We start from the raw sequence: 281,575 nt of genomic DNA on the forward strand, positions 1-281,575 counted from the left end.
ATCTCTCCCCACCCTCCTGTTCACTCCATCAGTTGACACACTGATGTTCAGTCGCCAAGTCGTGTCCAACTCTTCGTGACCCCATAGACTGCAGCATGCCAGGCTTCCCTGTTCCTCACCATCTCCTAGAGTTTGCCCAAGTTCATGTCCATTAAATCGGTGATGCCATCCAACCATCTCATCCTCTGTTGCCCTCTTCTCCTTCTGCCCTCGATCATTCCCAGCATCAGGATCGTTTCAAATGAATCTGCTGTTCACATCAGGTGAGCTTCAACTTCAGCATCAGTCTTTCTAATGAGTATTCAGGATTGATTTCCTTTAAGATGGACTGGTTTGATCTCCTTGCTGTCCAAGGGATTCTCAAGAGTCTTCTCCAGCACTGTAATTCAAAACATCAATTCTTTGGCACTCTGCCTTCATTATGGTCCAGCTGTCACATCCATACATGACTATTGGAGAGACCATAGCCTTGACTATATGGACCTTTGTTGGCAAAAGGACGTCTTTGCTTTTTAACACACTGTCGAGGTCTGTCATAGCTTTCCTGCCAAGAAGCAGTCATCTTCTAACTTCATGGCCGCAGTCACCATCCACAGTGGTTCTAGAGCCCAGGAAGAGGAAATCTGTCACCGCTTCCTCCTTTTCCCCTTCTATTTGTCATGAAGTGATGGGACCAGTTGCCATAATCTTAGTTTTTTTAATATTGAGTTTTAAACCAGCTTTTTTCACTCTCCTCCTTCACCCTCATCAAGAGGCTGTTTAGTTCCTCTTCGCTTTCTGCCATTAGAGTGGTATCATCTGCATATCTGATGTTGTTGATATTTCTCCTGGCAATCTTGATTTCAGCTTGTAATTCATACAGCCCAGCGTTTTGCATGATATGTTCTGTGTATAAGCTAAATAAGCATGGTGCAATAAACAGCCTTGTATTCCTTTCTCGATCTTGAACAAGTCAGTTGTTCCATACAGGGCTCTAGCGGTTGCTTCTTGATCTGCATACAGGTTTCTCAGGAGACAGGTAAGATGGTCTGGCATTGCCATCTCTTTAAGAATTTTTCACAGTTTGTTATGATCCACACAGTCAGAGGCATTAGCCTAGTTAATGAAACAGCAGTAGATGTTTTTCTGGAATTCTCTTGCTTTGTGATCCAGTGGTTGTTGGCAATTTAATCCCTGGTTCTGCCTTTTCTAAACCCAGACTGAACATATGGATGTTCTCGGTTTACATAATGCTGATGCCTAGCTTGAAGGATTTGGAGCATAACCTTACTACCATGGGAGATGAGTGCAATTGTCTGGTGATTTGAGTAATCTTTAGTACTGCCCTTCTTGGGAACTGGGATGAGGATTGACCTTTTCCAGTTTTGTGGCCACTACTGGGTTTTCTAAATTTGCTGACATATTGAGCACAACAGTTTAATAGCATCATCTTTTAGAATTTTAAATAGCTCTGCTGGAATGTCATCACCTCCACTAGTTTTATTGTCAGCAGTGCTTCCTGAGGCTCACTTGACTTCACACTCCAGAATGTCTGTCCCTGGATAAGTGACCACAGCCTCATGGTTATCTGGGTCATTAAGATCTTTTTTGTTCAATTCTTCTGTGTATTCTTGCTCTCTTTTCTTGATGTCTTCTGCTCCTGTTACCCCTTCATGGGTCACTGTCTTGTCGTGGCGAAAGGGCTTGCATAACTCAGTGAAGCTATGAGCCATGCCATGTAGGGCCATGAGAGATGGACGGGTGATAGTGGAGGGTTCCGACGAAACGTGATCCACTGGAGGAGGGAGTGGCAAGTCACTCCAGTATGCTTGTGTGAGAACCTCCTGAACTGTATGAAAGGACGAAACGACAGGACACACTGACCTTGTTATTCCGTGCACCTGACAATCTCATCATCACACAAGCTCATCTTCGCCTCTTTTGCTGATCTCTGCTTGTGGTGCTTTCTTTGGAGATCTGCTCGTCCAGGTTCTAGCTCAAACGTAGCCTTCACTGCCCTGCCCTTCTTCTTCCTCTTATTTTTTTTTTTTTCTTCTCGACATGTGGGGTCTTAGTTCCCCAACCAGAGATCAAACCCATGCCCCATGCAGTGGAAGGGTGGAGCCCTAACGACTGGAATTCCCTGCCCTTCCAAAGGCACCCATCCAGTTCCTTTATAGCCTGACACCCTGTTTTCATTGTTGTTGTTTTGGTTTTATGCCTTTTTATTGATTCATAAACCAATATAATCAGTGCCGGGTCTTCACTGCTGTTTCCCGGCTGCTCTTCAGGTGCAGTGAGCAGGCTTCTCACTGCAGTGCTCCTCTTGTGGAGTTCATGCTCTAGAGCGCAGGCTCAGTAGTTCTGGAACTCTGGCTTAGTTGCCCCGATGCATATGGAATCTTCCCAGACCAGGGAGCAAACCTGTGTCCCCTGCATTGGCAGGTGGATTCTTAACCACTGGACCACTAGGGAAGCCCTGTTACCCTATTTTTATTACCTGTTCATTTTTCTACCTCCTCCACTAAAAGCAGGGTCCACAAGGCCAAGGACCTTGACTGTTCTCTCAGCATGCCTCCAGCACGTACCACTGAACATAGGCTGGCTAAACATTGACTGAATGAATCACTGCGTAACTGAATGGACAGAGAAGGCTTAGGTGGTTTTTTTTGTTTTGTGTTTTTTTTTTTAGGCTTAGGTTTTATGATCAAGCTAATCTGATAAAGGCCAGGGGGGACATTTAACAAAATTAGGTTGCTTTATTAACCTGATGCAGCAAGGGAGACAACACCCAGAGGAGCCAAACAAAGGAAGAGACCGGTTTATCATAGGATTAGGGAGAAGAGTGGAATTTCCGTGAAAATGAACTGAAGCCCTATTGACTCAGAGCAAACCTCATTGTGTGGAGAAGGGTTAACATTTGACTTGGGCTGAGAAGCAAATCCCTGGTCTTGTTTCCTTGGACAGCACAAAGTTAAGATCAATATAGACTATTGCATCCAGAAACCCCTTATCTGAAGCTCTGTACTGGGGTTGGTAATCCCAGCTGCTTCTCCGCGAAAAATCTGGCTTCAACCCTCGACACCAGAGAAGGATACTGTGTTCTCAAAGTTTCTGACCGTCTCTACTTTTAGAGAATAAGGTTTCTCAGCACCATCTCTGCTGGTAATTGGCAACAGAAGACTTGACAGCTTCATGTTTGATAGGAATGCCTTGCTGCCTCATCACTGGGATCTGAGGGCCGTCAAGTGCTCCAGGCTTCCCCCTGCAGGGTGACCCCAGCTCCCCCCGGCCCTGCACCCCCCTGGGCCTCCATTAGAACACCAGGCCAAGTCTCCACCCTGGCTTCCCGTCCAGACTATGGGCTGAGAGGGCCTGACCCAAGTTAGGTTCATTCTCCTCTGCCCGTGCCTGGCACAGAATACCAGTAGGCGCTCAGTCCATGCCCATCAAATCTAACTGTTGATCGGTTTTCTAAATGGGAAGAAAAAAGTGGATGAGGGGGGGAAAAAAGTGGAGGAAAGCATATCAAAATGATGGAAGCAGTTGTGAAAGAGAGATGGGAATATAGGTGATTTTTACAAATCTTTTCCAAAGTGGAAGTTTCTAAACCTGAGCCAGTATGAATATTCTGAAAAAGGAAAAGATAATGGAATTGTTGACTCTTAAGATTTAAAAAGTGAATTTTTTAAGCTGGTTTTTTTTTTCTTTTCAAATTAACAAAAACATTTTAGTTCGGTACAGTGGAAAGGTATAGTTAGCAGGATGTCCTAACTCCCTGTCGGTCACGTACCTGAGAAGGTTGTCATAGCCCTCAGCCTCCTCCTGAAGCTGGGTGGAGGGTCCTTGAGGGCCCATTGCCCAGCCACAGGATGGAATTTTACATGTTTGACTGCTTTTTGTCCTAAAACTATTTTTGGAAAATTGTCTGAGGGCCTGCCCTGACCCGCCGGGAAGAAGTAGATACGACGGTGGCCTGGGAACATTTGACACTTGCATATATCTCCGGCATTGTCTCCCATCCTCCCCACTCCCCTGGATTGTGGACATCTTTGAGTCCAAGGAGGGACTCAGTCCCTTCCTTGCCCTCACTCTGGCCTCACCAGACCAGTTCCTGAGCTTTTGTGGGAGATGGAGTGGGGATAGCGACTGGAGGAGAGGGTTTCAGGGGGAATGGTTGAGATTCCAGGGGTGGTTTTAGGAGAAAAATGTGGGGCAGTTATAATATGTGGAGCCAGTGGATGGGCAAAGAAAAACGAGAATGTGAAGAGTTACTGTTGATGCAATCACTTTGGAGAACAATTTGACGGACAGGGAAGCCTGGCGTGCTGCAGTCCATGGGGGGAGCAAAGAGTCGGATGCAACTGAGCGACTGCGCTGAACTGAGCTGAAAAGCTGAAAACGAGCACACTCTCCCGCTTCGCCATCCCATTTCTTGGAATATGCCCTAAGACCCCTCTCGTCCGTGCCTGGCGATATATCCAAGGATGTCCCCTGAAGCACTGTTTGAAATCAGGAGAAACTGGCCCCATTCTAAACGTCCATCGGGAGAGGGGAAGGATAAATATCTGCTGTTGTTGGGCAATAGCATGCTCTACAACAATGAACTGGAGAGAGAGGAACTAGCACAGAGTAGACCTCAAAACCACTGGGTGGAAATATTTAGTGAAGGAAGCAAGTTATGGAAAATCAATATGGCAAGATGCCATGCATGTATTTTTTTTAAACTAAAAAAAAAAGTAATATATGGTTTATGGATAGTTATATCTAAATATAACAACAAGGAGTGGAAGGATAAGGACCAAGCTCCATTTATCAGTCAGGAGAGGGGATAGGTTAGGTCCATGTCACTGTAACAAACACCCAAAATCTCAAGCAGCTTATAATATATACTTACAACAAGAGTATATTTCTTTTTTCTTTCTTTCTTTCTTTGTTTTTTGAGGGGCCGCACAGCTTGGCATGTAGGATCTTAGTTCCCCCACCAGGGATCACACCCCATGCCCCCTGCAGTAGAAACTGGGAGACTTGACCACAGGTCTACCAGGGACGTACCAAGAGTAAATTTCTTGCATTGGACTCCCCTGGTGGTTCAGATGGTAAAGAATCTGCCTGCAATGCAGAAGGCCTGGGTTCGATCCCTGGGTCTGGAGGATCCCTTGGAGAAGGGAAGAAGGAAAGAAGATCCCACTCCAGTATTCTTGCCTGGAGAATGCCATGGAGAGAGGAGCCTGGCAGGCGACAGTGCCTGGGGTCGCAGAGTTGGACGTGACTAAGCAGCTAACACTTACTACATGTCCATCAGGGGGCAGCGGAGAGGCTCTGTGCCACAAAGCTCTGCTAGCCCCAAGGGAAAACCAGTAATACTGGGTGGACAACCCCGCAAGTGTGAAGATGAAGACCCTTGGATAGAGTACAAAAGGGCCTCCACCTGAACTACAGTTATTATCTTAGAAAATGTGAAGCAAAAATGTGAAATTTGTTTATTGTGGAGAGAAGCTATGTGGGTGCTTTATATATTATTTGTCGGGAAGATCCCCTGGAGAAAGCAATGGCAACCCACTCCAGTACTCTTGCCTGGAAAATTCCATGGACTGAGGAGCCTGGCAGGCTACAGTTCATGGAGTCGCAAAAACTCGGACGTGACTGAGCGACTTGACCTTCGTCATGTTGTGTCTTTTAATTTTTAAACACTAGACGTGTACTTTTTTTTGTTTGATTTTTTTATCTTTTAGAAGTGTAATTTTTTAAGTGAAGGGGCAATGGAGCAATGTTAATATTGAGGGTTATATTTGTGTGTCCTTGTGGGAACCGTGTTTCAAGGTATTCAGGAGAAAGGAGTGAAAGAGTTAGGTTGTTTTTGCGTCCCCTGGATGTCAGCGGTGGCTCTCTGGGCCCTGACCTTCCACCTCGCATGTACATCTGTGTTTGCGTCCGCTCCCCACTGCAGCCAGAGCTCTCCCTGAGCTTGCCCAGCTCACCTCTGTTCCCTCAGCCCTGAACTTTCAACAGAGAAGGTGCCCGGTAAATGTTTACTGAATGACTCTGATATGCTCTGCTCATTTCTTTGTAAATATTGAGCCATTTCAGGCAGGAAGTGTGTTGTCTTCTCCCTGTGGGCATCCGCAGGTTGAAGGAATGAATGCTTGTTGAATGAATGAAAGACTGCAGTCCTTCTTCCCCAGCCCATCAGTGGGAGCAGAAAATACACAGCCCGTGCCCCCTCCACCATGAGCTTCCCAAGGGGCTGCTGAGGATGGTGCATCTGCAGCCTCTACCGCGCTTTTAGGCCTGTGCTGAAAAGCCAATCATCGCGCAGGTGGCTGTGCAAGGCATCCAGCTTCCCAGAACTCACTCCGTTTGTTTTTGTTTATTTTTCTGTCACGCCTCTTAGTTCCCTGACCAGGGATTGAACCCGTGCTCCCTGCTGTGGAAGCACAAAGTCTCAACCACTGGACCACCAAGGAAGTCCTTCACCTGGTTTTAAACAAAAAGTCCTTTCCTATCCCCTCACTCCCAGGCAAACTGGCGTGCTCGGTCACTTGACAACAGCTTCCTTCTATCTGAGCCTCATTTTTTCTCTCATTCTAATAGGAGAGAGTTGGGTCTCATTTCTACATACAACATCTAAAATTCTAGAAATGGGCTGGAAAGAGAGGTGAGTCAAAGAAGAAAGAAAGACTCAAGCTGGAATTTTCTGAGAGATCTTTTATTTTTTATAAAGAGTGTGGATGGGCACTGCCACCTTGGCCTTGGTTCTTAGTTGCTTGCAATGGTCTGAAAAAAAAAAAAGAGGGAGTAAAACCAGAATGGTCTAGTCAGGAGCACAGCTTCTAATGCCATATGGAACTGAGTTCAAGTCCCAGCCATGTCACTCATTAACTGCGTGACCCTGGGAGAGTGACTTGACCTCTCTAGCCTCAATTTTCTCATCTGTATAATGGGAGTGATCATAATACTTCATGTGGATTTTAAACACATAGGTGTCATCACGGTGCCTGGCATATGTTTAAGAGTCCATAGATGGTGACTAATGCTCTTGTCATGAACAACATTAATCCTCCCTGATCACTCATTCCCAGGTGAAGCTGGCACGGTCACTGGGGCCTGAGCTTCACCTATCACAGTGTCCATCCCATTTCATCAGTTTGCTCATCTCGTCATCTGTTCCCCACAAGCCGCACATCACTCTATCCTCCATGACAAGAAAAGACCTGGACCAGAGGAGGCATTTCCTAAACACTTGTTGAAATAAGGAAGTTCAGTAGTGTTCAGAACTCTACCCAGAAGCCCTTGAGGCTGCAGAAAACATCTTCAAGCCCCTCTGGAAGGTCCCCAAGCCCCACCCCCAACTGCCGATCTGGGATCAGGATCTGCTGTTCTCACCCAGCCCCCAGAGCCCTCTCCGCTCACCCTGCCCCGCTCACCTCATCAATCCAGTCAATGAAGGCTGAGACTCGCGTGAACACTGTGGGCTTCTTGATGGTGTTGCAGCCAAAGGCAGAAACGAAGCTGGTCACGCCGTGGACCTGCCAGGAGCCGTCTGCTGCTGGGCAGTTGAGGGGTCCTCCAGAGTCACCCTGGTACGGTGAGAGAGCCGTAGGGGCTGAGCCTCGTGTGAGCTCCAAGGATTGGTTCTGACTTTGGGGGGCTCGAGAAAGCCTTATATGGCCTGACTTCTCCGGGCCTCAGTTTGCCCCTTTGTGATGGGTGCGTGCGTGCGCGCTAAGTTGCTTCAGTCGTGTCCGACTCTTCGTAATGCTGCGGACTGTAGCCCACCAGGCTCCTCTGTCCAAGGGATTCTCCAGGCAAGAGTACTGGAGTGGGTTGCCATTTCCTTCTCCAGGGGAACTTCCTGACCCAGGGATCCAACCTCTCTTTATGCCTCCTTTGTGCCTCTCTTTATGTCTCCTGCATTGGTAGGTGGGTTCTTTACCGCTAGCACCGCCTGGGAAGCCCTTTGTGATGGGGAATGATACCTATTATGCCTATCTTATAAGATATTGTGACAGTTAAATGAGATAAGCCTACAGTCTTAGCACAATGCCTGGTAGAGAGGAAGCAAGCTAATAGTAGTTCTGATTGTTATTCCCACAGTTAGTTATTATTATTCATATTCACTTATAGTACAATGAGAGTATTGCTTAATTATGACTTCAGGACCCCAGAGCTGAAGGTGACTTTAGAGATCTCGATGCCTCTTTTCCTCGGTGTGAAGTGAAGTGAAAGTCTCTCAGTGGTGTCCAACTCTTTGCAACCCCATGGACTGTGCAGTCCATGGAATTCTCCAGGCCAGAATACTGGAGTGGGGAGCCTTTCCCTTCTCCAGGGAAATCTTCCCAACCCAGGGATTGAACCCAAGTCTCCTGCATTGCAGGCAGATTTTTTACCAGCTGAGCTACAAGGGAAGCCCAAGAATACTGGAGTGGGTAGCCTACCCCTTCTCCAGCAGACCTTTCCGACCCAGGAATCGAACTGGGGTCTCCTGCCTCGCAGGGGGATTCTTTACCAGCTGAGCTCTCAGGGAAGCCCCGTTCCCTGGTGCACTGACGGGGACTCCCGAGGACCAGGAAGGCGCAGTGATTTGCTCCGGATCAAGTCAGTGTGGCAGACCAGGGCTGTGTGTCCGGGCTGCGCTGACTTCCTCCAAATTCCGCCCGGCCTGGAGGCTGAATGGGCAAGATTCCTCCTCCGGCTCCCAGGCAGAGGGGCCCCAGGCCCTGCACACCCAGCAGAGGGGCTGCAGCCCTGCACCGCCGCGGGCGCGGGCGGGGGTGAGAGCTGACTCACGTTGCAGCCGGAGCGGATGTCCCCGCCGGCGCACACCATGGTTTTCTTCACAGTGAAGCCCCACCAGTCCCACTGGGAGCAGTGCTCATAGTCCACCACGGGCAGCAGCGCCTCCTGCAGCTTGTCTGGGAGCGGCCCGCCAGCTGTGCAGACAGAGAGCAGGGAGGGCGGGGTTGGGGTGGGGGGTTGCTGTGAGGGTGCTGAGCCTGGGCCAGGGTCTGAGTCAGAGCTGGGAGCCCCAGGATGGTGTGGGGATTACGAGGAAAGCCTGCTCCTCCAGTGTGAGGTGAAGTCTCCTCCCACCAGGTCGTGTGGTCCTGCCTGCTCTGTCTATCAGAACATCCCGGCAACGGGCAGAGAGGAGAGACCAAACACTGCCCCGCTGCACACACTCGTGCTTGGGAGGGTGAGGGGAGAAGGCGGCCGCTGGAGGAGGAACGCAAGAAAGTGCTAGGCTGCGCTGGGTGCTGCCCTCAGCCCTCGCCCCGGGCTCTGTCTTCCTGCCCACCGTCCCTTCGGCCAGTTGGAGGACTCAGCACGCACTGTAGAGACGGCCCCAGCCGCTGATGTAGCAGGGGGCTTCATTGGGCAGGATGTCGCCGGCGGGAGGGAGGCTGGCGAGCTGGACCTTGTCTCCCAGCTGGGCGCTGCGCGAGAGCTTGACGAGGGCGATGTCGTTCCTGGGGAGGAGGGAAGAGTCACCGGGAGGAGCCTGGTCCTCCAGCCAGACTAAGCTCCAGCCCCAGTTTTGCTCAGGATATTTCACCTCCGGGATGCCCCCGCCGCTCCCCTCTGGATCCCATGCATTCTTACTGCTGAGCAACTTCTGGAAGCCCCACCCCCACCCCCTCCAGCCCACAATGACCCTTGGCCTCGGTAACTGTGCTCGACTTTTACACCAGGGGTTTGTACGCTTCATCCGTGTCAGAATCAGAGGAGGGCTTCTTAATAAAAGGATGCCGGAGCCCGTTCTGGAGTTTTGGATGCAGTGGGTTTGGGAGGCCCCGAGGATTGGCCTTCCTAGTGAGTTCCCAGGTGCTGCTGCTGGCCTGGGGACCACACTTGGAGAACCAGCGCTCTCTTCATCTTCCTGCTTGTCACTCAGATCATCACATCTGGGTCTGACTTTCTCTCCGCCCACCCCAGGAGCCCCATGGAGATGGGTCCGGGTCTTGATCATCACGGTCCCCCACTCCTGCACTCGCAGGGGTTCTGCACCCCACTTTGGTCCTCTCCCGAGAAAAATGCTGAGCGAAGCCGCCCAGACACACAATTCTGCATATGCTTGAGAGGCTTAAGAAGCCTACTCTGTGTCCTCACCCAGTGATGGCCTTCTTGACCTTCAGGAAGGTCACCCTTGACACGTGGTCAAACTCAGGCCCAGAGAAAGTCGATGACTTGCCCAAGCCACACAGCGACTCAGTGCTGGAGCCTGACTCTCAGCCCAGTGCTCCTCCCTTGAGCCACAGTGCCGGGAACCCAGGAGGCTCTGGAGGAGTGTCCATTGAATGGAGGAACCTTTGGATTTGGGGTTCCTAAGTCACTCCTCTTCTGAAGCCACAGAGCCAAGTGGCCTCGGGGGAGTTCCTGCCCCTGCCTGGGCCCTGCTGTCTCCTCTGTAGGGAGAGAGGTTTGGGGTGGGTGATCCCCAGAGGCTCTCCTGGCCCCGACCTTCAGGTCCATTGCCCCTGGGAGTCTTCTCCGCATCAGTGTCCGGTCCTAGAGGGGCCCGCAGAGGAGCCCCTGGGTGTCCGGCTTGAGAGATCACTCACCCGCAGGCCACGCAGTTGGAGTTCCAGAGAGGGTGCACGAAGAGGTCCCCGGCGTTGATGGGGATCACCTGTTCAGAGCCCTCCAGCTCAGAGCGGTCATACTCGCCCAGCACCACCTGATAGGTCCGGGAGGTCCTGCCGATGGAGGTGACATTAGCCCAGGCCTGAGCGGCCTCCTCCGTCCCCTCCCACCGTCCTCCATGGCCCCAGCCCTCCTGGGTCTCACGCAGGGACAGGGGCAAGCGAGAGAACTCACGAGATGCAGTGGCCCGCGGTTACGACCCAGTCAGCGGCAATGAGGCTGCCGCCGCAGGTGTGATAAAATGCTCCATCCTTTTCATACTGCAGGGAGACCTGGTGGCAAGGGAGGGGGGCTTCTGAGTGGTCTGGGCCCCACAAGGGGGGTTGCTACCCATGGCTGTATAGGTTGTGCCCTGCACAACTCTAGAGGGCAGTAGTCACAGAGAATGGCATCCTCTGGAAAGGGGATGCCCATCCCACACACAACTGTACCTTCCACAGCTGCTTTCAAGCTACAACGGTGGAATTAAGTCACTGCAATGGAAACCACAGGGCCGACAGAGGCTAAAATGTTTCCTCTCTCCGCCTTTGCAGAACAAGCCAGAGGACACCTGATACAGGCCAATGACACCCCACAGAACTTTCTGCAATGATGGAAATGTTTGGTAGGATTCAGCCTGGTAGCCACTGGCCACGTGTGGTTATTGAGAATTTAAACTGTGGCTAGTGGACTTCCCTGGTGGTGCAGTGAATAAGAATCCGCCTGCCAATGCAGGGGACACAGGTTTGATCCCTGGTCCAGGAAGATTCCACATGCCTTGGAGCAACTAAAGCCACACAATTACTAAGCCTGCGCTCTGGAGCTCTTGAGTCACAACTATTGAACCTACATGCTGCAACAAACCCGGGCACCCTAGACCTTGTGCTCTGCAACGGAAGATGCCACCACGATAAGAAGCCCATGCATAGCAGTGAAGAGTAGTCCTTACTAGCCGCAACTCAAGAAAGCCTGCGTGCAGCAGCAAAGACCCAGCGCAATCAATCAATCCATAAAATGTGGTCAGCACTGAGCGACTGAATTTCTAATATGACTTAATTTTAATGAATTTAAGTTTAGGCCTATACAGGAAAAGAGTCTATAAAAAAGAGTGGACATGTTTCTGTATAACTGATTCACTCTCTGTATACCTGAAACTAACACCACTTTGTAAATCAACTACACTCCAATAAAAATTAAAATAAATACATAAATTTAAATAGCCACGCGTGACAAGTGGCCACTGTGTTACTGCCGTGAGCCTAGTCCTCTCTGCCTCCTTCCTCTGACCTCCACAAATGCCCTTCATCCCTTTATTGCTCTCAGACTTTATAGCCCTATTGTATAATGTGTATCCAGAGAAGGCAATGGCACCCCACTCCAGTACTCCTGCCTGGAAAATCCCATGGACGGAGGAGCCTGGTGGGCTGCAGTCCATGGGGTCGCTAAGAGTCGGGCACGACTGAGCGCCTTTACTTTCACTTTTCACTTTCATGCACTGGAGAAGGAAATGGCAACCCACTCCAGTGTTCTTGCCTGGAGAATCCCAGGGATGGGGGAGCCTGGTGTGCTGCCGTCTATGGGGTTGTGCAGAGTCAGACACGACTGAAATGACTTAGCAACAGCATAATGTGTATCGGGGAAAAAAATGTATAATTAGCTCATCAAACCCATGATTTCTTGACCAGTATTGCTAAAATGAGGCTGACGTAGGCATTTCAGTTTTTAACAGTGAATCAGTGTAAAGAAAATAGTGGCAGGCCTTCCTTGGCAGTCCAGGGGTTAAGACTCTGTGCTTCCAATGCAGGGAACGAGGCTTCGGACCCTGGCCTGGGAAATAAGACCTCACATCCCTCCGTAAACATAGCGCTGAACTTCCACCATTAACGCACTGACCCTTGGGTTAAACATTTCTCTTCCCCCAGAGTCTACTGTTAACGTACAAACAGCCCAGTGAGAATTACAGGTTAAATGGGCAAAGCTTCTGTATGAAGGCAAGTATCCAAGGGTTCCCTGGCCTTTGGGAAACTGAAGTGGATACCGGAAGCAATGCAGTGGGGTCCAGACTGGGTGCCCTGCGATCAGAGCATGGGGCGGAGAGCCTACGGTGGGAAATAGCGCAGCTGGTATTGCTCTTACCTGCCAGGGCCAGCTGTAGGGGACCGCGTCCTCACCATTGACAACTCTGGAGGAGGGGTGGGAGAAAGGCTGGCTGAAGCCCGAGGCTAGAGGAGACAGGAGAAGGGTCAATCAGTCCCAAGGTTCCCCAAAGCAAAGAGGAGGTCTGGGCCCCAGACAGGCTGTGATGTCCCACACAACTCCTTCCCGTCTCTGACCCCAGTAGCCGCGTATCAACAGTGAGCATTTGGGCAAGAGCAGGGATTTCTGGAGTCCTGGGAGTCCGGGATGGAGATGAACACGCGGCTTCCTTTCAGGGCAGGAGTAAACCTGATGCACTTAGAACAGCGCCTGGTACCCAGAGGGGGCTTGAGGAGCGATAGCTATCGCCATGAAGAGGAGCCGCTTTGGAGTGAGGCTGTCTGGATTCAAAGTGCAGCTCTGCCCCTGGTTCTAGGATGGGCCACTTTACTTCTCTGAGGGTCAGTTTCTCTATCTGCAAAATGGGAATAATAATAGTATAGACCTCATGGGGCTGCTGTGAGGATTACAGACGATAATACAAGAAAAAACCCCAAGCCTTCTGCCTGGAATATAGCAGGCATTCAGTAAGCATGACCTGTTACCATCCATTACTGCTAGTCAAGGGAGGCTGCTTGGAGAGGGCGGCCCTGAGCTGCACTGTAATACGGCAGAGGCACCAGGAAAAGGCTAGATCACAGGATATGGAATGCAGTAAGGGGAGTGTGAGGGGAGAGTTGGAGGGTTAAGCAGAGGAACAGAAATTCCAAACCCAAGCAGTCTAACCACAGAGCCCAGACTCTAACATTAGACTTTGTTTACCACCGTTTCTGTCAAGGACTCCCACCCAGGGGTTTGGGTCTCCCAGTCCTCCTCCTGAGCTGGTCCATCACCCACAGCTTCCCCTCGATTCTCTTGCTCCAGCACCGAGCTGAAAACCTCCACCGCCATCCTCAGCTCCAAGCTGAGCCCTCTCCTATGAAACCAGGCATTGCGTTCGAGAGACTCAGGGTGGGTGGTAGATTTCAAGGGATCCTGGCCCAGGGCAGCACAGGCTGGAGTCTTACCAAGGGCCACAAATAGGAGAAAACTCAGCAGCTGGATCATCATGAGCTTTGAGACGATAAGAAAGGGATTCATAGCCCAAGGCTTTAATATAGGGCAGAAGATGGGCGGGGGCACCCCCCTGGGCCCCATTCCCGGAACAGGTGGTGGAGCACCAGGTCTCCCATAGTCCAAGGCCACATCCCCACCCACCGCAGATGGGGCGGTGACCGCCAACAACAGGGTCCCGAGTGTGCTCTCCAAAGTGAGGCTGCACAGGTGGCCCGGAATGGCAAGCCGATAACAGGGGAGGGGGAAGGAAAGTTCACGTCAGAGTAAGACAGCCTCTTCCAGGAGCAAACAGGGGCTCTGGGACAGCTCACACCTGTGTTCAAATCCTGGCTTTGCCACTCCCAAGCTCTGCGTCCTTGGGCACATGGCTTACCCTCTCTGAGCTTCAGGTTTCTCATCTCTAATATGGGATTAATATTACTCTCCACCTCAATTAAAAATAAGTTTTTGTTGAGCATTCTCTCCATATCAGGATGTTCTTGGGGATGCAGCCTTGAACAAGAACGGTCCCAGCTTTCTTGGGGCTGCTTTAGTCTACTAGGGGATTTGGACGATGTCAGTTGCTCAGTCGTGTCCGACTCTGCGACATGTAGCCTGCCAGGCTCCTCTGTCCATGGAATTCTCCAGGCAAGTCTGCTTACTAGGGAAGACAATGACAAATCAGCAAAAATAAAGAAAGGCTATTTCTGTTTGTGCTGGAAGATGCTATGAAAAGAATAAGATGTAGGGGACTGAGGTGGGGATGGGAGTGACTCATTTAGGTGGGGGGCCAGAGAGAGTGACATCTGGGCTGAAGAGATAGTGTTTGATTTAAGTCCTAAAGGGCGAGTAAGCCAGCCATGGGTAGCCCTGAAGGAAAAGCTCCCCAAGCGGGGAAGGACAAGTGCAGAGGTCTGGAGGCTTGTCCAAGGACAGGAGGTCAGTGAGGCTGAAGCATCAAAGCCTAAAGCTGATTTCACACCTGATCCAGCAATTCCACTCCTCTAGCCTCTCAAAAAAATCACGCACATGTGCCCCAGGAGGCATGCCCCAAGAATGTCCCTGGCATCCCTGTCCACTTTCCTCAATAATGAAAGCCTAGGAACAACAGAAATGCCCATGAAGGCAAGTGGATGAATATGTGTAGTCTGTGTATACAATGGAATATTAAGCAGCAGTCAGAAAGAATGAATCAGCATGACATGCCACACTGCAGACAATCTCTAGGAATATAAAGCAAGAAGGAAAAGAAGGCCCCAGAAGATGAAATATTGTTTAATACTCTTTTTGGAGAATTAAAAACTACTGAAATTTAAACATATACCTTTTAAAAAATATAGATAAGTGAATAAAATTGCATAAAAAGGCAAGCAAAGGCGCAATGAACCTAGGGTTAGGAATTATGTTCATTTCAAGTCTGGGGTGAAGGCGAAGAGGATAGGTCAGATGTTTTGAGAGCTTCCAGGCTTAGCAGCAGCAGCAGCAGCAGCAGCTTTGTTTTGGTAGTTTTTGTTTTAGTTTTAGATTTTTGTTGAAGATTAATTTACATATAATAAAATTCACCGGTTTTAATTGTAAAATTTAATTTTTGACAAACACACACACAGGCAGGTAACCACCGCCACCATCATGACATGGAACATTTTCATTACCCAGCTAGAGAGCCCACACACCTAACGAAAGATCTTGCATGACACGTTGAAGATGGTGTGTTCTGCCACTGAGAAAGAAAGAAACTGAAGCACTCTGTTGTGTCTGACTGTTTATGACCCCATGGACTGTAGCCCACCAGACTCCACTGTCCATGGAATTTTCCAGGCAAGGATACTGGAGTGACCCAGTGATCGAACCTGGGTCTCCTGCACTGCAGGCAGCCTCTTAACTGTCTAAGCCACCACAGAAGCCCTAGGCAAAAAAATAAATACACACACACACAAAAAGAAATTTTCCTCCCACCTAGTCACTTTCTGTCCCCTGCCCCTACCCTCCCACCTCCACACCTGGCCCCCCTGGCAACCTGGGATCTGCTTTCTGTCTCTTTAGTCTGGCCTTTTCTAGAACCTTTACATATAAATGGAAGCATATAGTATTTATCTTATGTGTCTGGGCATCTTTCGGTTAGCATAATGCTTCTGTGAGTCACATGCGTCGTTGCGTTAGATGTGGTTTTGTAAGCGGCAACTATCTTATTTAAAACAACTATGTGTCTAATAAATAAAAGTGGCCCATGAGTGGACTAACGCTATTTGATTAACCTAATTCTGTTTCCAGAAACCCAGATTTAGAGAGAGAGAAAAAGAGAAAGAGAGAAAAAGAGGTGGTTGAAGGCTAGACCCCATGAGGTTGCAGGTCAGGCTGATAATGAGTTGGGTCTTTAATTCCAAGCATAGGGAGAAAGCCTCAGGGGCAGGAGTGGTGATTAAGTAGGAGAAGGACCTGGGATCTCACTTACACTTTCAAAAAATTTCTTTCCTGGGTACTGTATGAAGGCTTGTGGGGTGAGAGTGAAGGGAACCAGCTGGAGCTATTTCAGTTTCTTGGGCGAAGTTGGGGTATGGGAGGTGGGGTTGGGGTGGTAGAGACGGAGATGGAGAGATTTGGGTGGGATCAGGAAGTATTTTGGAGACAGAGCGATATCTGAGACCATTTCAGTGACGTGTGAAGCACAGAAAGTGAAAGCGTTAGCTGCTCGGTCATGTCTGACCCTTTATGTCTGACCCCGTGGACTGTAGCCCGCCAGGCTGCTCCGTCAATGGGATTCTCCAGGCAAGAATACTGGAGTGGATAGCCATTCCCTTCTCCAGGGGATCTTCCCGACCCAGGGATGGAGCCTGGGTCTCCTGCATGCAGGCAGAGTCTTTACCATCTGAGCCGCCAGGGAAGCCTGTGAAGCAGAGAGGCTGGCACTAAATCTGTGAACTCAGTTCACATTATTCTAATTGTAGAAAAGACTTGGCACATCCGCGTTGGCTGCTGGAAACAGCCTCCCAGCCCAGGGCCGACATTTCGCAGGGTCTCAATGCATGTTTGCAGAATAAGGCAAAGGAGCTCTGCAGACTTGACTGAGCAACACTCTCCTGTCCTCCACACCCAGCACTCCAAGGACGGCCAGATTCCTTCCTGCTGGTGTCATGGATCATGGAGAGCCATTCTTTGGGGGCTGCTACATTTCGGAAGCATGGGAGGAGGGCAACGTTTAGCTGCTTTAAACGGATCCCTCGTGATGGAATGCCAGGCATCAGCAGGCAGGGTTTCTTTCAAGGGTGCAACCCCTCCAAGCAGCCCCTACAGTGACGTCTGTGACGCCAACAGCCTGGGCCTGTGGCGAGTGTGTGGACAACAACAGAAGCAGCTGTGAAAATCCTTCAGAGCGTGATAAAAATAGCCGCGCCCTCCCTCCCCCTGTTCCCTGTGGGCCCGGGCATGCTTGTTTGCTCAGCTTTGAAGCTCACAGCCATTTCCCAGACCCTGAGCAGAGGAAGAAAGGGGGAGAAACTGAAGACATGCCCAGGGAGGAAGAAGGGCAGGTCAGAGCTTCCCGGATCCCACCATAGAGGGTCTGAAACAGACACAGCCTCAAAGATGATCTAATCCGTCTCTTCTGACAGATGGAAAAGGAAGACCCAGGGAACAGCAAGGACTGGCTCAGCACCCCTCTGCAGGGTCACTGCCTGCTCCCCGCAGGGTCACACGATAAGCCACCCCAGCCTTTATCTGGGTGGCCTTGAGTGGGTCCCAGCCTCTCTGCTGGTTCTGCAGGTGGCTGTGTGTCCACCCTGGCCCTCTGCTCTGTCCCGAGGGAGATGGACCCTCCAGGACCGCCCCATCACTAACCCTGTCGGGTCACCTTAGCCTCAAGGCCTAGCAGACACGCTGCCAGGGTGCTGCTGACTAATCCTCTGGAGTTTTCTGGCCTGGGAGCAGCTGGAGCTTTTCCCCTGGGAAGAGGGAGCTGGCAGGGAGGCTGCAGGGACCCAGGTCCACAGCAGGGCTCAGCCTAAAGCCGAGCAAGCGGCGTCCTGAACAGGAGGCACAGAGCGAACAGAGAATTCGGAGGTGTGTCTGGAGAGGGTACGAGGGGGTTGGGGGGCCTTTTCTTAGCAGCAGGGGGAGGTGTTTTCATTATTTCTAGTTTCCTACCAGGTGGGAAACTTCAGGAGGGCACAACTTTCTGATTTATCTTTGAATTCCCAGTGCCAGGAGGAGCCTGGCACGTGTACTCAAGGAAATGCACAATACGTTAAAAGAGGGAACGAAAGAATGAATGAAGCTGAAGATGCTTCAACGCCTGCTGACTCTTCCTCCCCTGACTCTCAGGAGGGGCGCCGCTGGAGGCCGGCCCCTCTGAGCGTGGTCCCATGAATGGTGGTTCTGAGGGCAGTGTTCGGAGGATGCTCATCTATGTCCTGTGGCAAACAAGCCATGAGAGAGAATGGAGCCCCTGCTGTGTTCTCTGCTGGGAGCTCAGCTCCCACCCAGAACCCTGTGGGCACCCAGTAAAGAATCAGAGGGTCAGTGGGACTGGGAAATGGGAGATTAAACAAAGTCCACAGGGATCTCTCCTGTAGGACTTCTTGGAATCTGGAAGGTGCCAATGTTCATGGGGAGTCAGACACAGGTGATCTTAATCCCAGACTCTGACGCCTCGTTGCCCAGCATCCCTCTCGGGTGGGATGGCTCAGCCTCTGAGATCAGGCAGGGGCCCTGTTGGCCCTGCAACGGCACCAAAAAGCCGCTGAGGGGACCCACGGCTGGGCTGCCACGCAGATGGCTCTTGCCCCGAGGAAGTCGCTGTCTCAGCTGGGACCCGGGGAGGTTGCTGGACAGTGGCACTGAGGAGGGGTGCGGGCCCGGGGCCTGTCTTCCTGGGGCCAACCCCTCACCACCCGCTCTGGGGGATGGTGCTGACCCAGGGGCTGGAGGTAGGCAGTCCCCTCCCTCCCCACTCTCATTCCACTGCCCTCCTGGCACGTACACATCCACAAATATTTGTCAAACACCCACTAGATTCCAGGCACTGACCCGTCACCAGGGATGCTCCTGCCAAGGAGACACAGCCGCCTGAGCCCGCAGCCAGCAGGCGGGGTGCAGCAGCAAGAACCGGGTGTCAGCCGTTCTTCTGGACCGTCTCTGCTCCTCGCCCGGCTGCATCCTGCGCCGCGGGCCAGCCTGCTGGAAGCATCCGTGGGCTCCCTGGTCCTCTGGGTTTGGTTCAGTCAGTGGAGGGTCCCAGCAGGAACCTGGGGGACGGGAAGATGGAGCGGTTGGGGCGTCTGTTCCAGGGCCTGCGTCCCTCCATCAGAGGCCGTGGCGCCTGTCGGGGGCCGTCTCCCTTCCCCACAGCTCCTTCCTCAGGGCCCCACTGACTGCCTTCTCCCTCTGCCCCTCCAGGCCTGGGGGTGGTCTCGGCTCCCCAGATGCATGCCTTGAAATGCCCCCACCATGCCTTGTTAGTTTCTCCAACCCCACCTGCACTTTTTTTAAATATCCCTCAGTTACCTCCTGGGCTTGACGCCTGTTCCCTTCCTGGACACTGACCTGGGATACACTTTTGTTTGAATATAGCAGAGAACCCAAATAATGGTGCATGAATAAGAGGGAAACATATTTTCCTCTAACCTCAAAGTCTGGGCTTCCCAGGTGGCTCCGTGGTAAAGAACCAGCCGGCCAAAGCAGAAGATGTGAGTTCGATCCCTGGGTCAAGAGGACCCCGTGGAGGAGGAAATGGCAACACACTCCAATATTCTCACCTGGGAAACACCAGGGACAGAGGGCCCTGGCGGGCTACAGCCCATGGTGCCGCAAAGAATCGGATACGACTTTGCAACTGAGCACGTGTGCATGCGGCTTCAGAGCCCCAGGCTGGCGTTGCGGTGTTGCTCTGGGAAGCCATTCGCTCTTTCTGTTTCTCAGTCCATCGCTAGGAATGCGCCTCATCTTCAAGGCATGGGTTCTGTTGTGTATTCCCCCCTCCGAATTCCCTGGTAACTCAGAAAGTAACCATATTTGGGCATTAGGGTCATTGCAGATGTAATTAGTTAAGATGAGGTCATTTGGGTGGGCCCTAATCTAATATGACTTGGATCTTTATAAAGAGCTGAAATTTAGACACAGAGAGACCCACACAGAAGAAAAACAGCCCCCTACAAGCCAGGTTTTCACGACCTGGAAAAACCCTCAGAAGGAACTTACCTTCCTGACCCCTTGATTTTAGACTTCTAGCCTCTAGACCCTTGAGAGAATACATTTCTGGTGTTTAAATGACCCAGTTTGTGGCCCCAGGAGACTAACACAGCCTGCAATGGCCTCTGCACCATACCACATTCCAGACGGAGAGAAAGGAAGGGGCAAGCTGACACGTTACTCCAGCACCCAAGCGGGAATTTGTGTCCGTCTCCTCTGACCGTGCTCGGAAACCAGCCCGTGGTCCCCCGCTAGCTGCCTGGGGGACTGGGAAACGTCCTGGCACAGGGGAAATGCCTCTTACCGGGGAAGAAAGGGAGAAGAGATACGGGGGGCAGCTGCAGGTTCCTGGCACCGAGTACCACGAATGCTTTCAGAAGCAGCAGCAGGAAACCCTGCCTAAGACAAACAGTTAGGAACTCTACCATCTCTCAGGACTTGGCTTCAAGTCTGCGAGGGGGTAGCGTGGGGGAGGTCCACCCAGGTTTGGGGTCCATCCTCTGCTGCTCCCAGGGCTCGGCCCTACACAGGCGCTGGTTTCCTCCTCTGGCTGGAAAGTCGGACGGCTGCTGCGGGTGTCAGTTCAGTCCGGGTCAAACCAGGAAACAGGAATCTCAAGTATCTGGAGCGAAGGGAACTGGTTGCGCGGGTGAGGGGAGTGCTGAGAAGACAACAGGGCTTAGAGCAAGGTCACGACTACCTTCCAGGATTGGGGACGGAGGAGTGGGGTGAGCTGGCTTGCTCAGCAGGGGCGGGTCCAGTGGGGGCCATGGAGCACGTGCCGTGGAGAAAGACCCTGGGTTTTCCCTTCTTCCCTGCCTCCCACTGGCTGAACCCGGCTGGGTGCCTGGGAAGTCAAGCCCGCAGGAGTCAGTCCCCCAGTCCCGGGCCCAACCCTGATCCAGGCAGGAATCAGCCTGAGTCTGGAGGCTTTGTGGGAGGGAATGGGAAGGGAGGGGATAGATGGGACTGGAGACCTCTGTGGGCAGGTGCCCTAGAGCCATGGGGCCCTTTCAAGGGTCTCTAACAGGAGAATAACATGGGAGTCCCCTGCGTCCAGTGGTCAGCACTTGGCACTCTCACTGCAGGGGCCCGGGTTCGATCCCTGGTCTGGGGAATTAGGATTCTGCGAGCCATGTGAAGCGCCCAAAAAAATCCCAAGGGAACAACACGATCCAACATGTTTTTAGACTCTGTCTCTGACTGCTGAGTAAAGAGGAGCAAGAATACCGTCGGGCAGATAGCTGGGGTTCCATAGAGGTTGTCCGGGTAGCCAGGGTGAGGGCAGAGAGAAGCAGGTGGGCAGAGGACAAAGGTGAGCGCTCAAGAGAGGCAAAGCCTGGAACTGACAGGGGCGTCACAGGGACGGGCACAGACATGCCAGGCCAGCCCAGCTCTGCGCCCCAGGTACACAGCCACTCCACGGGGCCTGCACACAGCAGGCACTCACTCTGCGCCACTCGTGGGTATACACACAGGCAGCCACACACACACTCAGCTGCGCTGGACCCACTGCGGCTCGTCCTCAGCTGGCTGCCAACCTGCCCTCTACATGGAAGAGCGCATCTTTCTAGAAGGCTTTTGGCAACCAGGAACAGACGACGCCGTGAAAAGAGGCTGAAATGATGATGGTTTTCTCACCTAACCAGGTGGAGAAGGCAATGGCAGCCCACTCCAGTACTCTTGCCTGGAGAATCCCAGGGACGGGGGAGCCTGGTGGGCTGCCGTCTGTGGGGTCGCACAGAGTCAGACACGACTGAAGCGACTTAGCAGCAGCAGCAGCACCTAACCAGGAGGCAGGGGTGGGGGTGGAGAGGCAGGCCAGTTGCTGGTCGGCAAATTCAGAGGCATTGTGATGCCGCTGGGGACCAGGCTCTTGCCATCTTCATGCTCTGCCAGCCTCTGCGAGGTGCTCTCTCCTCTGGGCTGCCTCCTTCACTGCCTCAGGAGCAAGATAAGGGTTTGAATGCAGGCAGTTTATTTTGGAGCTGATCCCAAGAAGCCCGTGTAGGGGAGCAGAGATGCGCAACCGAGAAGGTAAGGAAGTTAGCCTGGCACGTGTTAGCGGACAGCTGGGGTCCAAGCCACCGGGAACTCTGGGGGCCAAGGCCTCGGGGCTGTTCCACCGATGTGTGAGGGGGCTGCGAGCGTGTCTTCCCACACCCATTCCCTGAGGACTGTGGTGTGTGTGTGCACAGGGCAGGATCACTCCCACGCACATCTCCATTGTGCCCGTGGCATGGTGTGCAAGCACGTGCTTGGAACGGGCACCTTGGCTCCCCGACGTCCGCACCCCTGAGTAGACACACAGCAGAGCACACACGTGCTTGATTCCCATACACACTGGGGAGCGCACGCTTCTCCTGCTTAAAACGAGCACTTGTCTTAGTCTGCTTGGGCCGTTGTGACCTAATGCCATAGACGCAGTGGCTTAAACAACAGACATTTATAGCTGACAGTTCTGGAGGCTGCGAAGCCCAAGAACGAGCTGCCGGCAGATCCCGTGTCCTGGTTTGCTGATGCCCATCTGCTCACAAAGATCGGACACAACTTAGCGACTGAACAATAGTCCTCTCTCATGGTGGAGGGCAGAGAGCAAGAAAGCCAGCTCTCATGTCTCCTCTTACAAGGGCATCGATACCTTTCATGAGAGCCCTATTCTCTCTTGACCTGTTACCTCTCAAAGACCCCGCCTTCTCTGTCATCACACTGGGGGCCAGACTTCAACGTAAGAATTTAGGGAGACACAAACATTCAATCCATAGCAACCTCTCTCACTGCTTCATCCTCTGGTCTTTGGCTTGGGCCTTTCAATGGCTGTGGAATTAAACATGTTGGAAAAGAACCCACCCTGCGGAGCTCCTAAAGTGGAATCACTGGCAGAAGAAGCTGCAGGGCAGCTGGGGTGAAGTCGGAGAGACCAACCAGCCCCACCTGGAGTCACGAAGGAACTCTCTAGCCCAGGAGGTAATCTCTCATGTTACCAGCAGGGGGTGCACGAGAGCCATGACTGTCTCTCCAGGTTTTTTTTTTCCCAGTTGGTTGCCTGGTTTGTGTAAAAATGTGTTTGTCTCTGGTTGTTTGAGGGAGGGGATGGGTCTCAGAGTTTCCTCATGGAAGTTTGGCTGAGGGACACGAATATGGTCATCAGAGTTCTAGGGCCAGCGTCACACAGGTTCCAAGGCCCAGACACGGCACTGGTACCCAGTTCCTGTCCGATGAATGGATAGGTGGATGGATGGATGGATGGATGGATGGATGGATGATTAGGGGAATGAGAGAGAGGTGACCCAAGAGGGAAAGATTAAAAAAAAGAGAGAGAAATAAAAGGTAAGTAGAGAAGAAAAAAGGTAAAAAGAGGAGAGTTGGAAAGAAGCTGGAAAAAGAAAGTTGGACAGAAGATAGACTGGGAAAGAATGGGAAGCGCGAGAGAAACGCTAGCAAGCTGTGTGGCGGGAGAGGCGAGGGATGAAGGCAGAGCTAACTCTGCCAGTCTCGGCGCCTGGGCCTGAAGCGCCACTGTCCCTGCGTGCTGCCCACTGATGCCGCTGCAGTGCTCCCCATTTTTCTAGGCCAGGTGGGACTGGCACCTTCCTCGGGAAAGGCTCCTTGAGCCCATGGTCGGGATCGGTCCTTCTTGCCTTGTTGCTGTCGCATTTGGGACCCCTCGTCTGCTGGGCTACACAGGGGCAGTGGAGTCAGACAGACACAGAGTTGGTTTGAATTCAAACCAGTTCATTTATCCATTAACTAAGATACCTGACCTCTCTGTGCCTTGGTTCCCACAGCTGGGGTTATACCAGCAGCTCCCTCACAGAGGTTTTTTTCTGATCATCTGGGTAGGTAGGACATTTACATGGGGCTTGGCGCTGAGGGAGCAGCACTGAGGAGAAGGTGACAATCACTGTCCTTGCATTCCAGAAAGTCCCGACCTCAAATGGTCTATTTCATGGTTAAGTTGTTGCCTCGATTTGGGGTTCAGGAGAGTGTGTCATTTAAATGACAGTCAAACGTTACTGGAATCCATGTAAGCTCCTCAAAAACATTCATCTTTGCATAAATCATTTTTTAAATAATTTTGCTTATTTATTTTTGGCTGCACTGGGTCTTCGTTGCTATGTGAGGGCTTCTCTAGGTGCGGCGAGTGGGGGCTACTCTGCGTTGTGGCGCGTGGACGTCTCCTTGCAGGGGTTTCTCTCGCTGAGCACAGGCTCTAGGTGCACTTGCTTCAGGAGCTGCAGCTGGCAGGCTCTAAGCATGGACTCAGTAGTAGCGGCGCACGGCCTAGTTGCTGTGTGGCACGTGGAATCTTCCCAGGCCAGGGGTTGAACCCGTGTCCCCTGCATTGGTAGGAGGATTCTTATCCACTGTGCCACCACAGAAGTCCCATAAATCATTTTTTACACGCAAAAGAATACCTATTTCAGTGTTGCTTGAAATAGCCAAACATAATTGGAAACAAATGTATATCAACAGGAGCATGGATAAATCACGGTATATTTGTAGAAAGCAGTGCTAGGGAATGAAAATTAACTCCATCTCCATGTATCAACATGGCTAGTCCTCAAAAGCATTTCATACAGTAAGAAGGCAAATTATAGAATAATGTATTCAATATACCGTAATATATATAGCATTCAGATACAGGCAAATCAGTCATACGTGGGATAGAGATGTGTGGGGACGGGATAAACTGATAGTGAGGATCAACAGCGATCAGGCTGGTGACACCCTCCGAGCAGAGAGGGAGTAGGCTTGACCAGGGCTCAGGTAGCTTCAGCGGTATTTGTAAACAGGACTTGCTTTTTATTTTACTTATCTATTTTTTGATCGCTCCATGCGGCATTGGGGATCTCAGTTCCCCAACGAGGGTCTCCGCTGTGGACACGCGGAGTCTTAGCCACTGGACCACCAGGGAAGCTCCGAGTTGGACTTGTTTTTGAGCTCCTCGAATACGATACGAGACTGAGACCATCTCTGCTTTGATCTCCACAACAAATATGATGGAGAAACCGAGGCTCAGGGAGGCAGGGAAAGTGCCCACACTCACCCAGCCTGAGAGCAGAGCTGGGAACTGAACCCAGGTCTGCTGACCCAGCTGCCTTCCCTGCACACATAGGCCGCTTCGTGTTTACCGAGTGGCTGGCAGGGACCCAGGAGGTGCTGAGGAGCTCGCAATCAGAGCAGCTGAGCTCTGCGGGTTGGGCTAGGAGGTGGGCTCTGGCCCATCGGACTCAGGGCTCAGCCCTGGGCCTGGTAGCAGCTTGGGCCCAGACAAGGCCCAGGGGAAGTTTCCCGCCTTCCGGCCTGTTTCCTGGTGCTTTCCCAGTGGGATCAGAGGTTAGGGCTGGAGCCAGTCTTGGGCAGGGTCTGCTGCAGGAAGTGGAGGCCTCCAAACCTCCAAACTGGCTCATCTCCTGTTCCCACGGCCACACTCAACTCCCACCCCAGGGCAGGCGCGAGGGGTACACACATGTGGATGGACACCCACTGAGCTGCGCCCCAACTACAGACTCCAAACACTTTAGGGGTGGAGGTGTTCTAGAACTTGGCCTGGGGGTCATTCGGCCTGTTCTCCCTTCCTTCAAATAACTCGATAGGTACCAGGGGCCATGCTGGGCCCTGAGGACACGGGTGAGGATACAGCCCCTACCCTCCCGGGGCTCAGCGTCTGCTCAGGAGGTCAGACTTGTCTATGTAAATAGACAAGCACCCAACAGACATTCAGTACATGTTTGGACTAAGGCAGGAGACATGGGTTCAATCCCTGGTCCAGGAAGATCCCCTGGAGAAGGAAATGGCAGCCCACTCTCGTATTCTTGCCTGGGAAATTCCATGGACAGAAGAGCCTGGCGGGCTACAGCCCAGGGGGTTGCAAAGAATCGGACATGACTTGATGACTGAACAGCAACAACCAAATGAAAACGTCTAATAAAATACCAGCACTGGCAGGGCTGCTGGAGACGGGCCCCTGCGGCCCAGAGTGGGGCCTGGACTTGCTCACGTCAGAGGGTGGTCCGAGGGCGCAACTGAAGCCAGCCCCCAGGACCCCGGACTCCATCCTCTTTCTGCTGCATCCCATCCCTGCTTTTTTTTTTTTAAACTTGTAATTGTGAAATATTTCAAGCATACAGAAAAGTTTAAAGACTAGTACTTTTCCCCTTGGGAACACACCACCAAGCTTTGGCACATCCTCCCAGTGGTCTCTGGCACCTCCCTTCCCAGCCTGAATCAATCAGAGCCTCTTCTTATCTCTTGGGACATGTTTCTTTCATGGGTTTCCTGTAAGAGCTTTTTTAGAAAAGGAGCTGTAAGTTGTTTTCTGACACCCACCAACTCTGTGATTCTCGGACACCCACTGGGCACCCAACAGCTCATTTCTACCACTGCCTCCCAGGTATCTCCGTAAGCAATAGAGCATAGTTCCATAAGACTGTCCCCACTTCAGACAGCAGTGGCTAGGGCTACCCTAGTACAATTTTTGTTGCTGTTTGTTTTTTGGCTGCTCGGCTTTCAGGATCTTAATTCTCACCAGGGATCAAACTCAGGCCTCTGGCAGTGGAAGCACAGACTCATAGCCACTGAACGGAACTGCCAGGGAATTTCCTACCCCTGTATTTCTGACCTGCTGCTGCTGCTGCTAAGTCGCTTCAGTCATGTCCAACTCTGTGCGACCCCATAAATGGCAGCTCACCAGGCTCCCCCATCCCTGGGATTCTCCAGGCAAGAACACTGGAGTGGGTTGCCATTCCCTTCTCCAATGCATGAAAGTGAAAAGTCAAAGTAAAGTCGCTCAGTTGTGTCTGACTGTTAGCGACTCCATGGACTGCAGCCTACCAGGCTCCTCTGTCTGTGGGATTTTCCAGGCAAGAGTACTGGAGTGGGTTTCCATTGCCTTCTCCTATTTCTGACCTAATTGGCCATAAATTGGGAGTTCCCACCACTCCCTCCTAGGGTTTGATAATTTGCTAGACTAAGGTCCATCTAGTCAAGGCTATGGTTTTTCCTGTGGTCATGTATGGATGTGAGAGTTGGACTGTGAAGAAGGCTGAGGGCCGAAGAATTGATGCTTTTGAACTGTGGTGCTGGAGAAGACTCTTGAGAGTCCCTTGGACTTCAAAGAGATCCAATCAGTCCATTCTGAAGGAGATCAGCCCTGGGATTTCTTTGGAAGGAATGATGCTAAAGGTGAAACTCCAGTACTTTGGCCACCTGATAAGAAGAGTTGACTCACTGGAAAAGACTCTGATGCTGGGAGGGATTGGGGGCAGGAGGAGAAGGGGATGACCGAGGATGAGATGGCTGGATGGCATCACCAACTCGATGGACGTGAGCCTGAGTGAACTCCGGGAGTTGGTGATGGACAGGGAGGCCTGGCGTGCTGCGATTCATGGGGTCGCAAAGAGTCGGACACGACTGAGCGACTGAACTGACTGAACTGGGGCCTTAAAGGGATGTCAGGGGGCAACGGGGAGACTGACATGTTCATGCTACTGTGTAACAGGTAACTGATAAGGACCTCCTGCACAGCGCAGGGAATTCTACTCAGTGTTCTGTAATGGCCTATATGGGGAAAGAATATTTTTAAAAAAGAGTGGATGTGAGTGTATGTGACTGATTCACTTTGCTATACACCTGAAAGTAGCCCAACATTGTAAATCAACCGGTGATTGTGAATCAATACTCCAATAAAAGTTAATTTAAAAAATTAGAAAGGAGTTCAATGAGCTCAGAGGTGAAGACACACAGAGGGCGAGGTCCAGAAGGCTCTAAGCGCGCATGGTAAAGACTCATGGATGCCATCATTCAGAAGGACAGGCCTGGGACAGTCTTCAGAGATGACTCAGTCCCACTATCTCCTCTCCAGTGGGGCAAACTGAGGCCCACATCATTCAGCACGTGAAGAAGACAGCTCAGGGAATTTCCTGGCAATCTGGCAGTTAGGATGTGGTGCTTTTACTGCCGTGGCCCCTGGTTCAATCCCTGGTTGGGGAACTAAGATCCCATAAGGTCTGCAGCCAAAAAAATAAAATAAAATGAAAGAACACAGCTGGGCCTAGAACCTAATTTCCTCATCTGTCAATTACTGAACGGCCAGGATTTATGCCTTCCCTGGTGGCTCCGTGGTAAAGAATCCACCCGTCAGTGCAGGAGACTCAGGTTTGATCCCTGGGTTAGGAAGACCCCCTGGAGAAGGAGATGGAAGCCCACTCCAGTATTCTTGCCTGGGAAATCCCGTGGACAGAGAGCCTGGTGGGCTACAGTCCATGGGGTCACAAAAGAGTCAGACACGACTTAGCGACTAAACAACAACCTTGAGAGTTTACAACACGCCAAGGAATTAAGCTTTGGGTGCACGTATTCTTATTACCCCAGTTTCCAGATGAGGCAGTTGAGACTCAGATAAGGGAAGTAAACTTGCCCAAAGGTCTGATGTCTGGTAATAAAAAAAAAAATTTAAAAGCACAAAACAAAATCTCAGGGCCAAGTTCCTCTCTGGGAAGACAAAGGATCTGCCTCACAATGTTATTGACAGGATCTGGTCACCTAAAGCGTATTTACAGGAAGGGAGACACGGTCAGCGGCTGCTCCACACCCTATGGGGGTGGCGGGAAGAAGTGAAGCGAGGTGAAGTCGCTCAGTCGTGTCCGACTCTTTGCAACCCCATGGACTGTAAGCTACCACGCAAGAGTACTCGAGTGGGATGCCATTTCCTTTCTCCAGAGGATCTTCCCCACCCAGGGATCGAACCCAGGTCTCCCGCATTGTAGGCAGACGCTTTACCACCTGAGCCACCAGGGAAGTCAGAGCAGCGTCATGTGGAAGGTGACATCCCCCACCCACCCCAGGGAAGAATCACGGGAGCCACTTTGAAGGGTCAACCAGGAACTGGAAATGTCGACTTTGACCTCAGCAGCCCCCAAGGGGGAGGCCTGGGCGGGGGTGGGGTACCCCAAAGCAAGGCGGGGGAGGAGCTAAGATGGAAAAGGACCTCCTGAGAGCATCATGGTGGGAGTGGGCGGCCCAGGGAGACGTGAGCACGGGGTGGTGGCCGTCTCTTCCACGGCAGGCTTTTCTGTCCTGTGCCGCGTGTTGCCACCCTCTGTCACCCAGCACCTCGGGCCAGGTCTGTCACAGGCGGCTTGGGGCACGGATATGGAGGTGGTAGAGGTCACTGGGGTGGGAGCAGGGCGCAGCTCTGCTGAGGGAAGATGACAGTCACGGATGGACTTCTCTGGGGCCCAGTGGTCACGGCTCTGCTCTTCCGCTGCAGGGGGAGGGGGTTCCATCCCTGGTAGAGGAGCTGAGATCCCGCAAGCTGCACGGTGTGGTCAAAGGCAAACCAAGATGGCAGTCACGGAAGGGGGGCTGAGAATCGGTCCAAAAGCGGGGACTCAGAGTGAGGAGGGACAAGCGACCGTAGCAGCCCCCTGGGCTTCCTCGGGAATGGGGGCAGGGGGAGGCGCTGGCCTTCGCATGGCACGTGGAATGGAGGGTTGAGCTTTTGATTTGATTATTAAAGGAAAAGCTAATCACAGAAGACTGGAAGGCTTCAGTCCACCTGTTGCAGGTGGAAAACCCTTAGCCAAGCGGCTCCACTCAGGAAATGCTAAACCTGTGAGTATGGCCCCGGAGGCAGTAGGGCAGGGGGCAGGGGGCAGGCCTGGCCACGTTGCTCGGGTTCATGTCTTGGCCGCGCTTTTTTACGTGAGTTCACTCACCTCTGCCTTTCAAGCTCTTGTCTAAAAAAATGGAGATGCTATTAACATCTCCCTTGTAAGGTTGTAGTGGGGAGCAAATGGGTGAATATATGTAAAGCTCTCAGTACGGAGTAGTAGTCAGGGTTCCCCAGAGAAACAGAATCAATAAGAAATGATATATATATATTTCTGAGTCTTCTATATCTTCGTGTTTGAGCTCCTATTACAAACATACCATAAACAGATAGACTGAGTGACTTAAAAAAACATTTCTTTCTCAGAGTTATGAAGGCCAGGAAGTCTAAGATCAAGACATCTTTAGACTCAGTATCTAGTGAAAGCTCACTCCCTGGGTAACAGATGGCTGCCTCTTCACTGCATTCCCGAAGAATTCAAGGGGCAAGGAAGCTCCCTAGGGTCTCCTTTATGAGGGCACTAATCCCATTCATGAGGTCTTTACCCTCAGTGGCCTAATCACTTCAGTTCAGTTCAGTTCAGTTGCTCAGTTGTGTATGACTCTTTCTACCCCAGGGACTGCAGCACGCCAGACCTCCCTGTCCATCGCCAACTCCCAGAGTTTATTCAAACTCAAGGCCATCGTGTCTGTGATGCCATCCAACCATCTCATCCTCTGTTGTCCCCTTCTCCTCCCACCTTCAATCTTTCCCGGCATCAAGTGGCCAAAGTATCAAAATTTCAGCTTCAGCATCAGTCCTCCCAATGAATATTCAGGACTGATTTCCTTTAGGATGGACTGGTTGGATCTCCTTGCAGTCCAAGAGACTCTCAAGAGGTTTCTCCAACACCACAGTTCAAAAGCATGAATTCTTTGGGGTTCAGGCTAATCACTTCCCACCTCTAAATCCCATATGGGGATTAGGTTTCAATATACAAATTTTGGTAGGGGGCACAAACTTCTATACACACACACACACATAGCAATAAATAAAATACTATATGCTATAATATATGTTGTATACATATATGTATATATACTATATTATTTTTATATTTATATATACACACATGTTTATTTACTATTGATTATTAGCTGTTGTCTCATGCTGTTACAAAGGCTGTGAAGTCACATGATCTCCTGTCTGCAAGTTGGAGCTCCAGAAAAGCTGGTGGTTCAAAGGTCTAAGGACCAGGCAGCTGACTGTATAGATTCCAACCTAGGTCTGATGTTCTGAAGACCAGGAGCATCAAGGGCAGAAGATGGATGTCCCAGCTCAACTGGTCAGGCAGAGAGTGAATTCAACCTTTTTCTGCCTTTTTCTTCTATTCAGGCCCTCAACGGATTAGACGATGCCCAGCCGCAAGGGGAGGCCAGTTTGCTTTACTTAGTCCACCAATCCACATGCTTCTCTCATTGAGATGCATCCTTACAGACACACCCAGAGGGAATGTTTGACCAGATACACGGGCATCTCATGGCTCAGTCTAGTGGATGCATAAAATTACACACACAGAAGCTGGAACCCAGGAAAATTTCAATTTATCCAGATCATCGTTATTATGGTTTTATGGACAAGGAAACACAGGTTCAAAACAGACTTTCAAAACAGACTTCAGTTCATTTCAGTTCAGTTCAGCCACTCAGTCGTGTCCGACTCCTTGCAACCCCATGAATCACAGCACACCAGGCCTTCCTGTCCATCACCAACACCCAGAGTTCACACACACTCACGTCCATCGAGTCAGTGATGCCACCCAGCCATCTCATCCTCGGTCGTCCCATTCTCCTCCTGCCCCAAATCCCTCCCAGCATCAGAGTCTTTTCCGATGAGTCAACTCTTCTCATCAGGTAGCCAAAGAACTGGAGCTTCAGCTTTAGCATCATTCCCTCCAAAGAAATCCCAGGGCTGATCTCCTTCAGAATGGACTAGTTGGATCTCCTTGCAGTCTAAGGGACTCTCAAGAGTCTTCTCCAACACCACAGTTCAAAAGCATCAATTCTTCGGTGTTCAGCCTTCTTCACAGTCCAACTCTTACATCCATACATGACCACTGGAGAAACCATAGCCTTGACTAGACGGACCTTAGTCGGGAAAGTAATGTCTCTGCTTTTAAATATGTTATCTAGGTTGGTCCTGTTTTTAAATATGTTATCTAGGTTGGTCATAACTTTTCTTCCAAGGAGTAAGCGTCTTTTAATTTCAGGGCTACAGTCACCATCTGCAGTGATTTTGGAGCACCCCAAAATAAAGTCCGACACTGTTTCCACTGTTTCCCTATCTATTTCCCATGAAGTGATAGGACCGGATGCCATGATCTTTGTTTCTGAATGTGGAGCTTTAAGCCAACTTTTTCACTCTCCACTTTCACCTTCATCAAGAGGCTTTTTAGTTCCTCTTCACTTTCTGCCATAAGGGTGGTATCATCTGCATATCTGAGGTTATTGATATTTCTCCCGGCAATCTTGATTCCAGCTTGTGCTTCTTCCAGTCCAGTGTTTCTCATGATGTACTCTGCATATAAGTTGAATAAGCAAGGTGACAATATAAAGCCATGACGTACACCTTTTCCTATTTGGAGCCAGTCTGTTTTTCCGTGTCCAGTTCTAATTGTTGCTTCTTGACCTGCATACAGGTTTCTCAAGAGGCAGATCAGGAGGTCTGGTATTCCCAACTCTTTAAGAATTTTCCATAGCTTGTTGTGATCCATACAGTCAAAGCCTTTGGTGTAGTCAATAAAGCAAAAGTAAATGTTTTTCTAGAACTCTCTTGTTTTTTCCAACAGAACATGATCCAGCGGATGTTGGCAATTTGATTTCTGGTTCCTCTGCCTTTTCTAAAACCAGCTTGAATATCTGGGAGTTCACGGTTCACATATTGCTGAAGCCTGGCTTGGAGAATTTTGAGCATTACTTTACTAGCGTGTGAGATGAGTGCAATTGTGTGGTAGTTTGAGCATTCTTTAGCTTTGCTTTTCTTTAGGATTAGAATGAAAACAGACCTTTTCCAGTCCTGTGGCCACTGCTGAGTTTTCCAAATTTGCTGGCATATAGAGTGCAGCACTTTCACAGCATCATCTTTTAGGATTTGAAATAGCTCAACTGGAATTCCATCACCTCCACTAGCTATGTTCATAGTAATGCTTTCTAAGGCCCACTTGACTTCACATTCCAGGATGTCTGGCTCTAGGTGAGTGATCACACCATCGTGATTATCTTGGTTGTGAAGATCATTTTTGTATAGTTCTTCTGTGTATTCTTGCCACCTTTTCTTAATATCTTCTGCTTCTGTTAGGTCCATACCATTTCTGTCCTTTATCGAGCCCATCTTTGCATGAAATGTTCCCTTGATATCTCTAATTTTCTTGAAGAGATCTCTAGTCTTTCCCATTCTGTTGTTTTCCTCTATTTCTTTGCATTGATCACTGAGGAAGGCTTTCTTATCTCTCCTTGCTATTCTTTGGAACTCTGCATTGAGATGCTTATATCTTTCCTTTTCTCCTTTGCTTTTTGCTTCTCTTCTTTTCACAGCTATTTGTAATACCTTATTGCCAAACTCAGATTTAAATTGAAGAAAGTAGGGGAAACCACTGGGCCACTCAGGTATGACCTAAATCCAATCCCTTATGATTATACGTTAGAAATGACAAATAGGTTCAAGGGATTAGATTGGATAGACAGAGTGCCTGATGAACTATGGACAAAGGTTCGTGACACTGTATAGGAGACAGGGATCAAGACCATCCCCATGGGAAAAAAATGTAAAAAGGCAAAATGGCTGTCTGAGGAGGCCTTATAAATAGCTATGAAAAGAAAAGAAGCTAAATCAAAGAAGAAAAGGAAAGATATACCACTTGAATGCAGAGTTCCAAAGAATAGCAAGAAGAGATAAGAAAGCTTTCTTCAGCGATCAATGCAAAGAAATAGAGGAAAACAACAGGGGAAAGACTAGAGATCTCTTCAAGAAAATCAGAGATACTAAGGGAACATTTCACACACAGATGGGCACAGTAAAGGACAGAAATGGTCTGGACCTAACAGAAGCAGAAGATATTAAGAAGAGGTGGCAAGAATACACAGAAGAACTATACAAAAAAGACCTTCATGACCCAGATATAACCACGATGGTGTGATCACTCACCTAGAGCCAGATCCTGGAATGCAAAGTCAACCGGGCCTCAGGAAGCATCACTACGAACAAAGCTAGTGGAGGTGATGGAATTTCAGTTGATCTATTTCAAATCCTAAAAAATGATGCAGTGAAAGTGCTGCATTCAATATGTCAGCAAATTTGGAAAACTCAGCAGTGGCCATGGGACTGGAAAAGGTCAGTTTTCATTCCAATCCCAAAGAACGGCAATGCCAAAGAATGTTCAAACTACTGCACAATTGCACTCATCTCACATGCTAGTAAAGTAATGCTCAAAATTATCCAAGCCAGCCTTCAACAGTATGTGAACCGTGAACTTCCAGATGTTCAAGCTGGTTTTAGAAAAGGCAGAGGAACCAGAGATCAAATTGCCAACATCCGCTGGATCATGTTCTGTTGGAAAAAACAAGAGAGTTCTAGAAAAACATCTACTTCTGCTTTATTGACTATATCAAAGGCTTTGTATGGATCACAACAAGCTATGGAAAATTCTTAAAGAGATGGGAATACCAGACCTCCTGACCTGCCTCTTGAGAAACCTGTATGCAGGTCAAGAAGCAACAATTAGAACTGGACATGGAACAACAGACGGGTTCCAAATAAGAAAAGGAGTACGTCAAGGCTGTATACTGCCACTTTGCTTATTTAACTTCTATGCAGAGTATATCTTGAGAATGCTGGACTGGATGAAGCACAAGCTGGAATCAGAATTGCTGGGAAAAATATCAATAACCTCATATATGCAGATGACATCACCCTTATGGCAGAAAGTGAAGAAGTAAAGAGCTTCTTGATGAAAGTGAAAGAGAAGAATGAAAAAGTTGACTTAAAACTCAAGATTCAGAAAACAAAGATTATGGCATCTGGTCCCATTACTTCATGGCAAATAAATGGGGAAACAGTGGCAGACTTTATTTTTGGGGGCTCCAAAATCACTGCAGATGGTGAGTGCAGTCATGAAATTAAAAAATGCTTGCTCCTTGGAAGAAAAGTTATGACCAACCTAGACAGCATATTAAAAAGCAGAGACATTACTCTGCCAACGAAGGTCCGTCTAGTCAAGGCTATGGTTTTTCCAGTAGTCATGTATGCATGTGAGAATTGGACTGTGAAGAAAGCTGAGCATGGAAGAACTGAAGCTTTTGAACTGTGTTGTTGGAGAAGACTCTTGAGACTCCCCTGGACAGCAAGGAGATACAACCAGTCCATCTTAAATGAAATCAGTCCTGAGTGTTCACTGGAAGGACTGATGCTGAAGCTGAAACTCCAGTACTTTGGCCACGTGATTCGAAGAACTGACTCATTGAAAAGACCGTGATGTTGGGAAAGAATGAGGGAGAGAGGAGAAGGGAATGACAGAAGATGAGATGGTTGGATCTCATTGGACATGGACTCAATGGACATGAGTTTGAGTAAGCTCCAGGAGTTGATGATGGGCAGGGAGGCATGGCGTAATGCAGTCCATGGGGTGGCAAAGTGTTGGACACGACTGAGCAACTAAACTGAACTGTCGTATAAATGGCTGATGTCAAGCTGCTGCTGCTGCTGCTAAGTCGCTTCAGTCGTGTCCGACTCTGTGCGACCCCATAGACGGCAGCCCACCAGGCTCCCCCGTCCTAGCAGCGGTTTAATAACAAGTTCACCAGATTCTAGAATATTTCAAAAATGGCTTTTGAGAGCCAGTATGAGCTGGCTCCCATGTACCACCACAGCACAGTGTGCCTGCCACATGGGGATATTTCGTAAACATTAGTGACTATTGCAAGTCAGCTGAGCCAACAATGTTCACTGGGCACCTTCCTCACTCCTATTTTACAGAACAGGGGGTAGAGGTTAGGAGAAGTTCAGTACTTATCCAAGGTCACAGCACAGACCAGTTACTTGCTGTCCTCCCAGTAGAAGTGTATGTAAGGACGTATAAATAGAGGAAAACAATAGAATGGAAAAGGCTCGCGATCTCTTCAAGAAAACTGGAGCTACCAAGGGAAATACCAAGTGAAAAATGGAGATACCACGCAAAGATGAACACAATAAAGGACAGAAACAGCAAGGACCTAACAGGAGCAGAGGAGATTAAGAAGAGGTGTCAAGAACACACAGAACTATACAAAAAATGTCTTAATGACCCAGATAACCACGATGGTCTGATCACTCACTTGAGCCAGACATCCTGGAGTGTGAAGTCAAGTGGGTCTAAGGAAGCATTACTACAAACAGAGTTAGGAGAGGTACGGATTCCAGCTGAACTGTTTCAAATCCTAAAAGATGATGTTGTGAAAGTGTTGCACTCCATACGCCAGCAAATTTGGAAAAAGTTCAGTTCAGTTCAGTTGCTCAGCTGTGTCCGACTCTTTGCGACCCCATGGACTGCAGCACGCCAGGCCTCCCTGTCCATCCCCAACTCCCGGAGGTTACCCAAACTCATGCCCATCAAGTCGGTGATGCCATCAACCATCTCATTCTCTGTCGTCCCCTTCCCTTCCTGCCTTCAAACTTTCCCAGCATCAAGGTTTTTCCAATGAGTCAGCTCTTCGCATCGGATGGCCAAAGTATTAGAGTTTCAGCTTCAGCATTAGTCCCTCCAATGAATATTTAGGACTGATTTCCTTTAGGATGGACTGGTTGGATCTCTTTGCAGTCCAAGGGACTCTTAAGAGTCTTCTCCAACACCACAGTTCAAAAGCATCAATTCTTCTGCACTCAGCTTTCTTTATAGTCCAACTCTCACATGCATACATGACCACTGGAAAAACCATAGCCTTAACTAGAAGGACCTTTGTTGGCAAAGTAATGTTTCTGCTTTTTAATATGCTGTCTAGGTTGGTCATAACTTTTCTTCCAAGGAGCAAGCATCTTTTAATTTCATGACTGCACTCACCATCTGCAGTGATTTTGGAGCCCCCCAAAATAAAGCCTGCCACTGTTTCCCCATCTATTTCCCATGAAGTGATGGGACTGGATGCCATGATTTTTATTTTCTGAATGTTGTTTTAAGCCAACTTTTTCACTCTCCTCTTTCACTTTCATCAAGAGGCTCTTTAGTTCTTCTTCACTTTCTGCCATAGGGTGGTATCATCTGCATATTTGAGGTTATTAATATTTCTCCCAGCAATCTTGATTCTGGCTTGTGCTTCATCCAGCCCAGCATTTCTCATGATGTACTCTGCATATATGTTGAATAAGCAGGGTGACAATATACAGCCTTGACATACTCCTTTTCTTATTTGGAACCAGTCTGTTGTTCCATGTCCAGTTCTAACTGTTGCTTCTTGACCTGCATATAGGTTTCTGAAGAGGCAGGTCAGGTGTTCTGGTATTTCCATCTCTTTCAGAATTTTCCACAGCTTGTTGTGATCCACACAGTCAAAGGCTTTGGTGTAATCAATAAAGCTGAAATACATGTTTTCTAGGACTCTCTTACTTTTTCCAACAGAAGATGATCCAACAGGTGTTGGCAATTTGATCTCTGGTTCCTCTGCTTTTTCTAAATCCAGCTTGAACATCTGAAGTTCATGGTTCATATATTGTTGAAGCCTGGCTTGGATAATTTTGAGCATTACTAGCGTGTGAGATGAGTGCAATTGTGCAGTAGTTTGAACATTCTTTGGCATTGCCTTTGTTTGGGATTGGAATGAAAACTGATCTTTTCCAGTCTTGTGGCCACTGATGAGTTTTCCAAATTTGCTGGCATATTGAGTGCAGCACTTTTGGAAGAAGACAACTTAGCAACTGAACAACAGCAACAATATAAGCGAACATCATCTCCATTCCCTGTTAGAGGGAATTTCCCAGGGCTCATAAAGATGAGATTCCTGTCCACTCCCAGATTGGCTGCTTCTCCTTGAAAACCGTGAGGTGGCTTGGCAAGAGGGCAGTTCTTGCAGTCTGGGGCTCCTGCCAAGCCACACCTGCCCCAGCGCTCCTGAGCACAGATCTGTCCTGTCTTGTACCTGCCACACGTGGGCCTGGGGAAGTGCTGTTTTGGCGGCTGGTGAGCAGAGGGCTGATATCTTTGAGGGGGTTAGGGGATGAGGCAGGGTTGTGACTCATTATGCTTGGGTGGATGGAAGACTGCAGCTGGTAGAGGGCCAGAGCCCAGCCCAGGAGAGATTTTCAGTCTTGTGGGCATGTTGGCCCCAAGCCAGATAAAGGCTCAGGTGAGTCACAGAGCTCAGGGTTGCCAGCAGCTGGAGAAGTGTCCTCCAGGCAGGGTGGGGCAGTGGCAATAGAGCCCTGGCCCCTGCTTCCAGCTGTTCCCCTGGACTGAGGTGGACTCCCATGTGTCTGTGGCCTCCTCCATGTCTGCGGCCACCCCCTCCTTGCCCAGTGCCTGAAACAATAAGGAGACTCTCCTCCCACCGTCTGGGGGTCGGGGGCGGAGGGGGCACTCTGAGTGACAGGTGAGGGGCCAATAAGCCACCTATGGAGTAACGGGGCAGGGTCCCATGGTCGCTGGAGAAGGGGGCTGTTCCGTCCACTCCTTGGGAGTCCAGGGAAAGGAGATGCCTTTGAACTCAACCGAGTGGTGGGGAAAGGGCCTCCGATCGTCTTGGTGGGACCCGGAGGAGAGTAGGGATGTGGGGAGGGGCACTCAGGTGAAGGAGGACAGAGTGGGAGGGGCAAGGGCTTGTGAAAACTTCATGATTTGCAGTCGATTTGGCAATGCAGCTAAGGAGCCAAGGTTGGAGATAGCCCAGATGGGGCAAAGGTAGGGGCCACTGTGGCTAGAGACGGTGCAGGGAGGGGCACGATATTCTGAGACCCTGGCATCCATCCCGCAGTGCCAGGGAGGGAGAGGCAGCTGGCCTTGGCTAGAGGGTGGATGTCGGAGGCTCACTGAGAGACAGGGCTAAGCCTCCCTCCAGCCTGGGTCTTCAGGCTGGACCCCTCCCAATGCCTCTCAGCTCTCAGGGTTACTTACTGAGTCCTCATGGAGTGAGTGGGTGGCCCACCGTCTTCCTTGTTTAGTGCTCAAACCCATCGGCCTTGGGGTCCAAACCCTGGGTCTTCGTTCTGGCTGCTGGGTGAGCTTTGATTAGTCTGTTGCTTTCCCTGAGCCTCGAGGACATCATCCGGGAAGCAAAACCCCTACCTCCCAGGGGTGCTACGAGGATTAAACGGGAGGGTGGATGTGATGACCGGGATCTGACAATGTCGGGTTCGTTGGCACGTACTGAGTGCTCTACCACGTCAGTTTCTCAGGGGTGGGTCTGGGCAGGAGGTGGGGCGGGCAGCTCCTCTTCCCTCCCCTTCCCGTGTCCCCGGGCTTAGAGTCAGCTGGACCCCCGCCGGCCAAGCCTGACTCCAGGCTGGGCCCTGAGAGCCCAGGATCTGAGGACAGAACCACCCCTCCCCTCGTGGGGAAGGACACTTTTCGTCTGCTCAACCCCGTCCTGGCCTCCCAGTCTCCGCAGCTCTGAAGACCACTGTGGCCCCCAGGGGACCTCAGGATCCCCTGGAGTTCGGGAGGCCAGAGGCAGACAATCCTGATTTTACGGGACCCAGCCTGGCTTTCCGAGAAGATGGGGGACTAGCACATTCCTCCTGAAATAATTGTCCTGGAGCTATTTCCAGAGGCTCTTAGTGCCCAGGCCAGAAATGGCCAGTGATCTCGGCGCCTGGGTACCTTCAGGACAAATACACAGAGGCCCAGCCCACTTACTGGCCGTCTGCCTGCCTGCCCGGCCCCCGGCCCAGGACAGGACCAGATCTGGCTGAGGCCCCACAAGGGAATGGTTGCCATCGCTTCTCTGGCCCACTGAGTTTCCCTACACCCCTCTTCCTCCTTCTGGGGGTCCCTCTGAGCCCTCCTCCCAGCTCCCTGTTGCAGTGGCTATAACCACCCCATCCCAAAGCAAAAGGCCCTTCACTCTCAGAGGTTATGAGCCGGGGACTGTCCCAGGGAGGCTTCTGTGTGTGTGTGCTTTGTGATCTTGCAGCTAAACCCAAATTGGAGAACATTCTCCAAAACAATTTGCCTGCACTCTTCAAAGCTACTCATGTCATAAAAGATCAAGACTGAGGGACTTCCAGGCTGAAGGAAGCCAAAGAGATCTGAAAACTAAAGTCAGTGTCTGATCACATATTGGCTTCTGGACTGGGGACATAGCTGCCATAGAGACCATCAGATAAAATAATCAGTAAATTGTGGACTGCGTATTCGCTAATAGCTCTGTATCAATGTTAATTATCCTGGATACGTAAGATAACTGGATAACTGGATACATTTTGATAACTGGATACATAAGAAGGTGTCGTTGTTCTCCCAGCTTGTAGGAGATACACGCTGAAGTATTCAAGAGTAAAGGCTGCTGTTGTCTGCAACTGACTCTCAAAATAATAATAATCCACACGTGTGCGTGTGTGTGGTGCTAAATGTGACAAAAATTAATAATTAGTAGATTGGAATGAAGACTCTATGGGACTTCATTATCTTGTAAGTTTTCAGTAAGTGAATATTTTGAATGTTTTTTAAAATAGAAAGTAAGAGGGTATTTTCATTACTTGCAGGAAGGGAACAGTGGAGGCCAAGCACCAGGAGCTCTCAAAGGGGGATCTTGTTGATGCATCTGACAGATATGTACAGGATGCCCCTTATGGACCAGGGAGGGGAGGTCACAGGAGCTCTGGAAGGAATCTTTAGACTGTAGCCCACTGCATAGTAGGGACTCAACTCAGAATGGCTGACTGTGTGAGGGCCGGGCTAGAAGGGAGAAAAGCAAGTGCTGCCGTGTTCTGGGTCACTCAGAGGGACAGCTCTTTAGGGAGACTCAGCAAATGTTTGCTGACCCAACGAGAAAAGAAAATTGATGCTGACCACAGCCAACGAGAGTTATATCAGGCCCGGCAAAGAGCTCCCTGACTCTCAGCATAATTAAACACTAGAAAAACAACAGGGGACGCTGGAAAACGTCCACCCCAGCCTCACTTTAAAAATAGGCCCCATCTGTCCTGGAGAGCTTAACGCAGCACCAGCTCTAAGGCAGGAGCCTGACCAGGTTGACCCCTGGAGGCCCTCCTCACCCCAGGGTTCTGTGATTCTATGACATGGCCAGGAGTCTGGAATGGCGGCATCAGGGTATTCCCCAGTGAAGAGCAAGAGGAGGGCTAAGTCATCTACCTCCTAAAGGTAGAGGGAGCCGGGGAGAGGGCCCAGCCCGCCTGGAAGGGAGGGCCCGTGGGGGGCAGCCCACTGGCGTCTCCCCTATGTCTGGAGGACGAGCTGGGGTGGGGCTCGACAGGGGATGGAAGAAGCGAGAGTCTGGGCATTCCACGCAATTCAGACCCAAAGGACAAGGGCAGCTGAGGGGCTGTGGGCCGAGAGAGGAGCAGGCAGCTGTTTCCTGGGTGGGACAGGTTCAAATACTGCTCCGTTCTCACCAGGCAGAAGTGGAAAATTAGCATCAAGCTGGCAGTCATGGGGGACAGAAATCAGAGCCTTCCTTCTGGAAATGGGGGAGTATTGGGGACCTGGGGGACAAAGGGAATGGGGCTGGGGCTCCTGCCACCTGAGCAGGCCCCAGGACAGGAAGCAGGGTGACCTGGGCCAGAGCCTGGTCAGGCCCTAGTCCCTGTGAAGTGTCCACTATCAGACCTGGAGGAACCCCAAGAACCCTTCTTTTGTGGGGTGGATGAGATCATCTCCCTTCATCAGAGAAGATGAAGACCAAATACTGTACTCTGGAAATTTCTGTCTCACAAGTCCCACTGTAGACTTACAGCATCTCCTCGCCCCGCCCCTTGGGGTTCGTGAAGTCAAGATCAACTTAGTTACAGGGTTAGCAAGCACCCCCCCCATTCCCATCGGTGCTCCTATCCAACAGGTGAGATGAGAACTCTTCCTCAGTAGACTGCTGGTGAGGACAAAGTCACCCCCAACCACACGGCATTGTCTTTTAGGGGTCATCAGATACACTCAAGACAGTACCTTGGCCCCCACCACTCACAAGCTATGTGATCTGAGGCAGGCCACGTCAACCCTCTGTCAGATAGGAATAGAATAATAACTGCCTCCTGGATTTGTAGTTAAGACTTACAAGGAACAAGCAAAGGACTGGCAAAGAAAAAGCACATATATCGTTATCGCTTCTAAGACATTGTTCAGTAGCCGGGTGTACAGTGTAGCGGGTGATTATCTGATGTTACTCTGAAGAATGTGTGTCTTGGTGCCTCGAATTTCACCATTAGAGACTTAGTCCTTTGTCTCTGTGGTTTTCTGGAGTCCCTGCTTGAAAGGTGAATGGGAATTTCAGAATGTGGGCTACAGAGAAAGGAAAACAGAGACTGCCCCACTTTTTCTAGGGGGTCCTCTGACTTCCGTTATTCTCAGGGTCTTGCCTTCCTCCCCATCTCTTGCCCTTTGTGCTTTCTGAAGAACATGGGGCCTGCTTTCCTGTTTGAAAAAAATCCCTGGGCCTGGGAGGAAGATGGGGAGAGGAACACCTGGAAAGCCCAGTGGGAGGTGGCCGGGAGCTGACCCAGCTCTCTCCCCACCAGGTCCAGGGAACCAGCCTCTAGGTGGGATTTCAGCAGTTCTGTACCACAAAGCTTCGTCCGCCTGCCCAGGACAATGTCCGGACACCAAGCGGGCCGTCCCAGCACCGGCAGCCGCAACGTGTCCTTCATGGCCCAGACTCCAGGCTGGCCCCACGGCCCCAGCATGACCGGGGCGAGCAACCCCAAGCGCTCTCGGACGCCAAGCGGCTCCGAGGCCAGCAGCAACCATTCGGAGCCCACCAACAGCCCGGGCTCCCCCAGACTGCCGTTGAGGAGAATCTGCATGGGCCGGCCCTACAACTCCAAGTGTGTGGAGACAAGCCACCTGGCGAAGGGCCCCAAGGTGGCCAGAAAGCCCATGTGTCGCGGCAGCCCCTACTGCCTGCTCTGCACAGATCGTCCCTCGGGCCCCTCTAACCCCACCTTCCTGGATCAGCTCATCAAAGGCATCAGCTACCTCGACAGGTCCACCAATGCCTTCTACAGCAACTACCCTAAGTCCCTGAACCTGCCGAGGCTTGCAGCCAACTACCTGGAACGCGCCGCCAACTCCATCCACCTGGACCACCTGGACCACGCCTCCCCCCGCAGTTATTGTAGCCACAGCAGCAGAGCGGCCGCCTTCGACTACCCCTGCGGCAGCACCTCCGTGTTGCCGTCCGGAAGGGCTGTCAACGCTGTGCAGTATGTGGATAACTCTGCCAACACGAGCTGCTTTCCCGGGTTTCAGGGCCAGAACCTCACTCCCATCCTGCCCCAGAGGCCGGGGATAAAGCTGCCTGAGCTCCCATTGTTTAGCAACGGGATCTTTTCCTTAGGTCGCCTGCCCAAGTTCTGGGAAGCAATCCGCTCGGGCTGCAGAGCCCCGGAGCCCATCTCTAAGCCCTCCAGCTGGTGGTGACATCGACACCAACTGTGAAGAGGGCACATGTCCATCCGGTCGCGGCTGCGGATAATAAATTGTCTGTAGCAAAATGCTCCTTCCAAGCCTCCACTGGGGTAGGGGGAAGCCATTTAGATGGAGAGGATATACACTTAAGGACCTACAAGGTTGGGAAGGTCAGGGTGAACGGGTGAAGGGGGAGAGTGGTAGGCAGTGGTGGAGACCACTCACGCTAGGGGGAGAGGGATACCTCATCTAAACCCAGCTCTCAAATAGGTGGTTGCCTTTTCAAGAGAACCCAGGAATCTGGTTTTCTATATATTAGCAACAGATTTGAAAATAGCATGGTGCTGGGATTTCCCTGGTGGCCCAGTGATTAAGGAGCTTCCCTGATAGCTCCGTTGGTAAAGAATTCGCCTGCAAGGCAGGAGACCCCAGTTCAATTCCTGGGTCGGGAAGATCCCCTGGAGACACTCCAGTATTCTTGGGCTTCCCTGGTGGCTCAGCTGGTAATGAATCCACCTGCAATGCAGGAGACCTGGGTTCGATCCCTGGGTTGGGAAGATCCCCTGGAGAAGGGAACACCTACCCACTCCGTTATTCTGACCTGGAGAATCCCATCGACTCTATCGTCTGTGGGGTCATAAAGAGTCGGACACAACTGAGTGACTTTCACCAGCGGTTAAGATTCCGCCCTTCCATTGCAGAGGGCGCAGATTCGATCCCTAACTGGGGAACTAAGATCCCATATGCCGTGTGGCACCGCCAACACAAAACAAAATGCAAACAAAAATATAGTGTTCCGGAGGCTGAACAAGAGCGCTTGCAGGCTGCATGAGCGAGGCCTGCAGGTCTGAGTTTGGGGCCTCTAATCCATATGCTGAAAGCACCACCTGAAGTGAGGCTAGGAAGCTGCCCAGCCTCGGCTGAGGCTGTTCATTCCCAGCCACTCTTGACATTCTTCGTTTGTTTAAAGGATTGTTACTGACTCCCTATTCATATCCTTTGCCTTTCAGGATTGTCATGGTTTTAGCACAGCTCCACGTGAGCAGAAAGGTAGACGTAGCAAGGACGGGATGACGCTGGTAGCACGCCCTCGCAGAGTACTTACCACGTGGCAGGTGCTGTTCTCAGTGCTTTTTGTATTTTTGTTCTTTTGTGTCTTTTTTTTTTTTTTTTTGGGGGACTGAGGCATGCGGGATGAGAAATCTTAGTTCCCTGACCAGGGCTAACATCCGTGCCCCTTGCCGTGGAAGCATGGAGTCTTAACCACTGGGCCGCCAGAGAAGCCTCTATTTTTGTTCTTTTAAAGACGAGGTTTTAACGACCAGGGTCCCGGGTGGATGTAGAGAAAACCCTGATGGCGGATGTGAGACTCACTGGGACAGTCAGCCAGGGGTGGTTGCAGGTGAATGGACGGCCCTTCCTGGGGTACTCTGCAGAGAGAGGTCTGTGCAGGCCAGGTGAGGGCTGGAAGGGTCAGAATAAGGTAGTCCCCAATTTCTTGGTGGCGCTGTCTGGGAAAACGTTCTCTGGGCCACTGAGGGCTCTAAACCTTCAGAGACTCAATTGATTTGGGTGCTGAAGAATCAGCCCCCACAAGGCACCCAGTTATTCACCATCTTCCTGCATAAAGGACTCTAGAGACTGGATTCCAAACTCTCTTGGCCACCCGCCTGCCCTGAGACCTTGGGGACCTCACTTCCCCTCTCCAGGCTTCTGTTTCCCCTTCTGTAACATGAGTGGGGTTGTTCCGACGGTCTTTTAAGGGACCTCAAACTTAGATATTTCTGAGTCTCTCCTTCTAGTTCCAAGCCAGGCCTGGGGCTTCCCAAGCTGAGAATTGAGGGTGCCTCCACCCGAGAATTCAGGCTTCCTCAGTCCTGACCATCTTCCTAGGCTTCCCAGGGGCTGCTCAGGCCCCATTTCTTTGTGGCTCTGAATTTCAGTCCCAGTCCCTTCTTGTAGGAGTTGAGGGCCAATAAAAGCAACTCAGAATATGGAGTGGTCTAATCTTGAAATAATGCAGAACCCAGAGATGGACCAGGTTCCATGGCTCTTAGAGGAGGTGCTGGCTGTGGCCGAGCCCTGTGGCCAGTCAGGGAAGGCGGCAAGTGTGAATCTCCATGAGACTCACACAGTGGCCCCAGGGCAGAGGAAGCAGTGAGGCACCGAACCCCCAGCCCACTGACTTCACCTCCACTTTTGTTCCATCTCTGGAGGACCAGGAAGATCCTCCCGGGCTCCAAAGCTCAGCAGGGCAGCCGCTCTTTCCTCTGCTCTTGCACCCCTTCTCGCCCCAGGAAGAAGACTTTGGCCTTTGTCTGGTGGGTTCTCAGGCCCCCAGTAACCCATTCCCCAGGTGAACATTCACAGGAGTGCAGCACACTGGGTTCCATTTTGGTCCAGCTCAAGAGATTGGTCGGGTGTCCTGATACCTAAACGATGTGTCTGGCCACTCAAAGACTTCCCCTTCTTGCCCATATTTGCCTTAGAGTCACCTCTGATTCTCCCAGAGATGCTTGCCTTCAACACTGTCCAATTTCACCTTATCAGATTATAACGCCTTTGCCCAGGACACTGTTCTTGGGGGTCTCCAGTATCTAGCCCAGTTCTGGCTCACAAGTGGGCCTCAGTTATTATACTGGATTACAAGGCCTCGTAATTGAAAAGGCATTGGAAAAGACCCTGATGCTGGGAAAGATTGAGGGCAGGAGAAGAAGAGGACGACAGAGGATGAGATGGTTGGATGGCATCACCTACTCAATGGACGTGAATTTGAGCAAACTCTTGGAAATAGTGAAGGACAGGGAAGCCTGGCATGCAGCAGTCCATGGGGTGGCAAAGAGTCAGACACGACTGAGCAACTGAACAAGGCCTCATGCCCAATAGGTGTTCAGTACCCTTAACTATAGGTACTACTGACTCTCTAGAAAAGACCCTGATGCTGGGAAAGATTGAGGGCAGGAGGAGAAGGGGATGACAGAGGACGAGGTGGTTGGATGGCATCACCGACTCAATGGACATGAGTTTGAGTAAGCTCCAGGAGTTGGTGATGGACAGGGAGGCCTGGCATGCTGCCGTCCATGGGATCACAAAGAGTCGGACACGACTGAGAGACTGAACTGAAACTGAAAACCTTAACTATTATTACTTTCAGAATAATGACAGTGTCCCTTATAATAAGGGACACTTATACATTATTGAACATATAATTAATGTTCAATAACTGATAATATTCATCATGACAGCCAACATTTATTAAGCTCTACAATATACTCCAGGCATCGTTTCAAATGCTCTGTGTGTATTAACTCAATCATCTCATCGATCCTCCAAGGAAGAATTGCCCCTGTTGTATAGATGAGGAAGCTGAGGCATAGAGTGTTCAGGTATAAATTATTATGATGAAGATGGCTATAATCACAGAACACAGGGGCTCTTAAAAGAATGATCAACATTTTCATTATAGAGTACTATGTGCCAAGCAGGCACTCAATAATAATATTAGGTTGGCCACAAAAATTCATTCAGGTTTTTTTCCATAACATCTTACAGAAAGAAACCAAACTAATTTTGTGTCCAACTCAGTAATTATCTTCAGGATTACAACATCTTGCAAGAGCTAGGCGCTCTGCAAATGTATACAACAGGTGATCAGTGAACAAGAGATGTCAGTGCAGAGCACGGTACATAGTGGGTGTTCAAGTTTGAAGGTTCAGGATTGAGTGGTACCCAAAAGGGACAGGGTCTCTGCGCTGGCCTTACTGTTACCCAGGGTAGAAACTCAGTACTCAGGATTCTATCCCAGCAGTCACTCAGCCCAAGGCCAGAGAAAACAAGGCTCTTAGTTAGAGAAGGCCCTCTGCTCTGTGCGGCCATGCAGAGGCCACAGAGAGTGCCCCAGGTCCACTGTTCAAGCCACGCCTCTGTAGGAACCATATAAACAGGAAGTCGCATACCAGTTGCAGAACAACGCAGGAGCCTGCTGTGCTGCCCAGGTTGTGTACAGAGCAGCGTGTGTCTCCGAGGCTGAGGGTGGCCCAGGGAAGTTCTTCACACCTACAGACGTATGTCACTATCATTGAGCACCCGCACCGTAGTCAGACATGGCGCCAAGACCTAAAACATAGACTCACAGAACTCTCTTCCTTGCCAGCCTAGGTTAGTACCCATTTGACAGAGGGGGAAACTAAGGCTCAGAGAGAGAAAGTGACATGCCCAAACCCCAGCAACTGGTAAATAGCAGAGCTGGGATTCCACCCCAGGGCTCAGCCCCTCAGCATAATGCCCTTTCCATCCAAAGTACAGTTTCTTTCTTAGTATTTATTGAACAGATTCCAGGAGAAAGAGGGGGAAATCATAGCCTTCAGAGTATGCAGAAATTTAGACAAAGCAAAGATGGTATTTAACCCCTGAGGTTTGGGCTGTTCCCAGCACTGATGTTCTGAACGGGGGAGCATTCACCTGAAACTCGCTCTTCCCAGGAAACAGTAAAGGGAGGAATTTCCTGAAAGCCCACCTGCGGTCTCAGTTGCCTAACCCACTGGTCCCTGCCTCCTTTGGTAACACCGAGTATAGTTGCATGATATTAGAATTCCTTTTGTTTATTTAAAACAATCCAATGTGGCCCTTTTCAAACAGATCATCTGCTAGAATGATGCTATGCTTCTAGAAAATAAATGCATTGTGTTACCGAGATGCGTGTTGGAGAGACACACTCATCCTACTCCTAACCCTCATCCCACCCTTATCTTTCCTCATCTCTGAAGCTAACCCTCTAAGCCTTGGCCCACCCCACCCCTCATTCCTGAGGCCCACTTTATCCCTCCCTATCTCTTCTGTCTGAGCATGACTGCCGCTTGCTCTACAGAGGAAATAGGAGTGGGCAAACACCCTCCCCACCAGTTGCATCCACGTGGTCCTTTTTTAACTTGAAATATGGGGAGAGGCAGAGCCTCCAATGTGTGTTCTGCCCGAATTGGTACCACCATTTTTGGCAAACTCTTTTAACAGCCTCCTGGGCCCCTCCCAACAAGGCAGGAATTTCTCATGAACAATTGAACAAAGCCGGGAACTCAGGGAGAAGGCACAGGACATTCCAAAAGGATTTCTCTCAAGCTCCTAAAGACAACATGTGGGAACGCTGCAGAGGGCACAGAGCCCAGCAAAGAAAAGCATGAAAGAGACGGAAATCTGCCCAGTGGGAAGGGCAGTGTGGGCCAGAGGAGGGAGCAAGGGGCCAGGGTCGGGAGGCCTGAGTGGGAGGCCGGCCGCTGCCACTCATGACCCTGCACAGGTTACCCCACCTCTCTGGCCTCAGACCTGTGGTCCCTAAGCTCCTGAAGGAACTGCAGAAAGTAAACCCACAGACGTGTACGTATCTGCTTATAGCAAGGCTTTATGAGCCACGGAGACCTGGTGTTTGTGTGTGTGTTAGTCGCTTAGTCATGTCCGACTCTTGGTGACCCTGTGAGCAGCAGCCCACCAGGCTCCTCTGTCCATGAAATTCTCCAGGCAAGGATACTGGAGTGGGTTGCCATTTCCTTCTCCAGGGGATCTTCCTGATCCAGGAATCGAACCCAGGTCTCCTGCTTTGCAGGCAGATTCTTTACCATCTGAGCTACCAGGGAAGCCCTACAGAGACTAGAGACAGCCCAAATATCCCATGATAGGATAGGGTTAATGAATGATGGTGTGGTGATGAGACAAGATGTCAAATAATTATTAGAAATATTATGTGCAAAGTCAGTTCAGAGTCGCTGGCCCACAGATTGCTAACAATTACCATCTGCAATGAAGAGCTTGTACCAGATTGTAAATCTATGTGCCGCTTCCAAAACGGACGAAGTATTTCAAGAAAAAAAATAGTGTCAGCTGAGCTAAACAAAGTGCTTAACTGACATAGTCGATTTACACTGTGAGCAAGCTTCTTATCTTGTCTCAGACTGGTATTACACAGTTTGGGGACTGGCACCGGTCCACAGAGCCATTTTTAAGTAGCCCTGGTCTTGACTGACACATCGAACTGTGTTTAATGAAAATGTTAAGAGAGAAAAGCAAGACCGGAAATCTTTAGCATATGCCGATCACAGTGGGTGAAAACGCCCATATGTGTAGTGACAAAGGAAGAAAAATGAACATTTATGGAGTTCCAACTTGCAGCCCCCGCACAGACATCTAGAGCTGAAGCAGGGGTGCATGGGCAGGAATGTGAGGGGGTGTATGGAGGCCACAGGAATTCCAGCCTGGCTGGAGGGGTGTGGGGGCTCCAGGGACAAATTCAAATTACAGAGACCATTTATGGTCAGTTCAGGAGCCAGACTCTGGGGCAGTATCTGCAAGACGTGTTCTGAGAAACACCCGTCTTGCGAGATGTTGAAAGGTTTTTCCAAAAAACACGTGGGTTCCATTCTAAAATGTTGAGGAATGCTGAGTTGAGCAGAGTTGGACAGGAGGCTTTCTGGAGGCCTGCTCAGAAACCTTCCTGTGTTGGGTCCCTTGGGGTGGCCACAGTGCAGGAAAGAGAACAGAGTTCCCAAACTTCTGGACCAGGGAACCCCCTTTCCAAAGAGCATCTCAGAGGGCCAGTGATCCGTGAGGTACAGCGTGGGAACCCTCCTCTGGACCTGGGCCCCAAGGTGGAAGCTTAGCAAACAAAGCAATTGATAATGATGAAGGGTGGTGGGGAAATAATAGGAGGGAGAAAGAGGGGGTCAAACCCAAGGTGATTTTCAGAAGCCTCACACTTCTGCCTGGGCAGAGCTGAGAACAACCCAGTGGGAAGCAGAAATGGGAACAGTTCAGAATGCAGGTTCTAGAGTCAAACAGACACAAATCCTGGCTCCATCCTGTACTGACTGTGTGATACAGGCAAGCTGCTCCGTCCCTGGGGCCTCAGTTTCCTTGTCTGCAAAGGGCAGTAATAAAATATACTCACTTGCCTACAGCCTGGGACTGTAATTCAATGAGATTCAAGGCTGATCAGACTGTGAAGGGAGCTGACCTTTGCCCTGAGCACAACCAGAAAGGGGGGAATTTATGCCTTGTGCCATGCTTGAACCAACTTGTTCTCTCATTCAGGTGAAACTTTTCAAGGACCAGCTCAGCCAGGCACTGTGCTCTTCACAGGGGATACAGTTGGGAACAGGGTGGAGACCAGATAGTCATGCTCTCTGCCTTCCTTTTGTCTGTCTCTTCGTTCCTCATATTAGACGGTCTTCCAAGTGATTGCAGTTGTCAATAATGTTAAGAAGGAGAAGCATGGGGGAGGGAGGTTGTGGGAAAGCAGAGCAATCTACTCTGGGAGGTTGGGGAGGCTTCTATGGTGACATGAGGTTTGAGCTGAACCCTAAAAGAAAGTTAAAAGAAAAAGAAAGAGAGAGCAGCAGGTTGAAAGGGGGTGGGTTTTGGGTGAGAGTCACACTTACGGAGGAGAAGGAAGGACATGTGCAAAGACCACAGTGGGGGAGGCAAGCGGCTGGAGAGCTGGCCTGGACTGCATCTTCCCACCTTGCAAAGCGTCCCTCTGTCTCCATGATCTTTCGCTGCCTGCTTAGAACCGTGTCCTCCCCCATCTTCTTCCTCTTCTACACATCGTCTCCTTATCCCCTCTCTTCCATCCTCACTCCCTTTCACGCCAATTTCTAGTTCCACATTCTCACCCAGGTACACATCCTTACCCTGCCGGCATCTGCCTTCTGACACAGGGGTTGGAACACATGGGCGTGGTAGATGTTTACTTTCATTGCTGGATGGAAGGCACCACCACTAGGCCAAATGGCGCCTGTGGTCATGCTCTCAAAAGGTACCCCCTCCGGGCAGATGTAGCACCGCAATAGGCCTCCCTTGGCTGCATACACTTGTTCAGTGAACAACCCGCCCCACCGTCCACGGCAGCCCTGAATGAATAAAGGAATACAGGAGGAGTGAGAAGCTCTGAGGCATAGAAAAGATTTGGAGTGGGAGAGGAACCCAGGGGAAGCTGAGTTCTGTTGGTTTTGTAGTGACAGACGGATGAACCACGAAGTCTGTACTCCCCCATCAGATTAGAGATCCTAGATCAGACTCCCGTTTTTCAGAAGCCAAATTGTTTGGCTGCTCTCACCTCTCCAGATTCTGGTAGTCTTTCTTTATCTAAGGAACTTTCTGTGAGACTTGAGCTGTTTCCATCCCAGAGAGTGTGGCCAGGGCCCAGAGTTGTGAGTACATACGCAGTGTGATTATAGGTGCCTCCCCGGCTCAACTGGCGTCTGCAAGGCCTTGCCTTTGCTCTTCTTCAAAGCCATATGAGGAGATAGCCAGACTGTAGACAAAGCAACTTGAGAACATTTACTAAAGATACCAAGGACAGCAAAAATAAAGCAGAGCTGGCCAAATCCCTTAGTGGGAAGGAGAGGATGCAGAAAAAATAGGGGGATGACCAATCCTCCGGGAGGTGGAGTTAGCCTGGAACTTTCTCGGCAGGCCATGTTTCCTGCCCTGTAGTCAGCCCCCTTCCTGCCAGTCTAGGCAGCTTTACCATCTCTTTCCGCAGCCTTTTAGGAAGCAAGACTTATAGCTGAGATTTAGTCTTGACTGCACATCTACAAAGAGTTACTTGTTCTCCTTTTCCTTTGCTTATGAGCAAATCACCCAAGAAGCCAAGGCTTTAGGACTTAAAGGGCCCGAGGTAGGGAACAGAGACTGAGGCAGCTCACAAAATGGGATTTGTCACGGATGCTGACCCTCCACGGACCAGGCAAGGCCTTGGAAAAATCCTGCCACCGAGGCTGGCCACCTGCCAGCTCTGAAGTCATTGGAGTTTTGTAGCCTTCCTCATCAGACAGGGAGTTCCCAAGTGCAAGGCTGGACTCCCCCATCAGACTTTAGAAGTCCTTGGGGGCAGAGGTACACCCGGCCTTCAGGCTGAGAGCAACACTGGCTCCAGGGACCGCGCCTCCATCAGACTGGAGCCCCCTGAGGGCAGAGTCGTGTCTCCCTCTTCAGATTGGGAGTTCGCTCAGAAACAGCAGTAAAAGAAATGGTTACTGCTTATTTAGGGCTTACCATGTGCCACAAACTGATTTTTTTTTCTAAGTATTTAATTTTATTATTTACTTGGCTGCCCTGGACCTTAGGCGTGGCCGTGGGGTCTTAACTGTGTCGTGTGGGACCATCTTTTTGCTGCAGTGTGCCGACTCTCTAGTTGTGATTCACAGGTTTAGTTGCCCTGAAGCATGGGGGATCCTTGTTCCTCAACCAGGGATGGAACCCACATCCCCTGCATTGGAAGGCAGATTCTTAGCCACTGGACCACCAGGCAAGTAACAGGAAACAGTTCCTTTTAAAAAAATATATATTAATTCATTTGAATCCTCATAACGGCACTGTGACTCCCAAGGTCTTAACGTTATTCTTCTTGCCCAAACGATGGATTGGAGTCATGGAAAGGTTGAAAAATTTGTTCAAGACTGCACAGCAAGGCAGTACAGACAGGATTCTCCATCAGACTGAGAACAACCTGAGGACAGGGACTGTATCTTCCCTTTTCTCTTCAGCAGATTAGGGGTTCACCAAGCGCCAAGATCTGGAGAAGGAAACGGCAACCCACTCTAGTGTTCTTGCCTGGAGAATTCCATGGACAGAGGAGCCTGGCGGGCTACAGTCTATGGGGTGGCAAAGAGTCGGACATGACTGAGCGACTAACACACACACACAAGCACCAAGATCAGGGATCCCTCCTCTGTCCACCTCTACCTTCCTATCTGGACCAGAAACACTTTATTCAGTGCTGTGTCTGGCATCTGGGTTGGGGCCAGGGAGCTGGCCAGACCACTGTGGATGTCCTGTCTGCTCCTTACAGCTCTGAGCTGGTTTCCTGGATACGTCCCACAGGGTGGAGCAGAACCTAGTCTTTTGGAGATAGGCATTTATCTAGGTTGGCAGTGAGAATGCCAATATTTTCTCAACCCCCTAGGTGCCAATCAGGATGCCAGTGTTTTTTCATCTCCTGGATGGAAGGCTGGAAGTCTGCAGGCCCCTATCACAGGGAACACGCCTTCCGGAGCCAGGCCTGGTGCCACCCAGTGAGCTGGACATTTCCTTCTGTCCACAACTCACCTCAATTCTGGCTGCAAACCCAGCCACGAGTCTCTGGAGCCTAGCAACTCTCACAGGAAACAATGGAAACTTCAGGTTTCTTCTCCTCCCTCTGTCATTGCTCAAAACATTTTCCTGTGTGACACACACACTCACACATCCCAGTTTTCTCTCCACCCATCAGCCTGGGCTGCCCTGGAAATTTTCAGGCCGAGGAGCCCACGGCCTGGGGAGGCCTGGTGTCAGGGCCGTGTGTGCTGTCTGTGGGGCTGTGTCATCAGGGACTGCCGTCAGTCCCAAGCATCTGTGATTGGGGCTTTGGCAGTGTTTGTTTGTGTCTGGGCCTGGGCCGGTGTGTCTCTGGCACCAGGGCTAGGATTTCTGTGAATCAAAGTTGATCTGTGAGTGACAGGAAAATGGTGTGTCAGGGGAACCTCAGTTTCATATAGAGTGTCCTCTATAAGGCACTGTGGTTAGTGTGTGAGAAAGCATAAAAAATGCAGGTGCTGTGCACCATCTGATGCGGAGAACTGACTCACTGAAAAGACCCTGATGCTGGGAAAGACTGAAGGTGGGAGAAGGGGACGACAGAGGATGAGATGGTTGGATGGCATCATTGACTGGAAGGACATGAGTTTGAGCAAGCTCCAAGAGTTGGTGATGGACAGGGAGGCCTGGCGTGCTGCAGTCCATGGGGTCGCAAAAGAGTCAGACACAAGTGAGCGACTGAACTGAACTGAGCTGAGCATGTGAGAAATGTTGGTCTGTATGTGAACTGTGAGACCTTGAGGGGAACCCGAGCATGAAGACGGCATTTAGCTTCCTATACTGGGATTCACGTCTGTGCGGGTGTGAAAACATGACTGTGAACGTGAGCAACTGAGAGTGTGAGTTGTGTCCCATGCATCACCTGTAGAGGTGTGCCTTTTCAGGGGAGAGAAGGATCTTTTGAGTGGGTGAGGACTGTTAGTACCTGAAAGTTGGGTGACGCAGGTGAGCGTGAGCAAGCGTTCACGGACAGTGCGTTAGTGCGTGAAGTTGTGAGTGTGCAGGTGACCTCGGGAGGCCACGCTGGCTCAAGCGTGTGTGACCTGTGTAAGAAGGGCGCTGGGGTGAGCGCGTGCAGTTTTGGAAGGTGCGCGGAGTCACGTCTGCGGGGCGTGAAAGACGGCGAGAGCGGACGGATTTGGGGTCCCAGGGTCGGTGGCGGCGTGGGAGAGAGGTGTGCACGTGGAGAGAGGGCGATCCCGTGCGCAGGGCGCCGGCCCTGGTCCGATCCCTGACTCCAGGCCGGGTTTGGCGGGGAGCCGGGCTGGGCTGCAGCCCGCTCGGAATAGTGGGGGGGCCTGGGGGCCCAGACAAAGGCTCGGTTTGGCTGCGCGGCGTGCAGGGGAGAGGAGTCCTGAACCCGGGGGCGGTCCGGGGCGGGGCCTCGTCCCGGGGGCGGAGCCTCGTCCCGGGGCGCGGGCCCCTGTCCCGGGGGCGGAGCCTCATCCAGGGGGCGTGGCCTTTCCCCGGGGGCGGGGCGGGGCGGCCGCAGGGGCGGGGCTGCCGCGGGAGGGGTTCGGGCGGCTGGAGCGGGCCGCGCCGTCCGGAGGTCTCGGCAGGCTGGCTAGCGGGCGGCTGCGGGCGGACGCCGAGCGAGCTATTGAGCGAGCGGAGCGGGCCGGGCCATGGGGCGGCGGGCGGCGGGCGCGCTGCTGCTGACGCTGCTGCTGCTGCACGGACTGCTGCTCGCGGTGAGTGTGCGGGGCGGAGAGGCGGGAGGCGCCCCGGGCCCGGCTCGCCGCGCCCGCCAACTTGGCGGGGGCGCCGAGGCTGCACGGCTGGGGACTCTGGCCCAGGACGGCGGCGCCCGCCGGGGACCCCGGATTGGCACAGGCCACCGCCACCGTCCTCCGTGGCGCTCTCCCGAAGGGCCACTCAGGGCACTCCGCGAGGGTCCGGGGGCTGGCCCGGCCCTCGTGGGAGTCCAGTGGGTCGCCCGGCCACGTTGCCGAGTCTCGGAGTCGCGGTAGGCATGGCCCGGCCTTGCCATTCCTTGCGGGGGAGGTGGGCAGGCTGAGGAACTTGGAGCAGGGTGGGAACTTGGCTGGGCGAGGACACACCTTTCTGTGCCAACTTGGAACAGGGGCAGTCAGTGGTGATGGGGACTCTATCCATCCTCACGGGAACTTTTTTTTTTTCTTACCACGATGTCCGTCCCCTTGGGGAGCTGGTCACCAGGCAGGCACAAGTAAAGAACCAGTCTGGACACAACTGAGTCTTCAGCGGAACACCCACAGGCCCTGGAGTCCCACAGCTCAGGGATTGGAATCAGTCTCTGCTCTTCTCTGAGCAACTGTGTGACCTCTGAGCAAGCTGTTATCCTCTCTGAGAGCAGCCAGCATGCCTAAGGGGAACTCAAAATACGGGGCCTCAGGGTACAGGACTGGGTGGAGTAGGTGCAGAAATGCTTGTTGCTGGGCCAGTTTGTGGTGGACAGTCCGTGGATCTGTCTCCCGAGCTTTCTTTCCAGATTTTCAAGGTGTGGGGGAGGCCTGCTCCTACAGCCCCTTCCCCTGTTCTGAGCTTGGATGGGCCCAAGCTAAGGGAGAGAGTACATTTGTCCCAGAGCAGCTCTCAGGACCCAGTCAACCTGAGAAGGGCAGGGCGGGGTCATTGGGCAGGGAGCTGGTGGCAGGGGTGGTTGAGGACACATCTGGGGAGCTGGGCCTGAGTGGTGAACCCACAGAGCCAACCCAGCCTCTTTCAGGTGGTCCCCGAGCCAACCCTGTCCCCTGTTTTCAGAGCCAAGAGAGGGACTTCTCTAAGCTGGCCTGTGTTTATCCACCGACTGACTCCCTGTCCCCACCTTGCTGGCTTCCTCTCACCTCTGCCCTCCTGAGTCACTCGTTAACCCCCACCCCAAACCTGACCCCTCACCTCTCTTGCCCCACCCCACCCCCAGCACTTCTCCTCCCCCATCCCCATCTGGGCATCTTCCTTAATTTTTTGTCTCAGCCTCTCACCCCCAAACATCCATCAGGGCCCATCCAGTGGCTCCCCAGTCCTGACCTGAGGTTGCACCTCCCAACACTGACCTTTACTTTTCCAAAAAAGGAGGCACCAGCCTAGCACAAGGAATGTTCCTTTTCTGACCCTTGCCCAACTCTGCCCCCTGATCAGCGGTTCTGCTGTGACAGGAGTGGGGATGGCGGGGACTGGGGGCGGGGAGGAGCTGTTTGCTGTGAGGGGGAGGAATTTTCACAGAAACTCACGGATTGCAGCCAGTCCTCATTCACTCGTTCGCTCACTGCGTCTTCTCTAAGCATTTAAACATTGAAACATCTTTAAACATTCCATGACAGCAGGTTCAGGGTTCATTCATTCTGTAGATTCTGGCTAAGCACCTCCTGTGCACCAGTGCACCATAAACTGGGAGTTTATAAGGGTGAGCGAAAACAGGCGCTCTCTGTACTTCCCCAGAACCAAGACCGATGAACAGGCAGCTCTCTGATCCTGTGAGATTACAGTCTCCTCGGCAGCCACACGGAAGTCTTCATGGTCCCACCCAAGGCTGGGGGTCGAAGGACTTCAAAGAGCTTGGTTTCTGGAGTCTTATGATGGACTCAAGTTTGAATCTCACCTCTGCCACTTCCTAGCTGTGTGATCTGGGACAAGTTCTTTTCTCCGAGCCTCAGTGTCCACATCTGTTAAATGGGGGCAAGAAGTCTGTTGTAAACGGCAGGTTCTTATCCCTGTGCTCTAGGCAGCCTTGGGCTTCCCCTTGTCTCCTGCCCGTTCTCTCCCGGCGCCTTTCAGCTCTTGTCTGCAAGCCCTTACTGAGTGGGTGAGGGTAGGACGGGGGAGGGGGAGGTGGTCCTTAAGGAGCTCAGGACCTCACTGGGGGCAGGAGACAGAGGAAGCAGTGGTCTGTGATTAAGCGTGGGAGTAATTTCAGTTCAGAGCAGTGGGGGAGGCTTGCTGGGGGAGGGGGCCAGGCCCCGGTGACTCAGGGCCTGCCTTGGCCTGCTGACCCCCTTCCTTCCTCCTGGGGCCTTAGCCTTTCCTTTCGTGGGGCCAGCCCTGCCAAGAGACAGGATTCTTGAGGGTGATTGTGGTGTTTTCCAGCGCTCAGGAGGGAAGTCTCTGAGATACCTGTTTCCTGCCTCCGCTGGGTTGGAGGAGCCTCCCCCGCCCTCAGGGCCTGAGTTACCTCAACCCTCCCCTTGACAAAACCAGCCGCCCTGTCCTCCCCCCACTTGCTGCAGATCTGCCACCAGGAGGGGCTTGTGAGTGTGCCCTGGAGATTTCCAGAGCACGTCTGTCTGCAGAGGGAGGTGGAGGCTGGTGTGGGAGGCAGAGATGGACGGCGCCCCCTACCTCACACGTCCCAGGCCGAGCTCCTGGTGTCTGGGGCGTCCTGGCCCCCAGCTGGCTCAGCCTGGGCCTGTTCACAGGCTGAGGGCAGGCAAGTTGGGACCTGCGGGCCTGAGGCCGGCCCGGGAGACAGATGGAAGGAAGGTGGCAGGAGGTGACTGGGTTTAGGGTTTGCAGCGGTGGGGAGGGTGGTCTGGGGTTATTAGCAGGCCAGACGAAATCACAGATACTGTTCGCATTTGTCCGTGCCCTCTGTCATCCGCCAGGCATGAAGTTTCTCAACAGATCATCGCGTGTAGTCCCCTCAGTCAGGACCTCCCTACACTCCCCACATTGCTCACGTCAGAACCCAGCCCCTGACTTAATCTGGCCCCCACCCGCACCCCTCGCCTCTGCCTCTCGACTCTCTCCTTCTGCCCGCTTCGCCCTTGCTCACTCCCTCTAACCGTACCAGTCTCTGTGTCTGGACTGTTCCAGACACACTCCCACCTCAGGGCCTTTGCACCTGCTGTTCCTTCTGCCTAGAGTGCTTGTCCTGCAGATATCTGTGTGGCCCGGTGCCTTGCATCCTTCCAGTCCCTGACTACCCTGCCCTCTTCCTCGGCTCTGTTTCTCCTTGTCACTGTCCGATGTGTATCTATCTACCCGTTTACCTTCCCCACTCCCCCGGGTTAATCTTCAAAGGAGCGGAGCCTTCTGTGCCTTTGTTCACTGCTGCTGTATCCTTGACGCCTGGCCGGTAGTAAATACGCAGTAAATACATCTGTTGAATGAATTAAGCTGGAGCTACCAGTACAGCCCCCGTTTTCTAAGCAGAGAAGATTGAGGCAGAGAGAGAGATTGTGTAACTTGCTCCTCCACGGACACACACTCTACTCGTGGCCCCACGAGCCAGGCTTTGAAACCATATGCCCTGCCTGCGTCCTTGCTCGCTTGGAGCAGGCAGGCAGGCAGTAGGTGTTGATAAAACTGTCATCACTGATGTGGATAAAAGGACTCAGGTCCTAGGTGGTGCGGGGGCTTCCTCGGGCAAGGAAGAACGGGGTCTGGCTTGGGGACAGAAGCACTCGGGATGGATGTGCCGGAGTGTCCCCAGGGCCTCCTGGGGACACCTGTCCTGGCGGGAGGGAGAAAGACTTCACTCTAGGACAGTCATTTGTGGGCTTACATGTGTGTTCGTAGGTTTCTTAATTAATTTCCCCACCAGTAGTCCCTGAGACCCTATAGTTGAATTAAGCCCGTGGCCTTAAGGCCTTGAGTGGACCAGGCTGGGCCCTTCCCTGTGTGGAAAGTGAGGGGGAGAATGGCTCAGCGCCCTGCGTGGAGCTCTCACTGGGTTCCGCTGGCTGTTCCCTGGGGGGCTGACGGTGTTGGGTGAGCCCGCAGAGGCCTCAGGGCTGCCTGGCCTTGGGAGGGGAGGGAGGGTGAGGGGCCGCCCAAGATGTGGAAAGATCTGGAGCGATGATTCAGAAGCCACTTGGAGGCCAGGCATGTGGGTTCTGGACCCTCCGACCACCGGGGGCATGTGGGAAGAACTGACTCCCAGCGCTGGCCGGTTGCCCCCCACCCCAGCCCACTCGCAGCCGCGAGGGCTCAGGCTGGAGGCAGAGGGGGTGAATGTGTCCCCGTCCCCTAGCAGCCTCCCAGGGATCTGCGAAGCCCACCGCCCTTGCTTTCGGAACCCACTACTTTTGCTCCCGGGGCCCTCCCTGGCCTTCCCCTCATCTCCCTCCCGCCAGGAAGCAGGAGGTTGGGCTGAGGGTCCCGGCCCTGCTGGAATGTTGCCTTAAGCCCGGTCTTGGGCCCTTGTGGCCCCCTCCTGCTCCTAGGGCCTGGCTGGGGCTTGCTGGCCGCCCCAGCGCCCAGAGCTGGCTGACTGAAACCCAGAAGAATGTGTGGAACTCACTTCGCGGGGAGCCGCCAGCTTTGCTGCCCAGCCTGGTGGCGTCAGGTCCATGTCAATAGCGGCCTTGAGCAGGGAGTGGCGAGTGGCTGCTAGGGGTGGCTGGGCCAGGGGCACCGTCATGAAAGTCCTGGGAACAAGGCAGCTCTTTGAGGCCAGGCCGTGTGGGGCCTTCGAGTCGCAGCTGCCCCTAGAACCCACCTCCCCTCCTTTCCCTGATGCTCACCTGTGCCAGAGCTGCAGGGATCCCCAGGTCACCCCGGGTCGAGGGGACCTCTGACATCGTGAGAAGTCTTGAGGACCAGCTCCTGGCCACCTGCTGGAGCCCTGTCCCTGAGCCACGGGGGAGGGCGCCCGTTTCTCTGTTGCACTGGATTTTCGGGGATATCTGGCACACAGAGTCTGGCAGTCTATGTTGATGAATGAATGGACACTGATGTATGCAGTTCAGCATTCTGTAACCTGACATCCCTAAGTGTTAGACTCAAAATTCATTGCACAAATATCTATTGAGCATCTTCTAAGTATCTGACCCTGTACCTGCCGAGGCTACAGCAAAGAACAAGAGTCTGGTTCTCTCCCCTTGAGTAACTTGCATTGTAGCAAGTGCAGTGAGACAGAGAATTAACTATATATGGCAGGTGGGGATGTGTTTGGAAGAGAGAATACAGTAGGGAAGAGGACAGAGAGTGATCTGCAGATGAGGCTGTGATTCCGAAGGTATCTAGAGGAAGGTGGGGGAGTGGTGATCACAGAGGCCCGGAGGTGTGCTGGGTGTATCTGCACGAAACACTGAGGAACTTCCCAGGTGGTGCCTGCCGGTTCCTGAGATATAAGAAACACAGGCTCGATCCCTGGGTCGGGAAGATTCCTTGGAGGCAGGCATGGCAACCCACTCTAGTATTCTTGCCTGGAGAATCCCGTGGACAGAGCAGCCTGGAGGGCTACAGTCCATAGGGTTGCAAAGAGTCGGCCACGACTGAAGCGACTTTGCACGCACTGTGAAGGCAGTGTGGGGCGTCAAGGTCAAAAGCAGGGAGGCCGCGACCCAGCCCTTCAGTGATGCCTTTTGGTGATGGGAGCTTGTAGAATCCTGAGTGTATTTTGAAAATAGGATTGACAGGATTTGCTGATGGACTGGGCTTGGGCGGGGAGGGGACAGAAAGAGGGGCCTTGGATGTCTCCGTAAGTTTTGGCTCGAGCATCGGAAAAATGGGGCTGCCATTAACCGAGATGGGAGGACTCCCTCAGGAGCAGGCTTGGGAGGAGGACGGAGACCGGCAGGAGATGGAGGGGACCATGGGGGTGGGGACAGTGTTGGACTCGCAGCCAGGGCATCTCCCTGCCCCGCTCCCAGTTGGAAACTTTGCATTGGCCTGTAGGGGCAGGGGTGGGGTTCTTGCTGAATGAAGCTACAGACACTGATCCTTGGGAACCCTCCAGCCTAAGTTCACAGCTTGAATATTTATGTGTTTAGTTAGAATTCACGGTCTTCCCCACCTGGAATGGAAGCGCCATGATGGCAGGCACTCAGTTTTGCTCACTGCAGTTTGCCTGGTGTTAGGCTGCTGGATAGTAGTAGGTGAACACTTATGAAGAAGCCAGCAGACCAAGAAGACCCAAGCTCCTTGCTAGGCTTGGGAAGGGGCTGCTCCTGGTCCCTGGACGCAGGAAGGCTCTTCTTCCTAGCTGCCGCTCTCAGCTGAGACTTGAAACGTGTAGGACAAGCCAGAGTGCCCACCTGGCCATCCTCCTTTGTCTGTGCCCTTGCTGGACTCAGAGCCCCTTTCTCTGGGCGACATGGTCAAGGGAAATGTGTGGGCTCAGGGCATCCTGCCTTCGAGTCTTGGCTCTCCCCTACCTGGCCGTGTGACCTTGGGCAGGTTCCTTCATCTTTCTGAGCCTCAGAAATAGGGATCACGATGTCTGTTTCCCAGGTGCATATGAGACCAAGCAGATGCCTACCTGGAACGTGCAAGAGTTTGACAGTTGGTGGCTGTTTTATTAGCCCAGTTCCTGCTGAGGGCACAGCCGGAGTGCTATTTGACTCAGGGTTCCCAGTGCCCAGCCTGACACATCTCCTCCTGATCACAGCTACTGCCATCTCCTGACCCAGGGCCTGCTCTGGGCTTGTTGAATGAATGACCAGGCTAAGGGATCATCCCTGCTCCCTCTGCCTGTCCTTCCCAGTCTGTGAGCCCCAGATGTAGCTGCATCTGATCGGTCACCGGCCCCCCCTTCCCCCACTGAGGCTGCAGCTGCAGGACAGAGTTCACCCTGATTGCTCCTTCCTGGAGGGGAGAAGGAGGGGGGCACGCCCCAGGGTGTGGCCTGGGAAAGGCTGGAGCCTGTGGACTCCTTGTCCCCGTCACAGATGTGTGCAGTTGGTGGGCTCTGAGTGTCAGGAGGTGTGGCCAAGTGGCTCCCGTGGGTGCAGAAAGGATGTTCCTGCATCTTAACGGGAATGGTGGAGGGGGGGCTCCCTGGGACTCCATCTCCCACCCCCACCCCCACCCCTGCCCAGACCCACTGGAGAGGGCAGGATCTTGCCCAGGGAGCCCTGGGGAATCCTGTGGCAGTTCTGTTGCGGGGGTGGTTGGGGTTGCACAACTTTCAATCTGGCTCCCCTGGCCTCTTGGAAACAGCAGGACTAAAGGGAAGCTCTCCCCACCTCCCTGAGCCTTTAGCCTTGGGCTGCTGGGTAGAGCCCTGACCCTTCTACACTGGAGGGGGTCGGGGGCGGGGGCACGTCCAGGTGTTTCATTTTTTACCATTGGCATCTTTTCCCCATCCCAGGCTGTGGGGGTGGGGAGACAGGCTAGGGCTGGGCAGGGGGCGGGGAGGGGAGGACTTGAGAGGTGGCCTAAGATGACCCCACAGATGCTCTCCTGGGGTGGGGCTGGGAATTCCCAGCTGCCTCTGGCCCCTTCCCAGCCCACCTCCGAGTGCCTGCCCCCACCTCTCTGTCCCCCCCGCCTCCCCAAACTCACCCCCAAAGAGCCAGCCTTGCCTCCCTGCCCCCGCTCCACCGCCCCAGGTCTTGGCCTCCCTTTCTCACCCCAGCTGACTCATCCATCTCCTTGTTTGGCATTTCCAGTTTTCAAATAGTTGGGAACTGGGATCATATCTCTTCTTGAATCCCTTGCTGGGCGGGATGCTCTGAAATTCTGGCCCCATAAATCGCAGCCCCAGTGGCCTTTGTCACTTAACAGCTCTTCTTCCTCTGCTGCTGTTTGCCATCCTGTGACCCTTCGGCCAGAGGAAGAGACTGATGATTTCCTGAGGACAGACCAGTCTCTGTGCCCTGGGACTTCCAGGGTGCCCTCCCCAGGGACCTCAGTCACCCAGGTCATCAGCCAGCGCACCTTCTAATTAAAGTCGCCACCCTCTCTTAGCCAAGCCTGGGCCATCTGGGACATTATCCTATATAATCCCATCCTCACAGCAGTTTTTCATCTTTTCCTAAAGCTTATTTGGCTGCACTGTGTCTTCGTTGCAGCGTGCAGGATCTAGTTCCCCAACCAGGGATCAAGCCCCGGCCCCCTGCGTTGGGAGCGCGGAGTCTCACCCGCTGGACTGCCAGCGTAGTCCCCTCGCAGCAGTCTCTTTGACGTTAGCATTATTATCTCCATTTTGCAGAAGGGAAAGTTGAGGCACCGAGAAGGGGCATGGCTGGCCCAAGTCATTTGTTTGGTACATGGCCCAGCTGGGAACACAGCCTATGTTGTGTGACTCCAGACTTGTTGCCCCTTCCCGAGTGGGTCTGGCTTGTTCTGGGGAGAGAGAGGACGATCTGGGAGGGCTGGCATAGTCACGGCAGGCTGCCTGGAGGAGGTGGACCGGACTGGCCTTGGCAGAGGGTACAGCAAGCAGCGTACCTACCATGTGGGCTTAACCAGCTCCTTCCCATTCTCAGTCTTGGGTGCCTTTTGCCCCTGGGCCTCCAGCTCGGTTTAGTGACGACATTCCACAAGGAGGTGGGTTTGACTTTCCTGGGGACTGAGACCTTTTGGAACCTGGATCCTTCTCGATTGGGTCCCAAGCTCCTTTTGAGGTCTGTAGGTTTCCCTCTGTTTGGAGTTCGGTGGGTTTTTGCTGCTCTGAGCCAACCCTGTGCCCACGTCTCTAGGGACGCAGCTGGGAGCAGAATCTATAGACAAGTCCCAAACTGTGTCGTCTGACCGTCTTTGCGCAGCAGAGGAATCAAGGATTCATCCACGCATTCACTGACTCACCCATTCATTGCCTGAAGCCTGAACGTGCGGCAGACACTGTGCTAGCGTTCCGTCTGCGTTATCAGCTTTCCTGTGCAGCTAGGATTATGCCTCCATTTCCCAGATGGGAAAAAGCTCAGAGGAGAGCAGTGACTTGCCCAAGATCACACAGCCCGGCGCAGAGGAAGGTGGGCATGGAGGCCAGCTCTGCCGGTCCTCCTGGAAGAGGTTAGCATCGTGGCCCCTACTCTCCAGCAGTTCTGGGTCGTGTTGGAGAGGTAGGGCTCACGAGTCATAATTACCCAGCACAACTCCAGTCTAGACAATAGCGGACTGTCAGGGAATAAATCAATTTGGCATGAGTTCTCTGGAAAGACTTTCTGGAGGAAGTGGCGCTTTAAGAGCAAGGAGGATTTGGCCCGTGGAGGAGGAAAGTGTTCGGGGCAGGGGGCCAGAAGCTGTCCCCATCGTCCCTGGGTTCACATTGTTGTTCAACGCGTGAGCAGGAAGGCCCTGGCCTGCTGTTGGAATCATTAACGCTGGGAAAGAATGCAAGGAAGGCACCACGATAGCTGAGGTGACATGCCTTCCAGTCCACTGCCTGTGACTGGTCAGGTCAGGAGGCAAGAGGTCAAGGCCTGGTCTTCTACTTGGTTGCCAGCCAACTACTGACCCTCTTCCCTGGATCTCACTCTTCCTACCTATAAAATGGGCTCCTTTCTTGCTTTTGGGCCACTTGCCAACTCAGAGAAAGGGGAAGTTGAGTTCTTGGAGGAAACAGTTAGCTTGTCCTCAAGACTTGGTGGTATAGCCTGGCATCTTACCAATCTCTGTCTCCCTTCACTGACTCCCTGCCCACACGTGCCGGGCCCTGGCCTAGGAGATGGAGAAGGCTCCCTGCTCCCTTAGACTTTCCTGATGCCTCTCCTGTCCTCCCTTGTGGACCTGGGGTCCCTCCTGCAGTGCTCAGCCCACATCAGTTCAGCTGTGGCTGAGCTAGGATCTAGGGACCCTGTCAATGTCTGTTTAGCCAGTGAGCACTCCACTAGGAGTCATAGGATTCCTATACTCCTGGCCCTGTCAGTGTGATCCAGGGTGAGTTGTGTAACTTCTCTGAGCCTGATTTCCCCAGATGCAACATGGGACTTTTCATTCATTCATTCACTCATTCAGCAAACATTTATGGAGTGCCAGCTGTATGCCCAGCTTTGTCTTAGGTATGACCAGTAAGCATGGTTGGAAGGAGCTTCTAGTTTGATCAGGGAGATTAGTCAATAAAGGGAGGGTCAGCCAATAAAGGGGGCTGCTTTCAAGGCAGAGTCTTCTAAGAGCTTAGGAACAGCTGTTTAGGGCCACACGACCTCTAGGAGACGTCGGGGGTCTTTGTGACTTTGTCTCTTTCCCCATTTGTTATTCTATTTATTGTCTGTTTTCCTCCAGGTAGTTTGTGGAAAGAGGGGTCCTGGGGAGACAGCCCCCACCCTCCACCCCCCACCTCCGGGCTAGGGCAGGGGAGAAGATGCAGAGAGGAGAGCAGGCTGCTTTTGCTATGAGTCTCAGCTGAGCTTATGGATGTGGGGAACAGCCAGGCTTATTTATACTGAGCCTGGTTATATTGTTTCATTTATTTTTGTCTATTTATCTGGCTGTGCCAGGTCTTGGTTGCAGCACGCAGGATCTCTTAGTTGCAGTGTGCAAACTCTTACTTGCAGCATGTGGGATCTAGTTTCCTGACCAGGGATCGAACCCAGGCCCCCTGCACCAGGAGCATGGTGTCTTAGCCACTGGACCACCAGGGAAGTGCCTGGTTATTTTGCTTCAGGAGAGATGGAAGCTGCCACTGGGGTTCAGTTTTGCGGTCCTGGGGGGTTGTGTGAGAGGAGTAGGGCTGAACCTCCTGCTTTCCACTTCCCGTCCTGTTTTCTCGACCCCAACTCTTCTGGGGAACTGAAAGGAGGCAGAGATCAGCTCAAGCCTGGATTTGATTTGAAGCAGTGGGAGGAAAAGGGCTTCCCCGGTGGCTCAGCCGGTAAAGAATCCGCCTGCAATGCAGGAGGCCTGGGTTCGATCCCCGAGTCGGGAAGATCCCCTGGAGGAGGGCATGGCAACCCACTCTGGTATTCCTGCTTGGAGAATCCCCATGCACAGAGGAGCCAGGAGGGCTACGCAGTCCATGAGGTTGCAAAGAGTCGGACACGACTGAGTGACTAAGCACCAGCACACAGTGGGAGGAAAGGGTTAAGTCGGCCTGGTTTCTCACCTCCTGGGTGGGAGGAGGTGGGGAGGGGACAAGGACTGGGATGGCTGGGGCAGGAATGTGTGATAAGATCAAAGCTTCCAGCCTGTGGGGCCTCACCTAGGTTTCACCTGAGTAGTTGAAGGGAATTCTCTGAGTGACCTCCTGGGGGAGGGGGAGTGCAGGTCCCACCCCCCACCCTGCAGTACTGCAGGAGCGGCCCCCCCCACCCCGCCGCCCCCACAGGCTTCGGGTGCTGGAAGCCCCAGGGGCCACCTTTACTTGGCACCTCCAGATATGGGGAACACCCTGCCTACCTCCCCCACCTGCTCTCTCACCCCTGGGGTTTCTGAGCAGGACTCAGAGTCTCCTTTACGTGGCCTGTTGTGCTGTGTGCTTAGTTGCTCCGTCGTGTCTGACTCTTTGCAACCCCATGGACTGTAGTCCGCCAGGCTCCTCTGTCCATGGGGATTCTCAAGTCAACAGTACTACGGTGGGTTGCCGTATCCTCCTCCAGGGGAATCTTCCCAACCCAGGGATCAAACCCAGATCTCCTGCATTGCAGGCGGATTCTTTACCATCTGAGCCACCAAGGAAGCCCATGAATACTGCAATGGGTAGCCTTTCCCTTCTCCAAGGGATCTTCCCAACCCAGGAATAGGACTGGGAAGCCCTGTGTGGCCCCCGTCAGTTAATTCTGCAGGTGAGGAACTTCCCTGGCGGTCCAGTGGTTAAGACACCTAGCTTCCACTGCAGGGGGCATGAGTTTGGTCTGGGAACTAAGATCCCACATGCTGTGCTAAGAGCACCCCCCACCCCAGCCTTGCCCCCTACCCCCCAAAAAATAATTCTGCAAGTTATGCTTTGAGACACTGTCATGAGCAGGAAGCACAGCCCTGAGTCCTGTCCTGGTTCCTTCCTTGTTGCTCTGTGACCCTAGGCTGGTGACTTAACCTCTCTAGCCTTCAGCTATCAGCTGGGAATGGTAAGAACCCTCTTTGCCAGGTTTTAGTAAAGATTAGACATCGTATAAATCATCTCCAGCCAGAACAGGCAGTTGGTGTATGACAGGAACTATTATTTTGTGAATTTTCTTTTTCTGCCTTCATGACGGCCCCTGGTACTTCGTCCTGGGTAAACTTTGGGGCTTGGTTTTGTTCAGCCTCTCCCTGCCCTTTGAAGGGGCTCCCAGCCCCAAGTCCATTGTCTCGTCCAATGCTTTCCACTGATGGATCTTCGTGATTTGGAGTAAGGAGCAGGACAAGAGGGGCTCGGAGTGAAGAGGCCCCAGATGCTCCTAAGTGCCACCCAGGCACCTGCTGGGCCCCCTGCCCTAGTGCCATCAGATTAGGTCTTTCTTATCCCAGTCACCCCTGCCCTGTCCCAGGAGCCTCAGTACCCCGGTACTGTGGCTGGGAAAGCGGCCCCAGAATTCCTCAGGTGGGAAGGGGCCTGGAGCTTCTGGCCGTGGCGGGGTGCGATGCTCTGCCCTGGTTAATGATTACTCTGTGTGTAAAGAGCGCTGGGGAGTTGGGGGAGTCGGGGGAGGCCCGCCCTCCCAGCTCCTTAACTGCTGGTTGCACCTGAGGTATGTCAGCCCTTGGGAGTCCCCTGCTTGAAGGTGGCAGCCTTGCTCTGAGGCATCTGGGGTGAAGGGAGCAGGCAGCAGGGACTCGGAATCGCAGCTTGACAGGCAGCCTCTGCCCCTGGAGTTCTAGGGACAGACTTAGGGCTCACACAGCCTGGGTGGAACGTGAGCCAGTGTATGACCGGCCCGTGGGGTTTGGCATCAGCCGGTGAGCAGGCCCCGTCCAGCATCAAAAACCCCCTTGGCTCTTCTTCACCCAGGTGCCGACCCTGCAGAGGTGTCCCGGCTAGAAGGTGGCAGACGGTTAGGGCTCTGGGGCAGCTGGGCTTGAGTTCCAGTCCCTCCTCTGCCGCCTTTGGGCTCTGTGACCCGGGACTTGTCTCTGCACCTTCCTGAGCACCCATTTCCTCATCTGAAACGAGAGAAGACGGAATCCCTACTTTGCAGGCATCAGTGGGCCAAGGCGTGGGAAGTATTGGGCTCATAATGAATACCTGGGGAAGAATGATCGCAATCCTTCTGACTATAGTTTTTATTATTAGGAAAAAGTGAAAGTTGAATCCCAGTCTTGGGTAACCAGGGCAACATTTGGCGGCTTTGGGCCAGGGAAAGGAATGGGGAGCTCCCGGGAACACACATGAGAGAGTGTCCAAGGAACATCCATGAGCGGGCTGGAAGGATGCGGAGAAGGGGGCGTCTGTCCAGGCCCGCCTCGGCCCTCCCAGCCCTCCCTCCTCCCTGGGCTGGGTCCCGAGGCTGGCGCCGGCCCAGAGTGGGGGAGGAGGGAGAATTGTTTATTTTGATAACATTGGGGCATTTTCCCCCACTGGCAGCTGCTATTTTGAGCGGTGGAGAGCAGGGACTATGGTTAAATTAGGTAATGTTGCTCCAGGAGGAATGTGTGAAGCAGTCAGGCCGCGGCTGCAGGGAGAGCGCAGTTGGTTCACTCCATATAAAATGAAACTGCAGCTTGGAAAAGAGCAGCGCGGGGCGCTTTATAAGGCGATGGAGGGGGAGGCTGCTGGAAGCTGCCGCCGGGGCAGTAGAGGCGATGGCCCAAGGCCTCTCTAGGGGGAGCCTGGGCTTATGTCCAGAGGCCTGGCTGGCCCACCAGGGGCTGGCCACGGGGCGGAGGGCCAGGGCGGGTGTGTCCTCACCCCAGGTCTCTCTCTCGCTGCCCCTGAGGCGGGGGTAGGGGGGGCTTGGGGTGGTGTGATGCATGGGAAGGATGGATCTTGAATCCTACTTCTGCCTGGAGCCCAGGTCTTCTGTGGTTGGCCATGTCTCAACCTCACTGGACCTCAGTGTCCTCGGGGTGAAATTATGGCCCCAATCCCCTAGGGAATACATCTTTAAAAGAAAAGTACAGCTAGCTTTCTTTGAGGATTGTTGTGTGCAAAGTGCTGTTCTAGTCCCCTTGTGGTCCACGTGACCCAGAGGGTGGCCCACGCCCCAGCGGCTTGGGCCTCACCTGGGAGCTTGTTGGGAATGCAGAGTCTCAGGCCCCACCCAAGCCTAATGAACCTGAGATTGGACGAGATCGGGCACGCTCAGGGTGGTATGGCCTATAGACTACTGAACCCGAATCTGTACACTAACAAGATCCCCTGCTGAGTCCCCTGCATGTTAAAGACGGAAGAAGTTCCATTTGACATGCATTGTCTCATTTTAACTTGAAAACCACCCCCATGATGTAGGAGTTCTCGTTTGACAGTTGTGGAAACTGGGAGAGATGTCCAACGTAGAAACTCTATGAGTATGGATTCTCTTTCTATTCTCCCCCTTCCCTTCTGTTGGTCTGGACTGGGCCTGGGGAGAGGAATGGGGTGTCCAAGCTCTTAGAAGGACTGGAAAATGCCAGGAGCATCCCCCGCCTTTGAGACTCAGTCCGTTCACCCATGGGGTCAGCTCTGCTCGCCCTGAGCCATCTCCTCAGGGTCACTCCACATTTCCCGTCCTCGGAGGAAGGCGAGAGCAGGGAAGGGTTCTCTGCTGTATCTGTGGCCACTGCCTGGCAGATTGGGGAGCAAGGGGGTTAGAATAAGAGCTTCCCTGGGCCTGGTTAGGGTCACCCCTTCTATCACTGGTACTTTTGGGACTGAGTCAGTCTAGCAGCAAATATTTGGAGGAACATCTATGCACCCAGTTCAGTTCAGTTCAGTCGCTCAGTCATGTCGGACTCTGCGACCCCATGGACTGCGGCACGCCAGGCCTCCCTGTCCATCACCAACTCCCGGAGTTTGTCCATCACCAACTTCCCAGCCCTGGGAAAATATCTTAAATTTCTCCCAATTCTTTAGAGCCTCCATTACACAGTGGGTGGAAAAGCATTGCTACACTTTCCTTTTTTCTAAATTAATTAACTTGTCGTTGGCTGTGCTGGGTCTTCACTGCTGTGCAGTTATCCCCTGGTTGCGGCAAGCAAGGGCTGCTCTCTAGCTGTGTAGATGGGCTTCTCATTGCAGGGGCTTCTCTCCTTGTGGAGCACAAACTCTAGAGCACGGGCTCAGTAGTTGCGGCACACGGGTTTAGTTGTGGCACACTGGTTTAGTTGCTTCGCGGCACGTGGGATCTTCCCGGACCAGGGATGGAACCCGTGGTTGGCAGGCAGATTCTTAACCCCTGGACCAGCAGGGAAGTACAGTTTAGCAGTTACCACGTGCCACGTGCTGTGCTAAGCACCTGACTTGCATCGCTCTGTTATCTGTCTAATTTCGCTTTCAGTTTCCTCCATAAAATAGGGAGAGTGATATCGATGGCATTACCCATATCATGGGGTTGTTAAGCAGAAAATATTGGTCAAGTGTCTGGCGCATACTTTTCATCAGATAGGTATAATACTCTCCCAAAGGTGAGCACTCTCGTTGCCCCCATTTTACAGTTGTACAAACTGAGATCCAGAGCAAGGAAGGGACTTGCCTGTCAGGAGCACAGATTAGGGCAGAGCCATAAGAAACTGAGCCCCCAAATTTCTAACCCACTATGTTGTTGTTACTGTTTAGTTGCTAAGTTGTGTCCACCTCTTTGCGGCCCCATTGACTGTAGCCCGCCAGGCTCCTCTGTATGGGGCTTCCTAGGCAAGAATACTGGAGTGGGTAGTCATTTCCATCTCCAGCAGATCTTCCTGACCCAGGGGTCGAACCTGGGTCTTCTGCTTTGGCAAGTAGATTCTTTACCATCTGAGCCACTAGGGAAGCCTAAGCCACTTATTCAATTCAAGTTAGTAAATATTGTTTATTATCCACTAGCCTCTGCTTGGTATTGGGAAGTGTCTAAGGGTTAAATATATATATATATATATATATACACACACATATATAGTTTATCATATATAAACATGGTGGGAGAAACTCAACCTGGTGTTTATCCCCAAAGAACTTTGGTTCTAACAAGAGAGTAGAACCATTTACTCAAGTGGCTATAATTAAGACCAAATCTCTAGCCCTCTAAGAGGTAGAAATTAAGTCCTACAGATGTATGCGGGAGAAAGATGTCTTTGTGGGGGGTCCAGGAAGACTTCAGAGTGGAGGTGGTAGTTAAGCCAGGCCTTGAAGGATGGATGAGCAGCTTAGATTGGGAGACAGAGGAACAGCATTCTGAGAGGAGGGAACAGCATACGTAGAGGCTCAGAGGCAGGAAGACGTGCTGTGTGAGAGTGTCGTCCAGGTCTCAGGAGCCTTGGGGGGCTGCGTGAGGTCTGGGCCGATGAAGTGGGAAGGCCAAGCCCAGCTGTATGTCCCTGGAGATTCCCAGCATTCTCAAAGACTTGGCTCCTCAACCACCGAGATTATTCCATCGTCATTCTGCCTTTTCTTTATGTCGAGAAATCAAAGACTTTTATAAATGCTCCGTCTGGTCAGCGTGTGATAACCGGTGCAGCTGACAGAATTCGGGCCAAAAGCAAGAGACTGATGTCTTGATTAACTGGGCAGCCTTATCGCCCACGCACATATGATTTCCGTAAGTCTGTGCCAGGGTTGACAATGACCCTGGATGGGAGCACAATGGAGGGGCCAGGCCTGGGTTCTGATTTCTTCTGTGCAGCTCACCCGCTGTGTGGTTTTAGGCAAGCCTCAGTTTCCTCCTGTGCCAAATGAAAACCACCCTCCCTTCAGGCTTGGTTTAAGGATTGGTGATGTAAATCTCTACTGCCCGATATGGTGATCGCCAGTCACGTGTAACTGTTGAAGATTTTTTTTTAATATAAGATATTCATTTATCTGGCTGTGTTGAATCTTAGTTGCGACCGCGAGATCTCCGTTGTGTCCTGCGGGATCTTTCGTTGCAGCACATGGACCCTCTAGTTGTGGCATGTGAGCTTAGTTGCTCCGCAGCAGGTGTGATCTTAGTTCCCTGACCAGGGATCGAACCTGTGCCCCCTGCATTGCAAGGCAGACTGTTAACCACTGGACCACCGGGGAAGTCCCTAAATTTCAGTTCAGTGCAGTCGCTCAGTCGTGTCCGACTCTTTGTGACCCCATGGACTGCAGCACGCCAGGCTTCCCTGTCCATCACCCACTCCTGGATCACTCACATCCATTAAGTCAGTGATGCCATCCAACCATTTCATCCTCTGTCGTCCCCTTCTCCTCCTGCCTTCAATCTTTCCCAGCATCAGGGTCTTTTCCAATGAGTCAGTTCTTCACATCAGGTGGCCAAATTTAGGTGGCCCTAAATTTAAGGCTCAATTAAAGCAAATCAAAGTTTTTCAGTGACACCAGTTTCTCAGTACACCAGTACATTGCAGGTACTCAGTAGCCACCAGGTGGCTTGTGGCAGGAAGGAATCACTGTTGCCTCTTTGGAAGCCCCAGACAGTGGAGGCTTGGGAGACCCCTGGGGCCCCTGATGGAGGCAGACAGGATTGTGCCTCTTGCCACACTGCCGTCTCCACCTTCTCCTTGGCGCTGGGGAGGTCTCACTCTCCCTTGCCCGACTTCGCACGTCATGCTGGAAAGTTCGTGACTTGGCTCCATCCAGCCCACCCTTCCCCACTCAATTTCCCACCCACTCCCCTCTGCTTAGCGCCCTGTTGAGCTGCTGGCCTCTGGCCGCTCCGCGTCCGGCCTCGGAGGTTCCCACTGCCCATGGCCGGGGTGGGTGGAGGGAGGAGGCCTCCCCTGCAGTCCCCAGCTCCCAGCGGAGGTGCCGGCTGCCTGGGCCCCTCGAGCAGGGCGGAGATGATAGTTTGTTGTGACGGGGGCAGTGGGCAGCCTGCCTGCTCTAACGCGCCTGTATCTGGGCGCCAAGCATGCTGTTTGCACTTGGCTGGGCCTCGGGGTCTGGCCTGGTGCCCGCGAGGGCTGGCCTGCTTTGGCACCCCCGGTTACCAAGGCCCGTCCTGGGCCTCTGCCTGGTCCAGGACACCAGGAGCTCTTCATGGGCTGGGTCCTGGGGGCTGAGTGGGGACAAGGCCGGGCAGGCATAGGCAGGGGGCACACTCTGGAGGAGCGTCTCTCTGGGCAGTCGAGGTCTGTACGCAGCATTCACACCTCTGGGGAGGAGCTTGGGATCAGAGGTGCCCAGAAGACTGCAAAGTCACCTCCCAGCATCGTCCTCTCCCCCTTGGCCTTCTTTTGCCCGCTCCCTCATCAGCTGGGAGGTGGACGAACAGGCATCACCGGTCCATGAGTGCTGCGGACAGGGGGGCCCCTGGCAGGAGATGAAACCTCTTTGAGATCCACGACCAGTCTGGAGGGGTCCAGTCTTCGACTGAACAGCGTGCATTCCTTTCTCCTGCTCTGTTCCTCCCCATGGAGCTTCGAGGGCAGTAACCCCTGGCCTCTTTGCTGAGAAGGAGGCTTGGAATTCTAGTTCTGCCGCTTACTCCTCCTGTGATCTTGGCACGCCTCTCTGAGTCTCCTGTTCCTTCTCTGGGGAATGGGGATAATCACACCTCACTCGCAGGGCAATCATGAGGATTAGGTAACTGGCCTCCTGAGTGTTTCCAGGACATTTGAAAGGGACTTGACAGCTGCTGCTCCCTGTGCTCAGAGAGCTCTTCTTCCGTGCACGCATGCACCAGCTCCCTTCACACATGCAGGCCACCTTCCCCGATGACCTGCAGCCTCCACCCAGCCACTCCCTGGCCCCCTCACCCTGCTAGATTTTCCCTTCCAGTACTTTCACTGTTTAACGAGCGCTAGTTTATGATCCAGCCGCTCCATAAGGGCAGAGAACATGCTTGGCTCACAGTACCTGCTCTCGTGACAATTTTTAGTTCTCGTCCCTCCTTCTTCCTTCCTGACACCCGTTGGCCCCTCTTTGTTGGACCTTTGCTGTGTGCCAGGCCCCCCCTGTGCTGACTGTCACAGCTGAGCTCTGAGAAAGCCGCAGGGTTCCCACCACGGCCTTGTCACTTCCATATCAGAGATGAGGGGTGAGAGGTGCTGCAGTCCATTACCCAAAGCCTCCCAGCTGGCACGCAGCAGAGCTGGGCCTCTGACCAGGTTAACCCTAACCCAGAGCTTACATTGTGCCACCTCCTACTTTGGGTTAACAACATCAGCGCCTTCATCTAAGCTTGGGGCCCAAAATCCATGTTTGACAGGATTGCATGGATCAGGTTTAGGGATGGTTCTCAATGTTTTGGGGGTCCCCCGTCCAGCCCTCTCTTCTCCTCCTGTGATTGGTCAGTTAAAACTATCCCAGAATGACAGGTGCCCTCTGTCTGGGGAGCCCCAGAGCCCAAGCCGAGGCCCCAGGGGTGGGGCTGGGAGCACAGTGGGCCAGGTCCTGGCTGTCTCTGGGCGTCCGAGGGCTGGTGGACAGGATGTTCCTCCCGCCCCGGGCAGCCGACATTCCTGGTCGGAGGTGGCAGGCAGCGGGAGATTTATCATTTCCGGTAACCCGGTAACCCAAGTCCCTGGGAGGTGAATTCTCCCTGCCAAGGACACACACCCCCTGGCTTGCCAGCCTGTCTTGCATTTCCTCTGCTGGGCCTGTCTGCCTGGGGCTTGGGATGGGCCGGAGGGGCCAGTTCTTAGTCCCAGGGGTTGAGACGGGGGTCTCAGGCCTTGATCACCCCACCACAAAGACCCCGCCTGTCACCGCCTTCCCAGAGTCCTCATCTGTGGGACCTGGACCCCAGCCTCGGGGAGGGGCCATCATGGGTAATGAAAGATCCCCGTGTTAGGAGCCAGGACGCCTGGGTCCTGAGTCTGCCTCGGCCATCAACTTGCAGGGAGGGTTCTTCCTCTCTTCTTCAAGCTGCCACGTCCTCTCTGAGTTACCCGGCACCACTCTCAGAACTCTACATGCGTAGAATCCAGCTGCTCCTTGTAACGCCACCGCCGAGGTGACGTCACCCAGGTGCGGTCCAGCAAGGTGGTGTGAGCTCCGGCCTCTCTAGCACCGGCGGGGCCTCCTTGATGGGCTTCCCTTCCCTCTCTGGGCGTCGGTTTCCCCCTCTGATCAGTGAGCCTGTTGGGCTCGGTGATCCGTGACAACCCAGGACCCAGGGCTCCGCTGGAGCCTTTTGTGGGTAGGTTTCCTTGAGCCCTTCCCTGGTGGCTCAGATGGGAAAGAGTCTGCCTGCAGTGTGGTGAACCCGGATTCAATCCCTGGGTCGGGAAGATCCGCCGGAGAAGGAAATGGCAGCCCACTCCAGTATTCTTGCCTGGAGAATCCCATAGACAGAGGAGCCTGGCGGGCTACAGTCCATGGGGTCGCAAAGAGTCAGACACGACTGAGCAACTTCTCTTTCTACTTTCTTCTTCCTTGAGCCCTACCTTGCCTGTGAGGGAGCAGAACAGAAGTCATTCTCTCTGGGGTTCTGAGGCGCTCACTCTTGGCGTGTAAGATCTTGGATGGGTAGGACTAGGGAGGGGCAGAAAGGCAAGAAGTTGACACTTGGTACCTGGTTAAACGCCTGACTCTGGGTTAAGCTCTAGGGTTGTCCTGCCGAGTCTTCACAGCAGGCTTGTGAGGCAGCCCTTTTTATTCCCGTTTTACAGATGAGGCATCAGAAGCTCAGAGAGGTCAAGTGACTTGCTCAGGGCTGCACAGGTAGGAAATTGCCAGGCTGGGGGTGTCCAGTCATCTCTAAGTGGTGTGAGGTGGCCTGTGGCCAGCACACATTTCCTAGGATAGCTTTGATTTATGAATCGAATAATACAAAAATAGTCTTGCCAGGGACTTCCCTGGCAGTCCAGTGGTTAAGACTCTGAGCTTCCACCACAGGAGATGTGGGTTCAATCCACGGCTGGGGAACTAAGATCCTACATGATGTGCAGTGGGCCAAAAAAAAAAAAAAAATTAGTCTTTCTGAAACACCGTGAACATGTCCTAGAATTTGAAATCCAAACTACATCTCCCAGGCTGCCTCTGACTCCCGGAAGTGGCCCAAGGATCCTTTGCTAAAATGTGCTCCCTGTTTGCTTCGGAAAATATGGTCAGCGGTAATTATGGGTGTGCAGGAGTTCAGAGGAACAAGAGCCACGTGGGCTGCAGCAGACTGGAAGGGCTTGGCACTGAGCTGGGAGTGGATCTGAGGGGGCCGAGAGGGGCCTGGGGTGCAGCCGGGCAAGGCTGAGCTTACAGGCTCCAAGAAGGCTCCCCGAAGGGCCTGCAACCCCGGCCAGTCGCCAAGAAAACCACGAGACCTCTCCTCGGACCCCCTTCCTAGCCAGCCCCTCCCATCCCCATCCCGCCAGGGTCTCTAGGGCAGCCCCGGCTCCAAGCAAGACTTGTTCAACCCACAGACCTTTGCTCCAGCCCCTCCACCCTCAGCCCAGACTTCCCCTGGCAACTGGGGAAAGGGCTACGGGGTGGGACAGCCAGGCCTGCGTCCTGGCCAGTGGGAGCAGTGGGGGCCAGGCACCCTGGGATTCAAGCCGTTGGCCACAGGGGAACTGAGATGACCCCAGCCGGCCGGCTCCCACCCCTCCTGCTTGCGGGGCCCTTGGCCCCGAGGCCCCAGCAGCTGTCAGCAGGGAAGGGTGACAGAGGAGGGCCAGAGGTGACCTCTCAGCTTGTCCCTCTCTCCCTGCTGGGCCAGGCCCAGAGCTCTTACCAGCTGTTGTCGGCAACTGCTGAGCTTTGTTCCAGAGCCAGTACTGGGCACCCCCGCCCTCTCCCAGACATCTTCCCACCGTCCTCCATGGCTGATGACCCTGGGGAGGGGCTGACCTGGGGGACGCGTTCACTTCCCTGAATTTCTTTGATTTCATCAACGACACAAAGGGGTCAAAATAAATGCTCCTATTTTCGTGGAAAAGAAAACAATCCCAGAGAGGCTAAGAGACTTGCTCGAAGCCACACAGCTACTGAATAGCTGCACTCAGCCTCCTGGCTCCCAGCTCAGTGCTAACTTTGCTGCCTTTTGGAGTGGGCGGGGAGTGCTTTTGTGCAGGATGCTAGAGACCTCAGGGTTCCTGGGCTTGAGTCCCAGCTTGGCTGCTTCGTAGTTTTAGGACCCCAGGCCAGCTTGTGAACCACTTGGAGTAGAACTCACATTTTCTTGCTTGTAAAACAATAATAGTACCTACTGCTTGGGAGTGTTTGGCAGATTAAATGAGATAATCAATGTAAAGTACTTAGCATAAGGCCTGGCATGGGCCAAGTGCCCAAAATGAGATCTGGCAGTATTATCACCAAAGAGTATCAGCCACCTGTGTATTTAGCACCGTGGGTGGTTCTGTAGGGGTTCCAGACACATTCCATAAATATTTATATCAGCCAATAAATATTTATTTGGCACCTACTGTGTGCCAGGTGCTAGGAAAAAGAGAGCAGTAACAAAGCAGAAAAGATTCCCACTCTGCTTACCTTCTCCCCCACATGGTAGCTGGGAGACACAACTTCCTTTTAACCACAGAATCCTCCAGGTACCTTTACACGTACTGGTGGTATTACCCACATTTTGCAGATGAGAAAACTGCAAAAATGCAGAAAGGGCAGACTGAGAAGATCAGTAGCTGACCAGAGGCCAGGACCCAGCTCTTCCAAGGGGCTTAGGCAGTGGCCCTCCGAGGAAGCACTTGTAGGGCACCCTCGGGGCCTTAAGGTTGGGACCCAGCCACCACAGTCTGAGCAGCAACAATTTCAGGAAGGTCTTGAGGAGGTCACGGCCTCTCGTTCCCCAGGAATGAGGCCCAGCCAGAGCTGTAAAAATACCCCCATGCAGCCCAGAATAGCCCCTATTGTCTTGGCCTGCACCTGGGGGAGTCCAGGAGACTCCTGAAGGGAGGCTGATCTTGGAGGTGGGGGAGCAGGAGGAGGTCCTCGAGCACTTCCCTATATGGTGCGGGTGGTGTTTCTGCAGAGTTTTCCACTTGGCTCCTGCGGGAAGGCCTGCCTTGTGGAAAGGGTGGAGCAGCTGCCTGGACTCTTGCGTGAGCAACGTGCAGCCAGGGGGGAGCCTGGCCGGTGGGGGACTCCCAGAGAGGGCTGGGTGCCCAAATGAAGGTGCTCCTTTGTGCCCCAGGGATGTGTGTGCTTTGGCCCACGGGGCCCCTCCGCTGTGGGCGGGCCTAGCCGGGTCCCCTGTCCGGGCCTCCTGGCACCCTCCCCTGCTCTGGCTATTTTGGGCACTGGCTGTGTTCAGGGATGGGGAGGGATGATGGGTAATCCTGCCCAGACTGAGGATGCTGGGGGTACTCCCTGGACCTCCGTTCCAGCCTCTCAAATCTTTGATCACTATAGCCTCTGCCCCTGGCCTCAGCCTCAAAGAGTTGTGGTCAGTGGATGCTGGTCCCACCATCAAGGGCAAAGAAGGGTGCCAGATGACAGATGAACCTTTACGCTCGGGGCACTCGTGGTCTCAGTGTCTGGAATAGTCGTGCTTCTTCTAAGCAACAGGTTTGTTTTCAGACCCTGGGACGCGGAATCCAAGGACTGGTCCGATTTCCTTCTTCCCACTGGCCGCTGGAAAACTGAGAACCAAATCCGTTGTCACTTTCCCAGACGTCCAGAAATGAGCGCCTGCTTTCTCGCTCTTCACTCACTCCCGTCCAGGCCCTGTCTGCTGCACCCAGGTTTTTCTTATGCACGTTGAGCTGATGTTTCTCTTGCTGTCCTGTTTACATCTTTGCAAGCTGCTTTGAGTCTTTCTGGAACAGCGTGATGGGCGAGGTATAAACAGAGAAACGATGATAATGAAGATGGTAACCCTTTGCTGGTCAGTTCCCTGAAGTCTGTGCCTTCTGACTGGTTCTGACTTTGTAATTCTCTGCGCGAGCCCCGCCCTCTGTGCTGGGGGGAGTCACAGTCCAGAATTTTAGAAATCCTAACATTTCAGGATCTCGATGTCATAAAATGACAAAGCCAGAAGGAACGTTTGGGATCATCTAAGCTGAAAACTTTTAAACTTATTATGAAGCAGTGAAACCCTTGTTTCTATCAAAATAATAGTGGTATGCTGCAGGCTAAGTCGCTTCAGTCATGTCTGACTCTTTGTGACCCTAGGGATAGTAGCCTGCCAGGCTTCTCTGTCTATGGGGAGTCTCCAGGCAAGAATACTGGAGTGGGTTGCCATGATATGGGTTAGATCCCTGGGTTGGGGAGACCCCAGTGGAGAAGGAAATGGCAGCCCACTCCAGTATTCTTGCCTGGGAAATCCCATGGACAGAGGAGCCTGGGAGTCTAAAGTCCACAGGGTCGCAAAGAGTCGGACACGACTGAAGTGACTAAGCACCTAGCACCTCCTGGGCAAAATAATAGTATTTTGATTAAATACTGTTCTATTTTTATAAATTTTATAGAATTTGTTGTTATTTTATAAATAACACAGAGCCTTCACCATGTGCTAGTACCATATGTAGCATTTTGCGCTTTTATTTAATTTTTGCAACAACCCTATGGAGGTAGATACTCAATATAAGCGATCATACTCATTTTAGAGAGGAGGAAACCCAGAGAGGTGAAGTGACTTGTATACAGCTAATCAGGGACTGCCCCAGACAGTATTAGGTAGGAGGTTAGGATATAAAAATGGGAAAAGGTGGATTTGTTATTTATTGAGGTGAGCATTGTCCCTGTCCCCCACCAAAGCCTCACCCAGTCTCTAAAGGGGCCCCTGAGTCTGGTCAGGAGAGACCGGAAAACTAGCGATCTAGGCCTTGCTGCCTCATTTGAGAAGGGAGCCTGGGGCCCAGAGAGGGAAGGGGCTTGCCCGAGACAGTGCGGTGAGCTGGAAATCCACTCTGCATCCCTCTCGGCCTGCCTGCTGCCTGGCAGACCCCCAGCCCCTCCCACCTCCCCTTGCCCCCAGCAATCCCCCAACCCCATCTCTGCACTCAGCGGCTGGGCCCTCCCTTGAACGCTCAGCTCCGTTTATCTCCGGGAGTAGGAACCTGGGACCTTCTCCTTGGTCCTAGGCCACTGGCCGTGATCAGGTGCTGGGCCACCCTCCTTGTCCCCTCTGAGGGATTCGTCCTCTGAGAGGGCAGCTGGTGGCCAGGGCGGGAAAGGGCCGCTCCTGTTTGGATTTTCTCGTATCCTCCGGCCACCAGCCAGTGGTCACCTCTGCGTTTCCTTTGTCAGCACACCTCATGGGGCCTTGGGGCTTCTCTGTCTTCAGGAGCCCCCTTTTTGAAACCCCTGTGGTGGCTTACAGCTTACCTCGGAAGCCTCCCTTGGGCAGAGCTAGTTGGCAGCTAAGCTGAGGGAAAGGAGAATGTTTGGGGTGGGTATTCCCAAAGTGTGCTCTGTGATAGTCCCATCACATCTGCATGAGAAAGGGTTCCAAACTAAGCAAGTCTGAGAAACACTCAGCAGTTGCTCCCCTCCCACTACGGCCCCTTTTCTCATCCTGGTGTTTGCGAACCTTTAGGACTTTAGGAACCAGCGAAGCTTTGTATAGCCAGCCTTTCCCAGAGGTCTTTGCACGACCTTCCCCCATACCTATTCCTGTCTAGAATTAGTGTGTGCTGGAATGGACGTTAGTCATAAAGAGAGGGGCTGGGGTCCTTCAGAAAGAAGGGGCCCTTCCTCTCATTTCCAGCTCTGTTGCTCACAGGCCTGTCTTCAACCCTGGGCTCGGCCCTGCCTGCCCGCCCCCCACCCCCCAACACGTTCCCTCTTCCAGGAAACAGATGAGGAAAGCCCTGGGGGAGGTGGGGGGAGCCGGCCTTTCTGGCCGCAGCTGTTGGGCTCCCTGTTCCAGCCTGTTTTTTCCTGTTGCCGATGCCCACGGGAGCAAGCAGGAATGGAGTCACCGAGGCCTGGCTCCCTGGCTGCCTTGCGCAAGGCCCTGGAGCCGAAGCTGGGGGCCCGCTTCCCTCTGAGACCCGCCGATTCCCTGGGATGCTGGTCTGGGCAGCGGGCAGGTCTCTCCCCGGTGACCATGGGTAGCTTCTTGTCCCCCCAGAGATGGGTCTCCTGGCTGGAAAGCTCCGGGCATCAGAGAGGGCAGGAGGAGGGAGGGCTCAGGTGGAACAGAGTTCCTACTCCGGAACCAGAGGCCTGCCTTCAAAGTCTTGGCTCTTCCAACTCTATGGCCATGGGCAAGTCACCTTTCTAAGCCTGCCTCTTGATTTGTAAATCCCATTCATTCATTAATTTAACAGAATTATTGAGCATCTATTGTATGCCGGGCACTTTTAGGGGCTGGGGATTCAGCATTGAACAAAATAGACAGATTCCCTGCCTTCATGGAGCTAACTGATGTTCTGTTGGGGGAGACAGATGGTCAACATGTACGTGTATGTACAGTTGAGGTGGTGAGGTGCTCTGAAGCAGGGTAAAGGGAGTGACAGCCAACTGTGATGGATTCTGGACCCGGGGTATAGTCAGGGTGGGTCTCTCTAAAGGTGATGCTTGAGCAAAACCAGAGGAAGAGGAGAGTATATACTTGAGGATGGTTCCCAGGCAGGGGACATAGCAAACGCAAAGGTCCTGAGGCAGGAGGGTGCTTGGTGCGTCTGAGAACTGTTGAGACAGATGTGGCAGAGAGTGGGGAGGGCCCAGTAGGAGGTGAGATGCAGAGATGTGTATAAGTGTACATGTGTGTGTGGGTGGGTCACACAGGACCTGGTTGGCCATAATCACGGCTTCTCAACCCCGCCTAATTCTTGGGCTTCCATGGTGTCTCAGAGGGTAAAGGGTCTGCCTGCAGTGCAGGAGACCCAGGTTTGACCCTTGGGTTGAGAACATCCCTTGGAGAAGGAAATGGCGACCCTCTCCAGTATTCTTGCCTGGGAAATCCCAAGGACAGAGGAGTCTGGTGGGCTACATAGTCTATGAAGTTGCAAAGAGTCAAGCACAACCGAGTGGCTAACACTTTCACTTTCTTTCACTTTTGATGAGTCGAGAGCCGTGAAAAGGCCCAACCTAGTCGGTTCAGGTTCATCGTTTATTAGTGGCATCTCATTTCATCAAAAATGCGTGCAGCACTTCCCCCATGCTTCCATAGGTCTGGAACTGTGCTATGAACTTCATTCATGAAGGCTGTGGGTTGTGGCCCCGGAAGGCATGGGCATGCCCACCCCGCTTGGTGTGGCTTTGGAGACCCACAGATGCCTCAGTGTCCGTGGCAGCAGGGCCACCCAGGAGCCAGGGAATCTGAGGACTGAGCTGGGCCATGGGCAGCAGGCAGGCACGTGGACACCACAGGCGCAGCTGGCAGCAGCAGAAGCTTGGTGGACGGCATTCAGCCCCTGGGGACCTTCTTGCTGGGCCGCCCAGCCCGGAACCTGCTCCTGTTTGGCCACTCCTCCTGCTCTGGCCCCACCTGGCACTCAGGGAGGCGGGGACGTTTCCCGGTAGCTTCCAGCTGCCTCCTTGTAAATGATGGGGAGCGCACTCAGCACCAGGGGGAAAGTGGACTCGGGGTGGAGTAGCAGGAGGAGGGAGTGGGGACTCCGGGGGGAACCGGGAGAATTAGGCTCCGCGACCCGCCCTGTGACAACAGCGCATATGGAGGTGCTGCCCTTTAGGTGGAAAGGCCCATCTCAGGCTGGTCTCCGGGATCCTCTGCCGCCTGGCTCACCGTGTCCCACTGTACCAAACGTCTTCCGGGCCCTCAGCCCACCTTTCTTCCACCCGGTGCACGCTCTGTCCCTTCTCCTTCCTGCTTAGGCACGATCACCTTCAAGCCCAGCTGAACTGTCATTTCCCCTGGGAAACCCTCCCCAGTTCCTCCCCCGCCCCGCCCCAGCTTCCGTGGGGGGACCCTCCTCTGGGCTCTCCCCAGCCCCCTTCCTTCCTCTGCAGAGGCCTCCTCTACTGTGTTGTCACAGAGCTCCGAGGCCATCTGCTTCCTCCTGTTCTCCTCAGGGTCAGCACCCAGTCGGTGCTCAGCAGGTAGAGGTCAGAGTGACTTGAACTGAACCTTAGGAGGCAGCTCTGATGGGTGATTCTTTTTCTTTTTTTTTTTTTAGCAGAGGAGGAAGCTGAGGCCACCCAGCTAGAAAGTGACCGAGGGGGCCTGGAGTCGGGGGTGCCCACCCTCTCCACCCCGCCGGTCGCCTCTCCCTGAGACTCAGGGATAGAATGTTCTTGTTCCGCTGTGGCATTCTCAGGTTCTTTTGGGCGCCCACCCCAGCTACGCTACAGGGGCCCTCAAGGCAGAGCCCAGGTCAGGTCCACTTGGAAAAGGGCCAGACAGATACGAGGCCTTCGGCCACACTTCCCCAAGCAGGTCACCCCTCCTGCTTGTGCCCCCCAGCAGCCCTGGAAGGAGAGAAGCAAAGCCGGTTCTTGCTCCCGTTTTTATCACAGATAGAGCTGAGACCTGGAGGGCTTGTCACCCGGGGCAAGGTGCCCGAGGATGGATTTCAGGGTGTGAGACTCAGTCCCCTCCTTCCCTCTGGTGAGGTTTTGCCAACGGGGAAGCCTGAGGCCCGGTGACCATCCTGGTGCATGCCAGCTGTGTCTTCCTGGGCAAGTCCTTGCTTTCCCTTTTTCGCTCTTCTTTGGATGTGGACCGTTTTTAAAGTCTTTGTTGAATTCGTTACAATATTGCTTCTGTTTTGTGTTTTGGTCTTTATGGTCACCAGGCATTTAGCTTCCTGACCAGGGATCAAACCCTCACCCCCGGCGCTGGGAGGTGGATTCTTTACCGTTGGACCACCAGGGAAGACCCCTCACTCTCTCTTTCTAAACTTTGCTTTCTTTTGTCCGATGGGCTGATTCCTCCCTCAGGCTTGTTGGGCAAGGTTGCTCATTCATTCATCCATTCACCGTGCCACTCAACCAGCAGATGGTAACTGTGTTGTCTGGTTTGAAGATGCACCAGTGATCGAGACATTCGTTCACACTGACTGAGATGGCTGCGGTTTACTAAACGGGAAGGGTGTCAGAGGGCTTGTGCAAGGCCACACGGCGAGTTCAAGTTCAGGGCAGGGCTGGAGTGAGAAGCCGCAGGCACCAGCTTCCCCTGCCCTGGCCTCTGTCGAAGGCGCTGACCGGGCCCCAGGGCTCCTTTGGGGCCCTGGCTGGAATGCTGCCTTTCTAGGTCCCCGGCCACCATGGTACCGAGGGCAGGGGTCAGAGGGAAAGGCCTGCTGGCAGCTGTGCCTCTGAGCTAGCACAGGGGCCCTGCTTTCAACCTGGATTTCTGTTGCCTGAGCTATGTGACTTTGGGCAAGTGACTTCACCTCTCTGAGTCTCTTTCCTTATTGAAGTGGGGGAGCTGCCCATGTCTTGCTTATGAGGTTGTGGGTTTGCAATAAGCCTTGTATAGACCTTCCCTCAGCTCCTGCACGGGAAAGCACTTAATGAGCGGAGGCCACTCTCCTCACTTGGCGCGTCGGTGTTCTTCCTGGCCACCTGGCTGGCGAAAGTCCTGCTGCCTTGGGAGCCCGAGTGTGGGAAGCTGGCAGGGCTCCCACGTGGCACGGGCGGTGCAGGCATGCCCGAGGAGGCTGCGGCCACCTCCTTTCCGGCCCGGCGCCCCTCTCAGCCTGCCAGGGGATTAAAGGCCTTTTGGCCTTTGTGTCGGGCCCTCCCGCCCCTGGCAGTTTGCACAACAAACTGCTGCCCTGACAGATTCCTTCCCTTTGGCCGTCTACTGCCCGGGGACAGGGTACCCGGTGGCCTGGGGGTGGGGCATGGCACCTTGGCCCCTGCGTCCGGGGCCAGGGTTGTAGCAGAGTGTGTATGTGGGGGCGGTGCTTGCATGATGGGGTTCCCAGGGAGCCCGCATCATAGCAGAATGGGAGAGGGACCTTGTCTGAGTTCGGGGCCTTCGCTGGAGATTCGAGGGGGGATTAGGGGACAGCATTTACTGGTCCCTCAGCTGTAGATGGGGGAGGGGACAGAATCTGTGCTGGCAGAAGGCAGGTGGGCAGGCGGTGGCTCGTTTGTCCCCCACCCCTCCACTGTCTCTGGATTTTGATGGAGTGAGCTCACTCCAGCCCAGATGCCTGGAGCCTTGCCCTGGGCGGCTGCAGGCTCCCTGGGGACTGTGGTGCTCAGACCTTCCTGCCCAGCTGTGGGGGGAGAGGTGGTGGTGGAGGGCTCAGCCCCAGCCTGGACCACGGAGAGAGGGGGTGGGAGGTGGGCTGGCTGCCCAAGACCTGTGAGGAATGTCGCTGGAGAAGTTCCCCCTCACCAGTCCTCCCAGAGTCAGCCTCAGAACAAGCAGGCAACTTGAACCCTCAAAGCAAGCTTCCTGCTCAGCCAGGCTCTGCCCAGCTAGCCAGCCCAGGGCCTGGGCAGAGGAGCCAGACGCCTCCCTTCATCCCAGACCTGAAGGTGACCCTACGCCTGAGCCCACATCCCCACTCCTGTGCATCCCCGATCACCTCTCAGCTCTTCACCTCTACCTTGTACCCCCTGAATGATGTTAATTCTATTGCTTATTGAGCACTTACTGTATACAAGGTACCAGGCAGAGGGCCTTACTTGCTTGATCCCGTTTACACAGATGACCCTTTCTGAGCCTCAGTTTCCTCATCTGCAAAATGGAAATAACAGTTGTACGTTCACAGTCTCTTAATCAAGACCCACGAGGTCAGCCATGTCTTGGAATTCAGAAGTCTCTGAACTCGAGAAAGGTAACATAGAGTGGTTCAGCTGGGGTGTGGTATCCTCAGTAGAGTTTGGGACAATACCCCATACAGCACATGACTGTTGCTGCAGCAAAACCTGTGACTGCTCACCCTGTGTGGAGTAAATAAGCTCTTCATAGCTTCATGTCGATTTAGGTCAGGACTCGACACCAAAAGAGCTTGCTACAAACTTATTAAAAAGGAAAAATAATCCCACTCTTGGGTTTCAGAGCTCCTCGGATTTCTCTTATCACAGATGAGGGGTAGGAGCCCCGTAATGCCAGCCACCGCTCCCCCCAACCCCGCCCCCTCCACCGCCAAACCCTGAGTTGCTGTGAAGATTAACTGAGGTGGTACAGGCAGCGTTTAGGACAAGGCCTAACACCAAGAAAGCCCTCAGTGGACAATGACCGTTCTTACTGTCATCTCTGTCCCACCAGCTTCCTACCGCTTGGATTTTAGCAGCACCAGAAACCCTTCTATACACGTGACCTCTGAGAGATCCATAGTCCTCACTTTAAAACTCCTTTTTAAACCCCCACACCTTATATCCTCTATCTGTATCAGGACCTCCCCTGGCGCCGCAAACCTCTGCCTTCGGTACCCCTCTGCCACGGCTTGGCCTTTCACTCCGCACCCTTCCCAGACATCCTTGGCTCCCTCCCTTGGTTGGCATCCTCACCCAGGCCAGGAGAGGAAGGCCCAGCCTTTGTCCCCTGTCCCCCGGGGCCTTTGAGGGACTTGGACCTGGAGCTCCATGTGTGACCGCATCTGCACTGTGGGGCCTGCCTCTGGGGGTGGTGGTCTCCCAGAAGTCCTCTGCCTGTTGGATGCTCCACCTGTCTGGTCTCACCCTGCCTGTGTTCAGCCAGTGCCTGGCCATTGGGGGGTGCACCTTGCCCACAGCTTCCCCCCCGTGAAGTTGTTCTCAGCCCTCCAGAATAGTCCTCGGCCGGTATGAGTCAGCTGCCCCCGCCCCCCCCCCCCCCCCACACACCTTCCCCTCGCCTGCAGAGTCTGGAAAATCCCCCTCTCTGCTTGACTCCTTCCTCTCTGTCCCAGGTCTGCCCTCTGGACCCCTCCTCTCAGGCCCCGCCATCCGGCTGCAATGCCCGCCTGAATTGCTGGGTTCCTCTGGGAGGAAGCAGGGCTCCCTCCAGCCGGAGACAGGCTTGGGGGCAGGAAACCTGGGCTCTATTTCTGCCTGTGACCTTGCAGCCACTGGCGGCCCTTGTTGGGACCTTAAGCACCCACTGTATGCGTCCAGGCTGCTGCCAGTTCTGGCGTCCCTGGGAGCTGATCCCGTTGGGGATGGAGGCCAGCCAACCTCTTGGCTCTGCCTGCTGCTTCTGCCCTCACGGCTGGCCTGGAGGCCCAGCTGCAGCCCCACCTCCTTTCCTGGGAAGCAGGGGCTGGGGTAGGGCGTTCCGAGGTCCTGGGTCTAAGCCTGCCAGCCAGTGGGGGCCATTCACACCAGTTCGTCCCTCTCAGGGGGTCACTGTCAGGGTCAAGTGACTCTGCGGCCAAGGAAATGCTCTGTAAACTGTGAATTGCAGTGTGGTTGAGAGGCTTTGTGGGAGTGACTCTCAGTGACTTCAGTGGGTTCGCTCCCTCCCCAGCCTTGGCTACAGAGGAGGTGTGGCACAGAGTAAGGGCTTAGATGTTGGAGCCAGACCAGCCGGGTTCAAATCCCAGCTCTGCCCACGTTCCTGACTCTGCTCACATGCCCCCGTCTCTACAGTGGGGCTGCCTGACCCCTAACCTGGGCTAACACCTACAGAATCCTTTGAGTGCCTGTCGCGTAGGAAGTGCTCAGTGAATGTTGGTTCTTTTTATTCCCCACGTAGACTCCGAACTTTCCAGGTCTGAATCCAAATTCCCTTCAGTGATCAAGTCTCAGACTCTGGGTCTCTTTCTGGAAGCTTCTTTCCGGTCTGGCAGCATCTCCCTTTCCAGATGTGAAATACAGCTGCTAAAACCTCTTGTTCTTCAGCTTTTCACAAGTGAAGTCTCTGCTTTTGCTGGCTTGTCCGTTGCTGCAGGCCCTTATCTGACCCCAAAGCCTTAGACTGTGGGGTAGGGGCTGCAAGTGGGGCAAGCTGGCATGGGACGAGCCCATTCCCCAGGCTCCCTGGGGTGGAGGGGGCTCCGGTCCAGGGCCCGACATGTTCTGGATTCTCCCCTCTCACTGCAGATGTGTGTTCCCAACATTTTTTCCAAGATGAATCTCGTGTTGCTATTTCCTGTCCAGTCCCAAGCCCCAGTGGCCTCTCCCTCCCTGCAAAAAAGCCCTGGACCTTGCTTACCACCAGGGTTTTCTTTTCCAGACAGTGGCCTGGTATCTCTGGGGTGCCAGGAATCTCTGTGCCCCAGGTGTGCCATCCACGGCCTTGTTTGCATGTGGGAGGGGGAGGGCTGGCAGTGATGCAAAGAGAGGCCTCCCCAGCTGGGGAGGATCCTGCTCCGCTAGCCTCCTCTACCCAGAGTCAGTGCCTCTGCACCAGCCCTAGCCTCACACTCCCCTTAGGCCAATCAGGGCCTGCGTAGGACCCACCCGAGGGGTAGGGAACATTGTTCTCTACCCCTAACCAGGAGAGAAGGGAGGACTTCTGATGTTGGACTGGTCTTGTGGTTCTTAACCAGTGAGTGTCAGAATGCCTGAGCAGGCATGACATTAACCCTCCCACCTGGGGTAGGGAGATGACTCAGTGTCTCTGAGGAAGAGCCCAGGAATCTATTTCTCACCAGCTCCTGGAGGTTCTAAAGCTTATTCCTGGATGCAGACCTCATGGGCATGGCCCAGAAGTCCACTGGCCACCCAGGGCAGGAATGGGCATTTGACCAAAGGGAGAGGGAAGGGAGAGAAGGAACGAGAGGAGGAATTTGCCCACGGATTGTGAGGGGAAGGGGCTTAAGACTATAGCAGGGGATAGACATGGGCAGTGCAGACCTTCCACAAGGCTTGGTGGCACTGCCAAAACAAAGATAACCCAAGGAGGGAGATACATACAGACTGCCCGGGGCTGAGTGGTACCTTCAGAGCAAAGTAATGCTCAGGAAGCAGCTGGAATGAATAGGTGATGACACTTTTGTCCATTCATTCAAGCACTTATTGAACACGGGCTGCTGAGAAAGCAGAGATGAGCTCATCACAGTCCCTGCTTTCAAGGTGCTGTCATTCCAGTGCAGGTACAGCCATTCCACGGTGAGCCCCAGACGGTCCAGAACCCAGCCTGGGGGCAGAGGAGTCATAACTAGTCCTCCCAGAAGAGAGTTTCTTTTGAGTCATCTTTATTGGGGTATAAAGTACGTGCAATAAAGCATACCCATTTTAAGTGTGCAGTTCAGTAACAGGAAGGAGACCTATTGGTTATATACCCAGGGGACCGTTATCCCAAAAGGTCTCCTGTGCCCCTTCCTGGCTGTCATTATAGGTTAGGCTGATCCCCGCCGGAGTTTCGTTGAAATGGAATCGTACAGTATAGTGTTTTCTCTGCCTTCTTTCGCTCAGCACAAAGTGTTTGAGATTCATCCCTGTTTCCAGGCCTATCGGAGTGTGTTCTGGTTTGTGACTGAGTAGTTAGAGGAGGTGGTGGTGTTTAGCTGCGTTTCGGAGGATGGATGGGAGTTAGCCAGATAAACAAGAACGGCATTCCAGCAGAGGGACCAGCGTGAGAAAAGGCCAGAGGCTCCAGGGACGTGGTCGGTGTGAAGGAGAGGGACTGACCGTGTGGTTTTTTCCTTCTCCTTGGGTGTCTCTCCTTGTCTAGCCAGTGAGGGCTGGGTTTGGTTTTCACAAGGGAGCCTATTTCCTTCTGGCTGGGCTGGGCTCCTCAGATAGGGCTGAGGCCAAGACACTCATGCCAGGCCATCTGGAACTGGACGTGTGGACCCGTGCGCTCTTGTGCTTGGAGACACCGCGGTTCCCTTAGGCTCCGCTCGGTTTATTTTCCTCTCCGTTATCTTGTAAAACTCCTTTGGAAACACCTCAGTCTGGTCTAGGGGCTTCCCAGGTGGCGCAGTGGTAAAGAATCCACCCGCCAGTACAGGAAATGTGGGTTCGATCCCTGGGTCAGGAAGATCCGCTGGAGAAGGGAATGGCTACCCACTCCAGTATTCTTGCCTGGAAATTTCCATGCACAGAGGAGCCTGGTGGGCTATATAGTCCATGGGATTGCAAAGGGTCGGACACAACTGAGAACTCAGTGTGCACACACACATACACACGATATTGTCTAAGGGGAAAGAGGCCTTCACTGCCCACACCCACCCCTGAGAAACAGGGGTCACAGCCGCTGGGGCCCTTCTGCGCCGGCCTGCTGGGTGCAGGGTCCAAGCCGCCCCTGTGTTGAACTGAGCTGCAGCTCGTGCTGGGCTCAGCGCCACCGGAGGTCACGTGGAGTTGACACCATGGTGACCTGCCCCCTTTCAGCCCAGCTGCTGGGCTCCACCCCCGCCCCTGGGCGCACAGATGAGCCGGTCAGTGTGGCCACGAGTGCCAGAGCTGATCTCCAACGTGGCTGGAATGTGTCCCCTGTGGCCTGGAGACTCAGAGGCCAGGCTGAGGCATAGACAAGTGGCCAAGATGGCTGGGGCGGGGGTGGTGGGGGGAGGCGCTGTTGGAGACCGCAGCTTCGGTTGACTCCCCCTCCATCTCTGCTTCTGTCTCCCATTTGTGCTGAACCCTGGCCGCCCTGTCACTTGCCCACACCCCTCGTCTGCACCAGCCCCGGCCACCCTCTACCTGCCTGCGTCTCCCGGCCCCCTAACTCGTGTCCTGGATATCACTTGCCTTCTCCCGAGGGAAGAGGAGCTGTCACTTACCAAAGCGGTTTTAAGGGTATTGTCAGGACTTCTCTGGTGGTCCAGTGGCTAGCACTCTGTGCGTCCACTGCTGGGGGCTCAGGTTTGATCCCTCGTCAAGGAACTAGGATCCTGCAGGCCACGCAGTGTGGCCACAAAAGAAAGAAAGAAAAAAAAAGTAGAAGTTCACTGTTTGTTTATTTGAGGATTTATTCAGTGGCTAATGAGATTTGGGGAAACTGAGTCAAAAACAGTGGTATAGCCTCAGCCTGACTGTCTTTGCCAAATCACTTCTGACTTGACCACTGGAGGGCCTTGGGGTGGGACTCTGGGTCCCCCTTTGAGAAGAGGGGCCCCGGGCTTGGCAGGAATTGGAGAGTTTGACACAGTTGTTTGGGTGGTGTCCCACAGGTGACCCACGGGCTGAGGGCGTACGACGGCTTGTCCCTGCCAGAAGATGCAGAAACAGTCACAGCTGGCCGGGCTGGCTGGAGCTACTCAGACCTTTCTGATGACGAGGACTTCCTGGCTGATGAGGCCTCCGGAGGTGAGCAGGCCGTTCTGGTGGCCGGGAGTGGAGGGGGTCAGGGTGGAGTTTGGGCACTTCCCAGCGGTCCTAAAGGAGGCCGCAAGATACTTGCCCAAGGTGGCCCCTCTAGAGATGGACTAAGAAAGATAGGGAAGCAACCTAAGTGTCCGTCAGCAGATGCCTGGATAAAGAAAATAGGGTGCATATAGGCAATGGAGTGCTGTTTAGCAGTTAGATGAAAATGACATTTCGCCCTTTGTGGCAACATGGACGGAGTTGGAGGGCGTTGTGCTAAGTGGAATAAGTCAGCTGGAGAAAGGCAGATACCGTATGATATCAATTGTCTGTGGAGTCTAAAATATACAACTAGTGAATCCAGCAAAAAAGAAACGGGCTCACAGATGTGGAGGACGAACTAGTGGTTACCAGTGGGTGTGGGGAAAGGGGCAGAGGCAATATAAGGGCAGGAGAGTAAAAGGCGCAAACTATTAGATATAAAGTAAGCTGCAAGGATAGACTGTACCACATGAGATATAGCCACTATCTTATAAGAACTGTAATGGAGTATAACCTTTGAAACTTTCGAATTATAGGAATTCCCCAGCGGTTCAGTGGTTGGGCGCTTTCGCTGCTAGGGCCTGGGTTCAGCCCCTGGTCAGGGAGCTGAGATCTTGCAGCACACACGCATCAACCCTCCCCCCAAAATTCTGAATCACTGTATTGTATACCTGTAAACTGTATGATATTGTACAGCAACTATACTTCAATTAAAAAAAAAATTTAGGGAAAAAAGAAATGGGCTAAGAGCTGTGTGCAGCCTGAGCCCTGGTCCCAGTGAGCCCAGGACCCCTCACTGACGCCTGTGTGACCCCAGGCTGGTGGCTGCTTCTCCGCACAGCCCAGGATAAGCTAGACTTAAGGGGAAGGTGGTGGGCAATGCACAGTAGAGGGTGGTTACGGCCCCTGAGACCCCCCTACTCCACTTCCTCCCATCCTCACCTAGAGGCGGGTCTGACTTGGCCCCGCCCACTCCATCCAGCCTGGACCACACCGTCATTAATGGAGGCTTCCTACAGTTTTTACAGGCAGCCCTGCCTAGGTGTGGAGGGGAGACTACAGCTGTGTTTTATTTCATGTCAGGCTTCCCTGGTGGCTCAGCTGGTAAAGAATCCGCCTGCAATGCGGGAGACCTGGCTTCGATCCCTGGGTTGGGAAGATCCCCTGGAGAAGGGAAAGGCTCCCCACTCCAGTATTCTGGCCTGGAGAATTCCACGGACTGTATAGCCCACAGGGTCACAAAGAGTTGGATACAACTGAGCAACTTTCACTTTTGCTTTTTATGCCAAGCCGCATGGCCTGTGGGATCTCAGTTCCCCGCCCAGGGATCGAACCTGAGTTCCCTGCATTAGAAGCACCCAGTCTTAACCCCTGGACCACCAGGGAAGTCCCAACAGCTATGTTTTCATGATCTTCCCCACCATGTACTGGGTGCGCAGAGCCACGCCTGACAGCCAGTAGGTACTCAACGAAGATTAGTTGTTGCTGAAAAAGTCTTTCTTCTGCTTGTAGACGCTGTGGGCAGTGGCGACCTGGGCAGCGGGGACTTCCAGATGGGTAAGTATCTGGGGACAGCACACAGACCCTGGGGAATCCCAGCCCCAGAGGCTCCATCTCCTGGGCTGAGGGCCTTGAGGCCTCCTTGCACCTGCCATGGGGACGGTCTCATCCCCACCGAGTGACAGCTGTGTGCCTGGATTGGCCGGTCCCTACGAGTTTGGGGGTGTCCGGGTTCTCTGCCTGCCTGTGTTGGGAAATGCCCAGTTCCGATGGGATTGAGTGTCAGCCGCTCAGCATCCAAAGTCAGACTCTCACCTCCCAGGGCGGCTCAGCCTTGGAGTCCTTCCCCAGAGGCCTCCTTGGGGTGACCGATGCAGAGCGGGGCAGGGATGGGTGGACCTAGGGGCTCTATGGCTCACGCATTTGGATGGGCCAGGAGCCGGGCCTGGAAGGGAATCTGACTTAGGTTGGGTCACCTACTGGGAGGCCGGGGTTCCTGGGTTGAGGGGAAAGAGGGCTGCCTTCATAGGGGGGACGGAATCAGGCCTCAGTCAGCTGCCTACTCTGCCAGCACCCCACATGCACAGCCAGAGCAGGGGCTGGCCCAGCACGGGGAGGGGGCTCAGAGTCTGTTTTCTCCCACCCTGGGATTCTGGGCAGAGAAAGAATGAGCCGGCACAAGACCCAGGGGTACCGTATGGTTCCTGCTGCCTTCTCCGGGAGTACCTGGGCACAGGGTGATCGGGGCCAAGGACGGAGCTCAGCTTGGAGGCACTGCTGGGCAGCCCCGCTGCGTCCCCAGCGCTGCCCACCCCAGCGGGTTGGGATGAGTCTGGGGTGGTGGGATCGCCTCCTTTCCACCTGGTGCCTCAGGGCCACCCAGTGCTGGAAGGTGGGGTGTCCTCACTGGGCCAATACAGACTGGAGGGTTGGCCCCTGGGTGACGCGGTCCTGCCCGTGACCTCCCAGCACTTGGAACTCAGACCCCGTCTGAAGCTGCTCCCCATGTCCGTCTCTGCAGGGCTACAGCTGCTGGGATCTGGGTGGGGCCGGAGTGTGGGTGTCAGATGGGTCCCAGGAACACAAGGCATCCCTAGAATGACCTGTGCTGACACATCCCTGGAGCTGCCTCCTGCCAAGGCTCCTGCTGGGACGCTGGTCCCATCCACCCTGTCCCTTCAGAAACATCCAGGACCCTGTCCCACGAGGCTGCCCTGAGTGGGTCTTGCTAGCCCTCCTTCCCTAAGAAGCTACAATGGGAGGGAGAAGGCAGAGGCGGGGGCAGGGTGAGCGAGAGGAGGCAGTGGTGGTGGTGGGGGCGGGGACCAAGGGCAGGGCAGGAGCCTCTCCTGGTGAGTGGGGCTCATCCATGGGAAGGTGTGGGGACTTAGGCCCTCCAGGCCCCAACGTTGGCTCCAGCCTGCTGCCCTTGAGGCAGGTCCAGGCAGCTGGCCCCAGAGGCCGCAGATAAATCTCCCAGACTCCCAGGGCCTGCTTCGGCCTTGCCCAAGGGCAGTTCCCTCCTTCCTCCGGTAAGCGAGGGCGGTCCTGACCATAAGCTGAGGCACGCCCAGATGGCGGAGCATCTGAGATGCCTCCTCCCTCTCCTCTTCCCTCGGGCAGGGGCGTGGCTCTCCTCAGCTCTGTCCCAGCCCCGTACCCCCCGAGCCCTGAATGCCAGTACCCCATCCCAGCCAGCCCCGGGCTCTGCCTCCCCCCACCTTGGGACCCTGCCCAGCTCCCCTCACCCCATTGCTTCCAGTCTTCCGACGGCCTCTGTGTCTCTCCGGCTCTTGTCTGTCCTGCAACAGCCTGTCTGGTTGTCTCTGCCGCGCCTGCCTGCCTTGCCTTGGGCTGTCTCCGTCCCGCTGTCTGTGTGTCTGTCTCATCCGCGGCTGGTCCCCTCTCTCCAACCTTTCCTCCCTCTGTCTGTTGGACAACCCATCTCCGCGTCCACGCCTCGGTCTTTCCCTCACTCCATTCCGCCTTCGTCTCATCTTTCCTCTGCTTCTCCCCACCATGCCCTCCCTGTGTCTCTGTGTCGGTCGCGTCTCCGACTCCATCTCTCAGCGTCGGCTTCACCTCTTTCTGTTTTCTGTCTCCGCCTCTGTCTCTCCCATTGGCCTCTCCCCCTCCCTGTGTCTCTGCCGCCTCCTCGCCTCCTTCTCTGCTGCTCCGCCCGGGACCCCCTCCCACGGCCGGTGTGATGACCGGGAGTCTCCTCTGTCGGCGGGGACTCGCTTCCCTTCTCCCCTCCGCCCGTCTCTCTCCCATTTCGTCCCTCCTTCCTTGTGGGTCCTCTTTTCCTCCCCAGCCCGCCGCCCCTGCCCTAGTGGGCCCCACCTGCTCCCCCGCCCCTTCCCCATGGGGCGTAGGATCTAGGCTCACGGCTTAGCGGGCCTGGGGTGCAGGTTAGGCAGGGTGGGTACAATGACCCCTCGGGGCGAAGGCCCTAGAGTCTGGAGATGACTTGGATCCACCTCAGGCCTGGCCGATCCTGGGCCCACCCAGGGAACCCTGAAGGACTATCCTGGCAGTCTGGAGCCCCAGTGAGCAGGGAGGAAATTCTGTTGAGCGGGAACTGGGTATCAAGAGTAAGTCGAGTGGGCGGCTCCAGGCCCTGGGGGTGGTCCCCACCCCCACCCGGGGTGCCAGGCTGCTCTGGGCCTTCCGCCCCTTCAGGCTTGAGTTGAGCTGTCCAGATGGGGTCAGATGAGGGCCAGCAAGGAGACAGCTGGCCAGGGCAGGCGCCACCCCCGCTACCCCCACCCCGGAGAGCACTCCCACCCCGGGCCACCCCCCAGCAGCCGCCTCGGCCCGGGTGGTCGGTTCCTGAAGCAGACGCGGCCTCACCTTGTGCCCAGGCCCTCCGCTACCTGCGCCAGGAAGGGCGCTCACACCGACCGTGCCCTGAGTCTGGGAGGAGGCGGGGGCGGGGGCAGGCTGGAGTGTCCATGCCCTTCCCAGGCCCTGGGAGAAAGGGGCTTTTGTGGAGCCTGGCCCCCTCCCGACCCAACCCCCCCCCCCGACAGTGGGCACATTCCTGGGCAGAGGCCTGGCCTCCTCGGCCCGCGCTGGGCCGTGGGGCGGAGGCCAGAGGCCGGGGTGGAGACTCTCAATGGGCCTCTGTGCCAGCTCACAAGAGGCCTCTGTGGCCGAGCTCACGGCCCTCACGCTCCAACCCATGGGGCCCTGCCCGCCTGGCCCCCGGCAGCCCTGCCCAGCCCAGCCCCGTGGTCCAGCGTGCCCTCACGGGCACCCTCCCTTGTGGGCACCCCGGCGTGCTTGCTGTCGCGTGGCTGCCATCCCCGTTCCCTGGGGGCTTGCTCAGTGAGCCGCCGAGGCGGGGGAGGGGTCCTGGCGGGGGAGGGGTCCTGGCGTGGAGTTGGGGTGCAGCGCCTGAGAGGCAGCGTGCAGGGGCAGGAGGATGGGCCCGGCTCTGCCGCCCGCCTGCGAGTCGTCTGCCACTTCTCTGCGCCCCCTTCTCCCTCAGGGGCTCCGCAGCTGTGGTCCCTCCCGCCTGGAATCCTCTTCTCCCAGCCGCACACACCCCCACCCCCCGCCCGCCCACCCAGCACTTCGCCCTCTGCCTCTGAGCATGCCCCTGGGAGGGGAGGCCTTACCCCACCCCAGCGCGCCCACTCCCCCCACCTCCTTTTTTCTTCCCCCATAGTCCAGATATTCCTCGACCATGTGTTTTATTTCCTTTCTTCTCCCCCTCCAAAGTGATCTCCGTGGGGGCAGAAATCGTCGCTTATGAAGTTCACTGCTATATCCCCTACCCCTAGAACATGGCTAGCTTATTCAGTTCAGTTCAGTTGCTCAGTTGTTTCCGACTCTTTGCGACCCCGTGGACTGCAGCATGCCAGGCCTCCCTGTCCATCACCAGCTCCCGGAGCTCGCTCAGACTCAGCCCCTCACTCAACTCATTGAGTTGGTGATGCCATCCAACCATCTCATCCTCTGTCCTCCTCTCCTCATCCCGCCTTCAATCTTTCCCAGCATCAGGATCTTTTCAAAGGAGTCAGCTCTTCGAATCAGGTGGCCAAAGTATTGGCCTAGCTTATTAAAGACCTTCAATATAGATCCGACAAAGCCACGAATGCCTCTCTCAGATGGGAAGAAAGAAAACCACGTCCATTCCTTCCGTTTGTCTTAAAGACCAGAGATAATCCAGCTAACCTTTGCTGCCCCCAGTGTGTGCCGGATGCTGTTAAAACCATTTTCTATTCCTCACCTTATTTTATCCTCACAACAGCCCTCTGGGGTGGACACTACTCTTGTCCCTGTTTTATAGATGAGGAAACCGAGGCTCAAGAGACATTAAGTAACTTTCTCAAGGCCACAGGGCAATTTTCAATTATTTTCATTAGAAGTGGCAATTTTGCTCAGAGACTGAGCTTTTAAGCACTAAGCTTAGTTTAGTTCAGTCGCCCAGTCGTGTCCGACTCTTTGCGACCCCATGAATCGCAGCACGCCAGGCCTCCCTGTCCGTCACCAACTCCCGGAGTTCACTCAGAGTCGCGTCCATCGAGTCAGTGATGCCATCCAGCCATCTCATCCTCTGTCGTCCCCTTCTCCTCCTGCCCCCAATCCCTCCCAGCATCAGAGTCTTTTCCAGTGAGTCAACTCTTCGCATGAGGTGGCCAAAGTACCGGAGTTTCAGCTTTAGCATCATTCCTTCCAAAGAAATCCCAGGGTTGATCTCCTTCAGAATGGACTGGTTGGATCTCCTTGCAGTTCAAGGGACCCTCAAGAGTCTTCTCCAACACCACAGTTCAAAAGCATCAATTCTTCGGTGCTCAGCCTTCTTCACAGTCCAACTCTCACATCCATACATGACATAGCTTTGACTAGATGGACCTTAGTCGGCAAAGTAATGTCTCTGCTTTTGAATATACTATCTAGGTTGGTCATAACTTTTCTTCCAAGGAGTAAGCTTAATTTCATGGCTGCAATCACCATCTGCAGTGATTTTGGAGCCCCCTAAAATAAAATCTGACACTGTTTCCACTGTTTCCCCATCTATTTCCCATGAAGTGATGGGACCGGATGCCATGATCTTCATTTTCTGAAGAAAACAAAGCTGAAAAGGCAGCTTTTAAGAGGCAGCTTTTAAGCTGCCTCTCCTTTAGTAATAGTTCAGGTTATATTGCCCCTACTATGTGCCAGGCCCCTACTATGTCCCACTGTGTGTGTGTGTGTGTGTGTGTGTGTACACATGTATGCTCCATTTACAACTCACATTTAAAACTTCTGTCTCATCCGGCACCATAGATGTCATGCGAGTGTGTGTTCCTCGGTTCTTTGTCTTGTCACAACAAAGATTCGGAGCGACGGACATTAAAGCCCTTGGCGCATCACAGCTCTCGGGTCTTGGACAAACCGTGTTATAGCTCTTAGGCAAATGAGTGCTACAGCTCTGTTTTATTTAGAAGATAGCAGGAGACTCCATCCTCAAAGCGTGAGGGCATGCCAACCCAAAGACTTGAAGGGAAGAGTGGAGGAGCATGTAGGGGAGGGGGAGAGAGAGAGGGAGAGAGAGAGAGAAAGAGCGCACGCACGCGGGGGAGAGAGAGAGAGAGAGAAAGCGCTTTGGCTCCTCCTTTTATATATTTTTTTCCTCCACCTGGGCCTGCCCTATGCAAATTGGGCTTAGCCAGGAGTGCTGTTTGTTGTATCTGAAGTCTTCACTCTGGTCCTCGGACCTTCCTTTGATGTTCCTTGTTATAAGCCACCGCCATTTTGGACTCCGTTTCCCTATTCTACCTACCTAACATTCCCCCCTCAAGAGGTGGGAGGCCCAGTTCTTGGGGAATAGGGGCGTCGAGGTCTTTCTGGCTACTTCCTGCTGAACTGGGGCGGCGAGGGGTATTGGGCTTCCCCCTCTTGCTAGTCTCAAGCCTCAGAGTCCTTATAGCGGTGTCCATCTAAGGGTGTGTGATATTTTCCGTGGTCGGCTGGAGTTTTATATCTTTGAACCGGCACTGCATGTTGTAGCTGGTTGACCTGGGCAGAGACAAAACAGGTTAGACAATTGACAGTACATGGAGCAATCATAAGCAGCATCAATATGGCATAACACGGACTAGTAGGGGCATTAGCCAATTTTAAATTTACATTGCCAGGATGGCTCAAGTCCCTCCTTATTCAGGGATCAGAAGATCTATCTCCTGTCTGTTTTGGAGTACAATCTCTGTCAAGCTGTGTTGGCTATTTAGAGCTATCCTGAGAAATCTTATCCCCAGAAACCAGATTTTGGGGGTGTTCATTAGAATGGCACTCATTGATAGTCCTGAATAGATGTCTGAGATCTCCCAGGGCTCACAGGTGTATTGATTTTGGGGGTGCTCATTAGAATGGCACCCACTGGTAGTCCTGAATAGGTGTCTGAGATCTCCCAGGGGCTCACTGGTGTATTGAGTGTCCTCTTCTGTTTTCTTCCATGGCTTGACTCGTGAGTAGTGAATCCAGGTGTCATGTCCTGGTACCTTGACTGCTGTAGGGGTAGAAAGTATTACAGGGTAGGGGCCCTTCCATTTGGGCTGGAGTTGAGCCTTTGGGGACCCATCTTTACAGACTTTAATAACTCATGAACATGAGATGATTTAATGTGCATTAAATGTATACAGCAGTTGCTCAGTAAACAGTAGAGGTAAGTGTATGCTCACACCAATCTGCTGTGAATTTATTCAGCCATCACATATTAGGCACCTGCAGTATGCCAGGCACTGTGCAGGCACTGGGGGTACCGGGGTAAATGAGATCTGAGGTTCCCCCCATCACATTTATCATCTAGCAGTAGAAAGATGACAGCATCTTCTGATTCCCTAGTACTTGCTCCTTGCCCGGGGCTGCATCTTCGCACACAGGGAGATGGCCTTGTAAGCATGCTATCATTTATTCCCCACTGCAACCTGGTGCAGTAAATGTAATTAATATCTGCATTTGACCAAAACGGAAACAGAAGTTCGGAGAGGTGAGGTCCGTGCCTGAGATGTGGCTGACCTCAGAACCCAGTCTCTGTGATGGTGCTCTGTAGGCCCTTGTAACCGTGTCGGAGCTATGCCACTTTGAGGGTAGAAGATACACTGATGGGAGAAACCAAGTGGCTGGAGGACCCCGGAGGAGCGGTCTCTATCAGCCAGGGTTGGGAAAGGAAGGCAGCTCAGGCAGCCTTCTTGGAGGAGGTAGGTGATGGCTGAACTAAGCCCTGAAGGATGAGTAGGCACTGGCGTGAGTTGGGGGTGGAAGGAGGAGAAACATGTCACGGTCTCTTTCGAGTAATTTCTGTACCAATATAAAGCAGGGGGTGGGGGTGGCGGGAATCCCCTGGCGGCCCAGTGGTTAGGACTCGGCACTTTCACTTCTGAGGCCCTGGTTTGATCCCTAGTTTGGGACCTAATATCCCACAAGGAGTGTGGTGCAACCAAAGGGAAAAATATTTCTCTGCCAGGCCACCTCCTCTGGAGCGTCCCCCTTGTCACTCAGCCTTCCTCTGAGCCAGGGGAGGCCTCCTCTTCTGCACCATCACTTGGGATCTGGATTGGGCCGTTTTCCCTGTTAAGCCCTTTGCTCAAGTTCGAGGCCTGGGTTTTGAGCCCTGGGCAGCCCTGCTGGGCACAGCTGTGGGCACACAGGTGTCGGCCTCAGCTGGAGGCCTCCAGGGACTTGTCTTCCTATCTCCACCCACTGGCCCAGCTGCCTGAGGGCCCCATTCTGCCAGTCTGGGCCCCTCATAGTGACACCCCCCCCCAACCCCCAACTCCTTTTTGCAGTTTATTTCCGAGCGCTGGTAAATTTCACTCACTCCATCGACTATAGCCCTCAGCTGGAGGACGCAGGCTCCGAGGAGTTCCGAGAGGTGTCGGAGGCTGTGGTAGACACGGTGAGGTGAAGGGGCTTTGGGGGGGGGCCCTGAGTGTGGCGGGGTGAAGGGTCCAGAGACTGATGGCGCCGTGTCCCTCTCCAGCTGGAGTCAGAGTACCTGAAGATCCCTGGAGACCAGGTTGTCAGCGTGGTGTTCATCAAGTGAGGGGGGCCCTGGGAGAGGGGAGCTGGTGTGGGGCGGGCGAGGACGGGGAGGAGCCCCAGGGGCGGGTGGGCAGCAGGAGGGGCCCAAGGGGCAGCCCCACTCTGGGTGGAAATTCAGACTGGTGGAGGGGTAGTTTGGACCTTCACTTGCCCCACGTCAGGTGCAGGCTGTCCAGGAGCCGGGGGAGGGAGAGTTGAAATCGGGCCTGAGCATCGGGCAGGGCCCCTGGGGCAGGAGCTGAGACCACAGGCGTCTTCCTCCCCCTTCCACCCTGCCCCCCACCCACCCCCAGGGAGCTGGACGGCTGGGTCTTTGTGGAGCTGGATGTGGGCTCGGAAGGGAATGCCGACGGGGCCCAGATTCAGGAGGTGCTGCACGGCGTCATCTCCAGCGGCTCCATCGCCTCCTACATCACCTCTCCCCAGGGATTCCAGTTCCGACGCCTGGGCACAGGTGAGCCCATCCTGGAGCCGGGGGCGACCCCCTCCGGTTTCTCAGACTCATGTGCGCCCCCTCCCTGCCTTCAGTGTCCCCACCATGGGCCCTCCTAGTTTGGCCTTTCATACTGGTAGCGACGGGGAGCTCACCACCTTATGAATCTTCCCCGTCAATTGTTGTGCAATCTTGTCTTGGGTTGAGCAACATCCGTTTCCTCCAGCGAGTACCCACGAGACCCGGTTTCTGCTTTTCTATTAACCTTTCTGCATTGACAATAGGTAGTAAATTCCTTTCTTCACACAGTGCTTTCAGGTCCAAGATACTTTTCTGTTTAATCACCAACAGTTACTCACTGAGCCCTGACTGTATGCACGCCGCTCCCATTCAGACTTCACAGTAATTCCTATGATGTAGATATTACTTCTCCTGTTTTAGAGACAAGGGCCCTGAGGCCCAGTGAGGGAAAAATGGTCGCTCCAAACCCACATACACAGAGAGAGCAAAAGCCAGGATGCAGACCAAACTCTGCGTTTGTGCTGGTTTTGCCAGAACCTGTGAGAAGCACAGCTTAAGACCACAGGAAGCTGGCCCCAGGCACGCAGCTGTTGGACGCACAGCTTGTACCTTTGAACCTTCCGTGGGGCCCAGCTTTCTTTTCATTGCACCCTCTGACTCACATTCCAGCTCCTGGAGTGTTTTCTTCTTGAGCCAAACAGTCCCAGTTCATTCCTCACGGGCTGGGAGTTCCCATCCCAGTCTGCATCTCAGTCCTCTCTCTGGACATGTCACCCTCCTCCCTGACTAAGTGGAACCCAGAACTGAACAAACTCCACACCCCTACCATGGTGTGACCCCATCAGAAAAACACAGGGTGAAACCGTCACCTCCCTTGTTCTGCACATCACACCTCAGTTAATGTGCCCACAGATCAAGTTTTTTCCTTGGCATTCCCAGGCCCAGATGAAGACGCCTGGGGATCTAGTCCTCTTCCTCCCACTTTTAAATGAGTCCTTCTGGCTAGGGAGGGTAGGATGGGGCTGGCTCAGCCCTGCGAGCCCCCAGCTCCCAGGTGGGATGGCTACTGATCACACCTTCCTTTCCAGCACAGACACCCCCGCCCCCCGCAGCCGCTGTGGCGGCCGCAGTGACACCAGGTGAGCGTGTAAAGCCAGACCCAGGCCAAGCCGGGGCACTAGAGAAGCTAATGGATGGAGGGCAAGGCAGGATGAGGGCGTGGTGGCCGGGCACAGTGCACCGGCCGCCCCTCCTCCCCTTCCTCTTCATCCTCGCTAGGCCTGGCTGGGGCCTGCCCGGGTGTGCTCTGGTGGTTGCATGGTGTGGCATGCCAGCTGTGTGTGGGGTCCGCACAGGGGATGGGTGAGGCCGCTGCCACAGAGCCCACGTCCCACGTGTGCTGTGATGCGTCCACCGTGCGTGCTCTGGGCCCTTGCTGAGCCAGAAACCAGCAGGCCTGACACAGAGCCCCAGAACCCCGTCCCAGCTCTGCAGTGCCTGTGTCCCCCCGACATCGTCCACCGACTTCCCGCCTGCCTCTCTGACGGCCCCCCTACCCCCACAGTGCCTCAGGTCCCCAGAGCCTGCACTGAGGCGGAGTTTGCCTGCCACCGCTATAACGAGTGTGTGGCCCTGGAGTACCGCTGTGACCGGAGGCCTGACTGCAGGGACATGTCTGATGAGCTCGATTGTGGTGAGGGGCTGTGTGGGCACTCGGTGGCCTCCACGTCAGCCTGGGGGGGGGGGGTGCCGGGAGAGTTTGCTGCAGGCAAGAAGGGAGGTGGGCAGGGACCCGGGAGGGGTGGTAACAGGGTCAGGGGCCTGGGGACGGGGCGGGGGGCAAGGGGAGAGGAGCCGCCCCCACGTGCCAACGCTGAGCGGGCTCTGTCCACAGAGGAGCCGATGCCCACACTCAGCTCCCAGCTGCCCCATCTGGGGGCCACTCCACCGCCGCCAGCCCAACCAGAAGCACTCCCTACCCAGCAGCGCCCAGTTACTCCAGCCCCCCAGGCCGCACTGCCCAGCCCAGGCAGGCCTGTGCCCTGTGGGCCACACGAGGCTGCGTGCCACAGCGGGCACTGCATCCCCAAAGACTATGTGTGCGACGGGCAAGAGGACTGCGCCGACGGCAGTGATGAAGCAGACTGCGGTGCGGGCCGGGCGGGGGCGCGGGGCAGGGGTCCGGTTGCTGGGGGTGGCGGAGAGGCCCCGGAGGCCTCTGGCTGAACCCTGGCCCGGTGGTCCCCCAGGTCCCACCCCGCCCTGTGAGCCCAATGAGTTCCCCTGTGGAAACGGGCACTGTGCCCTCAAACTCTGGCGCTGCGATGGCGACTTTGACTGTGAGGACCACACCGACGAGGCCGACTGCCGTGAGTGTCCGCCCCACTGGCCGCGCTCCCCGAGCCCCGACCCTTCTCCGGCGGGTCTGGGGACAGACTTGTCAGGTCCCTCTCTCTGATGCTGAGCTGACCTTTGTAGCAAACGCCGTGGCTCGATAGCCGGTGGTTAGTGTCTCTCTGTTTCTTACTGTTTGTCATGAGTGCTTGTGTGGGGGTCAGGTGAGTGGCTGCGTAGGCTTGATAAACCAGGGTCCCTTGATGATGGATTTGTGAGGCAAAGCTTCTCTTTAAGGCCCTGGAGGTTTTTCATCTAGAGCTGGTTCTGCTTCATTTGTTCCTCCATCCGCAGCTTTTCATCCACGTAACCATTCAGCCACCCACGATTTGTCCGTCGGTCCAACATCCTCTCTTCCTCCCGTCCATCTGTCCACCCACCATCCACCCATCTATTCATCTGTTGCTGAGCTGCAAAGCCCCTCATCTACCTGTCCATCCAGTGTCCTTCCTCCTGTCCACTGCACCATAAATTCCACCATAAATCCCTCTGTCCATCTATCCATCTGTCCAGCATCATTCCTCCCATCCATCTCTTCTCCATCCGTCCATCCACGCATTATCCATCTTGCCAGCTCCCCATTCCGCTAGCCATTCATGGAGCCAGCATCTTTCCCGCCTCCCGTGCATCTGTCCAGCCACCCTTCTCTCCACTGCCCACCCATCCGCCTAGTCAGTGTGATAGACACCGTGACAGTTACGTGGGTGAGCCTGGAGAGCCAGAGGCCACCCCAGGTAGCATCTTGAGTGTCCGATCCCATGAGGCTAAGCCTGGGGCCTGTTAGTCCGAGACTGAGGATAATGGAAGCCTTGCTCTGTGACCCCGGGTCACAGTCTGAGCGTGCTGATGTTCCGAATGTCCACGGGTCCAGCCTCTCCTCCTCGCCTCCCCCGCCATCCCTGCTTCACAGCAAACCCTGGAGAGAGAAGGGCAGCATCGTGCTGCAGACTGGCAGAGTTTTATGTCACTCCTCTGTGACTCCAAGCTTGCCTGACAACCCAGCCCCTTGAGAGAGAGAAGTAATTGAGGGTTTTAGTTGAAAAGTGCTTCTCGGAGGCCTCTGCAGGGCAACAGTCCAAGGAAAGCTAAGTCCTTGCTGACCGAGTGCAGAACAGAGGGCGTGAAAGGGGAGTGGCTCTGGGGGCTGGTGGGGTCTTGGGAAGAGCAGTAGGTGGGTCTTCCTGGCCTCTTCTGAGCTCTGCCTCTGTGGCTGGGTGGCCTCTGCTCCTACACCCCTCTGCCTTGTCTATCGCTGCCTGTGTATCTATCTCAAGCTCCGTCTCCCTGAAGAAGAACATCAGTTAGCATCTACTAGAGATGCCTAGCTGGGGCCCAACCCTGGGGCTGGGTCGGCTCCAGGCCTCTGACCAGCCCATGGACGGCTGTCTCAGGTCAGCTGCCACCCCGGGCCCCTTAGAGGGGTGCGGAACAGCGAGATTGGGGCTGCAGCAGGCCCTCGCTAAAGGCCTTTCCAGTAGACAGACGTGCCCAGGCAGCACCCGGTGTCCCAAGGTACTGGCTCCTGGGACCATGCCTTTGATCTTGTGCGTCTCTGGTGGCTGGATGGGGAAGGAGCCGCGTGACTGCTGTGCCGGGTGTGACTGTTTCAGGGGATACAGGTGGAGTGTGTTGGATGGATGACTGGGGACCACGACATTGTGGGCAGTGTCGTGGTGGCAGAGTCTGGGCCTGGTCAGGGGGCCTGTGTTGTCATGCAGGCAAGATGAGAACGTGATCCTAGGAACACCCAGAGAAGGTGGGCAGCCTGGGTTGGGGGCCATAAGTAGGCAAGGGCTTGGTGGGGTAGGGGTGGGTCCTCCCTGAGGGCAGTGCCCGCTGCCTACACTGCCTGACTCTGTCCCCAGCCGTCAAGCGCCCTGAGGACGTCTGTGGGCCCACCAAGTTCCGCTGCGTGTCCACAAACACCTGCATCCCGGCCAGCTTCCACTGTGACGAGGAGAGCGACTGCCCGGACCGCAGCGACGAGTTTGGCTGCAGTGAGCGGGGAGCTGGGGGGCGAGCTCTGGGCCCGGGACCCCTCCCCGCAGCCTCCCCACCCCGGCCCCTCCTCCTCCCCCCTCGGTGCCTCCCACCCCTCACTCCTGCTCGCTTCTTCCCCCAGTGCCTCCCCAGGTGGTAACCCCTCCCCAGGAGTTGATCCAGGCTTCCCGGGGCCAGACGGTGACCTTCACCTGCGTGGCCATCGGCGTCCCCACCCCTATCATCAACTGGAGACTCAACTGGGGCCACATCCCCTCACATCCCAGGTGTGGCTCTGGTCCTGGCAGCGGGCTGGGGCTGGAGGGGAGGTGTGGCCAGCCAGCCCAGCCCGACCCCTGGCTCTTGTCTCGGGGGTGCCCACCAGGGTGATGGTGACCAGTGAGGGCGGCCGCAGTACGCTGACCATCCACGGCGTGAAGGAGGCAGACCAGGGCGCCTACACCTGCGAGGCCATGAACGCCCGAGGCATGGTGTTCGGCATTCCCGACGGCGTCCTGGAGCTCATCCCACAGCGGGGTACGGCCCAGCAAGGCAGGCGGGCACCGGGTGTGGGGCGGGAGCCGGGCTTGTCCTCCAGGGACCGGCTGTAGCCTACTCCCGTGCCACCCTGCAGGTCCCTGCCCTGACGGGCACTTCTACCTGGAGCACAGTGCCTCCTGCCTACCCTGCTTCTGCTTCGGCGTCACCAACGTGTGCCAGAGCAGCCGCCGCTTCCGGGACCAGATCCGGCTGCGCTTTGACCAGCCCAACGACTTCAAGGGTGCGTTGGTGGGCGGGAGACGGGCACCGGGCTCCTGCAGGCTCAGAGGGCAGACAGTCGGGAAAGTAGCATATGCTCTGGGCAGATGGAGCCAGTCCAGGGAGGCACGCGGGGTTGCTGAAGAAATGCTGAGCCCTGTGGTAAAAGCATTTCAGGGGAAAACAAGCTCTTTTAGGAGAAGTGAAATCTACAGCTGATACCCGTCTGCATTACCTGATGAAGAGGGCGGGCCGTGGAGCCACAGTCCAGGCTCTGACTCTGACCCTCACTGCCGTGGGCCCTTGGCCAAGTTACCTGCCAAGTTACCTACCTAGTGTCTCCGTTTTCTCATCTACAAAACGAGGATAAAACATCACCCACCCAGGTTGTTATAAGGACCTGGTGCGCGTAAGCCACTCAGAATAGTGCTTTGTCCGTGGGAAGTGCCCAGCTCCCTGTTGTCACCCCCAGCATCCGCATCCTGCAGAATGGAGAGGCGCTAGTGACCCAGAGCGTAAGAGCCCAGGCTTTGGCGTATTCTTAGCCCGGAGCTGACTTCTTGATGCACCACTTACTACTGCCTGTGTGACTTTGAGACTCTTGGCTTCTTTGGGCCTGTTTTCCCAAACGTAAAGTCAGGCAGCTGGCCTCAGTTCTCTCGCACTCTGAGAGGCAGGATGGCATGAGCCTTGACTTCAGACGGACCTGGGTTCAGGCACATTTCCATTATCGCAGAAAGTTCTCTTGGATGGCTAGTGCTGCCCTAGAGATCCGGGAGGATGCTGCAGAGAGAATTCCTGTGTGTGTGGGGGTGTGTGTATGTGCGTGTGTATAGGACACAGCTGGACCCAAGGACCCATCATTACAAGAGCCGCAGTAACAGCTATTGAGTTTTTGAGCGCGCGCTTTGTGTTCCGCTCTGTTTTAAGCATTTCGTGTCAGTCTGCTCACTTTAGCTTCCTGATAACCCTGTGATGCAAGCCACTGTTGCCCCCATTTTATAGATAGAGAAACTGAGGCCTTTGCTCAGATTCACACACCTGGAGGGTGGTGGAACCAGGACTTGGGCACCCATTCTTCAGTCCACTGTAGCTTTCTACTACCCCCTGGGGCTCTTCCAGCCCTGACAGTCCACGGATCTACTGGCAAGCAAAGGCTCTGAGAAATCCTGCAGCAGAGATTCCTTGACCCTGGGGTTCCCAGATGGTCCCCCACTATCATTCGGCAGCATTGGCTTTGCCTGGAGAGTGCTTTGGGAAATGCCGCTCCAGGAATTCAGTAGGGGAAAAAAAAAAAACTTGGCTTTTATTTGACTTTGGGAGAGAGACTGACTTTCCCTCTAAATCATACTTCTCTCAGAATTTTCCGTTTCTCTGGACTACCACCCGGGTTGCTGTCGCGGGCAGGCATGTGCATGGCAGTCATCCCTCCCCTCTGCCCCCTAGGCGTGAACGTGACGATGCCCGCGCAGCCCGGCATGCCACCCGTCTCCTCCACCCAGCTGCAGATCGACACCGCTCTGCAGGAGTTCCAGCTGGTCGACCTGTCCCGACGCTTCCTGGTCCACGACTCCTTCTGGGCTCTGCCCGAGCAGTTCCTGGGCAACAAGGTGACGGGGCCACCCTGGGTAGGGAGGGGCCCAGTACCCCACACCCATGCTCGAAGCCTGCCTGTACTCCGCTCCCTCTAAAGCTGGGAGGGGGCGCCCAGTGAGCATCGCGTGTGCCCACGGCTGCCCGCCCTGACCTGCCCTGCCCCGGCCAGGTGGACTCCTACGGTGGCTCCCTGCGCTTCCGGGTGCGCTATGAGCTGGCACGCGGCACACTGGAGCCAGTGCAGCGGCCGGACGTGGTCCTTGTGGGCGCCGGCCACCGCCTGCTCTCCCGGGGCCACACGCCCTCCCAGCCGGGGGTCCCGAACCAGCGCCAGGTCCAGCTCTCTGAGGTACGTGGGGCCTGCTCCCCCGGGGGTACAGGCTGGGCAGGTGCTGACGCACGGCCTCCCCCCACACCCCGACCTTTGTTCCCCCAGGAGCACTGGGTGCATGAGTCCGGCCGGCCGGTGCAGCGGGCAGAGATGCTGCAGGTGCTGCAGAGCCTGGAGGCGGTGCTCATCCAGACGGTGTACGACCACAAGATGGCCAGCGTAGGGCTGAGTGACGTGGCCATGGACACCACCGTCACCTACGCCACCAGCCACGGCCGCGCCCACAGCGTCGAGGAGTGCAGGTGCCTGACCCAGCTGGATCAGAGACCGCAGGGGCCCTGGCAGAGGTCGGGGAGAAACCGCCAGGCTTCACGGTCCCAGCCACCGTCTTGGTTCTGTCCCCACAGATGCCCCATCGGCTATTCCGGCTTGTCCTGTGAGAGCTGTGACGCCCACTTCACCCGGGTGCCTGGGGGGCCCTACCTGGGCACCTGCTCTGGCTGCAACTGCAATGGCCACGCCAGCTCTTGTGACCCTGTGTACGGCCACTGCCTGGTGAGTCGTGCCATCTGGCACTGGATACTGGCCAGGCAAGAGCAGGGTGGGTGGTTCCAGCTGAGACTTCCCTGTGCCCGGAAGCTTAGCACAAGCCTCTAGAATGACTGCTGTGGCTGCCACACAAGTTCTCATGACCTCTGGATGCATTAACAGAAATATTATGTCCAGATAAGGGAGGTGAAAGTCCTACTCTTCACTTTGGTCCAATCAGTCACTCCTGGAGAATACGGCATAAAGCATGGCCCTAAGCAGGCCGTTCCTAACAGGAAGGAGCCTATAAATCTTACATTATTTCTTAGGAAGGGTGGAGGGAGCTGGAATTGGGAGCTGAGAGAAGGTTTAAGCAGGGAAAACAATTATCTCCCAAGTCCCCGAACAGCTATCAGGGGTAGAAGGAACCACCTACAGAGGGAGAACTGGCCGATGGGTACTGATTGGAAGAAGAATGTGGGTTTAGGTCAGTACAGAGCAGGTGTTTGGATCTGTCTATGGGACAGGCTGCCATTGGGGTGATGAACTCCCCGTCAGGATGGAGCTGATGTTCCCCTCTCTGCAAAGCTGTGGGGTAATTCCTGCATGACCGAGGACACTGATCCAGACAGCCTCAGAGCCCCACCCTCATGGAGCCCCGTCTGGTCCAGTGTGGCCCCACGTCGGGTGGCAGGGGCACAGGGCTGCTCCGCCCAACCTGAGCGCCTCCCTCCCCTTCTCCCCAGAACTGCCAGCACAACACGGAGGGACCACAGTGCAACAAATGCAAGGCGGGCTTCTTCGGGGACGCCACCAAGGCCACAGCCACTGCCTGCCGGCCCTGCCCTTGCCCATACATCGACGCCTCCCGCAGGTCAGGCCCGGCTCAGGAGGGGCAGGCGGGCGGGGAGCGCGGACAGGGGAGTGGGCCCGGGGCATCCTCTGGGCAGGGAAGCGGGAGACCGGGTTTCGGAGGCTCGCCTGGTCGATAAATTGCCCTCAGCCCCTCGACCTCTCTGGGCCTGTCTCCTGTTCCAGGCAGCGGGCCCCTCTGTCTTTCTAGTGCCCCGGTGAGTCTGCACCTCTAGAGGATGCAGACCTCGGGATTCCCCTGGCTGGTGGTCAGCGGTCCAGATTATCCGCTTCCTATGCAGGGGGCCTAGTGCAAACCCTGGCTGGGGAACTGATATCCCACATGCCTCACAGAGTGGCCAAAATAAATAAAATATCTTGAAAAAATTTTTTACAAAGGGCAGATGGGCCTCGTGGCCTGCTCTGTCCCTGTGGACAGCAGTCACTCCCAGAGCGGGTCTGTGAGCCCTGGCCCAGCCCCTCATTGCAGCCCTGCCCCACGTCCTGTCCACCTCATCCCCACAGGTTCTCGGACACCTGCTTCCTGGACACGGACGGCCAAGCCACGTGTGATGCATGTGCCCCAGGCTACACAGGCCGCCGCTGTGAGAGGTAAGCGATAGCCGGTAGGGGCCAGGAGCAGCAGGCCATAGTGGGTGGAGGGTCTGGGAACACTTGTAACCACCCTCTGTCTCCCCAAGCTGTGCCGCCGGCTACGAGGGCAACCCCATCCAGCCCAATGGGAAGTGCAGGCCCACCAGTGAGTATCGCACACACCATCTCTAGCGCCTTCCCAGGCCTCCCGCCCCCAGGACCGAGGCCCTGGTCCAGCACAAACTGCCCCTGGTCCTTGGGGAGTGCCCCACATCCCCCCCATTCTGTCCAGATTATGTCCATCTTATTCCCACCTTCCCTGCCAACACCAACTTTGCATCTGCAGACCAGCAGTTTGTGCGCTGTGATGAGCGAGGCAGCACGGGCTCCTCTGGGGAGGCCTGCCTCTGCAAGGTACGTGCGAGCTCCACCCCTCACCCCGGGTTGCCCTGGGTTCCAGCCCACAGCTGGGAGGAGGAGGAGGAAGGAGGCTGCATCCTCTCCCTGGCTCCTTGGCCAGGGGTGGTGGCCTCCACTGCAGGCTGGCTGATGGGTCTGGCTAGCTAGACTTCCCGCTCCTCATGAGAAGTGGCCCAGCATCAGGAAGGAGCAACTGGTTTGCGAGGCAGGTGACCTGGGTTCCAGGCTCAGGTCCATCCTTTGTGTGACCATCGGACCTTTGCCCTGACCATGCTTTCATCCCACGTTGACACAATGGCGTAGCTATTAGCATCACTGATTCGGAGGTGAGGAGATGGGCGCTCAGAGAAGGGAAATGGTTTGCCTGAAAGCGGCAGCCTCAGGTGTCTGCAGAACGAAGAAGCGGACAGATTTGGTAATCAAGCACTTTATTCCCATCTTCCATCCCGGAGTGGATCACCAAGCTGGTCACCCATGTCACTGTGTCAGTCATTTCCCATCCCTGAGCCTCCGTTTCCTCGCGTGAAGCATGGAAATAGTACATCCCTCTCAAGGGACTTCAAGAAATTAAATGAGGTGCTGGGTGAATAGAAACTAGCGCAGAGCATTAAACAGTCCATTAATAGTAGCAGGAGTTATTTCAACCAGGACTTCCCAGGTGGCACAGCTGATGAAGAATCCACCTGCCAGGCAGGAGACCCGGGTTCAGTTCCTGGGTCGGGAAGATCCCCTGAGGAAGGAAATGGCAACCCGCTCCAGCGTTCTTGTCTGGGAAATCCCATGGACACAGGAGCCTGGTCGGCTACTTACTGTCCATGGGGGTCACAAAAAAGTCAGACACGACTTTAATGACTGAACAACAATTATTTTCACCACGTTGCTATATTTCAAGTCTAAAATTTATTCGTGATCTCCCTGGCAACCACAGAGAAAAGAGGAAAACAATTGGTTGTATAAGCTCCATCAGTTGGGAATTCTTATTCGCATGGCGGCCTTCCCTCGTAAGCGTGCTCTTTCCAGGGCTCCCGCTGGCCTTGGGTTTTGGTCCGGAATGTGAGTAGATTAGACTGGAAGCTGCAGGGAGCACCCCCCACTCCCCCTCACCCCACCCCACCCTGCCTCCCGTGGGCCACCCTGCAGCTCCCAGCTCTGTCCCTGCAGAACAACGTGGTGGGGCGCCTTTGCAATGAGTGTGTGGCCGGCTCTTTCCACCTGAGTGCCCGCAACCCCGACGGCTGCCTCAAGTGCTTCTGCATGGGCGTCAGTCGCCAGTGCACCAGCTCCTCCTGGCGCCGTGCCCAGGTACCTAGGCGAGGGGCGGGGCTGGCCAGGCGGGCGGGCCCGCCGAGCCCAGGGATGGGTGGACCCAGGGCCAAGTGGCAAGCCACGGCCCCCATCCCGGCCTCTTCTCCCGCCTCTACCAGGTGCTGGGGGCCTCCGAGGAGCCCACTCGGTTCAGCCTGACCAACCCCACGGGCACCCACAATGTCAGCGAGGGCATCTCGTCACCCTCGCCCGGGGAACTGGTCTTCTCCTCCTTCCACAGCCTGCCACCTGGGCCCTACTTCTGGAGCCTCCCTCCACGCTTCCTGGGGGACAAGGTGGGCAGGGGCTGCCTGGGGCCTTTGAGGAAGAGGCTGTGGCCCGAGCAGCGGCAGGACCCCAGGATGGGGGCCCCAGCTGAGTGCCTTCCCCCTTGGGTCCCAGGTGACCTCCTATGGTGGAGAGCTGCGCTTTACGGTGACCCAGCGGCCCCAGCCTGGCTCCGCGCCCCTGCATGGGCAGCCGCTGGTGGTCCTGCAGGGCAATAACATCATCTTGGAGCACCACACCTCCCAGGAGCCCAGCTCCGGCCAGCCTAGCACCTTCACTGTGCCCTTCTGGGAGGTGAGCAGCTCTGGTCCCAGGAGACCTCCAGGGGGGCTCCCTGCGCCCCTCACTCAGGGGTGTCCGGATGTCAGGGACTGCAGCCCATAAGCTGTTTCTTTGGCAGCAAGCGTGGCAGCGGCCTGACGGGCAGCCGGCCACGCGGGAGCACCTGCTGATGGCATTAGCGGACATCGACAGCCTCCTGGTCCAGGCATCCCACACCCAGCGGCCAGCTGAGAGCAGGTGTCCGGGGCCAGGGCGGGAGGGCAGGAAGGGACTGGGGGTGGCTCCAGGCTCAGCGGTGCAATGCGAGGCAGGCGGACTGCCAGCTCTGCCTCTTTCCGGCTCTGCAGCCTTTTTGTGCCTCGTTTTCTCATCTGTGAAATGTAGATGGTAGGGCTTCCCAGGTGGCTCAGTGGTAAAGAACCTGCCTGCCAATGCAGGAGACGAAGGTTCAATCCCTGGATCGGGAAGCTCCCCTGCAGAAGGAAATGGCAACCTGCTCCAGTATTCTTGCCTGGGAAATCCCGTGGACAGAGGAGCCTGGCAGGCTACAGTTCATGGGGTCGCAAAAGAGTAGGACACGACTTAGCAACTAAACAACAGCAACAAAACGGAGATTATAGTACTTCCTCTGCCATGAGGCTTCTCTGAGGTGGAGTTCCCAAGGAGCAAAGCCAGAGATGGGGATTTAAGTCATTGGCAAGGAGAACCTGGGAGGAAGGGAGACAGGAGGAGGAAGTGGCCAGCAAGGGAGCGGTTTCAGATAGAGACCAGCTTGGGTCTCATCACCACAGAGCTCTGCAGAGTCATCCTGCATGAGCCAGAGGGGCCTTTGTACCCTGGGCAAGTCTGTCATTGGTCCCCCTAAGGGAGTAGGTTGGTGGGACCTCTCCTGGTGAGGAAGGCTCACTCCCTGAAGAAAGTTTCGGGTATAAGCCCTTTGCCACAGTCCTTGCAGCTGCTGAGGGATGGACACCAGGTAGAGAGAGTTGGGCGGGGCCCCAGCAGCATCGCGGCAGGGCTGCCGGGAGGATTAGCGAGGTGATCACGGGTAGGACCCCGGGGACTGCACATAGGTGCAGCGGGAGTGCTCATTCACTCCGGGGTCATGTCACCCCCAGGGTCTCCGGCATCAGCATGGACGTGGCCGTGCCTGAGGACACCGGCCAGGACCCTGCACTGGAGGTGGAGCAGTGTGCCTGCCCGCCTGGGTACCGTGGTCCGTCCTGCCAGGTGAGCCCGGGCCCCACCCACCTGTCCAGCCAGCCCCCTCCACGGTGGTGCTCTGGCTCCTCCTTTAGCTCTCCCACCTCCCCAAGCCCACCCCGGCCATCCGGCGGTCCCGACCCAGAGCAGACCCTGAGGAAGCCCCTCTGGCTGTGCCCAGGACTGTGACACAGGCTACACACGCATGCCCAGCGGCCTCTACCTGGGCACCTGTGAACGCTGCAGCTGTCACGGCCACACCGAGGTCTGCGAGCCCGAGACAGGCGCCTGCCAGGTGAGCCCCACGCCCTTTCCCTCCTACCCCAGGCGTCTGTGGCCTCCAGGGGCCCAGCCTCAGCCCCACTGTCTGCCTGCCCCAGGAATGTCAGCACCATACAGAGGGCCCCCGGTGTGAGCAGTGCCAGCCCGGGTACTACGGGGACGCCCAACGTGGGACACCACACGACTGCCAGCCGTGCCCCTGCCACGGGGCGCCCGCTGCCGGCCAGTACGTCCAGACCCTGCCTGCACCTGCCCTTCCCGAAATGTCCATTGCTCTGTCCCAGGTTCCCTTCTTCCCAGGCCCTCCTGAGAGGCAGTGGTTAAACCCTGGCCTTACCGCTTCCTCACGGTGTCACTTTGTATGAGATACACTTCCCTCTCTAGGCCTCAACTTCCTCACCTGTGAAATGGGCATAATGATGTACCCCCCCCCCCCCATTACCCTCCCAACACACACACACCTTGGCCCCTACTATGAGCCTGAGATGAAGCCACGGAACTCTTAGTGCAGACCCTGGCACATAGCTGGCTCTCAGGAGGTGTTAATTCAAGTGGCCCCTCCTCCTCACCCTCCCACCCTGGGCCCAAAGGAAGAGCTGCTGACCTTCTAACTGGAAATTCGCCCCCTACCTCCGCAGAGCCACCCACACTTGCTTTCTGGACACAGACGGCCACCCCACCTGCGATGCGTGTTCCCCAGGCCACAGCGGGCGTCACTGTGAGAGGTGAGGTGGGCGTGGGCAGAGTTGGGAGTTTGCAGGAGGGGCTGCCCCTGAAAGTGGGCTGGGCCCAGCTCTCCTGAGCAGGAGGGAGCAGAAGCCCCCAACTCTGCCTCACACAGGCCCCCAGGGGACAGTCAGCGCCCCCACGCCCACTCCCAAGAGCCTGAACGTTTCGCCTGGCATTTGAGGCCCTCAGAGATCTCGACCTGCAGTTCACCCCCACCTCCCAACACTCCCATCCCCAGTGAGGCCAAAGTCTTCCCAGAAACCCCTCATTCTTGCTGGAAGTCCTGGGTTCGAGGCCCGACCCTGCTGATCTCACTGGTTCCATGGCCTGTGGCCTGTCCCTGCCCCTCTTCTCCCCAGTACTTCTCCATCTGTGCAGTGGGTGAGGTAGGCTAATTGGTTTGTCCAGCACTCGGAGATCACTGAGTCCAGTACAGGGCCCCCAGCACAGCCCCGTGAGTCTTCCCTCCACTCACCCAGCACCTTCTCTCACCGCAGGTGTGCACCAGGTTATTACGGCAACCCCAGCCAGGGCCAGCACTGTCAAAGTGAGTAGGCTTGGGGAGGCTTTGGGGATCTGGCCGACTTGGGCATGGAGCTAGGACAGAGCCTTTGTTCTCCTTCAACAAAGGGAATGGGACTGCACCTCTCCGAACCTCGGCTTCTTTTTAAAATGGGGGTCATAAAATAAATAAATAAATAAATAAAATGGGGGTCATGAAAGGCCCACCCACCCCAGAGGGCGTCTGTGAATGTGTCTGATACCTGCACGTGGCGGGTGTTCAGAAGCAAACACTCGTTCGCTCGGGTGGAGTGTGATGCCCGGAGGGCGGCGGAAATGGGGATGCTTCATGGTAGGCTTGGGGTTCCAGCTGTGGCGGCTTCCCTCCCCCTTAGGAAGCGACGGCCAGTTGCCGGAGCAGATCGGTTGTGGCTGTGACCCCCAGGGCAGCGTCAGCGACCAGTGTGACGCTGCTGGGCAGTGCCAGTGCAAGGTCAGTCCCAACCCCTGCCCTCCACGAGGCCCCGGCTCGCAGCCAGGACGGCCGCCGGGCCTTCCCTGCTGCCCAGCCTTCGGGGCTGTCCCTGGGCCCCTGCCCCCCTGCTCGGGGCTCGAGGTGTCAGGCAGCATCCGATGGGAGCTGGGGCCTCGGCCTGGGGGCAGCAGGGGCCCCCCCGAACCCCTGGAAACGGCTGGGAAGACTGGCCTCAAAGGCTGCCAGCCGTTCAAGAGACCCATCCAGGCTCCCCACCCACCTTTCTGTGCATCCTGCAGGCCCAAGTGGAAGGCCTCACCTGCAGCCAGTGCCGGCCCCACCACTTCCACCTGAGCGCCAGCAACCCGGACGGCTGCCTGCCCTGCTTCTGCATGGGTGTCACCCAGCAGTGCGCCAGCTCCTCCTACACTCGCCAGCTGGTAAGAGCCTGGACGCGCCCTTAGCCCAGGGGGGCCTGCTGCCTGCCTCTCCTGGCTCATCACTGGTGCCAATCCCCGTTCCCATGCCTCCATCACTGCCCACGTAAGCGCAGGTCCAAGCCACCCCCGCCGCTCCCCCTCAGGCCCCCCACTGCCCCATTATTGCTCAGGTCAGCCCCTATCCCAGCCTTCCCTCCTCCCCCCAGACATGGTCTCCATCCCCTCCGTGACTTGTGTCCCAGCCCCGATTTTACCAGGCCCGCATTCTCCACTCCAGGGCCCTCCTGTGCCCCTCCCCCACCCAGGAGCCTCCCTGGGGCCCAGACTGACCTCCCATCCTTTTTCTGCCATCAGATCTCCACCCGCTTTGCCCCCGGGGACTTCCAAGGCTTTGCCCTGGTGAACCCGCAGCGAAACAGCCGCTTGACTGGAGGCTTCACCGTGGAACCCGTGCCTGAGGGCACCCAGCTCTCTTTTGGCAACTTTGCCCAGCTTGGCCACGAGTCCTTCTACTGGCAGCTCCCGGAGACGTACCAGGGAGACAAGGTGGGACGCGCTGCAGGGCCTGGCAGACCACCCTCCCCGATCGCCAGCTCTGAGCCAGGCCCTGGGCAGCAGGGATGCAGACACGAGCTGGCCTCAGAGCGGTGTGGGCCGGCGGGCAGGCGACAGCCACGTCGTGGCTGCTGCCTTTGGGAGTCAGACAGGTCTCAACCCAGCCCTGGGCTGCCTGGTGATAAACCTCAGCTCCAGGGCAGCTCGGCGGATGAGAGCTCGTTTCTGGCACATAGTAAGTGCTCGCCAGTTAATGATTATTACCTTTCGCACAGTTAGTCAACCAGCAGGTCCTGGGCGAGGCCCTGGGCAACACAAGGACAAATGAGACGCGGTTTCAGTTTCATTCATTCGCTCCTGTGGAATTCGCCCTGTGCTTGGTGTTGGGTGTTCTTATCATAGGTCATGTTTTTGAGCTCTTCTCCTGTGCTGGGTGCAGTTGTGAGCCCTTGTATCTGGTCGGCCAGAAAACTCATTTGGTTTTTCTGTAAAATGTTATGGAAAGATGTTTCGGCCAACCCAGTACAGGTCGAAAGTCACAACTTATGAGCTAAGGACAACTGCTGCCCTTTTGCATTAATGAGGAAACTGGGGTGAGAGGTTAGGGAACTTGCCTGGGCTCCTACAGCCTGAAGATGGCAATGCTGGGATGCAAACCAGCTCAGAAAAAGTGAAAGTGAAAGTCACTCAGTTGTGTCCGAGTCTTTGCGACCCCATGGACTATATAGTCGGTGGAATTCTCCAGGCCAGAAAACGGAAGTGGGTAGCCTTTCCCTTCTCCAGGGGATCTTCCCAACCCAGAGATCGAAGCCAGGTCTTCGCACTGCAGGCGGATTCTTTACCCAGCCAGCTCAGAGGCCACCCTTAAATACCGCAGTAGTCACAGGTGCTCACAGGCTTGGCTCCTGCGGAGTCATGGCCTAGTGTAGAGATGATGGGACGATGGTGAGGGAGGTGCTGTGGGGCTCAGGTTCTTGGGGTGGACTCCAGGGTGGCCACCTAAATGCGCTCCATGAGCAGTCCAGGCCACCTGGCCACACCCAGGGAAAGCGGGTCTTGGTTCAGGCGTTGCCTGCTGGTTGAAACCGGCGTTCAAGCAGATGTGTCCCCAAGCCCAGGGTCCTAGGAAAGTCAGGGACACTTAGGACAGACGGTTCTGAGGCTGCTCTGTCCCTGCTTGGACAGACTCACGGATGCTGGACTCCTCCCAGGACTGGCTTCCTTCTAGTCTCTTCTCCCTTCTCTTCCTTTCCTGGCCACGGTGTCTGCCTCCCTGCAGCTCCCAGACCTTGCTCTCTCTCTCTCTCCCTGGTCTCTCTCTAACGCCCTGTCCTGGCATTTCCCTGTGCCCCACAGAGGGAGGCATATTTTGCTCGGCTGCGACGGGCTCACCAGGTAGGCCTGCGATCTGAGTGATGTGACCATGTTGTGACCTGGGCATGATGTGTTCTTGGACACCCTCCGCCCCACATGGGGAGATGCCCGGCACTCCAGACAATGTGGGCACGCATGGGCCCAGGTGGTGCCGGATGGCCCACAGCCGGGGCAGGGCTGCACTCAAGCCCTGCGATGTCAGGAGTGAGAGCCGGGAGGGTGCTTCCCCTGTATGCTCGGGTCCCAGTGCCGCCGTCTGTGGCCAGAGTGCTGGCTGGTAGGCAGGGACACCAGCTGGCGGCCCCTGGCCCACCGGGCTACCCCAGCACCGCCTCCCAAGCAGCCTCCATCAGCCCTCTGTGTGGACAGCGCTCCTGCGGCCTGGAGTGAACCTTTGTGTGCCAGCCTGCAGAGCCGTGCATGCATCTTGCTCCCCAGCCCGGGTGGGCCTTCCTGGCCACCATGTCCATGGGGAGAGGACGCTCCCCAGGGCTCCAGCTCTGGGGCTCTGGGTGGGCGCGGGGGGGTGGTCCTGAGCTGGCCTGTGCCCTCTGCCCATCAGAACCGCACATCCCTCTCAGAGGAGCAGTTGCGGGCAGCCATGACCACTGGGAGGATCCTGGGGCCCCCACAGGGAAAGGGCCGGGCACAGCAGCTCTCACAGGTAACTGAAGGCCCGCCCGGGGAGCGGCTGCGTCCAGGGCCCCGGGGAGGAACCCAGAGAGCAGAGTTCCAAGTAGGAGCTTGGGGCTGAGCCCCTGGCCTTCCCGAGTCACTTTGCCCCAGGCCAGGCCCCAGCCTGATGCCTGGACCACTGCAGTGTTCCTTGAGAGGCATTGCCGAGCTGCGAGTGGCTTGGGCGGGTTACCATGGCCCGCCTGGAGCATGAGACCCAGGGAGCCATCTCCCTAGTACACATGGCCCTGGGCCTGCCTTCGGCCCCTCTAGCCCGAGCTTGGGCAGAGCTGTCTGCCCCCGTCTCTTGCCAGGTCACCCACTGTCTGAGCTTCTCCCCATAGCCTGGGCCCCCCCCAGTTGGCTGCACCAGCCTCTCGAGGAGCGAAAGGGCAGCAGAGACGGGAGGCGGAGCGTCAGGCGTCCACGTGTGGGAACAGAGGCCACGGGAGTGGGCAGTGGGCGGGCCCGGGGCCCCCTGGGTCCTTTCTGGCCCCCTGCTCCTCTCCTCCGTCTCCCTTCTTCTGGTCTCCCAGGTGGATGAGGCCCAAAGGCGGATGGATGCTGAAATCTGGCAGCTCCTCTCCAGCTTTGCTGCCCACCCCCCGGCCCCTCCCCAGAGACTCTCGCCCCATCCCCAGCCTGCAGCTGCTCTTCGAGCAGCTCCGCCCTCCTCCTCCTCCTCTTCCCCTTCCTCCTCCTCTGCCTTCTCTGCTTCTCTGTCTTCTGCAGTGGGCGCTCAGGTACGTGCCAAGTCACCCACCGAGGGACCCCTCCCCCAAGCACCACGTTGTACTAGACTTCAGTTGTCGCTGAACCAGCGTCACAAGTTCTGCCCGTTTCTGCACCCTACTTGGACAGATATTTATTCCAGTTGTTTTTTCTTTACACCAGTCCTGCACCAGCTCACTTATGCTAGTTTTGCATTTTTAAATCCACACCAGAATAGCCACTAAATTTTAAAAACGTTCTCTGGGGTGCCCCGTCAATCATCCTGGGGTCCACAGGGGACGCAGTGCCAGATAGGAGCAGATACCGACCCAAGCCGCGGCCAGCCCCAGACCAGCGGGGAGCAAGTGGTCCAGAGGGCAGGGCCTGGGCCTTGCTGCGGGGGCGGGGGCGGGGCGGGCCTCCCTCCCAGCTCTGTGCTCACCCGTTGCCCGCCTCTGCCGTCTTGGCCCCCTGGCCGGCTCCATCCGCTCTCACTGCCTGTCCTTCTGTCGTAGTCCTCGCTCTCCTACAAAGGCTTCCCTCTGCTTCCTGAAAGCCACTACTATTGGCAGCTGCCCAGAACCTTCCTGGGGAACAAGGTAACAAGGATTTGCAGAGGGGTGGGTGGGGTGTCATCAGATCTTGAAACATCAGAGGGCCCCTTGTCAAGACCTTTCATGGCACAGTTGGGTCAACCAAATCCCAGAGCGGAGCTCCACGCTCAGGCCCAAGCAGTCCTGAGGTTGGACTCAGCGCAGCCCTTACCCTTCAGCGAGCCACAGGCCCCTCTCTGAACCGGGAGGCAAGACACGTCTTCTTTGGTCTGCCTTTACCCTGTCCCCGGGTCACTGGCCTGGCTACCGGGCGGTATTTATTCACTCGGGAGCATGAAGTACTTACCACGTGCTGCATCGCTGTCGTTCCGTCGCTCAGTCGTGTCCGACCCTTTGCGACCCCATGGACTGCAGTGAACCAGGCTTCTTCCCTGTCCTTCACCACCTCCCAGAGCTTGCTCAAACTCACGTCCGTTGAGTTGATGATGCCATCCAACCATCTCATCCTCTGTCATCCCCTTCTCCTCCCGCCTTCGATCTTTCCCAGCATCAAGGTCTTTTCCAAAGAGTCAGTTCTTCGCATCAGGTGACCAAAGTACTGGAGCTTCAGCTTCAGCATCAGTCCTTCCAGGGAATATTCAGGACTGGTTTCCTTTAGGACTGACCGGTTGGGTCTCCTTGCTCTCCAAGGGTCTCTGTATTGTGTACCGGCTTCTCCTGCTGCAGAGTAGGGGCTCTAGAGCACGGGCTCAGCAATTGTGGTCCACTGGCTCAGTTGCCCCACAGCGTGTGGAATCTTTCCAGAGCAGGGACCGTCCCCTGCACTGGCAGGCAGACACTTAACTGCTGGACCACCGGGGAAGTTCTAGCATGCCATTTGTATTTGTATTGTTCCAAAAGTGATTTAGGGTGCCTTTTAAGAATACAGAAAATAGGCAATAAAGTAACATTCAGAGAAGAAGACAAGACAGTTTGGTCCAGGGGGAAATGAAGATAGGAAAAATCTGCTGGAACCAGCGTGGAACTAGTTCAGAGAGGAGCCAGCTAGCATTGAGGCTGTGGGCTCGGCTGACTCTGTGCTGAGTGCAGGGTTTTATGTGGCCTTTATTACTTAATCCTCATTCTACCTTTTAACATATGTGTTAATATTATTTTTATTCCCATTTCCATGAGAGGCAAGTTGGGCTCAGAGAAATTAAGTGACGTGTCCAAGGCTGTTCAAACAGTACAGCTGGACTTGAACCCCCGTATTAGACCACAGAGCCTACTCCCTTAGCTGCCCTCCTCTACAGCCTGTAGCTTGATCTTAGACATAGCAGTGAACTTGCTGGCATCCAAAGAAAATGGGAAGGCAGCTGTTTCATGGTTATCTGGTTATGCCCATAAATCCTTCCCTCAGCCTGAACTTGTGGAGAACGTCCTCAGGGCCTGTGTAGCCCAGGGCCTGGCATGTCGTCAGTAGCTGTTTATTAGATGCTCGCCATCTGGCAATGACAACCCTGTATGCAAGATAGCAAAAAAGACACAGATGTGTATAACGGACTTTTGGACTCAGAGGGAGAGGGAGCGGGTGGGCTGATTTGGGAGAATGGCATTCTAACATGTATACTATCATGTAAGAATCGAATTGCCAGTCTATGTCTGACGCAGGATGCAGCATGCTTGGGGCTGGTGCATGGGGATGACCCAGAGAGATGTTATGGGGAGGGAGGTGGGAGGGGGGTTCATGTTTGGGAACGCATGTAAGAATTAAAGATTTTAAAATTAAAAAAAAATAAAATAGATGCTCACCATCTGAATGAACACAAATGAACAAATGGACTAGGCCTGACGCAGTGTGGCGTTGATCCAGACATCTGCCCTGGAGGCAGAGAGAGAAAGGGAAGTCGTGTGGGGCAGAGCTGGGGTCTTGGCTGCTCACGCGGGAAGCCCCCAGCAGCAAACAGAGGGACTCTTCCAGTTGTGAGCAGTGGGAAGGCCAAGTCTAGTGGACTTGTCTGCAACAAAGAATCTATCAGCTCCTGCAACTACAGAACCCAAGGGTATCTGGTATCAGGCGTGGCTGGATCCAGGGACTCATTAGGACTTTATCTCACTTGGCACCATCCTCTAGCTTCCCATCTGACTAGTCAGGGGAGTTTTTCTGTTCCAGCAGAGCGGACATGCCAGGTTCACGTGTTCATGCCAGGTTCATGGAGCAGAGAAGGGAAGTGGTGGAATATGCAGACTGGCCAGGCCTGGCTCAGGTCGCCCCTGTAGAGGAGGAGCGGGCGGGCCCTCAAACCACACAGCCTGCCCGTAGGACGTAGCTTCCTCTGGAGGAAACCAGGACTGCAGTTTGCAAAAATGGGGGACATGGATTCTGAGCAAACAGAAGCCGCCTACCCAGACGGCAGGAGTTCTGAGGGGCCATCAGCCGCCCCTGCCGCCCCTGCCGTGGCTGAGAACTTGTGAGCCTTCTGCACCCTCCCGTGGTGCTCACAGTCATTACCCCTGTCTGCTTTATGAGAAATTCCATTATTGGAAGGGACTTAGAGCTTGTTTGCTGGGATCAAGAGACCGCGGGAAAGGGGGAACCTACAAGACAGAATAGAGGCTTCTCAGGGGCACGCTGCCCCCAGGTCTGAGACTGAGGGAACTGATGGTGTCCAGTCGGCTAGGTGACCACGGGCCTCTGGTTGGCTGGGGGGACAGCACAGGGGCAGAAAGGCCTTCTGAGCCTCCGCCCCTTCACCTGTTGGGTCACACAGATCCCAGAGGAGGGCAGAGTCAGGGTGCGACTGCAGGGCTTGCCTCTTGCAGGTGGCGGCCTATGGCGGGAAGCTGCGATACACCCTGTCCTACACAGCGGGGGCCCAAGGCAGCCCACTCTCTGACCCTGACGTCCAGATCACGGTGAGCACGGGGCTTCCACGCCAGGGGGGAAGAAGAGGGGCAGCAGAGGCCAGGGGGCATCCTTGATGTGTCTGCCCTTTCAGTCCAGCGCTCAGCTGGCCCGGCACCCACCCCCTGGTTAGGCCCATGTCCCCACTGCACCGTGTGTCTGGATACTACAGAGGCCGAGGCCCGGCTCCAGGGCCTGTACCTGACTCCTTAGGGCTCAGGGGCTTGGGAGATTGGGGAGATGGGAGGCTGGGACTGGGGGAGGTCCTACTGTACCCAAGAGCCCTTTGGTTCCCCTCCAATTCTGCTGGTGTCTCCCCAGGGCAACAACATCATGCTGGTAGCCTCCCAGCCAGCACTGCAGGGCCCAGAGAGGAAGAGCTACGAGGTCGTTTTCCGAGAGGTGAGAGGCACTTGGCCACACCATGTCTGACCCTCCCCAGCCTGCTTTGGAGCCCGGCTTTGACACCAGCTTCCCCTGCCTCTTATTCCACCCTGGTCCTCAGCTCACTGTCCTCAGCCAGTGCCTAGGAGGCAGGGGTTGGGGGTGGGGGTGCTGCAGGGCCAAGCCCTCACCTTCATCTGCTGTTGTCCCCCCGACCCAGGAATTCTGGCACCGGCCCGATGGGCAGCCAGCCACCCGTGAGCACCTCCTGATGGCGCTGGCTGACCTGGACGAACTCCTGGTCCGGGCTACATTCTCCTCCATGCCATTGGCGGCCAGCATCAGCGGGGTCAGCCTTGAGGTCGCCCAGCCAGGCCTCTCCGAGGGACCCCGGGCCCTGGAGGTGGAGGAATGCCGCTGCCCCCCGGGCTACGTCGGCTTGTCCTGCCAGGTGAGCGTGGCCCACCCAGCTGCCTCTGCACCAGCACAGCTGGGTCCGCAAGAGGTCAGCTGGGATTTCCACGACCTGTGAGCACCATGGGACTTCCCAAGTGGCGCTAGTGGTAAAGAACCCGCCTGTCAATGCAAGAGAGGCATGAGAGACCCAGCTTCGATCCCTGGGTCAGGAAGACCTCCTGGAGGAGGACACGGCAACCCACTCCAGTATTCTTGCCTGGAAAACCCCACGGACAGAGGAGCCTGGTGGGCTATGGTCCATAGGGTCTCAGAGTTGAACACAACTGAAGCGACTTAGCACGCACACACGTGATCACCATCGTAACTTTAATATGCTCGGCGACAGGGCATATGTTCTTCCCAACAGCGCTGAGAGAGGTATACTTGTCCCCTTTTAACAGATTATTTTTAAAAAATGAGGCTCTGAAAGGTGTGTGACTTACCCAAGGGCATGCAGCTACACCCTGCAGAGTTAAGACCCAGCTCGCCCTCTCAGGGTGCTCCCCAGAGACATGGAGACAAATGGAGACACCCAGAGTTAGCCCAAAGCAGAGCCTGGAGATGCCTCCGAGTGGTGAACAGCGTGGATGGAAGGAGGCTTCCAGGCAGGAGGACAGAATACACTGAAGTGTCCGGAGGGATGTGTGGGGACAGAGCCTGTGATGCAGAAGGGTCACCCCTGGGAAGCTGGGGGGCGCGCTTCTTCAGACCTGGAGTAATGCTTCCCCAGCAGGGACTACTGCCAAGCTGCAGAGGAATGCTGGGGTTGGGACTGGGCCCCAGGAAAATTCCTCTGCCCACCGTGACTGAGATGGATGGGGCCAGGGGAGAGACGGAGCTCGACTGGGAGGGAAGGGCGCTGGGGAGTGGAAGGGAGGACAGACGGTTGGAGGGACTCCAAGAACATCTACAGGGCTCGGCTGGAGACTGAACGCGAGGGCAGGGCCTGCGCTGACTGCTCACCCCTGAATCCGCAGGCACAGAGCAGGCAACCGCTTAACACTGGATGAGTGGGTGTGGAAGGGGGCAAGGGGGATCGCGGGAGGGGAGTGGGTCGGGCTGCGATGCCAGGTGGGCACCAGGGAGGTCAAACAAGCCAGCTTCCCCAGCCCAACTCAGGAAGTCCCGGTGAGAAGCATGCGTCCCTACAGCTTTGTACCTGTGAACGTTTGCTGTGGCCACAGGAACGTTCACATCCAAGGAGATGAGCTTCATGTCCCTTGAAGTTATGAAACAACACTTTTTTTTTTGGTGAAGCAACACATTTTGAAGGAGAACTCCCAGAGAAGGCAGAATCCTTGGTGCACATTTTCTGCAGTGAAACAAAACAGATTTATAAACATCCCTTTGAAATGGTCGGGGAGGGAGGGCCTGGAGAGATTTCAAAGAAGCGGCAGCGAATAGAAATGCATTGTTCTCAGAACCCCTGATGACTCACTTAGGATGTGTAAAAGCCTTCTTGGTCACATGGGCGCTGCCTCCTTCACCTGTGGGGCAAATGTAAGCATAGTCATAAAAGTCTTCAAGGGGTCACCCCAACTCCAGGTCTCCTGAGCCTTCCTTTTTCCGTGTAGGGGTTGTTTTGCAATAAAGACCCTGCTAGAAGAATTTTTAGGAACTAAGCCCTGGGGCTGGAGAAGGGTTCTGCATTGTTGTCGTTCACTCCCTCACTAAGTTGTGTCCAGCTCTTTGCCACCCCATCGACTGCAGCGCACCAGGCTTCCCCGGCCTTCACCATCTCCCGGAGCTTGCTCAGACTCACGTGCATCGAGTCAGTGATGCCATCCAACCATCTCATCCTCTGTCGTCCCCTTCTCCTCCTGCCCTCAATCTTTCCCACAGGGTCTTTTCCAATGAGTCAGTTTTTCGCATCAGGTGGCCAAAGTATTGGAGCTTCAGTTTCAGTACTTCCAATGAACAGTTAGGATTGATTTCCTTTAGGATTAAGGTTTGATCTCTTGGCTGTCCAAGGGACTCTCAAGAGTCTTCTCCATTAAGGATGAACTACTATTTCAGTCTATCCATGACTGGAGATGCCAGACAGGACGGGGGCAGACACTCCCAGCTCTGGAGAGGAGGGCCCCTGACGGGTGCTGGGGCAGGGAGCTGGGCCTGGACTCTGCCCTCCAAGAGCCAATGGGGTCCAAGATGACGGAGGAGAGGAGCGCTGGGTCTCCCGGCTGCGGGCGGGGCTGCCTTGGACATGGAGACCAGCGCTCCCCTCTGCCCCCAGGACTGCGCCCCCGGCTACACGCGCACCGGGAGCGGACTCTACCTCGGCCACTGCGAGCTGTGCGAATGCAACGGCCACTCAGACCTGTGCCACCCGGAGACCGGGGCCTGCTCGGTGAGATGCACGCGGGGCCAGGGCGAGGGGCCCCTTGTCTGGGGCTGGGCGGGCTATCCGGGCTGGCTGTGGGGTAGGAGGGCTTTGGTGTGTTTAGACAGACATCCAGGGGCAAAGTCACAGGGCTCATTCTATGGGGCAAAGTGCCTGGGCCAGCAGGTCTAAGGCATTGAGGGGTTGCAGACATGGTGGGGTGGACAGAGCTGTGGATTAGCATCCTTTACACAGAAAGCTTCAGAGGAGTTCCCTGGTGGTCCAGTGGTTAGGACTCCGAACTTCCACTGCAGTGGGCGTGGGCTCAGTCACTGGGCGGGGAACTGCGATCCTACAAGCCACGTGGTGCCGCCTCAGAAATCAAGAAAACGAGAGAGCGTTCAGTTCAGTTCAGTCACTCAGTCGTGTCCGACTCTTTGCGACCCCATGACTCGCAGCACGCCAGGCCTCCCTGTCAATCACCATCTCCCGGAGTTCACTCAGACTCACGTCCATCGAGTCGGTGACGCCATCCAGCCATCTCATCCTGGGTCGTCCCCTTCTCCTCCTGCCCCCAATCTCTCCCAGAATCAGAGTGTTTTCCAATGAGTCAACTCTTCGCATCAGGTGGCCAAACTACTGGAGCTTCAGTTTGAGCTTTAGCTCATTCCTTCCAAAGAAATCCCAGGGTTGATCTCCTTCAGAATGGACTGGTTGGATCTCCTTGCAGTCCAAGGGACTCTCAAGAGTCTTCTCCAACACCGCAGTTCAAAAGCATCAATTCTGCGGCGCTCAGCCTTCTTCACAGTCCAACTCTCACATCCATACATGACCACTGGAAAAACCATAGCCTTGACTAGATGGGCCTTAGTCGGCAAAGTAATGTCTCTGCTTTTGAATATACTATCTAGGTTGGTCGTAACTTTTCTTCCAAGGAGTAAGTGTCTTTTAATTTCATGGCTGCAGTCACCATCTGCAGTGATTTTTGGAGCCCCCAAAAATAAAGTCTGACACTTTCTACTGTTTCCCCATCTATTTCCCATGAAGTGATGGGACCAGATGCCATGATCTTCGTTTTCTGAATGTTGAGCTTGAAGCCAATTTTTTCGCTCTCCTCTTTCACTTTCATCAAGAGGCTTTTTAGCTCCTCTTCACTTTCTGCCATAACGGTGGTATCATCTGCATATCTGAGGTTATTGATATTTCTCCCGGCAATCTTGATTCCAGCTTGTGTTTCTTCCAGCCCAGCGTTTCTCATGATGTACTCTGCATAGAAGTTCAATAAGCAGGGTGACAATATACAGCCTTGACGTACTCCTTTTCCTATTTGGAACCAGTCTGTTGTTCCATGTCCAGTTCTAACTGTTGCCTCCTGGCCTGCATACAGATTTCTCAAGAGGCAGGTAAGGTGATCTGGTATTCCCGTCTCTTTCAGAATCTTCCACAGTGTATTGTGATCCACACAGTCAAAGGCTTTGGCATAGTCAATAAAGCATAAATAGATGTTTTTCTGGAACTCTCCTGCTTTTTCCATGATCCAGCGGATGTTGGCAATTTGATCTCTGGTTCCTCTGCCTTTTCTAAAACCAGCTTGAACATCAGGGAGTTCCCGGTTCACGTATTGCTGAAGCCTGGCTTGGAGAATTTTGAGCATTACTTTACTGGCATGTGAGATGAGTGCAATTGTGCGGTAGTTTGAGCATTCTTTTGCATTTCCTTTCTTTGGGATTGGAATGAAAACAGACCTTTTCCAGTCCTGTGGCCACTGCTGAGTTTTCCAAATTTGCTGGCATATTGAGTGCAGCACTTTCACAGTATCATCTTTCAGGATTTGAAATAGCTCAACTGGAATTCCATCACCTCCACTAGCTTTGTTCGTAGTGATGCTTTCTAAGGCCCACTTGACTTCACATTCCAAGATGTCTGGCTCGAGATTATTGATCACACCATCATGATTATCTGGGTTGTGAAGATCTTTTTTGTACAGTTCTTCCATGTATTCTTGCCACCTCTTCTTAATATCTTCTGCTTCTGTTAGGTCCATACCATTTCTGTCCTTTATCGAGCCCATCTTTGCATGAAATGTTCCCTTGGTATCTCTAATTTTCTTGAAGAGATCTCTAGTCTTTCCCATTCTGTTGTTTTCCTCGATTTCTTTGCATTGATCACTGAGGAAGGCTTTCTTATCTCTCCTTGCTATTCTTTGGAACTCTGCATTCAGATGCTTATATCTTTCCTTTTCTCCTTTGCTTTTTGCTTCTCTTCTTGTCACAGCTATTTGTAAGGCCTCCCCAGACAGCCATTTTGCTTTTTTGCATTTCTTTTCCATGGGGATGGTCTTGATCCCTGTCTCCTATGCAATGTCACGAACCTCATTCTGTAGTTCATCAGGCACTCTATCAGATCTAGGCCCTTAAATCTATTTCTCACTTCCACTGTATAATCGTAAGGGATTTGATTTAGGTCATACCTGAATGGTCTAGCGGTTTTCCCTACTTTCTTCAATTTGATTCTGGATTTGGTAATAAGGAGTTCATGATCTGAGCCACAGTCAGCTCCTGGTCTTGTTTTTGTTGACTGTATAGAGCTTCTCCATCTTTGGCTGCAAAGAATATAATCACTCTGATTTCGATGTTGACCATCTGGTGATGTCCATGTGTAGAGTCTTCTCTTGTATTGTTGGAAGAGGGTGTTTGCTATGACCAGTGCATTTTCTTGTCAAAACTCTATTAGTCTTTGCCCTGCTTCATTCCTCATTCCAAGGCCAAATTTGCCTGTTACTCCAGGTGTTTCTTGACTTCCTACTTTTGCATTCCAATCCCCTATAATGAAAAGGGCATCTTTTTTGGGTGTTAGTTCTAAAAGGTCTTGTAGGTCTTCATAAAACCGTTCAACTTCAGTTTCTTCAGTGTTACTGGTTGGGGCATAGACTTGGATAACTCTGATATTGAATGGTTTGCCTTGGAGACGAACAGAGATCACTGTCATTTTTGAGACTGCATCCAAGTACTGCATTTCAGACTCTTTTGTTGACCATGATGGCTACTTCATTTCTTCTGAGGGATTCCTGCCCACAGTAGTAGATATAATGGTCATCTGAGTTAAATTCACCCATTCCAGTCCATTTTAGTTCACTGATTCCTATCACCAGTGTGACACATGTTTTCTGTAGAAGAATCAGACTGTAGAGATAACTTAAAAACAAAGTTCAGTTCAGTTCAGTTCAGTCGCTCAGTCGTTTCTGACTCTTCCCTGAAATCCTACCATCTGGAGGTAATCACTGTCAACATTAGCCTGTGGAGTTCTTTTTTCTGGGCACATATTTACACAGATTAATATACCTTTCATTTTGCAAATAAGCCCAGGATCACTGTGTTTCATGATCAACTTTTTTTTCACTTCTTGACATCTTTCAATATTTCAATATTTTTTATACCTGAACTTTTCAGAGTGCTATATGTATAGCCCTCCAGGATATGTGGTCAAGGACCAGGTGGTTGACAAAACCACCAACTAAATATCGAATGAGCATTATGCTACATTAATTTAAAAAAATAATAAATCTCTTTGGAGGAAAACATAAAATGCACACACATTTTTAACAATTAAGTGCTTATATCCAAAACTGCCCCCATACACCCAAGTGGGTACTTTCCTATGAGATTACAGGTATTTAGATAGAAAAAATGAAAGAAATGCAATCAGTATCCTTTTTGATAGCGTTTTGGATGGAATTTCCTTTTTTAATTTTTTCGGTTCTTTTTTTCTTGGTATGTTCCCAGCATTGTGCTTTTAACCCACTGCTGAGATGAATGGAACATCCTGTAGTGAATTCATTGTGCCCCTCCCTGATTATTTCTTTAAGATAAGCTCACGAATGTGGAATTTCCAGATCAAGGGATTACCAGATCATATGATTTGGGGTAAATTTTTCCAAATAGCAAGTGGCTGACATCCTTGTGCCTTGCAGCAATGCCAGCACAACGCGGCCGGGGAGTTCTGTGAGCAGTGTGCCCCTGGCCACTACGGAGATGCCACGGCCGGAACACCTGAGGACTGCCAGCCCTGCGCCTGCCCACTGACCAACCCAGAGAACATGTGGGTGCCCTTGCTCAAGGCCCAAGGGAGTGGAGGGCATTGCACTGACTCTTGGGTGAAAGTGGGGGGAACAGGGGAGGGGGTGGGTGTTCCAGAGCCTGAGCTTCGCCTCCTACCGCAGGTTTTCCCGCACCTGTGAAAGCCTGGGAGCTGGAGGGTACCGCTGCACAGCCTGCGAATCTGGCTACACTGGCCAGTACTGTGAGCAGTAAGTTTGCTGTAGGAGGGAGGCAGGGAGCGGGGTGTGGGGTAAACTCCTAGCTGAGAGTCCTGGATGATGTTGCTCAGAAAGGTCCCTACCAGGATCAGGTCCCTCCCCTGCCCAAAACCCTGACAAGATTCCCCGGCGCCCTTGGGGCCAGCCCAAACTCCTTAGGTGGTAGCTTTATCACTCACCAGGCTCATCCCACTTCTGACACCTAACTCTGTGCTCTAGCTGGGTGTCCCTTCTTGGCTTCTTCATGTCCAGTCTTTAGCTGTGCTGTTTTGCTCTTCATGGATCGTTCTCCATCCACATACTGACCCCCACCCCCATCCTGGCTAACTCCTGTTTGGCCTTCAAGGCTCTGCTGTATTCCGTTGTTCAGTGCGTTTTTATTGAGACTCTACTGTGTGCCGTGCAGTGTAGAAGCGTGTTGGAAACAAAGCGATGAGCAAAACAGATTCAGTCCCAACCCTTATAGAGTCTCCTGACTGTAATGGAAGACAAGATAGTGGGCAATCCTGCAAATAAATAGTTACAAACAGGGATAAGTTCTCTGCTGGCTAACAGTCTGCTCCAAGGGAATAGAACAGCCCAGGAGTCTCGTCCTCTGGGAAGCATCCTGATTCTCAGGGCTGGACGAGTGCCCCTCTCCCACCATGCCCCTCCAGCCCCCATACATGTCCCTCACTTTCATTTATGTGGCTCCTTAAGAGCAAGGATTTTATCATGTTTGCTGTTGTGCATCCATAACATTGCTTAGTGTGTGTGTGTGCGCGTGTGTGCGTGTGCGTGTGTATGTGTGTGTGTGTTAGTCACTCAGTCGTGTCCAACTGTTTGTGACCCCATGGACATAAATGTTGTTGAATGAATATTTCCCTGAATCCAATCTGCTTACCTTTCGCCCCCACCCCAACCCCGGCTCCATTTTCTCAGCACAGAGGCTCTGCACTGGGGCCTTTTTGGTCTCTGAAAATCCTTCCTGAGCTCTGAGCCTCCTCACCCTGTAGTAGGCAGAGAGCTGGCTTCCCAGGTCGGCCAGGAGGCACTGGGTCCCCTGAGGCCTGGCACAGCCTGTCCTTATCCCTCCTTACAGGTGTGCCCCGGGATATGTGGGTAATCCCAATGTGCCAGGGGGGCGGTGCCTGCCGCAGGGTAAGTGGGACTGTGGTCTTGGATCAAAGGTGATGGGCATGGCAGGGGACCCGGGGCGTCTGAGAGATACTCGGTCTGGGGAGCAGGGTGGGGGCAGGGTGTGCCAGTCTTTGGGAGGGCAGGGAGATTTGGGACAGTGGTGCCTGCTGGGGGCCTCCCGCCTGAGTGGCCTCCCCTGTCCCCCTCCCAGCAGACCAAGCCCCGCTGGTGGTGCAGGTCCATCCAGCTCGGAGCGTAGTACCCCAAGGCGGCCCCCACTCCCTGCGGTGCCAGGTCAGCGGGAGCCCACCCCACTACTTCTACTGGTCTCGTGAAGATGGGCGGCCCTTGCCCAGCAGCACCCAGCAGCGACATCAAGGTACGCATGGCCCCAGGCCCCTCGGCCACCCCGGTGGACGGGGAGACATAGGCCTGTGCCTACCCTACTGAGATCCTGTAGGGACCCGCACGCAGGACTGGGTCGGCGAAGGGTTGCATCTTCACTGATGAGCCCCCGCCCCCCACCTTGCCACCAGGCTCGGAGCTGCACTTCCCCAGCGTCCAGCCCTCGGATGCTGGAGTCTACATTTGCACCTGTCGGAATCTCCATCATGCCAACACCAGCCGGGCAGAGCTACTGGTCACTGGTGAGTTCCTCGACCCCTGTCCCCAGCACTGCCTGTCCTGGGCCGGGCTGCGCACTGCAGACCCAAGCCGCTGGTGCATTCATCAGCCAGAGGGGGACAGTGGTTTCCTGGCCGAGGACGCTGGCCAGAAAGATGGGAAGAGATGATGGTGTCAACATGGTAGAACTGATACAGGCAGAACTGGCAGGGCTTGGTACCGAGAGAGAGGAAAAGTCTAGGAAGATGCCCAAGGGTCTGGATTCCAGCAGCTGGGCGCACAGGGCTCCATTTACCAAGATGAGAGAGGCTCCAACAGCAGAGGTTCTTCATTCGAGCTGCCCCCAAAAGCAGAGACTGAGACAAAGGTTTGTGTGCGTGTAGTTTATTTGGGAAATGAAATGAAACCGAGAAGAGGGCACCCAGGAAAGCGTGTGTCGTCACGGGGCACGTTACCACCTAGAGCAGGTGTTGCTGAACACAGCTGGCACGGCACCGGGGAGCTCCAGAGTAACGCCAGCTCCTTGGAGTCCCCCCACCGTGCCCCAGTGCCCACCCACTGCCCCAGGGCCAAGGGAGCTGGGGTATGCGTGCACCAGCTCCCATCAGTCACTGACTGGGGCCTGTTCCAGGAGCACTGAGGCCGCTGCATTCTGTCCCACCCTGTGGGTAGGCACAGTGACCTGAGAAACCCTCCTGCAAAGAAACACAGCTGCTGCACAATTCAGGCAGGCGGGCGCAGAAGTGACCCCGCCAGGGCGTGTGCACGGGACGCCAGGGTGTGTGCAACCCCTGCCACCAGCAGGTCCCGGGGAACCACGAGTTTGGTTTTAGCCCTGTTAAAAGTTTGAGGTGTTTGGGGAAACAGTGAAGTGTGTACATGAGGTGGGCATTCTGGAGCTGCGAATCTGGGGCTCAGGAAAGAGGCCCTGGGCAGAGAAATGAATTTGGGAACTGTGGGTACAGGGGTGGGGCAGGGTGTCACCCAGGAAAGAGCCCTGGGGAGCCCCAACTTGAGCTTGTCAGGTAGAGGAGAGAGCAAGTAGCCACAGCCTGCAGACAGGAGGAGGCTGGGGGAGGGGGTGGCTGGAAGTCAGGGGGGAAACGGCTTCCTGGAGAGAGTAGCCCCCTCGCCAGAAGCTCCCAGGAGGTCAGCTCCAAGCAGAGAAATAACCCTGAGTTGATGCTTTGACAGGAGCGGTTTGCAGTGAAGAGAAGGGGGAGAAACCGGATTGGAGTGGGGCAAAGAATGGATGGGGAGGCAACCAGTGTAGACGACTGCTTCAAGAGTCTTGCCTTTGAACAGAGGGCAAGAAGTAGGGCAGGAGCTGGGCGGGGGTTGGGGGGGCGCGTGTGGGGTCAGGGGGTCATTTTCAGATATGGAAAATTCTAGAACACATTTGTCTGTGGAGTGGGATGATCCCACGGGATGGGAGCCAGAGAGGGCATGGCTGGGAGAGGGGGTCCTCGGGAGGGGCTCCAGCACTCAGGAAGGGGAGTGGAGGGTGGGCTAGAGGTGGGGAGAAGGCTCGCCCTTCAGGGACAGGGAGGAGAGAGGTGGGGAGATTGGGGATCATGGAAAATTCCTGACTAGTCATTTCAGTTCTCTCCAGAAGCTGAGTTGAAGCCACGGAAGTGGAAGGAGGACTCTGGAGGGTGGAGAAGTTGGGAGGAGGTGTGAAATGGTTGTTTAGGAGGATAGAAACTAACACCAGAGAGAGGAGCCCTGCTGGGGTGAAGTGTGAATTGTTAAGCGCTCATATGTGGTCTGTTGATGAACCGGAGCCAAGGGGAGCTCTGTGGGATGTTCTCTGGCCACAGCCTGATGGGTGCTCGGTGCCCGCGGGGAGAAAGGAGATGATGGGTTTGAGCCAGGAGGAGGGAGGGAGGTGTCAGGGAGTGGAATGGAAGCTAAGCCAGACTGGGGTGATGGAGAGAGAGAGAGGGAAAGTGGACCCAGGACAGGGGCCTGGCCAGCACCCAGCTCCCCGGGGAAACTCCCGCCCCAACAGAGGCTCCCGGCAAACCCATCACGGTCACGGTGGAGGAGCAACGCAGCCAGAGCGTGCGTCCCGGCGCCGACGTCACCTTCATCTGCACGGCCAAGAGCAAGGTGGGCAGGGCAGGGAGTGGGCACTGGCGAGGGTCTGTCTCCTGGGGTTCCGAGCCCCACGCCCGTCTCCCTGGCCCCCCCGCCTGCAGTCTCCGGCGTATACCCTGGTGTGGACCCGCCTGCACAATGGGAAGCTGCCGAGCCGCGCCGTGGATTTCAACGGTATCCTGACCATTCGTGACGTGCAGCCCAGTGACGCGGGCACGTACGTGTGCACCGGCTCCAATATGTTCGCCATGGACCAGGGCACAGCCACGCTGCACGTGCAAGGTACACCGTTCATGCCCGTGCCCGACGCACCCAACCCTGCCCCTTCCTCCACACTCTCCAGGACCAGCGAGCGTCTCTCCATTCAGCTGACAGCTTCTGAACCGGAAGTGCGGCAGGTCCTAACCTCAGAAGAAATGGGGTTGGGGGGTTAGACAAGCAGTATCTCTGCCCTCCCGCCCTCCGTGTTCTGTAGGGAGACACTGAGTCTGGAAACAGTGGACAAACAACAAAATCACACCGGTGCTGGGATGTGAGTGGAGTGAAAGGAAAGTGAGGCTTGGGGTGGGCCTGAGGTGAGAGCTCTTCTACATGGGCTGTCAGGGACAGCCCCCTGGAGGAACTGACATCTCAGCTGAGACCTGAAGGGAAGAGAACGTGTTCAGCCAAGCAAGAGCTCACAGCGGAAGCAGCATGTGCAAGGGCCCTGAGGCAGGAGCGTGCTGTTTGAGGGAAGGCGAGGCCAGCGTGGAAGGGTGGGTGAGGAACCTGAAGATATGGGCAGAGATGAGTGCACTCAGTGAGACACAGCAGGGGATTCAGATGTTTTTGTTCTGAAAGCCACGAACAGGCCATCAGTGGGCAAGTAAAAAGATCCCATTGACATTTTTTATTTTTATTTTTTGGCCACGTGTGCAGCTTGTGGGATCTTAGTTCCCTGACCGGGAATCGAACCCACACCCTCAGCAGTGAAAGGGAAGACTCCTAACCACTGGATCGCCAAGGAAGTTCCCCCCACCCCCACCGCCAATGATATTTATGTTTTTTTTAATTTTTTTGAAGACTTTATTGAATTTGTTACAATACTGCTTCTGTTTTATGTTTGGGTGTTGGTTTTTCTGGGCCAAGAGGCATGTGGGGATCTTAGTTCCTCGACCAGGGATTGAACCCACAGCCTCAGCAGTGAAAGTGCAGAGTCCTAACCTCCGCACCACCAGGGAAATCTCTCCCACTGACTGACAATTTAGAGACTCCCTCTACCTGCTGTGTGGACAAATGGCCATGAAGGGCTGGAGTGGAAGCAAAGGGAGCAGCGAGGAGGCTGTCGGTGCGGGTCCCGCCCCTCCCTGACCCCACACGCTGTCTCCTCGCTCCTCAGCCTCGGCCGCACCGTCCGCCCCCGTGGTCTCCATCCACCCGCCGCAGCTCACAGTGCAGCCGGGCCAGATGGCCGAGTTCCGCTGCAGTGCCACGGGGCACCCCACGCCCAGCCTTGAGTGGACAGGTGAGGCCGTGGCGGGTACAACTGTCACAGCCTGGCTCTCCTGGATGTGGGGGGGGTGCCAGGGGGCGGGACGCTAGGAGGTGGACCTCAACCTCTGGGCGCACGGCGTGGGGGGGCCCAGCAATGCCCATCCCAGAGGGTACTGACCCGCCTCCCCACTGTCAGGGGGCCCTGGTGGCCAGCTCCCTCAGAAAGCCCAGGTGCATCGTGGCATCCTGCGCCTGCCAGCCGTCGAGGCCTCGGATCAAGGCCAGTACCTGTGCCGCGCGCACAGCAGCGCCGGGCAGCACGTGGCCAGGGCCGTGCTCCACGTGCACGGTGAGAGGGCCGGGCTGAGCGCAGAGGGTGAGGGGTGGCCCTGGCGGCCTTGGGGAGGTGCTCTCACAGAGCTCTGTCTTCAGGGGGCAGCGGGCCCAGGGTCCAGGTGAGCCCAGAGAGGACCCAGGTACACGAAGGCCGCACCGTCAGGCTGTACTGCAGGGCCGCGGGGGTGCCTAGTGCCACCATCACCTGGAGGAAGGAAGGGGGCAGCCTGCCCCCACAGGTGAGGGTACCTGCCCGGCCAGCTCAGCCGAGTCCCAGCACCTGCCCTCTGCCCCTCCCCTCTCCTCCTCCAGTTCCCTCCAGTTCCTAGAGGGTGCCCTGCTCAGAATTCCCGCTCTGGGCGTCCTGGCAGGGGGGCAGCTGTCAGCCTTCTGCTTTGCTGCCTGGGTGCCCACCTGGGGCCCCAATCCTGGCTCTGAGCTGGCCTGTACGCCTCTGCCTGCCCTCCCTCGCCAGCCCATGCCAGGCTGCCTTTGACCCCTTCTCCCTGTATGGCAGGCCCGCGCAGAGCGCACAGACATTGCCACGCTTCTTATCCCTGCCATCACGGCCGCCGACGCCGGCTTCTACCTCTGTGTGGCCACCAGCCCCGCGGGCACCGCCCAGGCCCGGATTCAAGTGGTCGTCCTTCCAGGTGCGGGGCCTCCAGAGGCTTGGAGCAGTCGGGAGCCGGGGCTCCCCCGAGGTTACCTCAATCCCCCACCAACCCTGCCTTCCATCTTAGGTGCCACCACCCCACCGGTCAGGATTGAGTCCTCTTCACCTTCTGTGACCGAAGGACAGACCCTGGACCTCAACTGCGTGGTGGCAGGGCTGGCCCACAGCCAGATCACATGGTACAAGCGAGGGGGCAGCCTGCCTCCCCACGCCCAGGTATGAGGGTCCCTGAGCCCTGTGGCGGGAGCCCCCGGGGAGTGGTCCATCATGCCCCCGGAGGCTCTCTGCATGAGCAGGGCCCGCCCTTATTCCCCTCTCTCTGCAGCCCCCTTTGTGGGGCAATCCCGGGTGGAGCCAGGTGCAGAGGGCGTGGTGACCAGAGCCCCGGGTTTGCAAGGATGGGAGCATCCTCGCAAACCTCTGTCCTTACCTGGCCCAGGTGCACGGCTCCCGGCTGCGTCTGCCCCAGGTTTCACCAGCCGATTCTGGAGAATATGTGTGCCGAGTGGAGAACGGTTCAGGCCCCAAGGAGGCCTCCATCATTGTCTCTGTCCTCCACAGCCGCCATCCAGGCCCCGGCTACACCCCAGGTGAGGAGCGGAGGGGCTGGGCGAGGGCTGAGCCCTCCGGCCTCCCCTGTGTTCCCGAGGATGGCGCCCGAGGCTCTCTTCGGTGCTATCCAGACAGGGAGAGGCGCTCCCGGCAGGCTCCGATGCCCTCCTTCCCCGCGAGGAGAGATGAGGGGTCTGAGGGTGGAGACAGGTTGACCTGACTTACAGAGACCCCCATGGGGAGGGTACTGTTTTCGGAATTCGGCAGTGGGCAGCAGAGTCAGGGTTGAGCTCTGAGCTGGGAGTCATGTTGACCTGGGTTCGAGTCTCGGCAGTCCTGGTTCAGCCAGCCTTGGACTGGTTACTGTGCCTCTGGGGGCCTCGGGCTCCTCATGTGTGAAATGGGGACAGCACCCCCTAGCACACTGCGAGTGCACAGCACGCACTCTTGAAGAAAGGGCTGGGGAGTGATCGCCGGCAGCCTGTGGCCCGCCCCGCCCGGGGTGCTAAAGGACTCTGGTTCCCTGAGAGCCAGAGCAGCTCCTCACGGGCCGAGGTCTAGGTGGGCAGGCAGATGGGACTGGAACGGTGGGTTGAAGGTCAGAGAAGGGAAAGAAGGGTCCAGCTGGCCCTGCCAGTGTGGTCCCAGCCCCCAGGCCTCCCATCCATCCTCCTGAGCTCAGGCCTGGTCAGACCCCAGGGCTACAGGGTAGGGAAGGGGGAGCTCAAGAGCCCTGGCCACTGACCAGCTCCTCTGCGCCCCAGCTCCAGGTGGAGCCCCAGCTCCAGGCGGTACCCAGCCTGTCCGCATCGAGCCCTCCTCCTCTCACGTGGCTGAAGGGCAGACGCTGGATCTGAACTGCGTGGTCCCCGGGCAGGCCCATGCCCAGGTCATGTGGTACAAACGTGGTGGCAGCCTCCCTGCCCGGCACCAGGTAAAACAGCCCACCGCCCCCCGCCGGCCCAGGGCCAGCCTGCAGGAGGGGCTGGACGGAGCAGCTCCAGCCCCCTCCTGACCCTCCCTGGCTGTGTTCAGACCCACGGCTCGCTGCTGCGGCTGCACCAGGTGTCCCCAGCCGACTCGGGAGAGTACGTGTGCCGTGTCGTCCTGGGCTCTGGGCCCCTTGAGACTTCCGTCCTGGTCTCCATCGAGGCCTCCGATGCCGGCACCATCCCTGGTGAGTGGACAGTCAATAACAGGCTGGCAGGGGCCCGAGGGCCTTCCCAAGGGCTCGTGACTTGTTGCTGATGTGGAGATCGGGGCTGGGAGGCCCACGCTGGGGCTGGCCACGGGGCCCAGCCCAGGCGGCCTCCGCGTTCCTGAATAACCCACCATCTTCGCATCATTGTTCCATCTGGCCTACTCACGCGCATCCCTACCCCTGCCTCTCTCCCAGCCTCAGTTATCCTCATCCCTCCCTCCCTCCCTCTTCCACACACCCCTCTGTAAGCCTGGGTTCTTGCCCTAGCCCCCTCCCAAGGCTGCTTTGCTGAGGACCTCAAGCCCAGGAGGCCTCTAACTCTAAACCCACCAGGCCGAGCCGGCTCCAGGGTGGACGGTTCTTGCTGTCTCTCCTGGGAGGCATCTATGACCTGCCCCCTCTCCCCGCAGCCCCGGGACCCGTCCCGCCCGTCAGGATCGAGTCCTCGTCCCCCACGGTGGCCGAGGGGCAGACCCTGGACCTGAACTGCGTGGTGGCGGGCCAGGCCCACGCCCCGGTCACGTGGTACAAACGTGGGGGCACCCTCCCGGCCCGGCACCAGGTACCCGGGGGCAGAAAGGTGGGAGGGGGCCAGCCAGGGCTACGCAGCAGAGGGTGCGGAGGGAGCTGAGCCCAGAGGAACAGGGTACGGGACGCCCCCCGGGCTCTGGGAAGCCCCTCACTCACACCCCTGCCCGCGTCTGTCCAGGTGCGTGGCTCCCGCTTGTACGTCTTCCAGGCCTCCCCGGTGGACGCAGGCGAGTATGTCTGCAGGGCCAGCAACGGCGTGGAGGCCTCCATCACAGTCACGGTCACCAAGACCCAGGGCACCAACTTCGCCTACCGTGAGTGGGGCCAGCCGGCCTGGGCTTGGAGGGAAAAGAGGGAAAGGCCAGGGCCGCTCCAGAGGCCTGGACTGACCGAGTGACTGTCTGCTCCCCCAGCTCCTGGTGGCACCCAGCCCATCCGCATCGAGCCCTCTTCCTCCCATGTGGCCGAAGGGCAGACCCTGGATCTAAACTGCGTGGTCCCTGGGCAGGCCCACGCCCAGGTCACGTGGCATAAGCGTGGGGGCAGCCTGCCCGCCCGGCACCAGGTACAGGACTGGAGGATGGACAGGCCGAGGAGGGGATGGGAGGGAGGCCCCTGGGGAGTGGAGGTCAGGGGTGGGAGAGCAGGAGGCTCCTCTGGAACAGAGAGGCCCTGGACCCCTCTGCACAGGTGTGTGATGCAATGCTCAGAACCCATACCCTCTGACCGGTCAGCCCAAGTGTGAGTGTGACTGCCGCTTCCCCCACCTAGTCATTTGGGCAAATCACTTAATCTCTCTGTAGCATATTTTCAGCATCTGTAAAACGGTAATGATCGTACCAACCTTACAGAGTTATCTTAAGGATGAAGTGAACTAATTTGCATGCAAAGTGCTCAGAGTTCTGGCTCACTGAAAGTTCTATGAGCTGTTATTAGTGTAATGTCATTAGCTGTTGGTATTGATATATTTTATAGAATTTAGGATGCCGCTGATTGTAAGATGCACTGTAATTGTATGTACCTCTGAGGTTAAAAAAAAACAAAGAAGAAAACCCTGCCATTTGTAATTGTAATTCGCTATTAGATGCATATCGATTTCAGAGGCATAAAAGTGTCTAGGGAATTCCCTGGCGGTCCAGTGGTTGGGACTCTGTGTTTTCACTGCCAACGGCCTGGTTCAGTCCTGGTTGGAGAGCTAGGATTCCATAGGCCACACGGTGAAACCCAAAAATAATAATAAAGCGAAAGTAATATGCGTGTTACCAGCTCCATCCTACTTTTTTAATTTTATATGTGTCCAAAGGTTGATGGAGTGTGCTGCTAGTGTTTGCTCAGTTCCCCATGGCTTCTGCTGACCACGCCTGGTCCTGGGATGAGGCAGCCGCTTCTCCACCTCTGAGCAGGATGGAGTTAAGTGTCAGTTCTCAGGCTCAGAGTGAGGCAGGGCTGCAGGTGATCGGTGCGAGGATCCCGAGAGGGCCTCCTCTGACCCCACCTCCATTCTGCCCAGACCCATGGCTCCCTCCTGAGACTGTACCAGGTGTCTCCGGCCGACTCAGGCGAGTACGTGTGCCGGGTGGTGGTCGGTTCCGTGCCCCTGGAGTCCTCTGTCCTGGTCAGGATTGAGCCTGCAGACTCTGTGCCTGGTGAGTGGTGTGGGGGTTCTGGGGGGTAGGCTCCCCACTCCAGCAAAGGCAGGACCCCAGAGACCAGCAGACCCTACCTCCACTCACACCCTCCCCTCCCCGCCTCCTCCCAGCTGGGGATTCACTCTCTGCCCTCTGTCCCCAGTGCTGGGGGTCACCCCCCCGGTCCGGATCGAGTCATCCTCCTCACACGTGGCTGAAGGACAGACCCTGGATCTGAACTGCCTGGTTTCTGGGCAGCCCCACGCCCAGGTCACGTGGCACAAGCGTGGGGGCAGCCTTCCCTCCCAGCACCAGGTAGGAGGCGGGGAGCTAAGTGGGGAGGGGGGCCTGAAGGACCCTTGAGACTGAGGAGGTTTGAGTTCGGATATTGCTCTGCCATCTCGCCTGGCCAGTCCTTTGACTTCCCCGAGCCTTAGTGTCCTCATCTGTCAAGTGGGCTCACACTGCCTAGCTCACCTGCTCCATAGTGAAAATGAAAGTGAAAGTTGCTCAATCGTGTCCGACTCTTTGCGACCCCGTGGACTTTACAGTCCGTGGAACTCTCCAGACCAGAATACTAGAGTGGGTAGCCTTTCCCTTCTCCAGGGGATCTTCCCAACCCAGGGATCGAACCCAGGTCTCCCACACTGCAGGCAGATTCTTTACCAGCTGAGCCACAAAGGAAGCCCAAGAATGCTGGAGTGGGTAGCCTATCCCTTCTCCAGCGGATCTTCCCAACCCAGGAATCGAACCAGGGTCTCCTGCATTGCAGGCAGATTCTTTACCAACTCAACCATTAAGGAATCCACTTGCTCCATCGGAGATCCACAAATGCTGATCCTCTACTTCCTCCCACTAGACCCAGTCCCAAAACCCCGTCAAAGGCGTTGAAGGGTCCTGAATGCTGGTTCTCCCCAGAAGAGCTTCCCTCAGGCTCTATCAGGCTGGGTGGGGAGGCCGGGGAAGGGAGGCTGAACTGTGAGCCCCAAGTGCAGCTCTGAACCCACCCGGCCTCCCAGGTGCATGGCTCCAGGCTGCGGCTGCCCCAGATGACGCCAGCGGACTCTGGGGAGTACGTGTGCCGCGTGGTCAGCGGCTCAGGCACCCAGGAAGCCTCAGTCCTCGTCACTATCCAGCAGCGCCGTGGCCCCATCCGCTGTGAGTGTCTCAGGGTCACAGCAAACAGGCTGGGAGGGGCCGCTCCATCTTCGCTGGCTCCCACACCCTGACTCTCCTCTCTCCCCGCTCTCAGACCAGAACGTGGTGTACCCCGTCCGCATTGAGTCCTCCTCTGAATCCCTGGCCAACGGGCGCACCCTGGACCTCAACTGCCTGGTGGCCAGCCAAGCCCCCCATACCATCACCTGGTACAAGCGTGGAGGCAGCCTCCCAAGCCGGCACCAGGTATGGAGCCAGCGAGGGGGGAGGGCCCATGCCGGGGGGGTGTGGCCGGCTCCCACGGGAACCGGGAGGAGCTCCGCAGAGCCCCCTCTGTGCTCATTCAGTCATTCAACATACAGCGAGCGTTCTTGCTGGAGGGGCCCTGGCCAGTGCTGGGGACACAGAGAGGAGTCCCACTGGCCTGCATGAATCTGTGCAGAACATTCTGTGATTCGCTTACTCCTGGCCCTTCCCCGAGAACCTGCTCCAGGCCGCGTCCCACTTCCGCCACTGAGAATTCTAAGGGGACGAGACCAGGCATGCCCTCGGGTAGCTCAAAGACTAAAAGGGGAAGGCAGGCGTGCCACGTGACAGCCCTGTAGGGGGAGTCCCCACGGAGGGCCTCGGCAGGCTTGCCGGAGGGGTGACGGCCGAGAAATAGTGCAACGGCTGGAGGCACCATGCACCCAGCCCAGAAGCTCAGAAAGGCCATTGACGGAGTTCAGGAGACCAGGGTGGGGGCAGGCCCCGCCCCGCCCCAAAGCAAGGCAGCGAGGCTGCCAGTCTGGGAGAGGTGGAGGGGCCGCGCCCCAACCCACTGATATCTGCTCCGCCTTAGATCGTGGGCTCCAGGCTTCGGATCCCCCAGGTGACACCCGCAGACTCGGGTGAGTACGTGTGTCATGTCAGTAACGGTGCCGGCTCCCAGGAGACCTCGCTCATCGTCACCATCCAGGGCGGTGACTCCTCCCACGGTGAGCACTGCCGAGGGCAGGGGGTCAGGCGAGCGGGTGCCAGGGGAGGCGGTGAGGTCCTGGCACTGGTCACTGCCGTCTGACTCCGGCTGTGTGGCCCATTCCTCTCCGTCCCCAGTGCCCAGTGTCTCCCCGCCAATCAGGATCGAGTCCTCGTCCCCCACGGTGGTCGAAGGGCAGACCCTGGATCTGAACTGCGTGGTCACTGGGCAGCCCCAGGCCACCATCACGTGGTACAAGCGTGGGGGCAGCCTTCCCGCTCGACACCAGGTATGAAGTGGAGCCCGGCCACGGGGTGGGCAGCTCGAGGACCGCCGCCAGGACAAGCGGCCCGAAGTGTTAGCTGCTGGTCCTTCCTCCTGCTGGGGCAAGACAGAGGGTGGCCTCAGCCGGTCTGATGGAGGAGGCCTGAGCCAGCCGGTGACCCCTCAGCCCCTCAACCCCCTCCATCTCTGCACCCCCAGGCCCACGGCTCCCGCCTAAGGCTGCACCAGATGTCGGTGGCAGATTCGGGCGAGTATGTGTGCCGGGCCAACAACAACATCGATGCCCTGGAGGCCTCCATTGTGGTTTCAGTCTCCCCCGGCACTGGTGGCCCCTCTGGTGAGTCCCATGAGCGACCCAGGAAGGGGGTGGGAGATGCTGGTACCTGTATTTCCTGGGGAGGAAAGGCTCTGTAGTCAGGGCGCTCAGACGAGGTGGTGGGCCAGGACGAGGGCTCCCCAGAAAGAAACCTGGGCTCACATCCTGCCAGCACCACTGAGGACCTTGAGGGAGAGACTCCCCTCTTGGCTTCAGGACCCTCGTCAGTGAAGCAGGGATATGGGTCATTTCCACCTCAGAGAGCTGTCCCGTACAGTGGCCACTAGCCACGCTTGGCCTTCATGTTTCAGTAACCAAGTTGCACTGGCTGGCAGCTGCTACTACATCAGTGGGTCTAGTGCGTGGTAAACACTCCCATCACTGCAGGAAGTCAGTGAATTCTGTGAGGCTGACATGAGTTAATAACGCACAGAAAGCGCTTAGAACAGTGCCTGGCATCCTGTAAGTGCGTAATAAGTGTCAGCTAGCGTTCCTACCTGGAGGGCAAGTGTTAGCTAGAGTTCCTCCCTGGGGGGCAGTGGCAGTTTCTGCAGTTGAGGCTTCCAAACACGACTTAGGACCAAAGCCCCGGCTCTCTGTCTCTGCGCCCCCAGGCCCCGGTGGGACCATGCCCATCAGGATCGAGTCGTCGTCTTCCCACGTGGCTGAAGGGCAGACCCTGGATCTGAACTGCGTGGTCCCCGGCCAGGCCCACGCACAGGTCACGTGGCACAGGCGTGGAGGCAGCCTCCCGGCCCACCACCAGGTGGGGGCGTGAGTGGGGTCAGGACCTAGTAGGGGGGCTGCTGGACATGGGCGCCCCGGCTTGGGGCCTGTCCCTCACACCCTGCCCAGGAAGGAGACCTGGGAGCCCCCCGTGGGACGCGGGGCCTGCCTGGGTCAGAGGCTGAACCCTGGGCCCCAGCCTCCAAGGGCTGATCCTCCACGTCACCTCACTTCTGCTTCTCTCCCACGTCATGGCCCCTCAGACCCACGGCTCACGGCTGCGGCTGCACCGGGTGTCCCCGGCCGACTCAGGCGAGTATGTGTGTCGCGTGGCCCTCGGCTCTGGGCCCCTGGAGGCCTCCGTCCTGGTCACCATTGAAGCTTCCGGCTCTGGCACCGTTGTCGTCCCCGGTGAGGATCCCTGCGGTGGGGCTGGGAGGCTGGAGGAGGGAGGAGAGGAGGGGACCAAGGTCAGGAGCGAGAGCGAACGGGTTTTGTCCCCAGGGGGCTGAGAACACGGAGCTAAGAGTCTGGCTCGTGTGGCTCGAGCCCCAGCACTCTGTCCACACTCTGCAGTGTTGCACGAGGGACTCCTGTGTGTCCCTTTCCGCATCCGTCACGTGGGGCTGGTGGAGCCCTTGCGACAATGACACGCGTTCCTTAGAAGGCTGCAACTTGTACCTCTGGGGTCAGAGAGGGTGGTTTTAAGTAGCACCCTGATAAAAATCTTTTATATCGATGGTGGTGTACTAGACAAAAAACAGCAACGCGTCAGACCTGTCATAATTGCACAGAAATCATTGCCTATAATGGGGCTGTGTATTTAAGGGTCATCTTCAGTGACTCACTTAAAGAGGAAAATGGAAAGGAATTAACCGCACAGGCAGCATGTGGCTGTGAGAGGATTCATGATAATAGTGCCCGAGCTGCTAAGTGATGACCATGATACACGCTTATTAGGTGGTGGGCCCTGGTATGTTTACACATAGGAACTCATTCCACCCTCACAGTAACCGTTTGAGGTTGGTATGATGGCTCTCTCTGTTTTACAGATGGGGAAACTGCCTCATGGAAAGGCTTTTTTGTTTGTTTGTTTGTTTGTTCGTCTAGGTTTTTTTAATAGCTTTCCAAAGGTTCCACAGCTGACAAATGGCAGGGCTGGGTCTTGGACTCAGGCAGTGTGGGCCTAGAGTCTGAGTTCTTAGCCACATAGTATGCAAGTCCGGGAAACATTAGTGATCCGTGTGGAGGGCCCCAGCCCTGAGCCCCAGCCGCCAGCGATGATGTGAGCTCAGGAGATGCTGGGCCATCGTCTAGAGAATGAGGCGCCTCTGTGCCCCTGGCTAACCCAGCTGCTCCAGGCCTCAGGGGAACGGGAAGGGGGGCAATCAGGACTGTCGTCTGCATAGCCTCTGAACACCTGGGCACCCAGGGGCGGGGGCTGAGGGTGCACAGAACCCCAGCTCACTGACTTCTTCCTGTGAGCCAGCCCCGGGCGGAGCCCCACCCATCCGCATCGAGACCTCCTCTTCCCACGTGGCCGAAGGGCAGACCCTGGATCTGAAATGTGTGGTGCCTGGCCAGGCCCATGCCCAGGTCACCTGGCACAGGCGTGGAGGCAGCCTCCCTGCTCGGCACCAGGTATGGAGTCTGGAGAAAGCAGGGTGCAGGCATCCCCTCCCTGCTCTGCCCCCTGCCCAGGAGGGAAGGTGGCCCCTGTGCATTCAAGGCTTCAGGAGTCAGGGGGTCAAGGGCAAGCTGAACATGGTTGGGCTAAACCCTTCATATCAAGGGCTGCCCAGAACCTTGGCATGAATTAGGAAATGACACCTCTTGGACTTCCCCAGCGGTTAAGACTCCAATGCAGGGGGAATGGGCTCAATCCCTGGCTGGGGAACTAAGATCCAACATGCTGCAGAGTACGGCCAAATTTTAAAAAACAAAAACAAAGAAACAGAAAAGGACACTCTTACTCAAGACACTGCTTTCTCCTGCCAGGAAAAATGTAATAGTAGACATCCTCTGCAGCGTCTAATGTCAGCAGGGGTCGCCTTTGGCAGGAGACCGCCTCCGCAGTGGCCCGTGGCAGTTCTCCTGGATGGGTGTCAGGGCTGGGCCACCAGCACCGCCCCCGCCAAGTTCACTCTCCCCACCCTGGCCAGGTCCATGGCCCGCTGCTGAGGCTGAACCACGTGTCCCCCGCCGACTCTGGCGAATACTCCTGCCAAGTGTCCAGCAGCTCAGGCACCCTGGAGGCTTCCGTCCTGGTCAACATCGAGGCTTCCAGCCCAAGTCCCATTCCTGGTGAGCGACAGGAGCTGCGGGTGGTGCTGGGACGCAGGCTTGGGGCCCCTTCCTGGCCTTGTTCCTCCTGCTCTAGCCCTTGGATCCAGGAAGGTCCCCAGCCACTGGGAACCAAGGTCTCACGTGCCACCCCGGCCCCCAGGGGACCGAGACTCTTATTAAGTCAGCGGCCCTCCAGAGTCAGCCATGCCAGCTGCTCTGAAGTAGGTGCACCTCCAAGGAGCACCAGCTGGAGCCCACTGCCCCCTGCCTTCGTCATCTGCCTGCACCCCCAGAGCCTCAGCTTTCTCACCCACCGCCCATTGTGTCCACAGCCCCAGGACTCGCCCAGCCCATCCACATCGAGGCTTCCTCCTCCCACGTGACTGAGGGGCAGACCCTCGATCTGAACTGTGTGGTCCCCGGGCAGGCCCACGCCCAGGTCACGTGGCACAAGCGCGGGGGCAGCCTGCCCGCCCGGCACCAGGTACGGGGGCCCTGGATGGGGAGGAATCCAGAGCGGGCCAGGTTGGACCTGCAGTTACCTTCTGCCTCCCCGACCTTCTCCGTACAAACCCCGGCCTGCCTGGGGACCGCAGGGGATCAAATACTTTCGTGCAAGGAGTTGTCACCAGCCGGACAGTCAAGAGACCTGGGTTCTTCTCCTGGCTCTGCTGCTGAATCATCTCCTAAGCCAGTTTCCCCCTCTACCAAGGGGATATGTTGGGCTTGTAGGCATCTGTGAACCACCCTCAGCTGGAGCTCTGAGCTCCTGAGACCCAAGGGAGAACTCTTTACACGCTGGCATGTCTGGGCTCGGGGGCTTGCCCTGTCCCGAGTGCTTTGGCATGACGGCCACCCCTCCTCGTTCTGACAGACCCACGGCTCCCGGCTACGGCTCCACCACGTCTCCCAGACTGACTCTGGAGAATACGTGTGCCGCGTGGTTGGCGGCTCAGGGTCTGAGCAGGAAGCCTCCTTCACCATCACTGTTCCACCCAGCGCAGGGTCCTCCTACCGTGAGTGAGACAAACGCCACAGGCCAGGGGAGGCGGGGAGACCCTGGAACCCACACAGCCCTGCCCAGCCCAGCCCTCTGCCCCCCAGGTCTTAGGAGCCCTGTGATCTCCATCGACCCACCCAGCAGCACCGTGCAGCAGGGCCAAGATGCCAGCTTCAAGTGCCTCATCCATGACGGGGCAGCCCCCATCAGCCTTGAGTGGAAGACTCGGAACCAGGAGCTGGAAGGTGAGCCGGACCGGGTGCAGGGGGTGCTGAAGATGGGTATGAATGCACGGTGACCACCACTGGAGGCTGGGCGGAGGTGACCCTGGGTAAAACCCTTCACCCTGGGGTCTGGGTGTCCCGATGTGGATGGGGACAGGACCGGACCCAGAAGTGTCTCCATCTTCATCGGCCGTCTGTGACCTCGTGAGCTGGATACACCCAGACCCGAGGGGTCGGGGCACGGGGCGCTGGTGAGCCTCCTGGCAGCTCCCAGGCAGGAGGACACCCTCACTGACCGTACCCTCCCTGATGCCAGACAACGTCCGCATCAGCCCCAATGGCTCCATCATCACCATCGTGGGCGCCCGGCCCAGCAACCACGGGGCCTACCGCTGCGTGGCCTCCAATGCCTACGGCGTGGCCCAGAGTGTCGTGAACCTCAGTGTGCACGGTGAGGGCCTTTGACCCCATGGGCTCTGCCTCCCCGTTTCCAGCCCCGATTCCCGCCTCTGCCCCTCGCCTCTCTCTTGGGCGTTCTCCCTCTCTGAGTCTCAGTCCCTACGTGGGTTCAGTGGGGAGACCAGTGCCCACTGGCAGCTGCTGACAAGGGGGCTGTGACAGGGCACGTGGCCAGCAGGGCCCCGCGTGTGCATCAGCCGTGTCGCTCCTCTGGACAGGGCCCCCTACGGTGTCTGTGCTCCCCGAGGGCCCTGTGCGGGTGAAGCTGGGAAAGGACGTCACCCTGGAGTGTGTCAGTGCCGGCGAGCCCCGCTCTTCTGCTCGCTGGACCCGGATCGGTGCCCCCACCCACTTGGAGCAGCGGGCGCATGGGCTTCTGGACAGCCACACGGTGTTGCAGGTGAGGCCAGGGAGGTCTCATCTCTGGATCTGAGGCCCAGTCAGAGCCCATCCTTGAGCATATACTTGGAGGAGAGAGTGGTGGGTCACCAGACGGGTGATGAATTGATGGAGAAGGGGAGGGTTAGGCAGATGATGGGTAGATTGGAAGACAGTCAGGAAGAAAGAAGGAAAGTGGAGAAAAGGGAGGGAGGAAAGAACGGATTGAAGGATGGGTGGTGGGGTGGGTCGATGGATGGATAGATGGGTGGGTAGATGGATGGATGGATGGATGGATGGATGGATGAGTGGGTGGGTAGGTAGGTGGATGGATGAGTGGGTAGATGGGTGGGTGGGTGGGTAAGTAGATGGGTGGATGGATGCATGGGTGGGTGAGTAGATGGATGGGTGGGTGGGTGAGTAGATGGATGGATGGGTGGGTGAGTGGGTGGGTGGGTGGGTGGGTGGGTTGGTAGGTAGATGGGTGGATGGGTAGGTAGATGGGTGGATGGGTAGGTAGATGGGTGGATGGATGGATGGGTGGGTGAGTAGATGGATGGATGGGTGGGTGAGTAGATGGATAGATGGATGGATGGGTGGGTGGGTGGGTAGGCAGATGGGTGGATGAGTGGGTAGATGGATGGGAGGGTAGATGGGTGGATGGTATATGGATGGATGAACAGAGGGATGGGGTGAGTGGATGGACAAGTAAATGCGTGGACTGGTGGGACATCCTGGGTGTGAGCCCTCAAGTAGCCAGTCAAATAGGAAAGCTGAAAACAGATGAACAAGTAGAGGAAAGAGTTTAAAACCAAGCCAAAGCTAGGGGCTGCCGCCAAGGTCCCCCGCTCAGGGCCTCCCTAACCAAGACCCTTGCTTCTTCCAGATTTCATCAGCTAAACCGTCAGATGCGGGCACCTACGTCTGCCTGGCTCAGAATGCACTGGGCACGGCGCAGAAGCGAGTGGAAGTGATTGTAGACACTGGTGCCGTGGCCCCAGGGGCCCCCCAGGTCCAGGTGGAAGAAGTCGAGCTGACTGTGGAAGCCGGACACACAGCCACCCTGCGCTGCTCAGCCACAGGTGCGGACGGGCGCGGGCCCACGAGGCGGGCAGAGCCGCGGGCCCGGAATTTAGACATCTTTGGAGACGCGAAGACGGTGTCATGCCCAGGGAGGGGGCAGTCACCCAGCGATGGCTGAGGGGCCCGCTTACTGGCCCCCATGAAGGAGCGAGCTCACCCAGGTCCCTTCCTGACCACGCCGCCCCCCAGCCAGTCCTGGGGGACAGCCTGTACCAACCTCTGCCGCTCCACTCCGTAGGCAGCCCCAAGCCCACAATCCACTGGTCCAAGCTGCGCTCCCCACTGCCCTGGCAGCACCGGCTGGAAGGCGACACACTCATCATCCCGCGGGTGGCCCAGCAGGACTCGGGCCAGTACATCTGCAACGCCTCCAGCCCGGCCGGGCACGCAGAAGCCACCGTCGTCCTGCACGTAGAGAGTAAGGCCCTGGCCCGCCCTCCCCAGGCTGCCTTCTCTGCACCGCGTGGAGGTCCAAGCGCCCCCCACCACCCCCAGCCAGGCTCCACATCCATCCCGGATGGAACCCCGGGAGCCCCATCTGGAGGGTCGCAGGCCCCTCAGGCCCCGGGAGCCTGCCCACCCCTAACACGCACATGCCCGCCTTGGACTTGGCCCTCCGTCATCCCAGTCCTCAGGGCTCAGTGTCCTTCGGCTTCGCCGGTCCCTTTGGCCAGTTGCTGAGGCCCAGCGCCAGCTGCTGCCCTGACCTCTTGTCTCTCCCACCCCCGGCCGCAGGCCCGCCCTATGCCACCACCGTCCCGGAGCACGCCTCGGTGCGAGCTGGGGAGGCCGTGCAGCTGCAGTGCCTGGCTCACGGGACGCCCCCGCTGACCTTCCAGTGGAGCCGCGTGGGTGGCCGCCTCCCAGCGGGGGCCACCGCCAGGGGCGAGCTGCTGCTGTTCGAGGCCGCAGCCCCCGAGGACTCGGGCCGCTACCGCTGCCAGGTCACCAACAGGGTGGGCTTGGCCGAGGCCTTCGCCCAGGTGCTCGTCCAAGGTGAGTGGCCGCGGCTCGGGCTGGGCAGGACGGGGGTCTGTTTTTCCTCCAGGTGCTCGTCTGAGCCCTTCACTTACCCCACAGCTGGCGCCTCACTTGGGGCACAAAGCCCCCCCTTGATTACTCTAGCGGGAACTCCTGCCTTTTCCCTGTTCCCCAAGGCCCGAGGCAGGCCTGCCTCCTCCAGAAAGACCCGCCTCACTCTTCTCAGCACCTGTAGCTCTCACCGCTGTGTCCCCCGCCCCGCTCCTGGACATTGACCTCACACTGCCGGAGGCTATGTTTCCATAAGTACCCCAGCCTGCCTCACCTGCCGGACTGGACAATCAGGGCAGGGCCCGAGTCCGGACCTAGCAGCTCCTGGCTTGTCCACCCACAGCACCCAGAACGGGCTGTGTAAATGCCACGGGGACCACAAAGAGTGTGTGCTGGGGCAGCACCCCAGCTGCCCGGGCTCTCAGCACGTTTCCAGGGAACCCAGCGTCTCTGTGGTCTCCTCGGGAGCCCCAGGCCAGAGTCAGCCTGGGTCCTGGGTTCAATGCCCCAGCTCCGTCTCCTGATGCCTGTGCGACCTTGGCCAAGTCAGTGGACCTCAAGTTTCATTGTTTTCATCCTGTTGGGTAGAGAGGACAAGGGTAGCACACAGGCTGACTTAGAAAGATACACCTATGTAGAGCCTGGAGCTGGTAGTAGGCGCGTGGTAAATGGTGGTAATATGCATTTGACCCACTCACCTACCGGATAGGTAGGTGCCTTCACCTGGGACCTTCCTATTTTCTGTACATTTTTGTTCACTTATTGATTTCGTTGATTGATTTCTGGCTGTGATGGGTCTTCACTGCTTTGCAAGTGCCTTCGCAAGTTGCAGCGAGTGGGGGCTTCTCTCTTGTGGTGCAGTGACTTCTCTCGTTGCGGAGCACAGGCTCTGGGGCACAGGGGCTCTGGTAGCTGTGTGGTCTGCGGGCTAAGCAGTTGCAGCTCCTGGGCTCCAGAGCGCAGGCTTCGGTAGTTGTGGTGCCCGGGCTTAGTTGCTCTGTGGCAAGTAGCATCTTCCTAGATCAGGGATCAAACCCGTTTTCCCCTGCACTGGCAGGCAGATTCCTATCCCCTGCGCCACCAGGGAAGCCCCCTCCTGTTTTAGACTAGGGTCAGAATAGCCTTTGCTGTCCTTCCTTCAAATGTCTGAATCTTTCTAAGACCGACCCCTCCCGAAGGCCGGGAGCTTGTGAAGCACAGTCCAACACGTCACAGGCTTTTTCTCTTTCATATGCATTTATTTGGCTGCGTTGGGTCTTAATTGCAGCACACAGGACCTCTCGTTGCAGCGTGCAGTCGTCTCTCTAGTCGTGACCCAGGCTCTGCAGCTGTGGCTTGCAGGCTTAGTTGTCCCATGGCATGTGGCACCTCAGTTCCCTGACCAGGGGTTGAACCTGCGTCCCTGGCCTTGGGAGGTGGATTCTTCATTACTGGACCACCAGGGAAGTCCCCACAGACCCTTATGTATGTGTTGATTAAATGATTAAACAAGTGAGCAGGTGAATGAGTCAGGTCTTTTTACCCTGGTCAGAGAGGCAAATGGGAGAAGAACGTCCTTTGAATGTTAGGTTGGGGGTTCCCGGGTCCTGGCGCAGCATCGGGGATATCACACACACACACACACTCTCACAACCTCGTACCTGTCCCCACAGGCCCCTCTGGCTCTCTCCCCGCCACACCCACACCAGCAGGATCCGCACCCACAGTCCAGGTCACGCCTCAGCTGGAGACCAAGAGCATAGGGGCCAGCGTGGAGTTCCACTGTGTCGTGCCCAGCGACCCAGGCACCCAGCTCCGCTGGTTCAAGGAAGGGGGTCCGCTGCCTCCCGGCCACAGTGTGCATGATGGGGTGCTCCGGTGAGTGGGGTGGGGCGCCCGCCCAAGGCACACAGTGGGGCTGTTAGAATCCCTGCCCTACAGGGAGGGCTGAGCGTGCAACGATGGCCTTGAGAAGTCACTTCACCTCCCTGAGCCTCAGGGCTGTCAGTCGTGCAGTGGGTTTTGCGAGACCCCAGAGCGCTTAACACAGCCCTCAGCACAGGGAAGGCCTGCAGTCCTCAGTGGCCCATGTTTGTGTTGTTGTTAAAGGCACGTTGAACAGGCTCTGGGGCCAGATACATACACGTGGCCCAGATTGCAGCTCTGCTGCTTGATAACCATGTGACCTTGAGCTCTGGACCAGAAGGTCTTGGTGTGAAATGGGTGTGGTGACATTCACCCTGTCTGCCTGTCTCCCAGGGCTCCGGGGAGACTAGAAATTTACATCCTGTGCTGATCTCTGACAGCTTTTGACTCCTACACAGTTGCCACATATTCTCAGCAATTGTTTTTATTCACGGATGTCTTATCTGTTTCTTCACAGAATCCAGAACTTGGACCAGAATTGCCAAGGAACCTATGTGTGCCAGGCCCAGGGACCATGGGGACAGGCCCAGGCCAGTGCCCAGCTGGTTGTCCAAGGTAGAAGGGTGGCTTCAGGCTTCTGCTAAAAGCAGGGGACAGAGATAAAAGGCGTAGGGACCATATTCCCCAAGAAACCCCTTGAGTGAGTAATAGTCACTCTGATGTCCAACCCTTTGCAACCGCATGGACTGTAGCCACTGGGCTCCTTTGTCCACAGAATTTTCTAGGCAAGAATACCGGAGTGGGTTGCCATTTCCTTCTGCAAAGAAACCCCTTGAATGTGTACAAATAAAGAGAATTATTTGTATCTTGCTTGCATCTGGGCTTCCCTTGTGGCCCAGCTGGTAAAGAATCCACCTGCAATGCGGGAGACCTGGGTTCAATCCCTGGGTTGGGAAGATCCCCTGGAGAAGGGAAAGGCTACCCACTCGAGTATTCTGGCCTGGAGAATCTCACGGACTATATAGTCCAGGGGGTCACAAAGAGTCGGATACGACGGAGCAACTTTCACTAGCAGAGAGTAAGGGGGCTTAATGAATCTTGCAAAGGAGTGGGGGAGAAGGAAGATGCGCGGAGTTCGTGGGTGCTTAGACAAACCAGTGAAAATGACAGCGGATGCACCCATGAGGAAGGGAATGAACGAAAGAGCTAACAAGTGAGTGTGCTGAAAAGTGGGCGCAGGAAAAGGCAAGCGCAATGATGGCAGCCTCGGCTGCAGTGTCCACCTGTCCCGGGGGCGTCTGCGGTCTCCCCGAGCCCAGGCCTCACCCCATCTACCGCCATCCTCCCCAGCTCTGCCATCCGTACTCATCAACATCCGGACCTCTGTGCAGTCCGTGGTGGTCGGCCACGCCGTGGAGTTTGAGTGCCTGGCCCTCGGGGACCCCAAGCCCCAGGTGACATGGAGCAAAGTGGGCGGGCGCCTGCGGCCCGGCATCGTGCAGAGCGGAGGCATCGTCAGGATCGCCCGCGTGGAGTTGGCCGACGCGGGGCAGTACCGCTGCACCGCCAGCAACGCCGCGGGCACCACTCAGTCCCACGTGCTGCTGCTCGTGCAAGGTGAGGGCTGGCGGGGGCTGGGGGTGCTCGGCCGTCTCCTGCCCGCCCTGCCCTCCTCCTCCTTCCCGCTCGCGCGGGGAGATTCAGCTCAGTGTGTTTAGAGAGCGGGTTTCCTAACAAGCAGGGCTTGCCTGTTGGCTCAGCTGGTAAAGAAACCACCTGCAATGCAGGAGACCCTGGTTCGATTCCTGGGTTGGGAAGATCCTCTGGAGAAGGGATAGGCTACCCACTCCAGTACTCTGGCCTGGAGAATTCCATGGACTGTATGGTCCATGGGGTCACAAAGAGTCAGACACGACTGAGCGACTTTCACTTTCACTTTTCCTAACAAGCAGGTGCAGCAGGGGATAGACGTGAGTGGTCCTCTGGGGCAGCTGGAACTTGCAGGGAAACCTGTGCCACGGGGCATCAGGAGAAAATCAGACGCGTAGTTCTCACCTGCAGGAGTGCCTGCTCTATGAGGAGGGCCTGTAGCCCAGACTGATGGCAGACAACACAGACACAAAGCAGACGTATGAGACAGTAAAACGCGAGGCTTCTGGTGGTCAGTGGTTAAGACTTCATGCTTCCACTGCCAGGCGTGGGGGTTCAGTCCACTGGTCAGGGAACTCAGATCTCACATGCCACGTGGCACGGCAAAAAAAATTAAAGATTTTTAAATTAAGACAAAGAACTGAAGCATGGGCATAGATGATGCCAGGCAGTTATAATCTGTGTGTTTTTCAAAAGCTATTCCTTTTCACCCCAGGCCGTCTGACTCACCCCGAAACTTACCCCCGCTGCCCTAGTACCCCGTTTGGTGGGTTTTCGAGGCTTGGTCTATGGAGTCAGTTGGACACGTCCCCAAGCCCTGGCTCTGCCAGGTTTCATCATTGCAACCAGGAGTGAACGGCTCCTTTCCCTCCCAGCCGCAGCGTCCTCATCTGTGAAACGGGGAGACAGTGCCTCCCTCCCAGGGGGGGTGTGAGGATTAAACGAGCCAGGCAGTGGCCATCATCAGGCTGACGCCTGCGTCCCCCTGCTTCCTCTCAGCCTTGCCCCAGATCTCCACGCCCCCTGAGGTCCGCGTGCCTGCGGGTTCTACAGCTGTCTTCCCTTGCATGGTCTCTGGCTACCCCGCTCCTGAAATCACCTGGAGCAAGGTAACTGCTGGGCAGGGGGGCGGCGGATGTGCCTGAGTGGCTGGGACCAGGTCTTCCCCGTGTCACTGTCCCCAGGACCCCCAGGCTTGGCACGGAGTCTGCGCTCTGGGTCTGAGGGTAGGGCCCCCAGGCAGGCCCCACGGAGGTGCCGGCCGCAGCCAGGGGTCACAGTGCCGGTGTGTCTGCAGCTGGACGGGAACCTGCCACCTGACAGCCGCCTAGAGAACCACATGCTGCTGCTGCCCTCGGTCCAGCCCCAGGATGCGGGCACGTATGTCTGCACCGCCACCAACCGCCAGGGCAAGGTCAAGGCCTTCGCCCAGTTGCAGGTGCCAGGTGAGACCACACATCCCCCCCCCCCCCCCGGGGAGCGGCCGCACCCTGCCCGCCGCCTGGGGGGAGTGTTGTCTTGAACTGTGCTTTCTGCCTGCAGAGCGCGTGGTGCCCTACTTCACGCAGACCCCCTACTCCTTCCTGCCACTGCCCACCATCAAGGACGCCTACAGGAAGTTTGAGATCAAGATCACCTTCCGGCCGGACTCCGCGGATGGTGAGCCGCGGGAGCGGAGCTGACGCTGGGGATCTCCACAGTCCCTGCCAGCGTGGCACCGGCCCTGGCAGCCGCTGGTCCTTGGACCCCCCTGTCCTGGGCCCCCCCTCTCTGGCTCTCTCCTCTGCCTTGCATCTCCATCCACTCCTCTGAGATGCCTGCACCCAAGCCTCCTGCCTCCAAGTCTGCCTCCTGCCCCGCCTCTGCCCCCTCCCCCCTCCTCCCCCGCCTCACCCTCTCCTCCCCCCTCTCTCTCTCTCTCTCTCTCATCTGTCTCCTCCCTCCTCTTACGGGCCTCTGCCTTGCACTGTCCAGGCCTTCTTCTCTACTCCGGTGAGTCTCTCTGCCTCCCTCTCCTTCAGGTTGATCCTCCCTCATAAGTGGACCAAGTTCAGTTCCTTTCTAGGGACTCTCAGCAAGGCTCTTCTATCTCGGTCCTGTCCTGAGAGTGAGACGCCTTGGCTGTGTGGGAGGGAGGGGCGGGCTCCCCAGCTTGGGGCAGGGGCGGTGGGGGCGGGGCGCAGACGGGGAGGCCCTCACACGGCCCTGCCCGCCAGGAATGCTGCTGTACAATGGGCAGAAGCGGATCCCAGGGAGCCCCGCCAACCTGGCCAACAGGCAACCCGACTTCATCTCCTTTGGCCTCGTGGGTGGGAGGCCCGAGTTCCGGTGAGAACCCTCACCCTCCCCGTTTACGGGGGAGGGGCGCTGGGGGACTAGACTGCAGGACTTCTGATCGGGGGCGTCCTGGAAGAAGGAGAGGTGGCTGTTATCCTCGATGACCTCTGTTCTGCCGGGGTCAGCACAGCCCACCGGCCGGTGGTGGAGGAAGCAGCCTCTGACCTGCACAAAACTGCAGCAGGAACACTCAGCGATGCTGAGAGCGACCTTCTGGGGCAAGGCTGCTGCAGGCCAGAACTCCTTCATTCATTCATTCATTCATTCAGCAGTCATTTGCTGAGTGTGTGCCGGGCACCGATAGAGAGAAACACAACGGATCAAATTCTGGCCCTTGTGGGAATGTAATGTCCCAGTTGGGGGAGACCAGTCGCAAACTAAGAAGGAAAGGAACGTGATTGCAGAGAGGGTCCTCAGACGAGCAGTGAGGCCACATGCTAGGCTGCAGGGGCCTGGAGCCAGGCACACTTGGAGCCCCAGGGGCGGCTCTGGACAAGCTCCCAGGGAAAGGGTGTAAGGGGGAGAAGGCTTGGGGAGGGGTGGGGGGGCGAGCGGGGAGGTGGGCAATGGCGTCGACCCCTTTGCCAGCCTGGGGCCCTCCCTACAGACCCCATGTCCTCTCTCTCCTGCCCTGCCCCGCCCTGCTACCCCTGCCCCACGGAGCAGGTTTGACGCAGGGTCGGGCATGGCTACCATCCGCCACCCCACGCCGCTGGCCCTGGGCCAGTTCCACACCGTGACCCTGCTGCGGAGCCTCACCCAGGGCTCCCTGATCGTGGGCAGCCTGGCACCAGTCAACGGCACCTCACAGGTGAGACCCAGCTCCGTCCCCCTAGGCCTGGCCCCTCCCCCACCTCCGCCCAGCCCGGCTGCCACTCCCGATGTTCCCTCTGCCCAGGGCAAGTTCCAGGGCTTGGACCTGAATGAGGAGCTCTACCTGGGCGGCTACCCTGACTACGGCGCCATCCCCAAGGCAGGGCTGAGCAGCGGCTTTATAGGTGAGCCCCTCTGCCCCCTGCCTGCAGCCCTGGCCAGACCTCCCCCCGGGCTGGCCGAGCCCATGGTCACCCAGGAGGACCAGGAGGACGTGGTCACCCGGGCCTCCGGGCACCCCCACCTCGGCTCATCTTGCCCCCCCGCCCCCGCCCAGGCTGTGTCCGAGAGCTGCGCATCCAAGGCGAGGAGATCGTCTTCCACGACCTCAACCTCACGGCGCATGGCATCTCCCACTGCCCCACCTGTCGGGACCGGCCCTGCCAGGTGACCCTCCAGGCCGCACCCTCCTCCCCGCTGCCCCCAGCCACTGCCCTCGGCCGTGACGGAACCCCCCTCCCCAACCCCGTGGGAAGCAGGGAAGGGCCAGGGTGTCCTTGGCCTGACTTTTGGGGGTTGCCTCGCAGAACGGGGGCCAGTGCCAGGACTCGGAGAGCAGCAGCTACGTGTGTGTGTGCCCAGCTGGCTTCACCGGGAGCCGCTGTGAGCACTCACAGGCTCTGCACTGCCACCCAGGTGGGCACCCATCCGCCCCGTCTGTGGCTGCCACCCAAGCCTCTTCCCTCTGCCCGTAGCTGCGTCTGCATATCCACCCTCAACCACCCCCTGCCCCCCCAGCAGCTGAGTACTCACCACGCTCGTAGGTCCTCCCCCAAGTACTTAGCACCTTCCTGGCTTCTGACTTCCATCACCACTTACACCAATTCCCCTCACCCCGCTCGCTGCACCCAGGCACGGCCCCTGACCCCCCATCACCGCTCCCGGGTATCTACCACCTGTTACCAGGGCACTCACCCCATCCCCTGCCTCCCATTGACTCCTCACCCCTACACCACAGTGCGGGTGGGTGCAGTCTTCCAGGAACAACACCCGGAGTCACGGGCTCACTCCGCCTTGCTGTCCCCCTGGCCTAAGTCCCTTCCCCCTCCCCCATCTCCCCATGCAGCCGTTCCGGGCTGGCTGGGCTAACCAGCCCAGGCCCCGGCTGCAGTAGGTAGGACCCTGGCATCAGGACCCCTCTCTTTCTCCCCGGACACCTCCATGTACCCCCCGCCTCACTGCCCCGTGTCCCCCTGCCCCAGAGGCCTGTGGGCCCGACGCCACGTGTGTGAACCGGCCCGACGGCCGCGGCTACACCTGCCGCTGTCACCTGGGCCGCTCGGGGATGAGGTGTGAGGAAGGTAAGCAGAGTCGGGGCCTGAGACCCCAGGGATCCCAGGGAGGACAGGGGGAGCTGGGCAGGGCACCCTGAGGCCCTGACGGATCCTGTGGAGGATGCAGTTATTCCGGAGCCTGAATTCCTTAAGCAAGGGCCCCAGAGAGGAACCCGATCTGACTGGAGACCGGCTTGCTCTGCAGCGCCAGGGGGCAGGGAGTCTCAAGGCCGCTGCTGCAGCCACTGCCCAGCGGGTCCCCAGCCTTTGGGACTAGACGGCGGGAGTGAGCAGGGGTCCTGGAGGAAGGCTGCCTGCTCGGAGCCCTCCCAGGACCCTGGGGTTCCCACTGCCCCTGCTGAGCTGTGGCTGCTGCAGGTGTGACCGTGACCACTCCCTCCCTGTCGGGCACGGACTCCTACCTGGCACTGCCCGCTCTCACCAACACACACCACGAGCTGCGCCTGGACGTGGAGTTCAAGCCGCTGGCGCCCGATGGGGTGCTGCTGTTCAGTGGAGGGAAGAGCGGGCCAGTGGAGGACTTCGTGTCCCTGGCAATGGTCGGCGGCCACCTGGAGTTCCGCTACGAGCTGGGCTCAGGTGAGTGCGGATACCAAACACAGACAGGCTGTGGGCACTGGGCTCCGTGCCCCTCTCCCCGGGCCCTCCGGGGCCCCAAGAGACAAGAGGAATAAATTCTGAAGTCAGACCAACAGGAGGTCCCTGATCTTTGCGTCCTTCTCTCCGTTTGACCCAATTCCAATCACTAGACCCCTGAGGGTTCCTCGGGGGCACAGAGAGGCTGAAGGAGGTTCTATGTCTGCTCAAATTCCCATAGGGGGCTGGGCCAGGGCAGGGGGGCCCATCCACGTGCCAACCCTGCCTGGCATCCTCCCCAGGCCTGGCTGTCCTGCGGAGCACCGAGCCGCTGGCCCTGGGCCGCTGGCACCACGCGTCCGCGGAGCGTCTCAACAAGGATGGCAGCCTGAGGGTGAACGGCGGGCGGCCCGTGTTGCGCTCCTCACCTGGCAAGAGCCAGGGCCTCAACCTGCACACCCTGCTCTACCTGGGCGGCGTGGAGCCAGCCGTGCAGCTGCCCCCGGCCGCCAACGTGAGCGCTCACTTCCACGGCTGTGTGGGTGAGGTGAGCAGACTTCCTGACCACCAACAGTGAGGGCGGGGTGGCCTTGCTTCATCTGCAGTCAGCCCCGGGTGCTGGAGACTGGACGCTTCTCCCTCTGAACCTCAGTTTCCTCCTCTGTGAAATGGGATGATTGCACCTGCTTTCAAAAGTCATCCCGAGGCGGGACTGCTGTGATGGGTGTTTCCCGGTTGCACAGCGGGCCCTGGACCCTGTTCCTCCTTCCCTGGTGGCTCAGCTGGTAAAGAATCCACCCGCAGTGCAGGAGACCTGGCTTCGATCCCTGTGTTGGAAAGATCCCCTGGAGAAGGGAAAGGCTACCCACTCCAGTATTCTGGTCTGGAGAATTCCATGGACTGTATAGTCCATGGGATCACACAGTCGGACACGACTGAGCGACTTTCACACTTTCCCTGCGCTAGTCTCCCACCTCACTGCTCAAGTCGGAGCCTGGGGTCCCCTGCTCCCCTCCGTCTGCTGGCACACCCGTGCCTCTGCCCGCTGCATTCTTCAGGTCCCTCCGTGTACCTGTGCCCACAGGTGTCAGTCAACGGAAAGCGGCTGGACCTCACCTACAGCTTCCTGGGCAGCCAGGGCGTTGGACAGTGCTACGACAGCTCGCCGTGTGAGCGCCAGCCCTGTCACCACGGCGCCACATGCATGCCCGCGGGCGAGTACGAGTTCCAGTGTCTGTGTCGAGATGGCTTCAAAGGTGGAGGAGCCCCCGGGCTGGGAGGGAGGGGGCACGGGGTGGGCAGCGCCCACTCTGGCCCCTGCCCACTCACCTTTGTGCCAACCCGCAGGAGACCTCTGTGAGCACGAGGAGAACCCTTGCCAGCTCCACGAGCCCTGTCTACACGGGGGCACCTGCCAGGGCACTCGCTGCCTCTGTCCCCCCGGCTTTTCAGGCCCACGCTGCCAACACAGTAAGTGCCCCGATTTCTCTCCGCCGTGCCTCTCGGGGCTCCAGGGGCTGGAGACAGCCCACCGACCAGAGCCTGCCTCTCCCCACAGGCTCTGGACACAGCCTGGTGGAGTCCGACTGGCATCTTGAAGGCAGCGGGGGAAACGGTATGTACTGGGCGTGAACAGCCAGAGGAGCTGAGCAGACTTGTCCTTCCCAGACTCTGGGTCTTTCAGCTCCTCTTCCAGTGACCCCACCGCCCTCTCCACTCCATCCTGGCCTCTAAATAAAACCGGTCCAGGTGAGAGGCTCCCTGAGCACAGAGACAGGATACGGAGAGATAGCCGCCTAGAGCCGGGTCCCACCCTGCGCTTGCAGGCCGGGTGAACGCGACTCCCCTCACTTCCGTCCTCTGCTCTGTATTCACGCATAAAGCAACAAAGGTGTCTGTGTGCCCATACTTGCCCTGGGGGCAGCAAGTGTACGATGAATGAGGCAGGACCCTCGTTCTCAAGGATTCCACAACTTGTTTAAAAGCAATGATAATGATTTTACTACCGTGTGTAACATAAATGGCATAGCGCAGGGGGCTCAGCTCGGTGCTCTGTGAGGACCTAGATGGGTGGGATGGTTGGGGAGGGGCGGTCCAAAGGGAAGGGATATAGGTATACATATGGTGGATTCACTTCGTTGTGCAGCAGAAACTAACATAACATTGTAAAGCAGTCACACTCCAGTTTTAAAATGTTTTTACTGAACATCATTTACGGGGCTTGTGCTACCTGATTTCTAGATACGTATCTTATTTATCACTAATACAATAGGAGAGGTGGTGGTCTAGTGGGTAAGGGCCTGGATTCAAATCCTAGCCCTGCCACTTCCTGCCTGTGTGACTTGGGTGAGTCACTTAACCTCTCTGTACCTCGGTTTCCTCATGTATTAAATAGAAAGAAGCAACATCCTTCCACAAAACTTTGGCAAAAATTTAGTGTGAGACTAAAATTCTTTACTGTATTTAAAATGCTTCAAACAATGCCTGGTCCACAGCGGACACAAAATATTATCGTTGTCGTTCAGCCCCTAAGTCCTGTTCGACTCCTTGTGACCCCATGAACTACAGCACGCCGGGCTTCGCTGCCCTTCACCATCTCCCGGAGCTTGCTCAAACTCATGTCCATTGAGACAGTGATGCCATCCAACCATCTCATCCTCTGCTGCCCGCTTCTCCTACAACCCTCAATCTTTCCCAGCATCAGGGTTGTTTCCAGTGAGTCAGCTCCTCGTATCAGGTGGCCCAAGTATTGGAGCTTCAGCTTCAGCACCCATCCCTCCAATGAATATTCAGGGTTGATTTCCTTTAAAATTGATTAGTTTGATCTCCTTGCTGTCCAAGGGATTCTCAAGAGTATGAAAAAAATGCAGAATATTAGCTTTTGTGAATTGTAGCAAAGACATAGGGTTGTGACAAGGACCCAGTTGAAAATTACATTTGTAGCTGGATGATATGAAACTTACTGCCCCATAACTGGCACATAGTAGGTGCTTGGGAACTGTTAGCTGCTCACTTCATCAGCTGGTGGAGGCCACTGATGTGTCTCCTACCCTGGTGGCTGCCAGGCCCCAGGGGCCAGCGCTGGTACAGAATGGCTTTGAGCAGGTAGGGTTGGGACTGTTATAGCCACACACACAGGGTTGGTGAGGCAGCCTTAAGGTCTGGGCTGCCATCCAGCTTCCCACTTCCTGGGCAAGTCCCTCACCCCTGAGCCTGTTTCCCTGTCTGTAAGATGGCGGGAACTCAAGGGTTCAGAACCGTTTATGTGCTACTGCCCTGGGTGCCCAGCTGTCCCAGCCTGCTCAGGCATGAGAGACTTCTGGGAATGAGGGGCTCGCAGAGCTAAAGCAGGACAAGGGACTGCCCTGGCTGCCCAGTGATTAAGAATCCTCCTTGCAATTCAGGGAATGCGGGTTTGATCCCTGGTCGCGGAACTAGCATCCCACATGTCTTGGAGCAGCTAAGCCCACAAGCTGCAACTACCAAGCCTGTGTGCTCTAGAGCCTGAGGGCCACAGGGAAGACCCATCACAGTCAAAAAAAAGAACCAGAACAGGAGCCGGCAAATCGGGATGGGTGATGGCACAGAATGAATGAAGCACATAGGATTTCAAAGGAAACCAATTATCCTGAAACAAGGTTATCAAAGGGCTTCCCTGGTGACTCAGGTGGTAACAGATCCACCCGCAGTGCAGAGGACCCGGCTTCGACCCCTGGGTCAGGAAGATCCCCTGGAGAAGGGCATGGCAACCCACTCCAGTATTCTTGTCTGGAGAGTCCCATGGACAGAGGAGCCTAGTGGGATAGAGTCTATGATATTGCAAAGAGTTGGATATGACTGAGTGACTCACCCTTTCACTTTCATCAAAACATTTACATTTTTTGCTTCTTTATTAACCATTAAATACAAGATTTAGGGTTGTTAGTCCCAACAGCTACCACCGTTGCCATAAGCATAAACCATGTTTTTAAGTGCTTGTAACCACCGCACGGGGGTGAGGAATCTCCTGCTGGTGACTGAGTCACCTTCACTGTGCCTCCTACCTGCGTAATTGAAGCAGCGGCTAAGCTTCAGGGAGAAGTGAGCGAGGCCAGAACTGCGATGTTTTCCCGGCCAAGTTCGGAGCCCCCTGAATTCTGCCCACAGCCCCCTGGGTCCCCAGGGACCGCAGGTTCAGAGCCCCTTAGGAGCAGTACAGGTGGGGGTGGAGATGGAGGTCAGGGGGGCCCGTGCGGGATGGAGGCTCCCTGGGGGTGGGCGGGGCTCCCAGCATCGCCCCCACTGCCCCTCCACAGACGCCCCCGGGCAGTACGGAGCCTACTTCTACGACAACGGCTTCCTCGCTCTCCCGGGCCGCGTCTTCTCCAGGAGGTAAGACCGGTGTTGGGAGGGTCTGTGGGCCCAGGGTGGGACTTCTGCCCCCTCACCCACTTTCTCCACTGCAGCCTCCCCGAGGTGCCTGAGACCATCGAGCTGGAGGTTCGGACCAGCACGGCCAGCGGCCTCCTGGTCTGGCAGGGCGAGGTGAGTGTGGGGCGTCCGGCCCGGGGTCTCAGGCTCCCCTGCCTCTTGATGGCCCGGGAAGTGGGAGGGAGAAAGGGGGTGGCCACAGCCGCTGGGGCCGCAGAGACACTTGTTTCCCTGGCAGGAGACGGGACAGTCCACTCGAGGCAAGGACTTCATCAGTCTTGGGCTTCAGGACGGGCACCTCGTCTTCAGGTGGGTCCTGGCCCCTCCTCTCCCTTCCCTCACCCCCCTTATCCTTCAGTGGCTTTCCATCCAGTCCCCTCCCGAGCCACGCCCCCCACTCCCCCACTCCAGTCCCACCCCCTGCTCATGCCCTCTGGGGCCTGTGTGCCTGCAGCTACCAGCTGGGCAGCGGGGAGGCCCGCCTGGTCTCCGAAGACCCCATTAACGACGGCGAGTGGCATCGTGTGACGGCGCTGCGGTAAGGGAGTCCCCCCGGCCTGGGCACTGGGGCGAGAGGCCAGAGTTCCCCTGTCATGTGGAGGGGGCAGGCATTGAGCTCTGGGGAGGCAGAATTTGAGGGCGGGGTCAGTGGGGCAATCACCACCCAGAGCACAGACTTCCAGGATGGGACAGAACTCCTGGGGGGTGGGGATGGGCACACGAGCACCCCAGGGGATGGGGGAAACCTGGGTGGGGTGCTCGGAAGCTGTTTGTGTGGGGCCAGATCTCTCACCCAGCCAGGGGTGGGGGGACAGGAAAGAACTCGGGGAGCAGGGGGTGGACCTCTCTGTTGTAAAGGGAGGGGACTCTCACGGGGCTGGGAAGGACGGGAAATAGTGGGTGAGGGCCGGACTCCCATTCCGATGCAGAGAGGGCCAGAGAGGCTCCATCCAGGTGGACGGAGAGGAGCTGGTGAGCGGCCAGTCCCCAGGCCCGAACGTGGCTGTCAACACCAAGGGCAGTGTCTACATCGGTAAGTCTTGAACGTGGGCCTCAGGGCAGGCTGGGGCCCTGCTCCTCCAGGTGCTGAGGGAGAGACTGGGGGCCCCTGCACCCCCTGAGCAGAGCTGGAGCTCCCCCTCCCGGGGCTCCTGGAGCTGATGGGCCCGCCCTCTCCCCCCACCCCCGCAGGCGGAGCCCCGGACGTGGCCGTGCTGACCGGGGGCAGGTTCTCCTCGGGCATCACGGGCTGCATCAAGAACCTGGTGCTGCACTCCGCCCGGCCCGGCGGCCCCCCCCCGCAGCCAGTGGACATGCAGCACCGTGCCCAGGCGGGGGCCAACACACGCCCCTGCCCCTCGTAGGCACTGCCCACCCCGCATGGACTCCCGGGCCACGCCCCAGCCCCGCGACGGCGACTATATTATTATTAATATTATTATTATGATGATGAGGAATATTTTGTATGAAACCGAGGCGATGCCACGCTTTGCTGCTACTGCCCTGGGCTGGACTGGAGGGTGGGCATGTCACCCCCGCCCCCCCCCACAAACACACCTGGGCAGAGCCACAGGCTGCGGGCACAGCAGGTTGAACCAGAGCCGGTGCCTCGGGGGCCACCAGAACTTGGGGTTGGGCACGGTGGCTCAGTGGGGTCAGACCTGCCTCCACCAACGGAGCCCCTCACAAGGCAGCGCTGGGCCGCCCATTTGTTCAGCCCCGGGGTGGCGGCCCTCATTTCTGCGGAGCCGACATCGGCTTCAAGCCAGGCACCTTGCCAGCCACCTTGGAGCCTCACCAGCTACCCAGAGCGGAGGGCATCAATTGGCCTTGGCCACCCTCCTCTGGGTTGGGAAGGCTCCTTAGTGCCAACTGTGGAGCAAAAGGCAGCTCACCCCTGGGCAGGCAGCCCGCCCCCCCCCCACCACCACCAGCCCACGTCCCAGCCCCGTTCCACCCCCACCAGACCAGCCGGGCCCCCGGCCCCTGGCAGCCTCCCCTTCCCACCACGCCCTCTTGGCCTGCATTGCCCCCTCCCCACCAACCCCACCAGCCCCAGGGCCCCCTTGCCCTCAAGGGGCTGCAAGGGAAACTCCACCCGACTTGTACCAGGAGCTGCTACAGGCAGAGCCCCGCACTGAGAGGGGCTCCCTGCCCGCACCAGGCCACTTCCCCCCCCACGGATCTGGAAGTGAAGGACCAGGGGACGTGGGGGGAGGAGGCCTTAGTGGTCAGAAAGAGTAAGTGCCTTGGGTGCGGGGAGCTGGGACACAGGACTGGGAGGGGCAGGGAGGGGACGTGCCCGTCCTGCCCCACCTGTGGGCGCCCGAGGGCCCGCTTGCCAGCAGCCCCCAGACGTGGGGCCGGGACGCCTGGCCTCTGTGTCCTAGGAAGGACCCTCCTGTGGTCTTTGTCTTGGTCTTTCTTAATAAACGGTGCTATCCCCGCCAGGGCTGTCATCTCCTGTGTCTTTGATTCAAGCGGGACTCTTGGTCCCTGAGGGTGGGCCAGGGTAGGGCCAAGCAGGATGGACCAGCGAGGTCCAGGGGTCAAGTGAGACAGCTTCAGGCGCATGAGGCCCCTGCTCCCTGCCCTTCACAGATCCAGCAGAGTGCCAGCTGCCGAAACAAACTGCAGAGTCAGCTGTCCTGGTGGCCTTCACCATGACCCTCTGAGGCAGGAATCATCCCATTTTCCAGACGGGCAGACTGAGTCTCGGAGGGTTGTGTGATGGGCTCAAAGGTAGACAGCCCTGTGTGAGGGGGCGGGCGCAGAACCCAGGGACCGTCTGACCCCAGAGCCCACTCTCTCTCCGATGCCCAGAGCCTCTCTAGGAATGCACTCCCTGACGCTGGAAGGCTGGCTCACTCAGCCGCAGCCCCCCAGGGACCACTTGGCCAGGACACGTGTAACAGACCGTGCAGCAGAGGCCACGGGCCCGGGCCGGGCGGGCCAGCTGGCCGGAGAAGCAGCAGCACCAGAGGAGGCCCAGGAGGAGGCCAGCAGAGGCTAGGGACAGCGAGGAGGCCAGCGCCGCCCCCTGCAGCCAGGGCCCTGCAGAAAGAGAGTCCACTCAGGCCTTGGCCCGGGCCTGCTGCCCCCTGCCCATCCCTGGAGAGGGACAAGTATGGTCTCGGTGGATGCGGCGATAGTGGATGGTTACTAAGAGCCACCTACCTTCCAGAGCTACACCCTGTCGGGCAGGGTCCCAGTGGGCAGGCGGGCTCCTCTCAGCTGCCGTCCCCAGGGGGCCTGAAGACGGGAGAGCTGGGGAGGAAGTCAGTGTCTGGGAGGCACCGTCATCCGTGTTCCCCTCCTGGCTGGGCTCTGGAGAGGGAGCTGAAGGGGGAAATAACCACCAACACACTGAGATTTGATGATTAAATTATTATGTCTCATTTAATACTCCTAAAACCTCTGAGCAAGTCTTAGTATTTTTATTTTACAGATAAAGAATGGATGGGAAAACAGTGGAAACAGTGTCAGACTTTATTTTGAGGGGCTCCAAAATCACTGCAGATGGTGACTGCAGCCATGAAATGAAAAGACACTTGCTCCTTGGAAAAGTTATGACCAACCTAGACAGCATATTAAAAAGCAGAGACATTACTTGGCCAACAAAGATCCGTCTAGTCAAGGCTATGGCTTTTCCAGTGGTCATGTATGGATGTGAGAGTTGGACTGTAAAGAAAGCTGAGCGCCAAAGAGTTGATGCTTTTGAACTGTGGTGTTGGAGAAGACTCTTGAGGGTCCCTTGGACTGCAAGGAGATCCAACCAGTCCATCCTAAAGGAAATCAGTCCTGAATATTCATTGGAAGGACTGATGCTGAAGCTGAAACTCCAATACTTTGGCCACCAGATGCGAATAACTGACTCACTGGAAAGGACCCTGATACTGGGAAAGATTGAGGGCGGGAGGAGAAGGGGACGACAGAGGATGAGATGGCTGGATGGCATCACCGACTCAAAGGACATGAGTTTGAGCAAGCTCTGGGAGTTGGTGATGGACAGGGAGGCCTGGCGTGCTGCAGGCCATGGGGTCGCAGAGAGTCAGACACGACTGAGCCCCTGAACTGAAGCACAGAGGGAGGCTGAGTCACTCTCCAGGTCACACAGCTGGAAGTGCCGGGGATGGACCTGGACTCACAGTCTAGCTCCAGGGGCTGTGGTGGGTGAATGGAGCTGCTTTTCAAGAAGGAAGCACCTGTGGCGAGCACTGTCAGTGCACCCAGCGCCGTGCTCTGCGCTCGGCTCGTCACCCACAGGATTTCACTTAGAGTTCATGACAAATCCAAAAGGCTCACTTTATCACCCTCAGTTTACAGGTAAAGAAACGGAGGCACAGGGAGGTTCATTCTTCCACTTACTGGACGAGTATTTTTTGAGCATCTGCTATACCTCAGGCATTGCTCTGGGGACTGAGGGATATGACAGTGAGAAAAACAGACAAAAATGTCTTCATGGAGGGCTTCCCTGGTGTCTCAGTGGTAAAGAATCCATCTGCCAATGCAAGACAAAAAAAAAAAAACCTGCCTGCCAGTGCAGGAGACAGAAGGGATGCCGGTTCCGTCCCCGGGTCTGGAAGGTCTGGAGGAGGGCACGGCAACCCACTCCAGGGTTCTTGCCTGGAGAATCCCATGGACAGAAGAGCCTGGTGGGCTACAGTCCATGGGGTCACAAAGAGTCAGACATGATGGAAATGAATTCAGTTCAGTTCAGTCACTCAGTCGTGTCCGACTCGTTGTGACTCCATGGACTGCAGCACGCCAGGCCTCCCTGTCCATCACCAACTCCCGGAGTTTACTCAAACTCATGTCCATGGAGTCAGTGATGCCATCCAACCATCTCATCCTCTGTCGTCCCCTTCTCCTCCCACCTTCAATCTTTCCCAGCATCAGGGTCTTTTCCAATGAGTCAGTTCTTCTTGGAAATGACAGAACGCACCCTCCCCGCCACTGAAACGCCATTTGGAAGCAGCTGGACCCGATCACCTCTGGCATCTTCGAGATCTAACGTCCTCTGGTCCTCAGCCTGGTCTGGACAGAGTCCCCGCTGCTTCCCCTTATCCTCTCCCGCCACACCCCTGCCTCCAGCTCCCATCCCAGATGCTCGGCAGGGCCCAGGCCCCACCCACCACTGACCTCTGCAGTTGGCTGGTGGCCAGGAGGCCTGGTCACTGCCATCGCCACAGTTGTCCATGCCCCAGCGATCGCACACCAGGCTCGGAGGGATGCACCTGCCGTTCCGACACAGGAAGTAGCCACCACAGGATCCTGCAGCCGAGAGGGGAGGCATGCGATGAGGACCCTGGGCACCAGGGCAGGTCTGGTCCTGCGGGGAGGGAATGTGGGACGTGTGAGCAGGAGAGGCTGTTTCCAGGCGCGTGCAGATGAGAGTATGGATGAGACAGGGGTGTAATCATAAAGATGATGAGGGTGTCAGTGGCTAAGATTTACAGAGTTCCTGTGCCAGGCCCAGCGCGGCTCACATCCCAGCTCATCGAGTTCTCACAGCAACCCTGTGGGGTCAATACTGTTATCAACCCCATTTGAGAGAGGAGAAGACTGAGGCACAGGGAGGCTAGGTCGCAAGACCAAGGCCACATAGCTTGTATCTAAGCGGCAGGGTAGGAATTCCGCCCCATGCTCATGTGAGCATGTGAGTGTGTACACACACACGTGTGCCCGGCAACCTGAACACTCCAAGCACCTCCCCCCACTCAGCACTGTACCTGCCATCAGCCCACCTGCAACTGTATGGCTTATTCCTCTCAGGTCTCTCCACTCAAAGGTCATCTTGTCCGAAGGACTGCCCTCACCCCCACACAAGAACAACACACCACCCCTCCCCTCCAGCCCTTTATCCTGACTCCAGTTCCCCTGTCGCACTTACCACCTCTGCAGAACACAGATTTGCTTGATTCTTTGTGGTCTGTCTTGCCCACTAGAACGTCAGCTCAAGTGAGGCAGGGACTTCTCTTTCACTCATGGCTGCGTGAATCCCTGGAGCCTGGAAGAGCACCTGGTGCCTGGCAGCTACTCAATACTTGTTAAATGAATGAACACAGACAGAAAAGTGGATGACTCGGTGCCCAGGTGCAGTAGACAGGTTGGCTTACACAGCACCCCATTCCGCGGAGAAAAGCTGGGTCAGGCAGTACTGACCAACACCATGGCTCAGAGCTGAGCATGGGAAACAGAGCATTCCATTCCTGGTTCTGGGAACCTACACGTAGCCCGTGTGACCAATCAGATTTGACCCTGAGGACTTTCGCTAGAACCTTAAGATCCCTGCAGTTCCCTGGCGGTCCAGTGGGTAGGACTTGGCGCTTTCACTGCAGGGGGCTCGGGTTCAGTCCCTGGTTGGGAACTGAGATCCTGCCAGCCACAGGACGGCACGGCCAACAGAGAAAAGATCCTCACTCTTTTTTTCATTGAGGTGAGAGTTATGAGAGACTGTGTTCTTGGAGTTGCAGAGTCACCTTGTTGCCAAGTAGAAAGAGGGAGCTAGAGTTGCCTGAAATGGAAGCCAAACAGATCCAAAGCAAAGGGAGAAAAATAGAGAGAACCTAGGAGGCATCACTTGAGCTCTTGGATCCATCTTTACCTGAACCAACACCTTAGTATCCCAGTTATAGGAGCCCCCCAAATTCTCCTTTGGCTTAAGCCAACTTGAATTGGGTTTCTTACATGTGCAAATGAAAGTGAATGCTCTCATACGCATAAGATGTGTAGGTGTCAGAGCAAATATCTGTGAGCGGAAACACAAACAGTAATATCATAAAAAGGGATCCAAGGGAGCCAGAGTTGCAACAGAGCTTCGCCACCTTCACCTGCTCTTCAGAGTCCAATCCTGCTAAATACAGAGCAGCTGCGCCTCACAGGAGGGCAAGGTCATGGGGGGAAAGGGAGAGAGAGAAAATAAAGAAGGGAGGGAGCGAAGGAGTTGGTTTCCGATTAGCCAGTGAGATCTTCTTGCAAAACAACATTAGGACCCTTGGCGCAGGAGCCAGAAAGGGGACTCCAAGCCCCATCAGTCATGGCCCCAGAGACACACGAGATGGCAGGGCATGCTCTCTGACCAGCTCAGGTTGAAGGGCTGTCGAGGGCCTGGCATGTCGAGGTCCAACTCCTGGTGAACCTGGGTTGGCTCTCAGAGCCGCCCCCCCCCCCCAAAAGTTCCTGCCTCCAAGTTCTCACGACCCCATATTTAATGCTCCAGTCTGGATATTTTGGCAGAGAGGGCAATGAAGCTTCTCTGTGGTTTTGGAAACTTCTGCGCTTTGGCAGCTCATCTGGGGTAGCATCAGTGAGTGTCTCCAGTCCTGGGGAACCTGCCGGGACTAAAGCCTTGACTCAATGTGAGCAGAGGACCAACTCTAGCAGTTACAGCCCCGCTGCTCCGCCTGTGATCTGGGTGGCCTGCAGCACTTTGCCTAACCTCCCTGAGCCTGTTTCCCATCCATCAATATGAGAGTATGACCCAGCATAGCTGCTGTGAGAACAGAGGAGATCTGGCTTGCCAAGGGCAGGAGACAATGCTCATTAAGGGATTACTGTTAATATCACAATCAGTTCCCTTTCCTTGCCTAAGTAGGTTTCCCCCACTTACAATCACCAAAAATCCTGGCTCTCTGCCCCTCTGCAATCGTCTGAGAGGCAGATTCAGGACAGAGGAGCTGCTGTGTGAACATACGTGGGCATGAGTTGCCTGGAAGTGTGCAAAGAGGTACTGTGTATGAGGTGTATGGGATGCGAACTGTGTGTGCAAGTGAGTGTGCCCTATGTGAGCCAGGTGGGTCGTGCGTTGGCAGTCTGTGTGTGCCAGGCGTGTGGAGCTGTGGGTATGAGGTGTGTGCTTGCGCCTTGTGTGTGAGGGAGTTGATACTGGAGTGTGAGTTGTGGGAAGTCAAGTCCCCCGCGGTTGGCTCTGGGTCTGGACCACCCCACCCGCTTCTCTCCCGCAGGCCTCCGGCCCCTCCGGGTCCAGGCCGACCGCCCCAACCCACCCAGCCGGAACGAGGTGACTTCTCCCACGAAGTCCACGCGGGGCTGGCGGCCTCTGGTGACCAGGCGCAGGCCCAGGAGGTCCCCGGAGGTGGTCACCGGGGCCGGGATGGTCAGGCCGCAGAGCGGGGCTCCCAGGGGCCGGGGCGTCCCCGGCGGCCCCTCGTACAGCTGCAGGTAGGACCCCGGGGCGCAGGGGTCCGCCGGCAGCGGGGCGGAGGCGTTGAGCGCGGGGGGCACGGACGGCGGGGCCAGGCTGTAGACCAGGAAGAAGCGGAACTGGAGGCGGATCCTGTCGCCGGGGGCGGCCGCCCGTACCCAGAGCCCGCAGTCCGTGTCCGGGGCCACGAAGTAAAAGCGGCGCGACGCGGAGTGCGAGCGCAGCAGCAGCCCGTCCGCCGGCCAGGTCCGGCCGCACAGGTCCACCAGGTCAGCTGCAACGGAGAGCACGGCCCTGAAACCGAGGTGCCCGGCCTGGCCCCTGCCGTCTGCCCAGGGGCAGATGATTGATCCATCTCAGAATATTTGTGAGGGCTACAAAATTTAATTCAAGTCCTCAGTCTCTTATTCAGAAACCCGAGGATGGGGACTTCCCTGGGGCCAGGTGGTAAAGACTTCCCCCTCCAATGGAGGTGGGGGTGGGCTGGGCGGGGGGAGGTACTGGGGGTGGGGCTGGAGGCGGCAGGTTCCAGGGTTCCACCCCTGGCAAGTGAGCTAAGATCCCACCTGCCAGGTGGCCCAAAAAACAAAACATAAAATAGAAATAATTATTGTAACATAATAAGAAGGGTCCACATTTTTTTAAAAAAATCTAAAAAAAGAAAAACACCTTCGGATGTGGTTTCAGGATTTCCCAGATTTTAGAAAGATAATATGATACATACAGCCTCAAACGGAGTCTGCTGCAGCCCTCTGTGATCAAACACATTTTCTAGAGCAGTTGTACAGAACATTTGCCCCAAGTAGGACAAATAAAGACAACATACAGACTCCTGTCAGTTCAGGTCAAGGTGTTGCCAGTTAATTAAAAAACAAATATTGGTTGTCAGACCTTTCCATATTTCGGAGTGGAAGCTGAAGGATTGTGGGCATGTATGGGGGTGGGTGCAGTGCTTGGGAGAGCACCTCATGAGCATCGCAGAAGTATCAGTTTGATCTTATGTAAGGAAGGATGGGAGAGACACAGTTGGGCCCCTGCCCAGACAGCAGCCATTCCCTGTTTCTCCTTGCTAAAGAAACTCAGTTCCCCTCAGCTGTCGGGGAGCAACATGCTAGCCCCCTGGTCATTAGCCTAATGCAAGTTTTGTAATCCTAATTTTATTTGCCAGGTTTAGGGGTTGGCATGTGACCTGATTCTGGCCAATGAGATTTAAGGAGAGGCTTGCTGAGGGTTCCTGAGGAAGATTTTCCTCCTTGATTTAACAAAAAAAAAGGAGGGAGAGCTATGGGATGACGAGCCTCCTTTTCTTCCTGCTTTTGAAAGTCATTGACTGAGGATGTGATGCCTGGAGCTGCAGCAGCCATCTTACAAGGATGAGGTCATGAGAATTATGGAGGAGCCTTGGCACAGTTGAACTGCTGAAAACCATTCTGGTCTCACCCAAGGCCTCTCGGCTTAAGTGAAATAATAAATGTCCCTATGTTAAACATTCCCTTTAGTTTGGTATCTGTTCCAGCCCCAAACTTCCTCATTGGTACAGAATTGTTATGAAGATTAATGAGATAATGTGAGTATTCAAACCATCTCTGATTTTTGTAAGGAGAGAGAGAGAACAGGAGGTGGCTTTTCTGGTGCATGGTAAGGGCACTAGGGGTGACTGAGGACAAGCCAGGATCTGGGTCTTTGGGGGAGAAATTCCCCTTTAGGGCTCAGGATGTAGGAGCATCTTCTCATATGTGTGCAGGTCTACTAAAGCCGGAACCTGTCTTGGAGGCACACGGGACAGGGGGAGTTTCAGAGAGTGAGTGTTCGAGCACCTCCTGTGTGCAGGGTGCTGTCTGTATGTCTTGCATGGTTGATCTCACATGGATAATATTAACAGTCCCTTAAGGAGCAAGGCTCTATCGTTCTTCCCATTTTATTGCTGAGGAAACGGAGACTTAGAAACAGTGAAGTCAGGACTCCCCTGGCGATCCAGTGGTTAAGACTCTGTGCCTCCAATGCAGGGGGCCACAGGTTTGATCCCTGGTTGGGGAACTAAGATCCCACATGCCATGCAGTGAGGCCAAAAAAAAAAAAAAAGTGATGTCAAGGGTAGAGTGAGTCTGTGAATGCAGGGTCATCCGACTCCAAAGTCCACAGCGTTCCCCAGTGCCAGACCTGACGGCTGCCCTGCCTGCCCCCAGGCCCTTGTTTCTGGGTGATTTGGAGCTCCAGCCACCCAGAGGGATTGGGGTAGATTTGGAGGTGCCAGGCAAGAGCAGACTCAGAGTCTCCCAGTGTCCCCCAGCCCAAGGGATCCCAGCCCATCAGGGTGAATGCTGACTGGGGAAACAGACTCTAAGGGTGGTGGGCCTGAGTCTCCTGCCTGCCCAGCCAAGCCCCCATGAACTCACCGGTGTGCAGAGCTGATGCAGTCAGCGTGGCTGCCCCCAGCAGGAGCAGCCTCTGGGGCAGCTGTGGAGGATAGACTTCCATCCCAGCCATCCTGTGCCCAACAGTGGGGCAGACTGGCAGAATCTGCAGTTTGGGGTCTTTGGGGAGACTGCAGTGGAGGAGTTGGCAGGATGTGGGGAGCAAGAGGAGGCAAGTACACCAGCTCCTCTGGTCTCTCCAGAGATGTTTGCACTCCCGGTTCCAGACTCTTCTTCAGATCAGGGTTGTGTCTAGGGTTGCCATGGAGATTTGGGGCTGGGGCAGGAGCCTGGGGAGAGAAGGCGGGGAGGATGCCTGCTCATCCCTTGCCAGACAGGAACCAGGAAACTCAGATCCGGTTCAGCCACAGGGCTTCTAGGAGGGGGGTCCCACAGCCTCAGAGAACTGCCGCCTTCCTGGAGAAGTTGGCATCTTAGGGCTGAGCTTAACAGAGACGCCCAGGACACCAAACCGGCCTCTCCGAGGGCCTTAGAGACGCAGCAAGTGGTGAAGGAGCACTGGCCCAGGACTCGGCTCTGTTACAAAGGACTCCTGCCTCAGGGCCTTTGCCCTTGCTGCTCCTATGCCGGGACTGCCCCTCTTCCACATGGTGGTCCATGGCTGACTTCTCTGGGTCATTCAGATTTCAAGCTCACATGTCACCTGCTCAAACCACATTTCCCTGACCATTTCTCAGTCTAAATTAGTGCTTTCCCTCCTTGTCACTCAGTCACATGTCCCTGAATTTATCTCAGTGCTCACTGAAATTGCTTTGGTGGTGGTGGTCGTTGAGTCGCTCAGTCGTGTCCAACTCCGGCAACCCAACGGACTGCAGCCTGCCAGGCTCCTCCGTCCATGGGATTCTCCAGGCAGAATACTGGAGTGGGCTGCCATTTCCTTCTCCAGGGGATCTTCCTGACCCAGGAATCAAACCCGGGTCTCCTGCATTGCAGGCGCATTCTTTACCGACTGAGCCACAAAAGGAATTACTTTGCTTATTTATATCTATCTTGTTGTATGTATTGTCCATTGACCCCACCAACTAAAATTCCATGTCTTATTGTTCTCTGAAGCCCTGGGTCATAACACCGTGCCTGGCACAGAGCAAAAATCCAGGAAAAAAGAACTAATATGTGCCATTGAGCAAATGGCCTTCCTTTTCTCTGGGCTTTACTTCTTCATGTATAAAAGGAAGGGTTTGGACCATTTCAGGCTTTTTCAAAAACTGTAATTAGTGGAACAGTTTTTGTTTTTGGTTTTCAAAAGGCGTCATACATGGAACCTTAATATATGAAACTGAAACGTCTCAGGTCTCAGTTTCCTGATCTGCGAAATGGAATAATGGTAGATCTCACTTTGCAGGTGTATTGTAAAGGATAAGTAACTTGATACAGGTGGGGGACTTAGAATAGTGTCTGTCTCTATAGTGAAGTGCCCAGCGCTTGTCAGGCTGGATGATGACTCCCACCATTATTATTTAAACAGATCTTCTGTGTTTCAAGACGTCCCCACCTCAGACCTTGAGACACCACCTTAGGGTCTAAGGACTCTATGGGAAGGTTAAAACTGTTGGCCCTACTGCTCTCTAATGCTCTCCTTTTGAGAACTGACATTCGATGTCACCTTGATACCCTGCTGTGTGTGTTGCCAAGGCTAGGCCGTGGGAACTCCTTAGGCAGGGGTGGATCTATCATGAAACGCATGAGCTTGAGCATCAGGACATATTACTTGCGTGGATTATTTCATAATTTCATAAAATTTGCAAAAGTGAGATATTTTAACCACAACCGATTCAGATCACTGTCCCTCTCCACCCCAGTCTCCTCCATCACACCTCTCTTCAGATGGCCATGGGCATTTTTGAAATCTGGCTAAAAGAGGTGGCTTTGAACTTGGGTTTGCAGAGGGTATAATTAGGGGTTCTGGCTCCTTCCAGGTGTCATTTTATTATTTCTGAATGTCCCAGAATGCCTTCCAGGAATCTTCCTCATGCCCTGTACGCTGTCTGTCCCAGTGTTGTGATATGAAGGTGCAGAACCAGAGGTCATGATTGTGCCTGGCCTCGTGGTATGAGGGCATTGAAGGGGAAATGAGGTTTGAACTGTATGGAGCCAATCTTAAAGCTCACATATGTAAGAACTTTGATAGAGGTTATCTCAAGTTTGACAATAATCCTTAAGAGAATGAATAATCTTACTAATAACAATGAACTGCAAAGTTGAGGGAAAAAGTCGAAACCATCACTAATTAAAAATTAAAAAAATAATTTTAATCAGTCATGCTAAAGGAAAGACTGAGTTATCTTTCTAGTCCTGTCGTGGAAAATCTCATACAGTGTTGTCATAGAAGGGATAAAAGGATATGCCACCAAAAAAAGTAAGGGAAACGGTATTATTATAGAAGGATGTTAGGCAGTTGACTGATAAAAACGTGCTATTGTGTGGACTTTACATTGTCCGCAGTATTTGTCAGCTTTTAAACTTTGAAAGATGTTGGACATGGAAGCAAGCCAGATGTCCATCGACAGATGAATGGAGAAAGAAGATGTGGTATATATAGATACACATATACCCCGTGGAAAACTACTCAGCCATAGAAAAAGAACGCAGCTGAGTCAGCTGTACTGATGTAGATGAGCCTACAGCCTATTAAACAGCGTGAAGTAAGTCAGAAGGAGAAAAACAAGCATCATCTATTAATGCATCAATATGGAATCTAGAAAAATGGTACAGATGAAAGCATTTGCAGGACAGGAATAGAGGCGCAGACGCAGAGAATGGGCAGTAGACAGAGTGCGGGGGAAGGAGAGGGGTGAACTGCGAGAACAGCACTGACGTATACCCGCCGCCACGTGTGAAACGGACAGCGGGCGGGGGGCTGCTGCCAGCACAGGAGCTCAGCGCGGGGCCCTGGGATGGCCTGGAGGGCTGGGATGGCGCGTAGGAGGGACGCTCAAGAGGGAGAGGAGATACGCATGTTTATGGCTGGTCCACACTGTCGTACAGCAGAAACTTACACAATATTGAACAGGTGTGGAGACAGTGGCCGACTTTATTGCTCTGGGCTCCAGAATCACTGCAGATGGTGGCTGCAGCCATGAAATTAAAAGACGCTGGCTCCTTGGAAGGAAAGTTATGACCAACCTAGATAGCATATTCAAAAGCAGAGACATCACTTTGCCAACAAAGGTCCGTCTAGTCAAAGCTACGGTTTTTCCAGTGGTCATGTATGGATGTGAGAGTTGGACTGTGAAGAAAGCCAAGCGCCAAAGACTTGATGCTTTTGAACTGTGGTGTTGGAGAAGACTCTTGAGAGTTCCTTGGACTGCAAGGAGATCCAACCAGTCCATCCTAAAGGAGATCAGTCCTGGGTGTTCACTGGAGGGACTGATGCTGAAGCTGAAACGCCAATACTTTGGCCACTTGATATGGAGAGCTGACTCATTGGAAAAGACTCTGATGCTGGGAAAGGTTGAAGGCAGGAGGAGAAGGGGATGACAGAGGATGAGATGGCTGGATGGCATCACGGACTCGATGGACGTGAGTCTGAGAGAACTCCGGGAGTTGGTGATGGACAGGGAGGCCTGGCGTGCTGCAGTTCATGGGGTCGCAAAGAGTCGGACACGACTGAGCAACTGAACTGAACTGAAAAAAAGCTGTAAAGAAGAAAAAAAAGATGTGATGTCTACATACCCACACACGCACACAGGGACCATTATTCAGCCATAATAAAGAATGAAATAATATAATCTGCAACAACATGAATGGGCCTAGAGATTATCATACCAAGTGAAGTAAACCAGACAAAGAAAGACAAACATTAGGGACTTCCCTGGTGGTCCAGTGGCTAAGACTCCGTGCTCCCAATGCAAAAGGCCCAGGTTCAGTCCCTGGTCAGGGAACTAGATCCCACACGCCACAGCTAAGAACTGGCCCAGGCAAATAAATAAACAATTCTTAAAAAACAAAAGACAAATATTATATGATATCACTTATACATGGAAAGACAATATAAATGAACTTATTTACAAAGCAGAAATACTCTCACAGACATAGAAAGCAAGCTTGTGGGTTATTAAAGGAGAGGGAGGAAAGGGCTAAGTTAGAAGTTTGGGATTGAAATATACACACTACTATATATACAAATTAAAGAACCAACAAGGACCTATTGCAGAGTGCAGGGAACTATACTCAATATCTTGTAATAACCTGTAACGGAAGAGATTGTAAAAAAAAAAAAAAGAATATATTTATATAGATGTGCATAACTAACTGAATCATTTTGCTGTATACCCAGAACTAACACAACATTGTAAGTCAACTACGTTTCAATAAAAACATATGCTCTGTGGCATGCAGGACCTTAGTTCCCAGACCAGGGGTCAAATCCATGTCCCCTGGGTTCGAAGCATCAGTATTAACTGCTGGACCGATAAGGAAGTCCTTCAATAAAAATTTCTTTTTAAGTTGTCAGATTTCGTTGGCTGTGAGCAGAGCAGCAAATAACATTTCATCTTTACTGACCAAGAGCCAGGTTAGAGAAGGCAAAGTATCCAGGTTTAGCCAAGCAGGACCCTGTGGGGCTTTCCAAGGACAGACCCCCCTCACGTCCTCCACCTGCCTCTTGTCTGTAGAAACAGAACCTCCTGAAACAGAACTGGACCCTGTGGTCCTTGTTCCCCGTGTCCTCAGCCTGCCTTTTGTAATGGAAAAACTTTGGCCAAAGAATAAGTTTAATCAGAGAAGTGAGAAAATGCAGAAAGAGAGGAAAACAGTCAAAGGAGACCAAACAATAGTAATAATGTACTCATTAAAAAAATAATAATGCAGTCATTAACCAGGGTCAAGGATCTTTCGTTCCTCCTCAAGGGCTGTAGACAATATTCTGACCATATCCTGTGAGCTGTTTTATAAATACTGAAATTAACTACATGATGAAGTTAACTACATGATGACTAGACTATACCTACAACATAAGCTGCCACAATTCTGAGAACTGGCCTCATGGAAACAAACCAACCCTGGAAATGGAGATTTGTTGTTGTTAAGTCACTCAGTCGTGTCCAACTCCTTTGCAACCCCATGCACTGCAGCACGCCAGGCTTCCCTGTCCTTTACCATCTCCCGGAGTTTGCTCAAACTTGTGTCCATTGAGTCAGTGATGCCATCAGCAATCTGTTACCGTATTCCCCTCCTGCCTTCAATCTTCCCCTGCATCAGGGTCTTTTCCAAAGAGCTGTCTCTTCACTTCATGTGGCAAAGTACTGGAGCTTCGCTTCGGTTTCAGCATCAGACCTTCCAATGAATAGTGTTGATTTCCTTAGGACTGCCTGGTTTGATCTCCTTACAGTCCAAGAGACTCTCAAGAGTCTTCTCCAACACCACAGTTCGAAAGCATCAATTCTTCAGTGCTCAGCCTTCTTTATGGTCCAACTTTCACATTTGTACATGACTACTGGGATATCATGAACTCCTTATTGCCAAATTCAGACTTAAATTGAAGAAAGTAGGGAAAACCACTAGACCATTCAGATATGACCTAAATCAAATCCCTTATGATTATACAGTGGAAGTGAGAAATAGATTTAAGGGTCTAGATCTGATAGACAGAGTGCCTGATGAGCTATGGAATGAGGTTCGTGACATTGTATAGGAGACAGGGATCAAGACCATCCCCATGGAAAAGAAATGCAAAAAAGCAAAATGGCTGTCTGGAGAGGCCTTACAAATAGCTGTGAAAAGAGGAGAGGCAAAAAGCAAAGGAGAAAAAGAAAGATATAAGCATCTGAATGCAGAGTTCCAAAGAATACCAAGAAGAGATAAGAAAGCCTTCTTCAGCGATCAATGCAAAGAAATAGAGGAAAACAACAGAATGGGAAAGACTAGAGATCTCTTCAAGAAAATCAGAGATACCAAGGGAATATTTCATGCAAAGATGGGCTCGATAAAGGACAGAAATGGTATGGACCTAACAGAAGCAGAAGATATTAAGAAGAGGTGGCAAGAATACATGGAAGAACTGTACAAAAAAGATCTTCACGACCCAGATAATCATGATGGTGTGATCACTCATCTAGAGCCAGACATCTTGGAATGTGAAGTCAAGTGGGCCTTAGAAAGCATCACTACAAACAAAGCAAGTGGAGGTGATGGAATTCCCGTTGAGCTGTTTCAAATCCTGAAAGATGATGCTGTGAAAGTGCTGCACTCAATATGCCAGCAAATTTGGAAAACTCAGCAGTGGCCACAGGACTGGAAAAGGTCCGTTTTCATTCCAATTCCAAAGAAAGGCAATGCTAAAGAATGCTCAAACTACCGCACAATTGCACTCATCTCACATGCTAGTAAAGTAATGCTCAAAATTCTCCAAGCCAGACTTCAGCAATACATGAACCGGGAACTCCCTGATGTTCAAGCTGGTTTTAGAAAAGGCAGAGGAACCAGAGATCAAATTGCCAACATCCGCTGGATCATGGAAAAAGCAGGAGAGTTCCAGAAAAACATCTATTTCTGCTTTATTGACTATGCCAAAGCCTTTGACTGTGTGGATCACAATCAACTGTGGAAAATTCTGAAATAGATGGGAATACCAGACCACCTAACCTGCCTCTTGATAAATCTGTATGCAGGTCAGGAAGCAACAGTTAGAACTGGACATGGAACAACAGACTGGTTCCAAATAGGAAAAGGAGTATGTCAAGGCTGTATATTGTCACCCTGCTTATTTAACTTATATGCAGAGTACATCATGAGAAACGCTGGACTGGAAGAAGCACAAGCTGGAATCAAGATTGCCGGGAGAAATATCAATAACCTCAGATATGCAGATGACACCACCCTTATGGCAGAAAGTGAAGAGGAACTAAAAAGCCTCTTGATGAAAGTGAAAGAGGAGAGTGAAAAAGTTGGCTTAAAGCTCAATATTCAGAAAACGAAGATCATGGCATCTGGTCCCATCACTTCATGGGAAAAAGATGGGGAAACAGTAGAAACAGTGTCAGACTTTATTTTTGGGGGCCCCAAAATCACTGGAGATGGTGACTGCAGCCATGAAATTAAAAGACACTTACTCCTTGGAAGAAAAGCTATGACCAACCTAGATAGTATATTCAAAAGCAGAGACATTACTTTGCCGACTAAGGTCCGTCTAGTCAAGGCTATGGTTTTTCCAGTGGTCATGTATGGATGTGAGAGTTGGACTGTGAAGAAGGCTGAGCACTGAAGAATTGATGCATTTGAACTGTGGTGTTGGAGAAGACTCTTGAGAGTCCCTTGGACTGCAAGGAGATCCAACCAGTCCATTCTGAAGGAGATCAACCCTGGGATTTCTTTGGAAGGAATGATGCTAAAGCTGAAACTCCAGTACTTTGGCCACCTCATGGGAAGAGTTGACTCATTGGAAAAGACTTTGATGCTGGGAGGGATTGGGGGCAGGAAAGAAGGGGATGACCGAGGATGAGATGGCTGGATGGCATCACGGACTCGATGGACATGAGTCTGAGTGAGCTCCAGGAGATGGTGATGAACAGGGAGGCCTGGCGTGCTGCAATTCATGGGGTCGCAAAGAGTTGGACACGACTGAGCAACTGAACTGAACTGAACTGAACTGACTGGGAACCAGAGATTAAACTGCCAACATCCACTGGATCATAGAAAAAGCAGAATTCCAGAAAAACATCTACCTCTGCTTCATTGACTACGCTAAAGCCTTTGACTGTATGGATCACAACTGAAGATTGACTGTACCTAAAACAATCAAGATGACCCTGGTCAGACCACCAATGACCAATTGCAAGATGACTGTCACAGCTGAGTGTACTATTTCTGCATGTAGCCCTTTCCTTCTGGCTATAAAGGCTTTTACCCTCGATTGTCAGGGGTGGGGGCAGTCGCCTTTAGATAGATGTCCGCTGCATCCGAAATACAGTGAATTTTCCTTTTCACCACCCTGGCCTGTTTATTGGCTTTTGAGCACCAAATATCTGGACCCTGCTTTCAGCAACACTCCTAGGCCTTCTCTGAGTTCCAAAGAATAAGTTTAATCAGAGAACCGAGAAAATGCCAAAAGAAAGGAGAACAGTCAAGCAAGACAAAATAAATTTAGTCATTAAACAAAGTCAAGAAACTTGCTTCCTGCTCAAGGGGTATGGATAATAGTCTGAGCCATGTTCTTTGAGCTGTTTTTCAGACACTGAAACCTCCACCAGGTGGGAGAAGTTAACTCTATGCTGCCCACAAACTCATAGACCCCAGACTGTGGAACCAGAAGGCTGATGAAGCTGACTCCTGATTACCTCACCACCAGCCAATCAGAAGAATATTAATGAGCTGATTACTCACCCCACAACACATCCCCTGCACACCCCCATCTTTAAAAGTCGTTAGGGAGTTCAGGCCTTTTACGTACTGGCCACCTGCACTCCTTGCTTGGCACCCTACAACAAGCGATGTACGGAGACTTCCCCCAGTGGTTAAAATTCTGCTCTTCCACTGCAGGAGGCACAGGTTCAAGCCCTGGGTGGGGAACTAAGGTCCTGCAAGCCACATGGAGCAGCCAAAAGTAAATAAGCCAATCAGCAATGCACTTTCCCTCACTACCACCTAGTGTCAGTTAGCTTTACCGCTCGAGGGCAAGCAGATGGCAAGCTGGGTTCAGCAATGCTGGGGCCTGCCCACAAATACTCTTCAATGGGATAGCTGCAAACTTCCATGAAAGTCTGGCTCTGTGGATGTTATTGTAACAGACATGCCATTTGGGAAAAGGATGGGCTTCAAGAAGAGAAACTGGCACCTTTTCTGAACTTGCCTATGGGCTGTGTCTACAGACTGGGGACAGGCTGAGCTGCATGCTTGCACAGGACAAGACCTGGGAAACCCAAAGAGCTGCTTCACCCAGACACTACCCAGAACGGGACATGTATGGCAGAAGGTGCCTAGTTTCTGGAGGACGTAGAAGGTCTTCTTCTTGCTGTGGTTTAACCTCTGAAAAATGCTCCTCAAACTTTTGTTCATCCTTCAGGACAAGATGGAGAAAGACCTCATTGGTAATGAGAAGAATGAAGATGACTAAGAGTATTTACGCTTCTATTCACAGCAGCCACGACATGGAGACCACCTAAATGTCCATGAACAGATGGATGGGTAAAGAAGATGTGGTGTATGTATACAATGGAGTATTGCTCAGCCATAAAACACAATGAAAGAACGCCCTCTGCAGCAACACGGATGGACCTGGGGAGGATCACCCTAAGTGAGGCAGGAAGAAAGAAACGAGCACCGTGTGATGTTACTCAACATGTGGGGCCCAAAACATGACGCAAACAAACTCAGCTTGGAAACAGAGACTCACAGACAAGGAGAACAAACTTGCGGCTGCCCGCGGGGACGGGGAGAGGAGAAGCTTGGACTGGGAGGCTGGCGCTAGCAGATGCCAGCTGCTACATGCAGAACGGACAGAGAGGTCCTGCTGCAGAGCACAGGGAGCTACACTGAGTAGCCGGTGATGAGTCTCAATGCAAAAGGATGGGTGTGTGTATATACACACACACATCTGAATCACTTTGCTGTAGAGCGGAAACTAACACAACACTGAATCAACCACACTTCAACGAAGTAAAGTTTAGAAAAATAAAAGCTTGTGAATGTAGAGTATTTGGGCTTCCTGACACTGGAAATGTCAGCATGAAGAACTTTCTTTCAGAGAAACGGTATTAATAAAAGTGAGGTTTGGTCTAAAGCTCTTTCACCCTAGTTAGCAAAAGATGTGAGTGGAACAAGTCTTCTGAAAAGGCAAAACTTTTCCTTGGAAGGGTTTTGAGCAGTTGGGGAGTTAGTACCTTTCTCAAAAATGCTAAGCCCACTAAAATGCTCTGGGATTTGGGTTTAGAACATTTTATTTTTAGGCTTTAGGGCAGTTCCTGTTTTCCACTGTAGCAGGTAGAAAGGCAGAAAGCATGATCAGAGCATGAAGTCACGTTTCACTGCACACGCAGCTTTGCTATTTAGTTACTCCAGTTCGTAACCTCAGCTTTAAAAAATGAAGCAAATAGCATTTGTGAAACAGTGTTTGTTCCACAACAAGATGAAACCTCACAAGACATAGAGGAAGGTTTACCATCTGCCTTAAAAATTATAACACACATCTATTATTCAACACATTAATTTTTTCTCATCCTAAATAAATACTTATTTTCAAAACTGGTTTTATGATTTTACATTTTTAAAGAGGGCCCTCAAACTTTCCATACTTCAAGACCAAAAAAACTTGGCCCTTAAGGAGATCATAGCCTTCTACGGGCTTCAGATCAAACGGACAAAATTAAAGAAATTCCAACCTTACCAGGAAAATGAAGTACCATGGGAAGTCAGGAAAGCCTTCCCAGAGAAGGGCATTTATTTTTTTAAGTCAACTGTGCTGTGTCTTGGTTGTGGCACATGCGACCTTCCTTGCAGCATGTGGGATCTCAGCTCTCTGACCAGGGATCGAACCCAGGGCCCTGCATGGAGTGTTAACCACTGGACCACCGGGGAAGTCCCCGAGAAGGGCATTGGGCCCTAAAGGATGCATAGGCATTTCCATACAGAAACTGTATTAAATGTAATAACAGTACTTCCAGGTTCCTTGACTGGGCTCTGTGCCTGAAGCATCCCTACCTTTCATGAACTAATGTAGACTTTGTCTCATTTCTAGCAATCACTTCTTAAGTGCTTGCAACATGCCAGTCACTGGCTGTAAGCTTGTTTCATGCTTTATCACACATTATTGTCACAATGAACCTATAAAGAAGGCACTCTTATGAGCCTCATTTAAATGATGAGAAATCTGAGTATAAATAATGGTATTAAATAGCGTTTGCAGGTAAGGGGGGTAAAGTATTTCCCCGGGTCCCATCTCCTAGCTGTGTGACCCTTAAGCAAGTGACTTCACCTCTCTGTGCCTCGGTTTTCTCATCTACAAAATGGGGACAAGACTGCAGTATTCTACTGGATTGTCGGGAAGCTTAAATTAAAAGAAGAATGTAAATTCATTTTTCAAATGTCTCTGACCTCTCTGTTAGGCATTGGAGATACTTTAGGGAGCAAAATAAACAAAAACTCTACCCCTAGAGAAGGACAGAGGAGTAAAATATATGATGCTTTGAATAGTGATAAATATTAAGAAGCAAAAACATAAAGCAAGGCTGGGTAATGTGAAATGTCAGAGAGATGTTGGAATTTTGATAAGTTAATTCGGGAAGTCCTCACAGAGAAGGGTTTGTTAAGTAAAAATCTGAAGGGAGTACAGCCATGCAGTTCTTTGAAGAATATACTGCTGCTGCTGCTGCTGCTGCTGCTAAGTCGCTTCAGTCGTGTCCGACTGTTAGCGACCCCATGGACTGCAGCCCACCAGGCTCCTCCGTCCATGGGATTCTCCAGGCAAGAGTACTGGAGTGGGGTGCCATCGCCTTCTCCGGAAGAATATACTAGGTAGAGGAAGTAGCAAGTGCAAAGGCCCTGAGGCAGGAGCATGTCTGGCACAAGCAACAACAGTGTGGAATGAATGCATCACTGGGGAGTGACAGGAAATAAGGCAGGCACGTAGGGCCCTAGAGGTCATTGTAAGGCCTTTGGCCTTTCCTCTGATGAGAGCCACTGGTCAAGGCCAGATGCTGCAGGACCAGATAGGAGACTATTTTAATAAAAAGTCTAGAAATGATGGTATCCTGGACTAGGATAGTGGTAGCAAGAAGTAGTTGGATTCTGGACATATTTTGGAGGCACAGCCAGTAGGATTTGTGGAAAGATTGGACTTGGAGTGTGAAGAAAAGAAAGAAGTCAAGGAGGGCACCCTGGAATTTAACCTGAGCATCTGGAAGGAGGGAGTTGGCTGTAAGTGGGATGAGGGGCGGTGGGGTAGGGAGGAGCTCAGTTTTGGACACACTGAAATTGAGATGCTCATTATACATTCCAGGGGAGAGGAAAAGCGGAGGGCGGATATAATTTGGGGAGGAGTCAGCACTTGGATAATGGTAAAGCCGCAAGACAGGGCATGAGAGCCACAGGGTTACTTCTGGGGGATTCAGCTGGTACCCAAGATGCTGGAGAAAATGTCCACTAGAGGGAAGTCAACACCAGGACGAGGATGAAGAAACTTGTGCCCCTAGGAACTGCCCCTGGAAGGCTGCAGGACACCATCCAGCTTACTGTCTGGGGATGGTGGCAACTCACCAAGAAACCAAACGTTCAGCATCTTAAAACTGACGCTTTGGTCTCTTCACGACATGTTCAGGTATCTTGTGTGCGTGCATGGGTGTGTGCTCTTTGTGTCTGACTCATTGTGACCCGATGGACTGTAGCCCGCCAGGCTCCTCCGCCCATGGAATCTTCCAGGCAAAGAGTGCTGGAGCAGGTATCTCTAGAGAAGGGCCACTGTCCCACCCAATCACCTTGCCTTTATTACGTACAGTGAGTCAGTCAGACTGGGTCATCTCCAAGGACCCTCTCCGCTCAGACTTTCTTTGAGTCCTGAATACGGGCTATTGCTCCTACATCAAGGCAGTCACATCTCATCCGTCACATTTTTACGCAACCTATAGTTTGATAAGCTACTAGGAAGTAACTATTCCTTGATGCCAACTCCAAGCCTGGTGCTTTGAATATCTTTACTCTAGAAAAGCCCTGAAGCGGGGATAAGCATCTTTTATAGATGAGGAAGCCAAGTCCAGCCAGATTAGAGGCCTTGTTCAAAGTAGCCCCAGCATTTTCCTGGTGGTCCAGTGGTTAAGGCTTCTAGCTTCCACTGCAGACGGCACGGGTCAGATCCATGGTTGGGGAACCACCTGGGGAAAAAAATATAGGAAGAAAAATGTAGCCCCAGGAATAAGAGGCAAAGTTACATGCTCATTTTCCAGGGGCTCCAGACCCTATTCTCCTCCTAAATATCATTCCACTTTGACCCAAACTACCAAGTACCTGGTCTTGCACTAATTGTTGAGTTAAAGAGGTAAAGGACACACGTCTCCCCTTAAGTAGCTCAAAGCTAGTAGACACGCCAAACAAAACTATACTTCAGTATTATTTGAGACCGGGCCATGGAAACAGAAGCGGGACCTCAGCCTTCTCTGCTGGAGAGAAGCCAGAGAACAGGAAGATTAACACGTATTAATAAAATGAGTAAATAATAGTAACTATTCAGTTCAGTTCAGTTCAGTCACTCAGTCGTGCCCGACTCTTTGCGACCCCATGAACCGCAGCACACCAGGCCTCCCTGTCCATCACCAACTCCCAGAGTTCACTCAGACTCACGGCCATCGACTCACTGATGCCATCCAGCCATCTCATCCTCGGTCATCCCCTTCTCCTCCTGCCCCCAATCTCTCCCAGCATCAAAGTCTTTTCCAACGAGTCAACTCTTCCCATGAGGTGGCCAAAGTACTGGAGTTTCAGCTTTAGCATCATTCCTTCCAAAGAAATCCCAGGGCTGATCTCCTTCAGAATGGACTGGTTGGATCTCCTTGCAGTCCAAGGGACTCTCAAGAGTCTTCTCCAACACCACAGTTCAAAAGCATCAATTCTTCAGCGCTCAGCCTTCTTCACAGTCCAACTCTCACATCCATACATGACCACTGGAAAAACCATAGCCTTGACTAGACGGACCTTAGTCGGCAAAGTAATGTCTCTGCTTGTGAATATGCTGTCTAGGTTGGTCATAACTTTTCTTCCAAGGAGTAAGCATCTTTTAATTTCATGGCTGCAGTCACCATCTCCAGTGATTTTGGAGCCCCCAAAAATAGTCTGACACTGTTTTCACTGTTTCCCCATCTATTTCCCATGAAGTGATGGGACCAGATGCCATGATCTTTGTTTTCTGAATGTTGAGCTTTAAGCCAACTTTTTCACTCTCCTCTTTCACTTTCATCAAGAGGCTTTTTAGTTCCTCTTCACTTTCTGCCATAAGGGTGGTGTCATCTGCATATCTGAGGTTATTGATATTTCTCCCGGCAATCTTGGTTCCAGCTTGTGTTTCTTCCAGCCCAGCGATTCTCATGATGTACTCTGCATAGAAGTTCAATAAGCAGGGTGACAATATACAGCCTTGACATACTCCTTTTCCTATTTGGAACCAGTCTGTTGTTCCATGTCCAGTTCTAACTGTTGCTTCCGGACCTGCATACAGATTTCTCCAGAGGCAGGTCACATGGTCTGGTATTCCCATCTCTTTCAGAATTTTCCACAGTTGATTGTGATTCACACAGTCAAAGGCTTTGGCATAGTCAATAAAGCAGAAATAGATGTTTTTCTGGAACTCTCTTGCTTTTTCCATGATCCAGCGGATGTTGGCAATTTGATCTCTGGTTCCTCTGCCTTTTCTAAAACCAGCTTGAACATCAGGAAGTTCCCGGTTCACGTATTGCTGAAGCCTGGCTTGGAGAATTTTGAGTATTAATTTACTAGCATGTGAGATGAGTGCAGTTGTGCAATAGTTTGAGCATTCTTTGGCATTGCCTTTCTTTGGGATTGGAATGAAAACGGACCTTTTCCAGTCCTGTGGCCACTGCTGAGTTTTCCAAATTTGCTGGCATATTGAATGCAGCACTTTCACAGCATCATCTTTTAGGATTTGAAACAGCTCAACTGGAATTCCATCACCTCCACTAGCTTTGTTCGTAGTGATGCTTTCTAAGGCCCACTTGACTTCACATTCCAAGATGTCTGGCTCTAGATGAGTGATCACATCATCATGATTATCTGGGTCATGAAGATCTTTTTTTGTACAGTTCTTCCATGTATTCTTGCCACCTCTTCTTAATATCTTCTGCTTCTGTTAGGTCCAGACCATTTCTGTCCTTTATCAAGCCCATCTTTGCATGAAATGTTCCCTTGATATCTCTAATTTTCTTGAAGAGATCTCTAGTCTTTCCCATTCTGTTGTTTTCCTCTATTTCTTTGCATTGATCGCTGAAGAAAGCTTTCTTATCTCTTCTTGCTATTCTTTGGAACTCTGCATTCAGATGCTTATATCTTTCCTTTTCTCCTTTGCTTTTCACTTCACTTCTTTTCTCAGCTATTAGTAAGTCCTCCCCAGACAGCCATTTTGCTTTTTTGCATTTTTTTTTCCATGGCGATGGTCTTGATCCCTGTCTCCTATACAATGTCACGAACCTCATTCCATAGTTCATCAGGCACTCTATCTATCAGGTCTAGGCCCTTAAATCTATTTCTCACTTCCACTGTATAATCATAAGGGATTTGATTTAGGTCATACGTGAATGGTCTAGTGGTTTTCCCTACTTTCCTCAATTTAAGTCTGAATTTGGTAATAAGGAGTTCATGATCTGAGCCACAGTCAGCTCCTGGTCTTGTTTTTGTTGACTCTATAGAGCTTCTCTATCTTTGGCTGCAAAGAATATAATCAATCTGATCTGTTGATGTCCATGTGTAGAGTCTTCTCTTGTGTTGTTGGAAGAGGGTGTTTGCTATGACCAGTGCATTTTCTTGGCAAAACTCTATTAGTCTTTGCCCTGCTTCATTCCGCATTCCAAGACCAAATTTGCCTGTTACTCCAGGTGTTTTTTGACTTCCTACTTTTGCATTCCAGTCCCCTATAATGAAAAGGACATTTTTGGGGGGTGTTAGTTCTAAAAGGTCTTGTAGGTCTTCATGGAACCGTTCAACTTCAGCTTCTTCAGGGTTACTGGTTGGGGCATAGACTTGGATTACCGTGATATTGAATGGTTTGCCTTGGAGACGAACAGAGATCATTCTGTCGTTTTTGAGATTGCATCCAAGTACTGTATTTCGGACTCTTTTGTTGATCATGATGGCTACTCCATTTCTTCTGAGGGATTCCTGCCCGCAGTAGTAGATATAATGGTCATCTGAGTTAAATTCACCCATTCCAGTCCATTTTAGTTCGCTGATTCCTAGAATGTCGATGTTCACTCTTGCCATCTCTTGTTTAACCACTTCCAATTTGCCTTGATTCATGGACCTGACATTCCAGGTTCCTATGCAATATAGCTCTTTACAGCATTGGACCTTGCTTCTATCACCAGTCACATCCACAGCTGGGTATTGTTTTTGCTTTGGCTCCATCCCTTCATTCTTCCTAGAGTTATTTCTCCACTGATCTCCAGTAGCATATCGGGCACCTACTGACCTGGGGAGTTCCTCTTTCAGTATGGCTGAGAGGAGCTACCCCACGTCCGAGGTCAGGAGCAGAAGCCGGGAGGACCCCATGCCCAAAGGGCAGCTGCCAAAAGGAGTTACCCCACGTCCGAGGTCAGGGGCAGCGGCAGAGAGTGCCAGGCTGCCACAGCGCAAGAATGGCTGGGAGGAGCTACCCTGCGTCCGAGGCCAGGGACGGCAGTTGGGAGGAGCCACCCCGCGTCCAAGGACAGGGGCGACAGCCAGGAGGAGCAACCCCAGGTCCAAGGAGTGGTAGCTGCGTGGGCACAGGTGGGCCTAGAGGAGCCATCCCACGTTGAAGGTCAGGAAGGGTGGTGGTGAGGAGATACCCTTCATCCAAGGTAAGGAGCAGCGGCTGTGCCTTGCTGGAACAGCCGTGAAGAAATACCCCACGACCAAGGTAAGAGAAACCCAAGTAAGATGGTAGGTGTTGCAAGAGGGCATCAGAGGGCAGACACACTGAAACCATACTCACAGAAAACTAGTCAGTCTAATCACACTAGGACCACAGCCTTGTCTAACTCAATGAAACTAAGCAATGCCCGTGGGGCAACCCAAGACGGGCGGGTCATGGTGGAGAGGTCTGACAGAATGTGGTCCACTGGAGAAGGGAATGGCAAACCACTTCAGTATTCTTGCCTTGAGAACCCCATGAACAGTATGGAAAGTAACTATTAACAACACTATTATGGGACTTCCCTGGCAGTCCGGGGGTTAAGATTCCATACTTCCAATGCAGGAGGCATGGGTTCAATCTCTAGTGGGGGAACTAAGATTCCACTTGTTGCACTGTGCAGAAAAAAAATATATATACATACATATATAATTAGTGATAAACCAATCAAGAATTTATTGAGTGCTTTCTGTTTGCATGGACTGTTGTCGTGTATTGGAACATTTTCTCTTCAAAATACTGCCATGAAGTAGGTAGTATTATCATCCCCATTTTACAGATGGAGAAGTTGAGGCACAGAGGTGTTAAATATAACTAGGAAGTGGGGAGGCAGTCTGGCTTCCCAGAGGAGGAATTGTCTGAGCTGAAAGATGAAGCATGGATGGATCTCGCTGGATGAGGAGAGGGTCAGCAGAGTTCCAGGCAGAAGTGTGCACAAAGTTGAGAAGGCTCAGGAGAGCCGGCTTTTGTAGTTTTGCCCGACAGCGCCCCCTTCTGGTTGCGGTGGACCCACTTCCCACACAGGCTGAACATGAGTTAATACTCATTTCACTGCCCAAATGGGCAAAGCCAGAGGCTGAACTCCAGGTCTTTCTGACTTCCACATCTATACTCTTTCTATGATAACAATCTTTTTTTTTTTCCTTTTTGCCACACCCTTTGAGGCATGTGAAACTTCCCTGACCAGGGATCAAATCTGTGCCCCCTGCACTGGAAACAAGGAGTCTTAACTACTAGACCACCAGGGAAGTTCTCCATGATAACCATCTTAAGGAAGGTTTCTCAACACTAAGGCACGTGGGGAAATAGTTCTTCCCTTTCCATTATCCGTATATTGGCAAAGGTTGTTAATACCCCACAATACGAAAGTCAATAAATGAAATGAATGCAATCACATGAAATAATGAGATGAAATAATGAGATCACAGTCATTTTTACTGAGCTAGAGAAAGAAGGCATCATTGGATGAACTGAAGCTCTTACAAGTCATTAGACTAGCCAGGTGAAAAATGAAGACTGACAAGAGAAAAGAATACAAACGTAAAATATAATGTAAAAATAAAGTGTACAGAACGCGTAATGAGTTCTTATCTAACACACTGGAAATCCCAGAAAAGATCTCTATATATCCAAGAAAATTATGTCTATCATAAATACTAGTAATATCTTTTTTTTTTTTTGGAATACTAATATCTACATATCACCAGATCACTAAGCCCAATTTGGACTAACTGGACAAGGAAAACAATAGACATTTCAGAAAGTATCCCAGGCATGTACACATTGACTAGTATATGCAAGGATTCAAGGATGTTAAATTCTTTTAAACATGACTACATACACCACATAGAGAGACAGAAAACATATTGTTCACAATAACTTGAACAGGTAAAAATCATAAAATGTTTAGAATTAACAGGATGAATAGTTGTCCACCATAAAACTATAAAAGGGAGTATCTTGACTGTATTAAAAAGCAGAGACTTTATCGACAAAGGTTATCACTTTATCGACAAAGTTTCTTATAGTCAAAGCTATGGGTTTTCCAGTAGTCACGTACAGATATGAGAGTTGGACCATAAATAAGGCTGAGCACCGAGGAATTGATGCTTTCCAATTGTGGTGCTGGAGAAGACACTTGAGAGTCCCTTGGACAGAAAGGAGAACAAACAAGTCAATCCTAAAGGAAATCAACCCTGAATATTCCTTGGGAGGACGGATGCTGAAGCTCCAAAACTTTGGCCAACTGATGCAAAGAGCAGACTCACTGGAAAAGACCCTGATGCTGGGAAAGAGTAAGAGCAGAAGGAGAAGGGGACGGCAGAGGATGAGCTGGTTGGATGGCATCACCAACTTGATGGACGTGAGTTTGAGTAAAGTCCAAGAGTTGGTGACGGACAGGGAGACCTGGTGTGCTGCAGTCCACGGGGTCACAAACAGCCGGACATGACTGAGCAACTGAACTGAACTGATGCCACAATTTGCAGGATCTCAGCTTCCCAACCAGGAATTGAGCCTTCCCCCCAGCAGTGAAAGCATCAAGTCGAAACTGTGGGACCACCAGGGAATTTTCTTCGATTCCATTTTTGGCTCGGGATTTTTGCCTTTCTTCCCCACTGAGTCTTGGAAGAATGACCAATGACATGAAAATTTTTCTTGTGCTTTATATATAATTTGTGAGTCTGTACAGGTTTCAAGCCTCCTTCATGTGGTAAAAACAATCTACTTCTAACCACAACTCTGGAATTAGAACATTAATCCTTAGTCAGACTGATATACATTCATCCATTTTTTCAAGCATTTCCTAAGTACCTACTGTACGCCAGGCGCTGTCCTGAATTGGTAACAAGCAGCTGTAGAGGAGTGATAAGGTCATAGGCCAGATTGCAGTTGAAGAGGGAATAGTGTTACCAGAAAACTGGGTGCTCCTTTTGATGTGTGGAGTCAAAAGACACAGCCAAGGCAAAGAGCAGGGGGAAGGGAAAGGCAAAGGCGCTCAGTTGTGTCCGACTCTTTGCGACCCCGTGGGCTGTAGCCTACCAGGCTTCTCAGTCCATGGGATTTTCCAGGCAAGAGTACTGGAGTGGGTTGCCATTTCCTTCTCCAGGGGATCTTCCCGACCCAGGGATCGAACCTGGGTCTCCTGCATTGTAGGGAGACGCTTTACCCACTGAGTCACCAGGGAAGGAAGGATTTATTACTTGCAACAAGTAAGGGGAACACTGGGGATCTTTCCCAAAGCAGTGTCTCCCCAAACAACAAAACTGGGGAATTTTCAAGTGAAGTTCACTACAGTCACTTAGTCATGTCCGACTCTTCGTGACCCCATGGACCGTAGCACGCCAAGCTTTCCTGTCCATTACCAACTTCCGGAGCTTACTCAAACTCATGTCCATAGAGTTGGTGACGCCATCCAACTGTAGTTGACGTCATCCTCTGTAGTCCCCTTCTCCTTGTACCTTCAATCTTGCCCTGCATCAGAGTCTTTTCCAATGAGTTAGTTCTTCGCATCTGGTGGCCAAAGTGTTGGAGTTTCAGCTTCAGCATCAGTCTTTCCAATGAATATTCAGGACTGATTTCCTTTAGGATGGACTGGTTGGATCTCCTTGCAGTCCAAGGGACTCTCAAGAGTCTGCTCCAACACCACAGTTCAAAAGCATCAATTCTTCGGCACTCAGGTCTCTTTCTAGTCCAACTCTCACATCCACACATGACTACTGGAAAAACCATAGCTTTGACTATGCTGGCAAAGTAATGTCTCTGCTTTTTAATATGCTGTCTAGGTTGGTCACAGCTTTTCTTCCAAGGAGCAAGCGTCTTTAAATTTTATGGCCACAGCCACCATCTGCAGTGATTTTGGATCCCCCAAAATAAAGTCTGTCACTGTTTCCCCGTCTATTTGCCATGAAGTGATGGGACTGGATGTCATAATCTTCGGTCTCCTGAATGTTGAGCTTCAAGCCAACTTTTCCATTATCTTCTTTCAGTTTCATCAAGAGGCTCTTTAGTTCTTCTTTGCCTTCTGCTATAAGGGTGGTGTCATCTGCATCTCTGAGGGTATTGATATTTCTCCCAGCAATCTTGATTCCAGTTTGTGCTTCATCCAGCTCAGCATTTTGCATGATGTATTCTGCATAGAAGTTAAATAAGTAGGGTGACAGTATATAGCCTTGACATACTCCTTTCCCGGTTTGGAACCAGTCTGTTATTCCATGTCCACTTCTAACTATTTCTTCTTGACCTGAATACAGATTTCTCAGGAAGCAGGTAAGGTGGTCTGGTATTCCCATCTCTTTCAGAATTTTCCACAGTTTGTTGTGATCCACATAGTCAAAGACTTTGGCGTAATCAGTAAACCAAATGTTTTCCTGGAACTCTCTTGCTTTTTCAATGATCCAATGGATGTTAGGAATTTGATCTCTGGTTCCTCTGCCTTTTCTAAATCCAGACTGAACATCTGGAAGTTCACAGTTCATGTACTGTTGAAGCCTGGCTTGGAGAATTTTGAACATTACTTTGCTAGCATGTGAGATGAGTGCAATTGTGTGGTAGTTTGAACATTTTTTGGCATTGTCTTTCTTTGGGATTGGAATGAAAACTGACTTTTTCTAGTCCTGTGGCCACTGCTGAGTTTTCCAAATTTGCTGGCATATAGAGTGCAGCACTTCACAGCATCATCTTTTAGGATTTGAAATACCTCAATGGGAATTCCATCACCTCCACTAGCTTTGTTCGTAGTGATGTTTCTTAATGCCCACTTGACTTCCCATTCCAGGGTGTCTGGCTCTAGGTGAGTTATATGCTATCACACTCTAGGTATGATAATCACACCATCGTGGTTATCTGGGTTGTGAAGATCTTTTTCTATAGTTCTGTGTATTCTTACCCCTTCTTAATATCTTCTGCTTCTGTTAGGTCCATACCATTTCTGTCCTTTACTGAGCCCATCTTTGCATGAAATGTTCCCTTGGTATCTCTCATTTCTTGAAGAGATCTGTCTTTCCCATTCTATTGTTTTCCTCTTTCTTTGCATTGATCCCTGAGGAAGGCTTTCTTATCTCTCTTTGCTATTCTTTGGAACTCTGCATTCAAATGAGCATATCTTTCCTTTTCTCCTTTGCCTTTAGCTTTCTTCTCTTCTCAGCTAAGGGTACATGCATGTTCATGAAGGGGCTTGAGCAGAGGAGAATTCAGCATCGAACTGGGGTATAGGTTGACAGAATCCAACTTCAGTTGATTCAAGTCACGAAGGTCAGCAAAGCTCAGCATCATCACTCCTTAGGTTCTGGGATCTCAGCATGTAGCTACTGTCCTCCACCTGGGTGGAGGCCTTAGTTCTAGCAAAACCAGATTATTATATCCCTTGAGGAAGAACTAGGACTCTGCTTCATTGCTAAACTATTGATCTTTCTTGACTGCTTTTCCTGTGCTCCTCCATTCCCTCAGTTTCCTTACAATTATTAATTAGTGAGCTGGATGAAGCACAAACTGGAATCATGATTGCTGGGAGAAATATCAATAACCTCAGATATGCAGATGACACCACCCTTATGGCAGAAAGTGAGGAAGAACTAAACAGCCTTTTGATGAAAGTGAAAGAGAGTGAAAAAGTTGGCTTAAAGCTCAACATTCAGAAAGCTAAGATCATGGCATCCGGTCCCATCACTTCATGGGAAATAAATGGAGAAACAGTGGAAACAGTGGCAGACTATGTTCTTGGGCTCCAAAATCACTGCAGATGGTGACTGCAGCCATGAAATAAAAAGATGCTTACTCCTTGGAACAAAAGTTATGACCAACCTAGACAGTATATTAAAAAGCAGAGACATTACTTTGTCAACAAAGCTCTGTCTAGTCAGTTCAGTTCAGTTCAGTTGCTCAGTCGTGTCTGACTCTTTGCGACCCCATGAATCGCAGCACGCCAGGCCTCCCTGTCCATCACCAACTCTCGGAGTTCACTCAGACTCACGTCCATCGAGTCAGTGATGCCATCCAGCCATCTCATCCTCGGTCGTCCCCTTCTCCTCCTGCCCCCAATCCCTCCCAGCATCAGAGTCTTTTCCAATGAGTCAACTCTTCCCATGAGGTGGCCAAAGTACTGGAGTTTCAGCTTTAGCATCATTCCTTCCAAAGAAATCCCAGGGTTGATCTCCTTCAGAATGGACTGGTTGGATCTCCTTGCAGTCCAAGGGACTCTCAAGAGTCTTCTCCGATTCAAAATGGCGGACGGAGGAGCAGCGAGTCAAGATGAGAGTTCAGCCGCGGCGGCAGCAGCAGCAGGTGTGTCTCCAAGTGCTCTACAGATGCCTCCTTCTAGTGCCAAGTGAAATAATTATTTTACTTAAAAAGAAGGAATCAGAACTCTAGCTACTGCTGGGCAGTAGATGTATTGCCGCTGCTGCTGCTGCTGCTGCTGCTGCTGCTGCTGCTAAGTCACTTCAGTCATGTCTGACTCTGTGCGACCCCATAGACGGCAGCCCACCAGGCTCCCCCGTCCCTGGGATTCTCCAAGCAAGAACACGAGTGAGTTGCCAGTTCCTTCTCCAATGCATGAAAGTGAAAAGTGAAAGTGAAGTCGCTCAGTCGAGTCTGACTCTTAGCGACCCTGTGAACTGCAGCCCACCAGGCTCCCCCGTCCCTGGGATTCTCCAGGCAAGAGACTGGAGTGGGTTGCCATTTCCTTCTCCAGAGCATGCATGCATGCTAAGTTGCTTCAGTCTTGTCCGACTCTGTGCGACCCCATGGACAGCAGCCCACCAGGCTCCTCCGTCCACGGAATTCTCTAGGAAAGATTACTGGAGGGGGTTGCCGTAGTGAGGTCAGCAAAAAGTTACTTCAGCATATGAAGTGATGCTGTTACAAGAATTTGAAAGCATGGATAAATAAGTGGACAGCTAATTTTTTTGGTGTGAGCTGAAAAATTAATAGACAACCTCAGTTGTCAGTATTAGCTTAAGATGGAATGGTTCTGGGTAGTATAAAATAACAAGTTATCAAGTTTGTTTTTGGCCCATCTGCCGGGTACTGTGCTAAGTGTTCTACGTGAATTATCTCATTTAATCCTCATATCAGCTATGATACTATGATATAGATTCTGTTATAACTCTGTTTTGTAGATGTGGAAACTAAGGTATAAGAAAGTCATAATTTTCCAAAGTTAACACCTAGAAAGTGGTAGACTTAGTTTTTAATAATTTTAAGGTATTGATTCCAGTTTTTAGCTAACATTAATTGACTTCTCTATTTGACTGATTAAGGATGGTATTTTTTTAGCAAAAATTCTTTATTATTGTCAGTCACCTTTTTTTTCATGTTTTTACAAACAAGTTATCTGTTGGGTGGCAAAGTAACTTTAGAGATAATTACACGTTTAAATGTTGCTTGCTTCTGTCATACAGTATTATAGATATTAATTTTGGATCAATTGAGAAGCTTAAATTTAATGCTTTTTGAAGTTGACGTATCAGTTTTGAGTTGTAACAGTCAACATAAAGTCCATGGATGAAACTTCCAGCACTATGAATAGTGATATAAAAGAAAAATAGACTGTGGAGACCTTTAAAAAAAAAAAAGAAGAGTCTTCTCCAACACCACAGTTCAAAAGCATCAATTCTTCAGCGCTCAGCCTTCTTCACAGTCCAACTCTCACATCCATACATGACCACAGGAAAAACCATAGCCTTGACTAGGCGGACCTTAGTCGGCAAAGTAATGTCTCTGCTTTTGAATACGCTATCTAGGTTGGTCATAACTTTTCTTCCAAGGAGTAAGTGTCTTTTAATTTCATGGCTGCAGTCACCATCTGCAGTGATTTTGGAGCCCAAAAAAATAAAGTCTGACACTGTTTCTACTGTTTCCCCATGTATTTCCCATGAAGTGATGGGACTGGATACCATGATCTTCATTTTCTGAATGTTGAGCTTTAAGCCAACTTTTTCACTCTCCACTTTCACTTTCATCAAGAGGCTTTTTAGTTCCTCTTCACTTTCTGCCATAAGGGTGGTGTCATCTGCATATCTGAGGTTATTGATATTTCTCCCGGCAATCTTGATTCCAGCTTGTGCTTCTTCCAGCCCAGCATTTCTCATGATGTACTCTGCATATAAGTTAAATAAGCAGGGTGCCAATATACAGCCTTGACGTACTCCTTTTCTTATTTGGAACCAGTCTGTTGTTCCATGTCCAGTTCTAACTGTTGCTTCCTCAGTCAAATCCCTTATGATTATACAGTGGAAGTGAGAAATAGATTTAAGGGCCTAGATCTGATAGATAGAGTGCCTGATGAACTATGGAATGAGGTTCGTGGCAGTGTACAGGAGATAGGGATCAAGACCATTCCCAAGGAAAAGAAATGCAAAAAAGCAAAATGGCTGTCTGGGGAAGCCTTACAAATAGCTGTGAAAAGAAGAGAAGTGAAAAGCCAAGGAGAAAAAGAAAGATATAAGCATCTGAATGCAGAGTTCCAAAGAATACCAAGAAGAGCTAAGAAAGCCTTCCTCAGAGATCAATGCAAAGAAACAGAGGAAAACAACAGAATGGGAAAGACTAGAGATCTCTTCAAGAAAATCAGAGATACCAAGGGAATATTTCATGCAAAGATGGGCTCGATAAAGGACAGAAATGGTATGGACCTAACAGAAGCAGAAGATATTAAGAAGAGGTGGCAAGAATACACAGAACTGTACAGAAAGGATCTTCATGACTCGGATAATCATGATGGTGTGATCACTCATCTAGAGCCAGACATCCTGGAATGTGAAGTCAAGTGGGCCTTAGAAAGCATCACTACAAACAAAGCTAGTGGAGGTGATGGAATTCCCGTTGAGCTGTTTCAAATTCTGAAAGATGATGCTGTGAAAGTGCTGCACTCAATATGCCAGCAAATTTGGAAAACTCAGCAGTGGCCACAGGACTGGAAAAGGTCCGTTTTCATCTCAATCCCAAAGAAAGGCAATGCCAAAGAATGCTCAAACTACCGCACAACTGCACTCATCTCACATGCTAGTAAAGTAACGCTCAAAATTCTCCAAGCCAGGCTTCAGCAATACCTGAACCGTGAACTTCCTGATGTTCAAGCTGGTTTTAGAAAAGGCAGAGGAACCAGAGTTCAAATTACCAACATCCGCTGGATCATGGAAAAAGCAAGAGAGTTCCAGAAAAACATCTATTTCTGCTTTATTGACTATGCCAAAGCCTTTGACTGTGTGAATCACAATAAACTGGAAAATTCTGAAAGAGATGGGAATACCAGACCACGTGACCTGCCTCTGGAGAAATTTGTATGCAGGTCAGGAAGCAACAGTTAGAACTGTCTAGTCAAGGCTATGGTTTTTCCAGTAGTCATGTATGCATGTGAGAGTTGGATTATAAAGAAAGCTGAGCACCGAAGAATCGATGCTTTTGAACTGTGGTGTGAAGAAGACTCTTGAGAGTCCCTCGGACTGCAAGGAGATCTAACCAGTCCATCCTAAAGGAAATCAGTCCTGAATGTACATTGGGAGGACTGATGCTGAAGCTGAAACTCCAATACTTTGGAAGATGACGAAGTCATCAGCTCTTCTGATGTAAAGAGTGAGTCATTTGAAAAGACCCTGATGCTAGGAAAGATTGAAGGCAGGAGGAGAAAGGGACAACAAAGGATGAGATGGTTGGATGACATCACAGACTCCATGGACATGAGTTTGAGTAAAGTCCGGGAATTGGTGATGGACAGGGAGGCCTGGCGTGCTGCAGTCCATGGGGTTGCAGAATCAGACACGACTGAGCAATTGAACTGACTGACTGACTAATTACTGAGACCCACTCAAGGGCTAGCATTGTGGTCAGGTTTAGATCACAAAACGGCTTAGCCTAAAATGTTTTCACTTATATCAAGGAAGCCATGCTGGTTCTCTTTCTCTGGGAACCCCCTACCCTTTCTGCTGTACAACAGGAGATGAAATCAAGAGAATACAGGTCCGTGCTGTCTGCCATGGCAGCCACTCACCACATGTGGCTTTTGAGAATGTAAATGTGGCAAGTGTCAGCTGAGATGAGAAGTGAGTGAAAAATGCATACCAAATCTCCAAAATGCAGTGCAGAGAGAATATCACAATAAAGTTTTTAAAAGATTGACTTCATGTGGAAATGTAAACATTTTGGCTGTATTGGGTTAAATATATTATTAAAATCAATTTCACTTGTTTCTCTTTACTTTTTTAGATTTGGCTACTAGGAAATTTAAAACTGCATATGTGACTCATATTTATATTTGACAGGGTTGGGGTAGATAATTATTTTAATAATTTTGTGAAGGGAGCCAAGAAATTAGAAGGAAAATTAAGAGGAATTTAACATAGCTGACCATTCCCATCTTCTTGAAACTTTCCTCCCTAAGCCTGAGGTATTCAATTCCTCTGATTCTCCTTACATCTAACAATTGTTCTTCTGGACCTTCTTCCTAGGGTCCTCCAGGTTCCCAAAACATCGCATGGAAGAGAAGCCCTGGGGCTGTGCAGGGGAAGGAAGCTCCAGATAGAAGAAGCAGGAGGCCTGTGCAGCTCTGAAACTAGAAGAGAGTGCTTCTGGAACAAAGCTGCAGGAAGGGACAGGGGTAGGGAAGGAGCTCCGGGCAATATGGGGCGGGAGGCCCTTTGTCACAAACTCTGAATGAAGTGGCAAGTTTCTGGAGGTTTTTGAACAGAGGAATGTTCATCTGGTTTCCACGCTAAGCCAAGATCAGACTATAAAGAGGTGTTGGGGAGGGGAAAATTCCCGCCCACCGCCCCCCCCCATCTTGAGTTCTTCTGGCTGGACTATTAATAAAACTGACACAAGACAGTTTAAAAAGAGAAAAAGAAGCCAATTTTAATTTATGTGTGTGGGCGGACCGTAGAAATGGGACCTAAGAAATGGCCAAAGCAGGCAGGTTTTAGTCTTTAGACAAAGAAATAATACATTTGTAAGAAACTGACAGGATGAAGAAACTAAGGGTTTGGATGTCCAATTAGTGAAGAATCTAAGCAGAGAGTGGGGACTTCCTGGTGGCCCAGTGGTAAACAATTGGCCTTGCAATGCAGGGAACACAGGTTTGCTCCTGGGTCTGGGAAGACTTAACATGCCACAGGGGAACTAAGTTCGAGCACCACACGGCTGAGCCCACGTGCCCTAGAGCCAGTGCTCTGAAAGAAGAGAAGCCACCACAAGAGGCACACGCAAGGCAACTAGAGAAAGCCCACGCACAGCGAGGAAACCCCAGGACAGCTAACGATAAAACATAATAAATAAATACGCACTTTGGGCTTGGGGCAATAAATTAAAGAAGTGATAAGCAGAGATATCACTTTGCTGACAAAGGTCTATATGGTAAAGCTATGTTTTTTCCCAGTAGTCATGTATGGATGTGAGAGTTGGACCATAAGGAAGGCTGAGCACCGAAGAACTGATGCCTTTGAATTGTGCTGGAGAAGACTTTTGAGAGTCCCTTGGACAGTAAGGAGATCAAACCAGTCAATCCTAAAGGAAATCAACTCTATATTCATTGGAAGGACTGATGCTGAAGCTCCAATACTTTGGCCACCTGATGGGAAGAGCCGACTCACTGGAAAAGACCCTGATGCTGGGAAAGATTGAGGGCAGGAGAAGGGGATGACAGAGGAAGAGATGGTTGGATGGCATCACAGATTTGATGGACATGAGTTTGAGTAAACTCTGGGGGTTGGTGATGGACAGGGAGGCCTGGTGTGCTGCAGTCCACGGGATCACAGAGAGTCGGACACGACTGAGCGGCTGAACAACAGGTGGTATTTAAAGCCATGAGATCAGATCACCCAGGGAGTAACCATAGTTTGAGAAGAGGTCCAAACACAACCCTAGGCCACTCAGGATTATAGGTTAGAGAGACAAGAAAGAATCAGCCAAGGGCCCTGAAAAAGTGATGGAAAAACCAGGAGAGTATGGTGTCTTACTGAAACCGAGGAGGACCCTGTGGGGCTCTCTGGTATAAGTCCTTTCTCTGTCTCTCATTTCCTGTTGGTAGAAAACAGGCTTCATTCAGCCTCCATGACTTTTCCCTGTGTTCCAAATGGCAGGTTCAGTTCAGTTCATTTCAGTTCAGTCACTCAGTCGTGTCCGACTCTTTGCAACCTCATGGACTGCAGCATGCCAGGCCTTACTGTCCATCACCAACTCCTGGAGTTTACTCAAACTCATGTCCATCGAATCTGTGATGCCATCCAACCATCTCATCCTCTGTTGTTCCCTTCTCCTCCTGCCCTCAATCTTTCCCAGCATCAGGGTCTTTTCAAATGAGTCAGCTCTTCCCATCAGGTGGCCAAAGTACTGCAGCTTCAGCTTCAGCATCAGTCCTTCCAATGAATATTTAGGACTGATCTCCTTTAGGATGGACTGGTTGGACCTCCTTGCAGTCCAAGGGACTCTCAAGAGTCTTCTCCAACACCACAGTTCAAAAGCCTCAATTCTTCGGCGCTCAGCTTTCTTTATAGTCCAACTCTCACATCCATACATGACTACTGGAAAAGCCATAGCCTTGACTAGACGTACCTGTGTTGGCAAAGTAATGTCTCTGCTTTTTAATAGGCTGTCTAGGTTGGTCATAACTTTTCTTCCAAGGAGCATGCATCTTTTAATTTCATGGCTGGTTCAAACAGTTACTAATTGCAGAGGGCAGGGAGTGCAGAAACAGGGGAAGTACAGTCAGGAAACCATAGTGCAGCCTTGGGCAGGGTCCTGGTTCCTCCTCAAGGAATATACATAAAAATATCTGAGTTCTTCTGCTGGAACTAAGGCCCCTACCCGGGTAGGGGATGATTACTTCAAGCTGAGCAGGAGATTCCTGGCACCCTCTTATCTCACCACCAAATAATCAAAAGAAAGTCACACACCCTGCAACTCTCACCCCAAATTTCACCTATAAAACATCTCCCCCAAACCATGAGGGAGTTTGGGTGTTTTGAACAAGAGCCGTAGGTCTTGTCAGTTGGCCCTGCAGTAATGCCTGCTCCAAACGCTGGCATTTCAGGTTGTTTGTACTCACTGCGCATCAGGCATGCAGGCTGTGTTCAGGAATACTGCACGTTAAGACAGTGCTGGGGCTTCCCTGGTGGTCCAGAGGTTGAGAAGCCACCTGCCAGTGCAGGGCACGTGCGTTTGATCCCTAATCCAGGAAGACACCGCAGGCGGCAGGGCCGCCAGGCCCGTGCACCAGCCCGGCTAAGCCAGTGCTCTAGAGTGCACGTGCCCATGTGTGCCAGTGCCGAAGCCTGAGTGCCTAGAGCCCGTGCTCTGCAAACAGAAGCCGTTGCAATAAGCCCACACACTGCAATCAGAGCAGCCTCTGCTCGCAGCCACTAGACAGCCCTCGCAGCAACGAAGACCCAGGGCAGCCAAAAAAAAAAAAAAAAAAGTTCCGAGAGAACAGAGTGAAAAACTAGGTCAAATGCTGCAGACAGGTCAAGTAAAATAGAGTGTGCGCTAACCACTGAATTTCACAATGTGGAGGACTCTGATGACCTTAATGTGGTTGGTTTGGAGGGGGAGAGCCTGATTTAGAATAAATTTAAGGAGGATGGGGAATTATGGAACTGGAGAAGACTCTAGACCACTATTTCCAGAAGTTTTGCTATAAAGAAGAACAAAGAAGCGGGATGGTAACTGGCAGAGGATGTGAAGTCAAGAGCAGGGTTTGTTAAACTTGGGAGAAATTGCAGCATATTTGAATGCTGATGAGACTCATCCAGGGGAGACTGAAAAGCCCCAGGAGCAACGCGTCCTGTAAGATTCAGATTCATGTCTGCTATCTCTACATGGATGTCCCTGATGCCCTTAAAATGCAATGTATTAAAAATGGAAATCATCTCCCTTCTAAACTTTCCTTTTCCGTACTTTTTAATCTCACTTGGTAGAAACTCTATTTGTTTAACTACCCAGTTAGAAACCTGGCATGTAGCAGTGACAGCATAGTGAATAGTGTCCACAGTTTCATCACGTGCTAAGTGAGGCCATCACGCAGGGAGCTGTAAGCACCTAGGAAAGGGTTATGACCTGGACCTGAAGGCCAGATAACAGAAAGCTAAACAGGCTTTGCTTAGACCAACCCATCATGTTTAGGGATTCCATGTCCTAAATATCTTTCAAGTTTGTCTCCTCATTCCATACACATTACCCTGCCCCATTCATTCATTATCCCTGGCTTCTTTACTTCTATAGTTTTTAAAGTAGTTTCTCAGCCTCTGTCCTTGACTTAGACTGAGGAAGTTACAAAAAATGCAAATCCCCCTTATATCATGCACCAGCTTTAAATGTTTCAGTGAATCCCTCAGATAAACGCAAAGCCTTGGTCAGTCTCTCAAAGGCTCACCTCCCCTGCTCAGAGCTGTGGCCTCATACTAAGACGGTTCTCTCTTCCGTCTTTGTCTTCCTTGACGTTCCCTTTGTCTAGAATGGTACATTTCTTCTAACCTGGCTAAGTTCTATTCATTTATGAAGAGTAGGTTTAAGAGTTATCCCTCATGGGAAGATGTTGCCCAAGTACTTCAAACCTTCCAAGGAAAGGGACCTTACTTTGAGTTTCTACTGTTCTTCCCTCACCCACGCCCAAGTGCAAGGACTACGTCTCATTTTCATCATTCCTTCAGCGAACATTTGTCTATAAAGAATTGCACACATTAAGGATCCAGTTTGGAGACTTCCTTGCAGTCCAATGGGCCATTCTTACCTTAAGAACCTCATGAACAGTATGAAAAGGCAAAAAGATATGACACTGAAAGATGAACTCCCCAAGTCAGTAGGTGCCCAATATGCTACAGGAGAAGAGCAGAGAAATAGCTCCCGAGGAATGAAGAGCCTGAGCCAAGTGAAAACAATGCCCAGCTGTGGACGTGTCTGGTGGTGAAAGTAAACTCCGATGCTGTAAAAAAAAACACAAACATCGCATAAGAAAATGGAATGTTAGGTCCATGAATCAAGGTAATTTGGAAGTGGTCAAAGAGGAGATGACAAGAGTGAACGCTGACATTTTAGGAGTCAGTGAACTAAAATATACCAGAATGGGCGATTTTAATTCAAATGACCATTATATCTACTACTGTGGGCAACAATCCCTTAGAAGAAATGGAGTAGCCCTCACAGTCAACAAAAGAGTCCAAAATGCAATACTTGGGTGCAATTTCAAAAACAACAGAAAGATCTCTGTTCATTTCCAAGGCAAATCATTCAATATCACAGTAATCTAAGTCTTTGCCCCAACCAGTAATGCTGAAGAAGCTGAAGCTGAATGGTTCAAAGAAGACCTACAAGACCTTCTACAACTAACACCCAAACAAAAGATGTTCTTTTCGTCATAGGGGACTGGAATGCAAAAGCAGGAAGTCAAGAGATACCTGGAGCAACAGGCAAGTTTGGTCTTGGAGTATAAAATGAAGCAGGGCAAAGGCTAACAGAGTTTTGCAAAGAGAATGCACTGATCATAGCAAACACCCTCTTCCAATAACACAAGAGACTCTACACATGGACATCACCAGACGGTCAACAGCGAAATCAGATTGATCATATTCTTTGCAGCTGAAGATGGAGAAGCTCTATACAGTCAGCAAAAACAAGACTGTGAGCTGACTTTGGCTCAGATCATGAACTCCTTATTGCAAAATTCAGACTTAAATTGAAGAAAGTAGGGAAAACCACTAGGCCATTCAGGTATGACCTAAATGAAATCCCTTAAAATTATAAAGTGGAAGTGAGAAATAGATTGAAGGGACTAGATCAGATAGACAGAGTGCCTGAAGAACTATGGACAAAGGTTCATGACACTGTACAGGAGGTGGTGATCAAAACCATCCCCAAGAAAAAGAAATGCAAAAAGGCAAAATGGTTGTCTGAGGAGGCCTTACAAATAGCTATGAAAAGAAGACAAGTGAAAAGCAAAGTAGAAAAGGAAAGATATACCCATCTGAATGCAGAGTTCCAAAGAATAGCAAGGAGACCTAAGGAAGTCTTCCTAGTTAATCAATGCAAAGAAATAGAGGAAAACAATAGAATGGGAAAGACTAGAGACCTCTTCAAGAAAATTAGAGATATCAAGGGAACATTTCATGCAAAGATGGGCACGATAAAGGACAGGAATGGTATGGACCTAACAGAAGCAGAAGATATTAAGAAGTGACAAGAATACACAGAAGAACTATACAAAAAGATCATGTCCCAGATAACCATGATGGTGTAATTATCACACCTAGAGTGTGATAGCATATACCTCACCTAGAGTCAGACATCCTGGAATGTGAAGTCAAGTGGGCCTTAGGAAGCCTCGCTAAGAACAAAGCTGGTGGAGGTGATGGAATTCTAGTTGAGCTATTTCAAATCCTAAAAGATGATGCTGTGAAAGTGCTGCACTCAATATGACAGTAAATTTGGGAAACTCAGCAGTAGCCACAGGACTGGAAAAAGTCTGTTTTCATTTCAATCCCAAAGAAAGGCAATGCCAAAGAATGTTCAAACTACATGTCACATGCCAGCAAAGTAATGCCGCAAATTCTCCAAGATAGGCTTCAAGAGTGTGTGAACTGAGAACTTCCAGAGGTTCAAGCTGGACTTAGAAAAGGCAGAGGAACCATCGATCAAATTGCCGACATCTGTTGGATCATAGAAAAAGCAAGAGAATTTGGAAAAACTTCTAGTTCTGCTTCACTGACTACACTAAAGCCTTTGATTGTGTGGATCACAACAAACTGGGAAATTTCTTAAAGAGATGGGAATACCAGAGCACATTACTTGCCTCCTGAAAAACCTGTATGCAGGTTAAGAAGCAATAGTTAGAACCAGACACGGAACAACAGACTGATACAAACTGAGAAAGGAGTACATCAAGGCTGTATATCGTCACCCTGCTTATTTAACTTATATGCAGAGTTCAGTTCAGTTTAGCCTCTCAGTCGTGTCTGACTCTTTGGGACCCCATGGAGTGCAGCATGCCAGGCTTCCTTGTCCATCACCAACTCCCCGAGCTTACTCAAACTTATGTCCAAAGAGTCGGTGATGCCATCTCATCCTCTGTTGTCCCCTTCTCTTCCTGCCTTCAATCATTTCCCAGCATCACGGTCTTTTCCAATGAGTTAGTTCTTCGTATCAGGTGGCCAAAGTATTGGAATTTCAGCTTCAGCATCAGTCTTTCCATTGAACATTCAGGACTGATTTCCTTTAGGATTGACTGGTTGGATCTCCTTGCTGTCCCAGGGAGAGTCTTCTCCAGCACCACAGTTCAAAAGCATCAATTCTTTGGCACTCTCCCTTCTTTATGGTCCAGCTGTAACATCTATACATGACTACTGGAAAAACCAGACCTTTGACTGTACGGACCTTTGTCAGCAAACTAATGTCTCTGCTTTTTAATATGCTGTCTAGGTTGGTCATAGGTTTTCTTCTAAGGACCAAGTGTCTTTTAAGTTCATGGCTGCAGTCACCATCAGCAGTGATTTTGGAGCCCCCGAAAATAAAGTCTGTCACTGTTTCCATCGTTTCCCTGTCTATTGTCCAGGAAGTGATGGGACCAGATGCCATGATCTTAAGCTTTCTGAATGTTGAGTTTTAAGTCAACTTTTTCACTCTCCTCTTTCACTTGCATCAAAAGGCTCTTTAGTTCTTCCTCAATTTCTGCTGTAAGCGTGAAGTACAACATGCAGAGAACATCACGTGACGTGCTGGGCTGGATGAAGCACAGGGTAAAGTGCTAAAAGACAAAGAGCGGGAGAAGCCCACAAAAAGGGAACAGAGGAAATACCCATGGGCTGGAGTGAGAGCCGCAGGTGAAACAAACATGCTCCCTTCCTGGCTAGCCCTGATTTGCATAGGGGAAGCTGGGGGGTGGGGTTGGGGAGGTGAGGAAGACAAAAACGTATAAAAAGAGGGAGCCAAGATGGGTTGAGGCCTCTCTTTTGGGGTCCGCCCACCCTCATATCTCCACAGGGTACTATCCTTTGTTCTGAGCTGTAACTGTGCTGTAACACTGGTCTGCTGTTTCAAATCTTTGTTTCAGTAAGATAGAACCAAGGAAATTACACTCTCCTGACACAAGATTGCTGGAAGAAATATCATTAACCTCAGATATGCAGATGATACCATCCTTATGGCAGAAAGCATAAGCACTTTCTTGATGAAACTGAAAGAGGAGAGTGAAAAAGCTGGCTTAAAACTCAACATTCAAAACATGAAGATCATGGCATCCGGTCCCATCACTTCATGGCAAAAATAGATGGGGATACAATGGAAACTGACAGACTTTATTTTGGGGGGCTCCAAAATCACTGCTGATGGTAATTGCAGCCATGAAATTAAAAGACGCTTGATCCGTGGGAGTAAAGCTGTGATCAACCTAGACAGCATATTAAAAAGCAAAGACATTAGTTTGCTGACAAAGGTCCGTACAGTCAAAAGTCTGGTTTTTCCAGTAGTCATGTATAGATGTCACAGCTGGACCGTAAAGAAGTGAGAGCGCTTAAGAATTGATGTTTTTGAACTGTGGTGTTGGAAAAGACTCTTGAGAGTCCCTTGGACTACAAGGAGATCCAACCAGTCAATCCTAAAGGAAATCAGTCCTGAATATTCATTGGAAGGACTGATGCTGAAATTAAACTCCAGTACTTTGGCCACCTGATGGGAAGAGCCAACCCACTTGAAAGACCCTGATGCTGGTAAAAAATGAAGGCAGGAGAAGGGGATGACAGAAGACGAGATGGTTGAATGGCATCACCGACTGAATGGACATGAGTTTGAGTAAACTCTGGGAGCTGGTGATGGACAGGGAGGCCTGGAGTGCTGCAGTCCATGGGGTCACAAAGAGTTCGACAGGACTGAGCTACTGAACAACCACCACCACCACCAATGGTTAGGACTCAGCACTCTCACTCTACAGGGTGGCTCTTTGGTGGGGAAACCAAAATCCCAGGGGGCAGCAAAGTGTGGCAAAAAAAAAAAAAAAAGCATCTAGTTCAAGGTTACCCACCTGGCCAGCTATTGAGTCAGAAATTAGCAGTTAGCCTGCCCCAGGGCTCTTACTCAAATGTAAAGTCCTCCAAATCCTTACTCGGGCAGTATTCTGTACAGTTTGCAAAACACTCTGATAAGGTTCCTCTTTATACCCAGAGGCAGAGATGGAATAAAGGGAAGGTTTAAAAAGGAATGTTCCTAAAGAAAGGCGAAATCAGCATATGGAGATATCAACAGTGAGGAGGGTTGGCCACCTGCGAGGATGACCTTCCAGGGTAGAGAAACCCCGCCCCTCAGGGCCTCGCGCGCACTCCGGCACAGTCCAAGGCACAGGAAACCCATGCCTCCGAAGACTACGAATCCCAGCATGCCTCGCACCCAAGGGCAGCACGCAATGTATGCCGGGACACGTAGTCCAGTTCTCGCTGAGAAGGCCAGAACGTGCCATGACGTCAGGAGGGCTCGGGAAAGGGGAGTCAGAAAGCGGTCCAGGATCGAGTTTTAAATCTTCCAGAGAGTTGACCCTGGTTTTCTTTGGTGACCCAAGTTTCAAGTCCCACCCCATAATCCAGCGGACTTATGGTGTGCCTTGAGTGGCCTCTCGCCTAACTCCTTCACGATTAAAGGAGAAGAACCAGAGGGCAAAAACAGGCAGCTTTCAAGTCTCCAGGCGCCGGGTTGTGAGACTAGTGGTGTGCAGGACGCTATTCTGGAGAGTGGTTGAGACGTCGCTTCCCCCGCGGCGCCGGTGAGGACGTGGCCAGATAGAGCCTCGAGTAGCCGCTTCCCCTTCCTCTGCCCGACAGGAGAAAAAGAGGGGCGCTAGAAGGGCGAGAGACAGGCGCGGGCGGCGCAAAGGCCGCTGGGAGCGCGCGCATGCGCACGCCGCAGCGGGGAGTACACCCTCAACGTCTGCGGACGCTGCGGGCGTCGGGTGTCGGCGGCGGCGGCGGCGGCGCTTTGCGGCTGGTCGTGCGGGTCGGGCGCGGGCGGGCAGGCACGGCGGCTGAGGCGCGCACAGGTGATTGACTGGCCAGCTGGCTGAGGCACCGCCTGGTCCTCATTGCTGGCAGGTGGCGGGATCCATTTGGGCGGCGGTGGAGGCGGCGGCGGCAGCGGTGGCCGGGCTCAGGAGGCACTCCCTGGGCCAAGGCCATGGCACCGCGGCTGCAGCTGGAAAAGGCGGCCTGGCGCTGGGCGGAGACGGTGCGGCCCGAGGAGGTGTCGCAGGAGCACATCGAGACCGCCTACCGCATCTGGCTGGAGCCCTGCATCCGCGGCGTGTGCAGGTGAGGCCCGCGCAAAGGGACTCGCGCCCTTCCTCGCGCCGGACCTTGGAAAACCAGACCGTGGGGCAGTGGTGGGGGCGGGGGTGGGGGCTCCGGTTGGGGTGGGGAAGGAAGACGGCGGCCCATTGCGTGCCTCTCTCCGGCTTGGAGACAACCAGGTGGAGGGCTTCCTCCTCTCCGCCTTCTGGGCGACCCGGGAAAGCCTCCTTGCAGGGCTGTGCACGGAGGTGATGATGCTGGAAGCTCTTCAGAAAAGGTTCTGAGTTCTTACCTCGAAGATGGCGGTGGGGATGGTTGAAAGCAGGAACTGGAGAGCTTCGCAGACGTTGGTGGTCGTTCCATCCTGGCCGCGGCTCGGCGTTTGGTTTTAGAAAACTGGGAACTTGGAAGTGCATTTCATCGTTGTCTTGTGTTAGTGTCGACGCTGAAGGCTGGGTCATATTTTGGGGGTAGGGCGGCTTCAGGAAAAAGTAAGTATATAGTTAGCCTGCGTCATCGGTACCCTTCATGTCCAGCTGACATCCCCTCTTTCTCAAATTTAGTATTTTTTTTAGCTTTTTTTTTTTTTAACCGCCCCCCCCCGGGGGGGAGGGGTCGTCTCTGACCCAGTACCGTTTTGCCAAGTACACAGTGTGAGCTGTATTGGTGTTCTCCTTCACTTCTACCTAGCCTTCGAACCTTCTTTGCCTTTCCTTTTAGATCGAATCCTTAGCTGTTTTTTCCACGTTTTAACGCGGGAACTATAGTGTGTTCCGGAGTGTTGTCGAATTGACTTAGCCAAGGCGGGCATGCTCAGTAGCCTTTTAGCAAGTATTCAGTAAAGACTTTTTGGAGTTGTTATATTTCGAGGCAGGACCCTGGAGGAATGGAAGTCAAGGTCTCAGATCTGAAGCTTTAAAGTCTAGTGTGGGAAGTGAAACGAGTTAGGGATCTTCCATAAGGCAAACGAATAATTCCAAGTTCTGGGCGTCTGGCTCACGAGGAGGGCAACAGGCAGTACTGGAATGACATAGCCTGTGTAATGGGTAAGCTTCCGTCAGTTTCTCCACCTAGTTTCCAAAGTAACCAAAAAATAGAAACTGTTTCACTATAATAGTTTTGATTTTAATAGAAAGAAAGGAGTAGAAATTGGCTGAGATCACTATAAGGGAAATGTCAGAGGTGAGTTTTAAGCTGCAACAGTAGCAAGGTTTATATCCAAGCTTTTTTTTTTCCTGAAACAACGTCACTCATTTAAAATGTACAATCCAGTGGTTTTTAGTTTGTATATTCACAAAGTTGTTCAGAACACAACTCAATCTGACCTCACCCCCTCACCCCCAAAAAGCCCTGTATCCATTAGTTTGGCACTTGTAAACCACCTCCCCCACCCCAAGTATGCAAGTAATCACTGATCTACTTTCTGCCTCTAAATTGGCCTTTTCTGAACATTTCATGTAAATGAAATCGTACAGTGTGTCGACTTTAGTGACTTCTTTGACAGCATACTGTTGGGGTTCTCAGTATGCTTTTGAACTGTGGTGTTGGAGAAGACTCTTGAGAGTCTCTTGGACTGCAAGGAGATCCAACCAGTCCATTCTAAAGGAGATCTGTCCTGGGTGTTCATTGGAAGGACTGATGTTAAAGCTGAAACTCCAGTACTTTGGCCACCTCATGCGAAGAGTTGACTCATTGGAAAAGACTGATGCTGGGAGGGATTGAGGGCAGGAGGAGAAGGGGACGACAGAGGATGAGATGGCTGGATGGCATCACTGGGTCGATCGCCGTGAGTCTGAGTGAACTCCAGGAGTTGGTGATGGACAGGGAGGCCTGGCGTACTGCAGTTCATGGGGTTGCAGAGAGTCGGACACGACTGAGCGGCTGATCTGAACTGGACAGCATAATGTTTTCAAGAATCACCCATGTTGTAGCGTCTGTCAGGTTTCTATTTTATTTCAAAAAATTGTAAAAGTTGTGTAAAATGCACAATGAAATTTACCGTTTTTGAAGTATACAATTCCACTGCATTGTTTCCTTACATACTGTACAAACATCACCATTGTCTCCTTCCAGACTTCTTCCATCACCCTAAAAGGAAACTCCACATCCCATTTTCCCTTCCTCCATCCCCTGACAAGCACTCATCTTGTTGTCTCTATAGATTTCTTTATTCTGGATATTATATATTAAGTGGAAACTTAAAATACGTGGCCTTTTTTTGTCTGGCGTTCACTTAGCATAATGTTTTCAAAGGTCATGCATGTTACACCCATGTCAGTGCTTTATTCCTTTTTGTGGTTGAATAGTATTCCGTTGTTGAATATAACACATTCTGTCTGTTCATCACTTGATGGATCTAAAAGAATTTCCCACAACTTTATGAGGGATAATTGACAAATACTGTTGTACATATTTAAAGTGTACAACACGAGGGACTTTCCTGGTGCTCCAGTGGCTAAGATTCCATGCCTCCAGTGCACGGAGCCCAGGTTTGATCCCTGTTGCGGAACTAGATCCCACATGCCCCTACTAAAGATCCCATGTGCCTCAACTAAGACCGGGTGCAGCCAAATCAATATTTAAAAACCAAAGTGGACAACATGATAATTTGATAGCCACTGTGGAGTGATTACCAGAATCAAGGCAACTAACACCTCACAACATAGTTAAATTGATGGGTATTTTGGTGGTTTCCACTTTTTGGCTGTTGTGAATAGCTTTGGTATGAATATTTGTGTGCAAGTTTTTGTAGGAACACCTGTTTTTTTGTTCCTTTGAGTATTTACCTGGGAGAGGAATTGCTGGGTCATTTAATAACTGTGTTTAACGTTTTGAGGAACTAACTGTTTTCCAGAGCGGCTGCAGTAGTTTGCATATAATGTATGACGATTTCGATATCTCTTCATCCTAACAGTTTGTTTTTTTCCTTATAGCCATCCTAGTGGATGTGAATTGGTATCTCATTATGGTTTTGATTTGCATTTTCCTGATGACTAATAAGGTTGAGCATCTTTCCTTGTGCTTATCGACCATTTGTAGATCTTTGGAGAGGTCTTTTCACATCCCTTGCCCAGTTTTAAAATTAGATCATCTTTACTTTTGAGTTAGAGTTCTTCATATATTCTCGATATAAGTCCCATGTTTTTGCATATATTTTTTCATTCTGTAGGTTCTCTATTTCCCTTTCTAGTTAGTACCTTTTGCGACAAAAAAGCTTTTACTTTAATGTACCATTAATTCTGGGGCTTCTCTGATGGCTCAGTGCTAAATAATCCACCTGCCAGGCAGGAGTTGGGTTTAGTCCTTGGGTCGGGAAGGTCCGCTGGAGAAAGAAATGGCAACCCACTCCAGTATTCTTGTCTGGAGAATCCCATGGACAGAGGAGCCTGGTGGGCTACAGTCCATGGGGTCACAAACAGTCCGACACGACTTAGCTCCTAAACAACAATAACAACACAGTTTTATTTATGTTCTGTTTTGGTCACTTGTGCTTTTGAAACCAGGCCTGATCTGAAGTCCAAGCAGTTTTTATTTAAATATCAGAAAGATTTCTCCTACCCTTTTAAAGCATTTCTTCTGACTCTTAAGATGAGATTAAATAATTAAGATATTATCAATATCTTTTAAATACTTTACAGAAAAACTTTTAATGAGATGCCAGAGCTGAAGAAGTGTGTAGCCACAGAGACAAGATGACTCATGACTGTTTACCTTCTGAAACTGCTTAGTACAATCACAGCATGAAAGCAATCTATACTAAATCTTAGGTACAAAGAATTCTGCAAATATTTTGTCTTAATTTTTAAAAACCGGTGAGGATTGTAGTCAAATCAAGTCCCTTTCCCGTGGTTTCCTTGGTGGCTCAGACTGAATCTGCCTGCAGTGGAGGAAACCTGGGTTCGTTCCCTGGATCAGGAAGATCCCTTGGAGTAGGAAATGGCAACCCACTCCAGTAATCTTGCCTGGAGAATCCCATGGACAGAGGAGCCTGGTGGGCTACAGTCCATGGGGTCGCAGAGTCAGACACGACTGAGTGACTAACACTTTCACTTTCAAGTTCCTTGCAGTAAAATTGTTCGGTGAGGGATATGCAGTTTTCATTTTGACCCATTTTTGCTAGATTTCCCGCTAGAGTGATGGTTTCACTTTACATTCCTGCTACCAGTGTGTAAGAATGTCATGTTTCCATAATCAACACAGTATGTTAGTCATACTTTTTCATCTGATAGGTGGGATACGGTGTCATGTTAATTTCTTTTTGTGACAGTTAAGATCTTGATTTGAATTTTTAAAATCTGAACTTACACTTCTAGTTGTATATAGGAGTGTATTTATGTTTTGTTTTCATCAGAGAAACCAAAACATTTCAGAGATGTAATGCATTCAGGAAGGTCATTGTTATGCCGCTGATTTAACTGTGTCTCATGGCTAGTGGGATCTTAGTTCCCCAATCAGGGATGGAGCCTGGGTCCCTGCATTGAAAGCACTGAGTCTGAACCACCGACCGCCAGCGAATCCCTTGTTAGGCCAGTTTAAGAAACGCTTAGGTGACTGCCCCTGGCTCTAGTCTAAACCCCTTAATAAGGACTGTTGGATCTGATGCCTCAGTTTCTGTTGAGCCTTTCCTCTTTGATGCGCCAGTGATACCTTTTCTCTGTTGGTGCACTTTCTCTCTCACGTGACCACTTTTGCCTTGCTAACCAGTCCCTGATCCTCAGAAGAGGTCAGGGAACAGATTTTTTTTTATTAAAAAAAAATCTTAATTATGGCAAAATTTAATACACTGAAGTAGGATTTCCCTGCTGTTCCAGTGGTTAAGACTCCATTTTTGCACTGCATAGGGTGTGGATTCAATCCCTGGTCAGAGAACTAAGATCCCTATGCCATGTGATGTGGGGGGAAAAAAGAGAGAGACGGTATAATGACACCCCACGATCCCATACAGCTGTATCAGTGATTGACCCAAGATGATCAGTTGTTTTGTTGCTAAAAGCTCAGCTCTTTGTATACCTGTGCCAAATTGAATTTCGGAGGCCGTTTTGGGTGAAGTAGAAAAGAATAGCTTTATTACTTTGCCAGGCAAAGGGGGCCACAGCGAGCTAATGCCCTCAGAACCTCGTGTCCCAGCTTGGGGAAGATCAGTTCAGTTCAGTCACTCAGTCATGTCCGACTCTTTGCGACCCCACGGACTGCAGGACGCCAGGCTTCCCTGTCCATCACCAACTCCCAGAGCTTGCTCAAACTCAGGTTCATCGAATCGGTGATGCCGGATCTTAGTTGTGGCTCTCTCTTAAAGCATTGTGTCTTGAGGATCTCATCCTCTGCCGTCCCCTTCTGCCTTCAATCTTTTCCAGCATCAGGGTCTTTTCCAGTGAGTCAGTTCTTCGCGTCAGGTGGTCAAAGTATTGGGAGTTTCAGCTTCTTCCAGTGAATATTCAGGACTGATTTCCTTTAGGATAGACTGGTTGCATCTCCTTGCAGTCCGAGGGACTCTCAAAAGTCTTCTCCAACACCACAGTTCGAAAGCATCAATTCTTTGGCGCTCAACTTTCTTTATAGTTTGACTCTCACATAGTTAATTCATATAGTCAAGTCTTTATAGTCTAGTTCATGGGGAAGATAGTGAGAAGTTTTATCGTAATTATTCAAAAAGGGCGTGCTCACCTTGTGGACAGTCTTCTGAGGGGTTAGTGGTGAGATAAGGAAGAGTCACCTTCAGGTCCAGCTGATCTGGGATCTGCATGCTTGTGGCAGCATGCATGTCAGAGTTGTGTCTGACTCTGCGACCCCACCAGGCTCCTCTGTCGATGGAATTTTCCAGGCAAGGATACTGGAGTGGGTTGTCATTTCCTACTCCAAGGGGATCTTTCCCACCCAAGGATGAAATCCTCTCATCTCTCTCCAGAGTTGGCAGGTGAATTGTTTACCACTCCGCCACCTGGAAAGCCTTGTGGGCAGTATACCAAAGTTAATTGTTAGCTTCTCCCACCTGGAGGGGCTTTGGGGCTCTGCAAGATAGCTCAAAGGTATTGTTGTGTGTATCCATTGACGGGAAAACAGGACCTTGCCCCAAGGCTGCTCTTGACTGTTTCTCTCACAGCCCCGCCCTTCCCTAATTAACGACTGCTCCAGTCTGCCCTTCAGAACAGGGAAGGTCAAGGAGACTGAAGGAAGGCTGTTTCCTGGAATCAAAGAAATGGGGGGCACAGAAAGACCTTGTCCCCAGGAGCCCAAGAGGGCCCTGCAGCGTGTCAGTTTCCTTCTCATTGCATGATGGACTCTCATTACTCAACACAACTTTAAAAATTTCCAATGCCATGCATGTTACTGGTTAGTAAGTGTTCTGTGTTCTATGAAACCTGTGTCTTTGTGGGGTTTTGTTCATTATGTGTCTTTCTGCTGTTGTACACTAACGCTTGCGGGATTGCTTAGTCTAACCAAGCTTTGAATGAAAGGAAGAAACCTCTCCTTAATCTCAGGCTCAGCTGTTATTTGAATTTTTTCATTTTCTTTCTGTGTATCTGTTAAATTCAACAAATATTATATGCCATGCAGAGTAGTCATTCTTTATTCAAAAAAAATTTTTTTTCTGGCATCTGTGGTCTAGGGTGGCTCTGAAATAGAACCAACCAAGGTTAAAGTTTCTTCATTTGCCATTTATTTTAGAGATAAGATGTAAACAACATAATAATGTTACTTTCAAAGAAGGAGACAGGTGTTGCATAATATACTTTTGCAAGTTGTTTTTATTTGATGGGTTCTTTTTCTGCATATATTGGTCCCTATAGATCTCATTGTTTTTAATAGCAGTGTGCTATTTCACTGTGTAGAGACAGATGTGTTATAATTTAACCAGTTCTTTCGTTTTCTAAGAATTTTAATTGATGAATTTATTTTTGGCTCTGCTGGGTCTCTGTTGCTCTCAGGGTTTTCTCTAGTTGCCACTGCAGGTCTCTAGAACCTCTTCTAAAGCTTTTAATTTCCTCATCCTCCATTTGAAGATGGACCTCAGCAATGTCCTTTAGAGTCCTGGATCAGTTGGTTGTTTTTCCCCCCAGTTATGGCTAATGCCACAACTAGAAATTGCTTTAAATTTTCTTAATGTATCTTTGCTGTACGGGTCTCTGTTGCTGTGTGGCCTTTTCTGTAGCTGGTGGTTAGCAGGGGCTGCTCTCTTTTTGCAGTGCGGGGCTTCTCATCGCCGTGGCTTCTTGTGGAGCTCTAGGGCTTGCAGGCTTAAGTACTTGTGGCACGAGGGTTTAGTTGCCCCATGGCATGTGGGATCTTCCTGGGCCAGGGGTCGAGCCCCTGCCTCCGGCATTAACAGATGGATTCTTAGCCACTGGACCACCAGGCAAGTCCTTCCAATTAAAAAAAGGTGCCTCGGATCTTAGTTATGGCTCTCAGGGTTTTAAAGCCTTGTGTCCTGAGGACCTTTCTGTTGTAGCTGATGGACTCTGTGGTTGTGGCTTGGGATCTCCAGAGTGCTTGATGCAGTAGCTGTGGCATGTGGCTTAGTTGCTCCACTGCACATGGGATCTTACTTCCCTAACTGGGATCAAACTCATGTCTCCTGCACAGCAAGGCGGACTCTTAACCACCAGAGGACCTGGTTGTTTTTTTTTTTAACACTTTGTGGATTTTTTCCCTTTTGATTCAGAGAATGAGGTACGGATCCATCTTTATTTTTGCTTTTTACTAAATGGGCACTCAGTTTTCTTAAACCATTTATTGAATAATCTAATCTTCACCACCACTAGTTGAGAGGCTGTCTTTATTTATTTACTTAGTGGTCCTGCCACAGGGCATGTGGGATCTTGGTTCCCCAGCTAGGGATAGAACTCATGTACCTTCAGTGGAAGCACTGAGTCTTAACTGGTGGACTACCAGGGAAGACTAAAAGGCCACTTCTATTATATGAAAAATTACTATACATATTTGGGTCTATTTCCTGGCTCTATTCCCTTCCACTGATTCTACTCAATATCCCTGTACTAGGATAACAGTTCCAGTTACTTGCCAGTACTTTTTAAATATCTGATAAGGCAGGATCCTTCTTAAATTTCTCCGTGAAGGACTTGCCCAGTGGTCGAGTGTTTTAAGACTGAGCTCCCCATGCAGGGGGCCCAGGTTCCACCTCTGACTGGGGAACTAGAGGGCCCATGTGGCAGCCCGACGGGCTCAGCTTTAAAAACTGCTCAAATTTATTCTAGTGGTTCTCATTCAACTGAAATTTATATTTTATGTACAGAAAAGTGCACAAAGTCACGAGATTTACACTGGGTGAATTATCACACAGGGGCTTCTCTGGGGGCTCGGTGGTTAAGATGCTGCTCTTGCGCTGCAGGCAGTATCGGTGGTCCAGTGCTTAAGAATCCGCTCACCAGTGCTTAAGAATCCGCTCACCAGTGCAGGGGACACAGGTCTGAGTCCTGGTCCAGGAAGATCCCACGTGCTGCGGTGAGAAGCCCTGATCCACAGCTATAGAAAAGCCTGCACAGAAAGGAAGACCCAGCACAGCCACAATTAAAATAAATAGAAAACTTAAAAAAAAAAAAAGACAACACACTCCCCTTACTTTGAACACCACAGATTATCTGCCTTGTTTTAAACTTCGTATGCAGTTAATTTTACATTGTATTTGCTCTGTGTCTGGCCTCTTTTGCTCAGCACTGAGATTCATTCACATGGTGAGTAGCAGCAGGATCTTCATTCTTAGTCATTTGCAGAATTCCATTGTGCTATTTCATACACACGCATGAGGGATCTTAGTTCCTTGGCCAGGGATCAAACCAGAGCCCCCTGCATTGCAAGATGGATTCTTAACCGCTGGAATGCCAGGGAAGTCCCTACATTCAGTGTTTCTGTTCACAACTCTTTGGCCAGAACTTATTTCATTGGTTCTGCCAATCCAGAAAGTATCTAGAAGAAGGTTACTTGGCAAACTTCACTATAGGTTACCACTCAAGGTGTCTGTCTAGCTGTGTTTTGCATTCCTTATATGACAACTTTTTCTTGCTTAGGGGCCATTTGTATGCCTCTTTCAACAGCTTCTTGTGTCCTTTGCCCATTTTTATTTTGGGTTATTAGTCCTCATCAGTTTGTAGGAATTCTTTTTTAAAATACTTATATTTTTTAACTATTCTTTCCTGCACTGAGTCTTCTCAGTGGGCTGTGTGCGGACTTTCTCTTGTTGCGGCAAGTGAGGGCTGCTCTCTAGTTGGGGGTGTGCAGGCTTCAGCTGGCAGCGGCTTCTCTTGCTGCCGAGCAGAGACTCAAGAGCGCACAGGCTCAGCAGCTGCAGCTCTCAGGATTAGTTGCTCCTTGTCCTGTGGAATCTTCCTGGATCAGGGATCAAACCCATGTCCCGTGCATTGGCAGGAGGATTCTTATCCACTGATCACCAGGGAAGTCCAGTAGGAGTTCTTTATGTATTAAGAGATTATTTCTTTGACATGAGTTGTAAAAATTTTTTTAATTGTATCATTGTCTTTTTTTTTTCCTCTTGTGGCTGTGCCTTGTGGCATGTGGAACTTCCCTTACCAGGGATTGAACCCATGCCTCCTGCAGTGGAAGCACAGAGTCTTAACTGCTGGACCTCCAGAGAAGTGCCTATGCCACTGTCTTTTGACTCATGGATTGGTTTGCCGTTGGAAAAGTTTCTATGAAGTTAAATGAGTGGATATTTTGTGACTTCTAAACGTTGAGTCATGGACTCAATCCTTTTTCATACCAGTGTTTAAAAGAAATTTGCTGATTTTTAAAAAAATGTTATTGTGGTTTTAATTAATGTTTAAATCTTTGATCCACTTGGAATTTGTACTGAAGTGATACTGTGAAATGAATCCGATTGTATCTTTTTGCAGGTAAGCTGCCTGGTTGCCCTATCCCTGTTTATTAAAGATTATGTCTTGACTCCACTGATGTGGATACCTTTGTTGCATGCTAAGTTACTGTGTTTCTGAACTTTTTATTTTATTACATTGTTTTAGTTTGGGGGTCTTCCTGATTCAGTATCTTGTAGGACTTAATCCTTCCTGATCTTTTTAGGAGTTGTTTTGTTTTGGATTTGTGTTCTGTTCCATAATTTGTCTGCTTGATTTAATAATAATAAAATCTTCTAATTTTTTTTGGACAATTTATAATCCAGGAAGATAAAGACGCGCCATGTTCACTCTATGGCTGAGTTTGAGCAGTGTGTCATAAAATGCTTTTTTAAAAAAACCCAAGCAGGAGTGAGTAGATTGTTTTGTTTTGTTTTGTTTTTCTTTTCTGTTTGAAATCCTTCTGGTGGAAGGAGGAGGGACTCTCCTTAGGGGTCTGGTGGGGTGCCCTATGGTGACCTTTGAAAGGCTGCTTGGGCACTGAGCTGTGTTCTCTTTTTGTTTTCTTTCCTAGCACAGGACTTACTTTGCTTTGGGGATTTTTTTTTAACTTGCCTCCTGTGTGTGCGCAATCTTGTCTGACTCTTTGCATCCCTATGGATTGTGGCCCACCAGGCTCCTCTGTCCGTGGGATCCCCAGGCAAGAATTCTGGAGTGGGTTGCCATGCCCTTCTCCAGGAACTCTTCCCGACCCAGGGATTGAACCTGTATCTCTTACGTCTCCTGCATTGGCCGGTGGGTTCTTGACCACTAGCACCACCTGGAAAACCAACACCAAGCCTTGAAAAATTGTAAACGTTTAGATGAAGGATAAGAGAAGCCTTTTTGGTGTTAAATGATCTGACCCTGGGACTCTTTCTCATGAAAAAGAGCAACTGCAGGGCTGGGAAACCTGCTTCAGGACAGTGGCTGCGTGTACGAACGAGGCTTCGCTAGGATCCTGATGCCTCGTCTGTCCTCTGGGCTGTGTGTTTGCTTCCTCTTGTGTCCTTTTGGTTAGAATTCAGAATTTCAAATAAAATCAGGCTGTCAGGTGAGTGTAGACTTAATGAATTTCCAGGTGTGAATATTCTGAAAGCCGCCATTGCTAGTGGTTCCCATCCTGCCTTTAATAAACATTTGAAATGAAGCCACGTGTATCCAACCCTGTCCCTGCCCTCACCCCTCCCCTCCACAAAAACAGTACCGAGTGCTGTTGCCTGAACCTCGCGTCAGCCGCTACCTTGCGCGTCAGGTCTTCGTTTCCCATCTCTCAGCTACAGCGTCTGTGTTGCTTCTCTGCTTCGCTGCCGCTCCCCGCCAAGAGTCAAGATTTAGACTCTGAAAATTTCCCGTTTAAAAAAAAATTAGAAGCTTAAAACTTAGTAAAAATAGGAGGAGCTTGGTGAGAATGGCAGTGTTCTGAAAAGCAAACCTTGTGAGATCTTCAGGTTTCTAAAGCCACCTTGCTTGAGAAGCGTAACTAGAGAACCTTTATTTTTTTGTCAAATGGCTGGTAATGCCTTGGTCTTTTTCTTTCCTTTTTCCTGTTAAGCTTTTTATTTTGGGGTATAACCGACATACAACGCTCTGATAGTTTCAGTTGAGCTGTGAAGGGACTTAGCCATACATATACATGTATCCGTTTAGAGGATCTTTCTAAAGTTCCAGGCCAGTTCTTTTTCTTCGTAAAATTGTGTATTGGCTCCTTGTTGCTTCCAGAATAAAGTCCGAGCTCTTGCCACACATAGTGTTTGAGGGCTTCTGTGATCTGATCCAGCCCCAACTTCTCTGCAGCCGCGTGGGCTTTCCCAGCCCCCTGTCCCCAAAGCCTCCAGCTGTGATGAACTGCGTCTGCAGGGAGACTTCCTTGTGAGCCTCCGTTGGTTTTGCCTCTCCAGCCTCTCTCCATAGGCTCTCCTCTCACATGTAGGGGGCTCCTGTGTGCCCTTGGAGACTCCCAGCTTGGCAGCAGCCCCCTCCTGTGAGGTTCCTGCTGAGCGTCCTGTGCTTAATGCCAGCGCAGCGCTTAACTTCTCTGAAGCTGTCCTTTTATCTCGCTGTCGCATCGTGAGTTGTGAGCGCTTCTTTGCTGCCTGGGACTTTGTCTTTTATTTTGGTATATCCTGGGCTGGTCGGACACGACTGAAGCGACTTAGCAGCAGCAGCAGGTGCTGTAATTCTTATCCAAGCATATCAACTTGACAGAATGTGTGAACCTGTAGAGTCTGGTTTCTTTTAGAAGATGATAGGGTTTGGCTGCAGAGTGGCATTGTTGACTTTCACTCAGTGCACTGTGACATATCTGATGCTGGTAACATTGATTGATAGCAACTTGAAACGGTCCCCGCAGCAGCACTCTGAGCACAGATCACCCAGACTGATCACAACCACTGCCTCTTACCCAGCACCACGTCTACCCTTGTTTTCATCATCTGCTCTTCTGGCTAGAGGCAGAAAGGGCAGAATAGTCTTACTGTCTCATGTACTTAAGTGTTTTTATAAACGTGGCCTTCTATGGGGATCCAAATTAAAAAAGATTAGACAATTTTAGTGTTCATCTAATTCCATCCCCCTTGTTTTATAAATGAGGAAATGGGGACTTTTTTCTGTGAGCTGAATCATGGCAGGGGGTTGGTTTTGTCTTCTTTCGACTAGCACATAGGACGCGAGGAACCAGGGAATGTTGAGTCAGCCACCAGAGTTCTGGAAAGGGCTTGAAGTTAGGCAGTGACTTGCTGTAGCCTCTCCCCTCGCCCACCTGTCAAAAGATGGGGAGGCTTCTGAATTCCTCCTTCCTTGTTGACATCTGACGAGAGACTGTTTCGTGATTATGAAATAAAATGAAAGAGGGACAAGAATGTGCTTGGTTAGAGAGGACTAGTTTGGAAGGGAGTTCCTGGACCTCACTAATCCTAAGCAACCACCATTCTGGTAAGAGTGGAGACATTCACAGTTAGAGACGATTTGAAATTTTCAAGGACAATTCAGTCAGTGGTTATTATTGGAATCATTTCAGTAATATTTGTCTAACCTGTTCTCTGCATGTGTGTGTTTGTGTACACGTACACAAATCACTTTCCAGAATCTGGCGCTGTGTTAGGCAAAGCTTTGGTGTGGTCAGGGGTCTTCCCCGGAAGCAGGAGAGTTGGCTTGTTGCCGTTCTTCATTGATTTCTCCCTGGGCTGGGTGTGAAACGAAGCCAAAGAGCCAAGAAACTAAAAGGTGTTGAGGGAGAAAAACAGCGATAATAACTCTTTAAGTGGTCACGCAGAGAGCAAGATCTCCGCCTTCCACTCCCATCCAGATGAAGGATTTTCTCTGAACTGCACAGCGACTGGGTGTTCACTGACTACTGATTTCTGTCCACTCTGCTGGAAGGTGTACTTCTAAATGACAGATTGTTGGAGACCTGTGGAAACAACCCAAACTGCCACTCTTAACCTGCAGTGAGTGTAGAAGGGGCTTAAAGCGTTCGTACCCCTAGGTTCTTAGCCTACTTTGTTTGTTTGTTACCACTTTACAGTTGGTTTTTCAAATAATATAACTCAACTTTACTAATTTTTCTACACTTTTTATTTTGTATTGGGATATAGCTGATTAAAAATATTGTGATAGTTTCAGGTAGACAGCAAAGGGATACATATACATGTATACATTCAACCATATATATGCAACGTGTCCATTCTCCTCCAAACTCCCCTGCCATCTAGGCTTGCCACAGAACATGGAGGACAGTTCCCTGTGCTGAACAGTAGATCCTTGGTTACCAATTATGACTCTCGCAGTCTGTACATGTCTGTCCCAAACTCCCTAACTATCCCTCACGGACAGTTTGACTTGTGAGAAATTGTTTCCTTTTTTTACAGTTTTGGACATCACTACAGATGTCTCCTTTTCCTTCTTGCCTGCACCATCTAGTCTGTTCCCAAGTCCTGTTGATTTCATTGCATTGCTGTGCTTGAATTCACCTTTCTTCCCTTGCTTGCATTGCCACCAAATAGGTTTAGGACTTCATCTCTCACCAGGAAAATCGTTGTTTCTCTGTTCAGCTTCAGTCCATCATTTACGTTGCTGCCAAAGTGTTTATTGGCCAAAACCACAGCAGGTGATGTCCCAGTTGCTGAGGGTATCAGACCAATCATTTGGGGAACCTGCCCCCTGCCTGCTCCTGCAACCACTTGGTGTTCTTGTATCCGTAGCCCCAGGAAGAAAGTAGCTGTGAGAAGTCTTCATTTTGTTTCATTGCCACAGTGTCAGACATTCTGTGGACATGTGCCTAAAAGTATTGAAACAAAATGTTGGTGTCATTTTACATTTTGAGATATTTTCTCATCTTTTCCCAAAAGGGTCATGTTTAACCACGACAGACAGTGACTCTCAGTTTACCCTGATTCATCACCAATTTTTTTTTTTTTTTGCTAATTCTATAAGTGAAAACATTTTTCATGGCTGTTTTAAGTTTGCATTTTTCCAGAGCTGAGATGATTCCCCCTGTGTTTGTTAACTGGTCTTATAGGAAAGCTTAGAGGAGGCTCTTTTTAAGAATTGGAGATTTGGTGGTCCAGTGGTTAGGACTCATTTGTGCTGCTGTGGCCCTAGGTTCAATCCCTGGTAGAGGAACTAAGATCCTGCAAGCTGCGTGATGTGCTTACTTTAAAAAAAGAACTAGGGGGCCTGTCAGGCTGAAATGAACATTGGCCCTTGGAGTTAATAACAGAAAAAGCTTTATTTATTAGTCTATATCTGTTAGGGCTTTTAGATACAGGTGCCGGAAACTTGAAACTAACCTCATGTAAGGGAAGTGCCTCAGTTAAATCTAAGGAGGTGTTTGTTTTAATTCAGGAAAGATTTGAACAAACAAATCAACGCCAGGGCAGAACAAAGCTGGTAGAGGTAATGGAATTCTAGCTGAGTTATTTCACGTCCTTAAAGATGATGTTAAATGCTGCAGTCAGTATGCCAGCAAATTTGGAAAACTCAGCAGTGGCCACAGGACTGGAAAAGGTCAGCTTTCATTCCAATCCCAAAGAAAGGCAATGCCGAAGAACTGCTGTACAATTGTGCTCCTTTCACAGGCTAGCAAGGTGGCGCTCAAAATCCTCCAAGCCAGGCTTCAACAGTATGTGAACCAAGGACTTCCAGATGCACAAGCTGGATTTAGAAAAGGCAGAGGAACCAGAGCTTAGATTGCTGACGTCTACTGGATCATAGAAAAGGCAAGAAAGACGTCTACTTCTGCTTCATTGACTATGCTAAAGCCTTTGTGTGGATCACAACAAGCTGGGAAACTTTTAAAAAGCGATGGGGATGGGAATACCAGACCACCATACCTCCCTCCTGAGAAATCTGTATGCAGGTCAAGAAGCAACACTTAGAACTGGACATGGAACAACAGACTGGTTCCAGATTGGGAAAGAAGTATGTCAAGGTTGCGTATTGTCACCCTGCTTATTTAACTTATATGCAGAGTACGTCATGAGAAATGCTGAGCTGGATGAAGCACATGCTGGAATCAAGATTGCTGGGAGAAATATCAGTAACCTCAGATACACCATCCTTATGGCAGAAAGTGAAGAAGAACTAAAGAGCCTCATGATGAAAGTGAAAGAGGAGAGTGAAACAGCTAGCTTAAAATTCAACATTCGAAAAAATTAAGATGATGGCATCCAGGTCCATCACGTCATGGCAAATAGGTGGGGAAAAGAGGGAAACAGTGACAGACTATTTTCTTGGATTCCGAAATCACTGCAGACGGTGACTGTAGCCATGAAATTCAAAGACGCTCGGCCCTTGGAGAAAAAGCTATGACAAACCTAGACAGCATATTCAAAAGTAGACCTATCACTTCGCTGACAAAAATCTGTCTAGTCAAAGCTATGGTTTCTCCAGTAGTCATGTATAGATGTGAGAGGTGGACCATAGAGAAAGCTGAGCACCGAAGAACTGATGTTTTTGAACTCTGGAGCTGGAGGAGACATCTTGAGAATCCCTTGGACTGCAAGGAGATCAAACCAGTCAATCCTGAAGGAAATCAACCCTGAGTATTCATTGGAAGGGCTGATGCTGAAGCTGAAGCTCCAGTACTTTGGCCCCCTGATGTGAAGAGCTGACTCATTGGAAAAGACCCTGATGCTGGGAAAGACTGAAGGCAGGAGGATGAGGGGATGACAGAGGATGAGATGGTTGGACGGCATCACCAACTCAATGTTTGTGACTTTGAGCAAACTCTAGGAGGTGGTGAAGGACAGGGAAGCCTGACTTGCTGCTGTCCATGGGGTCGCAAAGAGTCTGACATGACTTAGAGACAGAACAGCAGTAAAGGGCAGGGAAACGCTTGGGCTAAAGAGCTAAGGAGGGATTTGGGAACCTCTTTCACCTATTTCTCATGCAAATTAGCATGTTGAGTTCCTTCTTAATGTTGGGACAACTGAGCTTCCAAAGTCCCACGCATCCCATAAGGCCTGCCACTGAAGAGGGATTGTTTTGTTTTTTTCCCTTCCCTCAGTTCTTCTTTTAAATATTTTGTGAGGTTGTTTTTAGGTTCTGGATGGGAGCTGCGTCTCAGCAGCTCTTGCTGGAACCAGAGGAATGGAGGAGCAGTTAGCCCCAAATTGAAAAAAAAAGGAAGGTGGGGGAAGCTGCAGACACCAGGCACACAGAGTGATAGGCATGTACCACACAGAACGAAACCCAGCCTCGAAGCCCGCTGACAGGCGAGTACGTGAGGTGGTGGAGAGGGAAAGAGCCGGGGGGCGCCAGAGTGACTGCTCTTCATGCTTTGTTTCTGTGATTCTCTTTTCCCTGATTCCCCTGTAGGCAAAGTGAAGGATGTCTCGGAAGAAGGATAACTGGGCATAGTTATAGAGTTGTAAGAACGTACTGTTTCAGAGAAGATGAGTGGCGCTACTCTACCTAGGTGAAATCAGAAATGCTTGTGACCTTGAAAAATTTGCTGTTTAGGCCAGCATTAGCAAATCCAGATGCTTTCTAGGGTCCTAGTAAGTTATAAACTTTGAGTCGACTGGCTAGGGTATGTACACATCAAGCATGTAAACGTGTGTGCCTAGGTCACACGCGTGTCTCAGGCTCCTTAATCTGCCTCCTGTATGCCAATAAAGAGAAGAGTGGGCTGTTTTTATGCTATAAGACAGTTGGTACAAACAGGATGATAGATGCTACTTGATGCCCACGCCACTTCTGCGCACACGCTTAGTCGTGTCCAACTCTTGTGACCCCCATGAACAGTAGCCCGGCATGCTCCTCTGTCCATGGGATGTTTCAGGCAAGAATACTGGAGTGGGTTGCAATTTCCTTCTCCGAGGATCTTCCCAGCCCAGGGATTGAACTGGCGTCTGCCTGCAGATCTTTTTGTGCTTTTGTACAGTTTGTGAGGTTCTCAACGGCAAGTATACTGGGGTGGTTTGCCATTCCCTCCTCCAGCAGATCATGTTTTGTCGGAACTCTCCACTGTTACCCGTCCATCTTGGGTGGTCCTTCATGGCATGGCTCATAGCTTCATCGAGTTACACAGGCCCCTGCACCACAACAAGGCCGTGATCCGTGAAGGGGATGTGCTAACCATCGGACAGTTGCATCCATCTCCCACGCTAGTAAGATCACGCTTAAAATGTTGCATGCTAGGCTTCAGCATTATGTGAACCAAGAACTTCCAGATGTCCAAGCTGGCTTTAGAAAAGGAAGAGGAGCCAGAGGTCAAGTTCCCAACATTCATTGGATCACAGAGAAAGCTAGGGAATTTTAGAAAAGCCTCTAGCTCTGTTTCATTGACTACGCCAAAGCCTTTGACTATGTGGATCATAATAAACTGTGTAAAGCTGTTAGAAATGGGAATACCAATGCATGTAAGAATTAAAGATTTTAAAATTTAAAAAATAAAAAATAAAAAAAAAAAAAAGAAATGGGAATACCAGACCACGTACCCGTCTCCTAAGAGATCTGTATGCATGCAGGTCAAGAAGAAACAGAATCCTGTATGGAACAACTGGTTGGTTCAGGGTTGAAAAAGGAGTATGACAGGGCTGTTTGCTGTCACCCTGTTTGTTTAATCTATACGCTGAGCACATCATGAGAAGTGCTGGGCTGGATGAGTTACAAGCTGGAATCAAGACAGGTGGGAGAAACATCAACAACTTCCGATATGTGGATGACACCACTCTTATGGCAGAAAGTGAAGAAGAACTAAAGAGCCTCTTGATGAGGGTGAAGGAGGAGTGTGAAAGAGCCGGCGTAAAACTAAACATTATAAAAACTAGGATCATGGCATCCGGCCTTGTTACTTCATGGCAAATAGGGGGGAAATGTGTGAGTAGTGACAGATGTCCTCTTCTTGGGCTCTGAAATCACTGTGGAGGGAGACTGCAGCCATGAACTCAGAAGACGTTTGCTTCTTGGCAGGAAAGCTGTGACAAACTTAGTGTGTGGAAAAGCAGAGATACTACTCTGTTGACAAAGATCTGTATACTCAACGTTATGGTCTTGGCAGTGGTCACGTACGGTTGTGAGAGCTGGACCGTAAAGAAGGTGGAGCGCCAAAGATTTGATGCTTTTGAACTGTGGTGTTGGAGAAGACTCCAGAGAGTCCCTTGAAGAGCAAGGAGATCAAACCAGTCCATCTTGGGAAATCAACTACTCGATGGAAGGGCTGATGCTGAGGCTGAAACTCCAATGTTTTGGTCATCCGATGGGAACAGCTGACTCATTGGAAAAGTCCGTGATGCTGGGGAAGATTGAGGGCAGAAGGAAAAGGGGACGTCAGAGGATGAGATGTCTGGATGGCATCACTGATACAATGGACATGAACTTGGGCAAACTTCTGAAGATGGTGAGGGACAGAGAGACGTGGTGTGCTGCAGCCCATGGGGTTGGAAAGAGTCGGACACGACTGGATGACTGAATAGCAACAACTGCCTGCATACCTGTAGCCTGCAGCTGATGGGGATAAAAGGGGCTTGGGGGCACTGGAGACTGACTGGGAGAGATTTTCTGCTATGGGGGGTTTCATCCAGCTGTCTGTACTTGGCACTTGCCGTGCTGCTTGTTTCAGTTCAGTCGCTCAGTCGTGTCCGACTCTTTGCGACCCCATGGTCTGCAGCACACCATCGTGTCCGACTCTTTGCGACCCCATGGTCTGCAGCACACCATCGTGTCCGACTCTTTGCGACCCCATGGTCTGCAGCACGCCAGGCTTCCTTGTCCACTGCCAATTCCCGGAGGTTCCTCAAACTCATGTCCATTGAGTCGGTGATGCCATCCAACCATTTCATCCCCTGTCGTCCCCTTCTCCTCCCGCCTTCAATCTTTCCCAGCATTAGGGTCTTTTCCAGTGAGTCAGCTCTTCACATCTTGGTGGCCAAAGTATTGCAGTTTCAGCTTCAGCATCAGTCCTTCCAGTGAATATTCAGGACTGATTTCCTTCAGGATGGACTGTTTGGCTCTCCTTGCAGTCCAAGGGACTCTCAAGAGTCTTCTCCAACCACAGGTCAAAAGCGTCAATTCTTCGGCACTCAGCTTTCTTTATAGTCCAACTCTCACATCCATACATGACTACTGGAAAAACCATAGCTTTGACTAGATGGATTTTTGTTGGCAAAGTAATGTCTCTGCTTTTTAATATGCTGTCTAGGCTGGTCATAGATTTTCTTCCAAGGAGCAAGCGTCTTTTAATTTTCATGATTGCAGTCACCATCTGCAGCAAGATGCAGTGAATTCCTGTATTACAGAGCAGATTGTAAGCCAGTCATTTTGTTGCTCAAGTTGTTCCAGATTTGGGCACTGGGAGCCCCATCCAAGCTCTTCCTTTTAACATGTCCCCCTCACTCTTTGAGTACATCCTTACTTAGGGGGCACTGCAATATGTCCATGTATATCTTGTACTTTCCCTGCCCAGCCTTCAAATTGACTCTTTCTCCCAGGAGCCCTGGGTTCTTCCATTGGGGAATATTTAGAAGTTAAGATCTGGTTGCTGGCTGTGTTCATGTTATTGCTCTTAGGTCCTCGGCTGACAAAAAGGCTGTCTAGTTTAGGCTGCCCAATTAAATCCAAATTTCCGACAAATAAAAAATACTTTAAAAATATGAATATATAATTTATCTGAATTCAAATCACTGCTGTCTTGTATTTTTTCTCGCGGCACTAATCTACCTGTTCATACGTGTTAGGACCCGTATGGATTTAGATTTAAACCTATTATTCCTAATAAACACTGTAGGGTTCATTTTACTCTTCCTCTCATTTGTAACTTTCCTCTCCGAAACTTGGTTCCCTTCATCCTCAATATATATTTACTTATTTGTTCAACTGCAGAATGCATAGAAAGTTTCAGATTTGTTAAGCTGTGTATCTTTGAAAAGGGTTGTTCATTGTTTTCTTCCCTGTATCTTGATCCTGACACTGCTAAATGAACTTGCTGATGACTTGAGTTCAAGTTACTTGGGTAGTGCCCCATCTTCTTCCTTTCAGTGTGTGTTACTCAACTAAAATATGTTACTGTTGGTGCTAATCTTAGAGTTCCTTCCAGCCTTCCTGATTTGTGTATAACATTCACATGGCCCCCAGAATTGAGCAATGTATGGAACAGTATGTTCAGGAAAGGATCACACACCTCTTTTTTTTTTCCGTCTTAATTCCTCTCATGCTCTTTAGGTGACCGCTTTCACTAGTCTCTGATTTACTATTATTTTTTTAAATTGAGCTACAGTTGATATCAAATGTGTCGATTATTGCTGTACAACAGAGTGATTGTTATGCATATGTGTACACGTGTGTTTTCTTTTGTGTTCCAGCGAGCAGATGCATACATGTTTTAGTTCCCCATCTTTCTTACACTACAGAGCAGCGCGCTGTAGGTAACTCTTTTGCAAACGCGCTTCACTTGCTCGGTACCTGGAGGCCCTCTGCCTCGTTGCCTGGAGACCGCCACGTGGTCTTGCTCTCGTGGTTGCGCCGCCCTCCACCGTGCGGGGGTGCCGCATTGCCTGTATTTGGTCGTTTAAAAGCAGTGTTGTGATGGATAAGCTAGTGCACGTGTTTCTGCACTGCTGGAGATGCGTCTTCAGGTGAATTCTTGGAAGTGAAATGGACAGGACGGTGAGTAGGGGTGTGTGCAGCGCTTTGTTAGCAGCTGTGAAATTCCCCTCTGTAAGAGTCCTGCCAGTTTGCATTCTCATCAGAGTGAATGGATTCTCTTTCCCCAGAGCGTCACAAACCACATGTGATACTATGCTTTTTCCGTTTTGCTAATCTAATAGATGAGAAATAGAATTTTTTAAAAAATAGTATCATTATAGTTTTTCTTTTTCAAATTATATAGTTTTAATTTGCATGTGTCTTATCATGAAACTGTGGTATTTTTAATTATACAATTTTTTTTCATAGACGAAACTGCAAAGGAAATCCAAATTGCTTGGTTGGGATTGGTGAACACATTTGGTTAGGAGAAATAGATGAAAATAGTTTTCATAACATTGATGACCCCAACTGTGAGAGGAGAAAAAAGGTAAGCCAGCGCTTTGTAAGAGATTTCCATATGGTATTCCTGTGTGCTGTGTTCACTTGAATTGGAGCAGTTCTTAATGATGTGCAGGTAGCTATAGGTAATACAGTGAACTTTTAAGAATAGTTTTAGCTCAGTGCTGATTCTGTGTTCGCTTTAATGTAGCATGTTTTACTTAGAGCAGAGCTCTTTTTAGTCTCTTTAAAGGAGGCGGTAAGTCCAGAGAACAAGCTCCCATAGTGATGTGATTTGGCCTCCTTGGGCTTATATTTTTACATGTTACAACGGCTAGTTCTACTTTTTTTTGTAATATACATTAATATTAATCATAAAGCTTGGCGTTTACAATACAGTCACCCGTATAGGTATTTTCTCTCTTAAAAAGAATGATTCTTTGTAAGTTTCAGAATTCTCAGCCTTATCTTTGAAAAAAGTTGTAACTACCTTCTTCTAGAGGCTTCCCAGGTGGCTCAGTAAAGAATCCGCCTGCAATGCCAAAGACATGGTTTGATCGCTGGGTTGGGAGGATTCCCTGGAGAAAGAAATGGCAATTCACTCCAGTATTCTTCCCTGGAAAAATCCCATGGACAGAGGAGCCTGGCAGGCTACAGTCCATGGGGTCACAAGAGTCGGATACAACTCAGCGACTAAACAACAAACTTGCTCTTACCACCCGCCGCCCCCAAATCTCTCAGATCTGTAGGATACAAAGTAATTTATCTGAAAGTTTCACTTCTGTCCTTCTGACCTCTTAGGAAGAACCTGTGTAACACGTCTTCACACTGATGTTTCCTGGAGCTCACGGCTCCCGAGTTACAGGTCTAGGTGGCTGGAGGCTGGTGGCGGGCGGTGCTGCTGTCCTGAGTCTTTCACCACTCCTGTAGTCAGCCCACGTGGGCTTTCAAGACCGCTGTCCCTTAACCTTTCCCGAGAGAGGCTTATAGGATTGAGACAGTTCAACACATTTTAGATGAAATCTTAAAAGCACTTGGCGTAATTTTTTTATTTCAGGAGAAAGTTGATTTTATGACTGTATACTTTTCGTATCCATAGAACTCGTTTGTGGGCCTCACTAACCTTGGAGCCACTTGTTACGTCAACACTTTTCTCCAAGTGTGGTTTCTTAACCTGGAGCTTCGGCAGGCGCTCTACTTATGTCCAAGCACCTGTACTGACTACATGATGGGAGATGGCATCCAAGAAGAAAAAGGTGAGTGGGGATGGGTGTGGGCAGGCCTCACCCCTGAGCTGATTGCCAGCTAGACCACTTTGAGCCAACCATCGAGAGACAGGAAACCTGAGCTACCAGTTTTCGCTGTAATACACTGTGATTGCAGTCCATTAAATTCTAGTGCTTGATAGAAATCAGTCAATAAAACAGACAGGGTTACTCTTCTGCCTGGTTTGAGAGGCTTAATAAATACTTCAGTGTAACCACAGCCTTTTGTTTTGATTCTCAAATAGGCTGACTTACAAAATACCCTCTAAAATTAAGATTAACCAACCTTGGCAAAGCAAGACACTAATAATGTGAGTACACTTGTTGCAAATCTAGAAACCAGTTTCAAACTGTTCCTGGAATTATTATTAGTTAGTGGAATTATTTAGTTTTTTTTCCTGCATAATATGTGGATTGTTATTCCTAATTAATATGTCTATTTAGAGGTTTTTCTCTGAGATGATACAGTGTAAAAGCTCCAAGTTGGGAACTTTTTTGACTCTGTAAATCCGGTACTGTCATTTATGTGATCTGATTTGGGCTCGTGGCCCTTGCCTTTGACTCTGAAAGAGAAAAAATAGAATTCCTAAGCCCCACATCTTCCTTCTTGCTGCTCTTTAGACAACAGTAATAGTTTTAGTCCTTGTTAATAGTAATCTTTGCTTCAAAACAGTGCTTAAAAATTCTTGTTTGTTTCCCAAAAGCTATAGTTCTGAATACGTAAATCTAGATTAATGGTACAGAAGGTAAAGAATGAGTGTATGTAAAGGATGAGTAATGGAAAATGGATCCCTTTTAATTTTTAGCATTGTTTTTGCTGAAATATAAATTTACCAATGAGAAATTTATATTGGTAAATATAAATTTGCTAATAACAAGTGGACACTAAATTTCTATTTTGTAGAATAATGTACCACAGACTCCTTTGGGAATTGTGGTTTTAATATGTGTCTTCGAAAGATGTGATTTTTTTTAAAATTTCTAAGCACTTGTTGCTGTTTAGTGCTTCAGTTGTGTCCGACGCTTTACAGCCCCATGCGCTGCAGCACGCCAGGCTTGCCCGTCCTTCACCATCTCCCAGAGTTTGCTCATGTCCACTGAGTCAGTGATATGCCATCCAACCATCTCGTCCTCTGTGGTCCCCTTGTCCTCTTGCCTTCACGCTTTCCCAGCATCAGGGTCTTTTCCAGTGAGTCGGCTCTCCTCATCAGATGGCCGGATGACCAGTGCTGGAGCTTCAGCATCAGTCCTTCCAATAAATATTCAGAGTTGACTTCCGTTAGGACTGTGTTTTTGTTTTTGTTTTGTTTTAATTTCTAAACACTTAGATTTTAATATTCCATCAAAGTCCTTAACCTTGTTCTTTGATAAGAGTGTCCATTTCTGGGTCCTGTTAACAGACTCAGTGCAATGTAGTGAGAAAGCTTTGGGTTGGAAATGATGGGACCTAAGTTCTAGTCCCAGCCCCATTCTTGCCTTATTTTACAGATAGGAAAACCATCACAGGATAAGTATTTAAGATCTCAGGTAGGATATAACCTGTAAAATAAGACATTTGGAGTTGATATAGACTTACTTGAATAGCTTTTAATATCCTGTAAAGTCCCTGCACCCCCAGGAAGTAAGATTTCTATCTTTATTTTACAAATGAAATGTTGACTTCCTTTTCACAATGGATGAATCACAATCAGTAGTAAGAGACCCTTCAGACCAGTCAGGAGACAGAAACTACACAAAGACTTGAACAAAGAATTATTAACAGGAAATTACAGTAATAGGGGAATTGGTTAGCAAGAATTCGGGGTGACTTGAAAAACACAGACATAGCAGATAGGGGAGCAGCCACCAACTCTAGGGCTGAAAAAGAACGCACAAGGAGGAGCCGTTGGGCCCGCTGACCAGCTTTGAGGTCCAGACCTCACTGGAGAAAGCGCTGCCCAAGCTCACTTCTGTTGTTCAGTTGCTAAGGCATATCTGACTCTCTGCAGCCTCATGGACTGCAGCACGCCAGGCTTCCTTATCCTTCACTATTTTCCAGAGTTTGCTCAAATTCATGCCCATCAAGTCGGTGATGCCATCCAGCCATCTCATCCTCTGTCGTCCCCTTCTTCTCCAGCCCTCAATCTTTTCCCAGGATCAGGGTCTTTTCGAATGAGTCAGCTCTTGCATCACTGGATGGCCAAAAAGAAACAGATAGCTCAGTGGGTTTCCTTGCCGGAAACGGTCCTCAGGAAGTTACTGGGCCTTGGAATCCCCTGCACAGAGTGTCCGGGTCATTCACAGGGCAGTCACTTAAGAGGAAGTATCCCACCAGAGGCATCCCACTGAAACTACTAGAGGAGTTGCTGTTTAATGAATTAAGAGAGTGTTTGTTGATCACTGCTGGCTGAGTGGTCAGAGCCTGACAAGAGGCCCAGTGGAGCCCTCCAGCGCCCTCTACTGACAAGAGTCAACCTTGCACTAGCTGGCAAAGGAGGAATCCTTGCAGAGCTCATCTTTGTTGGCACAGAGCAGGCAAAGAAGGGTAGATTTGGAGCTGAAAGTCAATTAATTGATACCGGCAACACAGAAGGGAAAATTCAGATCTTTTAGGGCTCTTGATCCATGCTTCCTATTTGCATGCTGCTGCTGCTGCTAAGTCGCTTCAGTCATGTCCAACTCTGTGCGACCCCATAGACGGCAGCCCACCAGGCTCCCCTGTCGCTGGGATTCTCCAGGCACCTTCCCCCAACTGATGACTTACCTGGTGGCTCAGATGGTAAAAGCATCTGCGTGCCATGCAGGAGACCCAGGTTCGAGACCTGGGTCAAGAAGATCCCCTGGAGAAGGAAACGACAACCCACTCCGTACTGTTGCCTAGAAAATCCCACGGACGGAGAAGCCTGGTAGGCTGCAATCCGTGGGGTCGCAAATAGTCGGACACAACTGAGTAACTTCACTTTCTTTCCGCAACTCATTAAAACGTGAAACTAAATTTTAGGATTCTTACCAGTAAATTGTTCTGTTGTTCATTCAGATTTGAATCAATGTATCATTTGCTCTGTGGCAAGTTCACATGAATGGGGGTTATATTAAAGTATTTGGCAAATAGTAAATATGGTATATGACTTTTATTGGATTGGAAGTTTTGGTGGGATTTGATACTCTAGAAACTGTAGTCATGATCATTATTGTGACGAGGGTAGGCCCTTGCCTTTAGGGGATGTATATGGACAGCCAAGGTTGCCTCATTACTTCCAAAAGATGTGGTTACTAATTTCTTTGAAAGTTTAAAAAAAATGTAATAAAACACTAATTTAGTTTGGATATAAGGTTTTTTTAATTATGTCCTCATGTGACGAGGTGTACATATTTTTTTTAAATAGCAGTTTTTTAAAAACAAACATTTCTTTAATAGATTATGAGCCTCAAACGATTTGTGAGCATCTCCAGTACTTATTTGCCTTGTTACAAAATAGTAATAGGCGATACATTGACCCGTCAGGATTTGTGAAAGCCTTGGGCTTGGACACAGGGCAACAGCAGGTAAGAACTTTTCTTTAAATTATTATTATTTTTTAATATAAAAAGCATTCCTTTTAATCATTATAGAAAGAAATGAAGGAATTTTAAAAAATTAATTTTCCTCTGTTTTGAGTTAGAGTGTTTATTTACTGCTTAGCATATTACACATTTTCCTTGATTCCATTTCTGAAAATTCATATGTGGGCACAAAATGGATTCAACATGGCTGTCGTCCTTTTTCAGAAATTTTAAGTTCTAAGTACAGACAGCTTCTGGGTTATTTTACTTACTACTGTTTGTAGCAGAAATTGAAAAGCAAGGTATGTTTTTTTGTTTTTTTAATTAACTCAAACCTGTATTGTAGGATGCCCAAGAATTTTCAAAGCTCTTTATGTCTCTTTTGGAAGATACTTTGTCTAAACAAAAGAATCCCGATGTGAGGAACATTGTCCAACAGCAGTTCTGTGGGGAATATGCTTATGTAACTGTGTAAGTGTGTTTCCACTTTCTCATGATGCGTTTTATTCTGAGGTGGTTGCTTATGTGTTTTGTAATTTTGACTTCAGGTCCGCGTTATGGCTTTAGTGGCTTATCATGGGACCTGAGATATTTATAGTAATATGTTTCTATGGGAACAGGTAAACAACTGACCTGATAATTGCAATTGAACCTATGCAGGTGTTGGAAACTGTCTGGTTGAGCTCTTGCTGTTTATTTTATGGCTGTGGTGTGAGCTGACAAGAGTAAAATTGGAGCCTACTCGATACCAAAAGTAAAATAACTCTTGAACATTTTCCTAATCATAAAATGCATGGCCTCATCAATCACTTTGTTTTATTTTTTGAGTATACATAGTGTAGAAAATGTCAGTGAAAGAATTAAGGTAATGTTTCTTTCTGTATCTTCAGGTTATAGAACAGTAAAACCTTATTGCTTTTCCCACTCTAATCATAATGTTCTTGCTCTGCTTTATTATAGCTGCAACCAGTGTGGCAGAGAATCTAAGCTTTTATCAAAATTTTATGAACTGGAGTTAAATATCCAAGGCCACAAACAGTTAACAGATTGTATCTCGGAATTTTTGAAGGTATTCAGATTTTGGCATATTTGTCATTTCTGCTCCCAACAGTTAAATACTGCTCCGAATGTCCTTTTGATTTAATGGATAAATTCATTATTTTAACTTTTTCTCCATATGAACTGTTTATATAATGATTTAGAAGAAACTTTAAATTAAAGAAGAAACTGTAAATTTAGAAGAAATTCTTCTAATGATTTAGAAGAAACTGTAAATTAACGGTAAATTACAGAAGCACCTTAACATAATTTTTGGCTATTTCAGGTTGTTTTATATGTAGAATTATGTATGTATAAAAGCTTGTGTGGTTGGGGTATAGTAGAATAAGAAAGTATAAGCTATATTAACATAAGATTAATTTACTTTTTCACTTAATGAGAAATAGAAAGTGTTGAATGTAATTTTTTACATCAAAATATAACCACTCTTCAGCCCCTCCACTCCATGTTTCTCTCTCTCTGTGTTTAGATTTATGTAGAGACAAGGAAATGGTTCTCTTTTGTTCAGAGTGGAAAAGTTGCTAATCAGAAACCTTTGTAATCATGTAGGAACAGGCACATAGGCATAGAAGATAAGCTTATTATATAGCTTACTTTCTTGAAATATTTTTGTACTTTTCTTACCTTTTGTTTTTGGCACAGCCTGGATTCATTCAGCTATATACTGACTGTTTGCAGTGTTCAGGCTGTGTTTCCGCTGTTGGGAATAACCGTAGTGAATGAGGCAGACAAACATCTTTTGCCTTTAAGAAAGCTTATAATGTAGTGGTATGGGGAGCAACAAGGAACAATAAAACAAATAGAAAAATATCTAATGTGTCAACTGTAATAAGTGCGATGAAGAAAACTGAAGCAGGGCATGGAGAATGTGGAAGGGTGATAAAGTGGGGTAGTGAGTAGGCCAAGAACTGGGGAGAAGAGGAAATAACAGGTTCAGGGCTTAAGACAGGAATATGTCTGCAGGCTTGAGGAGCAGCAAGGAGATCAGTGTGGTTGAAATAAATAGACAAGGGGGAAATGATAGAAGACGTCATAGAAGAGATAACTAAGGGCCATATCAGAGAGGGCCTGGTAGACCTTTGTCAGAAGTTTGAGTGAAATACAGTGCCCTCAAGGGGTGTACGCTATGTAATCTGTTTCAACAGGAAAACTTTGAGTACTGTCTTAAGAAAAGGCTAACAGTGAGGCAAGGGCAGACAGAAGGAGTTGATGGTGACTTGGACCACGGGTTAACTGAAGAGAGGATAAGAAGTGTTCGGAGTTTTCAAAGTAGAGCTGAAGAAATTTGCCGACTGGATACGGAGGAAAAGAGAAGTCAAGGATTACTAAGGTTTTGTCCTTAAGAACTAGAAGAATGGAGTTGGCGTGACTGAGATGTGAAGGAGGGTGGGAGGAGCAAGTTTGGGAGAGGAAGTAAGAGTCTGCACTGGGGCATGTCAGACCTGATATGCCTGAAAGCGTCAGGGCATAGTAAAATCACCAGGGGCATGAGAGAGCTGAAGACCAAGACTGGACCCTGGGACATTCAGACATTAAGAGACGGGACAGGGGCGCAGGGACAGGGGCGCAGCTCGTCAGAGACCCTGAGGGGGATGTGAGTGAGGAGCACACGGGAGAGTGTCAGTGGAGCAGAGGCAGGCAGCGGCAGTGCTGGTGCTGTGTTACTGTACTGAAGCACAGTCTGTAACAAAAAGCTGGTGCAGAAACAGGAAACAGTTAACAGTAAACCACCGTTCGCGCTAGCATTGAGTTTTTCTGCACTCTCAGTTTTGTGTCATGAATGCGGTTTAGTAATTTTAACTGTGTGTGCGTGTGAAATTTGCATATACAGTTTCATATTTGGTGCCCGTAGGTATTTTCCAACCATTTTCACTGTTTTAAAATTAATTTTGCTGCATTAAAGTACATATGATTTCTTTTTAAAACCCATTTCCTTCAATTCCCAGCAACGGCATTATCAGGAAAAAAAGACCTAAAACCCAAGCATTTTTAAAATCATACATTTCAGAAAGAAACATCAGTTTTAAATCATTGTATACAAGTTAATAATGTCATTGCTAATCTAACTTAATCTTGTGTGTCCTTCATTATTTATAATGACTTGATCTTAACAGCTTGAGTAAAAACTGTTAGCTGAAGTGAAATTGTAATTTGCATCAGAGTTTTGATCATTAAAAAAATCTTTTTTTTTTTTCAAACTAATGTGCCTTATTCCTGATCAGGAAGAAAAGTTAGAAGGAGACAATCGATACTTTTGTGAAAACTGTCAAAGCAAACAGAACGCAACAAGGAAGATCCGACTGCTTAGTCTTCCTTGCACTCTGAACTTGCAGCTAATGCGTTTTGTCTTTGACAGGTAAATATGTGCGAGTCGTGGTGTTTGGCTGCTCACTGTGGACTGATATGTACAGATTTTACCATAGATATGATAGTAAAATGCTTTTAATTTGAAACCTTGGATTTGGGGATGAAAGTTATAGATGGAGCCTGTCATAATTAAAAACTAGAAAAGTAGAGAATCCTTATTTTTCTGTAAAATTACTTAAAACTGCAAAGGAAAAGCAGACATTTATCAGTTACCTTAATATTTTATATTATTGTATAAGAAGTTGAGTAAATTTTCTATTCACAACAGTGCAACCCCCATTCCCATGGAAATAGACCTTTTATAAGTAAAATCAGACGATTTTTTTTTAACATGTGCATTTCTTCTATATAGCTGGAACATGTGTGTTTTCTTTTATATTAAAATTAAAATGTCTGGAAATGTGCTGTTTGGAATTAGCTCTTTAAATTCATACTTTTTAGCTTGTTGATTATTTATTGTCCAATTCAATGACATGTTTTGAGCAAGATTGTAAAAAGAAATCTACCTAGCTACTCCCCAGTTTATTTAAAGAAGCCAGTAGAACTTACACATTGTTTTATGGTTGTTTTAAATATAATTACAATTAGCTTTCTTCTTGGTTAGGCAAACTGGACATAAGAAAAAGCTGAATACCTACATTGGCTTCTCAGAAATTTTGGATATGGAGCCGTATGTGGAACACAAAGGTAATATTTTTACCAAGCAGTGATAATTACAGTGCTCAGAGACTGTAACTTGTGATCCACTTGCGTTGAGTACAGAATAGGAGTTCACCACTAAATTTTATTTGCCAGTCTGTGAGAACAAAGGCATTTTAGGTGAGTTGAAAGGTTATTTTTATTTTCTATAAGTGAGTACATAACGAAGATTAGATGGTTCATCAATATCTATATAATTAAGGATATAAAAGAATAAAGAATAAATTCCTTTGCTATTCCTGAACTCACTCTTGTTGCCTTAGCCTCATTTCAGTTCAGTTCAGTTCGGTCACTCAGTCGTGTCCGACTCTTTGTGACCACATGGACTGCAGCACGCCAGGCCTCCCTGTCCATCATCAACTCCCGGAGTTACTCAGACTCATGTACATAGAGTCAGTGATGCCATCCAACCATGTCATCCCCTGTCGTCCCCTTCTCCTCCCGCCTTCAGTCTTTCCCAGCATCAGGGTCTCTTCCAATGAGTCGGTTCTTCGCATCAGGCGGCCAAAGTATTGCAGTTTCAGCTTCAATATCAGTCCTTCCAGTGAACACCCAGGACTGATCTCCTTTAGGATGGACTGGTTGGATCTCCTTGCAGTCCAAGGGACTCTCAAGAGTCTTCTCCAACCACAGTTCAGAAGCATCAATTCTTCGGTGCTCAGCCTTCTTTATAGTCCAACTCTCACATCCATACATGACTACTGGAAAAACCATAGCCTTGACTAGACGGACCTTTGTTGGCAAAGTAAACCTTTGTTAGCCTCACTACTATATCTGAATTCCTCATAAAATTAAGGGTCTCCACATTGCCTCCATTCATGGTTTTAAAAAAGATTTTATCAGAAACATTAGATGGCCTGGTTGCAGTATTTATGCTGTAACGTAATTACTTTCTTCTTTGGTAGTCATCATCTTACTAAACAGGATGATCCTTGTTAGAGAAAAGAAGCATCTTGCCCTTTGTTTCTCTTCTGCCCTTACTGGATGGACCGTTTTACTTCTCTTTTAAGATTGACATTAATGTTCGTGAAATTTTTAATACAGAGATTGTATCAGAACCTGTCTCCATAAAACAGTTCTGGTGCCAGCCATAATCTAAAACCTTCCAAAGCAATGATTGGGAAGGTGGGGAAGTGATATTTAAGCCTTAAATGCATGGTACTCTCTAATCAGTATACGGAGGTTAAAATGTATACCTGTGGGGTTTCCCTGGTGGTCCAGTGGTTAAGAATCCGCCTTGCAGTACAAGGGATATCAGTTCGATCCTGGGTCTGGGAAGATCCCACATGCTGTGGAGCAGCCAAGCCTGTGTACCACAACTCCTGAAGCTTGTGCGCCCAGAACTCACGCTCCACAAGAGCGCCACTGCCGTGAGAAGCCGGCACACCGAGAGCAGCCCCCGCCCGCCACAGCCAGAGAAAGCCTGAGGGCCGCGCCGGAGGCCCGCCCCCGCGCTGCCCCCACGCCACACTCACAGCTGGGAGAGGAAAGCTGCTGCGCCCGGTGCTGTGTGTTACTGTTACGCTTGCCTGGTTGAGTGAACTTCACAGTCATTCACTGCCTATAGTAGTTTGCTTCCTGCCTCCTTTGCATAGTCAATTATTTGAAATTAGAGAAGCCTGGTTACTTAGTGGTTTCTTGGGGGTTAGGAATGTAGGAAATGCACAGATTATTCCTACCCCCCCCCTTTTTTTTTCCCCTTGCCGCTTGCAGGACCTTAGTTCCCTCACAGTGAAAGCTCTGAATCCTAACCACTGGACTGTCAGGGAATTCCCACATTATTCCTTTCCTTCACTCCAGTGTATGATTTCGAATAGTTCTTATCATGATTCAATTTATTATATATTTCTTTCCCAATTCATATCGTAAAGAATAACGCTTCCACTTTCATATTCTTTTTTTCTATATTCTTATTCCTATGTGTCAGCACACGTATATCCACACAAAACAGAAAAGATAGATCTAAAAAGGTGATCTGTTTTTAAAAGGAGAATTTATTTTTTTAAATAGTGAACCTGCAGATACACAGATGTGTAGACTGAGGGATTCTCATACCTTGAATATTTAGCAGCTTACTAACTTAACTCCTGCCATATTACTTGGGGATTTTAATATCCCTATAGACAACATGAAGTCTAAATAAAATTCATAGACTTTTGCCACTTAAATGTAGTTATCAAAATACTAAGACAGATTTGTAATACCGTAATAGAAGTGAAGTCAGAGTCGCTCAGTCATGTCTGACTCTTTGCAACCCCATGGACTGTATAGTCCATGGAACTCTGAAGGGCACAATACCGGAGTGGGTAGCTTTTCCCTTTTTCAGGGGATCTTCCCAACCCAGGGATCGAATCCAGGTCTCCCACATTGCAGGCGGATTCTCTACCAGCTGAGCCACAAGGGAAGCCCAAGAATACTGGAGTGGGTAGGCAATCCCTTCTCCAGCGCATCTTCCTAACCCAGGAGTCAAACCAGGATCTCCTGCATTGCAGGTGGATTCTTTACCAGCTGAGCTACCAGAGAAGCCCTTTAAGTGGGAATAGATATACCAGACAAACATCAGTGCCTTTTCTGTTCTCATACCATACAAAAAAACTCGGAAGGAATAAATGATCTTTTAAATTGTTTGCTGAGAAACCCACAGCGCAAGGATTTTCATAAAGTTGGAATTTTAATTCTGTACTCTTTCAGGTTATCTGCAACAGTGATAATGTGATAATAAAAACCTGTATCTATTGGTAATAGTCATAGTTACTGCTAATACTTCTGTGATTTATTGTCTTCATTAATAACTTGAGGATACTACTAGGTGCCGCTTTTGTAGACAGTCTTCAGCTGACCTGATAACGACTTCTCTCCTTCAGTGATTTTGTCTTCCACCCTCCCTCAGCCCTTCTGAAGGTCATAACCTACCTGTCTTTCTATAAATACCATATATTTTGTTCCACTCTATTTCCCTCTTCTTTTAAAAATGATAAAGTAGAAGACATCTATAAAAATAAAAATACAGAAATAAACGGTTCAGAGAATTATCACAAAGTGAATATCTTCCTGAGTACCACCCACTCCAAAGCTTCCTGTGTGACCCGCCTGGGTGCAGTCTCCTTCCTCCTGAAATAGAGCTGTTAGTCTGAGTTGTTGGCAGTCACTACTTTTTCTGTGTGTTGGCTTTAGTATTTTGCTGTATAAACTTGCACCCCTAAACATTATAGTGTCGTTCTAGTGTGGTATACTACAGTGTAGTAGTTACAGTGTAGCTCTGCCTCCTGGGATATTGCCAGGTGAAGCCTAACCCATTGTTTAATCTCAGTCTGCCTCCTCTGCTTGTTCATCTGGGCCATTGGTGGCTGGAGAAAAACATCGTCGGTGTGTCTGTCTGTATTTTGAAGAATTCCTAATTTTTATGAACAAAATCTAGTTAAATAATTTGTTCTTTTAACTGGATCAGTTAATCTGTTTACACTCTTGTTAATTTACACTCTTAAGTTTCTCTAATTAAAATTTGCATCACTTTTGTGTCCTGTCACTTGCCTATAGATTTTCAAGTTTCTCATTTCTCTAAACATAGAAGCCTAATTTTATAATCCATGACTGACATTGTTGGAGTATTTTGTAAGTTTCTTTTTGCTGTCCCATTTGGTTATTTTAATGTTACCAGGTCTTCTGTACTTGGTTATCTCTGGAAAACATTTTATGGTATTTTTATTTTTTATTCTTTGCACTGTGTGACATGTGGGATCTTTGTTCCCCCACCAGGGGCTGAATCTGAGCGTGCATCCCCTCCCCCCAAGCCCCCACCCCCACAGTGGAAGCAGAGTCTTAACCATTGGACCAACAGGGAAGTCCCTCTAAAATTTTTTGTGGAGATTCACTTAGGGCTGAGATGAAGCCACCTCCTCGAGAGAGACCTTAGGTTTCTTTCTGCCAGGTTCCCGGGGTCCCTACGGGTTAGGTATCATTGCAGATCAAGTTCAGTGCTTAAGGTTCCCTTGCTCACTCATGCTGTAAGAACCTGGCCAGTTTACTTTTAGTGGAGACATCCACGACTAGGTCCATGGGTTATTTCAGGGCTTTGGGGGGGCGTTGCGCTGGGGCTCTGTCATGGGGCATGGGCTCTGTGGTTGTGGCACACGTGAGCTCAGCTGCCCCATGGCTTGTGGGACCTCCGTGCCCTGACCAGTGATCCAAACCTCACCTCCGGCAGTGAGAGCCCAGAGTCCTAACCAGTGGACCGCCGGGGAATTCCCTTATCTACACCTATTTTGAAAGCACTTTTCTTTAATGATACATCTAATTTTAAAAATTCTTTTTTTCCTAGAAGTAATAGCTTTTCTATTTTGCATTCAAATCTTACTAGTTTGTGTGTAGTAAATTTCTGTAAGAAGTTAGAAAATATGACCAATCTGATTCTTGGTGAGCACACAGCTCAGTCCGTTAGTGCGTGAGGGGAAGTGTACTGCAGGATAACTTCGTGACCCTAAGTGCACAGAATATGCTGTAGCTTTGCATCTGTACATATTGCAGAGGGAATAGAGAGTTGACAGAGAGGTGATAAAAACAATGACTGCCACGTTATTTTATGAGACTAAATGTTTTAAATCTAAGGTGACATGTTTTGGGTTCAACTGGATGCATAAAGAATTGTAATCATTACAGTGCAGGCTCAGGATATAAGAAGAAATAATGTCATCTAAAATTTCTTTAACTTTTTCCCCTTCTCCTTCCCTAGGTGGGTCCTATGTATATGAACTCAGCGCGGTCCTCATACACAGAGGAGTGAGTGCTTATTCTGGCCACTACATTGCCCACGTGAAAGATCCACAGTCTGGCGAATGGTATAAGTTTAATGATGAAGACATAGAAAAGATGGAGGGGAAGAAATTACAACTAGGGATTGAGGAAGATCTAGGTAAAACCTTTAAGTTGTGAGTGCCCTTTTAAAATATAATTTTATTTTTTTAAACAAAAATGTCTGTGAGAAATTATTATGGCCCAAGATTGTTATGGACTATCGATGCTATTTTCATTTCTTAAACACGTGAAATCTCTGAACTTTCTTAGCAATGCTTGGATTTTTCTTTCAAAAAGTGATTTTGGATCCTTTTGTAGTTCATGAGGATGATGGTTGGGTGTTCGCGCTGTTGCGTGATTTGTGCCTCCCTCCAGATCTTGTCACGACACCGGCACATTACCCATCTGACGTGACAAAAAAGAAAAAGGTGATTTTGCTCCAGGGATAGTTCCATATTGTCCTGTTTTTAGCAGTCTGAAGGCGTATGTTTCATTTTCAATTAACAGATTAATTGTGGGCAGCTGGGAAAGAGGGTGTAAGTATTAAGCTAAAAACTATGGGAAGATCCCATGGACGGAGGAGCCTGGTGGGCTTCCATCTATGGGGTCGCACAGAGTCGGACACGACTGAAGTGTCTTCCCTTTCACTTTTCACTTTCACGCATTGGAGAAGAAAATGGCAACTCACTCCAGTGTTCTTGCCTGGAGAATCCCAGGGATGGGGGAGCCTGGTGGGCTTCTGTCTATGGGGTCGCACAGAGTCGGACACGACTGAAGTGACTTAGCAGCAGCAGCAGCAGCAGCAGTAGATTTAATATAGTAGGATTGGGACTATATATTTCTCTGGGTCAGGACATACATTTTTGAGAAGTAATAGTAGGGGAACTTGGTTCTCTGAACAGCATCTCCCCTTCACTGTTAAGTATCTTACTGCAACCCTGGAGTGTGGAGCCATGCCTCTGTGGGGATTATGCTGCTTATTGTTCCATGGTAATGAGGTGTGCTATAAAGGGTGCTTCCTGAAATAGTTTCTAGTATATAGTTCTCATCACCTTGGTTTTCGTGGGCTAAGTACCGGTTTATTTTCTAACAGAGTGGACAGTTTTTCCGATAGGAGCCATCTTGGCTGAAGTTTTAATCACTTCCTTACTGTTTGTCACTTGGACTATGAGATGCAAAAAGGGAAAAGTAATGGGAATAGGTGGGTGTCTCCCGCCACTGTCCTTTCTTTCTTTTTTTTTTTTTCACTGTCCTTTCTTAAGGATCAATCCCACTTGCCCAAGTGGAGGGCCATGGCAGTGGACATTGGCTTTCAAGGAAGGCATAGGGAATTTTGCTGTAGGTACTCATGTAGTGGCTATATTGTAATTTGAAGGAAGATTTTCTTTTTATTTTCTGTACACTATTTTTGTTCATCAGTTGTACCTCCATAGAGCTTGAAAAGTGAAAGTGGGAGGTGTGAGTAGTGCTCCACCCAGGTGTGGTGCTACAAGGATTTTCCAATTTTAAGTCACATTTTAGATATATAGCAATGGCGCTCCCACTTTACCTACGTAATACTCAGGCTCTTAAGTAACATTTGCTTATATTTTTTCTTATTGTGATATTCTTAATAGGAACAAAATTGACACTTAGCTTTAAATTGTGAATAATTAAACTTTAGTTTTATTTAACTGTTCTTTACCGAGTTTTTTTGATCTGTTTCATTTTTAGTAAGAAAATCGTAGGATTAAAAGCATTGTTAAGGCTCTCCATATAGGTAGTCTCAAATTTTAGAACATTTTAGGAGGAAGAGACTCTACATGTTAGGATCCCAGTCCAGTATTTTAATACCTCATTATATGCAGCTTACATTGCTGCTTTTATCTGTTTTATCAAAAATAGGAAATCCTTATTAAGTTCCATTAGTCATTCATTCTTTTTTTTTAATTTTATTTTTTTATTTTTTTTTAGTTTTTAATTTTTTTAATTTTAAAATCTTTAATTCTTACATGTGCTCCCAAACATGAACCCCCCTCCCACCTCCCTCCCCATAACATCTCTGTGGGTCATCCCCATGCACCAGCCCCAAGCATGCTGTATCCTGCGTCAGACATAGACTGGTGATTCAATTCTTACATGATAGTATACATGTTAGAATGCCATTTAGCCAAATCATCCCACCCTCTCCCTCTCCCTCTGAGTCCAAAAGTCCGTTATATACAGCTGTGTCTTTTTTCCTGTCTTGCATACAGGGTCGTCATTGCCATCTTCCTAAATTCCATATATATGTGTTAGTATACTGTATTGGTGTCTTTCTTTCTGGCTTACTTCACTCTGTATAATCGGCTCCAGTTTCATCCATCTCATCAGAACTGATTCAGATTAATTCTTTTTAACGGCTGAGTAATACTCCATTGTGTATATGTACCACAGCTTTCTTATCCATTCATCTGCTGATGGACATCTAGGTTGTTTCCATGTCCTGGCTATTACAAACAGTGCTGCGATGAACATTGGGGTACATGTGTCTCTTTCAATTCTGGTTTCTTTGGTGTGTATGCCCAGCAGTGGGATTGCTGGGTCATAAGGTAATTCTATTTGCAATTTTTTAAGGAATCTCCACACTGTTCTCCATAGTGGCTGTACTAGTTTGCATTCCCACCAACAGTGTAGGAGGGTTCCCTTTTCTCCACACCCTCTCCAGCATTTATTGCTTGCAAAAAATACGGAACGCTTCACCAATTTGCGTGTCATCCTTGCGCAGGGGCCATGCTAATCTTCTCTGTATCGTTCCAATTTTAGTATATGTGCTGCCGAAGCGAGCACTAGGCATTCATTCTTATAGTCTCTTGTGAACGTTTATGAATCATTTTATATTCCACCTTACACAAGTTAATGAACATCTTAAATCTTAATAGTTTTTAGTTAGAAATGACCAACAGCTTTTCCTTTTACATGCTGAGATTTTTAATTCCCTACTACTGTAGTCTTTAAGCTTTTTTGCTCCTGATTCTCTGAGAAATATTGAACAACTTTTGTGTTTCACTGCACACTTTAAAATCCCAGATTTTTCATTGTAAATTTAAGTAGCTCCCAATAATGTAACTTCTGACAAATTATGAATACTGAAACAAACTGCAGCATTATTACTCTTGTATCCAAATGAAATTATGTAACAGAGATTCCATACATCGCCATCATTATTTTTAAAATTACATGAACTGATATTTTTTTAATGACAGTATTTTTTTTAATACTTCCTCTTTGTCCTGTACTAGTGTTTCCATACACTGACCCTAGAGAATTTTGTTATGATGGAATATAATAAGTTTTCTATAACTGTAAAGCTACAAAAAGTTAGAAAGTGTTCTGAGGTGTTTTGTTTTTTTTTTTCATTTTAAATAAATATTCCTATATATTCCGTAAAACCAGTACAGGTTTTAAAAGGATTGAACGCAACAAAATTTTACTGTGAATAAATCTTTTGATGAGATAAGACTTGTCCCAGGATAGGAGCTTATATCTTTCTTTTGTCAAGTGGGAGACAGATGACTGAAAGGAGAAGTGGAAACCACCAGTGGAACCTCAGCAATTTTAGAAAAGTACACTGGCAGTTGAGGGTCTGGTTCTTGATTTCCTCAGAACTGCCCATGCCCTCCTCCCCATTAGAAAGTTACCCTGGGATAGTCAGACTCAATTTGAAGGTCACCTTCATGTGATATACATGCCATGTAAAACACTAACGTTTTCTCCTTCTGAATTCATAGAGGTTAGTGGCTCATCTTAGCATTTCATTTCATTTGGGGAGCGGGGAGGAAACATTTCATTTTATTTCTTTGTGCAGTTAAGCCTAGATTTATTTTTGTAATTTAAGACCAACAGGAAAATAAAATCTATATATTTGGTTCAGGTTAGTCATTGCGAAAAACAGTACCTTCTTTGCAGCTTTTAAAAATGGAATATGGCAGGCATTGGGGGTTAATAAACATTCAAAAACATACCCAGCCTGCAAAATTTACATTGCCTTTCAACGTATCTTTAGTTTGTATTTTAGGAATTGTTATCTATGACCACCACCACCCCCACCGCTTTCCCTACCCTACAAAAGAATGAACAAATGATAGGAATTCTAATTTAATCATCTTTTGATTTCTCTTACCTCAGCAGAACCTTCCAAGTCCCAGACACGTAAACCTAAGTGTGGCAAAGGAACTCACTGTTCTCGAAATGCATACATGTTGGTTTATAGACTACAAACTCAAGAAAGACCCAGCACGACTATTCAGGTACCAGGTACGCAATTTTTCAGTATTACTTAAGGCAAAGATTTTTGAATGCCTTGCTCCAAGACCAATGATTAGAACGGTGATTTTTATCTATTATGATAGGTTGACTGTGTATATGGTAAGTGGTAAAAGTGCATATAATCATAAATTTGATTTAAAGTGATGAATTTTTGAAATAAAGAAGGCTTTCACAGAGCTATTCCACGGACCTCCCTAAAGAAAAACAAAAGCAATTAAAGAAATGCCTGTGGATAATAAAGACGAATTTAAAGAGCAATTCCATTCTGTTTTGTTTAGCTTGTAAAACAGTTATGGGTTTAGCCACTTATAAATCTTCTAGGTTTAATTTTTTTTAAAAAAGGAAAAGCCACTGCTTGCCTGAAGGCAGTCTTTAGTTGCCATCTTACCTAATCCTGTGCTGTGCTCCGTGGCACCATTTGTTGTGAATGGTGTTTCTGAGCCATTGGATGTTTCCAGTCGGCTGATATTATGGAGAACCAGGTTGAGGAACCCCCTGGTATTATTAGGGGCTGTCTTCAGCTTTGCTTCTGCCTGCAGGTTGGAGGGCAACCGCAGTATGAAGTTGCTGCCAAAATCTCAGCCAGTGTTTGCTGTAATTTAGAGTTCGGCACGGTTCTTGGTCTTTGGAAAACAGCATAAAGGTTTTTCTGTCTTTGCTGTTCTGAGTAGCCTTTCTTCAGGAGCTGGTGGATCGAGATAATTCCAAATTTGAGGAGTGGTGTGTGGAAATGGCCGAGATGCGTAAGCAGAGTGTGGATAAAGGAAAAGCAAAGCATGAAGAAGTCAAGGAGCTGTACCAAAGGTTACCTGCTGGAGCTGGTCTGTAAGATATTCTGGGACAGCACTGTTGCCATTAAGTGCCTTGTTTCTTTTATGTCCGCAAATGTATATGAACAAACGTTCCCCTGCCCTTCCTTATTTATAACCCATTAATGCCAGCTTATGCCCTATACACTTACTATGTAAACCAGCGTTAACTTAATGTATAGCATTCCGTATAATTCTTATCATGTACTTTTAAAAATGGGAAGCTCTTAATAAATTATGAGGTTTAGGTCAGGACTCTGCATATATAACTCTTACAGGTATTTCTAATTTGTGAGACATTAGCTTATTTTTAAAAGAAAAATCTGATCAGGCTACAGTGGAAGCAACTTGCCTAGTCTGTTTCCTTGCATGCTTTGTGTGCCAGCAGTATTAACAGGCATTCTTTTATATGAGTGCTCTTTTTATGATACTGTTAGATTATTCTGAAATTGAATATCAAATAGTCTAAGAATAGGAAAGCTTTCTGCTGACATCTTATTTCTTAAGAATTATCCCACGCAGTCCAGCTCATTCTTTTACTCTGTATGTTTATTCAAGTTTATCTAATGCCTCATAAAGGGAACCTCAACTTTTTAAGGCTGGTATGCCATTTGTAATAATATGTTTTCTGTCATTTCATAGGCAATTCCCCATACCCAACTCCTACTTAAAAAAGAGACAGTTTTACTAATTTTAGAGAATAAATACTCAAGCATAATTGTACTTGTGGTTTTGTTGTTTTGATATCTCAGTTTTCCATTACTGGTATAACTTTAAGCAAAAAATGAATATCAATTGCTACTTCTGTAAAAATATCTCTCAAAAGTTCTGTCTGAACTGTACCTTAATTTGACTCTCAGCTTTCTTTGTAATTTGTTATTCTCACTCTGTTTCAAGAGTTGGGATTATCGTAAAGAACTAGACTGACCTTAATTTTATCGGAAATAGTTTGGAAGTGAACATGTAGTTAAAATCTCTGAATTTATTGAAAGGAATTGGTACCTCAGAATCTATTTTCTGGACTTTGTTGATAGCTTCCTGGATTCACAGGACAGGAGAAAGGACTTTCTGGGTCTATAAACTAGAATGCTATTTTTGAGTCACGCTTTAAAACCTCGTGGTCCAAAGATGTTATGTTTCAAATCTACACTGTGCTCTTGGCTGTTTTCATTCCACCTATAAGAACCTGTACTCATGCTCTCGGAGTATGTATATATGTCATCAGCACTCGCGTTATGCGCTTATTATTTTTCATATTTACAGTAACCATCCGTGGTAGAAAGTCCATGTTTCCCTAAAATATTGTCGATCTCAAAATTAATGACCGTGGTTTTGTGCTGCCAATCAAATCTTGTTACTTTTTTTCCTAAATCTTTGTGAACATATTAAAAGAAGGGTCATTTACTATAAAATATGAACCTCACCAGGAACCAGAACACTTTTGGCCCTTTCTATTTAAATTGAGATAAATTATTTTTTAATAATCCTAAATTATCTCTAGGTAAGTTCTTTCAGATATTTCTGATGCCATGGTCTTTCTAGACGTCATCCCTTTTCGAAAGAAAAGTTCCTGTTTAAAATCCAGGCATTTAAAACTGCATATAAATAACCTTGAAGCATAGTATACATTTTCCTTTGGTAAATATTTTGATAGTTTTCTCACTTCATCAGATGCTGAGATTTTTATACAGTGTGTTGTCCCAACTTGACAGAGTTCTTCCTCCTGTTTGTTAGTTGGTTATCCGTGCTTTGGAATCCCAATAATAGAGAACGTCTTTGAGAAACTGCCAGGAGTGTTTGTTCAGTGGAGACTCCAGTTGTTAAGGAGACTCTTGATAGAAGTTGATACAGCTCTTTCAAGGTTTTTCTGATCTTTGTATCTTATATTGATAGCCTTAAAGTTTAACCTATGGGAACTCTCCTTGGGAAAAGATTAGCTATGCTAAGACTTCTTTTTTGCTCTTTTGGGTAGAGATCATTCATTACCATTATGTAGTGTAAAATGCCCCAGTCATGTTACCTGTCCTGAGTCTTAAGGTCTCCACTTTTATATAATTGTGCAAATATACGATTAACTTTTCTGTATCTCTTTTCCTCCAACAAAGCTCAAAATGCTTCACATAATCTTATCTTTTACATTGAGCAACATCCCTGTGAGGTAGGTGGAAGGCAGGTATTATTACCTTCATTTTACAAGTAAAAGATCTGAAGCATAGAGAGTTCAAGTGACTTGCTCAAGTTCAGTTTCTTGGTGGCAGAACTTGGACTCAGCTTGTGGTCCCGGGCTCTTCCTCTGCAGCAATGTCAGAGCTGACCAATCAGTTGCAAGGCTCTCAGTTTGTGATATACAGTTTAAGCACAAATAAGGGATCCAATTTTGTTTTTGTAAAAATTGAAATGTTTTACACTGAACTTAAAATGGAAGTTAGTTTTCAGACTTGTAAATTTCAGGGAAGTATGAAATTGGTCAAAATGGGCTTTTGAGTTGAATTGTCTATCCCTCAGATCTCATCAGAAATAGTATCATAATACAAATATATAAATTCAACCTCTGTATGTTTTCTTCTATGTTTTATGCTGGGACTCACTGGAGATCTTTGTAAGTAATCAAAGCTGGCCCTTTATCTTTAATTTTGGCTTTTATGGAACTCTGGGGCTGTGTTTTCCCAAATTAAAACTCATTTTGAGGTGTCTGGCTGTATCTTAATTTTTCCAACTTTGGAATCAATACATTTGACTCTGGTGCACTTCATCCTAGAAGTTGCTTAACATAGCTTAATTTCGTGAAATACATAATATGGATTTGTGTGGGGAAATCAACTACCTTTTAATCATTGTCAGTATCATCTTGGATGAAGAAAAGTTCCGGTGTTGAAACGGACTTGTGCGGTTGTAGCTGAGTGAGGTTAATTTTTTAATTTAAGACCTAGTCAGACTTCTCATTTTAACTTTCAGTTGTGTATCACACATGGATGATAAATATTTGTGAAAATCACTATGGGAGTGAGGCTATGTGATTTGCGAGCTAGCTTCGAGTATGGCTTGTCACCAAGCTTGGGTGTCCTGATCAGAGCTCTGCTGTGCTATCAAGCAAGACACTTCTCTCTGTGGAAGCCTCTTTTGTAGAATGTGGTTAATAATACCAGCCGATCTTACAGGGCAGTGTGCACAGCTCCTGGAACTCAGTTGAGTGGTAGTTAAATGGTGCTTTGTGCTGTACTCATCAGACATCTTCCCTGAACAATGAGTCTTCTTGATTCTGCTAACTTTGGAAAGAGTTTGCGTTGCCTTTTGAGGAAAATGAATGTGTCATTCCGTCAAAAGGCTGTAAAAATACATAGGCTCTTTCCCTTGCTTTGTTCCTCAGAGCCCTATGAATTCGTCTCTCTTGAGTGGCTGCAGAAGTGGTTGGATGAGTCAACGCCTACCAAGCCTATTGATAATCACGCTTGCCTGTGTTCCCACGACAAGCTTCACCCCGATAAAATATCGATTATGAAGAGAATATCTGAATATGCGGCTGACATTTTCTACAGTAGATACGGAGGAGGACCAAGACTAACTGGTGATTCACGCTGTCTTCTCTGCTTTAAAAAAGGAGTGCTGCGTTAAGTCGTCATCATATGATCTTTTTTTTTAAGTGTTTGTTTATTTTTGGTGCTGGGTCTCAGTTGTGGCATGTGGGAGCGTCACTGCTCCTCATATGGTCTCCATGATCATTTGACTCAGATTGTGCTTAGACCTCATCTTTCATGTACTTTGCAGAAAGGATCTGCTACCTCAAGTAGAAGTTAAGAAGCATTATACATGGTATATTTACAACATTATAAAAGAAACCGATACTGCTTATTCAGCTTTGTTTTGTTTTCTGACAAAGCAGACAAAATAGGATACATTTGAGAAAGCCATCTAGTAGTGTTTCGTTATTTTATTCAGTACCCTTCACAGTATTGGTCTGTCATACCCACATGAAGGGCTTAAACAATTAACATGGCATTTAGAGTTGTCGGAAACATTGATCACTCTCCTCTCTTACAGCCTCTATTATTTGATGACGGTCTGGCAGAACTTGCATCAAAATCTTGTAAAGGGTTTTACTTTGTGGCACAGTCAAAGCACATTATAACATTTTATTACCAGTGGTTCCTTACGCAGGATAGCCCCATTGCTGTCTTGATGTTTACGTCACCAAAATAATTTAGGACGTATACCAGTTGGCTGAATTGTCAGCATTAGTGACTTTGGGTTAAAATTCTTCATTGCTTCATGAAGTGCTGAAAACATTTTCATCACAGAAAATCCGTCAGTGAATGCAGTCTTTTCTTTCGTTTCCCCTGTCTCAGTGAAAGCCCTGTGTAAGGAATGTGTAGTAGAACGCTGTCGTGTGTTGCGTCTGAAGAACCAACTGAACGAAGATTACAAAACTGTAAATAATCTGCTTAAAGCAACAGTAAAGAGGTATGTTAACATGGTGTATATTGTTTCATAGGCTAAAAAACCAAGTAGCTTATTTATGAATCCTAGAGACTTGGGATCTTCGGAAGAAAGAAGGTAGTGAGTGATTAGCCACGTCAGATTAAATTTTGCAGTGATCGCCACTGAGGCAAAGATAGAGCTGAGTGGCAGCCCCCCTGGCTGTATTCCATCCATTATAAAGGTAGAAGCAGAGATGTGGATGTGAGGCTTAAACAACCTGAGGCCGGGTGCTCGCCTGGGTCCAGGAATCGGGAAATGCTGATGTTGGAAAACCATTCTAGCAGGCCTTAGGGTGTCCCCTTGAGAGAGGCTGAAGTAAGAATGTTAACAAACTGCACGTCTGACTACCTGCAGTTTCGTAGTGAGGAGTGAAAATGGCCAAAATAGATTAAGAAAGCATAAATGCACAGAAGCAGATATTGAACTTTTGGTTCAGTTTTGTTATGATCTTTATAAGGAAATGAGGGAGAAGGATATTAAGAATGTTGCTTGCATAATTTTGCATTCTCTCTTTATTCCACAGCAGTGATGGATTTTGGGTGGGGAAGTCCTCCTTACGCAGTTGGCGCCAGCTGGCTCTTGAACAGCTTGATGAGCAAGATGGCGATGCAGACCAAAGCAATGGGAAAATGAATGGCAACACCTTAAATAAAGGTAATATTTATCAATAAAACCTGTTTGTAGGTGGCTGTGAATTATTCCACGATTGTAAGCACTTGTTTGTGGTAAAATTGTTTTGGGGCTTCCCTGATGACAGTAAAGAATATGCCTGCAATACAGGAGACCTGGGTTCGATCCCTGGGTTGGAAAGATCCCCTGGAGAAGGGAATGGCTACCCACACCAGTATTCTTGCCTGGAGAATCCCACGGACAGAGGAGCCTGGTGGACTATAGAGTCCATGGGGTCGCGAAGAGTCAGACACGACTGAGCGACTAACACTTACACACCTTCAAAATTGTTTTAATTCCTTCCGTGTAATGCCTAAAGCGCTCAAAAATGTCTCAGAACAAATAAAAGATTTGTAAGCTATTGAAAGTGAGCAAGGGGCATTCCTCATAACCTGACCTGCTTTGGGCTTTGGGTCTCTCTAATTAGTCCCAGGAAAAATTATTTTAAATTTTGCTCCAGCTAAAGTTTTCAAGAAAAGTCTGTTTGTTGCAAATTGCCCAATGTATAGCTTATTCGCCATACTGAAAGACTGAGTTTGTTGAGTGAATGACCTTGAACTTCTGCATTTTTCATCCAGGAGAAAAGGCAGGTTTTGAGTAGCATTTTACTTATAAATTCTTTGGAGATTTCTGAAGTTATGCTTGTAAATAGGAAAAGATATTAATGTCAGTCAATGACTCAGCTCAGTTTTGTAATCAATATTTTATAAGATCATGGGAAGTTAAGGCATTAAAACCTTTTAACTTTAAAATAGAAATTGAACAGTTTATTAATTGAGAGATACAATTAGTGATCCATAAGAAATTATTTCATGTAACTTTTATCTCCAGATATTAGTATTTACCTACATATATTTTTATTATTTTAATATTCTTAACCTTTTCCTGAATTATTCTATATTTACTGCATTTGAATATTTGTATCATTGTATTTGGTATGGGACTTCTCATGTCACTGCTTTTTCTTTTTAAGAATGTAAAAACACTAGAAAGTGAAAATGACTCAGTCTTATCTGACTTTTTGCCACCCTATGGACTTCTCCAGGCCAGTATACTAGAGTGGGTAGCCTTTCCCTTTTCCAGGGGATCTTCCCAACCCAGGGATCGAACCCAGGTCTCCCACATTGCAAGTGGATTCTTTACCAGCTGAGCCACAAGGGAAGCCCAGGAATACTGGAGTGGGTAGCCTATCCCTTCTGCAGCGGGTCTTTCCAACCCAGGAATCAAATCGGGGTCTCCCGTGTTGCAGTTGGGTATTTACCAACTGAGCTATCAGGGAAGCCCAAAGCCACTATTAATTTTAAACTGACTTTTTTTTTTTTAATATTTAAAAATTTAAAGAGTGTTTTTCTTTTGGTTAATGTATTTTATTGTGCTGTATACTTCATGAAATTAACATTAGTTTCAATTTTATTTTGTATTGTTTTTGAAAAGATAGTTTTAAATATAGTTAATGTATTATAGCAATTATATATGGTATATGACTTTTACGTTGTATATCACTATGCTGTATACTTGAAACTTCCATAATGTTGTACATCAACTACTTCACTAAAAACAAAGATTGAAAACATGACTTTTAATGTGTCATGTGACCTAGGGTATTAAATATCTTGTATTCTTTCAAGCCTTTTTTTAATATATCAGTGATCTTTCCTTTTTTTTTACATTGAAGTATAGTTGATTTACTGTCTCGTGTTAGTTTCTTGGGTACAGCAAAGTGATTCAGCTATACACACATGCAACATTCTTTTTCTCATTATTTTCCATTGTGGTTTATCACAGGATGTTGAATATAGTTCCCTATACTAAACAGTAGGAACTAGTTGTTTATCCATTTCATATATATAAGTTTGGTCTGATAATCCCAGACTCCTAGTCCCATCCCTCTCCTACCTTTCTTCCCTTTGGCAACCACCATCTATTCTCTAGGTCCCTAATTCCCTTTCTGTTTCATACATTGGTGTCCGCGTTCGGGTTCCAGCGAATCTTCATTTAAAGTTTGATGCCATAATAGAAAATGCCTTGGTGTCCTAGATTAAAAACATGTTCATGTTGCTTTCAGAGTAATAAAATGCTTCTCATGTCCCCCTTACTCCATTCAAAGATTTTAAAAGCTTGAAGCTAGGTAGAAGTAACAAAGTCTTTCTACCAGATATTCCTGTAAATAGTGGGCTTTCAGAATGATGCTTCCATTGGCACAGTTGTGGATCTTCCTTAGACATTCAGTGTTTTAAAATCTAGCGACTAAATTTCATTGAATGCATATATTTAACATTGAATATATATGTGTATATATAAAATATACATTGCATGTGTATATATAATATAAATAGATTGTATATAATATAATATACATTGAATATATAATACATATTGAATGTATATATATAATATACATTGAAAGTGTATGTATGTATATAGAATGTATATATTTATTTATTTAACTTATTTCAGCTTTTTACAATTAGTTTGTAAACGCAGATGCAGTACCTGCTTCTTTGCCTAATTTTCACTTTGTGTGACCCAGATTGAGAAACAGACAGGAGACAGAGTTACCTGGTCTTGTGTTTTTGCCCATTTTTTCCGCTTGAACTTTTTTTTCTCTATGAGCTTTTTAATGACTAATTAATAAATTTTAATTTAGATTTATTTAATTTTAAGTAAATGTTCTTTATATATGTTGTGTATCAAAAGTGTGTTATGTGCTTAACCTGGAAAATCCATGGATCACTATTCTAATCTGTTGGTGCTTAGGACTTAACTTTACGTAATCCTGTTCCCTGGTATACACAACTACAAATTGACAGTTGTCACAGTGTAGACAAGTAGGAAAAGCAGCCTTTGTAAGAGAACTGGTAATAGGGAAAGGAGTGTTTTAATTATGTATATTTAACAGTAAAGGTTGAATCTTTATTTCATTAGCCTTCTAAAGCTTTCTCTTGTTGCTCTAAAGAATCGATGGATGAAAGTAACATGACGTGTATATGATTATCCTGGTTTATGACACAGTATCCTAAGTACCTAGATTAGAATTAATGGGAAGATAGATGAACTGGTTTTCACTTTGAAAAAAAAGGGATATTTTCTTACATAACCCAAATCTTTAAAAAGTAAAACTGCCATTCAGAAATTGTTCTTTCCTTTTAAGGGAAAGATGAAACACTTCTTAGCTCAACTGTGTCAGAATCAGCTGGGTCTAATTTTTAGAATGTTTTTAAAGTTTTCTGTGTTTCAAGCTATGTGGAGTAGTGTCTTTGCTCCTTTGAACTTTAAATGGAGCAGCTAGAAGAGTTACTATGTGTGTATCTTTTGATTAGATGAATCAAAGGAAGAAAGAAAGGAGGATGAGGAGGAACTGAATTTCAATGAAGACATTCTGTGCCCACATGGTAAGCCAAAAGTGTCAGACTTCCCTTGTTAGTGTTTGGCATATCATAAATATTTTGTTAACAATATTTCATGCTCAGAGATTAGGCCCTAATGTGGAAGGCATGGTAGAGTAAGTAGCTTTCTGAACTGGCCGTGACCTGATGGTTCTGTTCTCTCGCTCTCTTCAGCAGCTAGCTTCTGTGGCCTGCCTTCACGCCAGTGCCTCTCAAACCTTTTCCTTTCTCCTCACAAGAAAGAGTGTAAATAATACAAGATGGAATTTCCCCATATTTTAGAGGGGAAATTTTGTCACTTGTCACATTGAAGGGCTTTCTGAGCTTGAAGGAGGATTTCAGTTATTTCCCATTTCTGTGTCTATGTCATTCTCCAGATTTGAACACTTTGAAGGCAGCATTTTTATGTTCTCCTCAGGACTGTTTCTGGTTTAGTTCCTTAGACATTGATTGACTAGCTACGGTGTACTCTATATACTCTTAGTTTCTAAATCTTTATTAATCCTGTGTGTTTGTTCACGTGTGTTGGTTTGAGTGAGAGCTCACTTGTAATAGATGAGTTTGTTTGTTTGTTTTCCTTTGGAGAGGGACTCCTGATATATATCGTACGGTTTCCCGTTGTCAGCGCTCTGAAAGCCAGAAAGGTATCTCCTTCTCAAAGCCTTCTCCTGAGTAAGTTCCCCACTGACCCTGCCTTCCTTCTTTACTCTCACCCTCCCTCCCTCCCCTGGGAAGAACTGGCCGCAGAGACACTCGGATGTCAGTGGTGGATCTCTTAACCCCTGTTGGCATTTCTGGTTGTGTGCTAACATATTGAGAATACGCAGAATTCTCTTTTTTAATTGAAGTATAGTTAATTCATTGTGTTGTGTTACTTTTATATGTACAACAAACTGGTTCTGCATATGTGAACATGCCCATATATCTTCTTTTTCAGGTTGTTTTTCATTACAGGTTACTGTAAGACATTGAGTATAGTTCCCTGTGCTTACCCTTACATGTAGCAGAATGTATCTGCCGGTCTGAAACTCCTTATTTACCCTCCCTCTGCCCTCCCCCTTGGCAGCCATAAGTTTTACTTCCTGTGTCTGTATGTCTGTTTGTTACATAAGTTCGTTTGTATAATTTTTTCTTACATTCCACACATGAGCGGTATCATGCACTATCTGTCTGACTTCCCTTAATACGATAACCTTGGGTCCGTCCGTGTTGCTACCCGTGGCCTTATTTCCCGCTTCACGTCTGGCTGTGCTGGGTCTTCACTGTGGTGCTCGGGTTCCCATTGCGGTGGCTTGTCTCCTTGGGAGCACAGGCTGTGGGCACACGGGCTTCAGTAGTTGTGGCTCTCGGGCCCTAGATCACAGGCGCAGTAGTTTTGGCAAATGGGCTTCGTTGCTCCAGGGCTTATGGAATCTTCCCGGACCAGGGATCGAACCCACGTCTCCTGCACTGGCAGTGGGTTCTGACCCACTGCACCATCAGGGAAGGGCCTATTTCATCTTTTTTTTATGACTGGGATTAATGGTCTGAATTCTTGTCAGTCCTGATCAGTTCCTTAGTTCTTCATTGCCTCATTAGGAACCCATACTTGATGCCTAACCCTTGCTTTCATTCACACCTTATTTTTTCTCTTTTGACTGCACTATGCAGCGTGCAGAGTCTTAGTTCCTGGACCAAGGATCAAACCCTTGCCCCCTGCGTTGGACTCACAGAGTCTTAATCAGTGGACCACCAGGGAAGTCCCTAAATCAGTGATTTTGTTAATAAAGATTCCTTGGTGGTGGTGTTAGTAGTTGTCACATGAGTGATACTTCCATGCCTGTCTTTCCAGACACAGACTCACTGCCTGCCTGTGCAGGAGATGCAGGTTTGTTCCCTGGGTCTGGAAGATCCCCTGGAGGAAGAAATGGCAACCCACTCCAGTACTCTTGCCTGGGGAGCTCCAGGGACAGAGGAGCCTTGCAGGTTACAGTGCATGAGGTGGCGGAGAGTCGGACACAGTTGGTGCGTTACTAGAGCACAGTAGGAACACAAGTTTGAAGGCAGATGTGTAACCCTGAGTGGTAGACAGATTAAGTAAGCCCTAGAGGAAGGTGATGTGAACAGCCAGGAGTAAATTAGCTTTTCTCCTGATGCTTTCATATCAACTCTCTTTTTTTGAAGCCTTTTGCTGTAGATTTGCACACAGCATAAGTGCTTCCATTTTGAGTCTTGAGGAATCTGTAGTTAAATACTAAGTTTCCGTGCTTGATGCTGCTTAGCAGGGTGAAATGGTGCCAGAACACCGATTGTCTTCCTCCCTCGCGCACTGACATTTGCTCTCAGCCCACCTCTCTCATCTTGTCATTTCAGTTTTACAGCTTTGACTGGAAAGCATGGCAGAGCTGAAAGTGATTTCAGGACTTGTGCCATGCCCCTCAGCTTGTCAGAAACGGTACATGAGCCTTTTTTTAGATCTTCTAGCTTGATCTGCAACCCAGTGCCATTTGGTTGCTGCACCTAGTTATCTCGAGTGTAAAAAGCATTATCTCAGCTCTTGTTTTTGGGGATATCACCCCTCAGTGTACCACACCCATGGCAGCAGGGTTTTCAGGTGCAGAGTGTGGAACCTTGCTAAAAACTCACCCCTCACTGGAGTTGCATTCAAACTTGCTTCTGAGCTGTGGCCATGGTCCTCATAGTACGGCAAGCAGTAAGATGATGGTTGGTCATTTGTTGAGTGTTGTGCCCAGGAGTTTTCTAAGTGTGTAGCTATTAACTTACTGCTGTATTATTATTATACTGATTCTGCTGATGAATAAGCAGACTGAGGCATAGAGAGGTGGGTCGTTCGATAGTTAATTTCGCCCTAGTTGTGTAATCGTCAGAAATCCTTTTTCTTTGAAAATTTGAAGGACTTCACGGATCTTTCAATGTAGTGTTTGTTCAAAGCCCTTCATAGACAATTTTTGTCCCTTCCACTTTTGGCAACTAATAAGATCTCTGTCCACAGCCCTGGGACACTTCCCCCTGTGCAGGTCCCAGCGCATGTACTATATGAGGTGCTCTGTGGATGCCTCCCATATGTACAGTGTGAGGGACCACAGGTTTCCTCGCTTGGTGTCCCCACAGGGCTATTTCACTGCAGAATTCTCAATTTCATTATCTCCTCTCCGGCTGCTCAGATTTCTCCATAAGTGTCTTTCCTTCTTCTGCCTGGAAACTGCAGAGCTGACTGTCACTTCAGGGTTATAGAAGAGAGGGCTTGGAACCTCTGCCTTCTGTACAGAAGCCTTCACTTACCTGCATGCATCTCAGCACGCTGCCTCACATCTCTGCTTTGCGTCCCCAGTCAGAGGCCCGAGGTTTTGTGTCATCAGAGCAGCTTGTGTCTTCTTTTATGGGTAGAGGGGGGCAGGTATCTGTAAAATGTGTAGAAGAGGGAGCCAGAATTTTCAGTTCAGTTCAGTTGCTCAGTCGTGTCTGACTCTTTGCGACCCCATGAATCGCAGCACGCCAGGCCTCCCTGTCCATCACCAACTCCCGGAGTTCACATAGACTCACATCCATCGAGTCAGTGATGCCATCCAGCCAGCTCTTCCTCTGTCGTCCCCTTCTCCTCCTGCCCTCAATCCCTCCCAGCATCAGAGTCTTTTCCAATGAGTCAACTCTTCGTATGAGGTGGCCAAAGTATTGGAGTTTCAGCTTTAGCATCAATCCTTCCAAAGAACACCCAGGGCTGATCTCCTTCAGAATGGACCGGCTGGATCTCCTTGCAGTCCAAGGGACTCTCAAGAGTCTTCTCCAACACCACAGTTCAAAAGCATCAATTCTTCGGCGCTCAGCCTTCTTCATAGTCCAACTCTCACATCCATACATGACCACAGGAAAAACCATAGCCTTGACTAGATGGACCTTAGTCAGCAAAGTAATGTCTCTGCTTTCCAATATGCTATCTAGGTTGGTTACAACTTTCTTTCCAAGGAGTAAGCATCTTTTAATTTCATGGCTGCAGTCACCATCTGCAGTGATTGTGGAACCCCCTAGAATAAGGTCTGACACTGTTTCCACTGTTTCCCCATCTGTTTTAACCATCTTTTAAACAGACTGTAATCCGTTCCCTTCCAGGTACCCCAATTTCCTGGGTTTGTGGGGGAAGTTCTGTAGTGTAGTAAATCTGTTTGCTTCTTGACTTTTGTCGATTTAGAGTTCATTTTTCTTGCATCTCCTCTATCCACCTTCTAACCTATAAAATCTGTTGCTGTTGCCTCTGTTCTTTTTTATCCTTCATTATGATTTTGTCTTTCAGTAAAGATCCCTGTTACTGTGGTTTTAATGTCATTTTAAAACATCATTTTAATCTAGAAATCCTTATTTGAATTTTCATGTTCTAAAGCTTGTGTATATTTATCACGGATTTTATGTGAACTAATCATGGATTACATTCTGTTAGGTAGTTTACGCTGTCATAGAGTTCAGCATTTACTGCGGATATTCCAGATCCATCAGGCTGTCTTATCCATTTCATTCAACATTTATTTAACAGTTAACCTTCCTTGTTAACTTATGTTGTTTATTACACTTGTTTACTAAGGAGCTGAGCAGTTTTTTAATTAATCTTTTTTTTTTTTTTTTGCAAATTCTTTGGATGTTCTGTGACCCAAAATATTAGGGTTTGAACTAGATTTTGTCAGGGAGGAGATTTATCCAGAATCTAAACTCATTGTTAACTAGATTTCTATTTTTACCCGAAGAATCTTTGGGGATTACATTATCCTGATATGTGTGGTGAATTAAATCTCTCATGACTCATTTGATCCTTGTATTCAGAGATGTTGCTTACAAAATGAATTTAATTTATTGGCTTTCTCTTAAGATTTAAGAGAGCGTTACATATTGCAGGATACAAGTCTGATTTCTGAAAATTCATATGTCTTGAGTAAAAAGTTCATTGTTAGGTTAAACAATATCCAGATGTATTAAATCACGGTATGTTGATGTGAACCTAAATTTAGAAGCATAGCTAGGAGTAGAGCACAGCGCTTTATCAACAAACTTCTGACTGTAGTGTATTAGAATACTTTGGTGACTTTTTAAGTAAACTTGTTATTTTTTTTAATTACCTGAGAAATGTACATCCAACATTATAGCCAGTCATAAAGTAAAAGCACCCTTACCTAAAAGAGAGGCAGTGTAGACTCCAGCGCCTGTGGAATCCTGTTTCAAATATGTGTTTATATTATTGTTTCCTTCATTCTCTCTCCCTTTCTGAACCAGGTTTGTTTATACCACATATATGCAGAGGAAAGGTCCTTTTAATAAAAAAGAAACCACTTTGAAAAGTGTGATTGCCTTGGAATTACTTTTAAAGTAGTTAATAGAAGTCTGCTTTAATCTTTTTTATAGCTGCGTTATATTTCACCATAAAGGTGTACTGAATTGAAGCGTGATTATCCAGTTAGTGTGTAAAATTATAGTAATAAATTCCATAAAAGAAAAAAAAATAATAAATTTTAAAAAAATTCCATAATTGTGTCTGAGAGTAAGCATTTTAAAGTAAGTTTTCATAACCTCAGAGGAAGTTTGTTAACCTCCTCTTCAGAAATAAAGTTAATTTTTACATTATGACCTATTTTCTCTAGTAGTAAATATATTAAAGCAGTGTAATCTTTTCTTAGGATTAATCAAAGCTCACTAAGAGGAAGTGATGAATGGAAGTTAAGAAGATGAATTTTGAGGCATTAGAAACTATGGAGTTTAGATGAGACAGATCTGGTTTTTATATCCCAGCTTCGTTATTCACCAATTGTGGTGATCCTTAGTGTATTAATTTCTCTGATTCTTGATTTATTTATTATGTAAAATACATAAAGCAAAGAATTAAGATAGTACATTTAGAAAGCCCCTGGCTTTCTATCTCTTATTAAACATGTAGGTATCTTGCCAATGGCAGTAGAAACACAGTTTCTTTTGGAAGCTTAAAGAATTTTTTTGGGTCATGAAGCATATAGGTCCATGTATGCACCTCGCTATCTGCTGGGAACAGCTGAAGGAGTAGAGCTAGACCCACAGACAGAAGGAGGGGTAGAGTGGGGAGAGTGGCCCTGGGCTGCTGGAAGCACCCGTGTGAGCAGCAGGTCGCGGAGGGGCTGATGGGGCCCAGGGCCACTGCCATGCGGACGTTTCTGTGACCTGAGGAAAGGAGGGTGGTGGTGCCTAGTCCTCTGCTTATTTCTTCTCTTCTTGGGTTTCTAAAGATCCACAGGGTTCAGATGTTTATAGTAATAACAGCAAACCAATTGGGTATTGACTGGAGATGGTCTTCCAACTTAACAGTAGATTGCTTTATATTTAACTGTGAGGGTCACACAATGTTGCAAATAGCATTTTGGTTCAGGGTGAATTTAGTAAAGTAATAAGACAAAATGGGAGAAAATGCATTCTGCAGGAAATTGTGCCGTTTGAATGTAGGTGGAGATGAAATGCTGTTGGACAACCTCCACGGTGGCACCCCAGAACCTCTGGAAGCCCTTTTATATTGCTTCCTTCACTGGCAAGAGGAAAGACCTAGATTAAGGACAAAGGAATGGCTAGCTCCTTTAGAATTAGATGAAATTTAAAATTTAGAGATTTTGAAATTGGAGAGAGAGAGAAAATTACAGCACTTTGGAACAGAAGGATAAGAAGCGCTACCAATTTGTATTAAGTAGATTTTGGCAGGGTATATATTAACTTTTTTTTCCCAAATGCCCCCCGCCCCCTTTTTTTTTCTCTTTGACCTAGGCGAATTATGCATATCAGAAAATGAAAGAAGGCTTGTTTCTAAAGAGGCTTGGAGCAAACTGCAGCAGTACTTTCCGAAGGCTCCCGAGTTCCCAAGCTCCAGGGAGTGCTGTTCACAATGCAAGGTACGTGCCGCCCGTGGCCCTGGCAGCTGGGGAGCCACAGGTCTCCTCCCTGGACTGATTTGCCAGGAGGACTGGCGTTGCGCTTTGAGTGGAGGTGCAGGGAGGCGGCAGGTCCTGTGCTGGCAGCTGGGGATGGCTGATCGCTTCCTGCTTGATTCTCTTTCAGATTCTAGAAAGAGAAGGGGAAGAAAACGAAGCCTTACATAAGATGATTGCAAACGAGCAGAAAACTTCTCTTCCAAATTTGTTCCAGGACAAAAACAGACCGTGTCTTAGTAACTGGCCGGAGGTATCATGATTCCCACAAAGGGGTAGAATCCATCTCACCTTTGTAAGGCCCTTGCCAAGTTCCTGAGTGAACAGTGCTTTCAGAATAATGAGATTGTCTCTGTTTCTTAAATTTGTATAGTTTTCTAATCTGGAGGATTCGACTCTTGCTCGTGGTTGCTTGGTAGAGGGCTCTATTTCCATTTTATTTATGAGACTTGAAAGGGAAAACCCACAGTATATGGAGACATTTTCTCTATAGGATTTAGGTTAAGAATGCAGTGAATTTAAGAGATACTTTGGTCTGATTTTTCTGCTCCAGGAAACAGATGTCCTCTACATTGTGTCACAGTTCTTTGTAGAAGAGTGGCGAAAATTTGTCAGGTAAATTCCAAAGGCTACCCATTTCCTTTTTTTAATTTTTGATTACAGTATTTTTAATTCATGAATCGTAATCATGGTACCTTACCTTTTACTATAACAGCCTATACTGAAAGCTTTTTTCCTGAGAATTTAAATGAATAATCCTTAGAAGTACATTTAGTTATTAATATCCATGAAAAATGTCTCTAATTTTTAAATAATCATAAAAAATCTTCTCTTCAGTCATGCCATAGTGAAGTATATTGATCATCCTTTGCTCATTTGAGTAGGAAACCTACCAGGTGCAGTCCTGTGTCATCGGTTGGAAACAGCGCTCTCCTGTGTCCCCACGGGGGCCTCATGTTTACATTTGCTTCCATGACCAAAGAAGATTCTAAACTGTGAGTTTCTTCTCTTCATGCAATGTTTGTTTCTGATGGTTAATAGAATGTGTTTAGGAAACATCTCGTCTAACACAGTCTATTTTAAGAACCAATCTTTTCTTGAATTGTGGGATTATTTCCTCTGGTATAACCAGAGGTTGGCTTGTCTTTTTTTTCTAAAGGCTGCTTCTTGTGCTCGCTGTGGGATTATTTCCTCTGGTGTAACCAGAGGTTGGCTTGTCTTTTTTTTTTTTAAGACTGCTTGTTGTGCTCACTTTGGCAGCACATATACTGAAAAGAAAGACTGCTTCTCCGTAAAAGTCAGGAGGCTGCCTGAGGCTACTTGCTCTTATTTCTCCCCTCTCCTTCCTGGAGCCCCGCTTTCTCCTTCGAAATTGCTAGTACCCAGGGCAGTGTCTCTAGGTTACGTCGTTCCCCTCTGTAGCTAATTTCTTGGCTCAATTTTGGTTTTTGAGGTTTAGCCGTGTTGATTCGTGTGACTCCAGTACATTTAGTTTCTCTGCTTTTTTTCATACAAAAGAAAGTCATAGCATTCTTTAATTTGAAAAACTACCATTCGTGTTGGTGTATCTTTCCCTTCTCAATTTTTTTGTATTAAATAGTGGTTTTGATAGTTGTGGTTTACAGATGGATTATGTCCTTGTGTCTTAAAGCATGTTGTGTTTTTTTGCACAGTATAGCTCTCATATGGCCCAGTGAGTGGCAAATGATACAAAAGCTCTTTGTCGTGGATCATGTAATTAAAATCACGAGAACTGAAGGAGGTGATGCAAGCCCTTCAGAAACACAGTATATTTCTGAGCCTAGTAAGTGTTCAAATCGCTCTTGGTTTATGTAGTTAAAAGTTACAATTTTAACTGGGAGGGAAAGAGTATGTCAGTATTGTATTCTTTACTTAAAGAGCTCGTGGTGGTCCATTCTATATTCCTTAGCTGGAAAGTATCATATAATGACTGTACTTGTATGCTTTTTGACAGTAAAAATTTACTTATTTGCATATGATAAAATACAGCCATTAAAAAATAAGAGGAGTAGTTTGATAAATACTCTCTGGTAACTTTGAAATGTTCCTTTAGATCTTTCCTTCTTTTGGTAGTGATTCCTCAGCCACTGCTGTTTTACCTTTTTTTAAATAAATAAATAAATAAAACCTTTTTTCTTAGAACTCTGTCCAGAATGTCGAGAAGGCTTATTGTGTCAACAGCAGAGGGACCTGCGTGAATACACTCAAGCCACCATCTACGTCCATAAAGTTGTGGATAATAAGAAGGTACCAGTCCCTCTTGTGGCCATGACTAGTAATGATTAAGCTTGCTTTTTGACTTGTTTGATTTTCACTGAATATTGCCTGGAGTTCCTTTGAAGGGTGGAGCCATTGGACTGGAATGGAAGAGGAATAGTTACATAAATTTATGTGGGTCTGTTGTTCGGTCACTAAGTCACGTTCAACTCTTTGTGGCCCCATGGACGGCAGCACGCCGGGCTTCCCTGTCCTTCACCCAGAATTTGCTCAAACCCATATCCATTGAGTCAGTGATGCCATCCAGCCATCTCATCCTCTGTCATCCCCTTCTCCTCCTGCCCTTAATCTTTCCCAGCATCAGGGTCTTTTTTAATGAGTCGGCTCTTAGCACCAGGTGGGCAAAGTATTGGAGTTTTAGCATCAGTCCTTCCAGTGAATATTCAGGATTGATTTCCTTTAGGGTTGACAGGTTTGATCTCTTTGTAGTCCAAGGGACTCTCAAGAGTCTTCTCCAGCACCACAGTTCAAAAACATCAATTCTTCTTTATGGTCCAACTCTCAAATCCATACACGACTACTGGAAAAACCATAGCTTTGACTATATGGATCTTTGTTGGCAAAGTGATGTCTCTGCTTTTTAATACAGTGTCTAGGTTTGCCGTAGCTTTTCTTCCAAGGACCCAGTGTCTTTTAATTTCATGGCTGCAGTCACCATCTGCAGTGATTCTGGAGCCCAAGAAAACAAAATCTGTCACTGTTTCCACATTTTCCCCATCTGTTTGCCATGAAGTGATGGGACCAGATGCCATGATCTTAGTTTTCTGAATGTTGAGTTTTAAGCCAGCTTTTTCACTCTCCTCTTTCATTCTCATCAAGAGGCTCTTTAGTTCCTCTTTGCTTTCTGCTTTTAGAGTGGTATCATCTGCATATCTGAGGTTGTGGTTGTTTCTCCCGGCAATCTTGATTCCAGCTTGTGATTCATCCAGCCCAGCATTTCCATGATGTACTCTGCATAAAAATTAAATAAGCAGGGTGACAGTATACAGCTTTGACGTACTCCTTTCTCAATTCTGAACCATTCTGTTGTTCCATATCCTGTTCTAACTGTTGCTTCTTATCCTGCATACAAGTTTGTCAAGAGGTAGGTAAGGTGATCTGGTATTCCCATCTCCTGAAGAATTGCCCACAGTTTGTTGTGATCCACAAGGTCAAAGGTGTAGTCAATAAAACAGTGTGGTGTAGTCAGTAAAACAGAAGTGGATGTTTTTCTGGAAGTCTCATTTTTTATTTGATCCAGCAGATGTTGGCAATTTGATCTTTGGTTCCTCTGACGTTTCTAAATCCAGCTTGTACATCTGAAAGTTCTCAGTTCATATACTTTGAAGCCTAGCTTGAAGGATTTTGAACATTACCTTGCTAGTGTGTGAAATGAGTGCACTGTACAGTAATTTGGACATTCTTTGTCTTTACTTTTCTTTGGGAATGAAATGAAAACTGACCTTTTCCAGTCCTGTGGCCACTGCTGAAGTGAAGTTGCTCAGTCGTGTCCAACTCTTTGTGGTCCTGTGGACTGTAGCCTACCAGGTTCCTCCCTCCATGGGATTTTCCAGGCAAGAATACTGGAGTGGGTTGCCATTTCCTTCTCCAGAGGATCTTCCCAACCCAGGGATCGAACCGAGGTCTCCCTCATTGTAGGTAGACGCTTTACCGTCTAAGCCACCATGGAAGTTTACTGGCATATTGAGTGCAGCACTTTAACAGCATTATCTTTTAGGATTTGAAATAGCTCAGCTGGAGTTCCATCACCTTCTCTTGCTTTGTTCATAGTAATGCTTCCTAAGGTCCACTTGACTTCACACTCCAGGGTATCTGGCTCTAGGTGAGTGACCACACCGTCATGGTTATCCAGAACATTAAAAAATTGTGTAAAGTTCTTGCCATCGCTTCTTAATCTCTTCTGCTTCTGTTAGGTGCTTGACCTTTTGTCTCTTATTGTGGCCATCTTTGCTTGAAATGTTCCCTTGGTATCTCTAGTCTTTCCCATTCTATTGTTCTCTCCTATTTGTTTGCATTGTTCACTTAAGAAGACTTTTCTTATGTGGGTCTGAAGTGAAGTGAAGTGAAGTGAAAGTCATTCAGCCGTGTACAGCTCTTTGCGACCCCATGGGCACAGTCCATGGAATTCTCCAGGCCAGAATACTGGAGTGGGTAGCCATTCCCTTCTCCAGGGGATTTTCCTCACCCAGGGATCGAACCCAGGTCTCCTGCATTGTGGGCGGGTTCTTTAGCAGCTGAGCCACAAGGGCAGCCTTATGTGGGTCTAGTCAGTTGTTGATTTCGATACACAATATTGATTGAATGCCAGCTGTGTGCTAGGAACTGTCTTGGGATACAGTTCGTGCAGAAGACCGCTATACCTACCTTCGAGAGTGAGGTAGATCAAGAATAAGCCGTAGATGCGTAAGATGGTTTCATACAAGAACAAGCATCTTGAAGGAAATCTGCAGAGTAGAGCATTTGACTGACAGAGGTGGAGGTGTGCTGTTAAATAGGGCGGGGGTGGGCAAGACGCCTTGGAGGAGGAGTTGTTTTACCTGAGCATTAGCTATCAGAGACCCTGCCTGTGACATGCAGGCCAGGCGGGAGCGTAAGCCTGGCGCCCTCGCACAGTAGAGTCGGTCGTCGCGTCTAGAGCAGCAGTGCCCAGTGGACGCTTCTGCGGTGACGGAGGTGTTCTTGATCTGCATTGTAGCCACCAGCCACCCTTGACTGTGGAGCATCTGAAATGCGACTGGGCTGACTTGAGGAACCGGGTTTTTATGTAGTTTTGACTTCAGCAGACCTGTGTCACCTCTCACTCCCATAGTGGGTGGCATTGATCTAGAGAGAAGTTTCTCCCAAGGAGGGAAGGTGATGTGTGATGAGGGATCAAATTTTAATTGAATTTTGTACGTCATACCAGGGATTTGGGATCTTTGTTCGAAGCCTAGATGTAAGCCACTGAAGTTTCAAGGGAGGTCATGGTGTGATCTCACTTATGGTTTCAAAAAGTCACCCTGGCCATTGTATTTGGAGTTGATATGGACAGAACAGAAATAAGAAAGACCGCTGTAGAGCGTCTTGCGTTGGTCGACCTCACGGGTAGGAGAAACAGATCTGGGTATATTTGGGAGCAGGGTGTCACTGTAGGCTGTTTCAGGAGCATTCTCCCTATATTAAGTGTTGCTCTTGGGTAGGTCCTGACCCGGTTCTCTGGACACCTCATTAACTTGATTCCAAGGTTTTTGGAATTGAAGACAAAATAGATGCATTATATTTGATGATATTTGCCAAACTTGACATGAATTTTAGAAGGGTACCTTACAGATTCTTCTCTGATGGTGTACGGTTCTGCCTCAGAAGTTGAATTAAGGAGGCCTCATTACCTTGTTTCCTGGGGAAATGGATGAGTGAAAATGTCTGTTTATCTGCTAGTATTTTCTTGTATCTTTTTTACCTCTTAGTACATGTATATATTGATACCTAGTGTGAAATACCCAATTTAGGCAAAGATGTCTTACTATTTTTTAAGTTTGGTAGCGGTGTTTCATCCGTTCTCTTTATCCTGTGTTAGGATAAAACTAACGTGTTCACAGAGCACAGAAAACAAGAGCGCCGCCGTGTCTTGATCCTCTGTCTGGTCTGTTACCCCATCACTGATGAAGTTGTGCCGTCAAAGCTCCACCGTCTCCATAGCTCGCCTCCCTAGGGTCTGACCTACTTCTCTCTTTTCCTGGCGCATTCAGGTGATGAAGGATTCAGCTCCAGAGCTAAATGTGAGTAGTTCTGAAACAGAGGAGGATAAGGAAGAAGCTAAACTGGATGGAGAAAAAGATCCAGACTTTAATCAAGTATGTGTTGAAGCTGCTTTTCACTGTTACACCCTCCACTGCTCTGAAAGCAGTCGCTCCGAGCTCCTGGACATCTCTCTGTGGCCTGTATGCGGGGTTGGTCCTCAGGACCCTTTCCCCTTCTTTTCTTCATTGGCTATCATGCTATAGCTGTCCCGATTTCTCATGAAAAGTCATGGACTACAGTACTCCAGAATTAATTGCTATTAAAGAAGAAGCGCTAAAATATACTGTAATGATTAAATTTTTACCTGGAAAAAAGACTTAAACTAACCATAATCCTGGTTTGCTGTTTAATCATGAAATATTTATGTATGAAAAAATTACTAACCTCAACTTCTCTCATTACAAACAAAACACATAATAGCGTTTATAATACTGAAATTTATAGAAGAGACTTTCAGGTCTCTAAAGTTGTTAGTCAAGTGACTGGAAGCAACATTAGTCTTTGATTTTTCATTGTGAAGACCTTAAATTCTTCTATTAAAATTACCTATTTTGCAGATTTCTTTATGATATTTCTACCCCTCTTGTTTGGGAGTATGGTTTAATAATCAGTTTGGAATCTGTTCTTTCAGTGAACTTTGTAAATCAGTTTGTAAAAGTTTTATTTATATATGTATATAATATATACAATATACTATATATATATACAATATACTATATATAATATAGTGTGTATATATATAATATATATAGTGTATATATATTATATATATAGTGTATATATATATATTATATATATATATATAATATAGTGTTCTTATTTATGTCATTTCAGGCTTTCCTTTTCAGCCCAAGGGTTGCTTAGAAGACTGTTAAAAATATTTTCAAGTGATTGGCTTTTTGAGAAGCTAACTTTCTTGAATGGCTAGTTGTGTCCGTTGCTGCCATAGCCGCAGCAGTTTTAAAGCTGCTTCTATACCTCAGTGGCACATGGCAACAGATCTCCCTTTAACAAATACGATAGAGAATGTTTGTTGGAGGGCGTTGTTTTTTATGCCATAGTTATCTTTATACTTTGAATTTTCTTGTCTTTCCTCTCATTCTTTGGATATTGTAATACTCTTGACTAATGTTTTAAATATTTCACCTTGCAAAAGAAAGTGTAACCTTCCTTTTTGAAAAGAGTAGGTGGTGCCAGAAGAATGCCAAGTGTTTTCAGAATTTCAGGCTCCTCAAACCTTTTCTTTGTAATACGTTGCAGTATCTCATACAAAGCTTCTGTAATTGCTGTTTTAAATCCTGTAATATAAAATGGCGCATTTGTGTTTGTCCTTAATGGACAGAAACAAATCCCCTTTCCTCTTTTCTCTAAGCTAGATCAACCCAGTTCCTTTGACTTTGACCTTATCTACCATTTAGGTTAATAATGCACCCAGTGTTGGATGTTACTTAGGTAATTGAAAGCCTTCTAAAACCAGTGGACTGGTTTTTGTGAGATAAGTTGGATTTAAATTCTATGGGTGTTTTAAAAATATAATTCTAGGGAAGGCTTTTAGACTCATTTTAAAACATATCTTGCTTAATGCTCAGGGCTCTGTTATTTGGTTGTGTTTTATATTTCCAAAGTAAAATTGTAGGTTGTTACAGATATTTTCCCTTATATTTTTGTGAAATTTAGGTCCTATTTCACAATTGAAAAATACTTGAGTTGTTGTTTTTTTTTTTTAATAGTTGAGCTTGAGAAAAATGGTACCAGCTCCCACATTTTTTCGTTTTTTTGAATTGTTGAGATTGAGAAAGCTGTGTCAACTCCCACATTCTGTGTTTCTTCTGTTGGAACCTCCTGTGTGCCCCTTTAGATTCACGGCAAGAGCTGAGTCAAGCCTTGTGCAGCACCAGCCAGTGGGCTCTCGCCCTCAGCAAATGCTGCTCCGTTTACTTCCTGCCCCTTTCTGCTTTGTGAATCCCTGGCGCTCCATTGATAATGACTGTGTGGCATCTGTGTCTATAATGACCCATAAACTGCTCTGATTATGCACGGCTGACACTCAGTGACAACTGTGGAGACCAGAGCCGGAGCCTGGGGGTTCACCTCATCCAGGTTTAATGAAACCCGGGGAAAAGAGTATTTTAAAAATCTTGTTTCATTCATTCCATGTCTTGGTTAGCAGAAGAATCTTGTCTGGTGGTTAACATATTGATGAGGCATTTATTAGAGTATTAGAGAAATATTTGGTTTTCATCTATTATTTTTTTCTTAAAACTAGTACAGTATTTATTACATATGCCTGTACTTTTTGCTGAACCATCTTTAAATTGTGCGCATCATGGCATTTCACCTCTAAGTTCTTAAACCAGTTCTTATCAAAAAAGGCAATATCCTGTTCACCTGTAATCAGATTTCTTCAGCTATCCCAAATGTGCCTTAAACAATTTTTTCTCCTCAAACCAGCATGCAACCAAGATACACGTTGTTTTGTATCACTTTAGACTTTTTTCCATAACAGTTACCTGGCCTCTGCCCCCTTTTCTTTTCCTTTTTGACATTGACTAGAGACCAGTTCCTCTTCTTGTATTGAGTAGATTGTCTCACATTCTAGATTCAGCTGATTACCTCCTTACTCGTTTTAACTTGCTTCTCGCCCCTGTAATTTCTGTGATTTGCGAGCTAGATCTAAATATCTGATTAGTGTCAAGTCAAAACATTTTTGCAATTTCAAAGGCAAACCTTTGTAAGTTTTTTGAAGTGAAGTTGCTCAGTCATGTCTGACTCTTTGCGACCCCATGGACTGTAGCCTACCAGGCTCCTCAGTCCATGGGATTTTCCAGGCAGGAGTACTGGAGTGGGTTGCCATTCCCTTCTCCAGGGGATCTTCCCAACCCAGGGATCAAACCTGGGTCTCCTGCATTGTAGGCAGACGCTTTACCATCTGAGCTACCAGGAAAGCCCTTTTTAAAGTTCTCAGCAGTTTATAGTTAGCATCTGTGTCATTCACTAAAAGAAGGAAATTAATACACAGATTAGGATTCAGTGTATCATAACTGTGTTTTTCTGACTTAAGGTCAAACCTTCCCTTCTGCCTTTTTTTTTTTTTTTCTTTTTCTTTTTCTGGCCTTTTCCCCGCGCCCCACCACTTTTAAATGTCCTTTTTATAATACATACATTTTTAAATCTTGGAGCTTGTGTGCAGTTCAAGGACTTTAATTGCCTTCTAAGAACCTTCAGTGAGTTCCTACTCACTGTTGAAACTGAATTTCAAATGGTTACATTCTGATAAACTGCTTTTCCTTGTGTTGTGAAGTTTGAGCAGGGTCATGGTGTGGGTAATTTCAGTGCTTTTTTCTGGATCTTTATAGAGCAATGGAGGAACAAAGCGGCAAAAGATCTCCCATCAAAATTATATAGCCTATCAGAAGCAAGTTATTCGGCGGAGTATGCGACACAGAAAAGTTCGTGGTGAAAAAGCTCTTCTCGTTTCTGCTAATCAAACATTGAAAGAATTGAAAATCCAGGTGAGGAAAGTATAACATCTGTTTAATCATGCTCTGAACTTACGGGACCTTCATGAGTTTCTGCTTTTCACCTAAGTATTGAGCTGTTGCGAGAGGGCATTTTTGAGTTTAGAATAATACTTGTTGGGTCCCCAAATTCAAATAACTCTTCCTTTAGAAAGAGCTTCAAAGTTTTCAAAATTAGCCAAGAATCTGTGAAGAGGGAAAGTATTTGGGGGATTCTGAAACCTTGAGCCAGTTCTGAGTAGCTTTTCAATAATGAGGAGAAATATTGACAGCCATTTAATGGTTCATTTTAGATCATTCCCAGTCTCTTCCCACTCCACCCCTCTTCACCCCCCATTGCTTTTGCACGTCTACGCAGTAGATTAGTGATGAAAATGCCTCATGGCATTGTTTCCTGGTAGGAACACGAAAGTACTATAAATGAGGATGCCGACGGTACATCCCAAAACCGAGGAAAGAGAGGCTGATATATGCAAGATGTCCACGAAAAAAAAAAATCTGGCGCCTTATCTGTGGTAGTCACTGATACAGATCCCAAAAGTTGACCCAGTTTCCCTCTTTGCTACTTTCATGTGGCATAGATTACTGGTTATGCATTTTTCCTTGTGCTGATATTTATCATTGTAATTGAGGCAAAAATATAGGCTTCCTTTGAGGGTGTTCTTTTCCAGATTGTCCCGGGAACATTATTTCCCTTCGTTGAACCCATGGCTCTGAAAATAAATGCGTTGGCGTAATATCTTTATTCTGTTATTGTAGCTTTTACAATCTGAGAAAGCTTGTTTCTATCACCGGCTTTCTGCTTGCCAGTGGTAAACCTCAAAACATTCAAAACCTTTAAATTACAGAAACAGCCCCTGTGGATCAAGACATTGTCAGAGCCTGCGCTGCTTTTATTGTGGACTCGCCCTTTTAAAAGAGTAAATCAAAAGTCAGCAGAAAGAGCTTCCATCTTGGAGCATGTCACCTGCAGACAGTTGTTAGAAGGCAGCAGCTCTGGACAGGAAGCCCCCCTGATGCGCGCGCCCCAGATGGCTCCTCTGCCGTGTCCTTCCTCTCCTCTCCCTTCCTTTTGTGGAGGACCACTGTGATCCAAACAGTCAAAAGAAAGGGCGGTGAAGTGTAATTCCCCCTCAATGCTCCGTGGCGTGCTTTCAAAACCTCCCAGTAGGTGGGTTTTTGCCACCCCGCCTGAGCACCGTGCCAGCTTGGTGGACATGCATGTGACCCTCAGCTGCTGGTGGTGGGTGAGTCTTCAAGCACGTAGTGCGTGTTTTTATGTTTCACGGCACCTCTTCCCTGGGGTAGACCACATTTCCATTTTAATAGGATGGCCACCATACCCATTTATAGTCGCTTAATTCATCCACCTGTGAGGCCATAATGTAAATGAAGTACAAATTCATCCCTTTTCTCAAAACATGTTCAGTATTTAATTGTCTTATTCCATTTTCCCTAAGATGGATTTTGAGCAGGTGGTATTGCCTGCCTTAGGAAGGAGGAAATTTTCCTAATTTGCTTACTGCATTTCCTCATTTCAGCCAATAAATACACCTGCACACACGCACGTCATGGCAAGCAACATGAAGCTATAGGAACAGAGCTTTCATTGTTCCTGTTAGGCTTCCTAGAGTGACCGTGCTGCACTCGCTCGTCACACAGACCTGGAGAACATTAATTCTCCTTGCACTTAACGGTTTATGAATTATACTGTAGGCCATAGACTTCCATGTCCTCGGCCTGTTCTCTCACTCTGAAATATCATTTTCTCCTCACTAGGAAGCACGGTTCATCTTTGACAACATCTCTTCTGCAAAACCTGTTTTGGCCTTCAGTTACACAGCGCACTCCTCCCTTCTGTGTGCCCCGCCAGCTCTGTGTGTGCTTTCTGCCACCAGCTTCACTGCTTGGTTTTTTTCCCTCTGGACCTCTCTGGGATGGGATTACTACTCACCTTTATAGTTCCAGTACCTAGCACAATATTCAACACACGGTGTAATAAATCTTCATTCTGTTCAGTTCAGTCGCTCAGTCGTGTCTTTGGAAGTTGTGACTCTTTGCAACCCCATGGACTGCAGCACCCCAGGCCTCCCTGTCCATCATCAGCTCCCGAAGTCTACCCAAACTCATGTCCGTTGAGTCGGTGATGCCATCCAACCATCTCATCCTCTGTCAGCCCCTTCTCCTCCTGCCTTCAGTCTTTCCCAGCATCAGGGTCTTTTCATTAGTTGTTGAATAAATTGAAATGTCCTTGTCTATGGGCTCAAAATACAAAGTATGAGCCTCCACCCCTGAGTGACGGTGCTCGTGTCTAGAGGTATTTGCTGTTCATCCGTTCTCTGCGATGGTGCAGAGACCCTGTGCATCCCATTTAGGCCCTGTGAACTAGCATTCGTGCAGTCAGGCAGCTGTGACATTGCCTTCGTTAAAGTTGATACCAGAACACCTTCTCCATCGCTGTGCTTTCTTCTTCCTGGGTCATGTTTATGAACCCAGAGCTGTTGGCTCTGCCTGATGCCCATGTGCCGGGCTGGCTTTGGTAGAACTGTCCTTTCTCACCAGAAATAGGCTCAATTGTTCCATAGAAGGATCGGTGATGATCCCTGTTTAAGCAGACTTTGCTTGCCACTCAGGGCCTGAGGTCCTTTGGAGAAGTCCGGTTATGAATCTGGCCTAACAGGGAGGAGGCCACTGTTGTTATCCCTCTTCTTATTTACTTGTGCGCTGTTATTAAAATCACTTTTCTGGTCAGGGTCTTCCCAGCTTATAAAGCTCTTGGGCCCAATTCTATACAGACGTGGTTCAGGGCTGCCTGTTTTGTTTTTCTGGATTTTTTCAAAGAGCAGAATCAAGTGCATAAAAGGGTAGACTGATTTCCCCATAGCATCATGGATATTGGTATAACAAAAGATATGTGTAGTAGAACGCATTCTGTTGACTATGTCATTCAGGTGTGCAGCATAATAAAATGAATACTCTAGAACACACCCAAATGAAGAATTAGAATGTATCGCTGAAGATATCTATGTGTGCCTCCCTGAGCCCAACTCCTTGTTTCTCTCTGGTATTTACTACCTGGATGTGATTTTAAAACTTTTTTTTTTTCCCATTTTTCTGATTTTGAAAATAATGTTTAATATGCACAATAGTCTTTCTGAATGTATTTAATACTTGGCTAAAACTGGGGTGGAATACATGGTCCCTACCCTTAAGAAATTCATATTTGGCTCCTAGAGGCAAGACCCAATCTAAGAATATGTGGCAGTCCTAACTGCTAAAGTTTGTATTCCAGGCTGCTCACAGAAGGGAATCAAAGAGTCCAGATAGCCTGCTGGTTAATTTAGAGATGGTTTCATGAAAGAATTTAGAATTGATTTGATTATTAAAAAGATGTGGGACCTGGGCACAGTGGGAGCAACCATAACAGCCGTGCCCAAGCCTTGTAACCAGAGTGACTGTCAGCCCAGCCCCGCCTCCCACTTCTTTCATTTCTCCGCACCCCCACCCACCGAGGGGTTGTAAGATGCAGAACAAAAGGACCTGGGGGTACAACTGTCTCCTGATTCTCTAACAGGCCTCCTAAGGATATTCCCAGATATATTAGGATTACAGTTTCAATAGGAATGAAGCAAGTGGGCTGACTGCAAACCGTAGTATCTTTTGTATTCTGAAGTCTTTTATTTCTTCCTTAGAATTATTTATTCACACAGAGTAAGTCTCAGTATTTTGTTTTGTACAAACCTTTGTTTCATTTATATTGGCACAGATCATGCATGCGTTCTCGGTTGCTCCTTTTGACCAGAACCTGTCAATTGATGGAAAGATTTTAAGTGATGACTGTGCCACCCTCGGAACCCTAGGCGTCATTCCTGAATCTGTGATTTTGTTAAAGGTGAGTAGCGGCTCTGCGCCTGCGGGATTCAGGGGGTTCTCACGTGTAGACTGGGTGCGGCGGTGGTTAAGGTTCCCAGGTCCTTGGCAGGATGTGGCAACAAGCTACTGCTGTGAGTCAGCTGCATCTCTGGATGAGCTACCGGAGACTTAGAGCAGGTGAGACAGTCACTTGGTCTGTGGGCTTCTCATAATTCTTGTTTAAAATAATCTAGATTTAACCTCCTCCCTAAATTCTGGTTTGGTGAATTACTTAACCGTACTTCTACCTATTAAAACATCCCCCCCTCCTCAGAAGTACCAGCCAGTTAAGCTCGGAAAGAAACATAAGAATCAAGGCTTGACCACAGTAGTCAAAATACTTTTGGTTGGCTTAGTGAGATTCTTATCCAGGATATGAAAATTGACCTTGGGGAGAAAAGGTTTAAAAGAGGCAGGTGTGTTTTGGAAAACCGGGGCTTCTGCGACTGTCACGGATGAAGATTGCTTGAGTCAGCCTGCTTAGCCCAGGCCTCCTCTCCCTCAGGCAGGGCCTGATCTCGTCACTTTCCTCTGCCTCTTTTGTTTCTGGGTGGCCAGACGCATGCCCCCTGCGTGATGTGTTAGAGTATTCTGCAGGTTTCTGAACTGGGGAGCGTGTTGTTCATAGGCAGAGCCTCAATTCTGGCCAGATAAAAGTTAGGCCCTGGAAGTGGTGATGCAGGTCCATATCTGGCCCTTCACACGCGCACACACACGCCCCTCATCCTGCTCCCCGCCCCCTCCCTCTGCTTGGTTTTCTTGGAACTGTAGGTTCTGTGGAATTAACTCTGAAAACCTGTTTGGTTTGCTGAATCAGAAGAGCCCGGTCTAAAATCCTAGAAGCAGCCCCTGTCACTGATGGGCTTGCACGTCAGGTGGGCAACTGGAGTCTGTACTGGTCGTTGTCCTCTTTGCCCTTGCAGCTAATCCTACCACAAGCTCAGACTCAGCATTCGTTTCTTGCCTTTAAAAGAACATGGGTATTTCGTTCTTGATGGTGGGGAAAGATGAAAATGTATTTTTAACCTAATTGGCATTTTTCGAGGACCATCCTGATTTTACTTCTCGCAACTCACGCTGTCATCATTGGCACCTGAAATCATATCCATTAAATGAGGATATCTGAACCTTGCTACATCTAAAAAGTGTCTGAGGAACAGGAAAGCAGTGCCACATCCAGTGTGCAGTCTGTACACTTACGGGGGTGATGAGTCCTGGCCCACTTGACAGGGTGCCGTTTGTTCATCCTGGACGTTGCCAGCTCTGGCTTGAACGCTGTTTTCCACTGGACAGTGTTTGTGTCCGGGAGCACCATGGTGGTCAACGCCATGGCCAGCCTTTTCTGTGAGGAGGTTGGGCGCTCTCCTCGTCCTGGCTTCCATTCCCCTGCGGTTGTGAATTGTCTTCATTTGTTTTCTAGGCTGATGAACCAATTGCAGATTATGCTGCAATGGACGATGTCATGCAAGGTAAAAGACCAGTTTGTTTGGGGAATTGTTGAGGAACTTGCTCAATGATGGTGGGGTTTTAGTTATTGATTCTTTAGTCTACAGTGTCCTTACTTTTAAGCTTGAGTAAAGCTTCTGCATGCTAAGGTAGAGTCTTACCGTTAGTACTCTTTTTAAAGACTGATATCTGTGAAAATTGGGAAAGTGGAGGAAAGTGTAATAGTAGTTTACTGTAGGAAACTGAAACAGAGGTAAGCCTGCAGATAGACGAGGTCAACAAAAAGCAGAGCTAATTCAAATTGCAGAGCATGTGGCAGGCACACAGGAATTAGATGGCCCGGGTGCCTTTGAACATAGGAGTGAGGTCCCAACCTGAACCGGCTCACCACTGCACACAGCCTCACAGCCCTTCCCTTTATATCCATTCAGTGCCCCTTCTTGACCTGTAGAGTTTGTGTTCCTTTGAAGAAATTAAACTAGAAAGGTGAGACTGAGACATGTTACCTACCAAATAGGGAGACCAGCCCTTTGTTCAAACACTGGCAGCCCATCTCTTCCCTCCCACAGTGGAGGGAAGAGACTCTCCTCTAGGGAAACCAGAGCAATTCAAGGAAACAGTGTACAGATATTTTTAAAGTAGTTCATCTCCCAGGTAC

The 281,575-nt window shown here is 50.7% G+C and overlaps 5 protein-coding genes, 1 long non-coding RNA gene and 2 other non-coding genes across 17 annotated transcripts in view; 4 read left to right on the forward strand and 4 right to left on the reverse strand.

Annotated features, from left to right (window-relative positions):
- Window positions 1-6,672: 6,672 nt before the first annotated feature.
- LOC138434428 (proproteinase E) lies at window positions 6,673-13,865 on the reverse strand. Of its 2 annotated transcripts, none has more exons than XR_011254782.1 (8): window positions 13,806-13,863; window positions 12,739-12,824; window positions 10,798-10,895; window positions 10,542-10,676; window positions 9,313-9,449; window positions 8,489-8,912; window positions 7,407-7,559; window positions 6,673-6,756 (listed from the first exon to the last, which is right to left on the reverse strand). XR_011254782.1 is itself a non-coding variant. In XM_069579104.1 (8 exons), exons 1-8 carry the CDS (start codon window positions 13,846-13,848, stop codon window positions 6,739-6,741), a joined length of 813 nt encoding a protein of 270 aa, XP_069435205.1. In that variant the 5' UTR covers window positions 13,849-13,865; the 3' UTR covers window positions 6,673-6,738. The 2 variants fall into 2 exon arrangements, 1 of the variants encoding a protein (XP_069435205.1); XM_069579104.1 differs by having other exon boundaries at window positions 8,770-8,912; window positions 13,806-13,865.
- Window positions 13,866-15,092: 1,227 nt separating this feature from the next.
- Window positions 15,093-20,564, reverse strand: LOC138434432 (uncharacterized). Its single transcript, XR_011254783.1, has 3 exons — window positions 20,321-20,564; window positions 18,856-19,073; window positions 15,093-16,717 (listed from the first exon to the last, which is right to left on the reverse strand). It is a non-coding gene; the product is annotated as an uncharacterized lncRNA (long non-coding RNA).
- Window positions 20,565-42,392: 21,828 nt separating this feature from the next.
- On the forward strand, window positions 42,393-43,220 carry LOC138434766 (uncharacterized). Its single transcript, XM_069579504.1, has one exon. It carries the CDS (start codon window positions 42,393-42,395, stop codon window positions 43,218-43,220), a length of 828 nt encoding a protein of 275 aa, XP_069435605.1.
- An 11,600-nt stretch (window positions 43,221-54,820) lies between these two features.
- Window positions 54,821-165,662, forward strand: HSPG2 (heparan sulfate proteoglycan 2). 6 transcript variants are annotated; one of them, XM_069575033.1, is made up of 102 exons: window positions 54,821-55,021; window positions 90,732-90,867; window positions 92,419-92,463; window positions 100,185-100,294; window positions 100,379-100,437; window positions 100,734-100,894; window positions 101,983-102,033; window positions 102,459-102,587; window positions 102,789-103,043; window positions 103,144-103,263; window positions 105,154-105,285; window positions 105,411-105,555; window positions 105,654-105,805; window positions 105,903-106,049; window positions 107,474-107,637; window positions 107,793-107,972; window positions 108,060-108,256; window positions 108,362-108,509; window positions 109,229-109,356; window positions 109,860-109,946; window positions 110,036-110,094; window positions 110,275-110,342; window positions 111,510-111,650; window positions 111,773-111,949; window positions 112,056-112,235; window positions 112,342-112,460; window positions 113,342-113,453; window positions 113,608-113,721; window positions 113,807-113,934; window positions 114,347-114,433; window positions 114,935-114,984; window positions 115,334-115,431; window positions 115,713-115,853; window positions 116,208-116,399; window positions 117,765-117,803; window positions 118,345-118,446; window positions 118,994-119,200; window positions 119,684-119,767; window positions 122,525-122,617; window positions 122,928-123,008; window positions 123,211-123,441; window positions 125,680-125,793; window positions 129,737-129,864; window positions 129,986-130,072; window positions 131,163-131,221; window positions 131,412-131,579; window positions 131,737-131,847; window positions 133,836-133,936; window positions 134,026-134,206; window positions 135,303-135,428; window positions 135,594-135,746; window positions 135,830-135,972; window positions 136,251-136,386; window positions 136,477-136,625; window positions 136,849-136,999; window positions 137,726-137,895; window positions 137,997-138,138; window positions 138,573-138,724; window positions 138,872-139,007; window positions 139,107-139,258; window positions 140,204-140,339; window positions 140,485-140,636; window positions 141,341-141,479; window positions 141,574-141,725; window positions 142,321-142,456; window positions 142,575-142,726; window positions 142,921-143,059; window positions 143,653-143,804; window positions 144,028-144,175; window positions 145,254-145,405; window positions 145,927-146,068; window positions 146,383-146,534; window positions 146,925-147,066; window positions 147,155-147,295; window positions 147,591-147,725; window positions 147,952-148,133; window positions 148,998-149,193; window positions 149,433-149,612; window positions 149,930-150,190; window positions 151,879-152,083; window positions 152,589-152,686; window positions 153,422-153,688; window positions 154,721-154,830; window positions 155,019-155,166; window positions 155,264-155,380; window positions 155,938-156,049; window positions 156,725-156,869; window positions 156,957-157,056; window positions 157,209-157,318; window positions 157,459-157,567; window positions 158,134-158,232; window positions 158,584-158,805; window positions 159,105-159,349; window positions 159,887-160,058; window positions 160,150-160,272; window positions 160,361-160,417; window positions 163,098-163,173; window positions 163,248-163,326; window positions 163,451-163,521; window positions 163,667-163,750; window positions 164,142-164,245; window positions 164,404-165,662. In XM_069575033.1, exons 1-102 carry the CDS (start codon window positions 54,956-54,958, stop codon window positions 164,574-164,576), a joined length of 13,689 nt encoding a protein of 4,562 aa, XP_069431134.1. In that variant the 5' UTR covers window positions 54,821-54,955; the 3' UTR covers window positions 164,577-165,662. The 6 variants fall into 6 exon arrangements, with proteins under 6 accessions (XP_069431134.1, XP_069431135.1, XP_069431136.1 ...); XM_069575034.1 differs by having other exon boundaries at window positions 131,415-131,579; XM_069575035.1 differs by lacking the exon at window positions 101,983-102,033.
- Window positions 165,663-166,042: 380 nt separating this feature from the next.
- On the reverse strand, window positions 166,043-173,866 carry LDLRAD2 (low density lipoprotein receptor class A domain containing 2). Its single transcript, XM_069575187.1, has 5 exons — window positions 173,776-173,866; window positions 171,222-171,653; window positions 168,355-168,486; window positions 166,390-166,551; window positions 166,043-166,266 (listed from the first exon to the last, which is right to left on the reverse strand). Exons 1-5 carry the CDS (start codon window positions 173,864-173,866, stop codon window positions 166,043-166,045), a joined length of 1,041 nt encoding a protein of 346 aa, XP_069431288.1.
- A 35,708-nt stretch (window positions 173,867-209,574) lies between these two features.
- Window positions 209,575-281,575, forward strand: part of USP48 (ubiquitin specific peptidase 48) — a 74,888-nt gene continuing 2,887 nt past the window's right edge. The window contains exons 1-25 of one of the 4 annotated variants that reach the window (XM_069575039.1): window positions 209,575-210,399; window positions 231,639-231,759; window positions 232,810-232,966; window positions 236,373-236,500; window positions 236,844-236,968; window positions 237,458-237,566; window positions 239,779-239,912; window positions 240,528-240,610; window positions 245,352-245,531; window positions 249,560-249,688; window positions 250,372-250,521; window positions 253,877-254,074; window positions 254,853-254,967; window positions 255,509-255,639; window positions 258,975-259,046; window positions 265,803-265,927; window positions 266,094-266,216; window positions 266,517-266,578; window positions 266,848-266,958; window positions 267,637-267,767; window positions 268,125-268,231; window positions 271,990-272,094; window positions 275,398-275,553; window positions 279,326-279,451; window positions 280,892-280,940. In XM_069575039.1, coding sequence (XP_069431140.1) covers window positions 210,266-210,399; window positions 231,639-231,759; window positions 232,810-232,966; window positions 236,373-236,500; window positions 236,844-236,968; window positions 237,458-237,566; window positions 239,779-239,912; window positions 240,528-240,610; window positions 245,352-245,531; window positions 249,560-249,688; window positions 250,372-250,521; window positions 253,877-254,074; window positions 254,853-254,967; window positions 255,509-255,639; window positions 258,975-259,046; window positions 265,803-265,927; window positions 266,094-266,216; window positions 266,517-266,578; window positions 266,848-266,958; window positions 267,637-267,767; window positions 268,125-268,231; window positions 271,990-272,094; window positions 275,398-275,553; window positions 279,326-279,451; window positions 280,892-280,940 — 3,061 coding nt within the window. In that variant the 5' untranslated portion in view covers window positions 209,575-210,265. The remainder of the gene's footprint in view (window positions 210,400-231,638; window positions 231,760-232,809; window positions 232,967-236,372; window positions 236,501-236,843; window positions 236,969-237,457; window positions 237,567-239,778; window positions 239,913-240,527; window positions 240,611-245,351; window positions 245,532-249,559; window positions 249,689-250,371; window positions 250,522-253,876; window positions 254,075-254,852; window positions 254,968-255,508; window positions 255,640-258,974; window positions 259,047-265,802; window positions 265,928-266,093; window positions 266,217-266,516; window positions 266,579-266,847; window positions 266,959-267,636; window positions 267,768-268,124; window positions 268,232-271,989; window positions 272,095-275,397; window positions 275,554-279,325; window positions 279,452-280,891; window positions 280,941-281,575) is intronic. The other 3 variants (XM_069575041.1, XM_069575040.1, XM_069575043.1) reach the window with 3 other exon arrangements.
- Window positions 245,720-245,824, forward strand: LOC138434937 (small nucleolar RNA U13). The gene has a single exon (XR_011254993.1). It is a non-coding gene; the product is annotated as a small nucleolar RNA U13 (small nucleolar RNA).
- LOC138434968 (U6 spliceosomal RNA) lies at window positions 248,115-248,221 on the reverse strand. The gene has a single exon (XR_011255014.1). It is a non-coding gene; the product is annotated as a U6 spliceosomal RNA (small nuclear RNA).

Source organism: Ovis canadensis, chromosome 2 (genome assembly GCF_042477335.2).
Source record: "Ovis canadensis isolate MfBH-ARS-UI-01 breed Bighorn chromosome 2, ARS-UI_OviCan_v2, whole genome shotgun sequence".
Taxonomy (NCBI): Eukaryota; Metazoa; Chordata; class Mammalia; order Artiodactyla; family Bovidae; genus Ovis; species Ovis canadensis.

Excerpts from the sequence above, each read along its gene's own strand:
- LOC138434428 (XM_069579104.1), bottom strand. The coding sequence starts at position 13,848 with ATGATGATCCAGCTGCTGAGTTTTCTCCTATTTGTGGCCCTTG. Across the intron at positions 10,896-12,738 it reads CCTACAGCTGGCCCTGGCAG|GTCTCCCTGCAGTATGAAAA; the intron begins GTAAGAGCAATA and ends CCTTGCCACCAG. Across the intron at positions 7,560-8,769 it reads ACATCCGCTCCGGCTGCAAC|GGTGACTCTGGAGGACCCCT; the intron begins GTGAGTCAGCTC and ends TCACCGTACCAG.
- LDLRAD2 (XM_069575187.1), bottom strand. The coding sequence starts at position 173,866 with ATGGCTGGGATGGAAGTCTATCCTCCACAGCTGCCCCAGAGGCTGCTC. Across the intron at positions 171,654-173,775 it reads TGCATCAGCTCTGCACACCG|CTGACCTGGTGGACCTGTGC; the intron begins GTGAGTTCATGG and ends TCTCCGTTGCAG. Across the intron at positions 166,267-166,389 it reads ACAGGGTGTAGCTCTGGAAG|GGCCCTGGCTGCAGGGGGCG; the intron begins GTAGGTGGCTCT and ends CTCTTTCTGCAG.
- LOC138434766 (XM_069579504.1), top strand. The coding sequence starts at position 42,393 with ATGTCCGGACACCAAGCGGGCCGTCCCAGCACCGGCAGCCGCAACGTG.
- HSPG2 (XM_069575033.1), top strand. The coding sequence starts at position 54,956 with ATGGGGCGGCGGGCGGCGGGCGCGCTGCTGCTGACGCTGCTGCTGCTG. Across the intron at positions 108,257-108,361 it reads CACAGCGTCGAGGAGTGCAG|ATGCCCCATCGGCTATTCCG; the intron begins GTGCCTGACCCA and ends CTGTCCCCACAG. Across the intron at positions 136,626-136,848 it reads GCCTGCCTCCCCACGCCCAG|GTGCACGGCTCCCGGCTGCG; the intron begins GTATGAGGGTCC and ends TACCTGGCCCAG.